At 39.9% G+C, this 279,352-nt stretch overlaps 1 protein-coding gene, 1 non-coding gene and 1 pseudogene across 7 annotated transcripts; 1 reads left to right on the top strand and 2 right to left on the bottom strand.

The window, feature by feature from the left end:
- Positions 1 to 30,102: 30,102 nt before the first annotated feature.
- On the bottom strand, positions 30,103 to 231,954 carry KATNAL1 (katanin catalytic subunit A1 like 1). Of its 6 annotated transcripts, XM_054701786.1 has the most exons (14): positions 231,328 to 231,954; positions 185,789 to 185,876; positions 157,661 to 157,803; positions 105,430 to 105,467; positions 102,796 to 102,971; positions 100,295 to 100,455; positions 85,460 to 85,628; positions 77,269 to 77,396; positions 76,051 to 76,156; positions 59,120 to 59,278; positions 58,312 to 58,438; positions 45,894 to 46,028; positions 31,502 to 31,628; positions 30,103 to 30,368 (listed from the first exon to the last, which is right to left on the bottom strand). In XM_054701786.1, exons 5-14 carry the CDS (start codon positions 102,955 to 102,957, stop codon positions 30,170 to 30,172), a joined length of 1,473 nt encoding a protein of 490 aa, XP_054557761.1. In that variant the 5' UTR covers positions 102,958 to 102,971; positions 105,430 to 105,467; positions 157,661 to 157,803; positions 185,789 to 185,876; positions 231,328 to 231,954; the 3' UTR covers positions 30,103 to 30,169. The 6 variants fall into 6 exon arrangements, with proteins under 6 accessions (XP_054557761.1, XP_037383002.1, XP_037382999.1 ...); XM_037527105.2 differs by lacking the exon at positions 185,789 to 185,876; XM_037527102.2 differs by lacking the exons at positions 157,661 to 157,803; positions 185,789 to 185,876; positions 231,328 to 231,954 and adding an exon at positions 121,072 to 121,178.
- Positions 50,353 to 50,460, bottom strand: LOC119259991 (U6 spliceosomal RNA). Its single transcript, XR_005128637.1, has one exon. It is a non-coding gene; the product is annotated as a U6 spliceosomal RNA (small nuclear RNA).
- On the top strand, positions 94,870 to 95,454 carry LOC119258811 (transgelin-2-like; annotated as a pseudogene).
- Positions 231,955 to 279,352: the final 47,398 nt, after the last annotated feature.

The raw sequence follows: 279,352 nt of genomic DNA on the forward strand, positions 1-279,352 counted from the left end.
AAACTTGGTCAGGCATCATCTTTCTGAAGATGGCACTTTGGGTCTCTCTAATGCCCCACCACACTCAGGAAGCACTGTCCTCTCTTTCCCAACATTCCCTCATAGCACTATCATTCCACAGTGCCATTGGTGAGATTGAGCCAGCAGAGACCCCTGCTGTGAGACCTGGGCCTCCAGTCATAATAGAACGTGGCCCCGGCACAAAGCCCAAAATACCAGTCCCAGAGGCAGCTCACAGCAGCGCCTGCACAGCAGAGCAGGATCACAAAGGTTGGCTGTGTGCCCTGCTGAGTGTGGCCTGTTAGAGGCCAGCTTGCAACCAGGTGAGTGAGAGCTTGTAGGCTGGTGGCTGAGAGGTAGGGACCAGGCAGTTTTCAGGCCTCGTCTGTGCTCAATCCTGATGTGCCCACCTACCTTCCCTCTCTTGTTAAGAGGAAAGAAACAACCTGTAAGTACAAGAATATTGCAAAATACATTAAAGTCTTCCTTTCAAGGAATGCAAACATCCTTGGTGGGCCCTAGAGGTCACCTATGATAGAAAAACAGCACAATAGCTCTACCCTGAGAGATAAGGAGCCCAGCCCGCACCCCAGTCAGCCTGCAGCACTACACACACTCCTCTATAAGAACTTTTGAGCTCAGATCCTGAGTCAGTTGGCAAAAATGACTAAAAATTAGAGAAAATGGTATTAACTTTTTGTAGGCATTTTTCTTCCATTAAAAGAATTAATATTAAGCTCACCTTTTATGAGAACATTTCAAAAATGACAGACAGAAAAGCCTGTAGAAACCCTTCCCCCTCCCTCAAACCTGGTTTTAATTTCAGCCTTCCTGTTCAGGCTGGGTGGCCAGGCATGCTAAGCAAGGCAAAATAGCTGCACTCCTAAAATTACAGAAACAAGTTTTCAAAAGCTGGCTTAGCCTTTAAAGTAGAATGTAGCAAAATAGTAAAAGCATAGTCTTCACTGTGTGCTAGGCCCTGTTCCAAACACTTTATATGAATTAATTAATTTATTCTTCTAGCAACCTTGCAGAGTAGCAACTCTTACCACCTTCATTATATAGATAAGGAAGCTGAGCTGACAAGGGTCACAACTTGTTCTGAGTCGCATAGCTAGAGAGGAAAAACTGGGTTTGCTGTCAGGCAACAGCTGGGGTCCTGAACTCATACTTTTAACCACCATGCTACCCCACCATTTGCATAAAGGCCAGATAGGAAGGTGTGCAGGACAGAAAGGATGGTCATCCCTATCATAGAGGGGTTACGTAAAGACTATTTAGATTTGGGTGATGACTATTCATGGTCAAGGAGGAATGGGAGGAGAGGAGAAACTGGAGTATCCAATGGGGGTTCTGTCAAAAAGGTGAAGCCTAGCGGGGCCATGACTAAGAGCAGTACAGGTGGGTCCGAGAGAAGATCAGGGGTCAAAACTAGAGCAAGCCATAAGACAAATGAAAGCCAAGATGAATCCTAAAGTTGAGGATATGGACAAATGCAGAAGCCACAGAGGGGCTGAGATCACTGTAGATGACAAAGGAGGAGGTTAAGGCCCATGTGGAAAGGTAATAGGGTGTCTGGACTGGTGCCCCCTGGTGAGTGGTTAATGCCGTCACCTGAAGGCCAGGGGATGGGGCTGGTCGTGAGGGAAAAGACCTGGTTTAGGGAGGAACATCATAGGAAAATAACCACCAACATTTGAAGGTTGGCCACCCCCAGTGAAAATGGCATCATAGAAAGTTGAACCAGGAGGGGCTCATCAGAAACATGTGGTCAGGAGATGTTTTGGCTGGACCTCTTGAGTTCTGATGAGCTTTGAGGCCACAATTCCAGGCTTGCCTCTAAAAGGCCTCAAGGGAAAACCTTTCCACAGCCACAGTCTCATTTGCTCTGGCCTTTCTCACTGAGGGTGCTGATGACTTAGGGCAAACTTGTCGCCGCCATGTCACATCCTATAAATTTTGGACACTAAGCAAATAGTAAGCTATAAAACAAGAGCATAGAGATCATTAGCAACATACCAATGATCTCATAATGTCACTGTGGAGATTTCCCAAGTAAATAATTTCCTTTTCAACCACCAAGTATCATAATGATACAACCAAGAAAGGCCTCTATTTATTCCTAGCCAGTCTCTCTCAGATTTACGTTCTAATCATGAGATGGGATCTCTCACTGCGTTTCAATGCATTACTTAATCAAATAGTATGCTGGGTGACCTCAATGTGTCTTATAGTTGAGATTATTTATGGATATGGTTTCCAGTGTAGGGTCACTGTGGGGCCTAATCTACATATGTCTCTCAGGAGAGCTGATAAAGTTATTTGCATAAGAACCCTTAGGTTTTTAGGAGAGTCTAAAACAGGCCCAAGGAGCAGCTGAAGGGCAGATTCCCCACACTTAGATTCCAGTTACCCAAAGGGAGATTCTAATCATACCCCAAAGAAGAGCACTTCGAGAAAACAAGCCCCCACAGCACCTCAAGTTAAGAGTGAGCCAGTCATCCAAGTAGACACCATGGTGTACCACAGTGCCATGGACAGTTGGATTTCCTTGGTTTCTCTGAGGAAAGGGGCATCCTTGTGAGTAGAGAGCAATTGCAACAGAATTCTATAGCATTTATTTAAAAACTTCTCATTAGCATCTCTTGGGTGAGAGAGCAAGAGCCGTCAGCATGATTCCTGCACTCATAGTCCCTTATGGTTCAGTGAGGAAGACGGATGCATGTGCCATCCAAACCAGAGCAGCGGTTTATCTTTTCTCTTATTGCCTTATGTCTTCTTTGTGGCTTGAAATTTCCCTCATCATTTTCTTTGCCTGAACTCAGTGTTATCAGATATTAATAAAGCCACTCCTGCTTTCTATTATCATTATTATTATTTGCATAATAATTCTTCTATCCTTTTACTTTCAACCTCCCAATGTTGTTGAAGTCAGTTTCTCATTAAAACATATGTTGATTTATGGTGTTTTCTTAAATTTATTCAATCAGTTCCTTTTAATTCATATATTTATGTGTGTTTAAGGTTATTATTGATATATGTTAGGGCTTAAATCTCCAACTTTATTATTTATATTCTGTTTGTTGCCTGTGTTTCTAATTCCTCCATTATTCCTTTCTTGACTTCCTCTGGGTTACTTGAGCATTCTTTTAGATTCCTGTTTGATATATTTATGTTTTCGAGCATCTCATTTTGCATAGTTTTCTTAGTAGTTACTACAGCTATTACAATACACATATATAACTTATCACAGTCTACTAGCATGGTCTTGACAACTTCAAAGTATATAAACTTTGCTTCCATTTTCATCCCTTTAACTTCCCCAATGTGTCTTCAGAATTCCTTTCCCCTCTGATCCTGTCCCCATTTTAAATATAACGTTCTAAGTGTTTTCTCCAGAGGTATTGAGACTCCATCAATGGCATTTTAATTTTTGCTTCAGCCATCAAATATGCTTTACAAAACCCATGAGAAGTAGGATAATCTACTTCCCCTACTTTTCCCATTTTGATGTTCTGTGAGTTCAAGCCTTCTTCTATTATCATTTTATGTATAGAGAAATTTCTATAGTCATTCTAAGAGAATAGGCTTGCTAGCAACAAAATTTCTTAATTTCTCTTTGAGAATATGTTTATTTCCCCTTATTCTTGATATTTTCATTGGATATAGAATTTGTGGTTGCCACTTTTTTCTTTCAATACTTGAAATGTGTTGTGCCACTTCCTTCTAGCCTCCATGGTTTCAGATGAGAAATCTGCTGTCATTCCCCTAGAAGCATTCTCTCTGGATAATTTCAAGATTTTTTAAAAAGTATAATTATAGTATGTCTTGGTGTGGGTTTCACACCTTTTGGATCTCAGTCTCTAATATCTATAGATTTATGGATCCATTCCATTGATACATTCCCAGCAAAACTATGCCATCAATTCCATGGCTCCATTGTCTCTAAGGGTGAGTGTGACCTCAGTTCCCCCTGGGTACCTGCTGGCACGTGGCAGTGGGGATGTGGAGGATTGACACATATCACTCTGTTGCTGCAGGGCTGGAACAGAAGTTCAGTTCCTTGCTGGACCCTAAAACAGCAGGGAAAGGGAGAAGGGAATCAGCAGGTCAACTGTGTCTCCCAATTCATTCTGTTTCTTTGATACTAGATAAGCATGAGGTTCAACTACAATACTATCCCGGGGTGGGGGGCGGAGGTGGGGAATTAGAGCACTGCCTATCTCCACTAAACAGAGGATAGAAGATCAACTACCCACTCAGCCTGCAGACAATTTCCAGCAAGTCAACTGTGAAAGATTTGAGATGGAAATAGAAGATTATGTCTCCACTTAGCCTATTGAACAGGTGAACTGGAGTGCTAGAACCTGCTTCTGAGGGGTAGGGAAGTTGTGATAGAAGCTCGGTTCCCTGTTTGATCCTGCTGAAACTCCGGGGATGGAGAGTATGGTTTTTCCACTGGTGTTTGACCTCAGTAGGGTGAGTATTGCCAAAATAATTTTCTGTTGTTAACTCACCCCTTTCTCAGTCTTGTGGCTATGGAAATCAGAGTTTTCTTGAAGTTTTTCACTGAGTCTGTTCTTATTGGCAATTCTAAATTGGAGGCTTATGAGAGCCCTAATCTGGAATACATAGAAAACAATAAGGAAGCCAAGGTACCCACCACTGTGATATGCCTCAAGTCCTAAGAAACTTAGGAGTCTGCTTTATTTTTCTGCCTTTCATAATCATCTTATGCTTGTTTGTTGTATTATGGCTGTGGTCTTTTAGTTGTAAGAGGGAGGAGAAGGGAAGGATAAGCCTACTTCACCTTCACTGGAACTGGAAGAATGACAGACAGGCATATTTAGGAGAGGTCAAATATGTTCAAGAGACTGACAATTCTTTTTGAATCTACAGGCAAAGCATCCTCATGATCAAGGGGGTGGAGAAGTAGCTCAGAGAAAAGGCAATGACCTTGCCAAAAGGTTGCTGTGACATGGAGGAAAAGTTTTTATTGCTTTAAACATAATGCCTTTCCCACAAATTAAAACTAATGCTGTGACATGGAAGGAAAAGTTTTATTGCTTTAAACATAATGCCTTTCCCACAAATTAAAAGCAAATAATGATTCAGGAACCCTGCCCACAGCGCCAGTTTCAAAACATAAACTACTGAAAAGTCAGTAGACACAGTTCACTTTCCCATGTTGGACAAATACATTTGGTTATTATTTATTACTTAGTGGGTACCCAAGGTACTTAAAAAAGCCACCTAGAGCACCATAACTAAGCCAACATTTCTAGAACCCAAATTCAAACATTTCTCAATTGTGGCTTTTTAAGACATTGTCTTCAAAGGCCCTTTATAAAGCATAACATATACAAGGCACTACAGTTGCACCCAAGCATGCTGGAGCAGCATGCGTGGTTAATTTAAATGGGCTTTCTGGGGAATGTGGTGTGAAGAAACCAAATCAATAAGATGCCCATTGAAAAGGAAGACTTTGATATGCTGCAAGGAACAGTGACTTTTGTCCCCAGTTTCTGACATCTCTTTTAACATGAAGTTTTTAAACATCTGTTTCTGAAGCAGAGCAGGAAATCTCTAAGCAGCCATAATTCTTTGGTTGTGTCACATGGCAGCTACAGGCTGTCTGCATTTTTTTAATCCTACCAGGAAATCTTTCTTTTTCCTTTTAAACCAGTTCAAAGCAGAGCATTTAATGGGCATTTATATGTAGGGAGAGTTTGAGAGGACACTTTTACAAATGGTGTCATGAGATGAGTCATGGTCAAGGATGTGATTCTGCTTTCAGCAGGGTTATGAATGGGGCTGCTTTATTAGCAAGCCAGGGGTGAGTTGAGGGGGGAGGACCCATTTCTGCATTTGTCTCATAGAAAAGGCAAATTACAAATCTATTTGTCAGGTACCTCTCTGATGGGCACCTCTTTGAAGCAAGAACAACTGTTCTGGCCCTTTGTTTGATTGAATGGCTTTCAGAGATGTGTTTCCAATCTTTGTGACAGAGGCTCATATCGCTTCAGCAGCCGTGGATTAGACAGAGAGGTTGTGAAGGGTATGCATGCATGTGTGTGCCTGCACAGTAGGAGGAGGTCAAGGTGGTTTTTTTTTCCTTGATGAAATATTTGAGGTGCCATATGGTGGAGCAACCTGAGAATACCAGGTGTACCTGCATCAGAATCTAATGTGCTGTTACCATGGAGACCAGCGCTCCCTCAGCAATGTAGGGCTTCTATTTCCCCCCTCTAAGGAGCTTACTTGTCTAATAGGAGCAGGTGCTCTGACATACAGAAGAATTAAACCTTGAAGGCAAGCCTTTAGCAATTTCTAATTTCTTTTTTCTTGATTTTTCCATAAGACTTTTCTCCCTCTCTACTTAAGGCTCTTATTTCAGTCAAGACCTTGGTGAATTAATAATAATGGTGTCATTAATTAAGATGATACCTTGTGTTATATATACTGTATTTACCCTCCGGATTAAGTGTTTTATCTACATTTTAAAAATGAGAAAACCAAGGTTTCAAAAAACAAGTTATTTTCCCAAAGTCATAAATCTCATAAATAGCTGTCCAAGTTGGAACCTGAGCCCAGACTTCAGCCTGTGCACTTAACTTCCTGCCAAAGGGTAATGAATTCATTACATCTGAGCTATGTCTTTTCAAAGGATCATCAAATTTTTTGTCCTAGCTGGACCTTTCTGAATAAACCTACAATATAATCAGAGAAGCAAATAAAAAGGCCATGAAGTTCCTAAAAACGCTAGAATAGCCAAGCAGTGTCTTATCAGCAGACATGACAAGAACACATTGAGAATGAATGGCTAAGATTGACTTAGCAACAGGGGAGATTGGAAGGGTGAGAACAAAGTGGGGACGGCGTCCAGTGGACTGTTGTAGAAGACTATTGGTGCTTTGGTGGTGGGTATGGTGTGGTAACACATTTGTAGAGGTACGAACCTATACCCCTAAAATATATTAAGTGTGATAAATCAATGTTACCTCAATGAACATAATTTTTAAAAATATATTGAGACCTTCCTCATGCCAACATTATTCTAAGTCCCATGGATACATCAGTAAACAAATCAGACAAAAATCCCTGCCTGTGCAGACTCCCTTGATTCCCCAATTTGTCTGTGTCAGGCGCTTGGCCCTAGGAACTTGGAAAGGGGTAAGACATGGTCCTTACCCTGGAGTTTAAAATGACTGAGAGGGCAGAGCACTGTGAATGGTAGATTACAGATGGGCATGGGTGCAGGGGTAATTCCAAGGTTTTCCTCACTAGCTTTAGGTATCTCAAGTCCTCATGAGATCCCAGATCTTTTGGCCTGCCTGGAGGTTCCCTGAGACCCTCATAAGAAACTTCTAGGAAGCCATAAGCCCCCAGGTGGTACATGTGGGCACAAACCTTCATCAAGTATTGACAATTACACTAGTCACTCTAATTTACTCATCATACAGTGATAAGTGTAGGTTTTACATTTGTTCCCACCTCCTTTCATTTTTTAAATTTACTTTTCATTTTGCTAATTTCGGTTCCTCTATCTGCTGAGTTCTTTCTAAATGTTGTTGAAATTATCATAATATAAGGTGTCCTTCATCGTTTTGGGTCATTCAAAAATTTGATGTCTTCATCTTTACCTTCCCATTAAAGCACTTACAGAACAGGGTCGAGTACAAAGCCCTATTGTATGATATGAAAGCTTTCTTTCCAGTCCAGTATACATCTACTAATTAATACCCTTTGGTGTAGTCATTCAACCAGTCAAGAATTCATGTCATAACTATCGTTCAGGTTACATTTTTCTACATATCCATAGGGACATCATTGGAGATGTTGCCAAAATGACTTGACAAAGATCCTTTGCCAAGGAACTTTGGTAGGAGGAAGTGACTCCCACCTATCTTTGGTAGGAGGAAGTGACTTACAGCAGGCAACAAGAGGAAAACAAGCTTTCCCATGCAAGGATTCTCTACCTAGGCAAAGAACTAGATGATCCTACCTTGGAATTACCTAGGAAGTTTTTCAAAAATTCAGGCGCCTAGATCACTTCAAAGCCTACCAAATAAGGATATCAAGGGAGTGAGTTTAGGCAGGATTTTTTTTTTAATTTACTTATTTATTTATACAGGCACTGGGTACAGTCAGAAATGTGGGAGGATGAGAGAATTCACCAGAGCCAGAGCGGGGAGCAGAACAGACAGACTGATGAAATACACTGCTGAAGGGAGCAGCAGGCAGCAGGAGAGGTCTGCGGGCCATGTGGGACCCTCACCCGGTGGCCGGGGATTGAACTGGCGCTGCAGAGGCTGCAGGCAGCTTCGCAACCCAGCGCGCAACCGCTGCGCCACCAGGGAGGCCCTAGGCAGGATTTTTAAAGCTCCCTAAGAGATCATGATATCGAGTATTATCACTACTCAATAATAGTAGATTATCAAGAATTTCTATTTATATAAATTTTTTACCTAGAAGTAATTAGAAATTGCTGCTAAAGAGAGAGGAAAGCTTGGGGAAAGCAAGCTGGAGAAGTAAAATAAAGAAAGTTCAACAACGTCAATTATTAATCAAATTGCTTTCCTAACACTTATATTTAAGGGAAAATAACCCTGAGACAATGAAGGGAGAGATTATTTTGATGTGATATGGAACAGTTTGCATAGGATGTTAAAACATGAAGTTTCAGAAAAATGTAAGGGACCTGAGCTTTTTCAATTTATAGGGAGATATTTTGTGAGGTGAGAGGAAGTAAAAAGCAGACTTTTCAAAATTTAATTGGGCATTCTCCAGATTGCCCTCCTTCCCCATTTTGTAAGTGTCCTTTCCTCCCACTCCCCTTTCATTGCCATAAGCTAAAGACAGAAACTGTGTGTGTCCAGGGGGAGAGTGCTCTTTCTACCCTGTAACACCACCCATATGTGCCACTGAACCTCAACTATGCTGGCAGCTCCAAGTTTGTGGCCTATGTTGTTTAAGACACTGATACATGCAGACAAATACTTAAGTTATTTTGGTCACAGAGGTGAGATTTTAGAAAGTGAAATATTGTTAACCAAGATTTGTGCCATCATTCATCAATAGGTGTTAGCCTATTAGCTTCCACTGAGAAAAGGTATTAAACTATAGGTCAGTGGCTTATGGGGGCTAATAAGCAATCATCACATTCACTGTCCTTACATCTTATTTTGGAGTCTTTCTTGAAACAAGCACTTTTGTCTCCCCCATTACCATTCCCTCCCCCAAATAGTGACAGTTCCTATTTTACCTCTTTCTGTTGTCTCCCAACCATAGGTCTCTACCTGGGATTTCTTTTAGTAACTTCCATCTATTTCACCATTATGACCTCAAAATTTGAAACCTGGGCCTCCCTGGTGGCACAGGCAATTGAGCGCAGGGCTGTGAAGCTGTCCACAGCCTCTGCAGTGCGGGTTCAATCCCGGCCAGCCTCAGAGATACCCACATGGCATGGCAGAACTCTCCTGTCTCGCCTGCTGCTCCCCTCAGCAGTGTATTTCAGTCAGTCTGCCTGTTCTGTTCACTGCTCTGTCTCTGGTGAATCTTCTCACCCTCCCGCACATCTGGCCTGTACCCCGGTTCTGCATAAATAAATCTTAAAAAAAAATTGAAATCACTGAAGAACAGAACTGGGATGCTGGGAAAGTTAGTGGCTGAAAGAAGTTATTCACATTTCCCACAGGCAGCACTGGGTTTATCTGTTATCAGTTGAGCTCTATTAGAACCCACTGAGTAGATCTCACCCAGTTTCATGTCTCCAGTGTTAAGTCATCTACCTATGTTTGACCCACATAAAAGCTGGAAGGAAATACAATACATAGTACATACAGGTTTTATTTTAAGTCAAATAAGGATGGGTATAGAGTTATTCATAAAATAGAGACACAATTTGCCTTGGCAGGAACTGTGACTTACTATAGCACTAAACAACTCCTGGTGCTCTGTTGATGCCACATAATCAATTTAGATAAATTGTCTCTAATACAAAAGTGGCTGGGAAAAAATTGATAGAAAACTGAGACAGTTTTCATTTCAAAGCTGACCATTCAGGTTCTATCTTATTAATTCATCTCCCAGGTAGGGTATGATTTCAGGAACAATAAAAACATTTTTCTTTTCTGATCAGCAAAGCAGAAGTTCTCTAACATCTTCACAAATTGACACTGCGAAGAGAGGACTTAGTGCAGCCTTGCTGTGTGATGTTATTATGCAAGTCGCTCCAGTGGGCCTCAATTCCTCTACTGGAAAAGAGCGAGCATGAGACAAGATCTATTTCTATAACCAGCCCTAGAGCTTTCTGGCTTTTCACTACTAAAACCTCTGAATAGGGCCTCCCCTGGTGGCTCAGGCGGTTGAGCGCCGTGCTGTGAAGCTGTTCGCAGCCTCTGCAGTGCCGGTTCAATTCCGGCCGGCAAGGGTCCCACATGGCGCGGCAGACCTCTCCTGTCGCGCCCGCTGCTCCCCTTAGCAGTGTATTTCATCAGTTGCCACTCTGTCTCTGGTGAATCTCTCCCCTTTCCGAGCATCTGGCCTGTACCCTGGTTCTTGTACAAAAATAAATAAATCTTTATTTAAAAAAAACCTTCAAATAATTAAAATTAAAGACAAAATTTGAACAACCCAGTCAGCCAGAGTCATGAGTCACTACAAGGTGCTCAGCTGCATGGGTGGGTCAAGTCCACCTGTGGTAGGTGGTGTTGTTCCTGATTATGCAGCCCTCCCTGGGAGAGGATCATCCATTTCTACCCACCATGTGATGCCTTGTGGAGAGAATACAATTTCTTAGTTCCACTGGCAATAGGTTTGGCCACATAAATTGTTTTGGCCAATGGGATATAGCAAAAATGATGTGATATCTGCAAAGTTCTGAATGCTTCTGAGCCACCTTTCTTGTTTTCACTAAGCTATAAGAACAGGGGACACTGAAGGTATCAAGGATATCAAAATGAGACAAAGCAGTGAGCAGAACCATGGCAAAGTGGAGCTGGAGATTATATATGGACAAGAAAAACACCTTTGCTCTTATGAGCTACTATAATTTGGGGATTATTTCACCACCTCAGTCTTAACATTAAAAAAAAAAGGTATGTCTGATATACCTTTACATATGGCACATATGATAAATATTCAAAGAATAGTGAGGATGGCTTGCTCTTAGAAGATCCTGATAACAGCAGCCTTGTAATTCAGATAGTGCCCTGGATATCAGAAATATATAACTGCCTGCTATAGAAGTTTGGAGGTGGTGTGGGATCCCAACCCTTCTTGTTCTTGGGGCTATTGTCTTGGTGCCCAGAGTTCCTGCTGGTTAAGTTAAATGTACAATCAGGTAGGAGGCCTCTCACCGAGGGCAAAAGTCCTGGTATGAGGAACATACTGGGAAACCAGTATTTGCTGAAAACTGCAGGTAGATATTATGACCGGAGTAGCAAGATCTGCTAAAATACCTTACTTGTAAAAATTAGCAGTAAGTTAGGTAAGAGTAGGTAATAGAGCTAATATACTTTGATTAGCGGGAACTATGGAGCCCCCCAAGCAATGGCCCCTGGTCACTCCACCCTTGCTTGCACCAGGCAATAATGTAAACCCGATATCGCATCCCCAATAACACATCCCTGTGCATGTACATTTCCCACTGGTTCTAAATAAATAGGAGACTGCTCTAGGATGGGGGCTGCTCCTCCTTGGTATTGCCCCTCTAGGCTTCTCATCACTCCACATGGACTTTGAGTAATCTCTCTTATCCTATGTCACTCCCAATGATGAGAGGTGGCAAGCTGACATTATAATTCTACCAAGGCCATGCCCACAATTCACTACATATGTAATTGGAGTCCAATTTGGTGAAAATGGACCCTGGACTTACCATCCATAGGCCCCAGGTTGCACTGGATTGCTGGATTCTTTTAGGTCTATCTTGATCCTATACCTGATGCCAAGTTGTGTGACCTTAAAAATCTCACTCTAGTTCTCAATTCAGAGAGGTTATACCCCTGGGCCAGACTATCTATCTATATCTAATTGTGGTTGCTCATCTAAATGAAAACACAATAATCAAAAATTTCTCATAGAACAAATGGATTCTCTGGCTCCATATGAAAAAATCAGGTCCCTCCTAGCTCTGAAATAGAAGAATTTTAAAGCATTACCTAATCTGGACATAATTTTCCTCACCATTTCACAGGTGGATACCATATCTATCAGTGGCACACATCAACTTGATGCAGCAAATTAGGGCAGAAAAAAAAGATGAATTTTCCAAGTGAACTGACAGGATAATTTAAGTAAGATAAACATGGTTATAAGGTAAAGCCCCTACTTATCAGTCTTTGTTCAGAGTAAAGTGTATGTTACTTTAAGAGAAAAAAAAAAGAGAACTAATTAGATTTACAATCTGTGAACACAGTTAAAATAAAGAACAAAATTATTTTTTTCATTCTTAGATAGCCTGAGGGCAATAGCCAAAAGAAATTACTATTAAGTGTGAGTAATGCAAAATAGATTGTATGAATTTCAATCTGAAATGTGTGAATTTAATATACACCTGCAAATTAAGAAGCGCCTTTGGACTTACAAAGTAGGTTTGGTTCATACATGGGAAAAATTCTATCTTATAGACAACTAACTCCAAGACAGGAAAAGAGACAGTGTATCTCTGCAAGAAAGGAGGGGAATTTCACAGCCTGAGAAGGTATGACTGTATGTCTGTACATCAACATGGTACATATAAATTAAACCACCAAGAGATTTAATTTTGCTGTGCATGAAAGGCTGTCGGATTGCTGTGGCCAGGAAGTCACTAGTTTTCTATAGAAAGCAGTCCAAGAAATTTATCAAAAACTCAATAACCAATAATCACAATAAGGTATCTTTAAGCTACACATACACATAAATGAAAGGAAATGTGGTTTTGTGCACAGACCATATCCACAGATTAGATATCCAATTTTGCCCTGGGCTTTTTGCTTACGAGCCAATTTCAAATCCAAGCTTTGATATCACTCAGTGAATGTTTCTTCATGTCAGTGTTCTTCACAATGGCTTTGCTTACAAGATCACAATGGAAGAATGAGATCTTCTGCATGATCAGATGCTCACTGCCCACTGAGATGTGAGCATCTGTATCATGCAAAAGCCCTGCAGAGGTGGCAGTGATGAGAGCCCTCCCTGACCTCACAGGGCTCACCATCTTGTGAAGAAACAGCTTTGGAATAAAAGGAAATTGTAACTATTACAAATCCCAGGAAAGCCAGAACTGTTACTTCCACCTGGAGCAGCAGTCCCTCCCTTGATACCTGATAAACTCTTCATACTGCGGACATGGCTGACATTATTCCCCCATAAGCCTTCACGTCATTTCTCACTCATATACTGTTATAAATACATGCGATATTTTTAATGGTTTGTTTCAGGGCTTTCTCTACCGGATCAAGTTCCTTAAGGCAGGGTTTGTGCCTAGAATTTATTGGACATTCAATAAGCTGAACTGATTCTAAAGGTCTAAATAATCAGACTTACATAAATAACTGAAAAAGATTCAAGTTTGAATAGATGGAAAAATAAGTGCTGTCTCGATCCTCCGGACACCCTACCCCTTATTTCAGAATGCCCCACAGATTACACAGAAAACCTTGGAAACTCCCCTTTATGGAATCTGAGACCCTCTGACATCAGGTAATGCTTTTTCTTTCTTATGAAAAGTAAATGGGACTAACAAACTGCAACTCTATGATTCCTAAGCGAGGTACACAAGGATCCATGCAATCCTCTCTAGAAGGTATTAATATCTACAAGAAGACAGGATGTAGTTTGTAAATTCCCTAAAGTGTCTCTTTTTAAAGAAGCTTTACTTGTGGGGTTTTTTGTTTGTTTGTTTCTATTATAAAAGGGGAGAAATTTGATCTTTAGTGTTCTGAAAGAAGTAGGAGAATTCTAATTGGATACTACCACCAATCTCCATTTTTTGGTTCAGGCAAGGGACTAAACGTAATGAGAATAAAACAATTCTTTTGCCTCTCCTAACTTTGCAACAACAACAAAAAATGGTCAAATAGCTCTTTCTGGCAAAACATTTTTGCATCTACCACACCATTAGGAAAGTCATGCTAATTTGGGAGTTCAGAACTTTTCAGACAATGGAAGAATTTCTCCTTTGGCAAAAGGCTGAAAGCAATATAGATATTAACTAGATGTAGCTCAGACTGTACTTGTCAGGGAATAAAAGAACACTGGAAAACCAGTGTCTAATTCCAGGGTCTAAAGTTTCTGTTACCTTGCAATAAAAGCATCAGAGTAAAATCTACTTCTACTCTAGGAAAGAGAGTGGCCCCTAATTTTAGCAGATCACAAAACAGTCATTCACCCCCATCTCAAAACTGGCTCACTGCAAGTCAAACTGATACCATTCACCGTGATTTGCCAGGGTTAGGAGTATTATTATATCTACTTATTTCAGAGATGTTGACAGAGGCAGGAAAAAATACCCAAAACCCACACAAAATAAAAATAGCTAACCAGTGATGTGCTGGTGATCTGCCCTTCCAACGGGGTTGCGTGAAGGTTGAAGCCTTGACCTGTAATGTTTGCTGATCTCTGGTGACTCTCACAACAGCCATTTTCAGGTTATCAATAGTTGAAAGGCTGCAACTTGCCTTAATGTTCAATGGTTGGCTGTGGGGAAGTGTGTGATAAACCAGTTGTAGCACACCATTGCAGCTAGCATGATTAATTATGGTGTCAGAACTGATTAGCACTTTAAATATAGGATCTCATTTTATCTCCAATAATTCTATTGGGAAGGTATTATTACATTATTATCAGGTCCTTTTTAAGGTGAGATAACATAAGCGTGGAGGAGATATGTTACTTGTCCTGTCATTCAGCTTGGCCAAGTTAGAACTTGGGCTGGAATTCAGGTTTCTGACTTCAGAGTTGAAGTTCTCAAAATACCAAGACAGTTCTCATGCTCCAACTACTAGACACTGCATTTAAAGAGTTATCCAAAGAGCAAGAATGATGCTTTGACCAGGGTACACACAGACTCAATAAGACCAACATTTGTGGTTCAAGTTAATCTTCACCCAGAATTCACTCCATAGAATACATGGAGAATTCCTTCCCCTTGAGAACTCACTATCCTCCTTCTTTGCATCAGTTGGGCTTTCATACCTTGACACATTTCTGTTGTAACTAAGAATCTCTATTCTACTATTAGTTCTCCCTTAACAATTCCATTCACGTTTCACTGATGAGCATTCTTCCTCCCCCAGGAACGAGAGGTCAGCAGGCAGCATTACTGATTTGGGTAGCTAACAGCTATCTAAATGTCCCACACCAACATCAATGGTACTTCCCCAGGGAAAGTTTTTAACAGTTGTAGACACTGGCACTGGGATCACTGATAACCAACACACTCATAACACATCTTAAAGTCAACTTTATTTTAAGACTGAAGCTAAATGAAGGCACAACAGGAATTAAACTTGTTCTAAGTCACTGTCCTGACTGAGCATGACTCAGGAAACCAATTGGTGGGATTGACTGAGAATTGGAATTCCTGAACATATGAACATTAGGGAGGTATGGAGGACCATGTGGGGGGCAGGTAGAGGTCAGTCTGACCTGTTTGTATTTCTTTCATGATTATATTGCCAAAAATAGTCTTTTTATTAAAAACTTTGTGTGCGGCATAAACTTGAAACAATTTTTGAAATCTTTCAAATGAAGAGTTCAGAGGGTTTTCATACTATAAAATGGAAACTTACATTGCAGCACTATTGACAATAACCAAATTATGCAAACAATCCAAGTACCCAAATAATAAAGTGTTGTAAACCAATGTGACATCAAATTAAAACAAATTAAACATAAATCTAAAAAAATTACAATCTTTCAGGGAACATGCTAATTTAACCAGTTAAATGAAAACTTCTGCATAATTAGCAGGCAGAATTTAAAAATGAAGCTAGTGTCTTATGGTTACAGCCCATGATTTATTTCTTCCACTTGAATCTACACATGTTGGAGAAATAACCTTTTCAATTACAGGTCATTAAAACTAAGCACTGAAATAAAAATAAAAAATAACTCATAGTAATTAACCCAAGGATTAAAATAAAAGAATTCATATTTAACATAATTGCTTGCAACACAAATATTCATAATTTTTGCAGGGCATTTTATAAATATTTTTCAGGTTTTTTTATAGTCTTTAAAACTTTTCTTTTTTGTGACTACTCTTATAAACTGCAAATACTATGTATAAATTGTAAACTGCTTACAAATAATATGTGAACTATTACTACAGTAACAGGAACTACAAACATCTTACTGATGAGATGGCATCATCCAGAAGTTTGGAGAGCACAGTCCCAGGTTACAGCAACAATGACCAGCACAGTACTGTCTGTTAGGTCAAATGAGCTGGCGAGTCATGAGTGACTTGAAAGTCAAGGCCTTTTGGGAACAGAAGTAAAAACAGGCATTGACTTGATTTCCATAAATAATTATGTTTTAAAAAATAACTTAATAATCCTTAAAGCATATTTCCTTTTTACAATAAAATAATTATCATATGGGAAAATACAAAGTAAAAGGTAAGTCTCCCCTTCATTCAAGAGGTTTTTCATTTTGGTTTGAACAAAGAAAACTAAAGTTTGTTGTTGTTTATTTAAACAAAATGACATTTATCCCTTAACAGGAGCAATTTATAAAGTTTTTCACATAAGCTAATTCTGGAAAAAAGATTAAAACACAACACAATAATTTCAGTGTGGTAATGGCTAATGAACAAAATCTAATAGTAAGTAAAAAGGTACTTTTTTTAAAATTTTTTTTTATTGAGGAGACACTGATTTAAAACATTTGTATGATCCAGCAAGTTATTGGTTCACATCCCTTCAGATGTGTGCTACTACACTATTCCCACCACCAAGGCAGCCATAATCCTTCACCATAGTCCATTAAGCTTCCTCCCACCCTTCACTCACCAACCCCTTCTCCTGGTAGCCTCAGTGCTTTAGTCAAACAAATTTTAAGAGTTTGTCTTGGTTTGGTTCTATCTTTTCCTTTGTTTCTTTAAATTCTACATGTAGGTGAACCCATCCAGTATTTGTCTCTTTCCTTCTGATTCATTTCATTAGCATATCTCCTCCAATTTCATCCATATTACTACAAATGGCAAGACTCCACCGTTTTTTAATAATTGAGTACAATTTCAGGGTGTGTGTGTGTGTACCCCTATCTTCTTACTCAACATTTGTTGGGCACTTAGGTTTATATAACTTGGCTATTGTAAATAGTGCTGCAATTAGCATAGGAGTGCATATATTCCTTCAAATTAACTTTTTTACATTATTCGGGTAGATACCTATAGGGACACTTGCTGGGCTGTATGGTAGATCTACTTTTAATGTTTTGAGAAAATGCCGTACTGTTTTAACGTGACTATTTCTGAATGCAGTTACTAGGGACCTTGGGCAAACTCCATTGTTTAGTTGCTATGTCACTGTAAATATTTCCTAGAGTGGCTGTGGTTTATGACTTTATATCCAATGAGTTGCCAGTATATTTCCTTTTCCCTTCAGTGTAATGACCTTACTTTTTCTAAGATTTCATACAATCAACCTGTTCAATTAAGAGTATACAAAAAGCTGTTCTCAATGACCTACTGCTAGGCAACAGAAACCTGTGGAACTAAATCTCAGGTGAAAAACATTTCTGAAATGAGACAAGAACAGTAATAGTCATTTTATAATAAATTATTAATTAATTAATTTATTTTTTTTTAAAGATTTATTTATTTATTTATACAAGCACTGGGTACAGTCAGAAGCACGGGAGGGTGAGAGAATTCACCAGAGCCAGAGCGGGGAGCAGAGCAGGCAGAAGGACCGAAGTACACTGCTGAGGGGAGCAGCGCGCGGCAGGAGAGGTCTGCGCGCCATGTGGGACCCTCCTCCGGTGGCCGGGGAGCAGCTGGGGATCGAACCGGCGCCACAGAGGCCACGGGCAGCTTCGCAACCCAGCGCTCAACCGCTGTGCCACCGGGGAGGCCCTAAATTATTAATTTAATCCAGGATATAGTAATCTCGGTAGAATTTATACTTTAAAAAAGTTAAGAATTTAAATATTTTTATGTGTATGTGTAAATATGTATATATATTCAGCGTACATGATAGGTCCCCAATAATAGTTTGATATGTTTGATCAACCCACATTTTGTCACTTTTGCTATGAATTTAGAAGACAGCACAAAATGTCAGTGCATGTGTTTTCAAGAGAGCACACTGTTATGAGCTCTGCAGACTTACTTTGAAGAGAAACAAATGAAAGGAATACTAACAGTAAAGACAAAATAACACATTAAATTCAGAACTAGCTTTGGATTTGAAATATGGGCTCTGCATTGTAAAATGAAATAAAACACATGTCATCCACATTTTTCTAAGGGGAAAAATGTTTTGATTGGGCAAAAGGCTTTTAAAGGCTGATAGAATTAATGAGAAGGGTTCCTAAGGCTTCTTGAAAATCAAATTTTTCTTAAAAAATAACTTTGATGCGTTAAGTGCAAGTAAATCAGAAACATATGGATTAAATTTCCCTTAAAATACACATGGGTTTAAAAATTAGAGGAAATATGCTTGGTAAAGTGTGTTTGAGAAATGTTACAAAATATGTTTCCAAATGTTTGAAAAAATAGCTTGAGGTATTTTACAAACCCCAAATGAAGTTTGATTCTTCATCTATCTCCAATTACATAATAATCACTAGCACTATAGTTTAGGATTTATGTTCTGGAATACAGTAGACATACCAGGATTAGTTATTTGTTTAAAGGTTATTTAAGATGTTCTAAATGAAAGAAATCTCAAACATTCAGAACTAAACTCAGCTCTGGAATGCTTCAAAAATAGAACTAAACCTAGGACCAAACACACTGGGCCACTCTCTTCCTAACTGATGGCAACCATACACTTAGCTGATGGTTCTGAAACTGTGATCTGGTGAGCAGAGCACAACTGGAATCTTAATAAAATAACAAAGCTCTATGTCACATAAGTTGATAGTCTAAATATATATTCATGGACACTGTTAGAATGATTTGTTCATTTCATATTTACACTCTGATACAGCAAATGGCAGTTATAGTACCAAACTCAATTAATCCCACAAGAAACACTATTCCCTGCTGATACAAGATCAACACACAAAAATGAGTAGCCTTCCTATACACAAACAATAAATCTGAAGAAGAAGAAATGAAGAAAACGACCCCTTTTATTATTGAAACAAAAAAAAAAATACTTGGGAATAAACCTAACAAAAGAAGTAAAGGACCTATACAAAGAAAACTATAGAACACTGTTAAAAGAAATAGAAGAAGACACACAAAAATGGAAAGACATCCCCTGTTCATGGATCAGAAGAATTAACATTATCAAAATGGCCATCCTACCAAAAGCAATCTACAGATTCAATGCTATTCCACTAAAAATTTCAGTCATTTTTCAAAGAAGTAGAATATTGATGAAATTCATATGCAGCCACCAAAAACCCCCAATATCCAAAACCCTTCTTAAAAAAAAAAAGGGGAATGGAGGCATCACACTCCCAGATTTCAAACTAAACTACAAATGGTAATGGAACAAGAACAGACACATGGACCAAAGGAACAGAATAGCAAAACCAGAAATAAACCCACAGATTTATGGTCAACTAATCTTTGACAAAGGAGCAAAGAATATGCACTGGAGCAAAGAAAGTTTGTTCAATAAATGGTGCTGGGAAAACTGGGTTGCTACATGCAAAAGAATGAAACGTGACTGTTATCTCACACCATGCACAAAAACAAACTCAAAATGGATTAAAGAACTAGATATAAGACCTGAAACCATAAAATATATAGAAGCGGTTGAGCACTGGGTTGCAAAGCTGCCCGCAGCCTCTGCAGCGCCGGTTCGATCCCCGGCTGCTCCCTGTCCACCAGGCAAGGGTCCTACATGGTGCGCAAACCTCTCCTGCCGCCGACTGCTCCCCTCAGTAGTGTACTTTGGTCCTTCTGCCTGCTCTGCTCCCCGCTCTGGCTCTGGTGAATTCTCTCACCCTCCCGCGCTTCTGACTGTACCCAGTGCTTTTATAAATAAATAAATCTTTAAAAATATATATATATATAGAAGGAAATAAAGGCAAAACACTACATGACATGCACCTCAAAGACATCTTTATAGACACATCACCCAAAGCAGTGATAGTGAAGGCAAAGATAAACAGCCGGGACTACATCAAATTAAAGAGCTTCTGCACAGCAAAAGAGACAATAACCAAAACAAAAGAGAAACCCCACCGACTGGGAGAAAATTTTTGCACACAACAATAATGATAAAGGGCTGATTACAAAAATCAACAAAGAGCTGGTAAGACTCAACAAAAACAAAGAAAATAATCCAGTCAAAAAATGGGCAGAAGGGCTAAAAAGAAACTTCTCCAAAGAGGAAATGCAAATGGCCAACAGGCATATGAATAAAAGTTCAACATCACTTGTAATCAGGGAAATGCAAATCAAAACTACCATGAGATACCATCTTACACCAGTGAGAATGGCACATATTAAAAAAACTAGCAACAACAAAAGTTGGTGAGGATGTGGAGAAATAGGAACTCTCCTGCCCTGCTGGGGGGGAGTGCTAACTGGTCCAACCACTATGGAAAGCTGTGTGGAGATTCCTCAACCTACTAAAGATAGAGCTTCCATATGATCCAGCAATTCCACTCCTAGGTATTTACCCAAAGGACACAGAAACATTAATTCAAAAGGGCACCTACACCCATGTGTTCATAGCAGCACTATTTACAACAGCTAAGCTTTGGAAACAACCCAAATGCCCAAAAATAGATGACTGGATCAAGAAGATGTAGTACATATACACAATGGAATATTACTCAGCAATCAAAAAAGATAAACTCATGCAATTTGCAGCAACATGGATGGAGCCGGAAGGGATCATGCTCAGCGAAATAAACCAGAAAGAAAGAAAAAAAAATACCAGACAGTCTCACTCATAGCAGGAATCTAGACAACCTAAATAGGGGAACAGGGAAAAGAATAACTATAATAAAGAAAAAATCAACAAGCAACTATAAACCAGAGACACTCTACGGGGTGGGGGGAGCGGTGGGGAGAGGAGGGATTGGGGTCAAAATAAGGGGGATGCAATTGTATGGGGAATATAACCAAGACGAAAATGCATACATTGTGCAATAATGAAAAATGATGTAAGAAATATATAAAATATTAAAAAAAAAATAAGCACTACTTCCTGCCCCTATCATTATAAACAAACACTTCACAGTAGTCTGCCTAAAAAGTCTCCTGGTAAAGCATTACAGGAAAGGGAAGGTAAAAAGATTGATAACCTCAGGAAAATTGGTGAATTTAACATTTATTTCAAGAATTGAAGATTTCTGCATTTAACATTGCTGAAAGTAATCTTGGAATGTGGCAAAGTAATAGGCTCTAGAATTGAACTGACCTAGGTTCCATCTCCTTTTGCTTCTTAGAAGCCAAATGACTAGAATGAGTCAGTCTATAAAAACTCCATCTCCTCTTCTGCAAAAAAGAGAATAATAGCAAATACATCTCAGCGCTAATTTAGCACAGAATAAACATTGTAAGTGTTAGTTCCAATCCATGATGTTAATTTATATTTCTTCCTCTTTACTATCATCACTTTAGGTGTGAATACTTTGTACTGGTATCAAGATTTAGAGGTCCTTAATCAATGTGCTGCAGTCAGGATTGCATTCTTTACACCTTGTACACGATTAAAATTTCCTCAATTTCAGTTCTTCAACCTACTAGATGAGGGGACTGGACCAAGTCATTTGGCTCTCAGATTCAGGTCGCAATGCCTGGGCTGTTAATCTCTCAAAACTTACATGAAAGGTCCTAAGACCTTAGAAAATTTAAAATTAGGGATGAGTTGATCATAAAATTTCCTTATCATAAAGAGCAAAGTAGTAACTACTGACCATGCGTTTTCCTTTGACTCCCTTCCTCACCTGTTCTATTGAAGCAGGAGCAATGGCTGCAACTAAGGAGTGAGAGGAATTCCAGATAAGTCTGTGTTACCTGTTTGGGTGAGCTGCAGCTGACTGAAAATATCCAGTCAGGGCAGGAAGAAAGCACACTGGCACCAATCTGTAGAATCCGAGTATAAGTTGCTGGAAATAGACAGGTGAGACTTGAGCCCACCTGCTGCTCTGTCCATGCATTTGAAAGAAAGACAGCAGCTGACATTGAACAAGGAATGCTTATATTTTCCTTCACAATTTCTAACTAAATTCCTGCTTCTCTGGGCAAGCATCCAATAACTAACTCAAGTATGCTCTACCAAAAGAGCCACCATATCCCATCAGTAGGCAGCTCTGGTCATGTTCACTGGAGAACTAGAAAGAAAGTAGGAAGGCTCTAGCCACAGATTTTTTTTTTTAAGATTTATTTATTTATTTATACAAGTACTGCGCGGGAGGGCGAGAGAATTCACCAGAGTCAGAGCAGAGAGCAGAGCAGGCAGACTGAGAAGTACACTGCTGAGGGGAGCAGCGGGCGGCAGGAGAGGTCTGCGAGCCATGTGGGACCCTCTCCCAGTGGCCGGGGATCGAACCGGCGCTGCAGAGACTGCCGGCAGCTTCGCAACCCAGCGCTCAACCGCTGCGCCACCGGGGAGGCCCGCCACAGGCGTTTTTTATTTTTGTCCCATTTACCTAATTTTTTCTTTTATACCCTTTAAGGAATCAAATCTTCATTAATGTCACAGCAAGAAATGAAGGTAGAGCCGTGGAACTAAACTGCTTCTAGAAGCCGTCCAGCTATGTCACGCAACTGCATGCATTACATTATGCATAAATATCTACTTCATACTTGGTTTACCTGGAACACTCGGAATCAAAGACAAAGCTGAGAAGGCGACAGATATTCTAGAGAAAACATACAAACAAGACACTAAACCTCCAAGAATAATCTCATCCTCAAATGGCTATAATCCTAATTTACCCATAATTCCAAGTCTAAACACTTTTCACTACGGTCATTGAGGACTAGAAATAGGAAATCAGAAGAGAAATAAAGGCTGACAACCTGAGTAAAAATTGTAAAAAGCAAATGCCAAAATTTATTTAGTAACAGGCAGAAAAGTCTCCTCCTCCACTAGCTACTGAAGGTAACATAAGAATAATTCTGAATCACAAAGAATTAGTTAAGTTCAAATTTCTGTTTTACAAAGTTAGGAAACAAGTGTGACAGATTTTAACAAGGTTTCAATAAAAACTAATTAAAATCGAAAAGCACATGAAAAGATAATGTCATTAGAGAACTAAAAATTAAAACAACATGAGATACCACCACAGATCTGTTAGTATAAGATAGTCCAGAACACAGGGCCCCCCCAGGCACCTGTGGGGCATGTCTGAGCCCGTCACTTGCGGTTCGGTGCCCAGGCGCCCCGTGTTGGAAGATAGTCCAGAACAAGGACAACCCCAAATGTTGGTGAGGGTGTGGAAAACTCCTTCATAGTTAGTAGGAATACAAAATGGTACAATCACTTTGAAAGACAGGTTTTGTTTTTTTTTTTTTTTCAAAATTAAATATACTATTAGCATATATACCAACAATCACACTCTTAAGATACCTCAAATCGACTTGAAAATATATGTCCACCCACACCAAAACCTGTATGTGAATGTATAGCAGCTTTATTCATAATTGCTAAAACTTGGAAGCAACTGAGATGCCTTTCAATAAATGAACAAACTGGCACATTCAAGCGATGGAATACTGTTCATGGTAACAAAAAATTTACTATCAAATCACAAAAAAAACATGGAGGAACCTTAGCTGTATATTGCTAAGTGAAAGAAGCCTGACTAACTACAGTCTGATACCAAATACATGACGTTTTGGAAAAGGCAAACTTCAGAAACAGTAAAAAGATTAGTGATTGCCAGGGGCGAGGAGGAGAAGTTAAAAAGGACTGAGATGAGATGATTATTAGGGCAGTGTAACTGATCTATATGAGACTCTAATAGCAGATATACATTATGCTTTTGTCATAATCCACTGAATTATACATCACAAAACAGTATAAACTATGGACTTCAGTAAAAATGATGCCAATGTCAATTTAATGAAAGGTTAAAATAGTGGGGTCATTTTAAATTGGGGTTGGGGTGGCCAATACAAACAAACTTAACTGTCTTCTTCAAGCTGTGCCAGATCCTTGAACTGGGCCAAACCACCAACACTCAAGAAGCCAGCAAGAATGTTTGAAAGGACTGATAGTGAACATTTACAAATATATTTTGCACACCCCCCTTTCTCCCAATAATTTTCACCTTATGACTCCTTCACCTGACCATTTCCTCAATCATCACCTCTTTCATCCTCATTTTTTTTTCCTCTATATACACACCCCCAACTTTTATCCTACCTCAGGATGTATTTTGGGTGTCTGCCTGAATCTGTGCTCCCCAAATTGCAATTCTTTGATCTCAAATAAATACATTTTGCCTTTTAAAGGTCTCCTGAGTTTTTATGTTAACACACATTAAAGTAAAATATTACATGTGGGGGATCTGCTTAATGTTTATATAAACTTAATAACTCCTCAAAAAAGCATATGAATTAAAAACAGTTTTGGGAGAGTCATAAAATAAGACACCAAAATCTGGAAAATTCACCATATGGTACATCCACTGTGCAATGGCATTACACAAATAAGAATCAACTGAAAAGTCTTACCTACATCAGCCCTGAAATTAATATAATGCACATCAATCACAAAATGTCAGGTTTATAATATGCATTATTTTAAAAACTAAAACTGGGAAAAGTCACTCTTTACTAGTGAGGGGTTTGTTGCTCCCACTAATGTTTAGCAATAAATAGACCAGTGACTATAGATCAAATATGAATCACAAAGAAAACACCGACAAGCAACACTCTAGAAATTTATTACCAAGTTATAACCTATGCACAAACACAACTAAGGTCATGACCAGCAAAGTAGCAGCATAAAATTTAAGGAAAAGCACATTTAATAAATACAATTTACAAATGTCTTTTTCTTTTAATTAGATGCAAAATACTGGGTGACAACACTGAAACAGAAATCTTAACAACACACTTACAATCCATCATAACAAGTAATGATCTCACTGGACCCTGTATTCACACAATGTTAACTGAAGGCAATTCCCCACCATATGAATGAATAGATGTGTCCATCTCTGTGTAGTTTCATAAAGTACAGCAAGTCTTCCCATAGCTGTTTTGTTATAACATTGATGAGAATAAAACAATCCCCAACATGCTGAACCAATGGAGGACTTGCTTTGTTAAATATCCATTTGCTTAAAGATGCAGTTTCCAAGAACCTATAGACAACATTAAATGAGAACTTACTGTACTCAGGTTCTTAGAGAATAAACACAGGAACAGTTAGGTTCCAAGATTTTAAATGCTGTCACATTATTTTGTATATATGAAGCTATGAGAAAATAGATGTGTGTTGTATTTGAAACTGTTCCTTAGAATCAAATACATACACATAATGAAGCTGAGAGGGGAGAAGTAATTCAAATATTTCATAGAGGCTTAATTTGGAATATATGGCTTTGCCAGAGGAAGAAAGACAAGTATTTTAAACAAAAATTTCAGGATTGAAAAAAAGTTAAGGGATGAGGGCAAGAAAAAAGAGAAGGAAGACAAACAAATTTGCATAGATAATAAACTGAATTTAAACTTGGTTTCAATTCATTCCTACTTAATATAAGCCTGGATGACTGAGGTAGATACATGTGCAGATTCAGGTTTTCCAAAGAGCATTTAGTCATTTTAGAGACAGTAAAATAAAAGTGTATTTTACAGTTTTGAACATAAAATCAAGTGGGAGGCCCTGTATGGGAGGAAAACCTCTCTATTAATTTCCTATTTTTTGTGCCACATTTCAAATGTACAAAAACCTACACACAGCTGGTGACAAAGCAGTATCCAGGTCATTTGTACACATACATAAAATAAGATAAATCAAGAAATGAGAAAGGCTTATATGATGTTACTTTTTTTCCTGTTTTTATTAACAAGTAACCTAGAATTTTAGAAATACGATCATTAAAGAGTTGTCCTAAACCAAAAAACCTAATAAAACTCAAAGAACTACTGTTAATTTATTAATGTTTAAAAGTATAACTACTATCTTAAGGATCTGACTTTTAAAATAGTTTCCACATTAAGAAACAATATTAAAAGCAAATATCCTAAAAAATATAAATATTAAAAGCCTAATTTAAAAATATAAATAAGTAAACAGTAATTATAACCATTTTCGTTTTTTTCTACAAAAATAATTAGTGGTAAGAATCAAGTATTTAGAGTTTAAATATTTTTATCCCCCAACATGCCCTCCAACTGTAATTCCTATTCTATTTTGACATTCTTAGACTCACATATTATGTGCATCACAAATTAAGTAGTATGTAAAAAATATTATATAATCAAAATAATTAAGGAACAAAAGATAACCAAAAATGTTAACAGAACAATTACTATTTATTGTATCCTCATACAAGTTAAGGTGGCCCTTTCTTAGAAAAAGCCAATAAATATCCTTAACATTTTATACCTACCTTACAGGATATACCCTAAGGTGATTTATCATTAGTAAGACAAAAGAGAAGGAATCTACTATAATGCAAAAAGAAACAAAAAACATTTCATAATCAAGACAATACTGAAGGAGCCAAAGCCCAAATGACATGAAATAACTGCCTAATCCTTCACTTTATCTAAACTCAGGATAAGGGAGGACACAAAATGTAATTATGTCAACTGCTTACTGTTGATGATCTTCATCACAGACTCAACTATATAGAAACTTCCAAGAAGGAAATTCAAACAGATTCAAGCTGTTCAAAACCTAAAGAGAGCAATAATTTCATGTTCAACAGTCAGACTACATGCAGCAAAGTAAACGAGAGTGAAAATTATATTGTGGGTGTGAGCCTGACCCATACATTTTTTTCCTGATGTATCGATATATGTTCATTGTAGAGTAACCAAAAACTTGGCTTTTCATTTTCTGGGTTATTAAGATATTCAGCACATTTTTTTGACAGTCAAATATCACATGACAAAAACTGCAATCTCAGGAGCACAAATGAAGTGCCCCGTTATGCAGCTAGACCATAACAGGATTCTTCTATGAGGCTATCTTGGTATTTCTGGAGGTGGATGTTGAATCCAAATTGTGTTTCACTCGTTCTGGAATGCCTACACTGCCACTGACTGGAAGATAAAAGTCTGTGATGTCAGTATTTATTTTCTATTGGAATTACAACAGGTTTCAGCCTACGTAAAGAGTCATTTGTCTGGTACATTTCATCAATAGAAATTTCCTCTTAAAAAGAAATTATGAGAGCAAAATGTATACAAGCAACAACCACCATATGTATATGTTTATGATAAACATAAACATGTAGCTGGGAAATAACAAAAGGGTTTATGGAAATAGATCTTTAATAGCTATATTGCCAAATAAATGGTATCAGTTTTAATTTTAAAACAGATTTAAAGAGAGAAAAAACTTTTATATCTATTATTTCCAAATCATACACAGATTATCATGCTTTTCCATTTGTGATCTTAACTCATTTCATTACCTCAAGCCAAAAGCTACACAGTGTAATTATAGAAAATGCCCAGTCAGAACAGTATAGCCTGATGCAACTTTTTAGGTCACAGAGCTCCCAGCTAAGAGTTTTGTACACAGTAAGCAACCAATACAAGTCTGCTGAATAAAGAAACTATCTGGTCAAATATCTACAAAACAGAATTGTACAAAACTCAGTCCTAACATCACCATGTTGCACAACCCCAAAAAATGATGTTTCAGATATATTAAAAAACCCAAATTTTTCTAATTTGATCATGCAGCACAGAAAAAGAAAAGAAAAAAGAAAACACAATCTTCTTATTCTGAGCAAGGCAACACACATCTTACAATAAAAACACCATACATAAAATGTACATTGAATTGGCTAGAAAACCTGAAATGTCTCTTCAGGATTCTGTAAGGGGTTTAAGATACAAAGCATTCACCATCCAATGATAGAACGAAATGAGAAACAAGGGAAATAAAAATAAACACACCTGATTCACTTAAGCTAGTAAAGATAAGCTACCAGGAAGTCTCCTAATACCGTTCAGTTGTTAATTTTTTAAAATCACAATTATTGTGTCATTATCCATGGAGACTTCAGAAAAAAAAATTGAAATGCATGCCTGACAAACAACACAAAATCTAGAAAAATGTCCTAACTAATCAACTAAAATATACAAACAGTTTTAGCAACAAAAACACTAATGTTTTAACAATTAACCCTTGAACTTCAGGGAGAAAAGTGTTACTGGATGACAATAGTTTGCAAGATAATCTTAATAGGATTACTTATTTCTATATTTTAGAAGTTCGAGAATGAAAAGAAACTTACTTTAATTTTTTTTTTTTTTTTTTTTTTTTTGGGACCCTCGCCAGCGGCCGGGGAATGAACCGGCGCTTCAGAGGCCTCGGGCAGCCCTGCAGCCCAGTGCTCAATCGCTGTGCAACCGGGGGAGGCCCCTTACTTTAAATTTTAAGAAGATTAATTCAACTTAAATAAAGTCATGATGCCTTATGATTTTAACTTACCTTCTATATGCCTTAAAAGGAAAAGAGGGGATCAGCATTAGATGAATACTGGAGTTTAGACTGAGACTTAAACTATCTGAAAATTACATAATTCTTAGAGGGGAAAAAAAATCCCTTCAGCAAAATACTAAGGTTTGATTTTGTTTTTTTTAAAGTGTCTAAAAAGTTATACTATTTTTATTTTTAAGATAGTGGGGACAGTCAAAAATTAAAAATTCAAGATTTTGTCAAATATAGATTTTTAAAAGTTTGAACTTGAATGCATAAGATGTCCAGTGAAAGTAGGATAAATGTAATTTTAAAAAACTAACAAGCAGGATTAGATTATACACCATGTACTTTTTCTGGCTTCTTTCTATAGTCTAATTCCTCCTGAAAGCATGTCAAATTTCAATCCTAACTTTTGTGTGTACAAGTTCTCAAACTAAACAAGGAATAACTTTAAAATTGTCAAACGAACATCATCTACTATATATGATTTTATTTTGTTAAGGAAGCTGTCTTGGAAAACCATAAAGATTTTGTTTTGTTTATTTTGCACTAGCCACAAGAGTGGCCATGTTTAGAATACCAAAATATTTATTTAGAATATTAAAGTCAAATCCAGCAAAGTCAAACAATTTTGGACCTGAGGAAAAATATAAAGGGATTATCTTTCTGAACATATTGAGAGAAAAGTGAAAAATGCAGAAGTCTAGAATGACATCATTCTAAAAAGGCATTTTGTGCCATCATAAATAAACTTCCTACTCTTCAAATGTTAGATACAAGAAGTACCAACAAAAAAACTAAAGAACATAGAAACAACCTAGCAAAAATGATTCAAAAACTAAAAAGCATGAAGGTATGCCCCTATAATAGCTAATAGAACAAATGATAGGGAAACAGTAAAAATTTTAATTATATGATAGACTTCAAGAGCAATACTTGAATTTTAAAGTGTTCATTATTTAATCCAAAACTACCTTTTCTTAACAATGAATTTGACAAACACAGTTCTGATGTTAAAAGTACTTATACATATGTCCTTCATGTTCAGAACAATGGGGGGAAAAAAGCCTACAAATTCAAGTGAGAAACAGAGCTCTTTCTAAATCTTTTGTAAACAGGTTTCTTCAACAGCACACTGATCGCTGTCCTCAGAGTCCCAGACACACTGGTTAGCATGTGCAATAGTGCATGGACATGTGGAATACAAGCACAAAGCCAGGTGATGGAGACTACCAGGCTCTCCATGTAAGTTTTTCTTATATGACAACACTTAATATTCTCTGTGGTCTTAGATTTTTTTTTTTCTTTTAAGTGAAAATCTCTCCAATGAAAAATTCCAAACCTGTTTTTAAGAAAAAATTGCAGGATTTTCTTCACATTTTATAAACAAAAATACCATAAATGAAAGAGCTGACAGAAATTCAAGCAGATCCAAATTCAGCCATCCACTTTTCATACTTCTCCAAGTCTGCATCAGAGACAGACTTAGCAATTTTCTTAAGAGCCAATTCAAAGTCTCCTTTGGTTACAGGCATCTGAAGTTCCTCTTTAGAAAGTGCACGGATCTCTTCTGGACTTAAGCCATTGATTCGCCGTCTCATTGCCATTAAAGAGGCATCCCTAAAAATATACCAAAATCAGTGAATACTCATTGTTGCAAATTTTTTTCACACTTTCAAAGTTAAGGGAAAACATTTTTTTAAAGGCCATTTTATATGTTTTTCTAATGCTGCCCACATTTTTTCAATTCAGAGATATCCCAAGGATTCAGGAAAAGCTATAACAGAATGCATACCACTTCAATATAAAATGTATCATTAATAAATCCTAAAAGTCTAAGTGAGGTTCAAATTAGTGAAATATTCTTTCCCCATTTGTCCCTGAAAGACAGCCAAGAAGTATAGAAAACTGAGGTAGAATTTTGAAATACTGAATTGCACACTTGAAAATTAACATATGGTTACCTTCTCTAATTTATAGACAAACTGGTTTAAGATTTGCAGTATCTCAGATTCCTGGTATAGCCAGGAACCTCTATCTCTGGAACATGAATATATATCCACATATAGTGGGTGGGGAATCCCCTACATGCAGTATTTGTGAGCAACTAAAGGGATGAACTCTGGTTTCTCCACATCCTATGTTCAGCATCATTCTACTCACCTGTAAAAAATTACAAGGTTTGGAAGAAGCAGATAAGAGCTCATTAAAAAGCAATTAAGAAGGTCAAGACTAAGAAAACTTCAAATTTTTACATATTTTACCACAGCAATTATATAACAGAAATTATTCTGAAAACTGTAATTTTAAAAGTGTGCACATAATTTTCTTTCAATTTAGTGACATCATTACATAAGTGTGGGTGGGTATACACATGTATTTATATTTATCTTCCACAGCTTAAACTGAGCAACTTTGTTCATCTGCATGTAGTAAAATAATGCCAACCAAAACAAAATATTATTTTATGTTGATAGAGCTAGACTGTAGTTTAGGGTTACATTAACCTTAAATCGTCAGTCATTACCAATTTAGGCACAATGATTTCAATAAAAATTGAAGGACACTGTTACGTATTTAATCATCTAACAATGATCAACAGAGATATAAAGGGAAAAAAAGACAAATGGGAAATCATTTCAAGGATCTGGGTAGCTGCTTTCATGTGAAAGGTTAACTATACAAACTTTAAGACCAATCCTCCTGCCAGATCTCTAACTAATGTCCAAGGTTACAGATCATTAAAATGGTACCTGCAAACATTCGTTATGTCAGCACCAGAATAGCCCTCAATCTTCTCTGCTATATCTTCCAGCTGAATATCAGGATCTAATTCAACCTCACGAAGATTAATTTTCAGAAGTTCAGTTCTTCCTTTTGCTGTTAGAAGATTTTTGCTGTTAGAAGTCGTTGTTAGATGTTTTACTTTGCAAATAATTTTGACAAGAAATCACATATTAACATTCACAGGGAAAAGACTAATACAAAGAATAGTCAATAACTGTGAGTTAAGCAGAATTACCAATTCATTGCATGATTCATAATTATTTAACTTCCTATGTGCCTTGGCTGCAATAATTAAATATTGATACAAAACCCAACTGACAAACAAAACTCAAGGGGCTTTCCTTATAGACTGTAAAAAAATCTTGCTATGAGAATTAAGGGTCTGGAATTCTTTACAGAAAACAATAGCATCAAAACACCAGAAATGTTTTTACTAAAAAATATTTTCCTAGTCTTACAAAAAGAGATTGCATGGAGTGTAACTCCTATGAATTATTTTGCTTACTATTTTTAGTACAATAAAAAAAATATTTCCATAACTCTAACCAGCAGTCTAAAAAGATGCAGTTTTCTTTTTCCAGAAATCAGTGATTGGCACAAAATGCTTATTAATATATTCTTTGTTTGGAAAGAGAACCCACAGACATTTACTGTTCCAGTTTTATGAAATGTGTATTGAATAAGCTTAAAGTACAGAATTTTTAAAGTAACCAATCATGCTTGCTGATTTATTGACTGGGTTAATGGCAAATCTGCTTAATGTAACACACTAATATGACACTAACTAGTACAATTCTAGTTCTCTACTATCTTATACAAAAATATGAAATTGAATTTTCTCTTCTACTTTGTATCTACAGGGGTAAAAAAAAAATCAATGAACACCCATTTATCCTTCATCTATATTTGTCAATTGTCAGTATTTTGTCATTATCTTTCCCTTCTCTTCTACCCCACCAACATTTTAAAAAAAAATTTTTTATTTATTTATGCATACAAGAGCTGGGGTGTAGGCCAGAGGTACAGGGGGTGAGAGGATTCACCAGAGACTGAGTGGGGAGCAGAACAGGCAGACTGACTGAAATACACTGCTGAGGGAAGCAGAGGGCGAGACAGGAGAGGTCTGCTGCACCGTGTGCGTTAGCTTCCTGGCCAGGGATTGAACTCGTGCAGCAGTGGCTGCCAATAGCTTCATAGTGCTGAGACTTAACCCCTTGCGCCACCAGAGAGGCCCCCAATCAACATTTTTGAATTAGAAGTTAGGTATATAGGCATAACACTTCATCTTAAATTCTTCAGCATGTATTGTCTATGAACACAATTATCACACTTATCAGAAAATTTAACATGGATACATTAGTAGCATCTAATACACAATCTATATTAAAATGTCCCGATTTGTTCTAGGACTTTATAACTTTCTTAAAAACCATTACACTCTGCACTTAGTTATTACATCTCTTCAGTCTTTTCTAAAACTATTTCTCAGTGTTTATTTTTTATCTTTCATGACATTGACGATCCTCCCCCCGAATGATTTTATAGAGTCAAGGCATTCCAATAAAGATCCCAAAAGATTTGTATGTGGAACCTGACTTATAGGTACTAAAATGCTCATGGAAATAGGAAGAATCAAGTACAATCAAGTCACTGGAAAAACAACAACAAGGTGGGAGGAATTGCTCCATCAGATTTCAATACTTTCAAAGCAACAGGAGTCAAATCACTCTAATACTCTTGCAGAGACAGATAAATAGATTGATGATACAGAGTAAGGAGTCTAGAAGAAGACAAAAGCGTATACTATAGACACTGGATTTATGACAGAGGTTAATTCAAGTAATAGGAGAAAATAGTGTCTCTTCAATAACTATTATTTCAATAAATAATGATGTCAGAACAAGTGACTACCCACAAGGAAAAATAATTAAATTGGGCACTACCAAATTTAAAGTTGGTGCTTCATATATTACTGATCTAAATGAAAAGGGCAAAATTACAAGTATTTTAGAAGATTAAACAGGAAAAGATCTCAAAGCCTTCAAAGTATTCTTAGGCATATTGAATACATTCAAAACATACTCAGAAAATTAACTGCAAAGGAAAATGTTGATAAAGTCACCACATTAATATTAGACACTGACTCATCAAAACATACTGTTAATACAGTGAAAACACACAAGTTATAGTTTGAGAAGACATTTACAACATATGTAATAAAAGATCTATCAAAAATATTTTAAAAACTCCTATAAAACAGTAAGAAAGACTACCAATAGAAAAATGGACAAAAGATATGAACAGATACATTAAAAAATCCAAATGGCCAATAAATAAAGGAAGATGTTCAAATTCTTCAATAATAAAGGAAATACAAAATAAAGGACTTAAACCGCAATGAGAAAGCACTGCATACCAAGAGACTAGTATAAACTAATAAGGTTGACAATACTAGATGTTGGAAAGATGTGAAACAACAGGAATTTTCAAACATTAGGAACAGGATGTAAATAGGGAGAATTACCTGGGAAAACAGATTGGATTTATCTGCTGATGCTCCTCCTATATAACATGACCTAGCAATTCACTCAGGATAGAATGCTCCAACTGGTCTAAAGGAACTCAGACATTTACACCATTATACATGTAAAAGAATGTTCATAGCAGCACTGTTTATAATAGCCTAAAACTGGAAACAATGACAATGTCCATCAAATAATATGGTAGATAGTTATGGTATAATCATATAACATAAGGAATGTGAACTATGTTCCTCCCTTAAATTCTTATATTAAAGCTCTAACCTCTAATACCTCAGAATATGACTGTATTTGGAGAAAATATCCTTGAAGAAGGAGTTAAGGTAAAATTAAGTCATATAGGTGGGTCCTAATACAATATGACTGGTATTTTTATAAGAGAAGTAGGTCAGGACATAAACACACACAGAGGAAGACTACACAAAGATATCAGAAGAAAATGGCCATCTATATGAACCAAGGAAAAAGGCCCCCAAATGAAACCAATCCTGCTGATATCTGCATCTTAGACTACTGGCCTCCTCACCCCTAGAATTGTTAAAAAATTTCTGCTGTTTAATCCACCCAATCTGTGGCACTATGTTATAGAAACGGCAGCAAACTAATACAATGAAATAACACATAACAATATTATCATTATTTCTCCCTTCGCCTTATCAAAGATGAATTGTATCTACATATTATAAGATGGATGAATTTTAAAATATCTACTGAGCAAAAGAAGCAACAAAAAATGAACTTAATTAGTGTTATTTCATTTATGTTAATTTTAAAAGGAGGTAAAATTGCTTGGGGATACATTATTAGGTGATAAAATTACTAAGAAAAACAAATTATTTCTATAAAAGGAATAATGATTACCAACAGAGGACAGGAAGGAAGCTGTGCTAAGAAAGGACCATACTGGGGGGACTTCTGAGGTCTGACAGTGCTCCATCTCTTGCCCTAGAAAGTGGCTATAAGGCTAAGGCCATTTGCCTTGCCAATTACTGGATAAATTGAACAATTGTTTCACATGTTTTTCACTCACACACACACACACACACACACACACACACACACTTAGAATAAAACAAAGTAAAACAATACAAAACATAGTTACAGTGGAAAGAGAAGCAAATAGATATTACCTGAGATTGCCAGGAAAAAAGAAAGGGTGTGACTAGAAAAACTTTACCTCAAGAATGCCTTAATCTTAGGAGCTCCTTATCCTTAACCATTACCAGTCAACAGGCCACCTTTTGATATACAAGAGCATATCACAGGTAGTGTAGTGTCAAGAAAATCCTGCACTCAGGTGATCAGAAAAAGGGATATGAGAAGAAAGAAAGGGAGGAAGCTCCTAGGATCACTGCTTCAGGAACTAGACCGCTCCTGACACCAGTGTTAGAACTTCTAGTGCTCTGCATATAGCAAATGAATGTTAATGAACAAATACCACATTTGTTCTTTCATTCCCAGTGTTAGAGTACCATTATACTTGTAAATCAAATGTTCTAATATCACCTGTAGTAAAAAATTAAATATCAAGTTTAAAATAATGTATTCTCTCTGACAAAAACAAAGTTCCAGACAACTAGCTTAAATGAACTTTGGAGCATAAACCTGTTCATAAGGAGGTCCTGGTGGTACTGACAGTTAGTAGGAAATGTCCTCCTTTTCCTGAATAACTATGATTTGGAAAAATTAAATATTAATATTAGTTGTATCAATGATTTGTTAAGACGATTCTAAGTAAGACTTATAAGCTCTATAAAACTGAATTAATGATATTTAATAAACTTGGGGTAGGAATTAACAAGGGGCAAATGTGTTAATGATAGTATAAAGAATTGTTAATGGTACAGAACCAAGTCAATATGCATTCCAAATTTAAATAAACATTATTAGAAGGGTTGTACACTTTTTCTTGAAATAACAACACTTTCCGAATACAGGAGGTAGCCCAGCACAGCAGAGGAGTGTATGCTCTAAGATCAGGGGGTCTGGGCTCAGCCGCACTAGATAGGACACTTAACCTCTAAGAACCTCAATTTCCACATCAGTAAAATACAGATAAGAACATAATCTATTTGTAAGATGGTTCTGAGAAAACAGTGAGTTATACATGTAAAGCCTGACCAACAGTTGGCGCTCAATAAATGTGCATTGTCCCATCACCACCACTTTCCTGAGTCAATCAACAAACAGGATTACAGGGCAACAGAAAACCTAGGATCCCTTCTATTAACTAACATCTAAGAGGCAGATAACACATACAAATCATCGAAGGAAACAAAGTCCGTACAAGGAAGATAAGCCAGACTTCACAGAATTGGTATGCTTTAAATGTCAATTTTGAAAAATTAATAAAATTGAAATGACTGGGAAGAGAAAAAAAATCTGGGAAATGAAAACAGGAAGAAGCATATCTGTCAGAGTAGAGAAAAACAGAGTACTAAGAAATGCAAACAAGACAAATAGGATAAAGTGTGAACTTGCAGTTTAAAAAAAAAAGAACTTTAACTCTGATGAGACAGGAAATTAATCACTCAGTCTAAAAGATTTTATGATGCCTTGGTGGTCTAAAAACAAAGTATAATTAAGTGAAGGGGGTTGGTGGTTGCTGCCATAATTGAGATGCATAAAGTAGGAAGAGATTTAAAATAAGGCTATACCCTCCCGGAGCTGTTATTTTTGCCTTTTGTTGACTGTGGCAAATTATATTTGTGAAGATGGCTGTAAGAGTCTCCTCATCCCATGCACTGTTACAGTATGGCTTTGCCATTTTCCCATCCACAGGTAGTCCCCGCGCTTTTTAAAAATGGATGTGCTTGTTAATTTTTACCTTCAAGCCTGTGAGATAAAAGGCAATGAACCTTCTACCCTTCCAGTGTTGGAGTCCTAAGTCATCACATATGAACTCTGACTACCCTGAAGCCACTATGCCTAAAGTAGCCCAGGTCACATGGAACAGCCACAGGTAACATGAAGGTATTCTAGAAAGACAGCCCCATCTAAGGTCCCAGGTCTCACTCCGCAGATATGTGAGTGAATACACTCCAGATCATCCCAGACTCCAGATGTGGAGTCACCCTCAGTCACTGACTCTTACCAGTTGTGACCCCACACATCATGGAATAGACATGAGTCTCCCCTGCGGTGCCCTATTGGGATTCCTGATCCATAGAATCTGTGAGCAAAATAAGATTGTTCAGTCCCATTAAGCACTGGAGTGGTTTGTTAAGCAGCAAAAGTAAGCGGTACATAACTTTTCTTGCCATTAAGTTCTAATTGCCCCTCAATATTACAGAATTATATTACATAATTTATAATCAACTTGTTTTATCCTTATTCTCAGTTCTTGCCTTTTTCAACTAGCAATTTCTTTTCATGGTTGTTTTTGTTCATAAGTGTCCTTCAGTTTTTTTTTTTTTTTTTAAATACAATCTACCTTTATTTTCATTAATTTTATCTGGTAAGTTCCAAATTTTTCTTTTAGGTTTATCATCTTTCCACATTCTCATTATCATTGGTCTCTTCCACACCCGTCTACCTACAGATGTTCCAGTCACAATAACTATTTGTCTATTCATTTTCAAACAACCATGATTTTGCTTCTCTATAGGAAAAGTAAAAATGCAACTACTTCTAATGAAGTCCCTCCCAAGCATCTAAGTCAGAATTTATTATTCCTCAATCTCAGCTCCAAAGTACTCTGGAGAACTCTACTAACACATGTTATAATGAGGGTAAGTATATGCTCATCTTCCACCCACATTGTGAGTTCCCCCAAAACAGGTTGCACATTGTTTATCTTTATATTCACATAGTACTTAGCAAATGTCTTTCAGAGAGCCAAGAGTTAAACTCCTGTTGAATTAATTAATACCAATGAAAGGAAAAGTTAGAAAAAAGTAGAATTCTAATTGTGATTATTTGTTTCGCAGTCTTGTAGGAGAAAGAAATTTCTCAAGTTCTATAGTCATGAACTAGCCTTAGACTGCTAATGAAAAAGAGAAACAACTGAAAGTGGTTAGTTGAAAAATGAATGTAACCTTTTTATAAGGGAAAACAAGTTTAGAAGAGAGTCCTTTAGTCAATCAAGTCTATTTTATTTTCCAAAATATTAAAGAAATTTAAATTTCTACTTCTGTGCCATAATGTCTTTCCCCCATACTTAAGCTTTTCTCAAGCATTCAGAAAATTACCATCATTCTTCGAATTACATTTTTTTCTCCTATTATATAATGACTGAAAGTTCAAAGTACAGAGAGTATAAATGATGTCAGTACAGGTTGTAAGACTTTTCTTTTTAGCCACTGGTATTATTTTTTTAAATAATAAATTTTATTTTTATATTCCCCATACAATTGCAGCCCCCCCATTCTGACCACAATCCCTCCCCTCCCGCCCCCCGCCCCCCAAAAAGTGTCTCTGGTTCATAGTTTTTTGTTGATTTTGATTTTCACTTTCATATAGTTATTCATTTTCCTGGTCCCTTATTTAAGTTTTCTAGATTCCTGCTATGAGTGAGACCATCCAGTATTTTTCTTTTTCTTTTTGGCTTATTTCGCTGAGCATGATCCCTTCCAGCGCCATCCATGTTGCTGCAAATTGCATGTGTTTATCTTTTTTGAATGCTGAGTAATATTCCATGGTATATATGTACCACATCTTCTTGATCCAGTCATCTATTTTTGGGCATTTGGGCTGTTTCCAAAGCTTAGCTATTGTAAACAGTGCTGCTATAAACATAGGGGTGCAGGTGTTCTTTGGAATTGATGTTTCTGTGTCCTTTGGGTAAATACCTAGGAGTGGAATTGCTGGATCATATGGAAGCTCTATGTTTAGTAGGTCCAGAATCTCCACACAGCTCTCCATAGTGGTTGGATCAGTTTGCACTCCCACCAACAGTGCAGGAGAGTTCCTTTTTCTCCACACCCTCGCCAACATTTGTTGTTGCTAGTTTTTTTAATATGTGCCATTCTCACTGGTGTAAGATGGTATCTCATGGTAGTTTTGATTTGCATTTCCCTGATTACAAGTGATGTTGAACATTTTTTCATATGCCTGTTGGCCATTTGCATTTCCTCTTCAGAGAAATTTCTTTTTAGCTCTTCTGCCCATTTTTTGACTGGATTATTTTCTTTGTTGTTGTTGAGTCTCATCAGCTCTTTGCAGATTTTTGTGATCAGTCCTTTATCATTAGTGTTGGGTGCAAAAATGTTCTCCCAGTTGGTGGGGTTTCTCTTTGTTTTTGTTATTGTCTCTTTTGCTGTGCAGAAGCTCTTTAATTTGATGTAGTCCCAGCTGTTTATCTTTGCCTTCACTATCACTGCTTTGGGTGATGTGTCTGTGAAGATGTCTTTGATGTGCAAATCACGTAGTGTTTTGCCTATATTTCCTTCTATATATTTTATGGTTTCAGGTCTTATGTCTAGTTCTTTAATCCATTTCGAGTTGATTTTTGTGTATGGTGTGAGGTAGTGGTCAAGCTTCATTCTTTTGCATGTAGCGACCCAGTTTTCCCAGCACCATTTATTGAACAAACTTTCTTTGCGCCAATGCATAGTCTTTGCTCCTTTGTCAAAGATTAGTTGACCATAAATCTGTGGGTTTATTTCTGGATTTTCTATTCGATTCCATTGGTCTGTATGTCTGTTCTTGTTCCAATACCATGCAGTTTTGATGATTATGGCTTTGTAGTAGAGTTTGAAGTCTGGGAGTGTGATGCCTCCATTCCCTTCTTTTTTTTTCAGGAGAGCTTTGGCTATTCGGGGTTTTTGGTGATTCCATATGAATTTCATCAATAATTGTTCTATTTCTTTGAAGAATGACATTGAAATTTTGATTGGAATAGCATTGAATCTGTATATTGCTTTTGGTAGGATGGCCATTTTAATAATGTTTATTCTTCCAATCCATGAGCAGGGGATGTCTTTCCATTTCTTTGTGTCTTCTTCTATTTCTTTTAACAGTGTTTTATAGTTTTCTTTGTATAGGTCCTTTACCTCTTTTGTTAGATTTATTCCCAAATATTTGATTTTTTTTGTTTCAATAATAAAAGGGATGGTTTTTTTGATTTCTTCTTCTTCAGATTTATTGTTTGTGTATAGGAAGGCTACTGACTTTTGCGTGTTGATTTTGTATCCTGCCACTTTACTGAACTGATTGATGAGTTGAATTAGTTTTTCTGTGGAGTTTTTGGGGTTCTCTATGTATATTATCATATCATCTGCAAATAGTGATAGTTTGACTTCTTCTTTTCCTGTTTGGATTCCTTGGATGTCTTTCTCTTGTCTTATTGCTCTGGCTAGGACTTCCAGTATTATATTGAAAAGCAGTGGTGAGAGTGGACATCCTTGTCTTGTTCCAGATCTTAATGGAATTTTTAGCCACTGGTATTTTTATTTATAACCCTTCATGGTAAAATTAGCACTCATTTCACACAAATGTACTATATACCATAGACATTTTGTTTAGAGAGCAACGAAGAAAAAATTGGGGAAAATGTGAAAAGGAAGAAAAGTATTAAACTAGAAGTGATAACAAACCATTGAAATTTCAGATTTTCATAGAACTTATAAAAGAGCAAGTGAGGTACAAACAAGCTATTTCTAGGAGGTATACTATTCCAGAACAGCTTACAGATTGTAAATAAATCACTCCCATTGTTACTTTAAATGAGTTTATTATTATGTAAGCTCCATTCGTAAATTAGGTACTGATTTAAGACAAAAATCTTTGTTTTTAAAATGAGATTATTAGGAAAATGGGATACAAAGTAGCAGTCAACAAAGACAAAATGGACCCAGACATCTAGTAATTAATTATATTACTCATTTTTATAATCACAGAGCCTTGAATTGAGCAACAAAAGCTGGGATTATGTGAAAAATTAAGTTTTAAAAGTCCTAAGTGAGGCTTCCATATCTGATCCTCATGAAAAAAACCTAACAGCAGACTGGTCCTTCTATGATAAATGACTATAAAACAAAATATAAGAGACAACTATTTACATGTAGCACCAACAGTGAGGAATTATAGTGTTGTTAGTTTGCTGTGTGGTTTTTTTTTTAGGCTCTGCCAATAATTTGAATGTCTGTCAGAAGAAAATTCAACATTGACCCATTAAAGGAAACAACATAATCTAGACTTCCTATAATACAGAACCTCAAAACAGAATCTATTGGACATGTGAAGAAATAGGAAAAATTTTAACCCATAACCAAGAAAATTAATAAAATAGTCAATAGAAATAGATGTTCCAGACATAAGAATTAACTGACAAAAACCAACAGAAGAGGGTATGAATACCTATGTCTGAACAACAAATTATACCAAAACTTAGTGATTTAAAACAATTTATTATCTTCACAGTTTCTACGGCTTAGGAATTTTGGAGCAAGCTACAAAGTTCAAGCTTGATGTCTGGGATGGTTAATTTTATGTGTTGACTTGGCTGGTCCACAGTGCCCAGATATTTAGTCACATACCATTCCTAATGTTTATGAAAGTATTTGGATAAGATCAATATTCAAATCAGCACACTTTGAGTAAAGTCTACTGTACATATGTGAGCAGTTATCATCCAATCAGTTGAAAGCCTGAACAGAACAAAACAGTTCTCTCCTAAGCAAGTGAGAAATCTGCCAGCAGGTGGCCCTCTGATTTGATCTGCATTGTCAATCTTCCCTGAGTCTCTAGCTTATTGGCACCCACTATGGATTTTGGACTTGCCAATTTCCATAATCCCATAAACCAATTATTATAATAAATTTCTCTCCCACTCCATCTCTCATTCTCTATGTATAAATAAATACACACACATACACACACACACACACACACACATTTTATTAGTTCTAGTTCTCTGAAGAGCCCTGGCTAATATAGGGTCTCTCACGAGACCAAGGACAATATGTCAGTTTTGATGAGACTGTGTGTGTGTGCATGCACAAGTGCATGTGTGCAAGAGAGAGAGAGCAGGAAGTAGAAATTCAATGGCAGGTAACTCACATGACTGGCAAGATGTTGTTGGTTGGGAAACCAGTTTTTTTCATTATGTGCTTCCCCATAGACTGTTTGAGTGATCTTATGATATGGCAGCTGGCTTACCCAAATGCAAATGATCTGAGAGAGAACCAGGCAGAAACTATCTTTTTTTAAGATTTAGCTTCAAAAGTCACATATTTTCACTGTTGTCATATTCTGTTACTTAGAAGCAAATCACTATGTCTAAACTTTTTTTCAAGAGGAGGGAAATTAAGCTCCACCTTTTAAAGGGAAAATGACAAGGAATTAAAGGAAAAGGTAACAAAATAAATGAACAAACAAGAAACCTCAGCAAATCAATGGAAACTATAAAAAATAACCAAATGGGATTATCAGACTTGCAAAATATATCTGAAATAAATAATTGCTTGGGTAGGATTTTTTTTTAATATATTTAGATATGGAAATTTTATTTTTGATTTTTTTTTTAAATTTATTTATACAAGCACTGGGTACAGTCAGAAGCACGGGAGGGTGAGAGAATTCACCAGAGCCAGAGGAGGGAGCAGAGCAGGCAGAAGGACCAAAGTACACCACAGATGGGGAGCAGCGGGCAGCAGGAGAGGTCTGCGCGCCATGTGGGACCCTCCTCTGGTGGCCGGGAAGCAGCTGGAGATCGAACCGGTGCTGCAGAGGCTGCGGGAAGCTTTGCAACCCAGCGCTCAACCGCTGCGCCACTGGGGAGGCCCGCTTGGGTAGGATTTAAAATAGACTGGAGACAGCAGAAGAAAGCATCAGTGAACAGAAAAAAAATAAAATAAAAAAACAGATAAAAGTATCCAACCTGAAGACAGAAAAAGGATTAAAAAAAATTTAACTGAGTTCCAGAAACCTCTGCAACATTATCAAAAAAGTCCAACATACAAGCTAAAGGGAAATCCCAGAAACATCACAGTCAAACTGCTGAAAAACAAAGACAAAATATCTTGAAAGAGGACAACTGAAGAAAATGTCAACATATTTTCTATAATTAAACATACATGACCTAGTTACTTCACTCATAGATATTTATCCCATAGAAATCAAAACAGGTCCTTGCAAAGAACTGAATGTGAATATGATAGCAGCTTTATCTACAACAGTCCCTAATGAGAAACAATCCAAATATCCACCAGTAAGAGAATGGATAAATGATCTGTGATATGTCCATATAATAAACTACTGCTCACCACCAAAAAATAAACAATCTTGGTGAATCTCATAATTATTATTCGAAGTGAAAGAAAGTATTCACAAAATAGTTCCTTTTGTGAATTACTCATTTTATGATTCTATTTTTATGAAATCCAAAATAAATATTTTCAGGATGAAAAGATATGCTCTGTATCTTGACTTCATGGCTATAGACAACTGTCAAATGAGAGAGAGAAGAGAGAGAAAAAGAAAATTAAAAAATATTTCTTCAATACTTAATAAAGTATAATACAACAGAATTGTGCAATTAAAGAAAAGCAGTGCCTTAAAGAGAAATTTATAGCTTTAGATGTTTATATTTTAAAAAGAAGGGTTTAAAATCAATGGTAAAAATATCTAACTTCAGAAAAATAAATATTAACTCAATGTATAAAGGAGAAATAATAAAAATAAAAGAAGAAATCAAAGAACTAAGAAACAGAAAATTAAAGCAAAAGATTATTCTTTGATAAGATTAGTACTAATAAACTTTTAGCAAGAATTATCAAGAATAGAAATAAAGCAGAAATTACCAATTTTAGGAATGAAAACTGAGCCACCATTATAGATCCCACAGACTATAGGAAGGTAAGTAAGATGTTTAGATTTGTATTCTGTTACCTTCAGCAAAGATTTTAGCATGGAGAACAGTAATTATATATGAGATCTTAGGGCAGAAATGTATGAACTCAGAAAGCTGATGCAAAGCATGAGATGCATTTGCAGTTCTAAAAAATCATGACTTATTCGCTGACTCCCGTTATAAGAGTAGAGCAGAACATATGCCTCTATCTCTTTCCAGCTCCTGCCAGATTTCCTCCTTCATTTTTTTGACTCCTGACCAAAAGTACACTTAGAACTGTTAAAATAATGCCAGGTTCTTCCGTAGGACATGATGGTCATCAAAACTGGAAATCTTAGAAGCAATGGGAGCCCAACATGGGTTCCCGTCTATCCTGAGAGGTTCCAACTCATCTCTGCAGATTACAATTTGTCCTTACTTCTATCACTTCATCTCCTTTTCCTGATTAACTTCCCTACGAACTTTAGACTCAAGAATCGGAGAGGAAATCACAAGCCTCACAGAAGCCATTTATTTAGTTTCCACATTGTATTAAGTCAAATCCCAATAAATTTGACAACTTAGAAGTGGTGCTAAAACAACTAGATATAGATATGAAAAAATGAAACTCAACTCTTGACATATATACATAAAATCAATTCAAAATGAATCACAGCGCTAACTATAGCTTCTAAAAGGAAATATAGGCAAAACCTTTTGTTCACATGGGGTAAACAAAAATATAAAAAGCATTATCCAGAAAAGAAAAATTTAACATGAGGACTTGATCAAAATTTAAAACACTGCTTATCAAAAGATACCAAAAAAGGAAAATGAAAGACAAACTACAAACTGGAAGAAAATAGTCACAATCCATGTAACTGATAAAGAACTACAAAGCATTAGTAAAATAATGAATAAACCAATTAAAAACTAAGCAAAAGACTTGAGAAGAGATTGTGCAAAAGAAAAACCAAAGACCAATAGGCACATGAAAGGGTACTCTGTAAGTAAGTCATCAGAGAAATGCAAATTAGGACCAAAAACATGAGCATTACTAGAATGACTAAAATTAAAATATGGATAATAGCAAATGTTGTCAAGGATGAAGAAGTACTGGAATTCTCATTCACTGATGGTGGAAGTATAAAATGGCATTACCACTTAGGAGAACATTTTGAATATATACCTACCCTATGGTCCACCTATCTTATTTTTATCTATATTACCAATAAGAATTAAAAACATTCATCCATACAAGATTTGTATAAGAATATTTAGTTTTATTCATAATAGTCAAAAACTAGAAAAAAAACTCAAAGTTGTTAAAAAACAAATTGTGGTTTAGTGATATCATTAAAAAAATACTGATACTTGTAACCATGTTGACATAAAGTAGACAAAAACACAAAAGTTATTATTCCATTTAGATGAAGTTTAATAAGAAGTAAAACTAAACTACGGTGATTAAAATCAGGAAAATGAATTCCTGTTGTGGGTTTGAACTAACTGATGGGGGACACATGGGATCTTTCTGAGCCAATAAAAATATCCTGCATCTACAGTAAGGTATGAATAAGTAGTATACATTTGTCAAAACTTATCAAATTATACACATTATATCTTTACATTTTACTGTACACAAATCTTATCACAATATAAAAAGTAAAAAATTCAGATATGGAAATTCAACATTCATTAGCACTATGAAATTCTTTTTCAAAAAGACATTTTGAAAAAGATCCCAAAAACTTCACTTTTAACCACTTAAACAAGACTTAATGAAGATTTTTCAAGTTTTAAATTAGAAATTCAGATGTCCTAACAAATTTATTAAAATGTGTCTACTCTGAATGGAAGAATTTCTCTGAAATATAAAGAACTTCAACAGAGATTATGACCTCTGTTTACATCTGCTACAAAATAATTTTGTGATACTGTAGACTTCTTTAAGCACAATGTTGATGGAATAAAGATTTAAAGAAATAGAAAAAGAAAACAAGAATTAACTGAAAGATTAAAATATAGTAAAGGAAAGCATCATACCTGTTGGGAGAGGTATATAAATTCTTTTTTCTAATCGCCTTCGCAAAGCTTCATCTATGTCCCATGGGAAATTAGTAGCAGCCAATACCATAACCATTTTGGAAGGATCATCATTCTCTAAAGCTCCCCCAACTCCTGCACACAACAAAGTAAAGGGGAAAAAAAAGAGATTTCTCTTACAGTCCTGTATTCTGTCATTCAATTGACATTTCTAAGCATAAGTCACAGATTAGGTGACAGGTTCAATGATGAAAACGATGCCATCCTTCTGCCTTAAGTATGGTGGCAGAACCAAATATATCAACAGATAACTATAAAACAAGGAAGGAAAATAGAAATAATCTACTGCAAGATTTAAAATCAATTACGAAACTTCAATTTCTTCCGCATGAAAATGAATGTACATTTCCTCTGAAAAGAAAAAACATGGGAGATTATGTTGTTTTATCCTGCTATTTTTTTTAATCTGGAAGTTACTCAGTTTTCTTTCAATTTTAGTCTATAGTCTGATTAATTTTCTCAAGAAGAGAGAACAGGAGGTTTACAATTATTTATTAATGCAAGCATATGATGTAGCAATTGAAGCCAAAAACTCAGAATCCAGACTGGCATCTCACCCAGAGAGTCCGATGATTTGGGGTATGAGTGGAACACCTCTTGGACGTTGGAGATTAACGGAGATGGCACCAAAAGGAACAGTGAGGAAATTCATGTTTCATAAACAAGAGATGGGTAGAGAGAAACACTTGGAGATGATTGTCCTCCATACAAACGGCAATGCTGCCAATTTGCCAACTGGCAACCTTGTAGAAGGGAGAGTTAAAAGGTGTGGTGATAAACCACCCTTGACTGGTCCTCCCTGGTGGCACAAGAGGTTAAGCACCACAATATGTAGTAATTCACAGCCTCTGCAGCACGAGTTCCATCCCTGGTTGGCCAGGGAGCAACCCACATGGCGCAGCAGACCTCTCCTGTCTCATCCGCTGCTCCCCTCAGCAGAGTCCTTCGGTCAATCTGCCTGTTCTGTTCCCCACTGTCTCCAGTGAATCCTCTCACCTCCCCAGATCTCTGGCCTGCACCTCAGCTCTATAAATAAATAAATCTTTTTTAAAATTTTAAAAGAAAAACACCCTTATCTGAGGGGAAATATATGAGAGGAGCTGATGTGCCCACTCCTGCACATACACAGGTTGGGTTCCTAGTGAAAACAATAAGGACAGTGCAGTGGGCTACACTTCAGCCTACCCCCAATCCTCAGACTAACACTAACCTCATGAAATACACTGACAGCACACAGACTGCAGAGGATAAGGTCTAGAATCTTAGAAAAGAGGGTTACTGGTGCTACGAACACGAGTCAGCGCCATTGTCACCGCAGCACATTCACACCAACAACTGGACCACTTTAAGCACATCACCCACCCTAACTCAAGAGCTGCCAGATCAGACTTATGGAAGTCTACAGAATCCAGCAAATGACAAAAACCTGAAAAATAACATAAAACCAGAGTACCACCTGATGGAAAAATAGGAGAAATGCAAGTTACTGTTACAGATACTTTTTCTTTTGTAAAGGGAAACATAAAGCAACGAATGGGCAGACAGAAAAATACAACAAATGGCACCATGAGACCACAAGGGAATATGTCATCTCAAGGAAAGAACAACTCCCTGGAATCCAATCACAAAGATGTGGACTATTTTAAAATTGTCATGACAAAGAACATAAAGGAAATGGAAGAAAACACAGAAAAGCTGATCAAAGAGATACAACAAAACTCAGAAATATTAATGAGTGACCTCAGAAATAAAATTAGTGAACAGAAAATAGAAATTGAAGGGTTAAGAAAATAACAGAGATGCAGGACATAAAAAGATCAATAGAGGGCCTCCCTGGTGGCGCAGCGGTTGAGCGCTGGGTTGCGAGGCTGCCCGCAGCCTCTGCAGTGCTGGTTCGATCCCCGGCTGCTCCCCGGCCACCGGAGGAGGGTCCCACATGGCGCGCAGACCTCTCCTGCCGCTCGCTGCTCCCCTCAGCAGTGTACTTCGGTCCTTCTGCCTGCTCTGCTCCCCGCTCTGGCTCTGGTGAATTCTCTCGCCCTCCCGCGCTTCTGACTGTACCCAGTGCTTGTATAAATAAATAAATAATATCTTTAAAAAATAAAAAAGATCAATAGAGGATATAAAAAATTCTGAAAAAAAAAAAAAATCCATGGAAACAGAATAGACTTATCCCACTCAGTAAAGGCAACATAAGAATACTGGGTATTCCAGAAAGGAAGAGAGAGAAAAAGGTACAAGGAATTTATTCAAAGAAATAATATAAGAAAACCTTCCAAACCTGGAGAAGGAACGAAATATACAAAGTCCATGAAGTTAAAAGAACACCTGGTTAAATAATGTAGCAAAACTTACTTAAAGACACATAGGCATGAAATTCCAAGAGTTCAAGACAAAGAAAGAGCACTGAAAGTGCCTAGGGGGGAAAAAATAAACAAACAAACAAACAACAACAACAAATCCACATAATCTATATATTCCCCTCAGGCTTATAAATCAGATTTCTCTGAAGAAACCGTACAAGCAAGGAGAGAATGGAATGACATTCAAAATACTTAGAAATAAAAACTGCCAACCAAGAACACTATATCCTGCAACTAATCCTCAGATATGAGGTAGAAATAAAAGCCCTCCCAAACAGGTGAAGGAGTTTGCAAAGCACTTGACATCTCCTACAAGAAATATTGAAAGGAGATCTCCTATCTAAATTGAAGAGGGAAGTCCACAAAAAAAACCTGAACAATGAAATAGATAGGATGAGAAAAATAAAGACAAACTAGCAATAGAAAATCCTCATCTATCAATAATCACCCTAAATATAAATGGATTACACTCACCAATCAAAAGGCACAAAGTGGTTGCCTGAATGAGAAAATAAAATCCAACATTCTGCTGTCTCCAGAAAACCCTGCTGAGCTTCAAATATGAACACAGACTCAAAATAAATGGTTGGGAAAAAAAAAACCCTACAAGCAAATGGGACCCCAAGGATAGCCATACTTATAGCAGAAAAAAATATATGCATAGCTAAAATAAGGTAACAAGTGATAGAGATGGAAATAATGATTGAGGGATCAATACATAAGGAAGGCATAACACTCATGAATAATATGCACTAAACTAAGGAGCATCAAAATATGTAAGATAATGACTAACAAATATGAAAATAGACACTGGCATCACAACAGTAGTAGGGGACTTCAACACCCCATTTTTATCAATGGACAGATCAACCTCACAGAACACAATAAGAAAACAGGATCCTCAAATTAAGAATTAGACCACATGGGCTTAATAAACATCTATAGGGCACCGTGCTCCAAAAAGGTGAGTACACATTCTTTCCAGGTGTACGGGGAACATCATCCAGGACAGACCACAAGTTGATTTGGTCACAAAACAAGTATCAACAAATTCATGAAAACTTAAATCATATCACATATATGCTCTGATAAAAATGTATCGAACTAGTAATCAACCACCACCAAAAAAAAAAAATCCCAGGATAAACCTCTAAAATGTGAAAAGTGAACACCATACTACTCAATACTATTGAGTTAATAAGGAAATCAAAGAAGTCAAAAAATACCTGAAGACAAACAGAAATGAAGACAGGCGTTACCAGAATGTATGGGGCAATAAGGCAGTATTAAGATGGATGTTTATAACATGCAGTCCTGCATCAAGAAATATGAGTTCAGGGGCCTCCCCAGTGGTGCAGCGGTTGAGCGCTGGGTTGCGAAGCTGCCCGCAGCCTCTGCAGTGCTGGTTCGATCCCCGGCTGCTCCCCGGCCACCGGAGGAGGGTCCCACATGGCGCGCAGACCTCTCCTGCCGCCCACTGCTCCCCTCAGCAGTGTACTTCGGTCCTTCTGCCTGCTCTGCTCCCTGCTCTGGCTCTGGTGAATTCTCTCACCCTCCCGTGCTTCTTCTGACTGTACCCAGTGCTTGTGTAAAATAAATAAATAAATAAACTCAGAACTTATTAAAAAAAATTAAAAAAAAAAAGAAATATGAGTTCAAATAAATTATCCAACCATACCCCTCTTTTGCTTTTCTTTTTTTAAAACATGGAATGTTTCGGGCCTCCCCAGTGGCGCAGCGGTTGAGCGCTGGGTTGCGAAGTGGCCCGCAGCCTCTGCGGCGCCGGTTCGATCCCCGGCTGCTCCCCGGCCACAGGAGGAGGGTCCCACATGGCGCGCAGACCTCTCCTGCCGCCCGCTGCTCCCCTCAGCAGTGTGTTTCGGTCCTTCTGCCTGCTCTGCTCCCTGCTCTGGCTCTGGTGAATTCTCTCACCCTCCTGCGCTTCTGACTGTACCCAGTGCATGTGTAAACAAAACAAACAAACAAATAAATAAATAAAAACATGCCTCTGTTAAAAAAAAAAATAAAAAAAAAAATAAAACATGGAATGTTTCACAAATTTGCACATGATCCTTTGCACAGGGGTCATGCTAATCTTCTCTATATAGTTCCAATTTTCATATATGTGCTGCTGAAGCAAGCACTAACCATACATATTAAGGAACTACATAAGGAATAAATCAAACCAAAAATACATAGAAGGAAGGAAATAATAAAAATATGAGAAGCAACTGATGTGAAAGATATAAAAAAAGATAGTCCAAAAGATCAATGAAACAAAATACTGGTTCTTTAACAAAATTCACAAACTTATAGCTAGACTCACAAAGAAAAAAAAGGGAGAAAATACTAAAATATAGGATCAGAAATGAAAGAAGGTATCTTACAACAGATATCTCTACAGAGAATCATAAGAGACTACTATGAACATCTATATGCCTATAAATTGAATAAAATATAAGAAATGGACAAATTACTAACCTTTCAAGACTAAACAAGAAATAGAAAAGCAGAACAGACCAATTACAAACAGGGAAACTTAACAGTAAAAGTTTCCACAAAAGCTAAGAAACTATCAAAGGAAATTATCAAAGAAAACTTCCCAAGCTTGAAGAAGGAAATGAACATAGAAATCCAGGAAGCTGAGAGGACACCAAACTACCTAAATGAAAGAAGCAAATCTACAGCAAGACACATAGTGGTAAAGCTCCTAAGAGTCCAAGACAAAGAAAAAATAATGAAGCTAACAAGGGGGAAGAAACAACCTGTAAAGCAACACTGATCAGACTGACATCAGACTTCTCTGAAGAAACACTATGGGCAACAAGAGAATCTAGTCACATATTCAAAGTACTTCAAGAAAAAAATGCCAGCCAAGAATACTTTCTCCTACAAAGCTCTCCTTCCCATATGAGGAAGAAATTAGGACCTTCTCAAACAAAATCTTCAGGAATTTCTAACCACAAAAGCCCCCTCCCAGGAAAGATTAAAATGACCTTCAAGAGAGGAATGAACATGAGGAACTGAACAAGGAATTGAACAGAATCACAAAAAATATGAACAAAATAGCAATAACAGACTTCCACATATCAATAATCACTCTAGTATCATTGGGCTAAACTCACCATAAAAAGACACAGGATCATACTGGATTAGGAAACAGAATCCAGCCTTTCGCTGCCTCCAAGAAATACACCTAAGTTTCAAAGATAAACACAGACTGAAAGTAAAAGACTGGAAAACAACTCTACAAGCAAATGACACCCAAAATAAGGCAGGAATAGACATAAAATAGACTTCCAGCTAAAAAAAAAGTGACGAGACAGGGCTGGATATGATATAATTAATGATCAAGGGGACAATACACCAGAAGATGTAACACTCATCAGTAAATACCAAATAAAGGGGCACCAAAATATATTGGACAATTACTTTCACATCTGAAAGCTGACACTGGAGAAAATATGTATGTGATGGGAGTCTCAACACCCCACTCTCACCAGTGAACAGCTCAACAAGACAGGAAACACATGAGATGATAATCACCCTAAACTGAGATCTAGACCACATGGGCCTAACAGACATTATAGGGCACCATATCCCCAAAACTGAATACACAGTCTTCTCAAGCACACATGGATCATTCTCCAGGACTCACCACATACCTCATCACAAAATAACAGCAAGTACATGAAGACTGAAATAATACAAAGTATCCTCTCTAAACATAAAGGTAGCAAACTAGAATTCAACTACAGAAAGGCAGCAGAAAATTCTCCAATACACAGAGATAAAACAGCACACTACTGAAAGAGCCCTGGGTTAATGAGAAAACGACAGAAGAAATAAAAAAATACCTGAGACAAATAAGAATGAGGACACACACACACACACAAAAAAGAATGAGGACACAACCTTCCAGGTGTATGGGACATATAGCAAAAGCAATACTAACGGAAGTGTATTGCAATATAGGCCCACATCAAGAAACAAGAAAGAAACCAAAGAAACATTCTCTTATCTTGAGGAACTAGGAAAGAACAATAAAAACAACTAAAAAGGAAGGAAATCATTAAAATGGCAGCATAAATAAATAAAACAGAAGTCAAAAAGACACAAAAGACCAATGAAACCAAAATCTGTTCTTTGAAAAAATAAGACAAACCCTTAGCTAGGCTCACAAAGAACAAAAGAGAGAAAAATAAATAGGATCATTAATGAAAAAAGTAAAAATTACAAGAGACACAGCAGAAATCCAGAGGATAATAACATATTACTATTAAAATTTATATGCAAGTTCAACAATCTAGATAACATAACAAATTCTTAGAATTATATAATCACCCAAGGCTGAATTAGGAAGAAATAGAAAACTTGAACAAACCAATTACAAGCAAGAAGTTGAAACAGCAATCAAAACTCTTCCAAAAAACAAAAGCCCAGGACGAGATGGGTTTATAAGTGAGTTCTACCAACTTTCAAAGATGAACTACTACCCATCCTGCTCAAACTTTCAAAACAAGAAAGAAGGAATACTTTCAAATTCATTTTATGAGACAAACATCACACTAATACCAAAACCAAACAAAGACAACACACAAAAAAGAAAGCTACAGGGCAATTTCCCTAAAGCATCCCTCACGGATGCTAAAATCCTCAATAAAATCTTAGCAAACTTAATCCAATGATGCATCAAAAGGATAACACACCATAACCAAGTGGGATTTATTCCAGGGACAGAAGGATGATTCAACATCTGAAAGTCAGTCAACATACTTCATCATATCAAGTAAAAAAAAGTTAAAATCCATATGATCAGATCAACAGATGGTGCAAAAGCATTTGATTAAGTTCAATATCTAGTTATGATGAACTCCCTTGAAAAATTTGGGACAAAAGGAACATATCTCAACATACTAAAAACCACAAACCCTACAGCCAGTATCACTGTCAACGGAGAAAAACTGAAAGCCTTTCCACTAAGATCTGGTACAAAACAGGGATGTCCAACAGATGAGTAGATCAAGATGTACATAAACTAAATGGAATATTACCCAGTGATCAAAAAAGATAAATTCATGCCATTTGTGGCAACATGGATGGAGCTGGAAGTGCTGATACTAAGCAAAATAAGCCAGAAGGGCAAAGATAGATGGTTTCGCTTATATGTGGAATGCAGAAAAACCAAAGAGTCAGACAAAGACAAACTTGAAAGTTAACCATAGATATGAGGTATCCAGGAGGAGCAGGGAGAGAAGAGGAGTGAAAACAGTGGGAAAAGCACAAGAGAATATGGTGATGGACTCTGGGTACTTTGGTGGTGGAAGAACTACAGTGCTCACACCTGGGTGGAGAAATCATATATTGTCCAAAATTTAACAATAATATACTACATTTAAAATTTAAAGAAACAGGAAAGCCATCTACTAACTGTTATAAATCTCCCCTATTGCAACATTCTGTGTGAAGGTTACTGCCAATCAACCTCAAATTTCAAACAAATGACCTAAGCTAAATTAGAGCACACCCTTATTTGATCCTTTAAAACACCCCTAAGCCTTGTCCTGTTCTCAAATAAATATTTAATTGATTTAAAAAACAAACAAACCTCTCCCCAAAATAGAAAGCCCAAGACCAGTTTCACTAGTGAGTTCTACCAAACTTTCAAAGATGATCTGACACCTATTCATGAACTCTTCCAAAATATGGAAGAAGAGGGAATGTTTCCAACACATTTATGAGACAAACATTACTCTGATATCAAAAGCAGATAAGGACATCACAAAAAGAAAACTACAAGCCAATATCCCTTAAAAAGTTAGTGCAAAAATCTTCAACAAAATCTTAACAAACCAAATTCAACAATACACTAAAAGGATTATACATCATGACCAAGTGGGGCTTATTCCTGGGATGCAAGGATAGTTCAACATTGAAAATCAAGCAATGTTATTTACCATATCAATAATAGAAAAAATAAAAATCATGATACAAAAGATGAAGACAAAGTATTTGCTAAGATTCAACATCTACTTATGACAAAAAATCTCCAAAAGTGAGGATAGAAGGAACATACCTAAACATAATAAACACCTCAGCAAACATCATATTCACTGGTGAGAGACTGAAATCTTTTTCTCTAAGATCAGGTACAAGACAAAGATATGTACTTTTACCACACTATCTAACACAGTAGAAGTCCCAGTTACATGGATTAGACAATAGAGAAAGATATAACAGGAATCTAAACTGGGAAGAAATAAAACTATTTGCAGATAACATAATATACATATAAAACCCTAAAGACTCCACTAAAAACTATAAGAAACAATAAATCGGGCCTCCCTGGTGGCCCAAGGGGTTAATAAGCACTGCACTATGAAGCAATCTGAAGCCTCTGCAGCACCAGTTCTAACCCCGCCAGCTAGGGAGCCACAGATATGGCAAAACAGATCTCTCCTGTCTCGTCCGCTTCTCCCCTCAGCAGTGTATTTCAGTCAATCTGCCTGTTTTGTTCCCTACTCTGTTTCTGGTGAATCCTCTCACCCCCCACATCTCTGGACTGTACCCCAGCTCTTATATGCATAAATAAATCTTAGGGAAAAAAAAGAAAAAAAATCAAAGCACAGTAAAGTGGCAATTTATTACAAAATAAATTGACAAAAATCAATTGCATTCCTATATGCAAACAAATAGAAGAGAAGGAAATCAACAAACAATCCCATTTATGAGCTCACCAGAAAGAATTAAGTAACTAGGAATAAACTTAACAAAAGAGATAAAGGACTTATACAATGAAAACCATAAAGACAGTGTTAAAAGAAATAGAAGACACAAAGAATAGAAAGACGATAGTCTCTGTTCACAGATTGGAAAAATTAACATTATTAAAATGGCCATTTTACAAAGTAATATACAGAATTTATGCAGTCCCTGGTCAAAGTTTCAATGGCATTCTTCAAATAAATAGAACAAACATAAATGAAATTTAAATGGAACTACAATGTCTCCTAATAGACAGAAGCAATATTGACCAAAAAAAAAAAAAAAAAAGAGAGAGAGTTATCATACTCCCGTACTTCAAATTATACAATAAAGCTACAGTAATTGGTATGGGAATAAAAACAGAAACACATCAATGGAATAAAATTAAGAGGTCAGAAATAAATCCACACTTACATGGAGAGTTAATCTATGACAAAAGAGCAAAGAGTATACATTGGAGAAAGGAAAGTCTCTTCAACAAATGGTGCTGGGAAAATTGGACAGCTATATGCAAAGGAATGAACATAGACCACTATTTCACAACATAAAAAATAACTCAAAATGAATTAAAGTCAGAAGATCTAAAACTATAAAATGCATAGGAGAAAGCAGGCAAAACATTGCAAGATATTGGCTTCACAGATGTCTTTGGGGACTTGACTACAACAGCAAGGGAAACAAAGGCAAATTAAAACAAATGGGACTACAAACTAAGTTTCTGCACAGCAATATGAACTATCATTAAAGTGAAAAGATGGCTTACTGAAAGGGAGAAAGGAAATATTTACACATCATACACTGACAAAATCTACAAAGAACTCATATACTGCAACAACAACAAAAAATCAAAAAATGGCCAGAAAAGCTAAACAGACACTTCTTCAGAGAATGCATACAAATGGCCAAAAGGCTCATGAAAAAAACTCATCTTTACCTTCCATCAGAGAAATGCAAATGAAAACCACAGTGAGATACTCACACCTGTGAGAACGCCCCATTTCAAAAAAAAAAAGGAAAAAAAAAACAGGAACAATAAACATTGATGAGCATGTGGAGAAAAAGAAACACTCATGTACTGTTGGTGGGAATGCAAACTGGTAAAACCCTTATGGAAAACAGTGTGGAGGATTCTCAAATATTAAAAATGGATTTATCATATGACCCAGCAATTCCATTCCTAGGTATCTACCCAAAGAATGAAAGAAAAAAAAAACAAAACACATTAATATGAAAGGATATTATATGGACTCCTGTATTTAATCCAATACCATTCACAAGTCAAATTATGGAAATAACCTAAGTGTCCAATGTCATGAGTGGATTAAGAAGCTATGGCATATATACACAGTGGAATACTACGCAACTATAATAATGATGACATCTTTTATTTGTGTCAAAATGAATGGAAATGGAAGGGATTATACTAAGTGAAATAAACCAGAAGGAGAAAGACAAATACTGGTTGGTTTAACGGATATATGGAATATAGACAGGTAAAACAAAGGGCCAAATAAAACCAACCCAAAAATAAACCTTAAAAAACTGATGACAAAATTGAAAAGAAAGGAGGTTTCTTTATGGATTATGTTTGAGGACTATGCGTAATTTGGTGGTTGGTGTGATGTGGGAATATACATCTGAAGAGATGTGAACTTAACTTCTGAATCATATACAATTTATAAAACAATGCTACCTTGATAGTAAGAAAGCAAAATTATAAAGCAATTACCCCCCAAATTTGATATGTGTGTGTGTGTGTGTGCACATTTTTGAAAGAAAGGCTATACTGCAATAATATTGACCTTCAAACTTTAAAGTCACTTGTAAAAAACAAAAATATTAAGAAACAAAACTAAGAATCAGGCACTGCTGAAAATACTATTTTTAATACCAAACCAAATACATGTATACATGTATACAGAGTCTACATTTCATGAATTAAAATTTTAGGAAAAAAACTTTAGTTACAATGGAAATTCTAGGCCACAAAAAAAATAAAAGATAAAAAATTCACAAACTTTACTGATAAGAGTTTCTAACTTGGCATAACAAAGTAGTGAGTATAAAGCAACAACCTGGTTCAATTTGGAATTGTGATAATAAATTATTATGAAACTCCTATTTCAACTATTATCACAAAATAATGAAAATCAATAGTAGTCACAAATACTATTCAATGAAATTCAGCGGACTAAATCTGTATTCTGTAAATTTCTGAAAACATCTAGTATTTCTCTCTATATCCCTCCCCCGAAATATAAAATATTCACTCCTTTCCTTCATATTTTAGCAGAAGTTAAAATGGTAAACTCATTGAAAAAAGGAACTCCTAGTACATCATTTCATATATCTTATTGTGTCTGGCAGAACACTCAACACACATTGTAAGTATTCAATAATTATCCATGGTTGGTGGAGAACCACATTTGTTCTGAAACAATGCACTGGATATTTTTTAACACAACATATGTTTTCTCATATTTTGCTGAAAGAGTCTTCTGTTAACCACACAACTCTTAGGACAATCTGTCTCTAAAAAAGCAGCTCTGAGCCCATCACTCTCTTCCTTTAATGGCTCCCTAATGTCTTTTCTCCTTTGTCTGTATAATTTCTAGCAGTGCTTCAAAGCCACTTGGGTTATAACTGTTAATGACTCCCTTCCTCGAGATGATAACTCTCCTACAGTGTTTTTCAAGACACCCAGTGTTTAGTTTTACTACAGGATATATTGCAATTGTTTGTCAACTGCCTGTTTCCCATCTAGATCAGTGGTTCTCAAACTTTTTGGACTCAGGATTCTTTTATACTCTTTAAATGTAGTGAGCTCCAAAGAGCTTTTGCATGCATGTGAAATACAGCAATCAATATTTATCATTAGAAATTAAAATTAAGAATTTCTTAAAATATTAATTCATTTTAAAATAACCATGATAAATCTGCTGTTTGTTGACATTAGTAACATTTTTATGAAAAATAACTATTTTTTAAACTGAAGATGACAATCCTTTTCTTTGTAACCTTGGAACCCCAAATGGTAGAAGACTCATAACAAGTATTAATTAATGCTTTTTAAATGTATTGAACAAATTAAAAAAGTGGGTGAGTGTACAAATGAACTCAGGATGCCTTAAAAATCAACCCAGGATGCCTTCTATTCACTGAGGATGAATCCACACAAAATTCAAAAAGGAAATATAACAGTTTTGAGAAAGCAATTAAATATCAATTACCATCCATCTGAATGAGTAGTTCAGACTTGACTCTGCGACTTGCCTCATGTTCATCAGAGGTTCCTCTTCTACTGCAGATAGAATCTATCTCATCAATGAAGATCGTGGTGGGTGCATAAAATCTAGCCTTTGTGAAAAATTTTAAGAAATCATTAATCTCATAAAATAATACAAATTCTTTTAAAATTCCATTTCTTATATAACTGGCAAGAGAAAGCAGAAATTTCTTATTGTTTTAATGCCATCATTTGGTTAGTGACAGGTTAAATCCTATCAGAAAAAGGAAATTTCTAAAAATAAAGTTATATGGTTGGTAAAGTTGGGTTCAAGAACTATTCTTTCTACTCTTATATATGAAAATTTCCTTAATAAAACAAATTTCCTCAAATCGCCTCTATCCTTGAATATGCATTCTTAAGTAATTTTGCAATCCCTCAGGAAAAAGGAATAAACTTTAAAGATAAATCAATTTCTGATTTTTAAGATATATATTAAAATAATCTTCTGTTCAACCAGCTTATAAGAGATCCAAAAATATCAGTCAAACCACACACATTTCTAAAGTCTCTTCCATCCTCACTGAACAGGATGTTAAGAATCTTTCTTTTACCTCAGAGAGGAAAGTAAACCAAAGGCCTATCAACTACCCCACAAAGCCCACCACCCATCTCACTGAGGAGTCAAGAACAATTAAACTACACATACAACTGCCCCTTAAAAAAAAAAATCGTTAGGTGAATGGACCTAGATTAAAGAGGTAAAACTTGCCTATATAGTGTATCTGAAATCTAAATATATCATCACTTACCATTTCAAATAACAGACGGACTAACTTCTCAGATTCACCTCTATATTTAGATGTCAGTGTAGAAGAGGAAACATTGAAGAATGTTGTGCCACATTCAGTGGCAACAGCTTTCGCTAGCATAGTCTTACCAGTGCCTGGGGGTCCAACCATGAGCACACCCTGAAATTTCAAAAGATGTATTAAATGATTTATCAAATTAAAATGTTCCCTTATAAAGTATCATAAATTTTCAATGTACATGAAATTTTCCCATCAAAAGTAAACTCAACTGTCATAATAAAATCATGGTGCATATAACATGAGTTATCATTTTGTAGACAGAGAAAAATGAAGTGTGATTTCATAAAAAGTCCAAATCACAGATGGGCTAACAAAAGACCTTAAGAAACAAAGAATTTTCTGATACACTTAGAACCTAACTTTCCTGAACCTGACAGAAGATGTCTTGAGCACTGCTTAAGAGTGAATGCTGTGCTTGAATATAATGAAAATAAGATATTTTCTACACATATAATAAAAAAATTACACACTCCCTGTCCTTATAAAGAATAAAATTGATTTCAACAATGCACAATATATAGCTTTAAACAAAGACCATTTATTAGTTAATATGTAATTAAAATTCAGTGGTGATTTAAACACAAGCAAATTAGCTAGCATTTTATCAGTTTAATGTGCTAGACAGTTAATAATTTACATAGTGTTAGTGATGGAAAAAGCCACTAGATATATTATAGATTAAAAAATACATTTTAATTACTTCTCACATTTGGAAACAAACAGAAAAATATCTTTTAAAACTAAATAAGGAGGGGCCTCTCTGGTGGTGCAAGGAGTTAAGTCTCAGCACTATGAAGCTATCCACAGCCACTGCAGCACTAGTTCAATCCCCAGCCAGGGAGCTGACCCACAGGGCACAGTAGAATCTCCTGTCTTGCCCGCTGCTCCCCTCAGCAGTGTATTTCAGTAGATCTGCCTGTTCTGCTCCCCACTCTGTCTCTGGTGAATCCTCTTACCCCCCGCACCTCTGGCCTACACCCCAGCTTTTGTATGGATAGATGAAATAAACCTTTAAAAAATAAAAATAAATAAGGAATAAAAATTATTCAAGAAAACCAATCTTTTATTCTTGAAAACTAATGGATTTTAAATACATACAGTCTCCTAACATGTTTAAAGGGAATACATAGTTAACACTACATTTATTTCACATGATAGTTGGTGATCTTAAGACTTCTGGCCCATTTGTTAATTTAGTTTAATAAGTTTCTGGGGAATTAAACTTTAAAAACTATGTGTATGTCAAGTCTCCCCAAATTCAGAAATCATACAAATTCTATTTGAGCTATAGAATTTTGATAGAGAACTATAGGGATCACTAAGATTTAAAATCTGAGTTTTACTAGACGACTACCTCACACCATGCACAAAAACTTAAAATGGATAAAAAGAATTGAATATAAGACCTGAAATCATAAAACATATAGAAGAAAATATAGGTAAAACACTACATGACATACATCTCAGTAATATCTTTAAGGACTCATCCCCCAAAGCAAAGAAAGTGAAGGAAAAGATAAATAGCTGGGGTTACATCAAACTAAAAAGCTTCTGGACAGCAAAAGAGACATTAGCCAAAACAAAGAGACAACATACTGATTGGGAAAAAAAATCTTTGCACTCTATACAACTGATAAGGGACTGATCACAAAGATCTACAAAGAACTCACACAACTCAAGAAAAACAAAATAAACAATACAGTCAAAACCTGGGCAGAAGAGCTAAAAAGACACTTCTCCAAGGAAATGCAAATGGTCAACAGGTATATGAAAAAATGCTCAACATCCCTTATAATCAAATGCAAATGAAAACCACAAAGAGATCCCACTTTACATCAATGAGAATGGCACATATTAAAAAAAAACTTGCAAAAACAAGACCACCACCAAACTTCCATGATGAAAGGAAAAATACAGCAAGACACATAATAGTAAAGCTCCCAAGAATCCAAGACAAGGAAAAAATAATGAAGCTGACAAGAGGGAAGACACAGGTAACATTCAAAGGAAAACCAATCAGACTGACATCAGACTTCTCCGAAGAAACACTACAGACAAGGACAGAGTGGAGGGACACAGTCAACAAACTCCAAGACAACAAATGCCAACCAAGAATACTCTATCCCGCAAAGCTTTCCTTCCTCTATGAAGAAAGAATAAAGATCTTCCCAGACAAACAGAAACTCCGGAATTTCATTACGACTAAACCCCCACTCCAAAAATACTTCAAGGAGTCCTAAAGCCAGAACCAACAGAAGGATGAATAAGAACGAAACAAGACCAAAAAAAAAAAAAAAAATCATTAAATAAAAGAATAAATAAAATCAGAGAAAAGACAAACAAAATGGCAGATACAGACGCTAGCATATCAATATTAACTCTAAATGTAAACGGACTAAACTCTTCAATAAAAAGACAGAGTCACAGGCTGGATTAAGAAACAAAACCCAAAACCCAACATTTTGCTGTCTCCAGGAAACACACTTAACTACAAAAGATAAAAATGACTGAAAATAAAAAGATGGAAAACAATCCTACAAGCAAATGGACCAAAAAAGGCAGTAACAGCTTACTCATATCAGATAAAACAGATTTCAAACTCAAAAAGGTAAAAAGAGACCCTGACGGTCACTACATTATGATCAAGGAGACAATACTTTAAGAAGAAATAATACTCATTAACATATATTCACCAAATGAAGGCACACCAAAATATACCAGACAACAATTATCATCTCTGAAAACAGACATCAGAGAAAACACATATGTAGTAGGAGACTTCAATACACCACTATCAACAATGGATAGATCAAAGAGACAATAAGACACTAAAGCTCTAAATAAGGATCTAGAAGTCATGGGCTTAACAGACATCTACAGAACACTAAACCCAAAAAAATCTGAGTAACATTTTTCTCAAGCACACACAGATCATTCTTCAGGATCACATACTGGGACACAAGACAAACATCAACAGATACACCAAGACTGAAATCATACCAATCATCTTCTCTGACCATGAAGGCATCAAAATAGAAATAAATCATAAAAAGAAGGTAAGGAACCCTCTCACCTCATGAAAATTGAAACCCACACTACTGGAAGACCACTGGATTAATGAGGAGATCAAAGAAGAAATTAAAAAATACTTTGAGTTGAATGACAAGGAGGACACCAATTCCCTAAACGTGTGGGATGTAGCAAAAGCAGTAATAATAGAAAACTATATAGCAATACAGGCTCACATAGAGAAACAAGAAAGAACTCAAAGAAACAACCTGATCTCACAGCTCAAAGAACTAGAAAAAGAACCACCAAAAAAAACCCCTAAAACCAGTAGAAGAAATAATAAAAATCAAAGCAGAAATGAAATCAAAGCTAAAAAAACAATCCAAAAGATCAATGAAACCAAGAGCTGGTTCTTTGAAAAATAAGTAAAATAGACAAACCCCTAGCCAGGTTCACAAAGGAAAAATGGAAGAAAGCACAAATAAATTAGGATCCCAAATAAAGAGGAAAAATCACAACAGACACAGCAGAAATCAAAAGAATAATCAGAAACTACTATGAACAGTTAAATGCAAACAAGCTCAACAATCTAGAAGAGATGGACAAACTCCTACAACTCTACAATCACCCAAAACTAGATAAAGAAGAAATAGAGCACCTAAACAGACCAGTTACAAGCAGTGAAATTGAAATGGTAATCAAAACCCTCCCCAAAAACAAAAGCCAGGACCAGATGGATTTACAAATGAATTCTACCAAACATTCAAAAATGAATTAGTGCCTATCCTTCACAAACTCTTACAAAAAATTGAGAAGGAAGGGATAATACCAAACTCGTTCAATGAAGCCAATATTACACAAATATCAAAACAGAACAAGGACAACACAAAAAAAGAAAACTACAGGCCAATCTCTCTAATGAACACTGATGCAAAAATCTTCAATAAAATTTTAGCTGTCAGAATCCAACAATGTATCCATAAGATAATTCACCATGACCAAGGAGGATTTATTCCAGGGACACAGGATGGTTCAACATCCGAAAACCAATCAATGCAATCCAACACATCAACAAAAAGAAATATAAAAACCATATGATAATATCAATAGATGCTGAGAAAGCTTTCAACAAAGTACAACACCCATTTAGATAAAGGCCTTTGAAATTCTCGGGATACAAGGAACATACCTCACATCATAAAGGCCATATATGACAAGCCCATAGCTAATATCATTCTCAATGGTGAAAAGCTGAAAGCATTTCCATTAAGATCTGGAACAAAACAAGGATGTCCACTCTTACCACTGCTTTTCAATATAATACTGGAAGTCCTAGCCAGAGCAATAAGATAAGAGAAAGACATACAAGGAATCCAAATAGCCAAGAAAGAAGTCAAACTATCACTATTTGCAGATGATATGATAATATACATAGAGAACCCCAAAAACTCCACAGAAAAACTACTCAAAATAATCAACTAGTTCAGTGTAGTAGCAGAATACAAAATCAACACACAAACAATACACAATCAATCTGAAGAAGAAGAAATCAAGAAAACCATCTTTTTTATTATTGAAACAAAAAAAATCAAATACTTGGGAATAAACCTAACAAAAGAGGTAAAGGACCTACACAAAGAAAACTATAAAACACTGTTAAAAGAAATAGAAGACACAAAGAAATGGAAAGATATCCCCTGCTCATGGATTGTAAAAATTAACATTCTCAAAATGGCCATCCCACCAAAAGCAATTTACAGATTCAATGCTATTCCATTAAAAATTTCAATGACATTCTTCAAAGAAATAGAACAAATATTGATGAAATTCATATGGAACCACCAAAAACCCCAAATAGCCAAAGCTCTCCTGAAAAAAAAAGGGGGGGGGAATAGAGGCATCACACTCCCAGATTTCAAACTATACTACAAAGACATAATTATCAAAACTGCATGGTATTGGAACAAGAACAGACATATGGACCAATGGAACCGAACAGAAAACCCAGAAATAAACCCCCAGATTTACAGTCTACTAATCTTTGACAAAGGAGCAAAGAATATGCAATGGAGCAAAGAAAGTTTGTTCAACAAATAGTGCTGGGAAAACTGGGTTGCTACATGCAAAAGAATGAAGCTTGACTACTACCTCACACCATGCACAAAAACAAACTCAAAATGGTTTAAAGAACTAGACATAAGACCTGAAACCATAAAATATATAGAAGGAAATAAAGGCGAAACACTACATGACATGCACCTCAAAAACATCTTTACAGACACATCACCCAAAGCAGTGATAGTGAAGGCAAAGACAAACCGCTGGGACTAAATCAAATTAAAGAGCTTCTGCACAGCAAAAGGGACAATAACCAAAACAAAGAGAGATCCCACCGACTGGGAGAAAATTTTTGCACACAACACTAATGATAAAGGACTGATCACAAAAATCTGCAAAGAGCTGATGAGACTCAGCAACAACAAAGAAAATAATCCAGTCAAAAAATGGGCAGAAGAGCTAAAAAGAAACTTCTCTGAAGAGGAAATGCAAATGGCCAACAGACATATGAAAAAATGTTCAACATCACTTGTAATCAGGGAAATGCAAATCAAAACTACCATGAGATACCATCTCACACCAGTGAGAATGGCACATATTAAAAAAACTAGCAACAACAAATGTTGGCGAGGGTGTGGAGAAAAAGGAACTCTTCTGCACTGTTGGTGGGAGTGCAAACTGGTCCAGCCACTATGGAGAGCTGTGTGGAGATTTCTGGACCTACTAAACATAGAGCTTCCATATGATTCAGCAATTCCACTCCTAGGTATTTACCCAAAGGACACAGAAACATCAATTCCAAAGAGCACCTGCACCCGTATGTTTATAGCAGCATTGTTTACAATAGCTAAGCTTTGGAAACAACCCAAATGCCCAAAAATAGATGACTGGATCAAGAAGATGTGGTACATATATACCATGGAATATTACTCAGCATTCAAAAAAGATAAACACATGCAATTTGCAGCAACATGGATGGCGCTGGAAGGGATCATGCTCAGCAAAATAAGCCAAAAAGAAAAAGAAAAATACCGGATGGTCTCACTCATAGCAGGAATCTAGAAAACTTAAATAAGGGACCAGGAAAATGAATATAAGAAAGTGAAAATCAAAATCAACAAAAAACTATGAACCAGAGACACTTTTTGGGGGGTAGGGGGCGGGAGGGGAAGGATTGGGGTCAGAATGGGGCGTTTGCAATTGTATGGGGGAATATAAAAATAAAATTTATTATTTAAAAATAAATAAATAAATAAATAATGTTTGTTTTTATAATATATGAATAAAAATTATATGTTACAATAAAAAAAATTTCAATGACATTCTTCAAAGAAATAGAACAAATATTGATGAAATTCATATGGAACCACCAAAAACCCCAAATAGCCAAAGCTCTCCTGAAAAAAAAAGGGGGGGGGAATAGAGGCATCACACTCCCAGATTTCAAACTATACTACAAAGACATAATTATCAAAACTGCATGGTATTGGAACAAGAACAGACATATGGACCAATGGAACCGAACAGAAAACCCAGAAATAAACCCCCAGATTTACAGTCTACTAATCTTTGACAAAGGAGCAAAGAATATGCAATGGAGCAAAGAAAGTTTGTTCAACAAATAGTGCTGGGAAAACTGGGTTGCTACATGCAAAAGAATGAAGCTTGACTACTACCTCACACCATGCACAAAAACAAACTCAAAATGGTTTAAAGAACTAGACATAAGAATAAGCCAGAAAGAAAAAGAAAAATACCGGATGGTCTCACTCATAGCAGGAATTTAGAAAACCTAAAATAAGGGACCAGGAAAAAGACTATAATAAAGAAAAAATCAAAATCAACAAGCAACTATAAACCAGAGATACACCAAGGGGGTGGGGGAGTAGGAAGAGAGGAGAAATTAGGGTCAAAATAAGGGGGATGGGAATTGTATGGGAAATATAACCAAAATGAAAATGCACACATTGTGCAAAAATGAAAAATGATGTAAGAATTATATAAAAAAGAAACTTGCAAAAACAAGTATTGACAAGGATGTGGAGAAAAGGGAACTCTTCTACATTGCTAATGGGAATGTAAACTGGTCCAACCACTATGGAAAGCTGTGCAGAGGTTCCTCAAACTACCAAAAATGGAGCTACCATATGACCCAGCAATTCCTCTCCTAGGAATCTACTCAAAAGACACAAAAACAGTAATTCAAAAGGATACCTGCACCCCTATGTCTACTGCAGCACTATTTAAAATAGGTAAGATATGGAAACAACCCAAACGTCCAAAAGTAGGTGATTGGATCAAGAAGATGTGGCATATATACACAATGGAATATTACTCAGCAATCAAAAAAGATAAACTCATGCCATTTGCAATAATATGGATGGAGCTAGAAGGGATTATGCTCAGTGAAATAAGCCAGAAAGAAAAAGAAAAGTATCAGATGGTTTCACTAGTAGGAGGAATATAGGGGAGCCAAATAAGGGATCAGGGACAAAAAACAATAACAATGAAAAATAAGCAAAAACAATTAACAGGCAACTATAAATCAGAGACATTCTGCAGGGGAGGGGAATCAAAACGGGAGGGAAGAACATAAGGGACTATGGTGATGGTGCACGGGTGAATTGGTAGTGGGAATTTCATGGGGACTACACCTGAGAGGAGAAAGCAAACATTGTACAGAAATGAACAATGAAATAAAATATAAATAAATCATATTAATAAAAATTATCTGAGCTTTATAAAATAATTTTTGCTTTGCAAGGAGTCTTTGCATATACGATTGAAAATTAAATGTTCTGTTCCTAAAAATATTCTTTAATAAACTCATTTTAAAATGCAAAAAAAAAAGTTGGAAAACTAATAGCATTGAGCCAGTTATAGCTAATCATGTATCTCTTTCTAATGTTCCTTTTCAATACCCTTTCAGTTCCTGTAATGTCATAATTTGACCACCTCCGATAGGAGTTACCATCTGTACATAGATATAGCTCATAATACAATACAGTATTTATACATTTCACCTACTTATGGTACTACTCTTTTAAGTATCTCCTCTATTTCTTATACCTCCTTCTCGATTGGCTTTTCCCTCTCAGTATGTAAGAATACTTAAATCTATCAAATTAAAAAAAAAAAAAACTCTTTGACTACAAATCTTCAAAGTACTATCTACCTCTCCCCCACTCTTATAGATAACTGTCTTAAAGAAATGGTGTATGTTTTCTATTTCCTCTTCACAAGGTAAAATCTGGCTTCTGCCTCCACTATACACTAAAAATATTTCACTAAATTTAAAAATATTTTAAAATATAAAAAATATTTTACTAATTATGTATAATTTACTAATCCAATAGTCACTTCCAATTTTCTTGCCTTCTCTCTGACCTCTGATGTTGCTGAATCCTGGTGTTCATTCCTTTCTCCCTAGACTTGTCCATGATACTGCTCTTTCCAGGTACTTTTCATATTCATAATTACCTTTAGTATCTTTGAGTTCTGTTCCCCCCCCTTTTCATTCCCAAAGCAATGCTAAGTCTTTTGTTCTTTACCCTTTATAAAACTCCTCGAACAATTTCATCCATGCCCATATTATCAACCACGGCTTCTATCTCACAATTTTAATTTACACTCAAAAGTTTCAGACCTCCATTTCCCATTACCTGCTGAGTATTTAGCCAAACATATTTTATTTCTACTTAAACCTGCTCCTCTTCTCAATTTCCAATTATCAGGTCATTGTACCCTTTATAATAAAGAATTTGGCTAGCCTTTATCCACAGTTCTTAGGGATTTCAAGCTTGAGTGAGTTTCCCTGTTGGCAACACTCTATCTGTTGTCACACATCTATGCACTAGTAGGGTAAAGCACCCTGGTATCAGATAGTACACAACAGAAACTTCACACTTGGCATTCTCCCGTATCTTAGCCTATGCATTTCTTCCTATGACTAATTTTGATTTGCATCCTTTTGCTACAATAAAACTCAAAGCTACTGATAACGCTTTCCTAAATTTTGTGAATCATTCTAGAGAAGTATTAAACCAGAGGGAACAGTGGGAACCACCAAATTTATAGTCAGCTGGTCAGGACCCTCATTTGCCATTGATATCTAAACTCAGAGCAGTGTTGTGGAAAACTCATGAAGCTTGTCTCAATTTTAGATGGTGAGAAGTAATGACATACTCTTCTTCAATTCAAGCCTGGAATCTGGGAGCCTTACAACTTGTCCCTCTTTCTCATCCTATAAAACTATCAGTCATAATGTTATCACTTAAACCTTTTAAACACCTTTCACAAATCCACCCTTTTTCACTAGCCAAATAACAAATATCTTTGTTCAGGTCCTTCATCCTTTAGCTGGAGTACTACAATGCCTCCTGTTCAGATTCCTAATCTATCACCATCTATGCACGTCTTCAATCCAGCCACCAAATGACCTTTCTACATTTGCAAATAACTCTCCTGCTAAAAACTTGCAGGGCTTGTCATGATAGGTAGGTTATACTACCATTACAGCTGTTTTATTTTTTTTTTTATTTTTTTTTTTTTGATGATTCCACTTCTATTTATTTATTTTTTTAATATTAAATTTTATTTTTATATTCCCCCATACAATTGCAAACGCCCCATTCTGACCCCAATCCTTCCCTCCCGCCCCCCACCCCCCAAAAAGTGTCTCTGGTTCATAGTTTTTTGTTGATTTTGATTTTCACTTTCTTATATTCATTTTCCTGGTCCCTTATTTAAGTTTTCTAGATTCCTGCTATGAGTGAGACCATCCGGTATTTTTCTTTTTCTTTTTGGCTTATTTCGCTGAGCATGATCCCGTCCAGTGCCATCCATGTTGCTGCAAATTGCATGTGTTTATCTTTTTTGAATGCTGAGTAATATTCCATGGTATATATGTACCACATCTTCTTGATCCAGTCATCTATTTTTGGGCATTTGGGTTGTTTCCAAAGCTTAGCTATTGTAAACAGTGCTGCTATAAACATAGGAGTGCAGGTGCTCTTTGGAATTGATGTTTCTGTGTCCTTTGGGTAAATACCTAGGAGTGGAATTGCTGGATCATATGGAAGCTCTATGTTTAGTAGGTCCAGAAATCTCCACACAGCTCTCCATAGTGGTTGGATCAGTTTGCACTCCCACCAACAGTGCACAAGAGTTCCTTTTTCTCCACATCCTCGCCAACATTTGTTGTTGCTAGTTTTTTTAATATGTGCCATTCTCACTGGTGTGAGATGGTATCTCATGGTAGTTTTGATTTGCATTTCCCTGATTACAAGTGATGTTGAAAATTTTTTCATATGTCTGTTGGCCATTTGCATTTCCTCTTCAGAGAAGTTTCTTTTTAGCTCTTCTGCCCATTTTTTGACTGGATTATTTTCTTTGTTGTTGCTGAGTCTCATCAGCTCTTTGCAGATTTTTGTGATCAGTCCTTTATCATTAGTGTTGGGTGCAAAAATGTTCTCCCAGTTGGTGGGGTTTCTCTTTGTTTTTGTTATTGTCTCTTTTGCTGTGCAGAAGCTCTTTAATTTGATTTAGTCCCAGCTGTTTATCTTTCTCTTCACTATCACTGCTTTGGGTGATGTGTCTGTAAAGATGTCTTTGATGTGCAAATCCCGTAGTGTTTCGCCTATATTTCCTTCTATGTATTTTATGGTTTCAGGTCTTATGTCTAGTTCTTTAATCCATTTTGAGTTGATTTTTGTGTATGGTGTGAGGTAGTGGTCAAGCTTCATTCTTTTGCATGTAGCGACCCAGTTTTCCCAGCACCATTTATTGAACAAACTTTCTTTGCTCCAATGCATAGTCTTTGCTCCTTTGTCAAAGATTAGTTGACCATAAATCTGTGGGTTTATTTCTGGATTTTCTATTCAATTCCATTGGTCTGTATGTCTGTTCTTGTTCCAATACCATGCAGTTTTGATGATTATGGCTTTGTAGTATAGTTTGAAGTCTGGGAGTGTGATGCCTCCATTTCCTTCTTTTTTTTTCAGTAGAGCTTTGGCTATTCGGGGTTTTTGGTGATTCCATATGAATTTCATCAATAATTGTTCTATTTCTTTGAAGAATGCCATTGAGATTTTGATTGGAATAGCATTGAATCTGTATATTGCTTTTGGTAGGATGGCCATTTTAATAATGTTTATTCTTCCAATCCATGAGCAGGGGATGTCTTTCCATTTCTTTGTGTCTTCTTCTATTTCTTTTAACAGTGTTTTATAGTTTTCTTTGTATAGGTCCTTTACCTCTTTTGTTAGATTTATTCCCAAATATTTTATTTTTTTGTTTCGATAATAAAAGGGTGGTTTTTTTGATTTCTTCTTCTTCAGATTTATTGTTTGTGTATAGGAAGGCTACTGACTTTTGCGTGTTGATTTTGTATCCTGCCACTTTACTGAACTGATTGATGAGTTGAATTAGCTTTTCTGTGGAGTTTTTGGGGTTCTCTACGTATAATATCATATCGTCTGCAAATAGTGATAGTTTGACTTCTTCTTTTCCTATTTGGATTCCTTGGATGTCTTTCTCTTGTCTTATTGCCCTGGCTAGGACTTCCAGTATTATATTGAAAAGCAGTGGTGAGAGTGGACATCCTTGTCTTGTTCCAGATCTTAATGGAATTGCTTTCAGCTTTTCACCATTGAGAATGATACTGGCTGTTGGCTTGTCATAGATGGCCTTTATGATGTTGAGGTATGTTCCTTGTATCCCAAGAATTTCAAGGGCTTTTATCATGAATGGGTGTTGCACTTTGTCGAAAGCTTTCTCAGCATCTATTGATATTATCATATGGTTTTTATATTTCTTTTTGTTGATGTGTTGGATAACGTTGATTGATTTTCGGATGTTAAACCATCCTTGTGCCCCTGGAATGAATCCAACTTGGTCGTGGTGAATTATCTTATGGATACATTGTTGGATTCTGATAGCTAAAATTTTATTGAGGATTTTGCATCAGTGTTCATTAGGGAGATTGGCCTATAGTTTTCCTTTTTTGTGTTGTCCTTATTCGGTTTTGGTATTAGTGTAATATTGGCTTCATAGAACGTGTTTGGTATTGTCCCTTCCTTCTCAATTTTTTGGAAGAGTTTGTGAAGGATAGGCACTAATTCGTCTCTGAATGTTTGGTAGAATTCATTTGTAAATCCATCAGGTCCTGGGCTTTTGTTTTTGGGGAGGTTTTTAATTACCATTTCAATTTCGCTGCTTGTAATTGGTCTGTTTAGGTGTTCTATTTCTTCTTTATCTAACTTTGGGTGATTGTAGAGTTGTAGGAATTTGTCCATCTCCTCTAGATTGTTGAACTTGTTTCCATATAACTGTTCATAGTAGTTACTGATTATTCTTTTGATTTCTGCTGTGTCCGTTGTGATTTCTCCTCTTTCATTTATGATTCTGTGTATTTGTGCTTTCTCCCTTTTTTCCTTTGTGAGCCTGGCTAGGGGTTTGTCTATTTTATTGATTTTTTCAAAGAACCAGCTCTTGGTTTCATTGATCTTTTGGATTGTTTTTTTAGTTTCAATTTCATTTATTTCTGCTTTGGTTTTTATTATTTCTTTTCTTCTACTGGTTCTGGGGTTTTTTTGTTGTTCTTTTTCTAGATCTTTGAGCTTCGAGATTAGGTTGTTTCTTTGAGTTCTTTCTTGTTTTTTGATGTGAGCTTCTATTGCTATATATTTTCCTCTTATTACTGCTTTTGCTGCATCCCATACATTTAGGATATTGGTGTCCTCCTTGTCATTCAATTCAAAGAATTTTTTAATTTCTTCTTTGATCTCCTCGTTAGTCCAGTGGTCTTCCAGTAGTGTGGCTTTTAATCTCCATGAGGTAGGATAGTTCCTTGCCTTCTTTTATGATTTATTTCTAGTTTGATGCCTTCGTGGTCAGAAAAGATGGTTGGTATGATTTCAATCTTGGTGTATCTGTTGATGTTTGTCTTGTGCCCCAGTATGTGATCGATCCTGGAGAATGATCCGTGTGCGCTTGAGAAAAATGTGTACTCCGTTTTTTTTGGGTTTAGTGTTCTATAGATGTCTGTTAAGCCCAAATGCTCTAGGTCCTTATTTAGAGCTTTAGTTTCTTTACTTATTTTTTGTCTTGTTGATCTATCCATTGTTGATAGTGGTGTGTTGAAGTCTCCCACTACATATGTGTTTTCTCTGATGTCTGTTTTCAGAGAGGACAATAGTTGTCTGATATATTTTGGTGCTCTTTCGTTTGGTGAGTATATGTTAATGAGTGTTATTTCTTCTTGAAGTATTGTCCCCTTAATCATAATGTAGTGACCATTGGGGTCTCTTTTTATTTTTTTGAGTTTGAAGTCTGTTTTATCTGATATAAGTATAGCTGTTCCTGCTTTCTTTTTTGGCCCATTTGCTTGTAGGATTGTTTTCCATCCTTTGACTTTGAGCCTATTTTTATCTTTTGTAGCTAAATGTGTTTCCTGGAGACAGCAAAAGGTTGGGTTTTGTTTCTTAATCCAGGCTGCAACTCTGTGTCTTTTTATTGAAGAGTTTAGTCCATTTACATTTAGAGTTAATATTGATATGTTAGCATCTGTATTTGCCATTATGTTTGTCTTTCCTTTGATTTTATTTATTTATTCTTTTAATAACTTTTTTTTTTTTTTTGGTCTTCTTTCGTTGTTATTCGTCCCTCTGAGGTTCTGGCTTTAGGATTCCTTGTAGTATTTTTTGGAGTGGGGGTTTAGTCGCAATGAAATTCCGGAGTTTCTCTTTGTCTGGGAAGGTCCATATTCTTTCTTCATGGAGGAAAGAGAGCTTTGCGGGATAGAGTATTCTTGGTTGGCATCTGTTTTCTTGGAGTCTGTTGACTATGTCCCTCCACTCTCTCCTTGCCTGTAGTGTTTCTTCAGAGAAGTCTGATGTCAGCCTGATTGGTTTTCCTTTGAATGTTATCTGTTTCTTCCCTCTTGTCAGCTTCATTATTTTTTCCTTGTCCTGGATTCTTGGGAGCTTTACTATTATGTGTCTTGCTGTGTTTTTCCTTTCGTCGTGGAAGTTTGGTGTTCTTCTTGCTTCTTGTATATCAATTTTCAGCTCCTTCTTCTCATTTGGGAAGTTCTCTTCAATTATATCCATGAATATTTTCTCTGTTCCTACATCTCTCTCCTCTCCTTCTGGAATTCCTATAACTCTTATATTTCCTTTCCTCATGGAGTCAGATAGTTCCCGAAGTCTTTCTTCATTCTTTTCCTTCGTACTTCTCTTTCCTTTTCTGTTTTGGTTCTTTTTATTTCTGTGTCTTCAAGATTACTTATTCGTTCTTCCATTTCATCTATTCTGCTTTCATTGCTTTTCCCAGAGTTCTTTAGTTCCTCCATTAATTCTTTGATCTCCTGCATTTCTCTTACTTCCCTCTTTAGGGACTCAATTTCCTTCTTCTGATCTATCACTTTTTTTAATCATGGCAATTTTAAATTCTCTTTCTGGAAGGCTCAGAAGTTCTTCCAAGTTGCTGTCGTTGCAATCTGGGGAGTGGTTTTCTTTTTGTGGTGTGCTTCTTTCCTGAGGAGTTTTTAGGTTGCGTGTGGTTCTTCTACTCCCTACTGTCTGTTTTCTAATTTGTCGTATGCGTTGGGACACTGTGTTGCTCGGACTGACTGACATCTTGGGTGAACTTCTCCGCTCCCCTCTGGCTCTTCCAGGAGCCATCTCTGTCTTCTGGGGGAGCTTTCTGCTGGTTTTAGGCAGTTTTTACTGAAGAAATGTCCCTGTTCTCAAATGGCGAAGCGGGATGCAGTCCCTGCGCCTCCGGTTTCAGGCACACTCTTCTGCGCACCCGGTCTGCCCCGGACGTGGGTGCCTGCTCCCTCTGTGGGCTCAGACTGCTGGTCGGAAGGGGCCTGGCGTGGAATAACTTCCCGGCTGGCCACTGGGTCCTCCAGAAACCTTCTGCCCTTTTCAAGCAGTCTTAAGAAATGTCCTGTTTTATAGGGTGTTAGTGACTTTTTTTTTCCTGGTCGCTAGGTGGCGCCAGAGATCTCTCCTATTGTCCTTGGGGGGCTGTTTTTCGCCTCCCCCACCCCGTGGGACAGAGAACAGAGCGGGAATGATAGGGTACACCTCAACAGCTTTGGGGTGCTGTGTCTGCCTTGTGCCCCACCGTCGTGGAGAAACCACGCCCCGAATTTTGGTGCCCCGGGTCTCAGTTCAAAGCCCTCAGTTCCAGGACGCGGGCTGTAGCCCAGTTCAGTGGCGCGGGAATGGCGCCTTTTGCACTGCTCCCGTGCCTGGGCGCCTGGTTCCTGCTCACTCAGGGAGGGACCTTCACCTCAGTGAGGACCTCCGCGCGTCTCCCCGCAAGCCTAGGTCGTCTCCCCGCAAGCCTAGGTCGCAGGCGCGGGGACCTGGGCAGCCGCGATCCAGGTCTGCACTTGCTTTTCAAGCGTGCCGAGCGCGCCGCGTTTCCGCGCCCGCTTACCGGCAGCCCGGGCTGTGTGCGCGTCTCCTGGGGTCTTTGTTCTTCTCTAATGGCGCCCGGAGCCGTTCTCTCACCGCCGCGGCGGATCCTGCAGGGTTTGCCTCAGCTCCCGTTCACGGGGTGTGGTGGCTGCAATAGTTCCTTTCCACTCACAGTCCCGCTTGCTGCGTCTGCGGTCGGAGAGTGCCGCCTCTGTGGGCGGGGGAGGGGAGCAGGGTTCTGCGCTTCCCTCCCTTCTAGTCCTCTTTTATGGCCACTTTCTTCTTCGGGCAGTTCGCTGGCGTCACCCGTTTATCTTCCGTGTCCCGGTTCTCACTGGGACCTGCCGCTTTTCCTCCCTATTAACTTTTTTTAATGGGAGATCTTACTCGCAGCGTCTCCTAGCCGCCATGTTGCTCCGCCCCCCCCACTACCATTACAGCTGTTTTAAAACTCCTCTAAATACCTATTTTAAAATCTTATTTCGTCTTTCAAATATTATTTTAAAATTATAATAAAGGGGGAATTTATAGGAATATGCTCTCCAAATTAGGCAAACCTATAACAGTCTGTAAAGGTTTTTAAGCTGTGAGAAGAATCAAAATGCCATCAGTGTTCCAAGCTATTTGTGGAAACATAAAATTTCTTCTCTCAGGCACATCAAAAGAGGAGAAAATGTTGAGAAAGGAAATAGACTTTCCTAACTAATTCAGAAGGGCAAAGTAAGATCATGCTTTTATTTCACTCCACCAGAGTAAAGGCATTCTGCCTATGGGTAAGACAAAAAAAAAAAAAAAAAAAGTTTCAAACAGCAATCATTGGAAAAGTTTTTCAATAAGTTAAAAAACACTGGACTTGAAAGGAACTAGTCCTGGATAGACTTCAAACTCTAAGGCAGAGGGCAAGCTATAAAAAGAAAAAAATAAACATTCTGCTAATGTCTGAGAATTATACCAATCTAGGTGAAGTGATCAAAATAATTAGTGAGAAATACACCAACTTTTAGAAAGTAATTTGATCAAACACTTATTTTACAAAATAGTGCTATTACTGTTTAATGTGCTTGTTAACTTTTTATTTACTGAAACAAATATCTAAAAAACTCTTAAAAGTAATCTCTAGTTTAATACCCTTAATAGAAATGACTTTAATTAAAAACTATAGTTTCAGCACTATAAGCCCCTCTCCTGCCATGCAGAGGCAATACACCTCAACAAAAAATTTAAATCTAGTTATTTACAGTATATACAAACCTCCCCCAATACATTTACAAATTATATTAATAAACACATAAAGAAACATATATAGAAACCTGTCTTTCATTATCTAGTAAGAAACTCTACTATACCTATACTATCTTAATATATTCTCACCTTCCATGGTCTTCTAATTCCTTTGAAAAAATCAGGCATCCACATTGGAAGAACAACAGCTTCTCTTAACAACTTCTTAGCTTCTTCCAGATCTGCTATGTCATCCCTTTGTAAGCAAAGTTTCACATTTATTCAGGGACACCTCAATCATGGTCAATACTAATTTCTTCTTTTTTAACTTATGAAAAGTATTCCTTTTCCTTTATCACAGTAGACTAATGTTAAAAACATTCTAATTTTTTTTTTTGGGGGGGGACCTCCCCTCCCCGTTGGCGCAGCAGTTGAGCGCTGGGCTGAGAAGCTGCCCACAGCCTCTGCAGCACTGGTTCGATCCCCGGCCGCCAGCAAGGGTCCCACATGGCGCGCAGACCTCTCCTGGCGCGCCCGCTGCTCCCCTCAGCAGTGTACTTCGTCAGTCTGCCTGTTCTGCTCCCGGCTCTGGCTCTGGTGAATTCTCTCACCCTCCCGCGCTTCTGACTGTACCCAGTGCTTGTATAATAAATAAATAAATAAATGCTGACTGAAGGGGAAAAAAAAAAAAAATTCTAATTTTTAGAATTTTGACTATAAATTCTGACTATACCCAGTGCTTGTATAAATAAATAAATCTTTAAAAAAAATTCTAGGGACCTCCCCAGTGGCGCAGCGGTTGAGCGCTGGGTTGCGAAGCTGCCCGCAGCCTCTGCAGCACCGGTTCGATCCCCAGCTGCTCCCCAGCCACCAGAGGAGGGTCCCGCATGGCGCGCAGACCTCTCCTGCAGCCCACTGCTCCCCTCAGCAGTGTACTTCGGTCCTTCTGCCTGCTCTGTTCTCCGCTCTGGCTCTGGTGAATTCTCTCACCCTCCCGCGCTTCTGACTGTACCCAGTGCTTGTATAATAAATAAATAAATAAATGCTGACTGAAGGGGAAAAAAAAAAAAAATTCTAATTTTTACTTCATAAGTGACCAGTAAAGATATAGTGCAGTTATTAATTAGGACATCTTATTCAATTAGCCACCTTTGTCAGTTATATCAACATCAAATTAACATGTATGCTTTCTTGGTTATATTCCAAAAGAAGAGCAGTCCTGTCAATTCTATACATTCATATGATGAATGAAGTCATAAGCAACGAATGAAAACAAGTAATGAATAATAACAGGAGAAGACTCATACCAAGTCAACCTATAACATGTTTTCTCTTCTACTGTAATTCAAGAACTTAAAAGATTCTAACCAATGAATGCTAGGATTCCTGGATACAATGTCTCTCTCAAGGGCTTCCACCAGATCCTTATCATATCCAGCACCATCAAATTTTGGGATTTCACCATCACTTGCACCATCTTGCATATTTTTCCTTCCCTAGGGAGAGATATTTAAAAAAAAAAAGTACTGGTCAATAACAAGACAATTTTAATTAACATTGTTAAATTTTTTAATTATAATCATTTAAAAATAACTCATTATTTTAAGACACTGTTTCCAAATGCTCAAATGTTACCCTCATCTATTTATCAGAAATAGGTGAACTGGCCAACTATTAGACACTTCTTCAAATGTACATTCTTGAAGAAACAGCTGTAGGTAAAATTAAAATGATCCTTGCTAGATACCATAGACTGGGAAAGCCTACCTCTGAATTTGAGAGTGTAGATTTATATCATCTTTAATTAAACTATATTAATGCCAAGGAAGAAGGAAAAGCTGCATTTAATGAGACCTAGAAATTTCACATATATTGTCTCATTTAATACAACAACCCTACAAAAGGTAGGTATTTTATCCATACTATTATAGAATAAGTAACTGGGACCCAGAAAGATTAAGCAACTTAATCAAGACCACAATTACATGTCAGAATAACTATATTTTTACAGGTCTTCCTAACTCCCCAAACCCATACCCTTTCCATATCAAACCACCTTGTACTTGGCTAAGTCAGCTTAAATCCTCAGAACAGGTTGTGTATACCAAAACTACTACATCCTTCAAAGCATTCAAGAAAGAGAATGCAGATGAGAAGAGTGGACCTCTACAAATGCGTTTTACAAAAGCTTCTCCCTGTTTACTATAAGTACTCCCTCAGGATTCAGGGTTTCTTCCTAGAAAGGTCCTTGGACCACATCACAAAGCTGCTGTAATGGCAATGATAAGAGGGCCATTTTAAATAGTGTTATTAAGACATTAAAGCTATATACTTTACCCCAAGTTTCTTTATTTAATAATATGGTAACTTTAAAAAAGAATTACATGTTATGGTTCCTGTGGAGTGCTGCCAAGATTTACTGATCTTTGAAGAGCTTTAAGTGAAACATGCTGTATTGCCAGTGATAATTCAGCCACTGGAACTTAAGCAGACAAAGCCAACTACCTTCTCAGAGCTTCAGTCCTACTGTCTAACATAAAAACTGTCTAATATAACAATGAAGGGGGAAAATGACCAATTTCCAGGCCTCCCCAGGGGCGCAGTGGGTTGAGTGCAGCATTGTAAAGGTGTCCACAGCCTTTGCAGTGCAGGTTCAATTCAGGCCAGCTAGGGAGATGCCACATGGCACAGCAGACCTTTCCTGTCTTACCCGCTGCTCCCCTCAGCAGTTTTTTCAGTCAGTCTGTTCTGCTCCCTGCTCTGTCTCTGGTGAATTCTCTCACCCTCCCGTACCTTTGGCCTGTACCCCAGTTCGTGTGTGTGTGTGTGTGTGTGTGTGTGTGTTTTTAAAAAAAAAAAAAAAAGAAAATGATCAATTTCCTAAGCATAAATCTTTAGGGAGAGAACAGGACAAAACTCTCCTACCACACTTCATCTAAGATAAACCAAAGGCTCAATCATAAGTGTTGAAAGGGGAATAAATGGCTTCCTTTGGGCAAATGTCCCAGTTCTTTAAGCTACTAGATAAATGATCAAACAGTACTCTGGTGACTTGGCCCCAAAAAATGAATAACTTAACTGTTTCTAGGCAGTATAGTGATGCTATTAAGCTAAAATTTCAAAACACTTCTAGAAATAAATCAACTAAAGAATAGAAACTGAATATAGCTCAGTCTTAATAAGTCAACATGACATGGAATTGTAATTAGAGACTTAATTTAAAAATTAGTATTAAAAAATATAAGCAGATAGCCATTATTTCTATGACTATCATGACTATCCAAATAGTGGTGGAGACTTGACAAACACTGTCAAGGGAAAGGAAAAGCTGCGCATTTACCTAAAAATAACAGGAATCATAGGATTTTGAAAACAATAATTGTGTGTATTTCCAACACATTTTATTGTGTATTAGGTTTTAGATCAATGAATGAAAATACATTATCTGTTTTCATGGCACATCTAATGTAGTGGTGGAAGCAAGTTAACGAGTGAACAAACCAGAAACACCCACACATACAAACCATGAAGTGCTGTGAAATAACTGGTCAGTGTGATAAAAGCTAAAGGGAATAGGTTAGAGAGTCAAGTATAGGCTAGCTTCTCTGAGTGCTTACAGGCCATGGGGAGAGTTTAGACTTTTTTCTAAGTGCGTGGGAGAAATCTTTTAAAAGATATTAGGTAGGGAAATGACAAGATCTGATTTACATTTTTTAATGATCCATGTGGGTGGTGTATAGAAAAAGGACAGGGTGGAAAGAAAAGCAGAAGCAAAGATATAAAAGCCTGTGGAGTAATCAAAGTTAAGCCTGTCAATTCACAGAAAAAGAAATGTGAGCATAAGTCAGTCTTGCCCTAGAATCCAAAGTTTCTCAAAGGTAGGAAAAGAAGCCTTCAAAACAAATTAAAAACTCCAAAGAATATTCTAGGAACTTTTTCAAATCAAAATGGTAAGGATACATAAAAATAGATTTTAGAAACTAAAAATAATTAATTTGGCTACTTTGGGAAATCAACAAAATGGGTGACAATCCTTCAAAAAATATAAACTGGAACAGGGATATCAAATATAATTAACTGTGCCTTCAATTAACCAATTAGATTAACTGTAATACCTAAAAGACACTTAGAAAATTTTCTTTCAGACAAGATATCAACATTATTATCTACACGGTTAGTGATTAAACTAGCAGCAGTGTCACTAAAATGATGGCAGAATTCTTTGCTTAGATTTTTACATCATGAGATCAACATTAACAAGAATTTGATATTTAGCATGAAGGCTGAAATATTTTTTTCCTGTTAGAGTCAAATTTTTGGTTTCTTTGTACCAGTATCGAAATTAACCATATCAAGAACGGTTGTTAATGATCTTTCACATAACCATCTTAATGCACTCAATCACCTTAAAAGTCTTATAAGGCAAGTACCCTTACTATTTATTTTTATTATTATTCTAATTTTCTTAAATAAAAAAATTTTTAAGTCACTGATCATTTGATTAATCACTAGTCGAAGGCCCTCAAAAGAATATTACAGGGCCTCCCTGGTGGCGCAGCGGTTGAGCGCTGGGTTACGAAGCTGCCCGCAGCCTCTGCAGCGCTGGTTCAATCCCTGGCTGCTCCCCGGCCACCGGAGGAGGGTCCCACATGGCGCGCAGACCTCTCCTGCCGCCCTCTGCTCCCCTCAGCAGTGTACTTCGGTCCTTCTGCCTGCTCTGCTCCCCGCTCTGGTGAATTCTCTCACCCTCCCACGCTTCTGACTGTACCCAGTGCTTGTTTAAATAAATAAAATAAATAAAAATAAAAATCTTTCAATAAAAAAAAAAGAACAAAAAGAATATCACTATCCAGCTTATAAAACTTCTACATATCAAACATCCTTAGACTTAGTCATGAGAAAGTACTCAAATGTAACTTATCATATTTTAATCTGAATTCTATTAAAATCACATACAGTTTTAATCATGAGATAATAATGAAAACACTGTTCATTTCACTAAGTTAATTAACTATAAAGCCATAATCTTAAAGGCACTTGAAAATCAGTTTTATGAATTTATTTTCGGTTTTAATACAAAAACACTTCTACTTATTATTTTATTTTTGACTATTTTTAAATAAAAATGCATTTGTTATTTCTATGTACATTCTGTACTGAGTCTAGGTTTAAGTAGTAAAATAGTAATACATCCAATTTCTTAGGTACATTCAAATAAGACTGAAAAATATAGCAGAAAAGGTTACTTTATTCATGTGACTCTCATCAATAAGTAAATAATCAACTTGAGGCCATAAGTCACCTCATTAAAGTCTGTATTCCTGGTACCTGTAAGTATGACTGACACAAAGTATATACTTAATAAATTACCCCATGCATAAATCAGATAGAGTAACAAACTGGCCTCATAAGACTAGGTGGACCTGATGAGAAAAAAAAGACCTATAAGACCTGCACAGATTACTACTCTACAAAGCATTTGCTACACACTGAAAAATAGTATGTTTAAGTTTAAACCTAAACTGAAGGCTTCCAGCAGTTTAAAAAAAAAGAGTAACATATTTCATCACTCTTAGAAAATGAACTGGTACTCTACAAAGAAAGAGGTATTTGTGATACATTAAAAGAAGATAGTAAGCATTTTCAAATTAGAGGTTATGCAGCATAATGATTAAAGTCGAATTGGGAAAATAATGTTGATTTCACAGGAATGTGTTTAAAAACCTGTTATATGGGTAAAAACCTTCAAAGGGGGCTTGAAATGTGCACAAGAAAAAGTAACATCTGTTACTACTGCTATTATTATTAGTCGCTCCACCATACGATTTACAACACTAAATGAAAAATCCAAAGATAATGGGAATCTTGGGTAAGAAACATAATTTTTTTTGTCTCGGCTTTTTTACATTTATAAAGTGGTTGGAGTACAACATCAGCTTTCAAACTTAGCACCATGACACAAAGTAGATCATGAGCTAATTATTTAAAAGTAAATATAGTTATATAACTAAATTTTTATATGTTCATCTAACTAAATTTTTTTTCTCAAAATAATACTGTTTTTACCATAGGCAATACATTAAAATTTCTAGTCTACTCTACATCTTTTTTAAATTTGTTTTAAAGCAGGTCATAGTAGACAAAATTGACTTTAAAAAGCCAACAATACTGGGAACCTACAATGTATGAGAACCCTTTTATACTCATTTTCAAATTAGCTGTCAATGACAATGTTATCTGTCAGTTTCACATAAGGTGCCTCAAACCCCTACCACAGCCTTCAGTGAGCTTTAGGGACTCTAATATTAAATGAATATCTGAGTGCTTACAATAATCATAACAGGTAAACCTTTCAAATTCTAATAAAATTTCCATCAGCTTGTTCTTTGCTAATTGTTATTTACAAATTTTATTTCCAGAGTATCTCAGTAAACATCCTTTATCTTAAAACAACTGTAGTTTTATATATATATATATATATATATGTGTATATATATATATATAATTTATTTTCCAGTGATATTCTGAGTACTCACATGTCAATGTAGGAATAGCTAAAAATTTAGAAAATTATTTTAAGGACATTTACAATCTGCAGAAAAATTTGACATTCAACAACTGCTGCCTGATTGTTCTGCTCTTTCCTTAAGATTCATATTTAAAAATCAATATTTATTCAATTGTTCCAGGATATTACTCAAATGCAACCTAGATTTTTAAGATAGTTTGCTAGGGATACTACATAATAAGAAAAATCCTTAAAAAAGAAAAACAAAAAGCAGCAAAAAGAAATGTGACTTCACAAACTTCTATTCTTAATCGCCAATTACCCTAGGTAAGTTCCTTTGTTAGTGCTCTCTACCTCAGAGAATTACTGTCTCTACCTCATGAATTACTGTCCAATCACTCTAAACGGTACCTAGTAAGGAAGCACTCAATAAACCATAACCTAGGTTCTTCTTTTGTATTATATGAGATTAAGGTAAAGACTAAAATTACTTCACTTGGCTCTAAAAGTTTATCTAGTACTAGAAAAGCAAGGATTGGACTTCAGTTCCTACTTTATTCTCTAAAACGCCAGGATTAGCTGCATGAAAATGAAAAACAGAGGAAGAAAAAAAGATGATACATAAGATATAGGTTTTTAAGAGTTTATTTATGTAGCTTTGGAGGGGGTAACGGTTTAATTTCACCAACAGCAAAACTTATTCATTAGTACCCCTCGCTAATCCTGAAGAGGATTTGAGGTGGGCCTAATTAATGTTTTATGGCATAATAGCTCTTCCAAATTACAAACCAAAAAATCCTATTTCATTTTCATTGTTATAATGAAGTAAAGAAGTAGGTGTTTGAATCTATATCACACATAGAAATACTCAGAAAACACTAGTTTTACGCTATTCATGGTCTAAACAGTCACAAGGCCTAGGAAGTTGGTTGGTTTAAGGGTCCTTCAATCAGAATCTACTGACTGAAATTATATATAATACAAATATTCAAGAATAGTATACAATTTTGAAGAACAACCACCTGCTATTACTAATCATTATATTTTCATTATAAATATCACGGCATGCGACTTAACAAAAGCAAAGTAAACAATCCAGTCAAGAACTGGGCAGAAGAACTTAAAAGACACTTCTCCAAAGAGGAAACACAAATGTCCAACAGGCATATGAAAATGTTCAACATCCCTTATAATCAGGGAAATGCAAATCAAAACCACACTGAGATACCACCTTATACCAGTAGGAACGGTACATATCAAAAAAACTAGCAGGGCCTCCCTGGTGGCGCAGCGGTTGAGCGCTGTGTTGCGAAGCTGCCCACAGCCTCTGCAGCGCCGGTTCAATCCCTGGCTGCTCCCCGGCCAACGGAGGAGGGTCCCGCATGGCGCGCAGACCTCTACTGCCGCCCGCTGCTCCCCTCAGCAGTGTACTTCGGTCCTTCTGCCTGCTCTGCTCCCTGCTCCGGTTCTGGTGAATTCTCTCACCCTCCCGTGCTTCTGACTGTACCCAGTGCTTGTATAAATAAATAAAAAATAATAAATTAAAAAAAAAAAACAAAACTAGCAACAACAAATGTTGGCGAGGATGTGGTGAAAAAGGAACTCTCCTACATTGCTGATGGGATGCAAACTGGTCCAACCACTATGGAAAGCTGTCTAGAGGTTCCTCAGTCTACTAAAAATGGAGTTACCATTTGACCCAGCAATTCCACTCCCAGGGATCTACACAAACGACACAAAAACACTGATTCAAAAAAATACCGGTACCCTTATGTTTACTGCAGCACTATTTATAATAGGTAAAACCTGGGAATAACCCAAATGCCCAAAAATAGATGACTGGATCAAAAAGATGTGGTATGTATACATAATGGAATATTATTCAGCAATCAAAAAAGATAAACTCATGCTATTCACAGCACCAAGAGGTAGAAGGAATTATGCTCACTGAAATAAGTCAGAAGGAAAAAGAAAAATATTGGATGATTTCACTTGTAGGAGGAATATAAGGGAACCAAATAAGGCATCAGGGGGAAAAAGTAACAATACAAAACAAAAACAAACAGAAAATTATAAATCAGAGACATCTTGCAGAGGAGGAAGAGGGATCAGAGAGAGGGAGGGAAGGAGAGAGGGAGAACAGGGGACTGTGAATGGTGCATGGGTACATTGGTGAAGAAAATTCTACAGGGACTACACCAGAGGGGGTGGGGGGAGGCAAGTATTGTTGAGAGAGAGAGAGAGAGAGAGAGAGAGAGAGAGAAATAAATATCGTGGCATGAATAATGACATATCCTGAATCCCTCAACTAGGAAAATAGAAATTTTGTTGTGGCAATTCAATTACATTATCATCTATTTATACCATCACAATGGAATTGGGAAATATTATCACTAAAAATTTATTTTTGTCTTTTTATTAAAACTAAGGCTGAGAAATACATCATGTCATTCTGGTTTCACTTCTTACTCTGTAAGATTTTCTTCAGCCCATTTTTCTAAAGTTCATTTTTGGACAAAACAGAATTCCCACCCAGTCCTATGTTTATTCAACAATCATTTCCCATGAACCCTAACAAAGGGAAATTTTCTCATTAAGGGGGAAAAAAAATCTTGTTCTACTCTAAAATTTATGGCTAAATCAAAGATTTTTAAAAATTTTTAATAATGAATCATAGTCATCATCTGATTTTGTAAATATGTATCTCTACTTAAATTTTTTTCCTCTACAGTTAAGTTTTCATATATTATTTTAACAAAGAATATTTGTTTAAATATTGTTTTAACTTTGAAAACATTATTTTGAAAATTTCTACAAAAGATTTGTTTTACTAAAGATGTTTGTAATATCTCTGAGATTATGGGCATTACAGAATCGTCCACAGAATGCAAAGATTGCTTAGGTTTTAAATCAGACATTTTTAAATTTCTTCCATGTCAAAACCAGAGTACCCTGGAAAGTCAAAAAAAAAAAAACAAAAAAAACGAAAACTGTTATATGAACCAAAAGTCACCGGCTTCAAGTGAGAGAGTTATAGAGATATAGTCTTGCCTTGTCATCTCTCCCTCTTGCTCTATAATCCTTCTCCCTACTTGTAGAGGGTTTTTCGCTCTTTGATATAGGATGTGCTCGGCCTACAGGTCCCCGGGCTCCTACTCCTGGCATTTCTTTCCTCAGAGGTCTTACTTCTCGATTGGGACGCCTTATTTGATGTGGAGCTCTGACAAAAGAAAAATAAAAACTGAAATTAATCATAGGCAAAAGTATTTCAATACTACCTTAATAAATTATCAAATAAGAAGTCCCAAATTTCTACTCCTTTTTTGTAAATTCATTGCCACAACTATTAGTTTTTAAAGTTTTTATCTGTTTTCTCACTTTTTTTAATAAACTGGTTGATACAATTATTAAATACATATAAATGATATGTACAGCAGCAATCATTTTGTCAAAATTACTTTTTAACCACCAATAGAGGGCAATACAGACTATTTTTAGCTAATAAACTTAATAATATAGTGGAAAGTCAACTATTTATTCACTACTGTCTTAAACCAATAATCAACTGTTCTACATGAAGGACAGGAATTCAAAATGTATATTTTCACATTTATAATGTATTTTTATAAGCAAAATGATTTTCCATATTGGAAAATCCAGTATTTCATTCACCAAATTACAAATGGCAGGGTTTAAAATGAACACTTCTTGTAAACAAAGTAATTTATGTATTAAAAATATTTGTTTTGAGGATGTAAAAAATCACAAGAGCACTCAAATTACACAAGTCTCCAAATGTGAATTAAGAATTTCAATGAATATATAAAGTAACTATACACACAAAGTGACATATTTTGCTTCATGTAATTTGAAATGTTTTCTTTAAACAGCAACATTATGAGGCTTCTCTGCACAAGTACTTGTCTTTCTAGGTGTTGGGAGGACTCTATTATTTTATGTCTAATCCCTCAGTTCTTCCTTGAACTGTCCCTGCCTCTGTTTCCTAACTTTTCTATATACAGTTGTGCTGATAATTGTAAGCCCTTCAGATCCCATGTTGTATTCTTTTGTTCACCCATATGCCTTATCTATTATTACCCTTTATGTAGCTTCATGCTTTTTATTCATTTAACTCATCAAGGAATTTATCTTCCTGGTATCAGGAAAAGTAACACATATACATATAACTCAATTAGTCCTACAGAAAGGAAAATGGATGAAAAGCCAGGATTGTTACAGACTCAAAGCAAAAGGTTAAAAAAAAAAAAAATTCAACATATTGCAGGTCTCATGCAGCATGTCCTGATTGTTGCAATTAGATGACTACATAAAATTGCTAATTATGAGAGAAGCTGGTAAAAAAACACAAACACAAAAACTGTATGTCTCTGTATCAGGTTACCATACACTGTCTCTGAATCCCTGGAGTCCCGTCCAGTTAAACAATTATTTACTGAACACCCATTAGAAAGTATATAACCACTACTGCGGAAGGCCCTACAAGAAGACAAAGACAAATAAGCAATTTTGTGAAAGAAATCCAGGAAGGGAAGTAGAAAAAATAGATGATAAGGCATTTCCAATTTTAAAGCTATTATTGTATTATTGGTTCTAGCACATTACTAGCCTTTTAATCATTCTGCCAATAAACTAAAAATGTGATAATCCATAAGAACTAAAAATGTTAGAGTGCTCTTTTCCTAGTATTTCAATACAATTGATATTTTTTTAAAGACTTAATCTTTGTTATCTTTTGATAAAGCAGTGGCAAGTAGATCAGAACTTTTATTTATGTATAAATGTATATATATATTTGATTTTATGAACTGAATTTATGTTTAGGACCCAAGACAATAAAATGTGACCAACAATCACTTCCACACAAAATACACATTAAACTTGCCCTTTTGTTAGCAGCTGTGCCTGCTATTTAAGTAGTCCATCATTGTTTGTAGTCTTGCTTTTTAGATAAACAGTCAGTCTCAAGCTTTTGCTTGGCAAACCCATCCCTTATAGCTGCATACCATGCTACTCCTCAGCCACTGGATTTACCCCACTAGAACTAGTAGGTTAATTGTAGTGAATCTTGACGTATTTATTCTGCCTTCTCAGCTTGTGCTTTCCACACCTCACCCTGCTATTTAACAGTTGCTTAGGAGTCCTGCTATAGTCCATTTTGCACACACATCCAACTCAATAAAGCTATGTTGTGAGATTTCAAAGCTCATACATAGTATGTATTCTAAGTATTTGCTGCTGCTGACCTTGTTCTGTCACTCAATACTCTGATGAACTCATAAATAGTATGTATGAATGAAATTCTCAAGAAGCCAGATGTACCATTTGTGGCAAATTCTATGTCTCAGAAAATGTGCCTGTGCTTTGTAAGTTTTCAGTTCCATCTCACTGCAGTTTGATATTATATTTTTGTAAAAGACTCTGTCAACTTCCCATAGGACATTCTTGATTTGTTCTGTAATCTCTTCCTCCTTCTGCGCATCACTGCACAATGTCATGCTTCAATTTAAGGATTCGGTGACAGTTTCTAGGCTGTGTTAAGAAATGTCTCAAATGTTCTTTTACTGGTCTCTCTTAAAAACAGACTTTAATGGGGTTACACAGTATCACCAACCTTTGTCCCAATGGTCTAACGTTGTACTAGTTTACAGTATTTCAAATACAGAGAATAACTAATAGATCTGCAGATAAAAGACTACAATGTCTATAATGAGCTCTGTTACCCTATATGAGAATAATTTCCTATAGGAATGAGAAGAAATATGCCTTAGTTTATCATATGCAAATAAGCCTGACTTCCTCCAAACCCAATACTTTCTCTTTCTAAGCAATATTATCAACATTTAATGTAAATGTTCTATCAGCACTGCTTATTATAGAAAATACCTAGAAACAATCCAAATGTCCAGTACCAGAACAGACACAGAATTATACTATTCATATAACAGAACACTACATACACATGAACATAATCATAACTATAAGCAGTAACAACAGATAAACACCAAGACCATAATATTCATGAAAAGTAAGTTCAGGAGTAGAATTGCTGTACCATATGATATATGTAAGATTAGCTTTAGTTAACATGGTTAAACAGTTTTCCAAAGTGGTAATGTCATTTTAAACTTCCACCAACAATGTATGAGAGTGCTAGTTGCTCTAACCTAGCCAATCTTGTGGGAATGTAGTAGTAATAAATTGTACATGTTTGCTGGGGCTAGGCTATGGGTTGATTTTTTTTTTTTTTTGTTAACTACCTTTATACTTTCCACAGGGTCAAAAATAATGCCTAATGTGTGTGTGTGTGTATATATATATATATATATATATATATATTGATAAAAAATGCTCACATATATTCATAAAATATATGCCAGATAGATCAAAGATAAAGTTTTCTTCCAAAGACTTCAAAACAAGTTTACAAACAAACTCATCACCACAATACACATTTTACAGAAGGAGGAAAATGAAACACAGGAAAGCGAACTTAACTTGCAAAACAACTCAATAAGTGGTATAACAAAAACTTTCTTTCCTACTTCCTACTCCTGGGAAAATTACTGAATTAGGGCCTGGGTAAAATACCTATATGAAAGAAATAGTAGTTTATTCCTTTAAGGGAACTTGATCTTGGCCTTAAGTGACTTTTTTCTACTGCAAATTGGTGTTTAAAATAAATGCTAGAAGTTATCTAATCTATCTGGGTACCCAAAGAAACAACTTTAATACCAAGTCAAGAAGAATTTCCTCCTTACTGAAATTCTACAGAACAACTCAAATTTGATAAGAAATCAAACTTCTTATCTAAAATTATACAGAAAAACACTATACCATTTCCCTTGTTCCAAATCAAATAATATTAGTGGGTCTATTAAGAGTTCTACGTATACAGAACAATCCAAATGATTAATTTCAGGCTTGTATATTCTATTCTTGCTGTCACCTTTCCCAAAAGATTTAACTTTAAAAGATTTGACACACTTTTTTTTTAAGATTTATTTTTATTTATACAAGAGCCGGGGTACAGGCCAGATGCACTGGAGGGTGAGAGGATTCACCAGAGGCAGAGCAGGAAACAGAACAGGCAGACAACCGAAATACACTGGGTGAGGGGAGCAGCGGGTGAGACAGGAGAGGTCTGCTCGCCATCTGGGTTGCTCCAAGGCCAACGGGGATTGAACCGGCACTAAAGAGGCTGCGGACAGATTCATAGCACTGTGCTCAACCACTGGAGCCACCAGGGAGGCCCTTAGCACACTTATTTTTTACACTGATTAAAGAATAGTTTATTGAATATATGTCAAATAGTGTTCTAATACAGAAAATCTGAGCTTCATGGCTACAAGCCTCAATACGAAAGATCATTTTTAAATGGTATCATTAAAGAGAATGTGCTTAATCAACACTCATGGAAAATACTACAAAATAATTTGATTAGTGCAAGATACCTTTTAATTTAGAATACTAAGAATGATCTGGGGGCTTCATATCTGTGGCACATAATTCTAGTATTACTACTACCTCCCATCATAATCTTACTATTGAAGCTCAATTTCCTCACATTTAAGACAATGAAAATTTTATTCATTTTAAAAATGTTTTTAGTCATACAGCTGCTGGTGATTTGAAACAGAATCAGATTAACATCAAAAGACACCTGATATATAAGGTTTAATTAGAAGCGATGTGGCAAAAAACTACTGAAAACCACAGTACACAAATTACTTTGGTGTACAACAATTAGGATAGAGAGGTTTTGTTTTAAAAGTTTATGAAGGGGCCTCCCCGGTGGTGCAGCGGTTGAGCGCACTGGGTTGCGAAGCTGCCCGCAGCCTCTGCAGCGCCAGTTCGATCCCGGCTGCTCCCCGGCCACTGGAGGAGGGACCCGCATGGCACACAGACCTCTCCTGCCACCCACTGCTCCCCTCAGCAGTGTACTTCGGTCCTTCTGCCTGCTCTGCTCCCCGCTCTGGCTCTGGTGAATTCTCTCACCCTCCTGCACTTCTGACTGTACCCAGTGCTTGTATAAATAAACAAACAAATAAATAACTCCTTTAATAAATAAATAATAAAAACATCAATATTCATTTCATTAAACATTTCCTTTATTTATACCACCTCTGATAAAAACTTAATCAAGTGAATAATAGATCTGAAGATTATATATTGAGGTATATAGCTATATATCATACCCATAGATACCATCAATTGGGTATATATCATACCCATAGATACCATCAATACAGGAAAGTAAGACAACAAACTCCTGACATTAAGGAGATTTGGGTTCACATCCTGGCTCTGCCACTTTCTTATTCAGATGACTTTAGGAAAATAACAAAGTCTATAAGCTTCAATTTCCTATAGCTTCACCAATAAATGGGGTTCATAATAAATTAGTAATGCTGCTATGAGTAAACATAACAGTAGCTATTTTCATGGGATCATTAGAGGTTTAAATAAGATAATGCTTGTAAAACATATAGTAAGTGATGAATAATTATCTTTTCCCTGAAAATAATCAACCTCATGAAATTTAAAAAAAGATTATCTCTGCCAGAGAGAGAATACTTCCAGTTTCAGAAAATTAATATATACTGAATTTGCAGGAAAGAAATCAACTTCCTTATGGAACTTTACTAATGTCAGAGAGGTTAAATAACTTGTTCAAAGCCATAACCAAGTGGGAGTCAAAAGTAGACTATAAACTAAGATCTCATGGACAAGAATTAAGTTAAATGTCTTCCATCAAATCAAGAATATCCAAGAACAATTTCCATTATTCACTCTCTCTAGTAAAACAGAAAACTACATAACCTGTAAAAGAAATGTAACTGTGAGAAAAACATGATTCTAACTTTCCATAACCTTTAACCCTAAACTTAAAATCTTAGTATTATTTTATCAGCCCATAAATATGAACCTGTGTAAAGTTTATTTCATTAACATCTACCTTACATATTTATCACCATGATGCTATTACTTGATGAAGAATTTGTGACTTGCTTATGTAAAGGTTATATTTATGAAGTTTAAAACTACTAATTCCATGCTAATACTCAAGGTATTTAAAAAACTCCTTCACTAGTAAAACCTTGTGGAGTTCTGGGTTTTTTTATATTTATTTCCTATTATTGGTGGTATATGTGGGGATGGGAATTTTTTTCCCCTGGGCAATCCACAGTCTTAGATTTGCTTTTATTAAGAGTTTCTGATACACAGAGGAAAAAAATATACACAATGGCTACATATAAGGGAAATTTTTTTAAAAGATTTATTCATTCATACATAGGCTGCATCCCAACCCCTTGCGCCCCAGAGAGGTCCCTAATGGAAATTTTTTTAAATGATTTATTTATTTATGCATACAAGAGCTGGGGTGTAGGCCAGAGATGGTGGGGGGAGAGGATTCACCAGAAACAGCAGAGAGCAGACAGGCAGATCCATTAAAATATACTGCGAGAGGAGCAGCGGGTGAGATAGGAGAGGTCTGCTACACCATGTGGGTCACCTCCCTGGCTGGGGATTGAATTCATGCTGCAGTGGCTGTAGATTGCTTCATAATGCTGACACTTAACCCCTTACACCGCTAGGGATGCACCATAAGGGAAATGTTTTTAATTTAGTGTGGAGAAAGAAAGTTTGGAGAAATACATTCGGAGCCATTCATCTTTCACTTTCATTAAGAATATGCATTCGGGTCTCCCTGGTAGTGCAGGTGGTTGAGCACAGCGCTGTGAAGCTGTCCGCAGCCTCTTCAGTGCCAGTTCGATCCCCGCCAGCCTCGGAGCAACCCACGCGGTGAGCAGACCTCTCCTGTCTCGCCCACTACTCCCCTCAGCAGTGTATTTCATTAGTCTGTCTGTTCTGTTCCCTGCTGTCTCTGGTGATTCCTCTCAACCTCCTGCACCTCTGGCCTGTACCCCAGTTCTAGTATAAAAATGAATAAATCTTTTTTAAAAAAAAAAGGAACATGCATTACAAACAAGGATAAAAATGAGTAAGACCTGCGTTATGGGCAGTGAATGGAAGACAAAGAAAAGGAAAATAATTGGTTTAGTATATATCCAATGATAAGTTTTCAGTAAGTGTTCCACCAATGGAAAAACAATAATGACAAATTTTATTCAGTTTGAGCCAAGAATATTAGACATGTTACCTGGGTGCACTGCTTTCTGGAATTTATCACAGTGCTCTAGCAATTCATAACAGATTATTTTCAATGTTGGAGGTTATTCCTAGGACCAGAGGGCTTCACTGGAAAATTGCAGCAAACATGCACAGAAGAATTGATGACAACCCTTCTTAAACACTCCAAGAAATCTGAAAAGGGAACACTTCCAACCTCATTTTATGAAATCAGCATTATCCTGATGTCAAAGCCAGATACGAGGTACTACAAGAAAACTATAGGCCAATATCCCTAATAAATACACAGGTAAACATTTTTAACAAATTATCAACAAACCAAATTCAACAACACATTGAAAAGATTATACACCATAACTACAGAGATTTATCCCTGAGATGCAATAAATGTGTCATACCACATTAATAAAATGGAAGATAAAAATCATATGATAGATTGCATATCATAGACGCAACAAAAGAATTCATGATAAAAACCTTCAAGATGGGTCTAGATGGAAAGATATCTCTTCTTCATTGATCAGAAAATTAATATTGTTAAAATACCCATACTAACTACATCAAACTAAAAAGCTTATGCGGGCCTCCCCGGTGGCGCAGCGGTAGAGCGCTGGGTTGCGAAGCTGCCCACGGCCTCTGCGGTGACGGTTCAATCCCCGGCTGCTCCCCGGCCACTGGAGGAGGGTCCCACATGGCGCGCAGACCTCTCCTGCCGCCCGCTGCTCCCCTCAGCAGTGGACTTCGGTCCTTCTGCCTGCTCTGTCCCTCACTCTGGCTCTGGTGAATTCTCTCACCCTCCCACGCTTCTGACTATACCCAGTGCATGTATAAACAAAACAAGCAAGCAAACAAATAAATAAAGAAAAACATGCCTCTATAAAAAAAAAAAATAAAAAAATAAAAAAAATAAAAAGCTTATGCACATGAAAAAAATTATTTAAAAAAAAGACAAGTTATAGGATGGGAGAAAATATTTACAAATCATGTATCAGAAAAGGGGTTAATATCTAAAATATATAAATAAAACTCAAAACCAAAAAAAAAAAAACTAATTAAAAAAATGGCCAAAGGATTTGAACACTTTTCCAAAGACATACAGATGGCCAAGAAGCCCATGAAAAGATGTTCATTGTCATTTAACATTTCCTTAGGGAAATGTTAATCAAAATAGATACTACTTCATACCAGTTAGAATGAATATTATCAAAAAGACAAGAAACTGCAAGTGTTGATGAGGATGTAGAAAAAAGGAACACTCGTATCGGTAAAAATATAAACTAGGGCCATCATTATCGAAATTAGCATGAAGATTTCTCAAAATATTTAGAATAGAAATACCATATGAACAGGGGGGTGGGCCCAAGATGACAGAAAATGGAGAACTTACTTCCTCCCATGATAACAATAAATTGTCACATAAATATGGACTATGTACAATACACAGAAGCTGACCCAAAACCAGGACAAAAAGAATTTTCACAACAAAGAATGAAAAGAGAGCACCCAAATGGATAGGACGGACAGACAGACACTCTTGTCATGAAAGAAACCACACTGCAGGTGCAATGAGGCACAGATGGGAGGACATATCTAAGGTGCAGAACTTTTCACAAGGGTGCAGGGGGAGGGTTGAGTTTAGCACTCCAACCCTCTGATCTAGTATAGTAACAACCCTCTGATCTAGCTCCTGGAACCCCTGAGAGTGAGAAGAAAGTGAGCACAGGAAAGGTAAAGAAAAAGTAGAGACTAAGAACTAGTCCTTAACAGGCCCATGAGCAGACTTGCCCTGAAATCCAAAGCAGTAACACAGGTCTGAACTAGGCCAGACTCATGAGTAAACGATCCAGATACCATTGTTACAGAGCTAGCCTGGGAACCAAGGAAGACTATGGAATAATCCAATGCCAGAGTCACTAGCAGGTACTATTTCAATATCTTGGCAACCCCTCTCACCCTCTCTCCAAGTCCCATTCTCTGCCTAAAGGTCCCAGAAAATAGGCCTCATATGGGCACAAATTGCAGCTACCTCTGAAAATAGGTCTCATATGGGCACAAATTGCAGCTACCTCTGCCAGCAGCCAGTTACTCCAGTGCATCTCCTTCAGCCCAACTAGCAAGCTGAGGGTCATGGCTCCAGCAGTTAGCCACCCTCTTGACACTGCAAGCTGCTGCTGGCACTGTGTACTTCTGCTGGCACAGCAAACACCAACATGGCACATAGCCTAGACACACCCATACACATCCCACAGCAACTCCAGGCAGGCGCACACCAAAGCTAGACCCACTGAATGGCAAACAGAGGAACTGCCTACAGCCTAAGCCAAAAGATAAAGCAGAAGACTGAGAAGCAAAATGATGTGGACCTAGAGTAGATCGTCATCCAGTAGACCACCACCCAGTGCTGCAAGGATGTGGCCAGCCCCAGCCTAGGTCTGAAAACTTCCAGAACTAACTTAAGAATGGCATGGTTCTGGATGAGCTCATTAATTGCTGCAACTCAAGGGACAGGCCCCCATGAATAACATCCAGGCCTCCACCATAACCATCATGCAGATGAAAAAGAACTCAGTTCCTGCAAGTGGTGGAGCACTATGACACCAATACCACTAGCATCTCTAGACTGTGGAACTTGGGAAGAAAACAATATGACATGCGTATAGCAGATGCTCATGAAACCGGGTGAGCTAGAGGTAGCCTGGGATAATGGGCTCTTCTCTGGAGACCCCAACTGGTTCCCTAAGAAATCCAAGGAGACCCCTCGTAAATTTATCAGACAACTTTAGTTAATGCAAGAGAGAAAGAAAGTGACTGGGTTTCAGATGGTCACCAACTATGGGGCACCTCAGGCAGACATGACTGGCTATGGGATGTGACATCAGATTCTCCGATCCCACCCACACTGGCCCTGTCCTCCCGTGAATGTTAATATATGTATACATGTATTTAGCCTATAACATTTTGAGAGCCCTGAGCTCTCCAGCTCCACCCTGAGGCATGGGGCCTGGGCTGCCCTGTCCCCTCTAGAGGTACAGCCCCTCCCCCTGTGCTTGATGATATAGTTCCTTCTCCAAACCCACCAAAACTGTGTCAACGTAGATCATCTTTTCCTCTGGAAAATTTCCAGAGGAAAAATTTCCAGGCCTCCCTCCACCCCCATACTTCTTCTCTTTCCCTCTGTCATTTCCCCTTAAGCCCCCTGCTCTGTGCTTTCATCTATTCATTGGCTGGGGTGAGAATTACTGCCTCTGGACTACCAGTCCCAAGAATATCTCACCCACACCCATGGCCATGGGGATGTAATTAACAGGGAGGGGCGAGTGGTGACCTCCCCACTGAACTACATGCACACCATCCTAGGAAACTTGTCCTGCAGCGGCCCTTTCTGCTTCTCTTCCCTATCCTCATGGGGTGGAGTGAGGGACAGAAGAGGAAGGATGCTTACTATGGGCCAGGGCTTGAAGAATCTGAGTTGAATGATTGAAATAATCTTCCAATTTAAATAAATATATAAAAATAAAATATGTAGTTTGGGAATGTGTTCAAATATTAGCAGCTATAAACTCCACAAAGAGCAATATACACATAAGACCTTATATCCTGTTTGTGGAAACTCACAGTAATCACAAAGCAGAAATACAGTAAAAGCATGAGAAGATGAAAAAGCACCTAAACACACCACTAAATAAAAACATCAAATCTCAAAGGAAAAGGGTGGTGGTGGGCATGGTGATATATATGCAGTGCTGAGATGAGAAAAATGTACTCCTGGAAGCTATACAATGCTTTGAATTAATGTTACCTCAATTAAAAAAAAAAGAAGAAATATCCTATGATCCAGCTATGTCACTTGCATGTATTCAAAGAATACGAAAATATAATTCAAAGAGATATATGCATACTCTTATTCACTGCAGCTTTATTCACATTATTCAAGAGCTGGAAACAACTTATATGCCCATCAACAGATAAGAGCATAAAAAACAGGTGGTGGTGGTATATGTATATATATTCATAAAATGGAATACTACATTGTTATTTTTTTTAAAAAGATGAAATACTTCAATCTGCAATAACATGGATGGACCTAGAGGGTTTAGTGAAACAAGTTACAGAAAGAAAAACACTAAGATTCATATGTGGTAGATAAAGAAACAAAATATATGAATTAAATAAATAAAACAAAAACAAACTTTTAGACTGTAAGAACAAAATAGAAGTTACCTGAAGGAATGGGGGGAAAGAGATTAATAAATTGGGTAAATGAGCTCTATTGTACAGTGATGGATAAAAGTGAAAATTATGATGGTGAACAAAATGTAATATATACAGATGTTGATTTACGAGACTATATACCTGAAACCTATGTTGTGATCTAATATTACTTCAATAATAAAATAAAATGCAGAGAAAAAATAATGTCCAAACCACCCAAAGTCACTTATGAATTCTTCACAGTCCCCATCAACATCCCAATGGCACGCTCACAGAAATAGAATAACAAACCTAAAATTTATATAGCACTAAAAAAGATCCCAAATAGCCAAAACACTCATGAGAAAGAAGAATAAGCCAGGAGCTTTTACACTTCCTTCTTTCAAACTATTCTACAAAGCTACAGTAACTAAAGTCTGGTAATGGCATACAGAATAAAGAGCCCAGAAATAAATCCATGTTTAGTCAACTAATATTTGACAAGGGAACTAAGAATACTTACTAGGAAACAGTAGTTTCTTCAACAAACGGTATTGAAAAGAGTGGATAACCACATGCAGGAAAATGATATTGGACCCCTTATCTTATACTTACAAATGAAATTCAAAACAGATTTAAAAGACATGAACAGGGCCTCCCCGGGGGCGCAGCAGGTTGAGCTCAGCGCTGTGAAGCTGTCTGCAGCCTCTGCAGCGTGGGTTTGATTCCCAGCCAGCCAGGGAGATTCCTACATGGCGTGGCAGACCTCTCCTGTCTTACCACGCTGCTTCCCTCAGCAGTATATTTCAGTCCTTTCTTCTGCCTGTTCTGCTCCCTGCTCTGTCTCTGGTGAATTCTCTCACCCTCCCACACCTCTGACTTGTACCCCAGTGCTTGTACAAATAAATGAATCTTTAAAAAAAAAAAAAAAGCATGAACAGAAGACCTAATATTATAAAACTCCTAGAAGAAAAAACATCAGTAAAAGTTCCTTGATGTTGGTCTTGGCAATGATTTTCTGGATATGCCATCAAAAGCAAAAGAAACAAAAGCAAAAATCAACGAGTGGATCTATATCAAACTGTAAAGCTTCTGCACATACAAACAAACATGAATATATTAAATGAAAAGGCAACCTACAGACTAGGAGAAAACATTTGCAAACCATAAATCAGATAAAGGGTTAATATCCAAAATATATAAGGAATTCATACAATTCAATAAAAACAACAAAATTTAATTAAAAAGCAGGCAAAGAAACGAAGTATTTTTCCAAATAAGACATCAAAATGGTCAACAGTCACATGAAAAGATGCTCAACATTACTAATCATCAGAAAAATGCAAATCAAAACCACCTCACACTATTACAATGACTATCATCAAGAAGAGAAAAGCATTGGCAAAGATGTAGAAAAAAGGGAATCCTTGTATACTATTGATAGGAATTCAAACTGGCTCAGGTATGAGGGAAAACAGTATGATGGTGCCTCAAAAAAAAAATAAATAAACAGAACTACCATGAAACTTAGAAATTCCACTCATGTGTATAAACCCAAAAGAAATGAAAACAGGGTATCAAACAAATATAAGCCTCTCACTTTCACTTGAGCAATAGCCCAGATATGGAAACTACATGTCCATCAATGGATAAAGAGTATGGTTTATATAAACAATAGAATATTACTCAGTCAAGAGAAAAAAGAAAATCATGTTATTTGCAACAACAGATGGACTTTGTGAACATTACACTAAGTGAGATAGGTTAGAGAAAGACATACACTATATGATCTCACTTATATGTGAAATTAAAAAAAGCTAACTTCATAAAAAACACAGTAGGATGGTAGTTACCAGGGACTAGATGAGGAAATTGAGATGTTAGTACCAGTAGATCAGTGCACAGCATAGAATTACAGACAATACTGTATAATAAACTTCAAAGTTGTTAAGAAACTAGGTCTTAATTGTTGCAATACAAAAAGGAAGTCATAATTATATATTAGACAGAAAGATTAGATAATGCTACCCTGGTAATCACATTGCAATATATAAATGTATAAAATCAACAGTTTGTATACCTTAAGCTTACACAATGTAAGATATAAATTATATCTAAATAAAAATAGTTGTCAACTTTCAGCTTTAAACTAGAAGTATTTATCTATATTAATAACTTTCCGGGGGAAAAGGGCATTTATAAAATTTTCAAGTTTGGTATATCAAAACGCCTTTATTTCTATTTTCAGTATTTACTTTGGTACTTTTATGGTAACAAACCTATGACTCTTGAAACACTGCCTTTTGAGGGATAATAGTTACCTTAATTCAAAACACCCAAAGCTGGTTAGTCGGAGGGAAGCACTATATTGTTGTAAACCATAGAAAAGAATCATCATCTAGTGTTTTTATAATGAGAATCATAAAATTATCTGTAACTCAGTGGAAAAAACCCTGAAGGAATAAATTAGCCACTTTTCACAGTTCTTTAAATGCTTTTAGGAAACATCAAGAGATCAACACGTTAAACACATGAGCTATTAACCAAAGGGAAACTTATTTTCTATGATGCAACACTATGGCCACAATACCACTTCACAATCAAGGGAACTGAAACCCAGAAAGACCTAAACTCAGACCCTGGTCTAGCCTACTGAAGTACAGGTCAGGGTCAGTTTCCTCCCTTGTGGAATTAATGGAGTTAATCAAGTCAATGTTGGCTGAACGCCTACTATGTGTCAGCAATGGGAGTCTGTTGTTTGTCATTTGTTTTGAGTAAATAAAACCATGGTCAGTGTCCTTGCAAAACTCCTAATCTTGTGAAGAAACAAAGAAATGCAACATAACGGCTATGAACAAACTCCTATGGCTGGGAAAACTAAAAAAGGCTATAGAAGACAGACAATTAAGACTTGAAGAATAAATATGAGTTGCTTAGTATGAGATGGAAATAATTGGTATTCCACAAAGAAAGAACAGACTGTGTAAACACAGGAAAGAAAAAGGAGAGGCTTAATGCAATAAGTCGGCTAGGCATCAGGGAGATAAATTTAGAGTCTTATATGCCACATTAGGGAATGTGACCTTTAGTCTTTAAGGAATAGTTAGCAATTTAAACATTACCCATAATGTTCCTTCTACACCAAGACTCTGGAAACTAGCTGCAGGCCCTATCAAAGGAATACAATATGTCTATCATTACATTTAAAGTTGTTAGTCTTTTAAAGCAAAGAAGCTAAGTTTTGATACTGAGATGAAATTTAAAAGAACTCATGCTTTTAAATTATGGCAGAGTTCTACTATCATGGCGGATTTCTACTGTTATGATTATAGTATGAAAATATTCTACAGACAAGATACATCACAAGTGATTTTTGTTATTTATCAAATATTTATCAAATATTTATCAAATATTTTATTTATCAAATACCAAACTCTGTAAACCTATAGGTGTAAAAATTAGATACTAAATTTACATGCCCCACTACAGAAGTACATAAAGAGAATATAAAGTACCATTTACCTGTGTTCTGCAGGCACAGGGGGTGGCCAAACAGCAGGGTCTCTAAATGGTTCATCTTGACAGGACACAGGGAAATCTGGAGGTTTGTCGATTTTAAAACTTTCTAAAGTACTGACAATACTTTTAACTTGTTCATATTCTTCCAATAATTCCTGGCGAACCTTCAAAAAATAGATTTTATGCTAGAAACTTTAAAGCTTATATAAATTGGAAATAATAAATTGTGACAGAATGCAAGTTTGCTTAATATTGTTCAAAATATGCAAATGACATTGGAAAATATTCAAAAACCAAAGAGTTATTTAAAGTAATACAGATTGGAAAACAGGAACTGGCTTGAAAAAAAAAATATTTGTATACCTTCATTAGGGGAAGCACTTACATATCTTTCATAATGAAACCTATTTCTACCAAGGAATGTGATTACCATTAATATCACAAAAGGCAAACAACTAAATCAGTAACAATTTAACCATTCCCAGATATCTGTATTATGCTAGATTCTTTAAATATATTTGTAAGTAGCTCCCCAAAAATTCTCTGCCAAAATTTCCACCAGCATTTCTATACTCAGTGTCATTAAATATGAAATGCCTGTCTGATCACCTGAAAGCCTGAAGTGATATAATACTACAAATTACCCACTTCCAATTTTTATTTAAATTTTCCTTCACTTAAAATCTGAATTCTCTTGACCTTGTTTAAATACTTTCAAGCCGGGCCTCCCCGGTGGCACAGTGGTTGAGTGCTGGGTTGCGAAGCTGCCCACAGCCTCTGCAGCGCCAGTTTGATCCCCGCCGCCAGGCGAGGGTCCCACATGGCGCACAGACCTCTCCTGCCACCCAATGCTCCCCTCAGCAGTGTGTACTTTGTCACTCTGCCTGTTCTCTCCGCTCTGGTGAATTCTCTCACCTTCCCGCGCCTCTGACTGTACCCAGTGCTTGTATAAATAAATAAATAAATCTTTAAAAATAAATAAATACTTTCAAGCCTTGGATAAAGTTCATTTTGAGCTCAAAGGCAAGATTTTTCCTATATTTAAAAAACTTCAGGGGCCTAGGGGTTAAGTCTCAGTGCTATCACCACCACAGCCTGAGTTCGACAGGAGTCAGCTCCTGGGCAGGGAGCTAACCCACATATGATGAAGCGGACCTCTCCTGTCTTACCTGCTACTCCCCTTAGCAGTGTATTTCAGTAAATCTCCCAGTTCTGCTCCCCACTCTGGCTCTGATGAATCCTCTCAACCCCCGCACCCCAGTTCTTCTACACATAAATAAATATACCTAAGAAAAAAACTTTACTGAGTACCTACTCCAGAAATTCTTTTTTCTTCAAACTTTGAATCTAAACCAATTTTCAAAGACAAACAGATAATCGACTGAAACTTACATTAGTAAATTCATTTTACCGATTCTAGTATTTTCAAACCAGACAACACACTTTAAAGCAGAGCATAAGAAAATTTTCCTTAACTTTATCTTGAACATTATGCAGAAAGGAACACATAAAGGAGTTGTAGAAACAAAAAAAATTCTAAGTAAAATTCAACTGCTAATATATACAATTACATAGTAGGAGAAATGAAATTTCAGAGCCTAATGGAAAGAAACACAGGAGAAATATCTGAATGGAAATGGTCACTGTTTAACACAATTAAGACATGTCAAAAATAAAAAAAATAAAAAATAAATTAAAAAAAAGACATGTCAAAAATATTTCCATGCTAGATTAATAAAGCACTCTTGCCTGTGGCGAGTATGCAAGATAGAAAACAAGCAAAAATTTCAAGTATATTGTTCTCACTCAACATAATTTGGTAACACTTAAGTCAGAAAATAAGCCAAATTTACCCTGAAAACTTAGGGTAATCAATTTTTGACTAGTGGAAAAATTAGAAGAAACACTTAAAAGGCATTAGCACATAAAATGAAAACTTCAAAGAAATGCTTGACTTTGTACTTTTAATTTTAAAAAGATTTTAAGTTTTAAGAATAAGTGGGGAAATTTTAATTCAAGATTTTATTAACTGTACTATTATATAATCATGTTGTATAGTCAAGAGACAGAGCAAATATATTAGTGTTTTTTAAATTAGATTACCAACTTCTTTGTAAGGAGTCTTTCAAAATAAGAGGAAACTTTCTTAAAGTAAAAGCTTTATGAAATGGATCAAAACTACACATAAAAATGAAAGGGGAAAGGGCAAAGAGAAATACCTTATTTCAGAAATTTTCTATCACACACAATTAGGCAACTGATCTTGAAAAAAAATTAAAAGTAGATTTAATTATAATTAATCTTAATATTATCTCACGAAATAGTTCATCTAAAATATTAACCAGGTAAGACAGAAAATTACTTACAGTACATTTTAAGTGTACTTCAGTATTCAGACAGATTAAGAACTATTTACAAAATCTCAATCTAATTTTCCAACTCTAATCTTTCAAGTATAACAGACCACAGTACCCTCACTCACTGAATACTTAATGTGACCTCACCTGTTGCCATTTGCCTTTGACAGCTGGGTCTCTGACTGACTGACAATGTCTCTGAATCTGCTGTATTACTCCCTGATAATATACCATAGATGAATCATAATTTCCAAGAAGTGCATATTCTCTTCCTTTCTTTGCATTGTCACAAATCTCAGCCAAATTCATCTTCTTTCAGAGACCTAAACATAAAATATAATGCCTTTTTAAAATTTGCAGCCATGACTAAACATTTATTATTCTTTAAAATATCTGCTTAAAACTACCTAAAGTCAAAAAGTTTCTCTTATTCTTTGAGGTTACCTGAATGCATTGTATAATACAGAACAAAGTTTCTAATTGTGGAAGTACAAAGGAGATCACAAAACACCCATGGAGATAAGGAAGGAAATTACACAGCTCTGAACTATTGATTGATTTAATGTTACAGGCACATAAGTTGGACACTAGTTTTCCTGGATCATTTACAATTACCACAATCTGAAATAATAGTAAAGAACACCCTGTTTTATTTTACTCAATTGATTCATGATAATATAGGAATGAATATAAGATATCATATTATATTTTCCACTGATGCCAAGTAAGACTGCAGAAATTAGTACTCACTAAAACTTTTTGGCCCCAAGAACATAAATCATACTTTGGAATACATTTTGAAAAAATGACCTACATTAGTCCATACATCATTTATATGCAATAAATTGTCCCGTACAACTTAAATGTAAGCAATAACTTGAGCCCCCTTATACTCTTCTATGATCCTGTATTGTCCATAGCTTTCTGTCCGGCAAATAACTATCACTAATAATTTCCCTTCCACAAAATGTTAGGAAGGTATCAATTGAATCTCTGCTTTCCACCGAAGTCCTCTGATCCAGTAATTCTGGCTTTTTTTCTTCAGGCTGTGCAAAAGTCAGGATTATCTTCTATGGAAAGAGACTTTCCACTAGAAATTACAGAGCAGGAAATCCAGAGATACAGAAGAATGACATCCTGGGAAAGAATCCAAATTTTCCTACTCTGATTTCCTGGAACAATGAATCAATGGATAAATGCAATACAGAAAATCAAAGTATTTCCCCATGCCTTCCTGAAGGAATTAAATTTTGGGGTGTAGTTTGGTTCTTCCTCTCTGCCTCTTATCTACTACTAAGGAACTTAAAAACCCTTCCTCAAAATTAAGTGCATATAGTTCTAAGCATTTCAACTGACTTCAGTGGCAGTCATTAAAATAATGCTGTTTTCCTTTGTGTGTTTTGGCATATTATTTGCTCCTTCTCCCAGCGTAGGTTCTCTGAAGGCAGTGTATCTATACTAGAGAATCACTCCACAGGCTATTACATAAGTACTTACATAATGACACACAAAGATGTCCACAAATTTAATTATGAACATAGTAATATTTTATATTACAGTAAATAGCAGTTGAGTATAACATTTTATAAAACAGTTCTGCTAATAAGAATGGAACTCTATTTGGGTGATACTATTAGTTGGGATTCAATATTAGCATTCCCAAATCAACTGCAAAAATTTATATGTTAATGCTGTTCTTTAATAAGATTCTATATATTTCATCTTTGAAAATGTCTTTTTACCCAGATCGGCACTGTCACAGAGTGATATCGTATCAAATCATAGTGATATCAAATCTCAAGCATATGATTTCAATTCAGTATATTCACTGTTTGGAAGGCATTTGAAGAATATATTCTTCTTTTGATATTTTAGCATGTCATTTTAGTGCAAATTAATCACTTCAAATTGATGGTTAAGTGGAAATGCCTCAATTGCACAGTTAAGATTTTTTAATACAGACATTTCTTCTGCACTTGCATCAAAGTCTGAAAAAAGCCTCTGAAACTAAGTTGAGCTCAGAAAATATATCTATGCAAACATGGGTGGGAATGGAGAGCCTATATCTTCATTTTGACAGTATGGAAAGTTACATAAACAAATTGATAATCATTGCAATTCAAACATCATTACTTTTTAATAACATCTTGTAGTTCTCATAGTAGAGGTCTTTTTGCCTCTGTAGTTAATTTCAAGGTGTTTAATTTTTTGAAGCAATTATAAATCGAGTTATCTTCCTAATTTCTTTTGCTTCTTAGTTTGTATATTAAAAAGCTATGAAATTTTGTGGATTGATTTTGAAACCTGCCACAGCTATTATTCATCTTTTGTTTCGAACAACTTTTCGAAGTGTTCAGAATATTCTGTATATAGTATCACATTTTCTGCAAAGAGCATTTATTAAAAAAAAATCCAATCACAAGTGCTACAGTAGATGCAGAGAAAGAGGAATACTAGATACTGTTGGTGGGAATGTAAACTGGTGCAACCACTATGAAAAGCAATCTGGATTTATCTTTAAAAAGCTGTAAAAATGGGAATGCATGCAATCCCACTTCTGGACATCTATCCAAAGAATACAAAACTATGAAAGCAAAAATCTGTATGTTCTACAATGTTCATATAAGTTTTACTGACAATAGATAGCAAGTGAAAGCAGCCTAAATGTCCCTGAACAGACCACTGTGTCAACAAAGATGGGGTATATAGACACTATGGGAGACTAATGGCCATAAAAACAAATACTGTGTATTTACATAGCAGATGAAGTGAAATACTTACAAAAACTAGTGGAAGCATCAATAAACACCATGAGGGCACTGAGGTGAAGATGGAAGAACAGAAAAAGGGACACAGGATCATTAGAGATGGGGGGAAGAAAAAAAGAAAAAGCAATCAGTTGTTTTGTTCAAAATAACTTAAGTTTTACATATAAGCATTTGTCTTATAAATTTAAGTTGAATTCATTAAGAAATATTAAGTTGTTATAAAAAAAAATATTTCCAAACTATTCAGTGGTCAACAGTGGTTGAGAGCAGTTCCCCTCATTCAGAAAAATTTCACATCAGCCCTAAGCTCAGAAGATTGAAAGGTAGCTTTACTATTAAACCAATGAAGTACTCTGTGGCAGGACACTGCAGGATGTTCAGTTTCCATTTTCAACAAAAATTAATGGAACTGACAATGACTAAGTACATGCACAAGAACAAATATTGACACTATTAGTTGCATACCAGTGTAAATTAAAATATTCTCTGCAAAATACCTGCTGATAAATAATGAATAACCTTAAACACTTCACATTCTCAGTTTTGTAAATTTGCCCACCTAAATTTTTGCCGCCAGCAGCTGTAACATATGTTACCAGACTCCACTTCAGGTTGTACAAAATTATTTTCTAAATTTTTTTGTAAATGTTCTTGTCTGTAGTTATTTCATGAACACTATTCATTAAAACTAATTCAGGAACTTCAAACTCAGCACTGACTTCTCAAATAACAACTGAGCAGTATTGGTAACATCTGTCAATTCATCAAGAGCCAAGGAAAACCACTCAAAATCATTTGCTGTCTTTTTTAATTGATTATTGATGTCCTCACCTCTTCCAGCAACTGTTCTTGCTAAAAAGCTATTAGTCTTAAACAAGTTTGTTTACTCCAGACACATCTCCTTGGTTGCTACAATTGAACACCAGTTGTTAGTAATTCACCGGAAAGTTAGTTAATGACCTCCCTGCTTGCCTAACAAATAAGACACTCAGAAACTTAATCTGGGTGCAGTCTGATTTTCATTTTTTAATGTTGTGAAGAAATTCTTCTGTGAGAAAATATTCCTTTTTAAGTGTTCTATTTTTTTTCTGACCATTGCGTTCCTGTGCATTGGGAATATTGTGATGAGTGATTAACCTGCTAATGTCAGTTATGTTGCATATCTTTAGTGCAGCTCTAGTGTCACTCCATAATAAACACAATGCTTTGCCATCTAATGCAATAATCCACACTTCACTGCTTTAAAAATGTAACATGTCAGGGGACTTCCTGGTGGCACAAGGGGTTAAGACATAACCTACGAAGCTGGCTGTAGCCACTGCAGCACAAGTTCGATCCCCAGCCAGGGAGATACCCACATGGCACAAGAAACCTCTCCTGACTCACCTGCTGCTCCCCTCAGCAGTGTATTTCAGTCAGTCTGCTTGTTCTCTTCCCCACTCTGTCTCTGGTGAATTCCCTCACCCTCCACACCTCTGGCCTGTATTCCAGTTGTTGTATGCACAAATAAATCTTTAAAAAATAAATAAGGGCCTCCCCTGGTGGTGCAGCGGTTGAGCGCTGGGCTGCGAAGTCGCCTGCAGCCTCTGCAGCAACGGTTCGAGGGTCCCACATGGCGCAGCAGACCTCTCCTGCCGCGCCCGCTGATCCCCTTAGCAGTGTGCTTAATCAGTCTGCCTGTTCTATTCCCCACTGTCTCTGGTGAATCCTCTCATCCTCCTGCGCTTCTGACTGTACCCAGTGCTTGTATAAATAAAGAAATAAATCTTAAAAAAAAAAAGTTTAAAAAAATAAAAATAAAAAATAAAAGTATAACATGTCAAGTCCATTTTTCTCATCTTTTATTGTTTGACATGATGGGTATGTGCTGATAATTAAAGTACAAAGTCAGAGGATACAATGATAGCCATGACATTGGAAACACTGTGGCTACAGTGCACCAAGATGAAGTGCACAGCAGTAAGAATCCACACAATCTGTAACTACTATTGGACTCTGCCATTCTAGCACAAAAGCAGAGACAAAATGTTAAAAAAAAAAAAGAATATGCCTATATCCCAATAAAACTTTTATTTATGAATAATGATATCTGAATTTAATTTCCACATTTCAAAAAACGGTAGTCTTCATTTAACTTTTTTCAACCATTAAAAATTGGGCCTCCCCCGGTGGCACAGCGGTTAAACGCTGGGCTGCCAAGCTGCCCGCAGCCTCTGCAGCACCGGTTCAACCTGGCCGCTGGCGAGGGTCCCCCAAGGCGCGCAGACCTCTCCTGCCGTGCCCGCTGCTCCCCTCAGCAGTGTATTTCGTCGTTCTGTCAGACTGTTCTCTTCCCGGCTCTGGCTCTCGTGAATTCTCTCACCCTCCCGCGTCTCTGACTGTACCCAGTGCTTGTATAAAATAAATAAATAAATCTTTTAAAAAAAAAAAAAAAAAGGTAAAAACCATTCTTCCTGGGCCATTCAAACACAGGTTGGCAGGCAGGATTTGGCCCTCAGATTATAGTCTGCTGACTCCTGCTTTCAGCATCTACCTGGGGGGAAAAAAAGTAAAATAAACCCCATAGAAATAGAAGGAAGAAAATAATAAAGTTTTAAAAAAAAATTAATAAAATAGAAACAGAAAAATATAAAACTTCAATGTTGCCAAAAACTGTCTAGAAAGATCATTAAAACAGACACACTAACAAAACCAGACATTATTAAAAAAAAAAAATTATAAACAAGTATCACTTAAGAACACAGACCCAAAAAAATACTTAAATTTTAGCTAATCAAATTCAATAATATATAAAAAGATAATGCATTATGACCAAGTGGGGTTTATACCAAAAATTCAAGGTTGTTTATATAAATGTAAGTATACATAATTTTTAAGAGACTAGAACCTAGACATCTCATAATCATCTTAACAGATGCAGAAAAAGCATTTCACAAAATTCATGATTAAGAACTCTGAACTAAGAGAATTTTCTCAATTTCATAATGGACATCTATGAAATACTTAACAGTTAACATACTTATTGTGACATACTGAATGTTCTCTCTCAAAATCAAGAAAGGAAAGACAAGTATCTTTTATCCCCTTCTACTTAACATTAGAAGTAGGGGTTCCAAGGAGTAGGAAGAGCACAAGGGACTATGGGACTATGATGATGGGACACGGGTGAATTGGTGGTGGGGACTACACCTGAGAGGAGAAAGCATACATTGTACAAGAACAGTGTAAAATATATAGAAAATTTAAAGAAAATTTTAAATTAGAAAAAAAAGAAGTAGGGGTTCTAACCAGTGGGCGGGACGGGTGGGGGGGGTAAGGGGGGGAGAAACAAGAAAAGAATAAAAGTATCCAGATTGGAAAAGAAGTAAAATTGCTTTAATTTACATATAACATGACTGTTAAAGTAGAAAGTCCTAGGAAACCTACAATAGCTACTAGATGAGTTTTTTTTTTAAAGATTTAATTTATGCATACAAGAACTAGGGTACAAGCCAGAGGTGCAGGGGGTGAGAGGATTCACCAGAGACAGAGTGGGGAACAGAAAAGGAAGATAACTGAAATACATTTCTGAGGGGAGCAGCAGTCGAGACAGGAGAGGTCTGCCTCACCATGTGGATTTCTCCCCGGCTGGACTGGGGATCAATCTGCAGAGGCTGCAGATTGCTTCATAGTGCAGTACTTAACCCCTTGAGCCACCAGGGAGGCCCTAGATGAGTTTTAAAAGATTGCAGGATAAAGTCAATATACAAAACAACTTTATCTCAGCATATTAAATAACTGAAAACTGAAAGTGAAACAATGACATGGTTCAGGAATATAATACTCAGATAAATCTAACAAAAAATATGCAAAATCTGAACACTGAAAACTACCAAAAACTAAAAGGGCATTTCCATCAACCCAGAAAATTCCCTCTTGCCACACTACAATCAATCCCAAATCCAAGCACGCAGTCTCACTTATCGTAGTAGTTTTTCTAGAAAATGACATAAATAGAATCATAGGATATGTATTCTGAGTTGACTTGTTTCAACATTATCAGGGTACAAGTCAGGCCACAGGAACAAGAGAGTGATGCACCACCTGCTTTCCAGGTTATATAGGTCCACCTAGCCACTCAGCACCAGCCCCAGTTCCCAGTAGTTCCCCTGCTCAGGAAGTCTGGTTCATGGCATAAGGGATTTGTAATCCAAGGTAGTTGCATGTAAGGTGGGGAAAATGGTACCAGTCTGTTTCTTCAACAGTTTGAAACAAATTTTTTCTCATAAAACACAGTAAGTCAACTGTCCCTGTTTTCATTACCAATTCATACACTGTATCATTACTTTAATTACACTATATCATAACTTTAATTACTTATAACATAATCTTATACAGATGGATTTTTTTTAATCTCCTGTAAAATAGAATTAGCCCCTCATTGCAACAGGTGAGGCAACCAATTATGTTATTTGGTTGGTATAGTTCACACCTTCTCTTATGTCTCGGGCCTCCCCGATGGCGAAGCGGTTGAGCACTGGGCTGCAAAGCTGCCCACAGCCTCCGCAGTGCCGGTTCGATCCCTGGCTGCCAGTGAGGGTCCCACATGGCGCGCAGACCTCTCCTGCCATCCACTGCTCCCCTCAGCAGTGTGCTTCGTCAGTCTGCTTGTTCTGCTCCCCACTCTGGCTCTGGTGAATTCTCTCACCCTCCCGCGCTTCGGACTGTACCCAGTGCTTGTATAAATAAATAAATAAATCTTCAAAAAAAGAGAAAAAAGAGGAGTTATGTCTCTCCCCAAAGGGTCAAATAAATAAATAAATAAAACCGGATGCGCCTGCACAGCCAGAAGAATTAGTTTCACATTTATCCTCTCAATTTGTCTTCTCAACTCCTGCTTTAAGGACCAGGCAGAAAAGCACATCTAATACATCCAAACTTGTAGATGAACTGGAAGATGATGCTCAATCAATAGAAACCAGGGAAAAGCAAAAAACAAAAAGAATCAGGACTGCAAAAACAAAACAAGCAAGGAAAAACACTGAAAAAGAAAGTTCTTGGACACCTCCTCCAGTAGAAATTAAGTTGATTTCTCCTTTGGCAAGCCCAGTTGGTGGGGTAAAGAGCAAACCAAGAAGAACTACAGCACTAACAGGGAAAGCACTTGGAAGGAGTAGAAAGAAACTGTCTTCCTTTTCAAAGCAAGTTTTGCACAGAAAGATGCTGCAATTTTTATTTTCAAATTTTTAATGTACATCTATTTGTAAAGTCATCAGAATTATGTGGGTTATTAAAAATCATCTAATTTGGAAAAAGTAATTTATATAAATTATTGTAAATTTTTGTAAACAGAAAGTCTTCAATAAGTAAATTAACTCCAAATGGGGTCTGATTCTTTTAGCCCAGGCAGTTTTTTCTATTTAATAATAAGACTTCATACATTTATATAATATGTAAATATGGCTTATTATTGGAATGTTAAACGAAGTGTATACTTCACAGTAAAAAAAGCAAAATAGAATTAGAAGAGTTCCTAGAACTTTTAAGAGGTTAGGTCACATCTAAGGAAGGCATGAAAAATTTCAGTAATATCTTTTAGCAACTGTCAAAGAATTTTGAGTTTATCATGTATTCTAAAATGAATTTAGCATCTTCTTGCAATATTTATTGTTAAATAGTTCCCATAACATTGCCTTATACAAAATGACCAGAGTATTATCTTCAAGGAAAGTTCTATACTCAGAATGAAAAGAACTTGGTTCAAGTTCATCCTCAGACCAAAAAGAAGGAATATTGCTTCATTTGGTATTTGGTCCTAGAAAATATGACTTGTCTCTTTTCATGACTCAGATCTAAACATAATAAGGCCCTGGTTCCAACCTCTCTTTCCAGTTATGTCTCCAGACACACTCTCCTCCCCTTTAAGGCTACCCTCTCCCCACAACATACACACATACACCCCAAAACCTTTCTCTCCCAGCATAGCTGGAATTTTATCTCACACCAAGACAGAAGACTAAAAATAAAAATTTGCTTATGCTCAGAACTCAAGTGTTTGATATGGCACTAATAATTCTTTTATTAATGAAATAATATTTACAATTCTTTTCTCTCCTCAGTAATGGTTTTTAAATAGAAAACATTTTTCAAAATAATTTTTCATGTGTTTTCTTTCTAATTCTGTTGTATTTATACATATGGGTTTTAGGGGGAAAAATCTGCTTTAAACTCTTTTTATTCTCACACTTCCATATTTTTATCATATTGATCATTTTCCTTCTGAGATGTAAATTCCTAAAGTAGATATTAACTTCAGAAATAAGAAAGAAATGTCAATGATAGCATGTGAACAAAATACAGTAGCAAAACAAATCAAATTTCACTTTTAGCATTTTGTACCAAAATAAATGCTACCATTATCCAAACTCTACATATTTTTTAAATGTTTACCCAAATCACCAATGCTGCACCTCCCCCTGCAGTGACCTTTAGGGCTAACGGTCCCTAGGTCCTGCTGGGCAACCAGCGCGCAGGGGGAGAACAGCAAAACACCCTGAAGCAGGGGAAGTACAGCGAAGTTCCCTGAAAAGACAGAAGCTTATCAAAAGATAACGACCACCAGGAACCACTACAAGAATGCTAAAAAACCTTATCCTGTCTTTCTAGAACTACAAACTTTAATCCCTTATTGTCTTTCTAAACTTCCTTCTTTCTTCTATAAAGGTCATTGCTTGTTAATTAAAAAATCATATGAAATCCTTAAAACAAGGCTGACTCAAATGAAACATTACTAAACCCTGTAATAATTAAAATATAGTTTAGGTAAAAAAGTAGTTAATAAAAAATGTGATTATATAGTTTAAAAACAAAACTAATGGTCTATCTACTTAGGAATGAGGCTGAGTCCAGATGTAGATCACAGCCCTGTTGGTGATAGGCTGAGCCCATGAGCAAGCTGATTTCATTGATATTCATTGTTCCTGTGCTTTTGGAAAACATATATATACTAGTCACAAACTCAAAGAAAATTACACTCAGATTTTCACTCTTGAAGTGTGTCTGTTTGTCCTTTCTTTCACCGACGCCCTGACCACCCTGCACTCTTCTCTCAACCCTGAGGTGGCCTCATTGTCTACTGCTGTGCTGGTCCGCGACAACCAAGATCAGCTTTACTGCATACAAATACATGCAATTAGAAAACCATACAACCACAACTCAAATTAATGTATCTGGAAGTATATTTTAATAGTAATAAGTTAATCTGCTATGTGAGAACTAGTCAACCAAATTAGTTAACTCTGAAAGTCACAATACCTCCCATCTCTTTAATAGGGTTATATTCTCAAGTACTACAGAATGTCGTCAATAACAGAAAACATGACTTAATCACAAACGCAGAAATAATGGATGACTGCAATGAAACCCGTTCATTTGGTTCCTTAACTGAGTTCACTTCTCAAATATTTTAGAAATAAAAAATAATTCTCCATGCAACATAAAAGACTTTAGAGACACAGTTTTAAGAGAACATATGTGTTTCTCAGAAGAAACTATAACCAAAATTTCTGCCTATGTACTAATTTCTAAAACATGAACTAATCTTTAAAAAATTACAAAAGGCAAAATGCTAATACTTGCTTTTTCTCAGGATGGCAGCTTAAGCAATAAATTTCATTGTAAGTACATAAATACCCCGTTAGCATGAAATATTAACAATATATACTGAACACTTACTGTGCATGAGGCAATGTGCAAAGAATGACTTTCTACTCATTATCTCATTTAATCCCCACCACACTACCAAATAAAAACGGTTACCCCCATTTGAGGAGGCTAACACTTTGAAGAATTTAAACTAGCCCAGAGCCTGGATTTGTACCCAGAGGTGTCTCAGGGCCTCTGCACTGTCAGCTCATTATAGTCTACTGTCCCAAATTTCTTCAATCAACTCCTAGGTTATAAAGTTAATTCATAAATAAAAATAAAAGGTTAATTAGTAGAAAGGAAGTAAAGAACATATTTTGTTTTAGTTGCCTAGTATAAAGAAATATTGTTCCTTAATGTCAGTGTTTTTAATGAAAGCCTTTCAAAACTTTGTCTACTTCAAATCATTTTACCAAGGAGTCTTTAAACAAGTAACTGGTATATTCATTCACTCATACATTCATTATTTAATCTACATCATTTTGTAAGCACCTAGCCGATTTAGCAAATATATATGTTTTTGTAACAAACTATGTAAGGTCACATAGCGTTATCAACATATTTCCTGACTTCAAAGACTATACAGTAGAGCAGAGGAAATAAGAAGAGTAAGAAAATACCTATTTTTTTTTTTAAAGATTTATTTATTTATTTATACATGCACTGGGTACAGTCAGAAGCACGAGAGGGTGAGAGAATTCATCAGAGCCAGAGCGGGGAGCAGAGCAGGCAGAAGGACCGAAGTACACTGCTGAGGGGAGCAGTAGGTGCAGGAAAGCAGTAGGTGCGCCATGTGGGACCCTCCTCCGGTGGCCCGGGAGCAGCCGGGGATCGAACCGGCGCTGCAGAAGCTGCGGACAGCTTCACAACCCAGCGCTCAACCGCTGCGCCACCGGGCAGGCCCAATATCTATATTCTTATCAGGAAATATAAGTTAAATACTACATTCATCCATACTCTCCCATAAGGAGATCTCTAAAACAATAAAACAGAACCGACTGATTCTCTCATTCATTTCCTCTTCCTATCTCCTAATCACCAAGAAAAATGTAAAGAAGGGAAAATCATCAGAAAGAATATTATTTTATAAGTATAAAGGCACTCATGGGGGCAGAGGAATAAAATAATGGAACAGGACATCCAAACACAACAAATAAAGTTACATTATTTGTCCCTCAAATGTGTGAAAGTTAGAAATAAAAGAATTATGCTCTCTGGAGACTTATCTCCTTAACACACAAGAGAGTGAATTTACCACAAATAAATATGTATGGACCTCTGACTACACAGTAAGCGCCTTTAAGATAGGGGAAAACAGAAACACACAAATATGTTTCTTGAATTGAAATGAAAGCACATGTACTTGACAAATGTCAATATAGTTCTCATTCTAAAGAGTTCCAGAATACCTTGGAAAGTAAACATGACAGTGGTAACTAAGCACAAAACACAAACGATAAAAGTGTTTACAAAAGGGGCCTCCCTGGTGGCACAAGGGGTAAAGACGCAGCACTATGAAGCTGTCCACAGCAACTGCAGCATGAATTCAATCCCTGGCCAGGGAAGTGGCCCACATGGCACAGCAGACCGCCCCTGTCTAGCCTGCTGCTCCCCTCAGCAGTGTATTTCAGTGGATCCTCCCATTCTGCAACCTGCTGTCTATGATGAACCCTCTCATCCCCTTCCCCCACGTCTCTGCCTGCACCCCAGCTCTTGTGTGCAAAAAAAAGTGTTCACAAAAAATATCTTCATACCAAGATTGAAAAGAATAAAACTTTCAAACTAAACTCACTTTTTAATAAGCTGCTAATATGTGTTTCTGATGGACAATTACTAATTTTAAATTACAAAAGTCAGAAAGGGATCTCCAAACCTTCATCTCGGACCACAATGAAACCATCCTTGGCAAAAGATGCACATATAAAGACATATATTGGAGATCAAACAAACAACTCACCTTTTTTAAATACTCTCACAATTTATAACTTGAGAATTTATCTAGCAAATGTCTATATTATACCTGACTTACTAGGTATTCTACACTTTTACAAGGTGTACCACATATATAATAAATGGACTATCTAGGAAAGGAAATATTTACAATAATGCTGAGTACACCAAAAATACACATATTTTCATTTATAAATGGATGCTCAAATATTAGCGACATCATACTATGAATCAGTCCAGAAATGAGATATAGTCAAAGAATAAAAAAATTTTAGTTAACTGGAATCTCAAATTACGTAATGCAACTCCCTATTTCTTAGATAAAACCAACACAAAACCATCGCTACTATTAATGTTCTATGAAATAATATTTTATGGAGTTTAAGAAAGTCTCATTTAAAATAACAATTAATGAGTCCCTTTATAGATCAAATCATCATTTTGTAATGTAACTAGTACTTGATCATCCTGCTTAATGTGGTCAAGTAAAATCACAGAACATAGTCTTTTGTCAAAGAGAACTGACAATTTTGCCATGTTGTTGATAAAGTAAGGAAGAGGAAGAAAAGGGGAGAAAAAAGACCTTCGGTTATTGAGCACTTAGGTTTTACCTACAATGATTTAATCTTCCCAACAATCTTATAAAAAACAGTATTAGTTTGTATGTTTGTTTTTGAGTAAGGGTAACAGTATGGTAACTTGCATATGATCACACTGACTTTAAGTTGTAGTTCCAGAAATGGACAACAGATCTAGACCTTCCATTCTACCACAAACAGTAAATGACCCTCCAAAAAAAGTTCCTAATAAAAGAATACCTCTGTATGCTGAGAAAATAAGTACTAAGTATTAACCCAAAAGATCTATAAGACCCTATCTTGTTTTTTGTTGGTTTTTTTTAAGATTTATTTATTTATTTATTTATACAAGCACTGGGTACAGTCAGAAGCACAGGAGGGTGAGAGAATTCACCAGAGCCAGAGCAGGGAACAGAACAGGCAGACCAACGAAATACACTGCTGAGGGGAGCAGTGGGCGGCAGGAGAGGTCTGTGCACCATGTGGGACCCTCACTGGCAGCCGGGGATCGAACCGGCACGGTAGAGGCTGCGGGCAGCTTCGCAACCCAGCACTCAACCACTGCGCCACCAGGGGAGGCCCAAGACCCTATCGTGTTTTAATGTGATATTTGTATAAAATAGATATTAATTATCAGCTAAGTGGATTAATCTAAAGTTGTTGAGGAAAGATCCAATCATATGTTCTTGACCTGGATTCTCTTCTCTTCCATAACATTATGTTATTGGTTCCCTCCCATAGTAAATCAAAGTTTAAGGAAAAATGATCACACAACCTCATGTTTTGCTGTCATTGAAGATTACTTATTTCTTTTTTTTTTTTTTTTTAAATCTTTCAAATACTTTTTTTTTTTTTTAGATTTTATTTATTTATACAAGCACTGGGTACAGTCAGAAGCACAGGAGGGTGAGAGAATTCACCAGAGCAGAGCAGGGAGCAGAGCAGGCAGAAGGACCGAAGCACACTGCTGAGGGGAGCAGCGGGCGGCAGGAGAGGTCTGCGCGCCATGTGGGACCCTCCTCCGGTGGCCGGGGAGCAACCGGGGATCGAACCGGTGCCGCAGAGGCTGCGGGCAGCTTCGCAACCCAGCTCTCAACCGCTGCGCCACTGGGGAGGCCCCGAAGATTACTTATTTCTAATCTCAGCTTAATGAAATAATTCTTTCTTGTCTTCAGTTCCATTTTCACAGTGGCTCTTCTAAATCTCCACCATTTACCTTTCCTAACTCCAGAAATTTTTTTCAGAGCTGCAAACCTTACTAGACCCCAACATCCAAACTCTTACTTAGATCGATTTTAACTCAAATATTTCTGCAATCCATCTTTCTAACTCACAACTACTTAGTTCAGACTCTCTTCAGCTGATGTTTATACCTAAGCACTTTGAACTCTCAGATTTTACCACCCAAACTATAAATATCCATATCCATTTTCACTTCTTTTTTCAATGCATCCATTTCTCAATCAATACTAGTGTACCGTCTAGGAACACAGCTGGCATTCAATGGATACTTATCAAATGTATTTTGTCATACTGCTCATCCCATCCTTTCCTACATTTTCACGGATCTCTAATCTTTCCTCTCTCATCTTCTACATCTTCCTCTTTATTGGCTCTTTCCCTAGTAGTCTGATATCAGTCTTAAAAAAAAAAATACTGTCAATTCTTTAAGTAGTATAATGTTATAATTATAGATGCTGAAAGAATCCTTAACCTTTAAGATTAATTTAAAAAATACAGATGAAAAGATATATCTGAATTTAGTTTTCAAACTTTCCAGTTGTGGGTAGGGGTTATAGATAAACAAAATAGATTATGTGTTAGTTGTTCAAGCTAGATAACCCATATGGGGGCTCATTATTCTATTTTCTTTTGTGTATGTAGCTATGCAGAAGAAAATAAGCTTTATTTCTCCCAAGTAGTCTATGCTAAGATTACTCTTCTCCTTCTCTGCCTTATAACCTCTCTGCCTCATTTGTGGGCTCTTCTCCCACTTCCTCTCAAAAATAACCTCCCCAAACACACACATACACACACACACAGACATATACACCCTAAATGCTCTGCTTACCAAAAGTTCCATATTCAAACTTCTTCATTTTTCATTTCTAAACAGTTCTCCTGTGTAAGCTGGTTCAGTCTCTACAACAACTACAACTACTTATCTAAATGCAAACCTCTACCTCCAGTCCTGAGGCCTCTCATGAACTCCAGATCTAAATGCATGGAATACTTGAATATCCCACAAAAATTTTGAAAAAGTATTCAAAACTCAAGTGGTTCTTTCACTGCAACAAACACTTGCTCCTCCTCATCTCAATCAATGGTTTCACTATCCTGCTAGTCATCCTAGCCAGAAAACTAGGAATATTATTTCTCAAATTTCCAAACCTTTTCAGCCTCCAACATCCAAACTCTAAATCCGCTCAATATTAACTCATATATTTCCACAATCCATCTTTTCTAATTCACAACTGCTTAGTTCAAACTCTCATTTTTCTGCTCAACATTTTTCCCCCTAAAATTGACTTTCCTAGCACCATTTTAATCTCTTCTCTCATGGACCCATAGTCCACACTGCAACTGGACTTACTCTAAAATACAAACTCAAGAACGCCACTACCCCATTTGAAATTCTTCAAATTATTCATGCTATGTTGAAGAAAAATTCTGAACTCCTAATCATGGTCTAAGTACTTTAAGATCTGGCCTCTCCCTCTACTCTGCAAATATTCTGGGCTTCAGTGATCAGAATGACCTAGAATTCCCCAAAAACAAACACACTCCAGGGCCTCCCCGGTGGGGTGGCGCAGTGGTTGAGCACTGGGTTGCGAAACTGCCCGCAGCCTCTGCAGCACCGGTTCAATCCCCCGCTGCTCCCGGCCAGCCGGCCACTGGAGGGTCCCACATGGTGCGCAGCCCTTTCCTGCCGCCTGCTGCTCCCCTCAGCAGTGTACTTCGGTCCTTCTGCCTGCTCTGCTCCCCGCTCTGGCTCGGGGAATTCTCTCACCCTCTCGTGCTTCTGACTGTACCCAGTGCTTGTATAAATACATAAATAAATCTTTGGAAGGAAGAAAAAAAAAAAAAAGTCTATCCTTTGCTCTTATTGTGCCATTTGCCTAGAATATCTTTCCTCATCCTTTCTCAAATGAAACCTTACTCAACTTTCTTAGCACAAGCCAAAGGTCACACCACACTGGAGATTTCACCAGATCTCCTTAAAGAGAGTCAGAATCTTTCTAGTAATGGGTACATATGATGGCCTCAGTGGATTAATTAGACCCACCTTGGTGGAAATCCCAGGATCACACCTTATCAGATGACTTTAAGCAAGGTGTCTGTTTCTTCTTCTCTAAATAACAAGAGCTATTTCACAAGGCTGTTCTGAGGATTAAGTAAACTGTTGTTTGCAAAATATGCTGGTTTTGCCTCACATACTGGAAGTTACTGTTATTTAATCCCACTCTGAGTTCCTATAGCAAATTGTACCTATCTCTATCACACTATTGTGATGACATCACTGTGCATACAAGATACTTTCTTATCACATCACTAACCCCACCACCTGGCATGATGTCTGGCATACAACAGTATAACGGCAAAAGACACGAAGCAGGATCTCTATGACCCAAGCAGATGGGGTAAAGGAGGAGAGAATCCTGGAGCCCTCGGTGGCTTTTGCAGGCTTTTATTGGGATTTGCCAGGTATAGGGCAGGCAGAGGTGCCCGCCGGCCCTCCCCTCCCGTGCAGCTGGCAGGCCTCCCAGGCCCAGCAAATTTTCACTCATTCTGGGCTCTCCAGTGGTCTCTGGTGGTCTCTGCTTCTCTTTCACTCTCTGACTTCTGCTGGCATCCAGTGATGCCACCCTTATAAGCCCAGTCTTAGCCCAGGTGAATCCCATCTACATATGCCCACACCCTATTCCAGGTGCCTGCCATCAGGCATGAATTCAGGACTACAGGGATCCATCATCAATCCCAATGGCCGGAGGGCAGAAAAACCTGATACTTTTTCACAACCTACAAACAGGTTCTTAACAAGTCTTGAAAGAGTAAGTAAAATACTTCAAATACCTACATCACTGAGCCTACTTTCCATCTCCTTGTACAAAATTGCTACTTTAAGCAAAATTTAGAGGTAAGCTTCATTTTAATTGCGAATAAATTTTACAGTGGCTTGTTTTCTTGTTTAAGCAAACACACACAATAACCCCAAACACTAGCACCAATTTCTAACATAGTACACAAGACACCAAATTCCTGGAATAGTTGTCTAAAAATTAAACTGTATTCATCTTTCTTATCACCAGGATCTGAGTCAAATCTAGGGAATACAGTGTGTATTCCAGAGCTCTTAAAAAAAAAAAAAAAAAAAAAAAAAAAACCTGGCATTTTTCATTCTGAAAACATACTTCTGAGCTATTCTGGAATACACTGGAATAACCAAAGAAAATAATTATTACTACTGCTTAAAAAAGAGAGTAAGGCTTGTGCTTTTAAAATCAGTAGTAACTGAAAGCGAACCGAATCTTCAAAGTAAAATCAAAATATGGGTAGGCATTGTTCAAGGCAGCAGGTGAGGATGGAGGGTGTACACATTTTGCTATCCTGACCCTCAATAAATAAAATGCAAAAATGCAAAGTAGTAAGAATACTGTGAGCTACAGATCCTATTACAAAGTAGCATGGTACCTTTCATCTACTTCGACACTTAACCTTTAAACATGAATGCCTTTTGAGTAATTAGCAATTAATGGGCCTAATAGCAAATGCCTCTGAGTTACTTCAGAATAAACATGATGATATGCCAAGAAATAAACGGGGGTGGGAGAAAAACCCTTTAAAATATAGTCTCTTGGGTCTCATATCAAATGTGTGACATACATACGGTTCTGCACCGAGAGGCAGCAACCTGGGAAGGTCAGAGGCGCCGAAGGCCCGAGGCCCTGCAGCTTGGGCGGCTGCTCATCCCCGAGATTACGCGGGGCGGTGGCCAGCCCGGGTGGGGCCGAGCGCTGTAGCAGGGGCAGGCCAAACGGCAGGGCGGGAAGCACAAGTCTCACCTCTACTTCCCTTTCCCAGGGCACACAGCACAACTCCGTGACCACCCAAGAGCCCCCTCGCCACAAAGAGCTTTTCTCTCTCCCGAGCCTCTCAAAGTTTATCGGTCTTTCCCATCTGTCGGGGCCGCTGGGCTTTGTAGTTCGTCTGTCCGGGCCAGCACGCCAAGGACTAGAGCCCAAGGAGTCGCTGAACTACAATCCCCATAATGCCCTGAGCCTCGCGCTCCCACTGCTCCCCCCCCGCACTGATGCCCGCGCCCCGAGACCCGCGAGGCGCACAATCACGGCGCCTCGGGCACTGGGAGACGGACTCCGGGCCTGGGGGCCGCGGCGCCTCCTCTCCTGCTCCATCTCCGTCCCCTTCTCCCTTGCGTTCATTACCTAGGTGCCGCACGTCGGCCGACCGTTGGGGAAGCGGTCCAGGTGGGGTGGGGGTGGGGCACCGGCCGCCGCTGCGGCGGAGTCCGTTAGTTCGCGACGTGCGTGAAGGGGCGGCGGCGGCGGCGTAACGTTGCCATGGCAGCCGCGGGCTGTGGTGCAGGGCGGGGCCGGGGGGAGGGGAGCGCGGGCCTGGGGAGTCAGCTCCTGGGAGGAGCCCGGGAACCCCGCCCGGGTGCGGGGGAAGGGAAACGCCTGAGTGAGTCTGGGAGGGAGCCGGTGACATTGAGGAGGGCGGGCGGCTGACTGAGCGCGGCTCCCGCCCGACGAGTCCCGCGGCGGCAGCGCCCAATCCCCGTGGCGGGCGCGTGTCCTGTGCTCAGGGCGCCGCGCGTTGCTGCCGGCTCTGTTCTCAGAGAACGCCCCGGCGTCAGCGGAAGGAGCGCCCCGAAATCTCCGCTCCGGGCTCTTTAAAGGTCGTCTTCCCCTGCCCATCCCCCTGGCGCTGCCGGAGGGAGGGCGTGTTTGGAACCCAAGCCCTTTCTGTTTGGGCTTTTCACCAGTGAAATCGAATTCGCCATCTATCGCACCTCTTTAATGCCATTTTTTGGGGTGGGATGGGGTGGGGCACCGGCCGCCGCTGCGGCGGAGTCCGCAGGGATGGAAACGAGTCATTTACTAAAACGTAAAGCATATGGCCCTTAGGATTATTCAGGAGATTTGAGACTTTGTAGGTAGCACTGGTTTCACTGAATCTTTATTTTTTAATATTTTATTTTACATGGTTTTTACCATCATTTTTCATTTTTGCACAATGTGTGCATTTTCATCTTGGTTATATTCCACATATAATTCCCACCATCCCCCCTATTTTGACCATAATCCCTCTTCCCCTCCCCTCTCCACCTCCCCCCCCCCCAACCCCCAGTGTGTCTCTGGTTTACAATTGCTAAGCTATGGAAACAGCCCAAATGCCCCAAATTACATGACTGGATCAAGCAGATGTGGTATATATACACGATGGAATATTACTCAGCCGTCAAAAAAGATAAACTCATGCCATTTGCAGCATGGATGGAGCTGGAAGGGATCATGCTCAGCGAAATAAGCCAGAAAGAAAAAGAAAAATACCGGATGGTCTCATTCATAGCAGGAATCTAGAAAACCTAAATAAGGGACCAGGAAAAAGACGAATTAAATAAAGCAAAAATCAAAATCAACAAGCAACTATAAACCTGAATCTTTAACATTTCTTCGGAATCGTTCGTGGACTGACACTTGACTGTCTCAGAGGTGCAGTGTAGTATAGACAGGTTAAGCACTCGGGCTTCTACAACACACACCTTAGTTCAGGTTCTGCTGTCACACTTGGGAGCTGAGAACCAGGGGCACTCCTTTGCCTGCTTTGATACTCAACGTTTTAATAAGCAAAATGGAAATAGCGATCTACAGTGTTTGTGTGAGAAATAAAAACGTTGATACTGATTATTATAAAACAAAACCTGGCATTTAACAATAACAAATATTAATTATTTAATCCTTCATGATAAGAGTCAGGAGAGTATCTTGGAGATAAAGTGGGCAGTTGACTGAAGAGGGATTTCTGTAGTGATGGAAAAGCTCTATTGCTTAGAGTTTGGGTTACAGAGGTATATGCATTTGTCAAAACTTACAGAATGGGTATACAAGATTTCTACATTACACTATGTAAATGTACCTCAAAGAAAATGAAACTAATAGATTTCTTTTAGGATACAGTGCAGTATTATTAGCTATATTCACAATATTGTACATTCCATCCCCAGCAATTACAAACTGGAAGTTTGTGCCTTTTAACACCCATTTCCTGCCCCTCTCCCCGCAAACAATCTGCTGTTAGTAGCTATGAGATTATTAGAGCTGTAGACTTAATAGAAACCATGGAGATCTTCTAGGTCCAGCCTCCAGATTTTTTGCAGATGAGGAAAAAAAGGCCTAAAATTGTTGAGTAAATCGGGGAGGAAAGGGAGAGTTATTGACCCTGTGGTTTCCTAGTAATAAATGTCTCTTCAGAAATTGTGATTGAAGATATCAAGCTGCTGTGTATGTCATCCAGTGCTCAGTTGGGGTCATGTTTTCACAGAGATTTTGTTGAAATTGACTCAAGTCCCTTTTCCACAACCTGCAGAGACCCGTGCTCTCTCCAAGATTGCATATTCCCTGGGGGTTACAATCTCATAGTCCCTTCTTGCTCTGAATTCTTGCTTTTCCTGAATATTTAGACTGCCTCACATTGTTATAGGACAGCCCCGATATTGAACGGGTTCCTGGCTGTGGGTCCTCACCCGCGCTTAAAAGGGACTTATTAATACTCCACTAAAGACACACACAAAAGGTTAATAAAAGGTCTATTTACAAGGGAAAAGGAAATAAATGCACAACTCAGGGAGAAAATAGGGAAATAAAGTCTTTAATGCGTCCTACCCGATCCGCAGACCTGGAAACCCACAGTCACTCTCAGAGCTGGCCAGACGCTACTAGCTGGTGGAGAGCCAAAATGGGGGACCCCCCCCCCAAAGCCCACGTGTCTGCCTTTATACCAACTTGTCTGCTTAACCCCACCCTCAGGTCCCAGCCACCTTCCCTTTGGTGGTGATGGGATTTGGAGTTCCCAGTGTCTTTGGCTTTGGCCTGGGGTGGGGGTGGAGTCCACAAAGCCTGTATGGGATTAGCTTTAGGACATCCTTTTCCCCCTAACAACATCTCACTATCCCAATAGTATTTGAATCCACCTACCCTCATCCTCTTTGAGCATAAACTGCAACTTCCCTTTCTCTGCTATCTCTCTGGTCCCCTCTCTCCCCTTCTCTTCTCCAAGACGGAAAGTTGCTTCCCCAAGAGGAACTCTAGGGCCAGTATAAAAATAATATTCCTTCCTTAGTAGGTATCTGTATTTTCTATTTGACTTAACCCGCTGTGTAGTTAGCTGCTCAATAAATATTAAGCAGCTTATACACATATCCTCCCCTAGCTACTTACATAGAGAGCTAAATTATGAAAAATATTTAGAATAAATGAGGAAACAATGGAGAGTAGCTGGAATCTGATGTCTAAGGGAAAGAAAAGAAACCAAAGGCTGCTGATTATAGGTTTACATTATAATAGAAAAGATAGTATTCAAGCCCTAAACAAATCTGAGTATGAAGTAATAGCACCCTAATAGAAGCAACACCTTAGCAATTTGGTTACAGTTCTGCATATATAAATAGAGTCTTCTTTACTCTTGGAGAAGATGATACTGATCTATCAGCTGAACACATGTTTTTGTAGTAGGGATGATAGGTTCACCTGATCCGTCTATCGCTCATCTAATTTCCCTTGTGACCAGTTGCTTACATTTGCAAGGCAGCTGGCCAGGGTTGGAGTGCAGTCTATAGCCATGAAGTCTCCAAATGCAAGGTTCTAATGCATAACCCCCCTTATTTTTTGAAGTCAGGATCCCAGAGAATCAGCTCAGCAGGACAAGCCACTTGAGGAGAACGGATGACAGCGGTGAAAGGAAACAGCTGCTTTGCAGTAAGCTACAGAAAGGCAGTCACCCAAAGGAAGGCCATGAACCACTGAAGCACAGCCTTAAAAATCTAGCATGGCTATGGACATCTGGGAAAGAACAGAACTGACAATAAATTTTAGTTTATTGTTTTCACTGGATACTTTGGACTAGTTCAAGTGATTGTTAAACACACTATGCAAATCCAAAAGGTGGAACTGTGGCCTCCCTGGTGGCGCAAGGGGTTAAGAAGCAACCTATGAAGCAATCCGCAGCCACTGCTGCATGAGTTCGATCCCCAACCAGGGAGCAACCCACATGGCACCGCAGACCTCTCCTGACTCGCTCACTGCTCCCCTCAGTGTATTTTGGTCGATCTGCCTGTTCTGTTCCCCACTCTGTCTCTGGTGAGTCCTCACCCCCCATACCTCTGACCTGTACCCCAGTTCTTGCATAAATAAATAAATCTTTAAAAAAAAAAAAAAAAAAGAGGTGGAACTGATTCATCCATACAGACAATATGGTCAAGAGCCACCACTCATTAAAGAGACTGGCTTTCTCCTAAGTTCTCAGTCTTTTTGGCCTCTGTGGCATTTGATTTTGCCAATCACCCTTCTTAGTGGTCCATGACCTTAGTATTCTTACTTCATTATATTCATCAGCTCTTCTATCTGCTCCTTAAATATAGGAGTTGTTTTCAAGGTTCAATGGATACACCCTCTCGGTTTTCAAGGCTCCATCGCCAGCTCTGGTTGGCACTCAGATTTCCTTTGCTGATTCCGGTTCCAAGTTCCTTTGCTGCGCCAAGCATGCCATGCGCGTCCTTATCTTGTTCATTGCTCCTAATTTCCCTTCACCTGCAATGCCATTCCCTGACCCTAAATCCTTCCTACAGTGCAGTAACTAACCCAGACTTTTATGTGAAACCCTTTTGGCTCATTCTTGCTCACAACTGTCCCACCCTGCTCTGTACTCACAATAATTCCTGCAAGTACCACCTTCTTGACAACTAACCATGCTGCCTAGGGGCAGGTCATATATTGCTTAGTCATTGGCTTTTGTCTTTTTTCTTTAGATTTCAAGCTTCTCCGATGAACACTTCTGGCTCTTCTCAAAACACCTTTTTTTATCTTTTATGTAATAAAGACACATTAAATATTTTTGATTGAATTGTTTCCTTAACATTTCTCCTTAGTAAAAAAAACTTCCTCTCTCGCAGCAATCCTCCTTTTAGTAGGAGGAGACAATAGACAAAAGGAAATGAAGTACCTTGTACCTATATTTCTGCCTTATCCAGTCAAAATGAGGTTTTTCCTCTCTTTTATTCATGAACTTAATACACTTCTGCTTCAGTGCTCCCATTAGAAACAAGACTTTCTTTAAAGATCAGTATTAGGCCAGCCTGACTTAATCACACATCCCTAATGAAACAAACTGCTCCACATTTTAGGAATTAAAAATATTTCTTACTTATGCCAAAATAAACACAAAACCTTTTGGCAATAGACTATGGGAATTCTCCTTGCTCATGATTTTTTATTCCTTTATGCTAATTTAGAATTATGAACAGAAAAACCCCAGGACTTAAGGCTGTTAAGTGGATTTATAACACTCTAGAGTGTTGTGGGTATATAATTCAATGAATGAATATATAGTCCTCTTTGATAGCTGGAGTAATAGTATTTTCATTGAGCACTGCAATAAGTCATCATGTATATGCTACAAGATGCAATACTTCTTTTGCCTAACTGTTTGGGGACCTTACATTTAGTAAAGGAATACATAACCAGATATGCATTAGGAATGTGGTGGCAAGAGTCCCTTTATTTCTGTCATGCAGAATATCTTGAAGTGAATGTGAAAGCATGTCACCTTCTGATTTAGCCAATGAAGCATGTTACAATGTGGGTGGCATGTCACAGGAAAGCACTTGTGATTAGGTTTTCTATTTATAGAAGTCAGCATTACACCAAGCAACCTCCACCACAAAACATTTCAAGCCTCAATGAAAAAAGGAGGGTACATCGGGGATCCAATTTCCCCTCCTAAGCAGACAAGGCACTCTAAAACGACCCCCCTCGTGGAATTCTTTCTTTTCCTGTTTTTCCATGTGTTGTTCTACTTGGGCTATAGAAAATTGAACGTGGTGGTTTGGGGGTAAATTCCATTTCCTTTCTTCCCTCTGTTTCTCTGCTACATTTTAGGTCTATTTTGTCATCTGTGGGCATAAATGATACAAAATCATAAATGCTGGCTTACATGAATCATTCCTAAATGGTTAACTATTCAAGCAAACTGTTCAACAACCCATTCTCCTCGCTATTCTCTCCTTATGTTCACCAGGCTGCTTCGCTTCTTTCTCAAATCTCACCACAAATTTCACCTTTCAAAAAAACTCACTAACAGCTTGTAATAAAGAATTCTAACAGCCCTTATTCTGTCCTTTCCCCCAACTCATTGGTTACCTGTTTTTATATCTGAAAGTGAAGTTATGATGAAATAAAACAAGGACAGCAATTAGAAGTTTGATACTGTTTCTTCATTCTTGATCTGTCTGGGTGTAGTCCTTCACAACAAGAGAAGCATTTCAGTTGTTTTTAAAAGCATCTACAACATACCAGAAAAGTACAGTTGCACATGAAAAGCAAACAACAAAAACCTGGTACCTACCACATCCTGATTTTGATGTTGTCTGTCAGGTGCATGTTTCTTACTATTTCTGTGTATCACTATATTATACACGTTCTATAAATACTGCTTTGCAATCTTTCATTATGTTTTTATGCTTTCTGAATTGCCTTTTTCTTTTCATTGTTGTGTTTCTGAGGTTTATCCCCATGTTTATAAACATAGTTTGTTCATTTTAATTGCTGCAGCCGTATAATAAGGTTCATCCATTTCCTATTAATGGGTATTTAGTTTCCTTCCAAACCTCATGTCTTAGTTCATCTGAACTGCTTTGACAAACATACCATAGTCTAGATGACTTATTAACAGTAGAAATGTGTTTCTCATATTTCTGGTGACAGGAAAATTCAAGATCAAGCAGACTCAGTGTCTGGTGAAGGCCTGTTTCCTAGTTCATAGACAACTTAGACAACTGTCTCCTTGCTGTGGGCTTACGATGGCAGGAGAGAGGGATCTCTCTGGGGTCTCTTTTTGTTTTTTTCCTTTGATCTATCAAATAACTTTTTTTTCACACAAATGTCCCTTAATTTACAGAGCCTCATCATTCACTCCCATAAGGGGGCTCCACAGTATTAAAAAGAGTCACATAAAGTTGTTCACATGGAGGTCCTAGATTACCAGCTTCTGTTCAAAATAATAAAGGAAAATAAATTATTAACCAGTATTTGAAACAAAGTTTGTGCCTGGGTTAAAACCTCCCTCACACCCAAGTCAGCCCCACATGAATGTTAAATCATTCTAAGTACTCTTTTGCACTGAAGGGAAAGAGGACCCTGGGGCACCAAAGATTTGTAAGCTCCCTAAATAAACTCCCTTCTTCCTATGGACTCTCACGGAAAAAAAAAAAAAAAGTGGGGCCTCCTTTTTTTTAATCCCTGCAGTCTTGCGGGCTTTGGGGTAACCATTGTTGGTGGAGTGAGTCGTCTCTTGAGGATGACAGTGGATGCTTCCACCAGTCTGAGGGGAGCTCTCCAGGCAGGAGTCCTCTGCCCTCCAAGCCCCAGCAGGAGGAATCAGATGTGCCCTGTGTTAATCTAAAGGCCACAGCTCAGCTTTGTGTGAGAGGAGGGCAGAGGCAGCTTCTCTGTACCTGTGCCCGAAGGCCAGTGGCCTGAAGAGTGGAATAGTACAAACACGGCTTTTTTCAGGTTGCCAGTTCCTAGGAGTCTGGAATCTCTTTTGTAGGATGATAATCCCATTTATGGGGGCTTCACCTCATGACCTAATCACCTCCCAATGACCTCAGTCCAAATTGCATCTCATTGAGAGGTCAGATTTCAACATATGAATTGGGGTCACAGGCAACAGGAAAGGAATATACACTCAGTATAGCATTCTACCCTTCGCCCCCAAAAATTCATGTCCTTTTCACATGTCATCAACTCAGAAGTCTAAAATTGCATCTAAATCAGTCACAGGTGATATTCAAGATAAGAGTCACCCTGACACAGATTCCTCTCTAGCTATGAGCCTGTGCAACCACAATGCCAAGTATTTCCAAAATACAAAATAGTGAGACAGGCACAGGACAGACATTCCCATTCCAAAAGGGAGATACAGAAAAGAAGAAAAGAGTGATAGGTCCTGAATACTTCCAAAACCTCATGGGACAAACTCCATTCAACTTGAAGACTAGAGACTAAGGCACTTTGGCTGGCTATTCTACCCTCTAGGCCCACTGGGGCAGAAGTCCTGCCTTCCAGATACACTAGAATGGTGGTCTGGCCCTCCCACTTTTGCCAGGCAGGGGTTGGGACCCCCAAGGTTCCTAATAGGCCTAACCCCATGTTTTTGTAAGGTCACCATTGGGTATTGCCCTGGACTCTGCCAAGGCACCACCCCTGAGACTCTGCGGGAGTTTGATCCTATCTTTTGAATTCTAGATTGAGGCAACCACACTCCAGGTCTTGTACACTCTCTGAATTGTGCAGGCAACACTAGTTTGTGCCTGCACCTTCTCAAAAGAAAACCGCTGTGCCTGTGCTGAACCTGGTCTTGCACAGACCTCACTTGGACAGGACTTTGCTCCAGCAACAAGAAGCAAGGCACCAACTACAAGTATGAGGAGGTACCCAGCAGCTTGCACTGAGCTCCTCCTTTAAAATTGCTCTCCCCTGCTTTGCACACTGGGCCTGTGATTGGAGTGACAGCCCTGATCATTTCTGAATCATGTTGGTGGAAATCCTTGGCCATTCTCTCATTATCTTGGAGACTAGCTCCTGGTTTCTGTTGAGATGACTGACCCACACTAATCTCCTTATAAAATGGTCTACTGGCCTTTCGTTAACGAAGCGTTGTCTCCTAAACAACTTTCTCATTCTTTTCAATTGGGGTACATTGGGAAGTTTCCAACTCTAAAGGTTCTGCATCCTCTTGATTAACAACTTTGTATTTAAGTCATTTCTCTCTTCTTGCCTTTTACTGTAAGGAGTCAAGAAGAACCAGGCTACTCCTGCAACACTTTGCTTAGAAACTGCTTTAGTTAAATATCCAATTTGGTTGCATGCAAATTCTAATTGTCACAAAACACTAGAACACGAACACAGTTCAGTTCTTTGCTATTTTATAATAGCATTTCATTCCACTATCCAATGAAATTTTCCTTATTTCCAATTAATGTCTCATCAGAATGGCCTTTATCATCCCTATTTCTACCAACATTCTATTCAAAATTACTTACGAAAACTGAGGCTCTCTCTCCAGCTCTCTTTTGCTCACACCAGAATTGCCCTTAATGGCCTGTTCACTGCAATGCAAGCTTTTTATAGCATATACCTGTTAAAAAACAGGATTCATCCAAGTAAATTTAAAGATCTTATTGGCTTTAATTAACAATTCATGAATCAGGCAACATCCCATCTAGCAAACAGAAAGGAGTGATACAAAATGGAAGGCATTTATAGACAAGAGGGGACAAGATAAGGAAGAGAATGGATTGTTTCAGGCAAGGTCACCTGCCCTGGGAGGATGGAATGGTCCTATCAGGCAGATTTTATTGCTAATATTAGCCAGGAAATTCCAGATTGACTAGTTAAAGATTACATTCCTGCAAGGGGTTAAAATTGCAAATAAATTTTGGTTTAGTAAAATGAGGAGTCACAAGTGACTCCATTTGAGGTCTATTCCTTTTCTGACATACATCAAACTCTTTCAACCTTTCTCTATCATAAATGCCAAGGCTGCTTCAACATTTATAAGCATTTGTAATAGCAACACCCCATTTTTGCTACTTAGTTAATATTAAAGATTACATGATAATTCTTAGAGATTACCTTATGCATATGTGTGAAATATTTTATAGGATTTATGCCAAGAAGTAGAGAAATGGATAGCAAAGCATTTTAATCTTCCATTTTCCTAGATTTTATCAATTATTTCCTGAAGTCACTTCCTCCATTTACACTCACAAAAGCACTGGACTGATGAGTAAAATATGAAAGTCTATTATGGTTTGGTATGGGTGCCAGAGTATGAATGTTATCAAGTTGGAACTATATAAGGAAACAGAGAAAGTCAAATACAAATGAGACAGTACATTAGTTATGTGTTGCTGCAAATTACTACAATCTTACAGGTTCAAGACCACACACACTGTTTACTCATAGTGTCTGTGGATCAGGAATCTAGGCACGGTTTAACTGGGTTCTCTGTTTCAGATTGTGTCCCAAGACTGTAATGTGTCCAAGGTGTTGAGCAGGGCTGGGGTCTCACCTGAAGACTTGACTAGGGAAGCACCCACATCCAAGCTCATGTGGTTTTACTGGATTCAGCTATTTTTGCAGAACATTGAACTGTAGGCCTTAATTCCAGAGGCTGCCTTCAGTTCTTTGCATGAGAGGCTCTTCACTTGGCAATTCATAACACACCTACTTGCTTCATCAAAGATAGCAAGGATGAGACTTGCTAACATGATGGAAGTCAGAATCTTAAGTAATCTATCCATGAAACTGTTGTCTTTTGCATATTCTATTGTTTAGAGGAAAATTACAGGTCTCACCCCTACTGAAAGGAAGATAATTACCCAGAGGCATGAATACTAGAAGGTGAAAATCATTATAAGCCATATTAGAGTCCATCTGCCACAGGTATAATAGTTAAGAACATCAGCCAGTCTGCCATTACAAACCCAAATAGTCAGCTAAACAAGAAAACAAGACTATCTTTCACTCTCAGATAAGTCTGGATATGCAGTATGAGACTGACATGGCCATTCCCTAATGACCAGAGAGACCCATGATCCTCTAACTCACTGATCTGCCATTCACAAGATGTGTTCTTACCACCATGCTGCATTCCAACTACTGAATCCATTCTGTATGTGTGGCCATAACTATGCTAAAATGCAAATCTAATCATGTCACTTCTCTGGGTAAAAACACTTCAGTGGCACTATTGTAGGAGCCCAGTACAGATGAGAGGCCAAACTCCATCCTCTGATGTAGCACCACCCAAGCCAGAGGGGATGATGTCTGAGCAGTGCCCAAATCCCCCTAATGTCCTGAGTGAGGGGGCTGTTGGGAAGCTGGTGTAGCTGAGCAGCCATTATAGTGAGCCTTTAAAAGGGAGTAAGGCACACAGGCTCTTTCTTTTTCACTGCAGCTACTGAGGAAGGCAGTCGGCCTGCCAGGTGGTGGGCCTTCCCCAAGCCCATGCCTGACCGCAGCCACCGCCACAGGCCTGGCTGTACACTGCCAGCCCCTGTAGCTGCAACTCCACCTGGTGCAATCAATCAGTAATTGGACCTTCTCCCTTTCCCTCTCTCTCTATTACTTCTTCCTCTCCCTCCCCACTGTTGTTTAGAATAAATTGTTTTTGTTCTCTTTTGTGCACCGATGTCCCTTTTGTTTGCATTTGTGGCCAGATGGCTAGAACCAGACCGATGAGAGAAGTTCTGACCTGGAGAAAATTTTTAGACCCTTTATCTGGTAACAGCACAGCAGAGCATCTCAAACCCTTTTTTTTTAATCACTAAGTCCATGTACAGACAGACATATATTGTACGTACACACACACACACACACACATCTATAACTGAAATATAAGTTTCATAAGATAAAACACCCTTTCTACATATCATGCATTCTGATAGTCCCTATTCCACTTCATTTACATTTAACTTATATTTAATTTATGAACAGATGAAGGTCTTACAGGATAAGCTCCAGAGTGTATGGCTACGCTTTCTTTTGCTTGCTCTCTGCACTCCTCCTGTTCCCAGATCTCTGTGTCCATATACTTCCTCCTCCTGCCTGTTACTGTCCTCTCCCGCTGCCCCACTCATCTCTCCAAACCCTCTTTGCTCTTCAAGAGTCAGCTCAGATATTCCCTCTGGAGCCTATTCCTTGACCTCAGCCCTCTTCCTTGTGCCCCGTAGAACCCTGTGCCACCTGCCACCAGAGCACGTATGCTGACCCCAGTCCTCTGATCACGTGTTTCTCCAATAAACAATCAGTTCCTTGAGAATGGGGATTATGTCTTTTTTTTTTTTTAAAGATTTCTTTTATATTTATGCATATAAGAACTGGGGTATAGGCTAGAGGTGCAGGGGGTGAGAGGATTCACCAGAGACAGAGTGGGGAGCAGAACAGACAGATTGCTGAGTGGAGCAGCAGGGGAGAAATGAGAGGTCTGTTGTGCCATGTGGGTCGCTCCCTGGCCGGGGATCAAACTCATGCTGCAGTGGCTGGTGATCGCTTGATAGTGCTATGTCTTTAACTCCTGCACCACCAGGGAGGCCCAGGACTATGTCTTTATAGCTGTGTATCCCCAGCCTTGGCATAGTACATGACATAAAGTCAAACATATTGTTTCTTATATGAATAAATGAATGAATGCCATAGAGAAAGAAATTCTGGACAACATTTATTGAAAATCTGTTGTATGTAGGGCATTGTGCTTGAGGGAATAGAACTTGACAGCGACAAACAAAAAATATGTATAAAATGATCTGTATTTCTAAATAAGGAGTGTTTTTATGTCTACCATTAAGTATCCTTCCATTTCTCACCGACAGTGAATTGAATGATGAAAGTGGGTTTGAAAGAAGTCATTTCTTTCATTCCTTCTCTTAAATGATTCCCTATTTTTGTCTGATATGAAAGAAGTCTCTGACACCCCTCAGACATTTCTCTCCTAACCCAGGTTTGGTGTTCAACAGTGAGGCCCAGTGCTGAACAAAAGAACAGTCCTGTTCAAGAGATGTTTGAAAAAGTACTCCACGTGACTAATTCAGGATCTTCCAAAATAGGTCCAGGGAACCCAAATGAGCTAATATGACGTGTTGTAGGCTTCAAAGGACACATACAACAGCTGCTTCATATTCCATGAGAGCCAGGAAATTCAGGAGGCTAGCGGGAAAGGAAGTGTGAATCCCAAATGGATTCAATGTCTCACTTCAGACACTGACTCTGGGAAACCCAGTCCACTTAGGCCAACCCTGCAGTCCTTGCTGATAAATTAATAAATAAACCTAGCCAAAAATATATGCAGACTATATTCAAAAGAATAAAATATTGTAAGCTAACAACTTATACTTTGGTGTTAATTTAAAGTCCCAAGTGCAGGATAACATCCTTATAAATAACCTGACCCCTCTCCACCCACTGCTTCCTTCTTCTAATTAATAATAACAGCAAGAGCTTATATTTGTACTGAGTTTTATAGCCTACTGGGTACTTTATCTCATTTGATCCTGAGGCCCTGTAAGATAAGTTTCAAGTACTATCCCCATTTTATAGATGAGGATACTGAGAGATTAAATGACTACCCAGGAACCACACAAGGAGAAACTAGAACTGTATGGGATTCTAATTTATAACAGAAGCAATTTATTACAAGGGAATAGCAATCAGAAATCTGGATTCTAACCCAATTAACTAGCTGCTAGCTAGTTATTTGTGTGATCCTGGATGAGTCATTTCCTCACCCTCATTTCCTCACCTCGATAATCCCTTTCTTACCTATCTCACAAGATTTTGAGGACAAAACCGGTGGTATGTGCAACCACGGGTTGTAACCAGGATGGTAACACACATAGATGTCAGGTCTTACCAACCTTTTGAAATGAAATAAAAACAGTAATACTTTTGTCATCTTTTACTTTGTCAGTGCCTTTCACCAAACTCACTCAATAAGTTTGTAGCCTTTTTTTTTTTTTTTAAGATTTATTTATTTATTTATACAAGCACTGGGTACAGTCAGAAGCGTGGGAGGGTGAGAGAATTCACCAGAGCCAGAGCAGGGAACAGAACAGGCAGACTGACAAAATACACTGCTGAGGGGAGCAGCGGGCGTGGCAGGAGAGGTCTGAGCGCCATGTGGGACCCTCGCTGGTGGCAGGCACTGAAGAGGCTGTGGGCAGCTTTGCAGCCCAGCGCTCAACCACTGCGCCACCAGGGGAGGCCCAAGTTTGTAGCCTATTATTGCCTTAGCGACACCCCTGTTGCTACCATCTCTACAGTTGCACGAGCAGCCGACCAAGAAGGAAGTTCTTTCTTCACAAAGAGACTTTAGAGCAGTGATTCTCAATGTAGCATATTAGCATGGAAGGAAGAACTTTATACAGGTGTCTGAGCTCCACCATGACCATTTAAAATTTTAATCTGGGTTTATGGTCAACTAATCTTTGACAAAGGAGCAAAGACTATGCAATGGAGCAAAGAAAGTTTGTTCAATAAATGGTGCTGGGAAAACTGGGTTGCTACATGCAAAAGAATGAAGCTTGACCACTACCTCACACCATACACAAAAATCAATTCAAAATGGATTAAAGAACTAGACATAAGACCTGAAACCATAAAATACATAGAAGGAAATACAGGCGAAACACTACATGATTTGCATATCAAAGACATCTTTACAGACACATCACCCAAAGCAGTGATAGTGAAGGCAAAGATAAACAGCTGGGACTACATCAAATTAAAAAGCTTCTGCACAGCAAAAGAGACAATAACAAAAACAAAGAGAAACCCCACCAACTGGGAGAACATTTTTGCACCCAACACTAATGATAAAGGACTGATCACAAAAATCTGCAAAGAGCTGATGAGACTCAGCAACAACAAAGAAAATAATCCAGTCAAAAAATGGGCAGAAGAGCTAAAAAGAAACTTCTCTGAAGAGGAAATGCAAATGGCCAACAGGCATATGAAAAAATGTTCAACATCACTTGTAATCAGGGAAATGCAAATCAAAACTACCATGAGATACCATCTTACACCAGTGAGAATGGCACATATTAAAAAAACTAGCAACAACAAATGTTGGCGAGGTTGTAGAGAAAAAGGAACTCTCCTACACTGTTGGTGGGAGTGCAAACTGGTCCAACCACTATGGAGAGCTGTGTGGAGATTTCTGGACCTACTAAACATAGAGCTTCCATATGATCCAGCAATTCCACTCCTAGGTATTTACCCAAAGGACACAGAAACATCAATTCCAAAGAACACCTGCACCCCTATGTTTATAGCAGCACTATTTACAATAGCTAAGCTTTGGAAACAGCCCAAATGCCCAAAAATAGATGACTGGATCAAGAAGATGTGGTACATATATACCATGGAATATTACTCAGCATTCAAAAAAGATAAACACATGGAATTTGCAGCAACATGGATGGTGCTGGAAGGGATCATGCTCAGCGAAATAAGCCAAAAAGAAAAAGAAAAATACCGGATGGTCTCACTCATAGCAGGAATCTAGAAAACTTAAATAAGGGGCCAGGAAAATAAATAACTATAAGAAAGTGAAAATCAAAATCAACAAAAAACTATGAACCAGAGACACTTTTTGGGGGGTGAGGGGTGGGAGGGGAGGGATTGGGGTCAGAATGGGGGGTTTGCAATTGTATGGGGGAATATAAAAATAAAATTTATTATTTAAAAAAATAAATAAATAAAATAAAATAAAATTTTAATCTGGGGAGAAGGGTGATACAACTGGGCATCATTATTTTTAAAGTCCCCCCCGCAAAGTGATTCTAATTTGCAACTCATGTTGGGAACCACTGCTGTAGAGATTACAAAACCATTCATTTGTTCCAGAGATAAAAGTATATAAACTATGTATGTCTGCGGTCATTTGGGATGGGAGTTGATCCAGAACCACAAAGATCTTGTAGTCCCACCAACACATATGGTGCAGTTCTCCTTTCTGGATTACCGGAAAGCATGGCCATATGTGTATGGTGGGGAAGATGGAGAACACAGGAAAAGTCTAAGCTGTGCAGAGCCTGTTCCTCATCACTGTTTTTTAACTAAGCTTTGCTTCTCAAAAACATCCCATAGTAACCTCACTAATTCGTAGGGATACAAAAACTAAACACCTTAAAAAAAAAAAACAAAAAGTAAGCACATAATGTACAAGTGGCTAGTTCTACCAGTTTTCTCACTGATAATAAGAAAATGATTATACATTATTTTATATCAACTTCATCTGTTTGAGTCCAGTGTACTTGCAAATGAGCATGTTCTTATGTTTCATGTTAAGGTTAACTAAATATAAATTTACTTTATATATATGGTATATTTCATATCTTCTAAAATTGTTTAGTTATATATTTAGTTATAAAAATACAGATTTATCTATTTAGCTCAAAGACAATATCTATCTAAAATCCAGAACATAATTAGATTTTTCATTTGTGTCAAATAGGAGATGAAGCAACACTTCCTCAACTATTCCCCTCTGAACTCTCTCTCGTACCAAAAATGGAAGAAACAGGGCCTGCCCTGGTGGCACAGCCATTGAGCGCTGGGCTGTAAAGCTGCCTGCAGACTCTGCAGCGCCGGTTCGATCCCTGGCCACCGGCGAGGGTCCCACATGGCGCGACAGACCTCTCCTGCCACACCCGCTGCTCCCCTCAGCAGTGTATTTCATCGGTCTGCTTGTTCTGTTCCCCTCTCTGGCTCTGGTGAATTCTCTCACCATACCACACTTCTGACTGTACCCAGTGCTTGTATAAATAAATAAATAAATCTTTAAAAAAAAAAAAAGGAAGAAACAAAATAAAAGGATTTGATATTTCAAAATCACCCTTTTGATCTGGGTGCCACCAGAAAAGGACATCCTCTTAAACTGGTCTCAATAAAAATTATCTCAAGATGAGTTACATATTCTCATTTGATCACTTCTGTCACAAGACCAGAAGCAATTCAGCTGGAGTAAACTCCTGTTACAAGACCTGGAGATTTAAATAATGAAGAGGTTTATCTCTCATCTGAGAAGACTTTATAGTCCACAACAATAGCCTGGAGACAAATACTCAGGCCTCTGGGACCCCACAAAGGCAGTAATTGGGCAGCATTTTATTGTGATGCAGTAACGGTGCAAATGATGGAGCTGGGCTCTCAGGGGCTTAGGAACAAAATTGGCTTCCTGGAGAGCCAACAGAAGAAATCTGGCAACCTAAAAATATTTAAAGAGTTTAGAGTGCCCAAGGGAGGATTCCCAACTATTGAAGTGGAAAAAATTAAGCATTTGCTAAGTCCAAAAGGAGTTTTCTATTGAAGAACTCAGCAAAGTTCACAGAATTTGGGTAGGACGTTTTTAAAAAAATAAGAATTAAAATCATACATATCATAGATGGAGTAATCAAATTGGGGGGTTTATATTTTCTTTATAATAACATAACAAAAGGGATCTAAAAATAGACCCTACAGAGAATGAACCCTTCTTTTTCCCAAATTCATTAGAAAATAACACCTTCCTTATACAGAAGATGTGTTCCATCTCACCATCTCACGGGCATAAATCTTGACAGACTCTTCAAGATCCTTTCTTCTGGCCTCTAATTACGATTCTGCTACTTATTCCTCAATACAGCCTACATTTCATACATTCCTAATATGAATGAGATGCAGTGTGCACTGTGGTAAAACTGTCAAGACCCAGGCCCAGCTGCCTGCCCAAACTCTCTGACCTTGGCAATGACTCTGTGCCTTGGCTTCCTTGGCTGTATAATGGGGATAACAATAGTACCACCTTCAGTGTTATCGAGAGAACCAAAGCAGTTATTCCAAGGGAAAGCATTTGGAAAAGTGCCTGACACAGCAAGAAATCAATAAATGTTTACTAGCATTATTGCTGCACTTTGCATTTCCCTTAGTACCTATAAAAATAGTTTGCATATTTTAAATGCAAAACAAAACACATGGTCTAGCAATTATTTTCAGATTCATGGATTTATTTCTGTGGAAATTCTCAACAAGCTATTTAGTCACACATATAGGGTAACATTTTTTTATTACATAAAATCCAGGAAGTGTTTCACATGTGGTCCCTGACTTCAACCAGTTTATATTCCATTTGAGAACAGAATATATGCTCATGAGGCATTAATTAAAAATCCAAAGTAATTCGTGATTGTGTGTAAAGTAAGTAAGCCAGATCATCAGAGCTACAAAAATTTTAAAGAGAAGGAATTCTGAGGGAATCACATCACCACTGCATACATAAAGTTGATAGAGAAGGCGTGGGCACCACAAAATATTGGTAAGATATGAAGGGGTGTTCCAACAGGGAAGAAGGCAGGAGGTAAGGTTGAGTGAATAGAACCCTTCACCTGGGACATAAGATTCATGTTTAAAATTAGGTGAGATAGGTTGATAGAGCTACTCTGGGCACAGGCCCTGTGGTGAGGACTTCAAAAGCCAGACTGAAGAGTTTGATTTCTCCCTGCATGTTTCTGAAGTTTTGTGAGGTGGAAAGTGGCACAAACATGCAAGATTTTGTGTGGGAAGAGACTTGAAGCACAGAGAAAAATCGGATGACTTTTTTTCAATTTCTATAAATTTTAGTTGACAAAATACAAAATGTAATATTGAGCACAATTATTGAAAATACAAATATACTAACGAGAACAATGAATTTCTTTCTGCTTAACTGGGACTCAAAAAATAATGTTGCCTACCGTCAGATCAGTTGCAAGTATTCATCTCTTAATATGGATCTGTAATGAGATTTTACATATTTCATATGGGAAAATGTCTTTTTTTTACAGATACACCTCTATGTAGGGGAGGTGATATTTTCCCCATTCCCATTTACATGCAGCCTTGGATTACAGGCCCCAGTGTGCCATGAACTGGAATGTCTGGTGGGGGGTGAGGGGAAGGAAAGTTACTAGGAACTAGGTGCAGAACTGAGTGTCCAGGTGAAGCTACATAACATGGAAGGCAGGTGGGCTCTAGAGTTCTTGCTTCTCTGGTTTTGATTTGCACTCAAGGATTTGGGGGGACTTGGAAGGAGACTCTTGGAAGAGAGACATGTGAGGAGGCTGATAGTGGCAACCATTATCATTATACTGATGTAGTATCTTCTTTTGTACCATTTCTCTAAGGCATGTTCCTATACCCCTTCTTGCTGTTTCCCCCCAGAAGTTACCTTAGAATTGTGGCAAATTTTCAGGCTTCAGCGGCCCTGCTTCAGGCCAACCCTGTTTGGCTGGGCATTTGCCCACGAGGGGATGGGTAATTTGTGGCATTCTATTGAGGACTATTATTGGGAACATCCTTTCTTCCCTAATTCTATTAAAGATAGTTCCCACTGCTGCAAGTTCCTTTGCAGCAGATGGCAGAATTCTTTTTAGAGTATACAGTCCTTAAATTTGGCGTTCCTGGTGTCTCTGGTATTTCTTGGTCATGCATTAACATTTTCACACAAATGGGTACTGCCAATTAATAATTATTATTGGTCATGATCCAAGGTGAGGGGCATTATGAGCAAAAAGAAGTGACAGCCATGAAACACATGACAAATATTTGCTCTCTTTGCTCCATCCTTATAGCCAAAATGTTCCCTAGATGAGGCTTTTGCTATCTGAACACAACAGACCAACTCCAGGAATAACAAAAGGTATTTCTGGTGTTCCTGAGGGTATCTATGCTCTGGAGCATGTCATGCTCTCTCCTTTCTTAGAGAGAAAGGAGACAGAGACCCTACAGGCCTCCGTGACACTATTCCAGTGTCCTGGTGGACTGTCTCATCCTGATTTCCATTCTCTCCCTCTTGTCTTTCTATCATCTGTGTCCAGAAGGTTACAGACAGTAAGATAAAATTATATTTGTGTCTCGCTCCCTCTGAAGGTCACATAGTGTTCCCCAATTGTGTAGGGGGTTTTTAACTATTTTCACTTGTGTTGGTGAATAATTTTAAATCACTAAGTCATTAGTAAAGTATTAATTTAAAAAATTAAATTATGAGGGAAGGTGGGAGGGAGGGAAAAAAGGTTAAAGTAATATACACTATAAATAAATGCAGTTTAATGCACTTAAATTATTCCTCAATAAAGTTAAGAAAAAGACAGGTCTGATGAAAATACATAGAGATGGTAATCACAGTTTTGGAGGGCATATAAAAACACTTAACTGACCACTTACCTGATTCCCAAGTCATTTACTACTATAGATTAAGAGGCTGTATAGTTTATTATGTATATGGTAGAATAACTCAGGATACAAACCCACCCTCTGCTTTTACTTACCATCTCATTGAAGTAGATACTTTATGCCTTGAATAGGGTTTCATAGTGATAATTAGCTTAGGCAGCCTCCTAAAATGCCTTTCAATTCAGCAAGTAATGTATGAATCAATGTTTTCTGTGTTAAATTTGATGATATAGGGGTATATAGAAGAGCTCTACTCAAAGTGATCTCTAGATGGGCAGCTTCACCTGGGACTCTTGTTAGACTGAACTGAGAAAAGTAGATGTTTGAGTCCCATTCAACACCATCAAAGCAGTGGGAGTGGGGCCCAGGAATCCGGCAATCTTGTTTTATAACAGGAATGGGGAAGTTGTGCATCTGTACACGTGCACAAACATGATGCTTAGAAGCCATGGTCCACACAGAGGGTGGGAAGCAAAAACATAACAAAGAGCCACATGGCTAAAAATAAAATGAATGTAACTATTTTTATAATAATAGATAAGGAATATTCCTCTATTTTTTTTAATTGTAGAATTTACTATCCCCAGACAAAATTCAACACTATTCATATACCTTAAGTAGTTATTGTATGGAATTCCCATAAGGGAAAAAGGAAGGAAAAGAATAGGTCAAGCACTCAGAAGCTAATGTCATTTTTTTTAAATTTTATATATATATTTTTACATCATTTTTCATATTTGCACAATGTATGCATTTTCATCTTGGTTATAGTCCCCATACAATTCCCACCCACCCCCCACCATTGTTTTGATCCTACTCCCTTCTCCTCCCCCACAACCCCATAGTGTGTCTCTGGTTTATAGTTGCTTATTGATTTTGATTCCACTCCTAGGTATTTACCCAAAGGACACAGAAACATTAATTCAAAAGGGCACCTGCACCCCTATGTTTATAGCAGCACTATTTACAATAGCTAAGCTATGGAAACAACCCAAATGCCCAGAAATAGATGACTGGATCAAGAAGATGTGGTACATACACTCAATGGAATATTACTCAGCAATCAAAAAAGATAATAAACTCATGCAGTTTGCAGCAACATGGATGGAGCTGGAAGGGATCATGCTCAGCAAAATAAGCCAGAAAGAAAAAGAAAAATACCGGATGGTCTCACTCATAGCAGGAATTTAGAAAACCTAAATAAGGAAGCAGGAAAAAGAAGCTAACGTCTTAACCTTTCACTAATATTGTGATCGCATGGGAAAGTGAGAGCACTCTTCAGATTAAAAATGGTTTAAACAGACTTCACTACAAATTGACATTCTGACCTACATTTTTAAAAGCATACTACTTCCTGAAACACTTTGCTCCTGAAATCTAATCACAGCACACACACTACCAGCTCCTACCCGATGCAGAAGTCATGCAGCCTCTACTGTGGTTCTCCTGCCACCTACCTTACAGGCAGCCCATTTTAAGCTAAAACCTACACTCTCTCTCAGTGTACATTCCATTCATATGGGCCTTCCTTTTCCTCCTCAGGGTGCCATGCCCTGTCACAGTTCAGTGCCTTTGCAGATGCCATTACTTCTTGAAATTTCCTCTGCCACTTGTCTACCAAGCAAAACCCTACCTATCCATTGAGCCTCTGCTCAAACACTGTCCTCTGGAAGTTCTTTTATATTCCCCAGGCGGATTTATAGATTTCTTCTTCTTCTGTACCAACACACACACACACTCATCTTTGTACACAAATCCACTATAGAATTCATATCTTCTCCCACTGCATGTGTATAGACTCCAATTCATCTCTCCATTGGACTAAATCCTTTGAAGACAGCAACAATATCTTACCTTGGCATCCTCAGCAGCTGTTTTATTGCCCAGTATTGAAGTGCTATTTAACAAATAAATAAAATGAATGAGTGAGTGAATTATATGTAAACAAACTTAAAAAGTAGCATTGGATCTGGGCATTGAGGGTCAAATTTGGCTTTATTTGGAAGAAAAAAGAAGACAAGAATTATAAATAGAAGAATAGCAAGAACATAGTCATTGAGGGGGGAACATCTATAATATAATAATCTATTATAATAGATTATAATCTATTATATAATAACATCTATAATATAATAATAATATTATATTATAATAATATAAGTCCAGTGAAAAAGGAAGTTGGGGTTGACACAAGAACCAGAATGATATGCTAAGGAGTTTAGGCCTGATTCAGGACATAACAGGGAGCCATGATGAAATTTTAAATAGGGAAGAGATTGGTTAGGGAAAATTGCTGTCATCTAGGCAATTATAGAAAGTTATATCCTTATAGAACACAGTGAAGATGGAATAAAGAAAACAAAGGAAATTTGAGAAACATTTTGGAAGTAGGATCAAGAGAACATGGCAACCAGTTGAATATGGGAAGTGAGGACCCAGCACAGTTGAAGATGGACCTAAGTTTTTAAGCAGGTGACTGAGTGAGTGTTCAGACAGTATCACCTGCTCTGTTTACAAGCAGATTGAAAGCTCTGGGAGAACAAGGATCTTAGCATTGTCTTTGCATATCCTGTGCCTCCCAACAGACAACCAGGCATTCAGAAGGACTTGGTAAGCATTCATTGAGAAAATTAATGTTTGTTATATTTAACGGATATAAAAAAGGAAAATGTTGCACTATTCACAATGTCTCTTTTGAGATATTCTGAGTTTTTCTTAGATTCTCAGATTCTTTCAACCACAGTTGGAGTCATGCCTGCACCAACCATGTCATTCAATGTATGTGCCCACTAAGCTGACCCTTGTCACAGCACAACCAGAAATCTCCTTGAAGATCGTGAGAGCTAATGAATGACAAGCAATAGCTGGTGTTTTTACTTTTTTGGAGGGAGAGCTATGATAGTTTCAGTCCTCTGAAAATGGATCAAAAACAATAAAATAGGCTGATTGTTTTTCTCCAGTGGAAGAAAAGAAAGCCAACCTACTTCAGGTAAATTGAAATCTTCAAATAGACCTATAACACATAGCTGAGACAGTTTTGAGATAATGGCTTTAGTTAGACTGGGGCCACAAATCTTTACACTTCTTCATTCACCTGGCAGGACTAATGAGATTTTATGGCGGGCAAGCTGTTTATACCTCGGGTGACATTGGCAAGAACAACTGTATCTTTATCAATCAAGAGTTTTCTGCATTGCAGCTTTTTCACTCACAGAAGAACTTCCCAACCTAGATCACAGCATTCATTACAAGTAAGCACCTTTTTTCTTTATATAAACATTTCACCATCTCCTTCCTTTTCTTGGAGGCAATCATTCTTTTCTAAAGTCATGTCATTCCATTACAAGGGACTGGCAGAAGACAAGGATAAAAAGAAAAGAGAAGAAAGGGAAGTTCCAAAAGGAACCTGCAAACACATGCGGGACTGAGAACTCCACATCTAGAATATTCTATGTGCCCAACAGGCAGGTGATTAGGAGTAGAGCTGCAGACAAGCTGTTGCCTGGAGTAAAACAACTGCTGAATAGGAAAAGGAGGCTTTGCTCCCATCACAGCAGCTGGGAATAAGAACATGGTGACCACCACTCCCATCTAGAAAAGGATTTGGTCCCTCCTTGTGTTAGTGGGCAGAATAAGGGGCACCCCAGGCCTCCAAACCTTGCATGCTCTAAAAGGGTTCTGCTATCTGCCACATAAAGACAAAACATATTCTTAGTACATAAGACCTTCAATAGAAAAGAACATTTCTAATTCAATAGAAAAGAATTTGTGTGTAGTAGAAAGAAGAGAAGATAATAGTTTCCAATGAAACATCCAAAGTTACCCATCACCTCATGGGAAATGCCCAGCCAAATAGCACAAATCAAGATAAAGGTTGCCATTATTAGCCTCCCCATGAGTCTCTCACCCACATCTCTTTCCTTGTCCCTCACGTCCCTGGTGCAAATCCCAAGGCAAAGAAGCAAGAGCGGCTTCTTCATATGTCTCCCTGCTCCACATACCTCCTCCACGTCTTCTCCCTTCAACCTTCTCTTCCAAGTTCTTTTTATCTTCCCCTCCCTGCTCAGTTTCACCCTTTCTTAAGTGGCGCAGGGAACCTGGAACCTCCCCTTTCTATGGGGATTATACTGTTATACTTGGAGCTTTCATATTGCCTGTAACAGCCTGCAGTGTCTTTTCATTAGCTCTCATTTAAACACAGATATACAAACTCACATATTTGACAATTACCATCACAAACATCTATGATTTACATGTTCACGTTACCTTTGTAACTAGTATCAACTCATGGGCCAACGGGTGACCCAGGATCCCCAAATTTGCATGCTCTAAAATGGTCTGACCATCAGTACACACAAATACAAAGGATATGCTTAGTGTGAAAGAACCTTAATAGGATTAATGAGCAAAGAGAGAAGAGAAAGAAAGGATAATAGTTTCCCTGTAAAACACCCAGAGTTACCCTTCCACTTGTGAGTAAATGCCCAACCACACAGGATTTACCTGAAGCAGGGCCACTGAGGCCTGAGAGCTTGCCACAAGTCTAAGGTACCTTCTTGTAGGGAACCACAGGAAAGGGGCACAAAGGGCCAGGCAAGTCTGAGAAAAAATTGAAGAATAAATCAAGATAGTGGCTGCCATTGTCAGCCTCCCACGGCTCTTCCAAGTATTTCTATATGTCTCTCCTCCACATGTCTTCTTTCATGTCCCCTTCAAGTGCCTGGTGTAACTGCAAAGCCAAGAAGCAAACACCCTTATAGTCCACATGTCTCCCCAGAGCCCACCTGCCTTCCAAGTTACATAACTTCACCTGGCCGCTTGGCTCCACCCCTCATTAAGTGGGGGGCGGGAACATGGGCCCTCCTCTAACACTAGGAAAGTGTCCCTGGTTCTCATACTGGAGAAATGGCTCAGCAAAAGTCAAGGGGCAGGTTCGAGTTCTGGGGAAGATGGAACAAGTGCACTGTGTGCTGTTTCTCCCAGTGAGTACAGCTGTAAAGCTGGACAGATTGCTGGAGCAGCCATCTGAGGACTCAGTAAGAAGCAAAGAATAGTAGGTAGACGGGGAAAGGAAACAAGAATTCAAAGTGGCAGCAAACCAACTGGATTTGCCAGTTTTTCCCTCTGGCATTCCCCAACAAGACTGAAGGCAGCCAGAAGTCCTGAAGTGGGGTCAGTGTGGACAGACAGCTCCAGCAGGAACCTCATAGATCAAACTCACGTTGTCAGGAAGGCGACTTCTTGGCAGTGACAGCGGCAGGGTGTGGGGCCCCTCAGGGGGAAAGTGCTGAGGAAGGAAGACTCCTCTGCAATTACAGGAGGGGCGGGCCCAAGCCTCCTGCCACTTGGCCCTGGATGTGGGAATTGCAGAGAGCAGAGTGAATAAAACTGCAGCTTTCAGGATGACGACCAAAAAACGAGAACCCCAGGAAACAAGAAAACACAGGAGAGAGCAGAGAAAGGAGGTTGGGAAGACAAATCCATGAAGTTATTTGCTCACCTCTGGGCTTGCCCCCAAGCTATGCATGCTTAGATTTGATCACAAACAACTTAACAAAGACTGTGAGAACTGAATTGACATAATCTAAATTGACACAGTTTTGTGTCCCAATCTGACCATGACATGATAGGCATTCAAGAGAAACTTTCATTGCACTGCAGACTTGGAAAAGTGCTGAGGAGGCTGCCTTCCACAACAGATAGGATGAAAAAGAGCAGCCCACGTGCATGGCGCCCTTTTAAAGACTCAAGAAAACAAAAAAGAGGCTGCCCTTCCCAGAAGCCTCTTCAATTCAGGACATCAGGGGTGAAGCTCAGACAGTGGTGCTGCAGAGTAGCACCCTCCAACCTGGACAGTGTCTGAATTACAGGGGACAGAGCTGGGCCCTGCATCTGTACCTAGCCACTCCCCCAAAAGAAGCCAGACTCAAAAGGTTATGTACTGTTACAATTTCATTTATATGATGCTCATAAAAATATATAGCTAATATGATAAACACATACTCAAATTCACTGTTGCTACATGTTATTATTATTTTTTTTAATCTGCCGACATAGACGTTGCTCCCTAAGGATCTTCTAGTCTTTGAATAACACTTGGAACTTCACCACCTCCCTGGCAACCCCATTTGTAAGGATAGTCAATGAGGTCGTGGTCCAGTCAATGCCAGGCAGCTTCTGCTGCCCTTGTGTGCGGCTGAGAGCTGAATTTACCCTCCCCACCTGCCCTGGCACCAGTTCAAGCGAAGAATCACAAGCTTGAACTGAACAATGAATAAAAATTCAGGATTCATTTTGTGTGACAGCACTCTTGCTCTATAAAAACTATAAAGCTGACCTCCCATCCTCCTCTCTTCACCCCCACCCCCCAAAATTAACTGGACTTATTAGGATCAGGACCTACAGGTCTATGTGTCACCTCATCATTGGAGAACCAGCTTCTGAATGTTCCTCCTAGCTGCTGCACCTACAAATGTGCAGAAAAACCCCAACAGGCCCTAGAGTCCCTAACCACTTTACCACTCTACCACCTTGCTGACATGCAGATTATTTCTGCTATAACAGATACTCTTCTGGTCAAAGTAATAATTCTCTACTTGTCTCTGGTGGTTAGTATTATTATTGTTGCCTTTGGCAGACGAGTTAAAAAAGGACCCCACAGGTTTGCAGGGGAAGGAATGGGATAAAAACAAGAACTTTAGCATTGCTCCAAAGCCACAGTCCTGCACAGTTTTACCAAGTTGTGGTACTTACCTCTCACCCCTCTCCCGTCTCCTCCCCGCCAAGATGGAACTATCCTAACACAGTTTTGTGTCTCCAGAGACTTGCACAGTGACAGACATGTGGAGGTATTCACATATTCATAGGTTGTAAGCAAGTAAATGAAAGCAATATGACTGAATAAAGGAAGTATGTGACTGCAGGCAAAGTCTTGCAAACTGAGCGGAAGGGCATGCCCCCCGTTCCACACCCCCAGTCCCTTCCAACGTGCTTTCTGCCACTGATGCAAGGTAATGGGCAGTGGTGAGCCAGTGACCTTGGAGAGACATGGGGTGCCATCAGAAGGACCCAGCCTGGCAATAGGAAGGCAGAAGAACTGGGTCACAGCAGGTGGCTCATTGTCCTACTCCATGTATTAGCAAGAGCAATTCATCTCTATATTGGTAGAAGGAAGGAAATAAGCAATAGGAAACAGCACAATGAAACGCACTGAGGTCACTGTTTGAACCAAGATGGATCTCTAAAGCATTTTCTGTTCCCTGGATGCTCCAGATAGTGGCCTGTATTCAAATATGTTTCCGAAACACTCTATACTGAGTCTCCTTCTTAAAGATGCACAACGCATATGTTGTGCAAGCACACACAGGGCAGGCTTACTGTGGATTCCAGCAGACGGATAGAAAGTCCCAGAGCCCTCACTGGATTTTTCAGGCTTTAATGCTCTCAGGGAACCAGGTACACAGGCACATCAGGGATGGAGGCTGGCATGCAAGGAGGCAGGCACAGGTCAGGCAGAGGGGACTGGGAGCCAGGCAGGCAACTGAGTTTCCCAGCCCCCCATGAATCTTTACATTCTTTCTGTGGGCTCTCTCTGGCATCATCTTGTGGTCTTGCCTCTTCTGTAGTCATGCACCTTGTTCTCTCGGAGCCCTCGCCCTTAGGTTCCTGGCCTCTAGGCTCCGGTGTGCACACTTATACATGCCCACACCCACACTCCAGGTATCCACAATCAGGCACGTGTGCCCCATGCCCACGTTCCCAAGTGCCTTCTGGAGCAACATGATCAAGGATGTATGTGATAGCCCCAGAGGCCAGTAGCATAAAAAGCCTCATTAATTCATTTACCCTATAGCATATTTCCTTGATTAAAATGTCTGAAAAGTCCATAGTAAAAACACATGTTTAATTTTTAAACCATTTCATTGGGGTAATTAACATAACAGATCTTAAGTATTCCTTTCAATGAATTTTGAGTTGAATACTCAATCTATCACTACTCAAAGTAAGATTTAAAACACTTTCATCACCCAAAAACATTTCTCCATTCCAGTCAGTTTCCTCTCTCATTTCAGCTCTCTCCTTTCAGGGCTGACTTCTCAGTGCCATAGTGTGATTTTCTACCTTACAGACTTCACAAAAGAATAGTCATGTTGCATGAATTTTTTTGTCTGGTTTCTTTTACCCCATGTGAGATATTTCTACCACATCGATGAAGATGTGTCTACCAGTAGCTCATCTACTCATTTTGCTGTTGCTGTTGCTGAGCTGTATCCACTGTGCATATATACAGCCAGTGATTTTCTTACCCATCTGCTTTTTTTTTTTTTTAAAAGATTTATTTATTTATTTATACAAGCACTGGGTACAATCAGAAGAGTGGGAGGGTGAGAGAATTCACCAGAGCCAGAGCGGGGAGCAGAACAGGCAGACTGGCGAAACACACTGCTGAGGGGAGCAGCACCCGGCTGCAGAGGCTGCAGGCAGCTTTGCAGCCCAGCGCTCAACCGCTGCGCCACTAGGGGAGGCCCTACCCATCTGCTTTTGATGGACATTTGAGTAGTTTCCAGGTTTTGACTGTTATAAATAATGCGGGTATGATCATTCTTGTGCAAATCCTTTCATGAATATACGTTTGCTTTTTTTTTTCTTGGGTAAATACTTAAGAAAGGAATTGGTTGGGCACAGAGTAAATATGTTTAACTTCATAAAAACTGCCAAACAGTTCTCCAAAGCGGTTGCACCTGTTTAACTTTTTAGGCTTTGTATTTCCTGAGTTCATTTGACCACAGAACCCCACACATCTGTGTGGGCTTTTAACAAGAAGGTAGCTTTTCACATTCCTTCCAGCTTTCAGCAATGAGAAAATCACTAAGGCATTCAGAAGCGGAATATTTTTGGTCTCAAATATATAGGTAACATGTACATACATACACACACATATCATGTAGGCAACAGCAAATTAATTTCAAGGATGACCGGAATGAGTTTGAAAGGTTGGGAGGAGGAGGATGAAGGCCAGTACTGAGTCCAATGAACGGTGAAGAAGATGCTGACAAGAAGTTTGAAAAGAGACATGAAAAGGAGATTTAAGCCAGAGAGAATCTGAGATACCAAAGTTAGAAACTATATTAAAACAGAGACAATGGTATACAGAAGACTTATAGCATTTAAGAAATTTCTCTTGGTTATCAATTCAGAAAACTTCAAAATTCTGTTTTATAAAAAAGAAGAACTGGGTAAGTGATTTGGGATGAAAGTTAAAACAAGGTACAGTATTTTATTCATTCTAACTCCACTTTTTAAAGAATGTATGCTTACAAAGACATATTACCATAGAGATACAATTATCCACTAAGTTTTCAAATTCCTGCATATCTTGAGCAGAGAAACTGATAGCCTTTAGTTTTTAAGGATATGTATATAGTGACCAACCTTGAAAAATAGAGACAGGGTCTTCCTCCCAAGCAACATGTAGGTTTGCCTCTAGGACTGGGAGACAGAGACCAAGACTCCATCTAGCACAGAAGGCATCTATGCTGACTGCCTTTTTAGAGCTTCAAGTCCCCTAAACTCATGATTCCTCCTCTGAAATGCAACCCACTGTATGTTTAGGTTTAATCCAGGCCTTACAGTATTGCTTTCCAGGAATTGAGGCTGGGCAACCAGAGCAACAACAACGACCAAATGCTGACAGCTCCACTACTGCTATGACTGTAAGAGAACATGCAGCCCTGGCCCAGAAATCTTGTGTCTTCTACCCGCACCCTAAACTGTAGGCTAACTTATTAGCGTGCAAGTTAAAGCTCAGTTCCTTTAAAATTCTTGACAATTACACGTGAACTTTTTGAATCATAGTAGCAAAAATTCTTTCTCTACATTTTTCCAGTGTCTAATTTCTGAATAAGGAGAATTAATTTCTAATATCAGGAGATTTAAAAAAAAAAAAACAGGATTCAAGAAATTGAGGATTTCTCATATGTTGTTAATCACTAAATCCTAGAGACTCTGGGGAAGGGAAATTTTTCTGCACTTCTTATTTTTCCCCATTTCTCCAAATATTATTTTAATTAAATAAATAAATAATATCATCTTAGTCATTATTTTCAACAAAATTTTATACTATGTGGGGTTTTCTACACTATTTGTACACAGTTCCTCCAACTGCATTCTGCATTTAGAGTAAGATGGATTTTTTTTTTTTCAATTTTATTTAAGCACCATTGTTAAATCTTTGCTGGTATTTTGGAAGCAGCAGATCCTCCTCAGGTGAGTCACCACAGCTCACCACCATCAAAGCACCCATGGTTCCCCACTGAAGTGCATTGTCCTGAACCTTTTAGAAAGTCATTTTTCTGGCACCAGTTGGGGAAAGATAGTCCCTTTGTTCTAGGAATCAACAGCATAAAACTTCTGTATCACAGAGAATCCCACTCAGCTTCAACTGCCCAAATCGCTGACATTGCACCATGGCCAAGATCTCTCCGGTTTTTTAAACTTCAAAGTTTGCCTGAGACACTGTTCCCATGGAAGCCCTGAGAAGGGCCTATTTCCATAGTGGTTTCTGAGAAGGAGAAGATATGCTTGTCCGTGTGGAATTTGGGGAAACACAATTTGGTCCATAACAATAGGATGTAAAGCACAACTAAACATTAGATAATTACAAAGTGGCAAGGTTAAAAGTAAAGGTCATAGCGAAAGACAGAGGAACAGAGAACAAATGTTTTATTTATATTTTTAATAAACATTTCTTTTAGCTAATATATCATGTGCATATATCTTATTTACACACCCTTAGTGACCATTGACAAACACAACTATTTAACTTTACAAACACAATTACATTTTACAAAAAGGGCAAACTTAATCAGTACTTTCATATAATACCATTCGTGATAGAGACGTAAAGTCGCTTAGGCTAAAACTAAATGCAAAAAGGCAGATAATTCACTAATGGCTCCTATTTAATCTTTCTGACATTAATTTGAGAACCAATAATTTTGAGACAATTAAGGAAATTGGAATAAGGGTTGTCTTAGAAAACATTGAAGAATTATTGCTAATTATTTGAGTATGATAATGATATTGTGGTTATAAAATAAAATGGAGAAACATAAAACTATTTTGGGGTGAAAAAGGAGGAGGAAGTGCTAGGGAATAAAAAGGAGGAGGAAAATATGAAGGAAATATAACAAAACTTCGGTAACTTGACTGGAGGGAGGGTACATAAGGTTTATTATATGTTGTGTCTGCTCTTGTTTGTGTTTGAAAATCCTCATTAAAAGGTATTTTAAAATATCATATCTGTTACATCAAACTGAAAAGCTTCTGTACAGCAAAAGAGACATTAACCAAAACAGAGAGATACCACACTGGTTGGGAAAAAAATCTTTGCACTCCATTCAACTGATAAGGGTCTGATCACAAAGATATACAAAGAACTCACAAGGCTCAACAAAAACAAAATAAACAATCCAGTCAAGAAATGGGCAGAAGAACTCTAAAGACATTTCTCCAAAGAGGAAATGCAAATGGCCAACAGGCATATGAAAAGTCCAACATCCCTCATCATCAGGGAAATGCAAATCAAAACCACACTGAGATACCAACTTACACCAGTAAGATGGCTCATATCAAAAAAAAACAAGCAATAACAAATGTTGGCCTAGGATGAGGTGAAAAAGGAACTCCCCTATATTGTTGGTGGGAGTGCAAACTGGTCCAACCACTATGGAAAGTTGTCTGGAGTTTCCTCAGTCTACTAAAAGTGGAGCTACCATATGATCTGACAATTCCACTACTAGTGATCTACCCAAAGAACACAAAAACAGTGATTCAAAAGAGCACCTGTACACCTATGTTTACTGCAGCACTATTTACCATAGGTAAAACCTGGAAACAACACAAATGCCCAGAAATAGATGACTGGATCAAGAACATGTGGTATATATACACAATGGAATATTATTCAGCAATCAAAAAAGATAAACTCATGCCATTCACAGCAACGTGGATGGAGCTAGAAGGAATTATGCTCAGTGAAATAAGCCAGAAGGAAAAAAGAAAAATATCGGATGTTTTCACTTATAACAGGAATATAGGGGAACCAAACAAGACATCAGTGTAAAAAAAAAAATAATAACAGCATAAAACACAACAAAGCAAAACCAGACAATTATAAACCAGAGACATCCTGCAAGGGAGGAGGAGGGAGAGGGATCAGAGGGAGGGAGGGAGGAGCACAGGGGACTGAGGTGATGGTGCACGGGTGCCTTGGGGAAGGAAATTCTATGGGGACTCAATCTGAGGGGTGGGGGGAAGCAAATATTGTTGTAAAAAATGTAAAAAATTATAAATGTTAAAATTTAAAAAAGATTTAAAAAGTACACTATAACAGAAAAAAAAAATCTGTAAACATTTACTCAATGCCTAAGTGGGAGTCAATTGGTTGCCTGCCATCAGGGGTAGATTCAAGTTGTGAAGATGAAGTTTTGACAATTTGGGGAGCCCTACATGAGAAAAATCAGGAATACAAAATTTTCTTAGAAGGTACCTGTACAGTAAGCTTGAGCTTCCTGACAAATCCACCTCTGTTATGTGTTTGGTTTGACTAACCTCATGATTTTTCCTCAATTAATCTTTTTTTTTTTTAATTATGAACATTTCAAATATAAGCAAAAAAGAGAGCAATTAAGACAATGAACTCCTATACACCTATCACCCAACTTCCACCATCATCAGTCCTTAATTTATCCATAGGCCCGCCCCCTGGCCTCTACATATACTATGTTATCCCGAAGCAAGTCTCTTCTATCATTTGCTCTGTAAAATATCTTAGTATCCTCTGAAAGATAAGAATTCTTTAAAAACATCACCACAAAGTCATTATCAAACCTAAAAAAAATTCCCTATTCAAATCAGTGTTCAAATTCCTCTAATTGCCTCAAATTCCAGGGTTAATTTGAATCAGAAACCAAATAAGGTGTATCTTGTGACTGATATGTCACCCAAGTCTCTTAACCTCTGGGTTTACCTTGCAATTTTTTTCTTTGCAATTTGTTGAAGAAATTGGGTCATTTCATCCTATATATAGTCTTTCCTCCAGTCTGGATTTTGCTAATTATATTCCTAGTGTATCTTTTAACATGTTCTCCCAGCTCCTTTATTTCCTATATACTGGTTGTTATATCTACAGGCTTGATCAAATTCAAGCTTGATTTTTGGGCAAGAATATTTCCTAGGTCCTTCAGAACTCACAAGATAAATTATGTTTTGTTGGGTCAGATTAATAGTCATTGCTGATTATTACTAAGATCCATTGTTTCCCAATGTTTGTTTGATTTTTATTTAAATTGAGTTCCTTTCAGCAGGTGCTGCATACATTCCTGGGTGCTGCCTTATCTTTATTCCAAGCCCACTTTACACCTCACATGTTTACCTGGCTGGCTCCCAAAGGCACTGTAATATTGAGGGGATTAGGAGTGGACTGCAGCAGACAAAGACAAAGAAGAAAGAGCAAGCCTTGTGCTAAGGAAGTTATAGGGTGGTAGTTGGAAATACGTGGATATAACAGTGAAAGTGGTGCCATAAAGTGGCACAAATAACTTAGGCAGTGTTCCCTCTGTGAGTGCAGAGAAGGAAGCAATCATCAGTCATGAGAAGGCCTCTAACCTAAACACTGACTTTCTCCAACTAAAACGGAACATTGTGTTGATGACTGCTCTGTAGTCCCAGTTACAAGTTGGTGTCCACCCTAGACTGGCTGTTGCTAATCATCCTGTCCCTTCTCCATTGCGTATGTTGGGCCCAAAGTCTCACAGCCAGATTTCTGGCTCCCCCTTGGTTACATGCCACCTTGTGGTATAACCATCAGTTACAACATATTTGCCAACTATGCAGAAGAGGAAAGAGATCTGTTATCTGCTTGGGCAGAGGGAGGAGGGATAGAAAGACAAAGACACTTTATTGTATGTCTACTCCGTGGCAAACACTTGCCAGATAACACTTACCAGCTCAGACTACCTGGGAGCTAAGAATGACTGTGTGGAACAATGCTGGTCAATAGGTTCTATTAGCAATAGGTTCCATAAAGCAAGAAATTGGTGCGGGATGTCTGGGGAAATATGCAGGCCTTCCCCTTTTTTTTTTCCTTTCCTTCTTATAGCTTCCTGTCTGGAATGCAGAGTACATGGGAGACAGAGCAGCCAGCTTGTGACCATGAGGAGAGCAATGTGAAGAAAAAAGACTAAGAATCACACAACAGGAAGAAAGATGCATCCTGCCTTATGTTGCCAATCCTCTCCAAAATGCTTACTTCTGGGACTCCTACTTGCCTCTGAAAAAAGAAAGTTTTACTTAGCTAAACCATCATAGTCAACTTTCTGTTACATACAGCCCAAATGTAATCTAGCTGCTGGTATTATTATTATTATTATTCTACTTACATATTCAGATACTGAAATTCAGGCAATATAAGAAACTCAGTCACATTCAGACAGCCAGAGTGGGCACAGCTGATACTCAACACTTCTAACCCTCCTCTACCACCTGATTATAAAATGCTTTTGCTATTTGCTATTCCAAAACCGCAGGCTCATTCTCACCATTTGTACGTTAAAGGGATGGACACTTTGCCCTTCTCCCAGAGTCATTCTTGTATCTACTTCTAGCTTGCCATTTTCTTCTCTCGGTCAGAGACGGGACTGCTAGCAATGAGGATATTATTCTTTCCTTTCCAGGCCAGTCTTCCTGAAAATAAACCAGTGGCTGCTGCTGTAAATCCCTTCTCCCCTCAAATGCCTCTTCTATCTGCCCTTCCTACTACATTGCCCATGACCTGCAATGGAAGCATTTCCAGCACATTCCTGTTAAAAAGAGCTATCTTGCTCAGTGGTTCCCCACAAGGCATTCCACAAAACCCTAATTTCTAGGAAAGCTACTGGATTTAGTTAATGCTAAGATATACACTCTTTCTCATTTTAAATCTCAGAAATCATGATGCTTGTTACAATCTATGGATCTTTTTAATCATCATAGACATTTTTTCTCTTTTAACATCTCTGAAATCATGATTTATCTTGTAGGTGCTGACATTTTAGTGTATTAGAATGTAATGTTTCAACATAAAAGGGTTAAAATAAGTGAAATAACTGTGGAAAACATTAGTAATGGAAGAAACTAAAGTAAACAAAAGTTTTTAATGCAGGTCTTCTCAGAGGCTTAACATACTAAAGTGACTCTCAAGAGATTTTTAAAAATTATTGGCTATAAAAACTCTTTTTCTGTGAATACCTTATTGTACTAAATTTATATGGAACTCAATATTTAAAACTCTGCATTAGGTCATGATATTCTGGAACAAATGATCAGATTTTCCAACCAACACTCCTCTGCAGGAGAATTCTGAAAAAGTTGGTCAGATATGTGTAAACTATGAAATTGGCAAGTCTGAAGGATGGTCTTATAATGGGAGGGTCAAAGACCTCCTAGAGACTCCATTTACCCAAGTAAATCACTGGAAAACAGAACAGGTATCTTCAGGGGGATACTGGAAGATTGAGAGCGCAGTGATGCTGATTTTTACTCCTTGATTCTTTTTACTGGCAGTCAAGCCTGCTTATCTTCATCCAGTCCAAAGAGACAAGAATATGATTAGAGTCGCACCTTCTAGAGCCTGAGGACTATATCTGATCCCAGAACCTCAGGATAAAAATCCTTCATCCCAGAGTACAGATAAACCTGGTATGGCTCCTATAATGCTAAAAGGAAGGACCCAAATTTTTAGATAGTTTTCAATACTTTTTAAAATGAATTCCAACATGAAGACCAAAATTACGGCTCAGGGTCCTCCCTGGTGGCTAGAGGTTAAGTCTCAGCACTATTACCACCATGGCCAGTGTTCGATCCCCAGCTAGGGGTCTAATCCACATATGGCGCAGCAGACCTCTCCTGTCTCACCCACTGCTCCCCTTAGCAGTGCATTAGAGTAAACCCCACTCTGTCTTTGGTGAATCCTCTCTCTCTCTCTCTCTCTCTCTCTCACACACACACACACACACACACCCCCTACCTCTGGCCTACACCCCAGTTCTTGTATACATAAATAAATAAAAACACATCTTTAAAAAAAAATAAGGCTCATACTTTTAGGGAACTGACTCAATTAAATAGTGTTTAAACTGTGATAGCTGATGAGAGATGTATTTAGCTGGACAATAATCTAAGACCTAGGCAATAAAGGCCAAAAAAAAGGGGTTGGGGGGCGGGAGCGGAAATAGAAAACAGGAGATGGAGGCAGGAAATATTTTAGGGAAAGACTCCCCAGGGAAGGACTTAATAAAACACAGATTTTGAAAATGTTGAAAGGATGATGTATCACAGAAGAACACAGGACAGTAGTGATTGGAGAAGTGGGGGACATCCTGGATGTTGGAGGGAAGAGTATTGAGCTTACACATTAAACTACAGCCTTTAGACTAATGGCCATGTGCAAATGTCTAGGAGGCAGCTAGAGATGAAGGCTGGGTTGTAGACGGCAAAATTCTACATTTTGAAGTCATTTGTAGCCTGGTGATATTTGAAACCTTAGGCATTTATAGTCTTCCCCACAATGTAATACTGTTCAGGATACTACCTATTTATAACTGCTGGGAGTCAGTGTGAAAGACTTCAAGTTCAAGTTCTACCTCTGCTGCTGACCAGCTGGGTCTCCTGGTACAAGATACTCTTCCTTCTGAGGTTCAGATTTCTTAACTGGGAAAAAAAAACTAATCATACCAATTTCTCTGAGCTATTGTGAACATGAAAGGAGGGAGTTCTTGTGAAGAACCTTGTACAGTGCAGGGAGCGATGTGTGACCTTGAGCCTTTCTTGGTTTCTGCTTTCCCTCATGGCCACCCCACGCAACTCCCAAGCAGGCCAAGTTATAGGTCCATTTCTCCTCAGTGTAACAAGTGAGTCTAGTAACAACAAACAATCAATTTGCACTCACCTCCATGGAATGCGAAGATCAAATCTTGGCAGACCAATTTAATTTTCTTTGATGACAGATAGACCGTGTAGACAAGGAGTGAGCAAGAGATATAATCTCTCGGTGCTGGAATATGACCTTAGTTCCCATCACAAATTCATCAACTATAATAGAAAGAAAGAAGAGAGACTTTTCTTTATAAGATGCAGGCACTGAGAACTGAATAATGTCACCCAAAATGTGGCTTATCAGTGACTCAGCCTCAAGCCGGAAACATCCTACATGATCTCACTGGTGTCAGCGCTGGAGACCGTGCTGAACATCTCTATCTTTACCCCAGTGACGTAACTGAGAACTCCTAATTATGAGCACAGATGACACCAAGTTGTGAAAGCATTAGTAAGAAGGTAGAAGAGAAATCAAAATAGCATTAACCAACCAAGGAACTAGTTCATCAAGAGGATGAGTTCCAACAGGAACAAGTGTAATATTTTTTTAAAACAATCTGTATAAATGAAGAGGAAGATATGTATTGATTCGTTTCCCCCCAGAGGTATAATCAGGTAAGCAAGGTTCAAGTATGGCTGGGGAGCCTGCGTGCTTTGATGGATTTAACACATAGCAGAGAAGAAGGCAAGAACACAGAAGAAAGGGAAAGGAGAAGCATAAGATGAGAGTGTGTGTGTGTGGGGGGGGGGGTGCCTCCCTGGTGGCGCAGGCAGTTGAGCGCAGTACTGTGAAGCTGTCTGCAGCCTCTGCAGTGCCGGTTCGATCCACGCCCACCTCGGAGCAACCCACATGGTGAACAGACCTCTCCAGTCTCTCCCGCTGCTCCCCTCAGCAGTGTATTTCGTCAGTCTGCCTGTTCTGTTCCCCGCTCTGTCTCTGGTGAATCTTCTCACCCTCCCGCACATCTGGCCTGTTCCCCGGTTCTTGTATAAATAAAATAAATCTTAAAAAAAAAAAAGAGTGTGTGTGTGTGTGTGTGTGTGTGTGAGAGAGAGAGAGAGAGAGAGAGACAGAGAGACAGAGAGACAGAGAGGGAAAGAGAGAGAGAGAGAAGAGAAATGTGTGATTTGGAGATTGTGAAATGTGTTCAGAGTAGATGTATTGGAATTCTTATTCCCTTATACAGTCAATAAATAATTGAGCACATTGTAAATGCCTGCATTGTATCCAGTACTAGAGTTGTAACAGCAAACAGAATCCTGCCCTCATGGGTTCTTCTTCCTTCACCTGACTTCTAAATGATGAAGCACATGTTATGAATCCTTAGACCTTTTCCATTTCTAGCCACACTCCTGCCTTTGATGATGTTATTCACTACCAAGACTTCCCCCAACATCCATCTGCTGATGGCTCAAATTCAGACTTCCATCCCAGACTCAGGGACCAATTAAATACCTGTACTCTCAACCAATCACAAACTTTGGTCTATACACACGGATTCTTGATCATTCCCTCTCTCTGCCCAAACTGTGCCTTCCCCAGTGTTTCCCCTCTCTGACACCACAGCAAACATAGCCAAAACATAGTCCTTGGCTCCTCCAGCCTATGTCCTGCTGCTTCTAGTTTTCTGGAATTCATGTGACATACCACAGTGGAAAAAAGTCAAGCCCTAATACTCTTTTGTCTGAAAGATAGTTAAGACATGGAAACACCCCAAACACCCCAAAACAGATGAGTGGATCAAGAAGACATGTTACATATATGCAATGAAATACTAATCAGAGATCAAAAAAGATAAACTCACATCCTATGTGGCAACATGGGTGGAGCTGGAGCAAAATAAGTCAGAAGGAAAAGATAAATATCCAGTGGTTTCACTTATATGTGGAATAGAGAGAAACCAAACAAAGGGTCAGGAAAAAGACAAAACTTGCAAGCTGACCATAGATCTGAGACATCTAGCAGGGAGATGTGTGGGAGAAGGGTCAAAACAAGGGAGGAAAGAGTATAAGGGACTGTGGTAATGAATCAGGGTGCTATCGGGGACTGCACCTTTGAGGAGATATCAAATACAATCCAAACATGAACACTGATATAAGAAAATAAATAAATAATTTTAAAAAAATTACTACAAACAACTGGCACTAGAATAGATAGCCCCACTCGCCTTTTCTGATCCGTACTCTCTCCTCTTCTCCTCCCTCCAACCCCTAATGTGACCTTGTTTGAACAAGCCCTATCATGATCAACCTAATAAGAAGACTAGAAAAGGAAAGAGACTCTTTGGAGTCATTGCCTTGGGAACAAGGATTGTCATGTTCAGGAGGAGCCGTTACTGACCCTTTCCTGTGGGGGGAAGTGAGAAGATGGATTTCAAAGTATTGGAAAGTTCTATGGCAGAGGGTTAGTAAACTTTCTTTGTGAAGGGCCAAATGGCAAATACTGTAGGATTTACTGGCCATACAACAGTCCCTATCCCAAGCACTCACCACCCCCACTGTAGCCACTGAAAGCAACCACAAAAGTAATGAATGAGACACACATGAAGAGCAAGGCTGAGTTCCGATAAAACTTTATAGACACGAATTTAAATAGCATGTGCTTTTTATGTGTCACAAAATACTGTTCTCTTAATTTTTTTCAACAAATTAAATAGTAAAAACAAAAAACATTCTAAGCTCACAGACTATATGAAAATAGGCAGCTGGCCAGACTTGGCCCATGCTCTGAAATTGGTCAGCCCTTCATCCAAAAGAGTCATCGTCAACTATCTAAAGATATCCTTCCAGCAAACATCTGATGAGCGGAGAACTTCAGTCCCTTCCCAGGTAGGGCAAAGCACCACAAGAACTCAACCAAGGCGTTTGTCCTCTGCAGGCTCGGATATAGGTGAGCAGGAGGCCAGGGTGTGCTTCCTAGCTGGGATTTCTGAAGACAAAACCCTTGGTGAAGCAGCCCCAAGAAGCTAGAACTGACTTGAACTTGTAACTAGCTCTCAAAATTAGTCCTGTTTATAAAACTGGGTCTCCTAAACTTCAGTGCTCTCTGCAGTGAAGTTGAACAATAACAACACAGTTCTAGGTGAAATGGGGGAGGTTTTGTATTGGTTTGGGGGAATATCATTTAAATTTTTCCATTTATGTCAGTGTAATTTTTTATGTTAAAAAAAATAGCTGTTCAGATGAAAGAAGGCTAAGCAGTGATACTAGTTAACAGGGAGACTGCAAAATGTCTATCCCAGGTCCTTGAAAACTATGATCAACAAGGATCTGCTTTTGAGGCTTTAAGGGAAGCCCAGTCTGTCTCAAGAGGTGAGATGGGGGGCCTCCCCGGTGGCGCAGCGGTTGAGCCCTGGGCTGTGAAGCTGCCCAAAGTCTCTGCAGTGCCGGTTCCATCCCTGGCCACCAGGCGAGGGTCCCACATGGCTCGCAGACCTCTCCTGTCTGGCCTGCTGCTCCCCTCAGCAGTGTATTTCGTCAGTCTGCCTGTTCTGTTCCCCGCTCTGGCTTTGGTGAATTCTCTCACCCTCCCACGCTTCTGACTGTACCCAGTGCTTGTATAAATAAATAAATAAATCTTAAAAAAAAAAAAAAAAGAGGTGAGGTGGGATAACCCCTCCAAGTTTCCTCCATCTCCATAATTCCAGGGCACAAAAGGAGACGGATGCCCACAGGGTAGAGTGGTTAGAAAGAGCAGCTTTTTCCCCTTTTTTCCTACAACATAAACAGTTAAGCTTAACTCCCCAAATCCCCATGTAACACTGAATACCCAGCAAAAGAAGTTTTCTTTGAAATTGCATCTGCCTGCACAAGAGGTCTACAAAGCCTGCATTTTAATACTGAAATAATTCCACTTATTCAAGCTGCTGCTGTTGTTAAAGGAAGAGTAAAAGGAAAAGCATCTCAACATGACAAGGAATTTGTCAGAAACGACTTGGTGTAAACTAGGTACTGGTATCTTTTTCCTCTTAAAGAGTGGATGAAGTTGAGAAAGTGCCGCTTCTTCTTGACCTGAACTCACTGAAGGAACACACGATAACTCTCTGGCCACAAATGTCTCTGTATTTGGTGTCCACAGAGTCTCTCTGTTCAGTTTCGATAAGTTGGGTCATTTCTTTGCACCTTCTCAGTTCTTCCCAGCACCAGAGATTCTGGAAATTCAAAATATAATTGGCAAATTGTGTTGATGTCATAGCAAATTCAATGCAGCTCGTTCTCTCCAGGGCTGATTTCAAACCACTGCATTAACAAGAGCCAACAGTGAGCTTTCACCCCATAAATTACATGATATGACCAATTTTTTTAATAACACAGGGATAGGTATTATGTTATGATTTTCTGGTTTCTGAAATTTTTTTCTGGTCGTCACCTTTCATGACCAATCTTATTCCTGCTGTGAACAGCACGAGGTTATTGCCATATGACTTTTTTATGCAGTGTATTATCCATCAAAATATGCAGATTAAGGGCCTCCCCAGTGGCGGTTAGATCGCCGGCAGCTGGGCGAGGGTCCCACATGGCACACAGACCTCTCCTGCTGCCCGCTGCTCCCCTCAGCAGTGTACTTCGGTCCTTCTGCCTGTTCTGTTCCCCACTCTGGCTCTGGTGAATTCTCTCACCCTCCTGCACTTCTGACTGTACCCAGAGTTTGTATAAATAAATAAATAAATCTTTTTAAAAAATGCATATTAATTACTTAACAGAAAGACAGTAGAGGTTCCATTAAGCCTGCTCAGGAACCACCCAGCTGAGGACAGAGTCTTCAGTCACTCACTTGACTTCTGTCCTGGACAGAACTGCATGATTTACATTTGCTCGCACTTTCATTTGCCAGAAATAGATTTGCAAATATTTTCTCTTGGCTGGATTTCCTTCTCTCTGTTGTAGAATCAATAATTATGAGAAGATGAACACAGAGGAAGAGTACCGGCACTTTTTGTAATCACCACCACTGAGCACCTACCACAGCCCTGCCTCCAAGCCCACACGCTCTTCTCCCCCAACGACTGTACAAGTAGGTGCTGTTCAGCCATCTTTCCAGCTATGTAAACTAAACTGTAGGAAGTTAAATAACTGGTCTGGGCTCATTCTTCTGGTATGAAGCGGAACCTGGCTTCCAGCCCGGCTCCATTCGCCTCCAACATCTCGCTCTTTCCAATATTCAGTAATGCCTCCCCAAGCGACACGGAGGGACTAACACATCCATATGCCTGTTTATATGAGCCTCTTCCCACCTCTTTCAAAATTGTTACTTTTCACTGTAATTGCACAATGTTAATATTTCCAATATTAAAGAGGATTGGTATCATCCTCTTTCCCAGCTTTCAATTTTTGTATTTCCTTCCAGTCTTCACCTATGTGGATTTAACTAGTACATAGTTTAAAACACTAAAAATTTTATATCCTTCTTTTTGTACTTAACATTATATCATAAAGATGTTCTTATGTTTCTACATAATCATTAAAATTACTAATTCAACAACTGCATAAAATTCCATCAAGTTGATAAACCTCAATTTCTTAAACTAATTCTCATATGTTAAATTGTTTATGTTTCCATAATATACATTATATTACACATAAAATTTTCTCCATGTATATACCCATTTTCCTTTCACTGGGATTGTTCTTTAGGTTTTAAATTCCCAAATGTATAATTAGAATACAAAAAGTGTTTGCATATTTCATGTCTGACCATCTTTCTTACACTCTGAGTACATACATAAGAGTGTCAACATTCTTCTCCTTCTCTTCTAAACATAATCTGGGAGAGACCAATTTAATTCACCGCTTCATTTGCCTCACAATGGATTAGGTATCAGGTTATAGTGAACTTGGTCACACACAAGCTGCTGCCAATTTCTGAATGTAAGCTAGACTTGCTCAAAAATCCTGTGTAACCCATTCAAATACCAGGCCAGAAAGATAAGAAATAATTATTCAGTGCTGGCAAGACTGTGAGGAAATACACATGCTAATAAATTTAATTGTGTATGAACTGTTATAATCTCTCTGGAAGGCAATTTGGCAATATGTAGGAAAAGCTCTAAAAAATTATAAGTGCTTTAATCCAACCATCTACTTTAATAATTTATCCTGAAAGAGAAAGTTGGGAATAGGTACAAATATTTAGCTATGAGCATATTCTTTATAACATTTCTTATAATAGCAAAAATGGAAACAAGTTTACATCCAACAAAAAGAATTGGCTTTTAAAAATGGACACACCTGTATAATGGAGTACAATGCAGCCATTTAAATTATAATTGTATATGACATACTGTTAAAGACATAAACACAAACCCAAAATATAGTTAATAAAAAAAAAAATGCCAGAAAACTTCTTTACAGTACCTATTTGTGTGATATACAAATAGAGATAAAACAAATTATAAATATGTTCCAGTTGTTAATAATATTTATATCTGCATAGAGGAATTATAGTATTAAATGGTTTTGCCTTTTTATCTTTTCATATCTCAGATATCATTACTTTGCAATAAGAAATAAACACTTAAAATTTATTTTGACTTATTTATACCAGTTCCTAAAGCCTGCATGTGCACAACAATATTTTCTTTACCCAGCTGGGATGAGGACAAGAACCATCTGCACCATCAATAGATTCTACATGTGCTCTGTCACCATGCATCCAAATGACAAGGGTATAGGCAAGGGACTGCAAATGTATAACAAGAAATACATAGAAATCTCTCTTTAAAAAAAAAAAACAACCCTCTCACGGACTGCTTTTCCTTGTATTAAAATAAAACAAAAGGCAATCCAGTAAAAAAAAGAGCTTATCAATGCCACATCCAACTATAAGTAACAGACACTATACGGTTAATTTCATTGCATTATGCTTTACTTTACGAAAAACTTTGTGACTTCCTAGCCAGCAGTTTCTTTTTTTATTTTTTAAGATTTGTTTTTTATGCACATTAAGCTGGGGTACAGGCCAGAGGTATGGAGGTGAGAGAATTCACCAGAGACAGAGTGGGGAACAGAACAGGCAGATTGACCAAAGTACACTGCTGAGGGGAGCAGCAGGTGAGACAGGAGAGGTCTGCTGCGCCATGTGGGTTTCTCCCTGGTCAGCTGGGGATTGAACTCGTGCTGCAGAGGCTGCGGATTGCTTCATAGTGCAGTGCTTAACCCCTTGTGCTACCAGGGAGGGCCTAGCCAGCAATTTCAAGGAAATTTTTACAAATTTACTTTGTTCAGACGCCGATATAAGTACATCAGGAAGACTTGTTCCTTCTGTATAATGTGAGTGCCTCTCTCCTTGATTTGCCCTGAGTCTTGCTCTGGCTATAACCCTAAAGAGGCACAAATGTCGTTTATTACTCAGCTACACAAAGGTGAAGGAGATAAGAGCCCTTGAGACCTTATGTGGGGTTATAAACCCTCATGCCCAGAGGTCTCCCTGGTGGCAGAAGGGGTTAAGCTGTAGCACTATGAAGCAATCTGCAGTCACTGCAGCATGAGTTCGATCCCCGGCCAGGGAGGTGACCCACGTGGCACAGCAGACCTCTCCTGTCTCACCCACTGCTCCCCTCAGCAGTGTATTTCAGTACATCCACTTCTTCTGCTCCCCGTTCTGTCTCTGGCGAATCCTCGCATAGCTCCCCGCTCCCCATCTCTGGCCTGTACCCCAGTTCTTGTATGCATAAATAAATAAATCTTAAAAAAAAAAAAAAGATCGTGGATTTTAAAATAAATAAATAAAAATAAAGCCTCATGCCCAAGCACAGAGGCCTCATGCCCAAGCACAGAGGCCTCACAGCCCCTCCAACCTGAGCTCTTGGCCTTTGCACTGCAGGCCTAACCTCTGCCTGAACTTCTACCAGTTTCTGCCCCAGGCCTGGCTCTATGAGTCGCTGCCTCTGTGACTTCCTCTTTACACCCTTTCTCTTCCTTTTCCTCTATTCATTTTTTACATTATCACAGCAAGAATGACTGACAGTCTCCATATGTTCTCCCCTAAGTTCTGGAAGATACTCAAAGGTATCAAGTGAAGTGAAGAGTGGAATTTTAAGAAGATTTATTGTTGCTCTTTTTGTAGTCTTCTAGTGACTTGACTACAAGATTGTTTTATACCTTTAGGGCTTACAGCACACTATTTACTAGACTTGTTAATAAATGAATGGATGAATGAAGCGTTGAAAAAAGATAAATTTAAGCCTACGAGCTCTGTTTGGAAAATAAAAAGTCAACATCTGAAAAAAAATTTCTAGCCTGGGAACTGCCACCTAGGGACCCACAGCTGAGGCCAGCCATGCATCGTGTTGCTTGTGCTATCAGTCCCATCGTGTCCTCCTATCTTTTGAGCTCAGAAAGTCAAACAATGCCTGTGAGGTCTAAGAGGTCTACATGATCACAACATGCTGTGTTTGCATTGGGAATCGTGAACCAAGTAGCAAGAGATGGAGTGGAATCTTAAGGATGAGAGATACAGATATGCTTAGAAATGAAAAGAAAGTTGTATAATGGGGAAGCTTTGCCTGTTTGACATCGACTGGGCTATTCTGGGGGGTGTAATGTCAAACTCTCCTATCCTGCTAAATATGGTACCACGTAGCAGGAGAGCATGGTGTATAAACATCACCTTGTCCTGCATTGCGTGACAGTGTTTCCATCAATAATGAGCCACATCCAACTTTGATCCCTATAGGCTATGCCTATAGCCTACATGTGTGGGAAGCGATCCTCTCCAGGTTGTGTAAGTACACTCTATGGCACTGGCACAATGCAATCACCTAACTTCATGTTTCTCAGACTTCTATCCCTGTTGTTAAGAAAGACAAGACTGTATTGGTCAGGACTGTGTTAGTGGCCAAGTGACAAAAGCTGAACTCAAACTGGTAACAGCTTAGATAAGGAAGGCAGAGGCTCAGAGGCAACAATGTGACTCACCCTGGTCTCTGCTTTACTCTCTAGGTATGGGTTTCATTTTCTCCTTCTACAGAGAGCTTTCTTCACAAAACAGCAGGTGGGAATACACCTCACTGGATTCACAGTTGAACGACTGTTACCAGTGGAATAGTTCTTCTGCTGGGTCCAGCTTAGGACAGTCCTGGGTTAGGATTCTGTTGGGTGACAGGTCCACCTCTACACTAATCACCACAGACAAGAGGCCAGCTCTGTTTGCTGAGACTCCCTAAGCTTCATTTTCCTCATCCATGAAACAAGAATAATATTAATATGAAGCATAGATGGTGTTGTGAAAATTAAAATAATTGAAATGGGATAGCTCATAGAAAGTACTAAATTCTGTACCTGGCACATAGTAAATGTTCAAATAATCTACTGTCAATATTGGTAATTATTAGTTCTTGGTCATCTGCTCAACATGAAGTTTCAATCATAATATTGGTCTTCTTTTTGTTCAAAAAGTACATCCTTCTGCTCTTTTCAACATTCTCATATTCCTATAGCCTGACCTGCTATTGAATAATGTACATAAAATACTGTAAAAATCATACATGTAAGGTGTTGAAGGGTCAGCGAAGATCAAAACCAGTATCAGACAATTCAGGACTTAAAAGAACTCCTTGATATTTCTGATAATAAAATTTCATTCCTGCCTGACTAGAAACAGAAAATAGAAATTAATGTATAATATCTTCTGGTCATAACAGATAGCATACTAGATGTGCAGGCAGACAAGCTAATCTCAGCTACTGTGACTTACTTTAAGTCTCTATTTCTTCCATCTGTAAAATGGGGATAATAATATGCCCCTTCTACTCCCACACTGGGTGTGGTGAGGCTTAATGAGGCACCGTTGATAAAATGCTTTGAGCTCAGCTAATGAAAGGCTCTGTGCAGGAACTCAACGTTATTATACAGACCCTTCATGGTCATGAGCATTTGGAGTACCAAGCTAGTTGGCACTACTTCAGAGAATTGCTAAAAAGCACAGATACACTAAATGATCTTCTTAAAAACTAAGATTAAATCAGAATAGAAAGGTTGGCCCAATTATCACCTTGTCCTAGTAAGACCTCATGCCCAATTGTGTTGACCTCACTTTCCTCTGAGTACTACCTGCCGGTACTAATGACTCACCCCTACCTCATTTTATTTTAACGCCTATACTTACCCCTAAAATCAAGCATTATCTCATGCCACTGAGGTGTCATCCCTTCTTCACCACAGTTTGAGTTATAGCTAGATAATGGAAAGCTTCAATAGGTTACAATTGTGTTAACAATATGAATTATGTGTCCATTATATTTCAATAAAACTGGGGTGGGGGAGACTGAATATACAAGGAAAGGTACTTGTATGCTATAGAGCAGCAAGCTAAAAAAGAATTTTTCAATAATGTACTGAACTGACAATTAAATCATTAAGAAGGCATTAACCCAGTGTTATGGTAGGACAGCTGAACTGGCTTATGAGAACTGATTGTTAAATTTAGGTGTTTTGCAAGCTGGTTGATAAATACAGTTATTTTAAAAGATAATGAATTTCTAAACCTATCACTTCATAATAACTTTACAATTACATATCCTTTTGAGGTTATTTATATTTTTATATCTATCATATCTGATTGGTGAAAATAATATATAATGATGTTCTATTTTGTATTTCTTCCCAACTGCATGTTCAATGATATCCTTTTGTAGCTTGAAATTAACAACAGCAGGAATATTTATACCACAGAAATTAGACTGCTACAAATCAGGCTATCCCCTTCCTCAAGATCCAGCAATCATGTATTTACTAATGCACCACTGTCTAGACCCATAAGGACAAAATAAGAACAGGAACAGAGACAACAGCAAACAGATATCAGTAGTATTCTGGAAACTAAAAGACCAGATGAATGAGAGAAAATTAATTTGGCAAAGAAGATCAAGCCAAAACCTAAGCCCACAGGGAAGGAAGCTTGCAAACAGCAGACCAGCTATACCACAGAACCTTAGAAACAGAAATTATTTCCCTCTATGTAGAACATGGTCCAAGTGTGTTGGAAAAAAATGTGTTGAACATCTGTGCAAGGAGCAACGAGATTCCCCACTCTTCTTGCCACACTCTTTAACACCTGTGCAGCCAGGCTATGGCCCCTCCCAGCCCTGGGAGAAAAGGGTGAATCAGAGATCATTTGGACAGTAGACATAACTGAGAGCTGGTATGTGACACATTAGTGAAACAGGAGTTTTTTAATAATTAAATTCATTTATTTATTTTCTTATATTGTTGTTAATTTTGGGACAGTATTTGATTTCTCCCCTCAGGTGTTCTCCCACCACCATAGCACCTGTGAAGTGTCACCACAGTCCCTGTGCTCTTCCTGCCCGTTTTGACCCCTCTCTTTCTCCCTTCCCCTGCTGGATGCCTCAGATCTATGGTCCCTGTAGGGTAAGGAAAAATGTCAGGCTTCTCTGCCCTCCCGCCATCAGGATAGATGATGGATCCTTGCAGTCCTGAATGCATGCCTGATGGTGGGCACCTGGAGTAAGGTGTGGGCATAGGTAGATGGGATCTACCTGGACTAAGACTGGGCTTTTAAGGGCAGTGTCACGGGGACGCCAGCAGAAGCCAAAAGAGAAGAAAGAAGTAGAAGAAGCCGACAGAAGGTTGGAGAGCCCAGAGTGAAGACCTGCTGGGGGCTGGGAGGCCTCCCAGCCTCCCGGCCCCCCCAGCACCCCTGCCTGCCATGTTCCTGGTAATCCCAATAAAAACCTGCAAAACCACTGAGGATTCTGACTCCTCCTTTACCCGGTCTGCATGGGATCAGAAAACCTGCCCTGTGTCCAGTCCTGACCCTACAGTCCCCTTGCAAGTTTTGTCTTTTTCCTGACCCTTTATTTTCTCTATATTCCATCTCTTTCCTTCTGATTTAGTATGCTTAGCATAATCCCTTCCTGTTCCATGCATGTTGCCAAAAAATGGCATGAATTTATCTTTTTGGATCTCTGACTAGTATTCTATTGTGTATATATACCACATCTTCTTTGTTTTTAATTTTTTAATTTTATATATTTTTACATCAGTTTTCATTTTTGCACAATGTATGCATTCTCATCTTGGTTATAGTCCCCATACAATTCCCACCACTCTTGTTTTGATCCTACTCCCTTTCCCCCCACCCCACCCCAACATAGTGTGTCTCTGGTTTATAGTTTCTTGTTGATTTTGATTTTTACTTTATTATAATTAGTCTTTTTTTTTTCCCAGTCCCTTATTTATGTTTTCTAAATTCCTGCTATGAGTAAGACCATCCGGTATTTTTCTTTTTCTTTCTGGCTTATTTCACTGAGCATGATCCTTTCCAGCTCCATCCTTGTTGCTGCAAATGGCATGAGTTTATCTTTTTTGATTGCTAAGTAATATTCCATGGTGTATATGCACCACGTCTTCTTGATCCAGTCATCTATTTTTGGGCATTTGGGTTGTTTCCAAAGCTTACCTATTATAAATAGTGCCGCTATAAACATAGGGGTGCAGGTGCCCTTTTGAATTAATGTTTCTGAGTCCTTTGGGTAAATAGTTAGGAGTGGAGTTGCTGGATCATATGGAAGCTCCATCTTTAGCAGACTGAGGAATCTCCACACAGCTCTCCATAGTGTATACCACATCTTCTTGATCCATTCATCTGTTTTGAGCATTTAGGTTATTTCCCTATCTTAGTTATTGTAAATAGTGCTGCAATAAGCATGAGTTCAGGTTTCTTTTCACAATAGTGTTTTCTGTGTTCTTTACATAGATTCCCAGAAGTGGAAATGCTAGATCATATGGTAGATGCATTTTTAGTGTTTTGAGGAACCAGCTTTCCATAGTGGCGGGACCAGTTTACATTCCCACCAGCAATGTAAGAGGAAAATAAGCAATTAAATGACTGTCTGCAGTTTGGATTATAAGATCCCACAGTCCCCTACCCCTCTTGTCTCCTAGAATGTTGGCAAGGAGACTTATAGTCACAGGCAAAAGATCACATCTTTCATCTATAGGGACAATGACTAGTTCAAGAGAAAAGACTTACAGAGACTGACTCCACATGAAACATCTAATTGCTACAGAATCATTGACACGGAGCTCACTGGTCAGCAAGCATTGCCCATGCACATGTCACTTTAGCGCCAGCTGTAAATCACCAGATATTACATGAAATTCTCAACATAAAGTTATTTGCAAAGTTGATTTTATATCCAGAAAAATTATTAAGTGCAAGAGTAGAATATAGATGCTTATGAGGTCTCCAAATATTTAGCTGCTATGAGCCCTTTCTCAGGAAGTTACTGGAGGATGTATTCCAACAGAACAAAGAATTAACCAAGAAAGAAGTTAGGATATCTCGGAAACAGAGGCACCAACACAGGCAAGAAGGAAAGAGAATTCCTGGCCTGCCACTGAGAGGAACCTCTGAGATGAGTGGCCAAGAAAGAGTTTGGAACAGGAAACAACTCCAGGAGGATGTGCCCAAATGCAACTGCAACATTAGCAACATAATCATCACATTGAGGAAAGCTTGGGGATGAATTACTCATAAATCCCCCCCTAAAAGTACACAAATAGACAAAGCAATTAACTCCAGGGGTAGGGGGGAAAAGAGGCACAAAAGCAGAAATGTAATTATAGCACACACTGAACAATATTTACATAGTCAACACAAATCCTGATTGAATTAATGAGAACTTGTGACATCCCATAATTAATAAATATTCTAAAATGCACATATTTCACACATTTTCATATCTTAAAAATCAGGCTGCATCTTATAGCCAACATGGTAAGATAGTACTGAGCACTTTTGTCCTTTGGAGTGACTCATAATAAAGGTGCATCTTCTAATGGATGGCATCTAAGACAGGAAGAAATATAGGGACTCTGCTGGGAAGTGAGAGAGAAGTGTGAAGACCTATATTTGTGAGAAGGAAGTCAGTCAATGATTTCTAAACTTAACAATGTCAAACACAGCTTTATCAGCTTATTTTTTTGACTGATTGTTCCAAATGCCCAGGGTACAACAAAAATCACAGGTAGCAGTTGGCTTTGGGCAGCAGCAATAACTAGAGGCAAGACTGGGTAGAATTGGGGGATACTACTGGGTTCTGACTTTTTTTCAATAAGCCCCATAAACAGATAAAATTTTACACTATAAACACATACTAGAAGTACAAATAATACATACAGAAATAAAAATAATAAAATGAAGTATTCCATTTCAAGCTTTGTCAGAAGTTTTCAGGCTGTGAAAATCACAAGGGATCTTAATGGTCTCCTCTTGCAGGAGAATATATCTAACTGGTCCCTTCGGTGCTCCGGATGGTCTGAGCAGTGAAGCCCTCAGGCCACTTGAATGTTATTTCTCTGGCTACCTCTTGCCTCCCATCTCAGGAAACCCCGCTGCCTGATTTTTCACTCTCAGGAGATAACAGAGCTGGCCTTGGGGGGAAGTGGAAACCGCAGTGCACATGACACATTTTTCAAATGCTCATGTTAGCTAGAACCCTGGAGAATGAGAAAGGAAGAGGGCGGTTTGGCAGGTGTGGAGGCCCTTTCCCCGCAGACATCTGTCAGTGGTTCTGGAAGCCCAGCCCGCCCTCTCCCCCTTCGCAGAGGAAGTGCCCTGGATTCCTGATGAGATGAGGCATCCCTTCCACCAGTGTGCTCCAGCTGCTCGTCATCCTGGAAGGAGAGGGTGAGAAAGTGAGAGGAAGATTCCTCCTGCTAAAGCAAGAGCTGCTTGCTCCTGGGCTGTCAGACTATGCGTGAGAGAGTCTGCAGGCAAGGAGGCACTGCCTGACTGCCTGGGGGAGGACAAACATGTGCAGTCCTGCTGGGTGAGGCCAAAGATGCTAGCTGTGATTTGGAAAACCACTTAGAGAGTACGAGGCAATCAGAGAGGCCACCAGGACAGCCAGTTCTCAGCCCCACCAGGACCATATTCAGCTGTTGTGAAATGCTGCAGGCAGACCAAGAGCCAAACCGTGTGGCACGTAGAAACTCTGCTATACTAGTTGGTAAACAGCCACAGGCTCAGTCCCTCCCCTGGACCCCCACACCTCCCCCAACCCATCCTGCAACCAAAGAGGGAACATATGGCCCAGCAGGGGGCCTCCAGGAGCTAGCTCCAGAGGCCCCACTGGCGTGAGCTCTGATTGGTCAGGCCCACTTGTGAAATATTTTAAATATCACTCTGCAACTGGATCTTTCAGTCGGAGGCCAGTAAGGCGATTTCCTGCAAAAAAAAAAAAAAAAAAACCCTCCACCTTCCTCTCCCCACCAACTTTTCTCTCTTAGCCCAGTGTATGCCAGTTTAGAAGGCCAGGAAGTGTCTTTCCTAGCAAAATGTCTTCAGTGTGCAAGAAAAGTCCTACTCTCATTCCCTGGGGGACCCCAGTGCTCCAGACTTCAAGGAAATTTCCCTATGTGCTTCTTCCTTCTGCTTCCTTACTTTATCTGTGTGAAATTAGGTTAAAATGGTCAGGGAGAGCATTCTCAGAGGGGAAAAGAACGTTTCAGAACGTGAAACTGCAGCTTCAGGTTCATGCACATACTGGCAGGAAAGGTACATTCAGGACCAGGTGATATGCAGAGTCCCAGCCACTGGAGGCCTCCTGGAGAAACCCATTCTTCCATCCTGGCTGCCAAAACCCCCTTTCTCTTCCTTTCTACCTTTCTCAGCTGTCACTTGGGTCCCCAGCCACTGCAGAGAGGGGTCCTCTGGGCCCTTGTAGGGCCAGGCTTAAGGAGCTCTCTAAGGACATTATGGGATCCTCCTACACAGCCCTAGGGAGAGCTCTGTTCTCTCTCCAAGTAGAAAATTGAACTGATCTCTGACCCAGTGGTGCAAGCAGGCCGCAGTCTTGCCAGTAGAGTCAAAAAGAGGCCCTCCCTCTCCTGGCTCAGTGAGAGACAGGCAGTCACCCCACAAATGGCCTTTGACTATCTCAGATGTGCTTTGTGATCTGGAGAATAGGTTCGTTCATTTCATCTATCTCTACAGAAAACAGTCTTGATTTTTCAAATTCTAAGACTTGGAACACTTTAGCAGATGGTCTTTTTTGCCTTTGTTTTGTTTGGTTGGGTTTTGTTTGTTTTATATGAAAACAAAGGCAGGCTACAGAGTGGAAGAGTTCACCCAGCAAAGACTCAGACCAGAGTAATTCCTTCATCTACTGGCTGAGGCCATTTTCTCTTGAAATGAGAGAAATAGTTGGGGCTTGCCTACCTCAGAAGGGTGTGGTCAGTAGCAAATTTAATCCAGTTTACAAAATGCCTTAAAAATTATAAAGTAGCCATGTGAATTAAAGAGATAATAGTTCTCTCTCTCTCTCTCTCCAACCTAAGTGGCCGGTGTGGGAACATTCACATAGTCCAGTCAGAGCCCAGCACACCCTAGCAAAGCCTGCCTCTGTCTACTCAGCTCAGTTGCCTCCTGTCCTCCCTACACATACCCCCTTCCTCCTCTCCCCAGACACCTAGAGCCACTATGTTCCCACCAGTTGCTTAGAATACGGGCCCCCTCAGAGGGTATATGGGCCTCAGTGATTCAAACACACCCACAGGTCTGCTTCGACACAGCTCAAGGGTCTGGGTCTGGGGGCAGGAGACCAGATGGCCAGCAACAGAACTGGTTTAAGGAGGTGGGATTGTTTAACCTGGAGAAGAGGAACCCTGTTTAAGGACCCATGGTAAACATCTTCAAATGTACGCTGCTGTAGAAAAAACATGAGGAGGTAGAAACCAGGTAGGTCCATTACTAGGATTGAAGAGTTCAGGTTGTTTTAACCTTCCTAGCCATTTTTAGTGTACAATTCAGAAGCATTGAGTATATTCACACTGTTGTACAGCAGATCTCTAGAACACTTTCATCTTGTAAAACCAAGTACTAGTTTAACACAAAATTCTCCCCCACCCCCTACCCCCAACCCAGTCCTTGACAACCTTTTTTTTTTTTTTTTACTTTCTGCTCCTATGATTTTGGCTATTTTAAATACTTCAAGTGGAATTATACAGTATTTGTCCTTTAGTGACTGACTTATTTCAGTTGCCATAATATCCTTGCAGTTCATTCATATTATAGCTTGTGACAGAATGTTCTTTCTATTCAAAAGCTATAAAATATTTCATTGTATGTATAAACCACATTTTCTCTATCTATTGATTGACATTTTGTTTGCTTCCACCTTTTAGTTGTTGTGACTAATTCTGTTATGAACATGGGTGTAAAAATATCTCTTTGATATACTGCTTTCAATTCTTTTGACTATAGACCCAGAAGTGAGGTGGCCAGGTCGGATGATAATTCTATTTTTAAATTTTCAAGGAACCTCCATGCTGTTTTCCATAATGGCTATACCATCTTACTTCACCACCAAGAGTGCCCAAAAGTTATGTTTTCTCTACATTTTTTCTTGTTCTTTTGATAGTGACCATCATAATGGGTGTAAGGTGGTATTTCATTGTGACTTTGATTTGCATTTCTCTGATGATTAGTGATGTTGAGCATTTTCTCATAGGCTTGCTAGCCATCTGTATGTCCTCCAAAGAGAAGTATCTATTCAAGTTCTTTGCCCATTTTAAAATGGTTACTTTTTTGTGTGGTTGATTTATATTCCTATATATTCTGAAAATTAATCTCTTGTCAGATATATTATTTCTTAGGCTGCCTTTTCACTATTTTGATTGTTTCCTTTGATGCACAAAAGTTTTTAAGTTTAATGTAATTTCATTTGTCTATTTTTGTTTTTGTTGTCTGAGGGTAGATTTTTATAGTTTTTTAAGTACTACATACACAAGCAAAAAAATTCAAAAGGAAAAATAAAAAAAGAGATATATGCATATACATACATGTTCATATACATATAAAATTCCCCCATCCATGCCTGATACCAGTCTCATACTTTCCTTCCCCAGAGGCAAGCAGTTATCAGTATCTTTGCAGAAAAAAACATAAGCTGACAGGTATGTGAATCCTTCTTTTCATTCATTATTATTGAATCACTCTCATTTTACTGCAAATCAACAGGAATTAGAGATGACCAGGTTAGAAGGACTGATGTAAAGATTTTTCCTGATCAGTACATGGGAATGGTTTAGTGTTTTTTTTGTTGTTTTTTTTTAACAGCTGCCTGATATTCCATAACACAGATACTCTGTAGTTTGTTCAATCAGTCCCCTGGTTAAACATTTAAATTATGTCCAGGCCTTTGCCATGATGAATATCTCTATATACCTGTGTCTGTGCCCAGGGTGAATTGTTAAAAGTGGAATTGCTAGTCACAGGCTTAGTATATTTGGAATTTTGATAGATCTAGCCACTTATGTAGAATTCTCTACATAGTGGGTAGATTTTACTCCAAAGTAAGAAAAAAGTTTATTTTTTTAATTTTTGCATAGAAGAACCAGGGTATAGACCAGAGGTGTTAGGCGGTGAGAGGATTCACCAGAGACAGAGTGGGGAGCAGAACAGCTACTGAAATACAGCTAAGGGAAGCTGTGGTAGAGACAGGAGAGGTCTGCTGTGCCATATGTGGGTTAGCACCCTGGAGGTGATCGATAGCAATGATAGCACTGAGATTTAACCCCTAGGCCACCAGGGAGTTCCAGAAAGAAATCTAGTAGCCAAAACTACTCAGGGTGGTATGAACAAATTTAGGAGGCTATACCTGAAGAGATCAAGACCAGGTTACAAAATCAATTTGTCAAGAATGCCATTGGATATGGTCAAATATTATAAATTCATTGATCACAAAAGTCTCTTCCAACTCTGATATTCTAACTCTCTAAAAATGGATATAGCCTGAGACACCCAGCATATTTTTGTTGAATGTTGTTCAGCAATAAAGCAAGACATTCACTCAATTCACACTGAGCAGAGCGTAAAAATGAATGTTAACACACTGCAACCCAAAAGAGGCTCTTGAGTGAAGTAATGCTGTAAATTAAGGACTCACCCAGGGTATGCGTGTACCATGTGCCCTGGGGAAGTGGTTAGAAAGGACATTTGGAGAAACCTCTTCCTGTCGTCCCTATCCATCATCACTCTCATTGTATACATCTGGAACTCTACATAGAAAAAGTAGAATTCCACATAGCAGATGTGGTCAAACAGGGAGTATTTCATCAGGACGTCCTCAAGAGCAGGCACTGGCACATGGGTATGCTATAATCCTGTGTAAAGAGCATACTGATTGTACTCGCCAGTTAAAGAACTGAAGTTTCCTAGTAGTGAAATCCCCTGCAGTTGATTTTTGAAAGATCATTTCTGTGTATACTAAACTGAAACCTACTACCCTTTAAAATCTTCAGTTCCTTGTAGAGTCAGCAAATACAAAATTCTTCTACATGACAAACTTTCCGATATCTAAGAATAGTCATTAAATGCCCAGTGTGTTCTCTCTTTGGGGTTCAATCTTTTCAATTCTTTCAACTATTCTCATGGATGATGTTTTCCAGATGTTCACTGACTTAGTTGCTCTTTTTGGATACTTCCCAAACAGTCAAAGGCTGCTGACAGTGTGCTGCTCAGAAATGGGCCTGAGCTTAGCCAAGCTGGGGTAAGAGGGAATTATTTCCTTGTTTTACTGTGCTCATTTCTCCTAACCTAAAATAAGCATGCCAGAGATCCTTTGGTTTGGCCAGTAACACTTGCCTTTCCACTTTTGGGGGTAAAAGTACCCTGGTTTCCTACAAAGAATTACTCTTCCTACACTCTGAGAAATCATGAGGTTTTCCTTGCTCCCTCCCACGGGGAAGATGGTGGCACAAAGAACCCAATTTAGGCCTTTCTGACTCCAGTTCCTAGGGTTTTGAGCCTTGGGGAGAATGATGCAAATGAATACAGTGGAACTGGGCTATTCTGATGGAGTGGGGGAAGCACAGAGTCTCTATTCCTTTATATTAATGTCTGTTCTTCTTCCTGAGACCCAGCTCTTCAGCATCCCACAGCCAGTCCAAGCCTTCCCAGCAAGTCTCTTAGCTATTAATTTTGTCAGAGTCCATTTCAATTGCTTGCAACTGAAGAACCCAGAGACTATCAGATTGCTTTGTGCTGCCCCAAGCCCATCAGAGGCTCAGTGTACAGTGGACTCCCAAATCTGTTTCACAGCTTGTGATCTGTTTCTCCTCACAAACCTCTGACACCAAATGTATGGAGTTTTCCCCTACACAAACCAGCTCTCCAACCCTCCAGATACCAACTAGGTGTTCTATTCTGACACAAACTTCACAGAGTTAAAAACAACCTCTCAGGTTAAGGGCTGAGTCCCACCAAGCCGTCCCACTTCAAATGCCAATACAAGTACCAGGCCTCCTGCAATTCTCCCAGCCAGCAATAAAGTCCAGGTGAAGGGGGAGTGGATTCCCCAAAACTTCTTCCTCCAGTTCAATGAGTTGCTAGAACAGCTCACAGAACTCAGGGAAACCACCTTACTTCTAATACCGGTTTTTAATAAAGAAGATTTTAAAGGATATAAGTCAACAGTCAAATCAAGAGACGCATATAGGGCAAGGTAGTGGGGGAGGTGAAGCTTCCATGCCCTATCTAGTCAAGCCACCCTCCCAGTGTTATAGAGCAGCCCCGATATTGAACGGGTTTCTGGCTGTGGGTCCTCACCCGCGCGCTTAAAAGGGACTTAAGAATACTCCACTACAGGCACACACAAAAGGTTAATAAAAGGTTTATTTACAAGGGAAAAAGAAATAAGGAAAATGTACAACTCAGGGAGAAAATAGGGAAATAAAATCTTTAATGCGTCCTACCTGATCCGACGACCTGGAAACCCAAAGTCACTCTCAGAGATGGCCTGACTCTGCGAGCTGGCGGACAGCCAAAATGGGGATCCCCCAAAGCCCACGTGTCTGCCTTTTATATCAACCTGGCTGCTTAACCCCCCCCCTCAGGTCCCAGCTACCTTCCCTTTGGTGGTGATGGGATTTGGAGTTCCCAGTGTCTTTGGCTTTGGCCTGGGGTGGGGGTGGAGCCCACAAAGCCTGTATGGAATTAGCTTTAGGCCATCCCTTTCCCCCTAACAATTCCCCCCTTTCACTTTTTGCCACCATTTCCATGGTGATGAAGATCGAATATATGGAGGTTGGGATGCAGTCTCAGATGAACATTTTTTTCAGGTTCCAGTGTGAAAGAAAACCAGTCCCTCCAGGTATTTGTCCACTGTGGAAAGCAAAAAGTCCTCTGTTCCTGGAAAAACAGTTCATCAGTTCAAGCCAAAAAAAAACACCTGGGGTGGGGGTAGAATCCACAAAGCCTGTATAGAATTAGCTTTAGGACATCCTTTTCCCCCTAACACCAGGACCTCAGTATGTTCACCAACCTGGAAGTGCGCCCAATCCCACTTATGTTTAGGAATTTTTGTAAAGGTTTCATTATTTAAGTGTGTTGATTAAATCACTGACCATTATTAGCTGGCTCTCTAGTCTCTCCCCCATCAGGCCAGGATTGGTTGAAAGAGGCTTATTATGAATAACAAAAGATGATACTCTCTTACCTATCACTTAGGAAATCCAAAAGGCCTTAGAAGTCCTTGTGCCAGAAAGTGTGAGTGTGCAGACTGAAGAGCATCCCAGGACCCCCAAATCTGCACCCTCTAAAGGGATTCTGCCATCCACTACATAAAGTGTTTTTTAGTGTGGAAAAACGTTAATGGGCTTAGTAAGCATAGAGAAGACAAGACAAAGGTTTTCCAATAAAACGCCCAAAGTTATCCATCCCCTCATGGGTAAATGCCCAGCCCAACAGGGTTGGCCTAAGCAGGGCCACTGAGGTCTGAAATTTTGCCACAAGTCTAAGGTACCTTCTGGCATAAGAAAGGGCCAGGCAAGTCTGGGACAAAAGGAGCAAACTCAGAGCGCAAATCAATGGCTTTGTCAGCCTCCCCCAGTGTCTCTCACCCCATGTGTCTCTTTCAAATGTCCCTGCATGTCTTCACTCCATGTGTCTCCTTCTCTCTGTGTGTGTCCTCCAAGTCCTTTCCAAGTCGTCTTCTCCAAGTCTAGATGCTCAGCTGCTCTACCCTTCATTAGGTGGGGCAGGGAACACAGAACCCCCCTCTTTCTATGGCAATCCTTCTCCATAAAGAAGGATGAAACCCAAATACATATTTTTTATTTTATCTCACAGGTGCTGCCATTAAATTATGCATCTGTCTATTCTATACTTGGAAAGCTGACTTGGGACAAAAAGCACAATCTTTGAAGATCCTGGATCTCTCTTGTTTGTTCCCTTCTATTAGAAGATAACTGATTACCTGCTGATTTGGCTCTTATCATCAAGATCCATTCAATTCATTGGCAAAAATGTTAAGTAGCTAATTACAACTCATGTATATCAGCTACTTACCTTTAAAAGCATGAAATCAGCATACACAGAAGTTTTTGTGACTGGCCATTAAGTGATAGACCTGAGGTTCAAACCCATGTGTAGGTGCAGGATGGCCACAGAGCAGGATATCTAGGATCTGAACAGACAGGGTAAAGGAGACTGTTGGAGGCCTCGGTGGCTTTCTCAGGCTTTTATTGAGCATTACATGTAGTGAGGCAACCAGGTACACGGCAGGGTGGCAGGCGAGGGGCGGAGGAGGGTGTGTGTGCAGGAGGCCAGGAGGCCTCCAAGCCCCCAGCAAGTCTTCACTCTGGGCTTCTCTGGCCTCTTCTTTCTCCCCTTGGCTCTTTCCTGCCTCTTGGCCTGCTGCTTCTTCTCTGGGTAACTATCTCAAATACTCCTCCCATGGCCCACAGAAGTAAACAAGTCAGTTAGCAACAATGTAACAAGTGCAGTGCCCCATCTGGCTGGGCAATCCTAATGGTGGGAGGGCAGAAAAGCCTGGAAAAATCCTTTAGCCTACACCGTGTCTGTCAACCCTAAAGCCAAGGAGAAATAAGAGATTCCTTTAGGAGTCACAGACTCTAAGTCAGTTGGGGGAGAAGTTGTAGCTTCGTTGTTCCTGCAGACCCGGGAGGAAAGGAAGAAGCACACAGCACCATGCCAGGCTGCAAAGGCCCAGTCTCAGACCTCACGTGCTAATTAACCGAGCTTATACCTAGAACTTGAGTCACTGAGTGTTGAGATTTACGGCATCAGCTTTCCCAGGAGACAAAGAGGTGGTTGGGGAAGTCTCCTTCCACCCAGGCCTCCTCAGCATCCTAAGCACTGACATCAACACATTCCACCTCCATGGGTTGGCCTCTCCTGCCACCCTTGTTCCAATTCAGAGGTCACAAGAAAATCACCCCTGCTTTGTCGGGTGGCGGCTCACCCCACCTCCTCTCCCCAGTTCCCTGCCCTGCTCCAATAGAGACAGCTCTTAGGGTAGAGGATTAACAACAAGAAATCTGACATGCCCAGAAAAAAAGACAAACGTTGTGGGAAAATGGCAATTATATAAAGATAAATTTAGATGTCTCTTTTACTGAAGTTGTTTTTCTTTTTTCTCACCCAGATTTGGTAGCTTAAGATTCTAATTTTATAACCTTGGTCACTGGGAGAACCTCAATTGATTCCTGTCACTTTAAACAGCCCTTTATAGTCAAGCCTCTACAGTACATTTCCTCTTCTTTTCAACATATCACATTTCTTGGCAGAAATATCTAGCAAAAATCACCAAAAATTGTATAATGAGGATAAGATCAAAACTTCACACAACAGATTTCTCTTTTAGGTTACTTCTTCCTGTTCAATCTTTCCTTATTTTAACTTTATTATAGCAGCTAATGATGGCAAATTTGATTTCAGTATTGTCCCATCATCTTGTATTTGTTGCCAAAGGGCATTTGTTCTTTCCTCTGACTTTCAGGTTTCTGAATTGAAGGACCGTGTCTGTGTAAACACTCAGGAGCCTGCTGGTGCTCAGCACTTGGCACCTCCTACTTGAATTCGAAGCCTGAACTCCAGAGCGGCACTCCTGCTTTCCCTGGCTCCGTTTAACTTGGCTCGTCTCCGAGAGTTTCCATTTTAAAATGTATACGGTGCTCTTGATTCCAATGTAAAGGGTGTTTGTGATTGCCTTTAGGAGTAAAGATCAAGTTCAAAGCAAAAATACCACCAGACTCACTCCCCGTAGGAGCCACGTGAAGAATCTCCCTTCATAACCAAACCAGGCCAGGAGACCGAGTGGCCTGTGCCACATCCAGCTGAGTCACCACGTCGCTAAACCTTTTGCTTTTTCCCCAGAAAAATGCTTTCTCTTCTCTGTTCAGTGACTAACTCCATCACAAATGTGACCCAGTTTGTTTGGCAAGATGTGATTTTTAAAAACACACGCTGCTTTTACTGGTCACGACTCTCTCGCAGGCATTTAGCGACTCCCTCCCAGCACCAGTCTGGTCCTGCTGCTGAGCTGGATTGATGGCTTTCTCCCGGGTTGTTCCCTTCCAGCCCGCCCTCCTCTCCCGGCAAATCCATATTCCATTTGCTTTTCTGCAGCATTCGGATATCTCCAGAGCCTCCTTAAAATAGAGAGATAAACACTAATCTCCAAGGGAAGTTGACAGGCAGAGTCCAAGTGTTATAGGACAGGGAGAGGGGCAGCCCAAACCCCGCAAACCTGCCTATTCTAAGTGGGTTCTGCCATCCGTCGCATCTACACAAAACATAGGAGACTTTAATGGGAAGGAACTTTAATAAAACTAGGAAACAATACAGGAAAGGCAAAGAGTCTAGTTTCTAAATGAAGCATCCAGAGTTACCCGTCCCCTCGTGGGTAAAAGTCCATCCAAATGGGATTGGCCCAGAGCAAGGCCCCAAAGCCTGCCACAAGTCTAAAGCATCTTCCAGTGGGGACCCACAGAAAAGGGCCAGAAACAACCAGACAAGCCCGGAAGGAAAAGAGCAAAATCAACATCAAGATAAAAGCTGCCATGGTCACCTCCCCACGGGTCTCACCCATATCTGTGTCACCCAGTCCACAACCAAAAGACAAGCGCAGTTTCTTCACGTGTCTCTAGGCTCCATGCGCCTCCTCCAGGTCTCCTGGCTCCATCCCGCTTCCTTCCTTCCTCAGTCTCTTCTGCAGCTTCTCCTCTTCCTGCTCAGCTCCACCCTCCCTTGGGTGGGGCAGGGAACCTCCCCCTTTCCTGGGGACCACCCTGTTACACAAGGACTGGTACAGCTTAGTGATCTGCTCTGGAAGGCAGCTGGATGAAAGCACAGCAATGGCGGACAGGGCGCCGGCATGTGATCCCCTGCCAAGTACATTTGACTCCATGATCTTATTTAACATACAAGATCACCCGCAGAGCAGGTGTAAATGGTCCTTCTATTTTATAGATAGGAAACCAAGGCTCAAAGAAATGAAGTTGTCTACAGTAAGAGGGCCACGGTTTGAACCTGTCCTTGTGAAAACTGCAGTGTAATCTACACTTGATAAAACCTGCAGATCTTCAGTGTTGTTAAATGTATGTTGACAAAAGTACACACTGTGTAACTACCACCCACAAAGGATATAGAGCATTTCCATCACCCAGAAAGACCCCCTGTGCATTTTCCTGACTTTACATCTTAATTAGTTTGCTTCATTTTATGTCTCCTGATGCCAAACTCCAGATTCTGATCTTTTTCTATTACAAAATGTCATGTCTTAGAAATTCATACAATGGGCACCATCGATCCCACCTGACAGGAATCTACAGACAGAGGACTTTAGGAAGCCAGACCTTAGTCCCTCAGCTGGAAAAGTAGGTCAACTAGCAGAGTGGCCCTTGAGGCATGCAATTTGGGGAATGTTTGGAAAGCAATTCTAAAACTACACAAAGGCCCTTTCCTTAAAGGCCCATGTTGATGTGATCACTCAGGAGCCTGGTTGTGTTCAGGCACTTGTCACCTCCCACTTGAACTCCAGAAATGACCTTCCTGCAGGAAGTTAAGCTCATTGCTCTCTGGCCTCAACAGAGGGCTACTGAAGGAAGAATGTTGTGAAGTTCAAAAGAGAGGGCGTAGAATTCAGCTTTGAGATAAGAAGCAGCAGACTCTGGTACACATTTCTAGGACCTCCCCACCCACCTAGAGCGGCCACTTCAGTATCTAGAGCCACCAGCCACAGGCAACACCCTAAATTTCACGCTGGATATACTTCTATAGACTTTCCAGGCCCATCAAGCACCTGTCATCCGTAAACTCAGTGTTTTGCAACTGGAGGCCTCCATTTTACGAAAACAAAAGCAAAAGAAGTAATACCAATCCATTCAGTTACTTCCAAGGATATAGGTAAATGGAACTAAGTGCTGAGTCATTTAAGGTGAGGTTCCTCTCAGGCTTCCATTAATGAAAAGGCACCTGATACAATTAACCTTATCTGCTTATCTGCCCACAGTTTTAGGCTCAACTCTTTGTTCAGTGTAGTAGGTTAACTGGTTCCTCTTAGATCTTGTTTATATACAGTGGACTGCTGGTAAATGTTTAATAGCTGATTCTCTAGGTAAGAGGGAGAAAAAAAAAACTGATTTATAGCTTTTGCCAATTTCCGCCTGTCCCTGAGGGCGGGTTTGGAAGCCTACTTGTGTGACCGGCTCCAGCACAGTTCCCACCTACACTAATACTTTTAACTAATTTAGCGCAGCTTTCCCCGTACACAGACCCAAGAAGGGTGCCAGGGGGCAGCCGCCACAGGGCATGCCAGCCTGGGAAAAGACCCAGTGGTGAGTGATGTGTGGGTAGCCCGGTCCCTTCTGCTTCTCTGCCAGCATCTCCCTGAGTAGTCTTTTCTTCAAAAGTTGTATTGTACAGTCAGGAGTTTGCAAGGGACTCCTTCCTCTCCCGGATTGAAAATCTCCAAATAAACCTTCAAAATAGTTCTGAAGTGCAGATTAAACGTAAGCTGCCCTGAGGTGAATGTCCACAAATCCTCAATTCGGAGAATCCAAATGACCACCCTCCCGCTTTCTTTCAATTGCCTCAGTTCTAGCTAGGCTTTCACTGTATTTAGAATATCTCTAACCACGCAGCAAGCACATACGTGCAGACGTTTTCTGCTCCTGGAGGAGCATCTATGGATGTACAGAGAGGAAAGGAGTGGAAGGAAGAGTCCTAGGCCTTGACAGGAGCCTGGGGCAGCTGTTCAGGTTAATGCACATGGAGACTGCCACCCCGCCACCGTATTCCTCAGCGACACGGGTAGAAAGGATGCATGGAAATTTGCAGGTTCATAGAAGGATCTACATGATGGGAAGATTTTCCTTTTTTCTGAGCGAGTATTAGCCTAGTAGCAGGGCTTTTTGCTCTGCTGGCATTTACTGTGCCACGCTGTTCTCTTCCACCACTTTAATTAGCATTCACTCCTCATGTGTCCGCGTTCCTCCTCCCCCCAACCCCCCCAGAACTTGACCTGATTTTGCATGACCTTTCCCAATCTTTTCTCTGCTTCCTGTCCCAACTTGTCCTCACCCTTTGCAAGTTGCTCTGGGTTTTGTTTTCTGCTCTGCACATTTCTTGTGCAGGAGCGTTGGCATTCCATTTGTAAGCCTTCTGATTACTTTAGATATTTCACACAATTATCTAAGCTTCCTGTCTCTCTTGCTCAGCCCAGTCCCTTTCATGTCATACATTCATTAAATTCCTTTTATGTGCACTTTGCTGACTGCTATGGAAGGATTCAAAAGTACCTGAAGAGAGGTCCCTGCCCTCAGTGATTTTGTAATCTAAGAGAGAGGAGATAATAACGTCTAAACTGTACTGAGAGTTTCCTGTCTGACAGGCAGCTTCTTCCGTTACAAATAGACACTAATGTTATTCTCGTATTCTCGTTTCACTAGGCAATGCTGAGACTCAGAGAAGTTAAGTAACTTGCCAAGGTCACACAGCTGGTCTTTGGTGAAGGTAAATAAATTGGGTTTCTAACCCAAATGATTCCAAAATCTGACCCTTACCACTGTATGACACTCATGAGAATCCCAATAACCAGAATAGGAGGGTTGTGTGGAGGGCAAAAATGAAGCAGAATTGAGTTGGCAGTTTTTTAAGACAGCGATGAGAACCGAAGGTGCTTCACTGGGAACTGTCTTTGGGAAGTAGTGAGCTCCCTAGCAGCAGAGGTATAGAAACTGGAGCTATTTGTAATGTTCTGGGCAGGAGCCAGCCTCTGGAAGAGTCCTCTATACATCCTCCAGTCCTGATGACTGAAGCAAGTGGCCTGTGACCTCAGCTAAAAGACAAACTTCTTGTTCGTGTGGATCGAGTGGAGAAGGTGGTCAGAGTAGAAAGAAACCATTCCAGAGCTAGAACAAAGAGAGATACCTTCCACTGTCACTGGGTCTCCATGTCACAGATTTCTCCCATCACTTAGCTCAGGAATATATCCAGAAACGCAGCAGCTGCTTGACAGCTAAAAAAAACAGCAAATGTGATCATTTAAGCCACCGCTTCTCAATCTAGGCTTCAGAAGCAGCTGTGGGGAGGTGAGTTCCTACCGGTAAAATCAAGCAATTGGTGTTATTACCCAGTTTTCGGGGGGGTAGAATTTCACTAGCATTCAAACACAACTCAACCTCAATATATTCCATGGAAATGTTTCTCTTAAATTTTCCTAAAGCTTTGGCAACTGCTACGACTTGTCTGCCAGTGAACACTGATACAATAAAACAAATAAATGAGCATAGTTTTAAAAATTAGGGGAAAAACACAGAAATAACCAATTAAGCTTGGTGTGACAGCTTGTTTTTTTTTTTTTTTTTTTTCATGGACAGTTGGTGGTAATTTTAGATTGCATACATATTTTATAGAGTTGTACTTTCTGCCCGTGAAATTGTTCTTAGATCATTTAATAGAAACAAATATGTCAATATTTCATGGTATCCCACAAGGAGCACTATGGCTTCAGATACTCTCTCTCACCTTCATAATATTGCTGTGACTAAGTGATGATTCTGTAATTATTTTATTGCCAAGTGGATAAAAGTGTAGAAATTCTAAATGGTGGGATTCTACCTTTGTTAAACTGGTGGAAAGTGTTTTAAAGTGTTGGTGGAAACAGTTCAATTTAGGGCTACAAAAATACACAGACGCTCCCATGCCTTCTCTGTTAATCCAGCTTTCCCCCCAGCCGGGGTCCATCATCCAGTAAGGACATATCAAGATATATCAAAATGGACATCTCCTTGAACACAGCCACCAAGCCAGTGTCGAGTCCATCGCCTGAGAATCTCAGAGAATCACGGGAGGAGGAGGGCATGCACAGTTTGAAAAGGCTAGCAAGGGGTTTCCACCTCTTTACCTGCTTAAGAGCCTCTGTCTAACCCCCCAGTTACCAGGACCTTTAATGGTGCTTCATCAGTGGTTTAAAGGTTTCCATTTTAAAAAGTCCCTTGGCCAGCAGGAAGCTGTAACTCATGTCTCCTGCCAAACCCACCCTTCTCCCCAGCCCCGCAAAAGAACTGGCATCAGGACACAATGTCCCAAGCCCTGAGAGAGTCCTGCTTTGCTAAGTCCTCCTGTACAGCTAGTTGGGCCACAGCGCCTCTGCCCACTGGGCCCTGGTCTCTCCCAGTGGTGTGCAGCTACTCAACAACTAATGCTGCCCCAGCCTCCAGTGACCAGCATTGCCTAAGACCCATCTAATACGCTTCCTGCTCAGCCCACCCCTCCTCCAAGGTTGCTGCAACCCACTAGATGCAGTGTTAGTATTGATCTCTGAAACCCCCTCCCCCCCCACCCCGACCTTCTACCTAAGCTCCATCAGACACCTCACACATGAGATATTCAAGGCTGACCTCAGCATCTCCTGTTCTAACTCAGCTACTCTCCTCTAATTTCCACCTCAGTGAGTAGTAGTACCACCATCTACCCAGCCAATCGATCTAGAAACCTGGAAACATGTCACTGATTTCTCATTCTCTCTCCCTAACCTTTCACCATAACCATACCATTAAGTCCCATCTATTTTATTCACCTGAATTTCCTCTATTCACAATCCTATCTCGCGCACACATCATCCCATCTGATTCACTGCACAGGTCTCACTGGCTCAGCCTTCCCCCTCCATACTGCTGGCATAGGAATCTATAAAGCAGCTCATGTATGTAATGACACCGTCATTTTCAGACAACCAATAAAGCCCCAACTCCTTTATTTAGTATACCTGGCCCTACCTCCCCACTTTTATCCCCTACCTCACTTTGCCTAATATTTTAAGTCCCAACAAGACAAAACTGTTCATCTCTTGTCTGCCAATATCTGTATTACCTATACCTGCTCTTGCTCCCACCTCCTTTAGCCTTGAACATTGACATCTGGCAATTATCACCAGCCACCCCTGAACTCTCCCAGGCTTAGATGTACTGCCAGGAGTTCCCATGATCCCCAGTGCTTAGCTCTGGATTACCCTATTGATTTATCATGTCTGCTTATGTGTTTTTTCCTCATCCAGTGAATGTGAGCCCCTTGAGGGCAGGGACTGTGCTTTCTACAATCTTTCACTTGCTAGCCCTTAGAATAGAGCATGGCCAGTCTAAAAGCAGAAATATATTGAAGGTGAGGTCCAAAGCAAGCTTCAGTACAGGAATGTCGACATCTAGAACCTAAGAGGAAATACCAGAGTTGTGATGACCCCCAAATATGCACATGGCATCTTATCTGATGGGCATCAGTTTACTGTTAGAACATTCCCTACAACAGAGGCCTGGAGTGGAGAAGGAGTCACATGATTGCTGGGAGCATTCAACTTTAATAATCTCCCTTCTCAGCCTCCAAATGTAATGTAAATGGACCTGAGATACCAGCCAAGACCAACTCCTCATCCCAAGTTCTCTTTCCCAGGACAGGAAGTCACTTAAGTTTCTCTATCTACCTCCCTAGACACATGCGCACAGTGTTTCCTCCTTGCCACAGCCCTGCTCCCATTCAACTTCCCCCAGGTTCCCCCATGGTCTAAAGAGCCCACCACTGGTTTGACTTAATTCAGCAGGAGCCTGGTGGAATCTTCCTATCCACCCCCTATCAGGCTTGAACTAGTCCTTTGAGAAGTAAGCAGTACTTGGCTACTTCTTGTAGCCTCTTGGCTTAACATTGAGAGAAGAGAAAGAGGGTTTCTGACATGGAAAATCTGCTTTGTAACACCTTCTGGCATTTATTGGGTATCTATAAAGTGCATGGCATTCATCAACCATCTCATAAGAGAGTTTAATGTCATGATAAGAACATGGCCTGCATAGTAAAGCTTGAGTTCACATCCCAGGGCTACCACTTAGTATTTGTGCGACCTCAGATAAGTTACTATATGTACCTTTCTGTGCCTCAGCTTACCATTCTGTAAAATGTGTATGGTCGTAGTTGTATCTTCCTCATAGAATTATTCAAGTTGAGTTCATGAAAGGACAGTGCCTGGGATGTTGTAAGGGCTACACAAGTACTAGATGTCATTATTTATGTACATTATCTCATCGACTCCTCACAAACACCTCATCTTCCAGATGAGGAAATTGTGGTTTGAGACACAAACCAGACCAGGCCCAAGCATCGCCAGTATCCACATTCTCAGCCACAAAGGCCTGAATGCCTTCAGCTGTGAAGTTAGACTTCCATTCCCAAGGGTTAAATTGAGCAAGATGTTCTGCATCCTGGTATAGATATTGCTTGTCCTCTTACTAGGAAACATGCTCTGAGCTGACTCAAACATAGGAAATGTCTCAAACTAAAAAACAATTCTTTTGATTAAAACAAGAACAAACAAGGCTCATTAACATCTGACCAAGACAATCTATTATCAGGAAAATGATATGGTGGCAAAGCAAGGGCCCCCAAATTTTGACTCAGTCTTCTAAACAGGCACCTCATTATGTCCTGGGACTATCAGAGAACTGTGCACGCACTGGGAGCTTGACTACAGATGGGGCACCGGTGTCTTCAGCTGCCAAAGGTCGTCTGGCAGGAAGCATGTTGGTGTCTGGTGGTTTCTTGGACCACGTGGTATAACTGCCAGGTTATGGTTCTGCAGTTACAGCCCCCAGGGACCAGCAACAGACATCGGTTGCTGTAATGTAGGAAGGCTCAAGCCTTCTACAGGGAAAACTTGGGAAGGGAAAAGTTTACTTTAGTTCAGGTTTTGTGGTGGCAAACAGCCTGATAAACAGGAATGCTGCAGTTGGATGATTAATGAGGCTCAGGAACCTTTGTGTTTGGCTTTGAAAGATTATAAATACATCGGACTTGTCAAGCATAACCCGTCAGTTACAAATTACGAGTCACCTTTCAGCTGTTGTCCCTTCACTTCTTGTTTTGAAAGGAGTGAGCAAACAACTTTCAGTCCTCCAGCTGCAGAGTTTCAAGCACACGGGGCACTGGGACTCACCTTTGCTCAGCGGCTCTGCTCATGGCAGGTTTACTAGATTCGGTTAGCATCACCTGCAACACTCCTTTCCCTAACTATGTGCTTTGGTATCTCTCGAGAGGCTTGGTTCTGACTGTTCACTGTTCAAGGAGAGTGACTTCATTAACACCCTTAGCTCCCATTTTTGCATGTATCACCAGTTAGAGACAAATAGCTATGTAGGACATTACTTTTAAAACATATGGGATGGATTTGTGTTTGGAGAAGCTGAATGATACACTCAAGAATCCAATGTTAGAAGCTGTTTGCTTCTAGAGAAGATATGTTTGAAAAAAAAAAGTGCATGCAGGGCCTCCCCTGGTGGCACAGAGGTTGAGCACTGGGCTGTGAAGCTGCCTGCAGCCTCTGCAGTGGCGGTTCGATCCCCGGCCACCGGGCGAGAGTCCCACATGGCACGACAGGCCTCTCCTGCCGCGCCCGCTGCTCCCCTCAGCACCCCTCAACAGTGTATTTCGGTCCATCTGCCTGTTCCGTTCCCTGCTCTGGCTCTGATGAATTCTCTCACCCTCCTGTGCTTCTGACTGTACCCAGTGCTTGTATAAATTTTTTTTAAAAATCTTAAAAAAAAAAATACAGTACATTCAGTGATCCACAGTATCCCAGTGCATTTGTGGCACCTGCCAACTGGGCTTCTTTGAGATTTCAGTCACACACACACACACACACACACACACACACACAATAAGTATATATGCTTTGAAGCTTAAAATATCTGTGCTCAATAATACAAATGGCCCTTGAGTCATTTGTATCTGGCCCAGATTCAGCTAAAACCTGCTCCTTCCAACATGATTTCCCTTAACTTTTAAAATCTATGACAATAGCTTGTTAATTTACCTGGTTTTTTGTGTTTTTTTTTACCTGTTTTTTAAATGAAATTCCACATTCATCTTACTTGGAAGAAAAATTCTCTTTCAAATGGAGAAAACAGCTTCCTTCCAAGCTTACCCAAATCTGAGACAAATATGATTTGGTTAGTTTTGCTTTCATTTATTTTTCTTAAATCCATCAGTCAGAATTGTGCAGGTTCTTGAAGCCAGATAGCTAAGCAATATCTGGTCAGACCACCTTTACAACACGTTGCTTTCTCCTCCTCATAATTCTCCCACAAAAACACAGTATTAAATATTTCATAACCTGTGTGTTTGTGCCCGGCAATGTGACTGAGCCAGAAGCTGTTTTGAGTACTTGCCCAGCAACTGCAAGATCTGAGCACTCTACTCTCCCGGCAGGTTGTGAAAGTCAACAGTAAATCAATTATACTGAATTGCTTCCTACTGGGAAAAAATTTAAAAGGCAAGCACTCCTGCCCTTATTCTGCTCTTATTCACAGTCCCTGCTAGTTAGGGGACTGAATTTTATTAGAAAAGATGGGACAATTAAATAAACTCTGGTATCAAAATTGATGCATAAGGAATCAGAATGACTAAGAATATGCCATGATTTTTGTTGTTGTGTCAAAGAAAGTATGGCCAGGTCACATGGGCCAGAAACCCACAAGTGGCCCATGTCTTTGCTTCTCAGCCTCATCCCACATCCATTCAGCCCCCACATCCTGTGAGTGTGCCTCTCACCAGGCCTGGAACATGCCCATGGTCTCATTTCCGCCCGGACAGCAGTCCTCCCTGTCCCCTGAGTCTCCAGCCATAATTACAACAGTGATGCTCCCAGTAAAAGGTCAACCAGTTCTCTGTCCTAGTGGAGCTCCCAACTGCCTACAAAATAGAGTCCCAAATCCTTAGCTTGACAGGCAAAGACCTGCAGGACCCGGTTTCAGCCCCTTTAACTGTGAGATCTTTAAAGGCAGGTGCTATTTCTTTCAGCTCTGAATCTCCAGCACTTGCCACGGGAAGGGCTCACTTACTAAACGAATGTAGACTCTATATATAGAGAGAGTCCAAAAAGGATTTGAGGTGGCAAATGAGTAACGTTTACAAGCGATGTCTGCAAGGCACTGGGATGAGCTGTGCACTTATGAGCACATGCAAATTAACTATGAGGCCTGTTCTCATCACTAAATATATATATATATATATATATATATATATATATATATATTTTTTTTTTTTTTTTTGTGGGACCCTCGCCGGAGGCCAGGAAACGAACCGACGCTGCAGAGGCTGTGGGCGGCCTCGCAGCCCAGCACTCAACCGCTGCGCCACCAGGGGAGGCCCCACTCTAAATATTAATGGCTTCCACCACTGGACAATGTATGGAACACTTTATATGAAATCCTTACAGGTCTGTAAGGCAGAGTTTTCTCTTTTTTGCAGGTGAAGAAACTGAGGCTAGGGACGGTTCAGAGATATGTCCAATATCACACAACCCATCAAAAAAGAGAAAACATTCAGTCCCGAGACCTTTTATCTCCAAATCATATGCTCCTCCCACTGTGCATGCCATCCTCTGTTTGAAACTTGGCTTTTGACACTAGACGCATTGCCAAAATTTTAGAAGCCAAATTTGCTTATGTCATGGTCACCAAAACCTGTGGGTGACACTGTGGTGTGGCTTAAAGGAAGAGGTTGGAACTCATGACTGGAGGTGTTGCCTGAACTCCGAGCACACCCTCTTTATCCCAAACCTTCACCTTTCTGCTTACATTCTAGATAATTAAGGAAGACTTGAAGATCTCTCGACCTTAAATTTTGGTAGTGAACAGGCAATATGACTATTTGTAGCAATCAACCAAAGGGCACCAAGGGAACAAACATAAGATGCGCAAACCCCGGAGAGAGAGGACTGATTCCAAACCCCTTTATAACTCATGTGGGTTAATATTTCATTACTCCTTTCTAGGAATGGAATCAGCCTCAGAGATTCTTTAGACAGAAGTGGCATGTTTGGATTGAGGATGAGGGCAGGGAAGGAAGGAAGAGAGAGAGGGAGAGATCACTCTGGAGAAAGATACAGTGATCTAGGGCATCCCTGGTGGCACAAGGGGTTAAGCACAGCACTGTGAAGCTATCCGCAGCCTCTGTGGCACATGGCGCAGCAGACCTCTCCTATCTCGCCTGCTGCTCCCCTCAGCAGTGTGTTTCAGTCAATCTGCCTGTTCTGTTCCCCACTCTGTCTCTGGAGAATCTTCTTACCACCCTCCCCCCTGTACCTCTGGCCTGTACCCAGTTCTTGTATGCATAAATAAATAAATCTTAAAAAAAAAAAGATGCAGTAACCTAGATCACAGGTGAGCCAACTGGTACTAACTCTTTGATAGGAATAGCCTTGGGCAGATTTGTTACTGCAAAAATCCTACTCTCCCTGTATACCTAGCATGTTTGAAGAGCCCACTTCATTTATAAAAAAACACAAAGAGAAAACTTAGGCAGAACTCAAGCATATTTTACCAGCAGTCAAGACACATCAACATATTGTTGGGGATCAACTGAGATTAGAGATATAGGGGACAGAAAAAGGAGAGAAGAGCTATTGTTTATTGAGGAGGTCAGGCACTATACCAGAAAATTAGGTAAAAAAATACAGCCTACTGCAGCTGCTACTCTTGCCTCACTCAAAACCATTTCAATCTCCTTCTAAAGAGGTTTCTTATGCGCTAAAGTCTAGAACAGTGAAGAATATATTTTCCAAACTCCCTTCCACTGGAGTTTCCACAAGTAACGTTCTAGATCAACTATAATAACAAGAACAACAGCACCAAGGCAAATGCTCTGGTGCAGGACGCAGCATGAACATTGTAAGAGGCACCACACTATCCCTCTGGAAGCAGAGAGGTGGAGGTCTTTGGACCTTCTTTGGCAGAGGTGACAAAGGCAGTAATATCCAGTCAATCTCTGACCTCCCAGGTACTGAGTACTGAGCAGCATCAGAACAATTTCCTGGTGTGGCAGCATTCCCAGCTGCAACACAGGCAATGTAGTTTGGGATAGTGAAAACAGCAGGCCCATCAACTACCTGCCAGGTGAGTTTTGCAGCATGGTCTAGGAGTAGTTCCTGGTTGCCCAGTCTGGAGCCTTCTTCTCCAGTCCTTGCTAGCATTCTCTAACCTAGTGGTTTTCAAAGGGTGTTCTCTGGACCAGCAGTATCAGAAGCATCTGGAAATTTGTTAGAAATGCAAATTCTTGGGCCCCATCCCAGACCTATTGAATCAGAAACTCTAGGGGTGGGTTCCTGGTTTAACTCACCTTCCTAATGATTCAGATGCATGCTAAAGTTTAAGAACCAGTGCTGAAGCAGATAGCCAATAATAAATCCATTTCAGCCAAAATGAACTAGCAGAGTCTTTTGTCTTCAACTTAACCTTGAATGAATCACAGTCCCTGCCTACTTGTTGCCCATGGGGAAGACAATCAATTATGATAAAATAGCATGATGTTCTGGAGAAGAGAAAAATAGAGATATTTCACAGAGTCAAAAATGGTGGTTGTTGGGCCTCCCTGGTGGCACAGGCAGTTGGAGGGCCGCACTGTGAAGCTATCCACAGCCTGTGCAGTGCGGGTTCGATCCCGGCTGGCAAGAATCCAACATGGTGTGGCAGACCTATCCTGTCTCGCCCGCTGCTCCCCTCAGGAGTGTATTTCAGTCAATCCACCTGTTCTGTTCCCCACTCTGTCTCTGGTGAATCCTCTCACACCCCACACACCTCTGGCCTGTACTCCAGTTCTTGTATGCATAAATAAATAAATCTTTAAAAAAAAAAAGATAGTGGAAATGTTGAGCAGCTTAGTGCTGGGGGAGTAACAGCTCAAGGAGTTTCAGTTGCTGACCTCCTCTTTTCTTGGGCTAAGAAAAAAGCAAAGACAAGAACTAAGAGTTAGAGGTGCAGAGGTTGGTTAGGGGCTTGAATAGAAGGTCATAAGTCTGTAAGAACCACAGAGGAGGTTAAGAGAGGAAACGAAGTCCACCCCAAAGGATCTCTGGTTGACAGCTGTAGTGCCAGGAAGGCACAGAGCAGGAATCTATGGTCCAGGCAGATGGGTAAAGGAGAGTCCTGGAGCCCTTGGTGGCTTTCTCAGGCTTTTATTGAGCTTTTACATGTAGTGTGGCAACCAGGTACACAGCAGGCAAGGGTGGGGGGGCCAGGAGGCCGGCAGGCCTCTCAGCCCCCAGCAAGTCTTTCCTCTTTCCTCTTTCTCTCTCTCTTTGTCTCTGGCGTTGTCTCTCTTCTGGCCTTCTCTCCTTTTCTTCCTTCCCTTTCCTCTCTCCTGCCTCTCTTCTCTTGGAGGATATCTCCATACTGCAGCCATGGCCCACAGAAGTAAACAATACAACTATAACAATGTAACAAAATGCAGGGGCCCCCATCAGGCAGGGCAATCCTAATGGCAGGAGGGCAGAAAAGCCTGAAAATCACTTATCCTACACATTAAAGGCATTAATGGTCATTCTATTTACACAGGACATTCAGAAAAAAGTTGGAGCGCTAACAGCTAATTTCAAGGCTTATTACAAAATTACAGCAATCAAGACAGTTTGCTACTGACATAAAGATAAAAATATCAATAGAACAGAATAAAAAGTCCAAAAATAACCCATATGTACTGATACATGACAAAGATGCAAAGACAATTCACTAGAGAAAAAAAAAAAAAAGGCTTTTGACTAAATGATGCTGAAGCAACTGAACATTCATATGTTCCAAAAAATTAACTTTGACTCTTACCTTGTACCACATATTAAAATTAGTTAAAATGAGCCATAAACCTAAATGTGAAATGTAAAACAATATAGGAGAAATAGAAAAACCTTGACAAGCCTTCTTAAATATGACACCAAAAGCACAATACATAAAAGAAAAAATGATAAATTGGATTTCATCAAAATTAGAAACTTCTGCTCTTCAAAAGACACTATCAAGCAAATGAAAACACAAGTCACATAGAAGAAAATATTTGTAAAGCATTTATCTGATAAAGGACACATACCCAGAATACAAAATGAATTCTTAAAGCTCAATAGTAAGAGGGAGAAAAAATTACAAAATAGGCAAAAGATCTGAGCAGATATTTCATTTAAAAACGACATATGGATGGCAGCATCAGCATCATTAAGGAAACACAAATCGACATCACAGGTGCTACACCTACAGGTCGAACAGCTAGAATCAAAAGGGGCACCTCTACCCTGTATCAGCCAAGATGGAGGTGAGCTGGACCTCTGGCACACTGCTGGTGGCAGAACAAAAATGGTATAAGGCATCTTAGTGATCCAAACATTCTACTTCTGGCTACTTTCCCGAAAGTAAAGATAGCGTGTGTCCAGAAATGAATGCTTACACCACTCAAAAAGAAAAAAGAAAGAAAACAAAACCAATATAAAGAAGAAGAAAAAAAAACAATGTGAACAAAAACTAAAGTTAAACCAGGTGAAAAAAGGAGACAAAAATTATAGTTGAAGATAACAACATAGTACAGTTAAGAATCAACTAGAATCGGGCCTCCCTGGTGGCACAAGAGGTTAAGAAGCAACCTATGAAGCTATCTGCAACCACTACAGCACAAATTTGATTCCCCAGCAGACCTCTCCTGACTCTCTTAGTGCTCCCCTCAGCAGTGTATTTCAGTAAATCTGCCTGTTCTGTTCTCCACTCTGTCTCTGGTGAATCCTCTTAACCCCCCATAATCTGGCCTGTACCTACCCCAGTTCTTGTATGCATAAATAAATAAATTTTTAAAAAAATGAATCAACTAGAATCAAGATCATGTTGTTCTTAAAACCTCCATTCTTAGAGACTCCAATATTAACAAATTAGGCCTTTATTGGAAAACAATAGAGAACTTTATTACCAGCAAACACTATTATAATTACTTCCATGTATTGAAAATAAAATAACATGGATAAGATAGTAAATAAAAATGTGATACCTAATCACCTTATAATCCTATGAATAAAAGACTTATTTTTCTTTAAAAAGAAACTGTAAACAAGCTTTTGCTGCATCCTCCCACATGTGAATGGACAGACTGGTGTCCATCCCATGTATCCTACCAAGCAACAAAAAGAAATGAACTATTGAGAACACATAGCCACGCTGATAAATCTCCACAAAATTATGCAAAGTGCAAGAAGTTGCATAACATAAGGTACATGCTATGTAATTCCAATAATATAAAACTCTTAACAATAGCAGGTAAATCTATAGTGACAGGAAGCAAATTCAGCAGTAGCTTGGAAAATGGGAGAAGGAGAAAGCAGGGACAGAGATTACAAAGGCACCTGAGGAAACTTTTGAAGATGACAGATACATCCATTTTCTTGATAGTGGTGTAGATGTTCGTCAACATTGATCAGAATGCACATTTTAGATATGATTATTGTATGTATGTTATCTTGCCATTAAATACTTCAAAAGAAAACAATGGGACCTCCCTGTTGGCGCAGGCAGTTGAGTGCAGTGCTGTGAAGCTGTCCATAGCCTCTGCAGTGCTGGTTCAATCCCAGCCAGCTGGGGAGCTACCCACATGGCGCAGCAGGCCTCTTCTGTCTCGCCCAATGCTCCCCTCAGCAGTGTATTTCGGCAGTCTACATGTTCTGCTCCCCACTCTGTCTCTGGTGAATTCTCTTACCTCCCACACCCCTGGTCTGTAACGGTTCTTGTATGTATAAATAAATAAATCTTTAAAAAAAAGAAAAAGAAAAGAATGCAAAAAGTACACTCAATTTACATGGTTATTTTTAAAAATAGGTACCAAATACCTTTTGTGAATTGATTGATTAAAACTACAGTATGGCTCTTACTAAACCATGTATTAGTCTGCTGAGACTGTCATAACTATGTACCAGGGACTGGATGATTTAAACAACAGAAATTTATTTTTGAACAGTCTGGAGTCTGGAAATCCAAGATGAATGTGTCAGCAGGATGGTTTCTTCTGAGACCTCTCTCCTGGTTTGAAGGTGGCTGCTCCCTCCCACCCACCCACCCCGGCCTTTGTCTTCACATGGTCTTCTATACATATAGGTGTCTGTATACTGATCTTGTCTCTTATTTATAGACAGCAATGTTAGAGGATTAGGACTCACTCTAAAGGCTTCATTTTATTTTTATTTTTTTAATTAATTTTCTCAGATTGTTGTTAATTTTTGTACAATATTTGATTTTTCCCCTCAGGTGTGATCCCTGTAGTTCTCCCACCACCCTAGCACCCATGGGCCATCTCTCCCATCCCTTAAATGAATCTATAGTGACAGGAAGCAGTTTCAGCAGTAGCTTGGCAAACGGGAAAAGAAGAAGGGAGGGACAGATCACAAAGGCCCCTGAGGAAACTTCTGAAGATAACAGGTCAAGATGTCTGCTGTAGATACATGTCGAAATGTATCAGATTATACATTTTAGCTTATTTTTCTTTTATTATTATTTTTTTCTTCCCTCCCCTTTTTTGATCCCTCTCCCTCCTCCTCCCCTACTGTATGGTCTCCGGTCAGCTTGTGAATTTTAAGACTTCATTTTAACATAACCTCTTCCAAGGCCCTACATATCTCCAAATATAGTCATATTCTAAGGTGCTGAAGATTAGGACTTTAAGTTTATGAATTGGGGATGTTAGGTGGGCACAAATTCAGTTCATAATAAAGCAAGTTTTCAATGTAAGTTGCAGCTCTTACTACATAGCTAATTTAGGCAATTCTATAATATTAGACCATTATTTCATGATTTATAGAGGGGAAATTTTTTTTGCATTAACAATTCTTTTTTTTTTTTTTTAATTTTCTAGAGGCATGTCTTATTTATTTATTTGTTTGTTTGTTTTGTTTATACATGCACTGGGTACAGTCAGAAGCGCGGGAGGGTGAGAGAATTCACCAGAGCCAGAGCGGGGAGCAGAGCAGGCAAAAGGACCGAAGTACACTGCTGAGGGGAGCAGCGGGCGGCAGGAGAGGTCTGCGCGCCATGCGGGACCCTCCTCCGGTGGCCGGGGAGCAGCCCGGGATCGAACCGGCGCCTCAGTGGCCGCGGGCAGCTTTGCAACCCAGCGCTCTACCGCTGCGCCACCGGGGAGGCCCTGCATTAACAATTCTATTCAAATACCAAAACCTCTATTTAAATGTGATCTTGGTGGAGAGGGGCAGAGAGGACAGGGATGGAGGCATAAAGACTGGTCTGGGAGTTACTCCCAATAACATGCAACAGGAAGAGAAGAGAGACAGGATCACATAGTAGCTTCTTTCTCCTCGGGTCCTGTTTTACCATCAACCTGCTTGGGTGGACCCAAATGTGGCTTTGCTTAGTCTGGCCTGAGAACTATTAGTCCCCCTGACTAAAGACACCCCCAAAAGAAAATCATGACTTTACAACTGTACCAAATGGTCAAGTTTCCAGGCAGAGCTCCTCCCTTGCTGTGAGCCCAAGCTAGCAGCTGCTGCCTTTGTGAATCCCCCTTTCTGGAAATTCCAGCCAGAGTAAGGCAGGCATAGAAATCAGGTGTGGTGTGAAGCAGGATAGCCACCCGCTGAGGGAGGGCCAAGCATGGGCCTTTGAAGAACGCCAGGTTGCTAGTTCACATGTAGAATTGTGTTTTGTTCAGATAATCTAATAAGGCTCAATTGTGAATTTGCATAGGTTTTTAAATTCTTAAGCACTCTCACTGTGCATGGGATGAAAACTTCCTCTTTGGGGTGATACCCTTGGACTTGTATGTGGAATTGGGGAGGCTGGGAAAGGAGCCAACACCTTACCCCCAGCGTTGAATAGCCTGTGAGCTGATAATGTGGTCACAGATAAACATTTTCCTTTGGGCTGTTAGCTATGTGCCCTTACCCTGTACCACACCCAAAAAGATCATAATCAGACCTTTTTCGAAGGTTTCTTTAAAAGAAAAGGTAAATTATTTGCATTTAATTCAGTGTTTGACAGTCTTTGCATACTTTATGAAAACACAGATGGGAAAGTAGGAGGGTCAGAAGTCCCACTCCACTGTTGCCACCTTGGTAAAGTCATTTTGCCCTCTCTAGGCTTCTCTTGCACGGAGCGGCTATTAGCTTTTCTAGGTAAACCCTCACAGAGTAAATTAAGAGGCAGAAGGGCCTATGTGATATTATAGCTGGATTCACGATCAACTGGGCAATTAGCAAATTATGGTTAGTAGGGATTATTATCTTATTAAATTATGTTGATCACTTATTGATATCTACTATCTAGCACTCTTCTAGATGACATATCACCGACTTAAACACACAAATCTTAAATAGTGAAGTTGAATTTGCTAGATCTGTCTGATTTCCCAGTCCATACTCTCTCTGCCACATCTCACTTTTCTGAAAGAAAGCTCTAAAATATATTTTGGATTGCATTTGAATGCTGTTACTTGGTCATTTATCTTTGTCTATTTAGATTCTAAACTCTTTAATATGAGAAGATTGGGTCTTTTTCTGGCTTTTGTTTAGCAGAAGACAAAAATTTATATGTTAAAAATGTCACTTGAAGGTCTATGTCTGACCTGAGTGTTGAACCAACATAGAGCTCCTGGTGTTGACCAATGTATTGTTATTATAAAAGATACTACTATTGGGGGAGCTGGTAACTCTGTACTGTTTTTGCAACTTCCTATGAATTTCAAACTAGTTCAAAATAAAAATATTTTTAGCATTATTAGATGATACTAAGGGGCACCATGGTGGTATAGAACAAACAATTAGGCAAGTCGGGTCCCAAGTTCTGAGGTCACCCCTCAATAACCAGACGTGTGAATGTCAAGTCGCTTACCCAGTTGAAGTTTAGCAAAACTGAGATGGAATCCAAGTCCCGTTTGCATTGAATTATGATTTCTGTAAATAAAAATATGACAGTCTAGACTTTCACTTTCCAGTGGAAGAGTAAATTTACACAGCCAAACACACACAAAAGCTATAGAACAGGGCCTCCCCGGTGGCGCAGCAGTTGAGTGCTGGGTTGCGAAGCTGCCCGCAGCCTCTGTAGTGCCGGTTCGATCCCAGGCCACCGGGCGAGGGTCCCACATGGTGTGCAGACCTCTCCTGCCGCCTGCTGCTCCCCTCTGCAGTGTACTTCGTCAGTCTGCCTGTTCTGCCCTCCGCTCTGGCCCTAGTGAATTTTCTCACCCTCCCGCGCTTCTGATTGTACCCAGTGCTTATATAAATAAATAAATAAATCTTTAAAACAAACAAACAAACTAACAAAAAAAGTTATAGTACAGAGATTTTTTAAGACATAGCCCACAAGGAGAGCAGGACAGGAGAGAAAGCAATAGCAACAAGTCATAGAAGTTAGTGATGGAAGAGGGAGCCTCAAGTTGGTAGTTATAAAGGTGAATTGGCTTTACACTACATCATCTCCAAAAAGCTTAGGAACCAACAGCACCAAGTGAAGGTACAAAGAGAATAAGTAGACAAGGAGTGGGGGAGCCCCCAGAGACACAGCTCTCCAGTTTCTTTGCCACTGGGAGATGGCTTTGCCCTCTTCCACCACAGTCTAGAGATTTCACTCTTTCAGTAGTGCAAAACAGAAGTCTCTAGACCGGGAAGTTGAAAGTACCATGTGAAAACCAAGATTAAATGACTGTATACAGAATAAATACTGAGTGCTGACACCCTCCCCTTTTCTGCTCCCCCTAATTTAGCCTCAAACCACTGGCAGTCAGATCTCAAGTTTCCAGGAAGTCGCCCAAAACTCTGTTCTGGTGGATCTGACTAGCCCAAGAGAAGGACCCAAAGATATGGTTCACCCAGCCCTGTTACACTGTGTGTGTGTGGGGGGGGGGGGGCGGGGCACCCAGCCCCTGCCTTGAACTCAGAGCTTCCTGTTAGCTTTTTGGTACTCTCAGCTCTTAATGATGTTGATAGACTCCAAAACAAACAAACAAAAGAAAGAGCTACTTGGAGTCTATGCAGGGAGAACAATGTTTTCCACAAAATAATTAATATCCTCACAGAGATGACAGAATATCCATTAAAAAAAATTATAAACAAAAACAAGGAAGGAAAGAAACAAGGAAGAAAAGAAGGAAGGGAGAGAGGGAGGGAGAGAGTTAGGGAGGGAGGGAAGGGGGAAAAGAATAGAGATCAACAACAACAAAAAGAGCTCTTGGGAATTAAAAACATGACTTCAGAAATGACAAATTAATTAAGGGGAAGATCCAAGTCAGATCCAAAGACTATTCTATGCCTCCATACGGTATTCCAGAAACTAAAGCAGAAAGATAAAGAAAGAGAAAATGAAAGAGAAGAGGGTGAATCCAGGAAGTCCGATATTTAAATAACAGGAGTCTTAGAAGAAGAAAAAAGAGAAATAAAAGGAAATCAATAAAATCACTCAGGCATTCCCAGAACAGAAGGGAGATGTGTTTCCAGAATGAAAGGGCACACCAAGTACCATGATGGATGAAAATAGATCAAGAAACTATCATATTGGAAATTTGTAAACACTGGAAACCCAGGGACCAAAATAAGATCATATGAATTTCCATAAAGATAAAGCAGGTCAATTACTGCACAAGATTATTGACCAGACTTACAACAGGCTGAGGTGTTTAAAAAATGGAAGCTTATTCAGTAACAAAAAGGAACAATTCATTGATGCATGCAACAGAAAGGATGACTGCTAGATTTGTTTTGCTAAGTGAAACAAATCAGATCTAAAGATTATTCTATGCTTCCATATAGGAGACCACACTATAGGGCAGAAAACAGATTGCACTATGAGGTGCAGGAGGGATGGGTTATAAAGGGGCAGCATGAGGGAATTCTGTGATAAAATTATTCTGTATTGTGACTGTGATGGCAGACACACAACCCCAAGTGTTCCTCAAAATCCAAAAACCTGAATGCCACAGAGACTCAGATTTGTTATATATAAATTAAGCAAACAAACCAGGATGCAAAGGGAATGCAAAAAAGGAAATATAAATCCTAACAAATTAACTCAGTGTTACAAATGAATAATGAAGCAAAGAACTTGGGAACTTTGAAAACAAGTACTTTAACAGGATACTGAAAGTCTTAAGACAGAAAGAACTCTACATAAATACTATACTCTAGTTAGTAAATTTGTTTCTCAGGGGGTCATGGGTTAGAAATTCTCAAGTTACTTTATGTGTCCTAGGGCTAAACAGAACAGAAAATACAGTATAGGTCAAAAAGCCCGTTTCTCGGGCCTCACCAGTGGCGCAGCGGTTGAGCGCTGGGTTGCGAAGCTGCCTGCAGCCTTTGTAGCACCGGTTCGATCCCTGGCCACCAGCAAGAGTCCCACATGGCGCGCAGACCTCTCCTGCCGCCCGCTGCTCCCCTCAGCAGTGTACTTCGGTCCTTCTGCCTGCTCTGCTCCCCGCTCTGGCTCTGGTGAATTCTCTCACCCTCCTGCGCTTCTGACTGTACCCAGTGCTTGTATAAATAAATAAATAAATCTTAAAAAAAAAAAAAAACATTTCTCACTGAAGTCACAAAGAGGGAAAGGAGATGCTAGAATTTGATCTCTGTGGTGTTGGCTGACATCAGAAAGTATCAATAAGAAGTCATGCGTTTTACATATCTATACAGATTGATGTAGAAGAATATCAATATGCATATATACACAGGTTATATGCATGTATATGTTTGCGCATATAGGTATATTGTTGTAGGGTAAATGGTTTTTCAAGCTTTTCTGCTCTCCCACCATTAGGATTGCTCTGCCTGATGGAGCACCTGCAGTTCTTACATTGTCGTAAGTTGACTTGTTTACTTCTGTGGGCCATGGGAGGAGTATTGAGATAGTCACAGAGAGAAGAAGAGGCAGGAGAGAGAAGGGGCAAAAGAAGCCAGAGAAGCCCAGGGTGAAGATTTGCTGGCGGCTTGGGGGCCTACCCACCCCCGGCACCCCTACCTGCCATGTACCTGTTTGCCACACTACATGTAAAGCTCAATAAAAGCCTGAGAAAACCCACCGAGGGCTCCAGGACTCTCCTTTACCCAGTCCAGTCTGCACGGATCATAGAAACCCGCTCCGTGGCCTTCCTGGCACTACAGTTGTATATTTGTTATGTGTATTATATATATAGGTAAACTACACACATATATATCCCCTAGCTCTGTTTGCTGAAAAGGCCTAGAAGCAATGACACTCAATAACAGTAATTACACCTGGTTTTTAAATTCTATGATGCATAAAGAGAATCACTTTCTTTGGAGAAGTGGTGATCTAGCTGGGAAAGAGGGAAGAGCTGATGAGCCTGGAGTAGCCTGCAGTGTCAGAAGGTAAGAAAGTGCTCCCAAAAGGAGGGAGACACAGGTTTGAAATAACACAGGATCCAATCTGAAAGAGCTCCCCATGGTCAAAGTTGAAATAATTTGAGATATCATATAAATGACAATATAATTAGAGTCCACAGGATAAAATAAATACCACAAGTCCATATTAGTAAAAATAAAGTGGGGAGGGGCAGCTCTTACTTACAGTAGAATCCAATTAACAAATGTAGAGGAAATGAGAAAAACACAAAGTTGCCATTAGAGGGCCTCCCTGGTGGCGCAAGGGCTTAAGTCTCAGCAATATGAAGCCATCCACAGCCACTGCAGCATTAGTTCGATCCCTGGCCAGGCCAAAGAGGTGACCCACATGGCACAGCAGACCTTTTCTGTCTCCTCCGCTGCTCCCCTCAGCAGTGTATTTCAGTCAGTCTGCCTGTTCTGCTCCCCACTCTGTCTTTGGTGAATCCTCTCACCCCCCACACCTCTGGCCTGTACCTCAGTTCTTACATATGCATAAATAAATAAATCTTTACAAAAAAAAAAAAAAAAGACCAAGGAGAAATAATGACTAAAGGCCATAAGGGACTGCAACTGGATGCTGGAACAGAAAAGGGACAGTAGTAGAAAAACTGGTGAACTCCAATTCAACCTATTGTTTACTAATAGTGCTGTACCAAAGTTAATTTTTTGGTTTGGGTAATTGTACAGCAGATCCACGAAAAACAATGCTTCATACAATGACGTTACAACAATGAGGAAAAAATCCTTAGCCAGGGCCATTGTCTGTGTGCAGTTTGTATGTTCTCCCCATGTCTTCATGGATTTTCACTATATCAGTATGTCACTTCACTTAAAATCAGTTTTCAAGAGCCTACGGAAAGTGTAAGTGAGGACTTCCTGTGCTATGATTATATAAACTGTAAACATTAAGAAACTGGGTGAGGGATATATGTATTGCTTTTTACTATTTTTACTTTCCTGTAAATCAAAAATTATTGCAAAATAAAGTTTTTTCTAATGTGCTTACTTCATTAAAATGTTATCTTTCATTCTAATCTGCCCTGACCCAGCTAACCTAAGGTTTATTCAGCAACCATGTGGGCCTGTAAATATAAATTGTTCCAGAGCTCCTTCCTAATGGACAACTCTCAGTTGTCCGAGTCAGCTGCCTCCCTGATTCTCTGTGCTCATTTTTCTACATCAGCTAATAGGGTTGGCTAGAATTTCAAGGTCTTGGACGTTCCTGGATACAAAAGAGGAAGAGGAAAGGGAAGCTAGTAGCCGCAGGAATGGAACCTGCTTTCCTGTGCCTTTCTAAGACGCTTTGTCTCCCACTCTGCAGAGAGCAAACTTCTAAAGAAGCCACTCTTATTTGTGTCCAAAAGATTACAGAATGATACAGTCTAGGTTGGAACTATACCATCTATTATGCCCTCAGAATTTTTAAAACGATCCCCATGTTTACAAATCTGAGCTTACATGTCACATTTGTGGGGAAATAACTAAGTAGCTGCCAGGCAGTAGCAAGACTATTCATGTTCAGAAGCTCCTCCGCATTGAAGCAGGTTGCGTCCTGAAAAGCTATTCTTAAGCTCGCTGTTTGTCATTCCGGTTGCCTAGGAGGGGTTTATGCTTGCAGTCCTCAGATTGATTTCCACCAAATAGGAGTGTTTTAAAATCAAGCATATGCTCCTCCTCTTAACTGGTGTATGTTCTCCCAGGCATATTTCCCCCAACAAATCAGTTTGTTCTACATTGAAAAATGCATTGAGAGAGATGTTATCTGCAAATATTGTAAGAATCTCCTTAGCAGCTTCATATCCACCACCCCACTGCACTTTGAAGTCAGGAAAATTCAAAGGGGGCCTGGTACAGAGAAAATATCCATGGCTTGGGGCAAACATTTCATCACTCTAGTCTCTGAGTCTTCAAACAAACTCCTGGCACGCTCCTGAAGGAAGCTGGTAGACTCTGTCGATGCAGAGCCTCCAAGCCATGACACTTCATTCAAATCCTTTCGTTTTTGTTTAATACTTGTCCTATCTTGGCCGATTATTATTGCCCATAGAGGCAAGGCAACTTTTATATATTACACAATTACTCTTTGTCCTGTAGGACTTTTTCCTAATGGTGAATGACTCGGTCCACACACAAAGGCAACATTCACTATTTTTCCACTGGTTTTCTTTTATTTTTTTTTTTAATTTTCTCTTGTTTGTAATTGAGTATATTAATAAACCCTTTCATGGACATGATGGTGTTTAAAATGTTTGTAAAACACCTCAGGCTCAGTATGCACAGAGCAAGTGGAGCAGACTGTAGACCGAGGTACTTTTGCAAAAACCATGACGAATGATATGCAGTAAGCAGAGCTTTCTTGGGAAAAGTTAGCTTAGTTGATAACCATGACCTTCTGAAAGAGAGGGCATCTGTACTTCCCATAAAGAGCATGAAGGAGATTCTAAAATTGATGCTTGGTACACTATTTCCAGACTCCACCAAGCAGAAGGTTGGCACTATTATCTGGAGGGTTTTGGCAGAAATTTATTTACATTTAAAAAAAAAAAAAAGCCCTCAAAGATTGGTCCAGAAATGTTTTAAATGGGCTACATTGGTTAAGCATTTTCCATGTGTCAAGCACATGCATTACCTCATTGAATTCTCAGAGCAGCTTTATGACATGGATGTCATCACCCTATTATTATAAATGAGAAATGGGGAGTCACAGACAGGCAGAGTAGCTCAGAGAAAGTCACACAGCAAGTTAGCAGTACAGCTGAAATTCAAACCTTTGGAACTCCAAGCCACCAAGCTAAGCATGTTAGGTAAACAGCTCGGTTTCAGGTTAACTGTATAGAAATGGGTGTGCTTCTGAAGTCAAAGGCATTATTACTGTTTTCCTCGCAATAATCTCATCCAAGAGGGCTGGAAACCCTGTGTCCACCTAAGAACATTCCACTGGGCCACCTCCCTATGACAGCCACAAACCACCCTGTCTCCTCAATCACACCTTAAATTATAATAAAGTAAAAATCAATAATATCAATAAGCAACTATAAACCAGAGACACACTGGGGGGTTGGGGGGGAGAAAGGAGTAGGATCAAAACCCAGGGGGGTGGGAATTGTATGGGGACTATACCAAGATGAAAATGCATACATTGTGCAAAAATGAAAAATGATGTAAAAAATATATAAAATAAATATATATATATATTTAAGGTGAGAAAAAAAGAATCAACACAACTGCAAGCTGATGATGGTGGGGTCTGCCGATGGGACTCACTCCGTAGCTCTCTTGACCAGGGACAATTTACCAATGAGGTGGGACATTTACCTATGTCTGAAGGCATTTTTGATCATCATACTTTGGGGGAAAGGGGTAGTGCTGGGTAGCAGCCAGGGAGGCTAGAAAACATCCTACAATGTCCAGGGCAGCTCCCCAGCTGTGCCCAGCCCCAGTACAGCCCCAATGTCAGTGGTGTTGCAGTTGAGAAAGCCTCAATGCTCTTGAGTCCTGGTCTCCAGCATGGCCTGGGATGAGGAATCTGCCTTGCAGTCAGAAGACCATCAGATGGATTATCTCATCTGGAGGGAAAAGTTGCCGCCTGCACTTGGGTTCTTTCCATCCTGCTAATTAGTGCATTTACGGATCGTCTGAACTAACAGTCTCCTTTCCTCCATAAACAACATGCTGGCGAGGCTTTCCAAATTCAAAATACTGTCCTGACAAGCTAAGGGAGTGATTCAACAAGGTGACTCTACCATTCAGCATAGAGATGGGTGGCATATTTTCGGGGCAACTGTCCCATGGGTTGGGATAGAATGACTTGTGGCTTTTGGCCTTGATAAGGCAAAAGGGGCTTTGGCAGATAAAGCCAGGAAAGAACAGCATCATTACAGAGGGAGGGAGGAGAACTCTAAAGCTGGTCAAAGAATCCTGTGGACTCCACTCCCTAATTATTTTAGCAGGCAATGAGTTCATCCTCTGCAAGCAGGGCTGTGCCTACCGGATGCTTGCAGCTCAAGTCAGCTCCACTCTAGAAATGAAAACAAGCGTATTCACTTCACGGAAAGTTTCAAGTTAGAGAGTTCAGTCAAGAAGGAACCAGCCTGGGGAGTCTAAAAGACCTGGGCTTGAATCTGTTTTGAAACGCCCTCGCCATGGGACCAGGCAGGAAACAGTTTCTCTGAGCCTGGCTTTCTCATCTGCAGAGACTAATTATAACAGCCACTCACAGGGTCGTCCTGGAAAGTAAACGGAGTGACATGTGCAATGAAGCACCAGTAGTGCTGGGCTTAGAACACATATAAAATAAATGCTGCTTTCCTGCCCTCCTTTTCTCCTCTCCCTCACCATCCGCCCCCCTCCCCCCAATCCTCTCCCCTCCAAGTCCCAACACTCTGTACTGTGAAAGAAGAGGCTGGTTTTCCCTGACAGACTGCCTGGGAGAAGGAAATGTGCAAGGGGCTGATCAAAGCCCTATAGAGGTTTTTTATTAAACGGTATTTACCTTGACAAATCATTTCTTCTGAGATGTCCAGATAAGCCAGCTTTTTTTTTTTTTTTTAAGATGTATTTATTTATTTATTTATTTATACAAGCACTGGATACAGTCAGAAGCGCGGGAGGGTGAGAGAATTCACCAGAGCCAGAGCGGGGAGTGGAGCAGGCAGAAGGACCGAAGTACACTGCTGAGGGGAGCAGCGGGCGGCAGGAGAGGTCTGCGCACCATGTGGGACCCTCCTCCGGTGACCGGGGAGCAGCCGGGGATCGAACCGGCGCTGCAGAGGCTGCGGGCAGTTTCACAACCCAGCGCTCAACCGCTGCGCCACCGGGGAGGCCCCAGATAAGGCAGCTTGCCTCAAACAAACAGCTCTGAATTCAAGGACCCAGAAAATGAGTTCTTGAGATACATTTATTACGTACCAGGGTCTCCAAAAGTAGATTTACCAAAAAAGTAACGAAAAAGAGTGTCCAGGCCTCCACTCCACAGCCCTCATTGGAGGCCCATGCAGGAATCCCAGCAATACATTTTCAGCCATTTGCATTTGCAAACTTGGCAGTGGTAATTAAAACTGAAGATTTTAATTGCTTAAGATCACTGCCTCTCTATTCTGACTTCCCTTTGACCACACTTCCCCTCCTTTTGGGTGACTTTGGAGTAAGCATGGACTAAATAAGAGAAATCCAAGTTAGATACGGCTTTACTTTTGGTTAAGAAACATTATAAATTTATCAACTATATTTATAGTTAAGTTACCCTGAAGTGTTCAGGAGCAGGGAAAGTTTCCAGAAATATTCCTACTGCACACAGTGCCGACACACCCGGCATGGAGATGTGACTGCCCAGATCCACAGCATTCAGCCCAAGGTTTTATGCGAGGAGAGACAGATGTGAATGAAATAGAGCCAGAATCACCTAATCAGAGCTATTTTGGAGAAAAATTTTCCAATCATCAAACTTATACAACTACAGGCACACTTAAAATTGAGAACTATCCAAGATAAAAGCTCCCTTCTTTCAAGAATGTGAGACTGTCAAAACACATGGCCCACAAAATGAAAATAAAAAGGATCTGAGAGGCGTGAGAAGCAAATAGCATGTTTTCCCCCAGAATTTTGATAGTTTAATACCTAATTTTGTATATTTTGTATAATTTATATTCTTTTCAAAAGGCCCCCCCAAATGGTATAAACCTCAGGCCCCTCCAAACCTGGGTCCAGCTCTTCAGGTCATAAAATTTTATCTTTTTGAAGAGGATAGAATAGGGACAAGGTGAGAAGGGGGACAACTAAACAAATTATCTGGAATTATTATCTTTCAGTGACACAACAAATCTAGAAAATTGGAAATTCTTTGTGTATTTGTTCTTTCTGAAAAGAGTTAAATGAAATCAAAAGGTAAGACTCCAGATGACACAGGTGTACTTTCTTGTAAGGCTCAGTCCGTATTGCATAATGTTTTTGGAAGTACTTTTTGTAAATGTGTGTGAAATAAATAAATGTGAAATAAAACACACCTTATTTGTTTTGTTGTTGGGTTTTTTGTTGTTGTTTTTTTTTAATGCTGTCAGTTTCTGCTAAGGTCTTTTTATCTGAAGTATCTAAGGGATACTTTATGTATCCCTTCCCTCCAGCAAAGATTCTAAACTCTTGATTCACTTCCACTGTTGTCACTTGTACACTAAAATCAAACAAACTCCGCTTGGTAATTACAGTTTTTGAAAGCCCTAGGTAACAATATGCAAGATCTGGAATGCAAAGAAATTCTTCCTAAATTCAAATGACTTAACAAGGAGGCATCCAGGTAGGCAGAGCCCTTGCACTTCTGCTCCTACCACAGAAAGACTTGCAGAAGCCACAGTCTGGACCTTGGTTTCCATTTTCGTGGAAACTGTAGGAGTGCCCACAGCTCACCAAGCCTCCCTTGTCCCACCTCGCATGTCGACCCTTACTCCAGCCACCCACAAGCAAGATTTTCTGAAGGGAGAGAAAACTGCTTTCTGCTAATTTTAGAATTCTGTCCTCCATTTCCCAAGCGCTCTGGCCCAGCGCCAAGTCTGGCTGCCCCACCCTCTGCTCCAGCCCTGCACGCGGGCCGCGGGGCTCCTCCAGGTTCGGGAAAAGAGGCTTCGCTGGGCAAATTTGTAAAGTCGTAGGAGCAAAACCAAACCAGGGAGGGTTCGCTGCCTCTTTTCCTTTGGTTAGAAAGCATTTCGCGAAATGCAGGCACCCCACCCAGCCTGTATACCTTCCACTGCAGTCCTGGCTGGTTTATAGAGTACCTGCCTTTAAAACCTGCATTTTCTCCCTGGGAGTAAGCATTAAAGATTGCCAGCCGGTTTGTGTGTCCCAGCACCATGTGATCGGGCCACGTGACTTGGAGCTGGCTGTGGCTGTTGATTGTATTTGAATAAAAAGATCAAGCTTATTATTGCACTAGAAGCCTGTGGAACTCGGCGGCGCAATGCGAAGCCCAGGCGGGTGACACAACGCGCAGCGCCGGGCTGGGGACTCGCGCGGTGCTGGGAGCTGTTTCCTAACAGACATAAAACAAACACGGCTTTATGTTTTCGAAAGTGAGAGTCCATTTTCCCCTTGGAAAACGTATGCTACTGTAGAGAAACAATTTGTCTAAGCCCTGTTGGCTCTCTCGTAAGGGTAAGGTGGAACTCAGCTCACCAGTAAAGATGAAAGAGTAGATCTCATCTCCTCTGCAACTGAAGAGTCAGGATTGATTTTACATTTTTTACTATTTCCTTTTCTCTCCCCTGGGAAAGTCTTCACAATATGCTCTTTTCTACTTATAAAAAATGTAAACTAAAAATTACATTTTTTTAATTTAAAACTTAAATGACATGTTCATTTTGTTTCTCTCCCCAAGATTTCTAGAACGTTAGGGGTTAACTTTTGATTCAGGACACCACGCAAAGGAGAGAGCAGAATTAGCCTGAGTAGATGGGAAGAGCTGGGTGTCTCTTTAAAGGCGCACTGCCTCTGTTCATTGTATGTAAATATGTGCAAATTTGCCTCTAGAAGGGTTGCCTCCCACCACCAAGAAGTTGACAAGCTAACTGGGCATACTTTAATACCGCCTGCCCACCTCCAACCCAGCTGAAGAACTCCTGCAATACTTTATTTTCTCCTGCCTCTGAGGGCAGTCTTCAGTGATGACTCAATTTCAAAAGAAAGACAAAAGAGGAGCAATAACACTGGTTATTTCTAACCCAAGGCCATCTCTGATGGGACTTGCAAAGGGCTTCACCTTACCAGTCACTTTCCTGTTAGTGCCTCTAGAACAAGAGGTCAGTTGGTTCTCCAGCCCAGGCTAGATCTTAGCTATGGATTCATTCATTACACAGATACCGAGTGTGGGGCTCCTTGGCCTGGCCTGGCACTGCTCCAGGTGCTCAGGAAGCAAGCACAGGCCTGGATGGATCCCTGCTGCCCTGCAGCGTCACTCCAGTGGAGGAAAGTTACCTCCAGGACACCCTGCACTGAAAAAACCCCAAGAAATGGGGTGGAGGAGGAGAGCACATGTGTGAAACTCCCTTCTGCATTACTTGCTCAGCTCAGGTGACCAGTACTCTTCTAGTCACCACTAAGGACTAATTAATTTACCAGCTGGTGTTTGGAAAACAAGAGTTAGGTCTTTGCTGGCAGATACAGGTGTGATCTTGTTTCTTAGAGCTCAACTCAGTCAGTACTGATGAGTCCTGGCCCCTCTGTTTCTGATCCTGCACAGACAAGAGTCTTTGCATAGACATCTCATTGCTACTGGCAGCAGGACTGGAAATACAACAGAGCGACTGATGAGGGTCCCCAACATGCGCTGTGAGATCAGACGACTGCAGAGTTCCAGCAGAACCTCTCCACTTCCCTTACCCTCCACATCCCTCCAGAAGTCTTCTAAGCAATTCTGGCAGAAGGCCAACCTATCCCAAGTGCCAGAGAGGTGAGGTTACAGCCTTTGGCAGCCTTCCCAAGGACAGGAGGCCAATGCTGCTCTATTCTTCAGTGAGAGATAGGCATGGGGCTTCCCTTGCTTTGAGAGGGCCCGGTCTAGATCAGAGCGCAAGCTTGTGTTCTGGAATTGGCAGAGCTTCTGACATCCTAAATTCGAGTTGACCAGAGGTCAGGAAGGGAGAGAGTAGGGGGAAAATGCAGCTGACACATTCTGAGTAAAATCTTGATCGATTTTGATGGGACACTCTTCTCTCTAGAACTATATACCACGCTAAAGGAAAGGGAAGATGCCCAGATTAAACAAAAGTCAGAAATGCAGATGCACTGGTCTGCTGGCTGAGGATGGTTAAGGACCTCAAAGAAGGTCCCTTGTATCTGTGCCTGATAGGCAGATATCAGACCCAGTCACCAAAGGTCGCCTCCAGCCATCCCCACCTCTCATCAGTTCCACCCTACTGGAAGAAGCTTGGGCACAAGCTCTGGCCCTGGAATTTGGGCTTTTTGAACCAGATTTCTCCTCCCAGCCTTCTAACACTTCCCACAGTCCCATGTTTTCCTAAGAGGAACAGTAATTGCCATTTCCCTCTGCCGTTGGGGAACCTAAGACAGAAATCTGGTAACCCTTCCAGGATCAGCAAGTCCTTGGAAAACCAAAGGATAAAGTTCTCCAAGCTCACTCCCTGCAAAGACCTGCACTACCCAGAATGTCAGAATGATGCAGTCACTATAGAAAATAATATCATAGTTCCTCCAAAAAATTAAACATACAGTTAGTGTATGATCAGCAAGTTCAATTCTGAATATATATATATATATAAGAAATATTGAAAGCAGAAACTCAAACAGATATTTGTACACCTATGTTCACAACAGTGTTATTCACGCTGGCCAAAAGGTAGAAGCAATCAAGCATCCACGGATGAAGGGATAAACAAAACATGGTGTGTCCTTTCATTGAAATGTTTCATTCTTACAATGGAAGGAAATTTTTTTCATTTTTTATTTCATCTTTAAAGTATCAAAAATAGGTCTTGCTATTTCAGTAGCTGGACAACTTCAATCTTATCCATCAGTCTACTAAACTGTTCCTGTTTCAGAAACCTAGGTACCACTCCAAATTTTTCTGATGGCTTTGTTTTCAACTGTTGTGGCCTACTGAGCAGTTGAATTTGACACAAGTTCAATGTTGTTTTCTTCAGAATTAACTCTTATCTTTCTGGATTTGAAATAATGAACAAGCAATATCTGGCCTCATCCAACCGCTGCAGATGTAATTTTTGCCCAAGGGATTTTGGATTCCAACTAGAGACCCATCCTCATGAATAATGACATCAGGAGGGAAGTGTGTATGCTCGGCCCTCATCTTGTAACAGAGACCCTGTGTGATTCCTTTGATCAAGCACTATACTTTACAACAGATAGTGCAAACTGTAGCCAGTTCCTTCCTTTTTCCCACCACTTGTCAATCCATAGTCTCTTCTTTTTCTCCCCAAGCCTCTCCTTTTTCTGAATTATACATCCAGAGAAGTGACTAAAGTCCCTTCCAGTTTGTCTCCGGGGCCCTTCACAATTACTGTGCATCCACACAGAGTGAGGTGAAGGGTTTCTGGAATGTCAATAGCCTGAATGCTGAGAATGGTCATTTTCAAAGTAGATGCAGGAACAAGAGAAGGAAATTCTGACACATGCTGGAACATGGGTGAACCTTGAAGAAGTTGTGCCAAGTGAAATAAACCCACCACGAAAGAAGAAATACTTCATGGTTTCGCCTATATGAGGTACAAGAGTCAAAATCAGAGATGGAAAGTAGAAAGGTGGCTGCCAGGCTCTGAGGGGAGAGGAAGTGGTGAGTGGTGTTTACTGGGGACAGACTTTTAGTTTGGAACGATGAAGAAGTTCTGGAGATGGATGGTAGTGACTCACCATAATGTGAATGTGCTTAATGTCATGGAGCTGTTCGCTTAAAAAGGTAAAAATGCTCAGTTTTATGTGATGTGTACTTTACCACAATAAAGAACTGTTTAAGTGTCAGAGGCTCACCTAGACATTTTGGAGCATCTAGGAGTTGTGTCCTGTGTATCAGCAGGATCCCTGGATGTCCCCCCACCCCCTGCTGTCTATCCCTTTGGATGTTCAGCAGATGAAAAGTGACCACATGGGCTATGATCCCATCTCTCTTGTCTTTTAGCCTTGGGTTTGCAATGCCCACCGACCAGATGAGAACATCCCCTTCATCAAGCCATCCCCACCCTCACCTGGCCCTTTCAGTACCTCTGATCTGATTTGCAAGACAGAGAAATGATAACATATAAAAAGTAAGATAGAGGATTAAACTCTAGCGCCCCAACCCATTGCTACTGCCTCCAGGGAAAATGGTATGGATTCGAGATAAACATTTTTGCCTGAACTTGTAAGTTTTCTCTCATGTATTAATAGGCAGATTTTACAGAAGGTTGTGGGAAATACTTGATGAAGTATTCACACAGAGCTGGGATTTGAGGAAAAAGGATTTGAGGGAAGAATATTCTAGGAAGCAGGCATGGTTAAGGCGTTATAATTTACCACCAAGAGAACAGCCAATAAAATAGTACATATCATCAGGAACCATAAGAATATTCTAATTTATAGATTTAACTGGCTTTATTAAATGATTCACGAATCGGGCAACTTCCTGTCTAGCAAGTATAAAGGTGTTAAAAAAAAGTTGTGCAAAGTGGATGTGGGACACGTTTATTAGCAAAAGGGGAAACAGATAATTTTAGGCAAAGCCATCTTCCCTTAGGGAAAGACAGGGGTCTCATCGTGCAAATTATCTCACTCATGCTGACCAGGTTAGTTTAAATTTCCACTTTGGGAAGAGGCTGAAACTGCAAGTAGATTAGGTATTAAGTTTTGGTGGGATTTGGCATGAAGGACTCCATTGTGGACCTGTTTCTTTTTTTTAACACTTATGTAAAGCATGTACTTAATAACTGAGTAAACAGGGTCATTTGAGCTGCCAGGAAAGAAGGCTAACCCTCATTTTGAAAAGCCCCCCGAACTCCTTAGAAGAAGTTAAGCTGGTAGTTAAGATGGTCTGAAGTCGTTGCCTATATGATTAGCTGACAGTCGTTATGAGTAACCCATAAACAAAAAGCTGATCAGGTGTGCAAGACTTCTGCTGCTACTTTCCCGCAAATGTGACCCCTGCTTCCTCCTTCAAGTTACATTAGGCTGAGCCTACAATGAACCTCAAGTAGGCTGAAAAATTGCTAGGAAAACTGTATGCATGACAAAGCCATAAAGTTTCTGCCTGACCTCTATCACCTACCTGCTTCATTTTGTTGTCATGCTACATAGAAGCGTGCCTTCTTGGTTCTGTGTTTGGCACTTCACAAACGTTCGGTTTATTGGATGGTATCATTATTGTTATTATTGCTATTCTGGATGGCCCACCAATAAGGCAATCATATTTTCTAAATCCCAAACTAGGAACTTCTGGTGTAAGATCTGCACAGTATTTTGAGGTGAAGAACAAAATAGATTATTTCCACTCAAGACTGTCTGTGTAGCCCTTCTCATGGGCCAACCATTGACAAAATACTCTAGCAATTAACAATGAAACTTACCCAAGTTCCCATATCTTTGGGGATCTAGCTGGTTCAGCCAGTAAATGCAAAGGAATCCTTGCTGCGATCAATTCGCAAACACATTAAGCATCTAAATATAAAATACTGAGTTCAGTGTTGTGAGGAAGGGAAGAAAAGGCTGGTTCTGTCCCTCAGAAGTTAAATCATCCAATAGTGGGAACAGATAAGCAGATAACTCTAGTTTAAAGCAAACTGCAGCAAGTAACCCCGAGATTTAAAAAAAGGAAAAAGAAGAGGGTTAAGGAGGGAAGGAAAGGAGTGAGGAAGGGAGGGAAAGAAGAACCCTGGCATTGTGAGAGATCAATTCCTGTAGGGAAAGGGAAGGGTGCCCTCATGATAAGAGCAGGAGGGGAGGGTGAGAGGGTGCAGGTAGAAGCAGAGACTTACTCTTAGTTATTAAAAACACCTGACCTCTAAGGCTTCTGATGTCAGTTTAAGATATTTACACTGATTCAGGCCCAGCAGATAATGAGTAATCTCGTAAGGCCAGCCTCCGTGAGAAAGGCCAAGAGAATGGTCAAGAGAATGACCATGGTCCTTGCTCAGATTCACATAGTGCCCAATGTCTGCTTTTACAGACCTTTCAAGAGCCTTACTTCCTGGTCAAAATGAACTTGGCCTTGAACAACTAATTAGTGCTAATGTGTTAGGAGAGGTTAATAGATTCATAGTTCTACAAGCTCCTCAGGGGACACACTTGGAATTGATGGAGAAATTTCAGTGTGGTGATCAGTGAGAGGACAGCTTTGAGCACACAAGCATTTCCAATGCTTTCATCTCCAGTGATGGCGGCTAGTTCCTTTGCTTGTACGCAGAGCTGCTTCTGAGGCAAAAATTCTCCCTGTCATAGGCACACAACCATTAGCACAAATGCTTTCTTCCACTCCTTCAAAAGGTAGGCAGAGAGCATTATTGAGCTCAGAGGTAGAACATGAAGACAGAACACTTCACATAGCTGGTTTAGCTTATCAAGATCCCAAGATGAGAAATAACATTACTTCTCCAACATAAGAGACAAGAGTTTTCTTGAGTTGCTTCTTTGATTGCAGTCACCGCAGAGTTTGAAACCAATATGTTAACACCTACTCAAGGGCCATGTGAGCAGACAGAGATACTCACAGCACTAAAAAAAATAAGAATTTGATGCAAGGGGTCAATTGTATGGTAAAGGATAGAAATGGACTTTTGTAATAAGTACTCGGGCTGATTTTTAATGATGCACACCTGAAACTGTAATTATAATACAATGCTACTTCAATGTAAAAAAAAAAAAAAAAGGAAGGAAAATGAATCTGGAACAATGTGGCAGAGCAGCAGTGGCTACTATGCAGGGTAGTTGGCTTCAGACATGAATTTAAGAGTGTATCTCTGGCTCAGTTTATCCTAGGTCTTCTGGACTCACTAAGTAATCTTCTGACTTGAATTGCTTCTCAAATTGGCTCTTCTGTTAAAAAAGAAAATTCATTCATTTTCATTTTTTTCAACAAATGTATTAATTCCCTATTATCGGCCAGAACGAACAAATATAGCTGATGAATGTTAAAAAAACAGAACGAACAGGCCCCAAATCGAGTCTTCAGTGCTGGTCCCACCCATATGTAATACCTAATCTCATTGCAGTTTCCATCTCTTCCAAAAGTGCAATCCTAAACAATCTATCAGGAGGCTTCCTCATCAGCCCAGTGAGGCAAACTGTATACTAAGAACCCCACCTCTGTGTTCCCCTGAAGGACGAGGTTTTTTGTTTGTTTGTTTGTTTAAAGTTTGTTCATCCTTGGTACTTTGTTTTTTGTTTTTGTTTTTGTTTTTTTTTTTAAAGATTGTTATTTATTTATTTATATAAGCACTGGGTACAGGTCAGAAGTGCGGGAGGGTGAGAGAATTCACCAGAGCGGGGAACAGAACAGGCAGACTGACGAAATACACTGCTGAAGGGAGCAGCAGGCAGCAGGAGAGGTCTGCGCGCCATGTGGGACCCTCGCCGGTGGCCTGGGATCGAACCGGCACTGCAGAGGCTGCGGGCAGCTTCGCAGCCCAGTGCTCAACCGCTGTGCCACCAAGGGAGGCCCTGAAGGAAGAGTTTTACCAGAAATAATCTTACCTTTTGCTAGTAACCTTGTCCTACCCTGTATCTACAAATACCCTCCACTTTGTGTAACCCCCTTGCAGTATCTAGAGAGATGAGACCAGGTTCGTGAATCAGTTAATAAAACCAATCAGATCTCTAAATATGTGAATGTTGCATCGTAACAATTTTGGTGGTGATGGTGGGGTTCAAAGAAACAGGCATGGTACCCATGTGGTACCAGAGAGCCTTACTGAGGTCTTTCTCCTGTTTCCAAGGGCCATGTCTAAGTGATGGAAACTTAAGAGTCAAAAAACTTAGGATGGAAGGTATCACAAGGGCAAACACCTGAGCTAGTGGTAGGATGATTAATAAATCTTAACTAAACCAGCTCTGGAAGGGTCCAGGAATCTAAGGTGGGGTCAGAAAAGATTATCAGCCAGAGGTGGGAGCAGAGAAGATTATAGATCTTAGAAGATCAACCCAACCTGACCCAAGGCAATAATTTCCACAATTCCAACCAAGAACACTATAAAACAATATACCTTAATCTGTCAAAGTGCAGTTCCTGTGCTTTAAGACCGCTTGCCTGTGTCTATGCAGGCATCTCTCCTTTTATTTTTTTTCCTCAATAAACGTGTCGTGTGCTGATGAATGGGAGTATCTGCTGAATTCTTCCCATCATCTGAACCCTAATATCAGTTCCCTACAATTCCATTTAGAGGTCCCTTCCTCATTTCCTGGATCCTGTGTGAGAGCTGAGGGTGAGAGCTGCAGTCTCCAGTGTTTGGAATCCTTCCCCAGATTCCATGCTTGGAACTATGGTGGCAGCTGCAGTCTCAGTTTGCTTGCAGCCTGCAGACTCCATTCTTTGAAGTCTTCTGGCTCCGTCCTTTGCCCATTCCCTAGTTATTGCTGGGTTCCACAGTTCAGTTCTTCGGACACTGTTGGGGTATGTGCAACATGAGATAAAGGCAATTGGTAAAAGAAAATTTTGGAAGCCAAAGAATTTAGATAGGGTTTAGGAATTAGTCTCGCTGCAAGAAAACTCAAAAGTCTAGTTAAAATAAGCATCTATAGAGAGTTGAGTGTGCCTTATGTTTAAGAACCATCTAGTACAGGAACTACAGCTACCAAGAAAAATGACAAGATCTAACTGGATATAAACCTAGAATTACTATGGCCATTATGGGGAATGCTTCAATGAGGCAAGACTGTTTACTTAAGAGGAGTTCCTGTATTCTTGAAAGAGTCACTGAAAGTAAAGATATGAGGTACCTAAAACTAAGATGACTTACGTGACTCCTGTTCTTCCCTGAGTATTCAAGTTTTACCAATTCTTGGAACTGTCTCAGTTTTGAAGACATATCACCCCCAGTCCCTCAAGTTAGTAGCTTTACAGATAACTCCACATGGGCTCCTCTCGGGACTCAGATTTTCCAGTATACAACCCCTAGTAACTCCCTTGGACAGCCAGGGGAAATGAAAATGAAAATTAACAGCAAATGTCACCAAATCCTGGTAGATATCGAGTCACACTCTCCCTTTAAGCCCTTGTCTGAAACTACAAATGTGACCTGGGGAACCGGACAGAAGCAGTTTTTTGGAGCTGCTCTCCCAGAGTGAGCTCTCCCAGATCTCTGCCTGTCTCACTCAGTAAAGACCTCCACGGTTTTGTGGTCTGAGAGCTTGGCTTGGAAGCTGGTTTAGGGGCTCCAACATTTGGCTGGCTGACAGTAATGTGGATAGAACACTATTTGCAGTTAAGGTCCATTGCCACATCATAGGAATCATGCAAGTCTTTCTTTATGTGCCGTAGGGACTGACTCTCGATCTTGAGAGAATAATCTTTAGTACCCTTTTAGTAAGTGCCTGCCATTTGAAATATTTTTGTTCCAGCTAAAAGGGGAATTATTGGGTTGTCAGAAAAGTCATGACGCATTTTTTTCAAAGAAAACATTAAAAAAAATCATGACTTTTCCAACAGCCCAATATTTAAAAATTATTAGAGAAGTCTTAAATGTCCTCTCCAAGACTTAGTCTCAAGAGATTTGTTCACTGTTTGCATGTTGTGTGTGTTCCCCCATGGATGTTCTGTATGTGACAATTTTTGCCTCCAGATGGTATTATCAGAAATTAATTTTTCATTTGCTTAGGACTCAATCACCTAATATGAATTAAATCTTTCTAAAACTCTTTAAATTTTTGTAAAAACTAAGCTGAATTTAAGTGATAATAATTATTGGTAAGTAAAGGTTAAAGTCTATTGGCTTGATAAAGTAAGCATGTTTTCAGAATTGACAATTTACTTGGGTTTATTAAATAGATATAAATGGGACAAACATTTTTTAGGTAAGCTCTTCAGCAAAATAATGTTTATGGTCTTGAAAAGCATTCTCTAAAGTTTTACTAAAATCATTTATACTCTTAGAACTTATTCTAAGTGAAGTTAAATGGTGGAAAGCCATTGGACATCTAGATCTTTTCCAAATGAGATAAAATACTAAAACTTTAATTACTAAACATAGATTTATTTACTTCTGTTTCTTATTACAGAGGAATTAAAGATATTTAGGGTTTTTGCCAATCTAACAAATGCTATTACAGACAATTCTCTGTTGCTTGCTTCTCAGTTTTCAATAGGAATTGAGGTCTGTAAGGTTAAAAAGTCTAATTAATGTATGTAATTAATGCTACTAGAAATAATAATGGCAAAGAAAGAAATATTGCTCTGAAGTGATTATTTAAAGCCACAGAGCAAAGTCTGGATGTAAAAGAGAAGCTATAGTTGTGTGGAAAGGAGTCTCAGGAAATAAATTTTATGTATAATAAAGCCAGATAAGATTTAATAAATTTTTATAAGGTTTTAATAAATAAGCTTTAATATCAACAGTTTTTAAAATAAAAACTTCAGTTTTCTTTCATCTGTTAAATGGGCAAACTTATTTGCTCTGGATAAGATATTGTGAAAGATTTCTCTTACCTTTTAAGTAGCTTGCCTAGAAAGCAAGGATTGGGCCGCCCTGGTGGCACAAGGGGTTAAGACACAACCTATGAAGCTACCCACAGCCACTGTACCACGAGTTCAATCCCCGGCGAGGGAGAGACCCACATGGCACAGCAGACCTCTCCTAACTCTCCCACTGCTCCCCTCAGTAGTGTATTTCAGTAGATCTGCCTTTTCTGCTCCCTACTCTGTCTCTGGTGAATCCTCTCACCCCCCACACCTCTGGCCTGTACCCCAGTTCTTGTACGCATAAATAAAAATAAAATCTTTTAAAAAAAAAAGAAAGCATGGATGCGTGTTATCAAAATAATTTCAAGTGCTTCATGTCATTTTAAAAGTTGTTTGTTTGCAATAATATAAACTTTTATATGTGTTTTTGAAACTTTCATTGTTGCTTAAGTTAAATGAATAAATATTATTTCATAATGAGCTGTGAATTTGGTCAAGTACCCAAAACCTTTTGATATTTTTGACAAACTTCCCCAAATAGAGTTCTAAATGCTGTCTTTTTGACCTTATACTGGGAATTTGCAAAGGGTCCCTAGAACTTTGAAAATGATTTTGTGCTCTCTCCTTATAAAAAGATAATGATTAAAATAATTGGATTTATTGGACATGTCAATTTACATGGGAGAACAATGTCAAACAAGAAACAGCACTGTCTCCCTTATGTTGTGTCTGATGAATGTTATAAGTGTTCTCAAAATTGTATGACTTTCCTAGAAGTCTGATATCTCCTGATACAATGTTATTACATGTAATTATGTCACAAAACAACCAAATTCTCTTGTTATTCACATTGTAATCAACTCTCATCAGATCTTTAATCTTGGCCATTCTTCAGCCTTTTGCTGTTTGTAAAGGGATATCATTTTGGCAAAGGTATCAGAGCACTTCACCTTCAAGAGGATGCATGGAAAGGACTTTGACAAGTTCTTTAGAATACAAGTTTCTGCATACTTTAATATCACAAAACTGAACTGGAATAAGAAGATCTTGTCTCCTCTGACAGCAATTTGGCAAAGCATATTAGGTTCTGTCTTCCAGGTTTGTTATCTACCTGCAAACTAGACTGGATTCTGACTCCTTTTTATTTCTTCAAATATCTTGCTACAACTCTCCAAACTAATGTTTCCAATTCTCTCCTGTTCTTCTGATTTGGAATCACTGAGAACAAAGGCTGCCCCTGAAGGAGTCCCCTTGGAAGAAATTATACCTGATCCTCCACACAATCCAGATGGTGGCCAAACTTTAGAGACTCTGAAATTCGGGTATATACTCACAGCCAAAAAAGGCACCCTCTCTGGGCCTCCCCTGGTGGTGCAAGCGGTTGAGCACAGCGCTGTGAAGCTATCCGCAGCCTCTTCAGCACGGGTTTGATCCTGGCCAGCCTGCGAGAATCCCACATGGCGCAGTAGACCTCTCCTATCTCGTCCGCAGCTCCCCTCAGCAGTGTATTTCAGTCAGTCTGCCTGTTCTGCTCCCCACTCTGTCTCTGGTGAATCTTCTCACACTCCCATGTATCTGGCCTGTACCCCAAATCTTGTATGCCTGAATAAATAAATCTTAAAAAAAAAAAAAGGCACCCTTCTCATATCTGGTCCTGTACTGAAACTGGAGGCCTACAAACCAAACTGATGAGAAACAAACAGCTAGCATCGGCAGTTGACAATGATGCAGAATGCTTCCACCCAATGTATTCCTTTCCTCCCCTTCTTCTTTCCTTTAATTTGGCATTGGCCTAGCAAAATAATGTCTGAATCTCTTAGGCCCTTCCTAAAGGGGGAGAACCTCTCAAATTTTTGGACTTTCCATCATGTAGTTTTTTGCCTATCACAGCTTCTCCCTGATTTTCAATGCTTCAGTTCTCTGAAACCAACTCAACCCCTCTATTGTGTCAGACTCCCTAACCCTAGGAGTCCACTTCCCTGACTCTGTTCAACAACCCCAAATCATGAGAAATTTGTGTCCCAACACTATACAAAGAAAGGGATACAAGGCAAGGGTAAACAGAATAAAAGCACCTTTGTAAGCAACAGATCCTTCAATTTTACAGGCCTCCATGGTTATAATGGCTCCTAACTTCTTGAAGATATTGCAGAATCTACACTAAAGCTGCCCAACACAAACCCCTAGACTCTGACCAAAGTTGTTACAGACTTTCATTGTCTTTTAGCTAAACCAGAACATATATGTGATATAAGCTACTCCATGTGTTTTACCTGGATTTATACTTCTAGAGAACTTGAAACTCAGTTATATAAGATCACTGAATAAGCCATTGACTTAAAGAGATGACTCCTTTAGCAAGGTCTTTTCTCTGATTGATTTAGGTTTTGATATCCAGACTCTGAAGCATACTCCAAGCAATTGGAGATTATCTTGTTTATAATTTTAGTAGTCCCCCCAATTGAGTTACATTCTCTCAAGGTGTAAATGAAGCCACTGACCAGCAAGAAAAAGATGTTAGCAGCCACTGACGAGCAAGAAAAGATCTTTTGGAGACTGGAAGTTCAGAGAGTGAGGAGAAGGCTGGACTTAAATATTATGAACCTGATGTTGTGACCCAAATCACCTATGATTAACTGGCTATCCATGTGACAAGATGTCATCTGACGGTCTGCCCAACCAGCAGCACCTCTGAGCAGATACCAGGGTGCATGCTAAGGTGAAAAAGATAACAGCACACACACATACATGTTCAGTCTATTTTGAGTCGCTCTCCAGACATATAAACATTGGTACAACATTTGGAATAGCTTATAACACGGACACTTCCTGGCTTATCTAAAAGACAATCAAGGTTTGACCAGGAGAGTCTTAAGGATCTTCATTGGGTAGTGTGAGCAGATATTCTTAGTTCTCAGCAGTATCCTCCAGCCTACCCTTGTTCAGGAAGTCAGGTTCATGGCATGCTGGGAGTTGTAATGCTGCTTCTGAGATCTCAGAAATGGGGGTGGAGTCTAGAAAGCCCTACCTTCACTATGAGTGTTCCCTCACTTGCTTGAAGTTTGTTCTTCATTGCTATTCTAACAACAGGAGGTCAACAGAAACTCTGAAAAGCACAGCTGGAAATGGAGCAGATACCCTAAATTCGAACCAAAACTTTTAGTTAATATGATACAGGGGAGAGAACTGTTAAAAGATAGAAGAGGCTCCAAACACAGTCCTTCATGCCAGCTCACACAGACAATACCTAATCTCATTTCAGTTTCAATTATTCCCAAAAGTATAATCCTAAACCAATCAATCAGGAGTTTCCTTACAGCGCCTTAGGACATCATCTACATAAGAGTACCCCCGCTTTCTTCTGAGAGAGATGATTTTACCTGAAATAATCTTTCCTTTTACTAGTCGAGATGAGATGCTCCTTGATTCATGAATCCTTTAACAAAATCGATTACATTTCTAAATTTGTGAATTTTGTTTTTTCACAGTAGGAAAGGTAGACAAAGCAGCTTCCATGTGACATCTACCGCAACTGAGGGAAGCCTTGGATATGATGGCGGCACAGAGGGGCCATTTCAGTCAGAGGTACTGTTAGGGAAAGCTTCTTAAGGGGAGATGTTAAGATAATGAAGTAAAAGCATAATTCAAGAAATATAGTGAAGGCGGGGACCCCAGGGTAAGAACACAGATGAACTGTGTCTCCTCCTGTAAGTCAGAATGTTGAATTAATTCCCTATGTCTCATGAGGGTGTGGGCTGCCGGAGTCAGTCATCTTGGGAACATGTCACCCACCATTTTGTTTCTAAGTCCCAAAGTTATGGCCTGGAGGAAGTCAGGAGCCAAACCTTGGCATTCAACCAGAGTAAAGAGGTTCAGGCCATCTGACGTCCTTGCAGGATGGGGAAGGGGATGGGGTGGGGGGGCAGTGGTACAAAACTAGAAAGGAGGGTAGAAGACTAATTTCAAAGACTTCTGAGGCCATGCCAACAAGTTCCCACTTGTCTCATAAGCATGTCTGTTATCAACTTGTTTCATTTTCAACTTGATGCATAAAGACCATATTTAAGCCTGAAAACAAACTGTTGTAGTGATGATTTGCCAAACAATCTTATTCCCCCCTCCACATACACACACAGTATAGGACAAAGTAGGGAGAATGGGGGGCCACATTAGTTCTAAAACCCCACAGAAATGATGAGCCCCACTTTACCTCATCAACTTTCATCTAAATTAATGGAAAATAGCTTCTTGTTCCCTTTTACTTTTAAATGTACTTTTGATGGGCCTCCCTGGTGGTGCAAGAGGTTAGGCACCTTACTATGAAGCAATCCACAGCCTCTGCATCACGAGTTCGATCCCCGGCCCGCCAGGGAGCAACCCACATGGCAAAGCAGAAGCAGACCTCTCCTGTCTCGCCCACAGCTCCCTTCAGCAGGGTATTTCAGTCAGTCTGCCTGTTCTGTTCCTTACTGTCTCTGGTGAATCCTCTCACCCCCCGCATCTCTGGCCTGTGCCCCAGCTCCTGTATGCATAAATAAATAAATCTTTAAAAAATAAATAAAATAAATAAATTTACTTTTGACTCTCTTATGTACCTGAGGTTGGGATTCCAACAGGGAGGTGATATATCTCAGACCACATTCAAGACAAGAATTTCATTCTCAAGTCTCAATTCCAAGATAAATATGTGATTCCTGCCACGTACTTAGCTCTGAAAAACCCATAAGTAAAATTGCTCATGTAATGCACTGCCAGAAGTGTAATTAAACTTCAAAGAGTATCAATTGCATCATGTTCAGAAAGGTGTGGAAAAAGAAAAGCATTATTTTGAAAGAAAAAAAAAAGCACCCCACCACCTAAATGCATCTTTGGGAGAAGGGAAAGTAACTGAACTGATCTCTTGGGCACCAAGTTGCTCGAGTTGACCTTCTATTAGGTTGCATTTGAAAAGGGAGAGTGTGCTTGTGGCCAGTCATTTCCACGTGGAATCTTCATAAAAAGACGCAAGCTATGAGTCTAGTTACCAGCAAGCCTCTGAACCAAAGAGGTAATAAATGTGAAATAACTTGAAACATTTGAAAAATAAACTATTATTACTACATGCTAATATTATTAATGTTTTTCAGGTCATGTTTGTTGGAAAAAAGTTACGAGCAAGTCTTTTTTTTTTTTTAAGAATTATTTATTTATACAAGAACTGGGGTACAAGCCAGATGCACAGGAGGGTGAGAGGATTCACCAGAGAGAGTAAAGGCAGACTGACTGAAATACACTGCTGAGGGGAGCAGCAGGAGAGACAGGAGAGGCCTGCCACGCCATGTAGGTATCTCCACGGCTGGCGGGGATTGAACTGGCACTGCAGAGGCTGCGGACAGCTTCACAGTGCTGCGCTCAACCCCCTGTGCCAGCAGGGAAGCCCACGAGGAAATCTTTCTGTTCCATGACCTTGGGGAAGGTTTCCTCTCTGAGCCTCAGTCTCCTCCTATGTGAAATGGAGACAAGCAGCACCTTAAAAACTTACAGCAACTCTTATATAAGTCATTTCACCAGAAAACTTGGGACTCAAATACTAAATAGTACATACTTTGTAACACTTCTGGTTGTGATTATTCCCATCAGGAGCCAGGGTCTCCAGTTCTGTCCAAGACACAGGGTTTGCTACGCCAAGTCAGATTGTCCTGTGCTTAAAATTCCTGCCTCTCACCTCAACTAGAGGTAAAAACATAAAAGTTATGTTTTTAAATACTTAGATAAGAGGGTGTAGGTGGATCAGGTAGTAAAAAAAACAAATTAAAGTCAGGGCATCTCTTCCATACATGAAAGGCAGCACTTGGATTATGAAATAATAGGGATATTTAAGGAAGAATCACACCAGGAGAGTCTCCATTTCAAACTTTCTCAAATAAAGACATGTCAAGCAGAAAAGAAACATATTAATTGCCCTTCAAAAATCCCAAAAGTCACTATACTGAAATTCCAGGTTACTGAGAATAAAATTGATAACATCTTTCTAAAGTCAGAAATTTGGGCCTCCCCGGTGGCGCAGCGGTTGAGCGCTGGGTTGCGAAGCTGCCCGCAGCCTCTGCAGCGCTGGTTCAATCCCTGGCTGCTCCCCGGCCACCGGAGGAGGGTCCCACATGGCACGCAGACCTCTCCTGCCGCCCGCTGCTCCCCTCAGCAGTGTACTTCGGTCCTTCTGCCTGCTCTGCTCCCTGCTGTGGCTCTGGTGAATTCTCTCACCCTCCCCCACTTCTGACTGTACCCAGTGCTTGCATAAATAAATAAATAAATAAATCTTTAAAATAAATAAATAAAATAAAGTCAGAAATCCTAGGGAAAATGAACACAACTTTTAAAAATGGAAGGGAAAAAAAAAACCCTTACCAAGGCAAAAAAAGAAAACTGAGCCTGTTCCTTTTAGACCTGCCCATAACTGCCCAGGCTTGTTTAACATTAAAATACTGTTTAAAAAAAAAAAGTCAAATCACCTTTCACAAACTAATCTGTGTGGCTTCTAAAAAGGCTTCTAAATTTGGGTTATCAAACAGTTTGCAGTTTGACTTCTAATTTTATATTTTGTCACTCCAAATTATTATAATTGTTAAAATATAAGGAAAGGGAGAGGCAAAGTCTTGCCCTTAACTTTTCCTGGCTCTCTTGTTTGCTTGAAGTAAGACTCTATTTAATACCTTCAGAATTTGCTCTTGCCTTGAAGCAATAGACAAGTATGTGCCGTTCTGTTCTAAATATGGGAACAGCTAGTACAAATAGAAGATTGAAGATTTGCTTTGAAGCTGATGTTGCCAATGCCCAGCCTCTCCCAAACACTGGCAGCAGGCAGCAGGCAGCAGGCAGCCAGGCAGGGCAGGGTAAGAGCTCTCAGCTTTTAACGGCTGACATATTAATTCTGGGCTGTGTCTGGTTAGACTGAAGGTCAGGAATCTGATTTTGACCTTCGTACTAATGGGAACCCCCGAGAATCCTGAGTGTGGTGATATGAGTGCTAATAATTATTAGCTAATAATTGTTAATGATGGTAATGTCCCAGGTTTCTTGTTTTGGTGCTTTTTTTTTTTTTTAAGATTTATTGATTTATTTATACAAGAACCAGGGTACAGACCAGATGTGTGGGAGGGTGAGAGGATCCACCAGAGACAGAGCAGGAAACAGAACAGGCAGACTGACGAAATACACTACTAAGGGGAGCAGTGGGCGCGACAGGAGAGGTCTGCCGCGCCATGTGGGACCCTCACTGGCCGGCCAGGATTGAACCGGCGCTGCAGAGGCTGCAGACAGCTTCACAGCGCGGCACTCAATCACCTGCACCACCAGGGGAGGCCCTGTTTTGGTGCTTTTTATCCCCCAAATATTTCCAGTCACTTCATACAGGTATAGAATATATTGATTCAGATAGAATATATTGTCCTGTTGTCAAGAACACAGCCACACACTAAGCCTGTTTAAGCATGAACTGAAGGAAGATACCCATTGAAAATTAAAGTGTAAATTTTAGGTAGGCAGGTTATAATTAACCACTTGAAATCAAGCCAAGAAATGAAGTTTAATACCTATCCTTTGTTAAAAGCACCCAGGCAACTTTCCTGACCATAAACAGGCCTCAGATTTTCATCTCCTGTAACCGGGTTTCTCAGCCTCAGCACTATTGATATTGTGAGCTGCGTAACTTTTTGTTATGAGGTGGAGTGCTGTCTTGTAGATGTCACTACCCACCACATGCCAATAAGTAACATGTGTGTGCACAGTTATGAAAACTGGAAATGTCTCCAGACATTGACAGATGTCTTCTGGGGGCAAAATTGTCCTCAACTGAAAAATCACTGCTTTCACATATTTTCAAGGCAGGTTAGAAACTACTGAATTGCCAGAAACTTGAAAGATTCCTCATGAAAGAGGGACACTTACTGCCTAGAGATTTTAGGATTTAGAGAAACTTCAATTATGGCTAAGGACTGAAATTAGGTCCCCCTACCTGCCATCCTATCCTCCCCACCCCCACACCAAAGAAGTAACACAACTCTGTAGTATTAAATGCTGCTCTCCCCCAAAAAATAATCTCTTCTGGCACATAACTTTCCCCAAAGTGACAGTTATAGGTTATAACAGGAAGGCGCTGTGCCAGCTTCTGCATTCCCTGTGTCCATCTGCCTCTCAGACTTCCAGGGCAGGCAGAGGTCCTTGCCTCTGCCTGACAGCTGAACAGAGGCCTGTATCTAATCACCTGAAGGAACAGTGATGACCCCATCCCCTCTCTGATCATAACCTATTACTTGCAGCTTCTCACTCCCCCCATGGCACCCACAAAATTTCCTGGGACCTCAGCTCCAGAAGCCTCATTGCCCGGTTGAGACCAGCAACTCCACATGCCCTCCACACTACAGATGGCTTTCAAACTTTTTTTCACCACAACTTATCATAAGGAATATATATGGAAACACACAAACATGCATTTTTAATTTTTTTAAACTCCTTATTTTGAACAAATTTTAGACCTCCAGAAAAAGTGTAAAAGCAGTGCAGAGCATTTCCATACATCCCTTGCTATGGTCTGAATATTTGTGTCCTCTCCAAGGTCATATGTTGAAATCCTCACACCCAATGTGATGGTGTTAGATGGTCTGGTCTTAGAGGTTATTAGGTCATAAGAGTGGTGCCCTCATAAAAGGAGTTAGTGCTCTTATAAAAGAGGCCACAGAAAGCCCCCTCACCCCTTCAGCCATGTGAGGACACAGCAAGGTGCCATCTGTGAACCGGGAAGCAACCTCACCAGATACTGAAACTGCTGAGCCATGATCTCAGACTTTGAGAATAATGAGAAATAAAATTCTGTTGTTTGCAAGTCACCCAGTCTGAGGTATTTTTTATAGAAGCCCAATTGGACCAAGACCCCCGCCTCCAGCTGCCCCCAGTGTTAACATCTCTTAACAACCATAGTGCAATTGTCAAAACCGGGAACTTAACATCGATGCAATACTACTAACCAAACTAAAGATATCAGCATTTCACTAATGTCCTTTTCTGTTCCAAGGCCCTACTCAGGACCTTGGGTAGGACATTTAGTAGTTATTTGGGCTTATCTCCTGAGCCTGTGACAGTTCCTGACTTTTCTTGATTTATGACACAGAAGTGACTTGAGTATTTACTAAATCGCCCTCCCTTTCAGCTGACCTGGTGCTTTTCATGATTCCACTGAAGTTATACATCTTTGGCAAGAATGTCACAGAAAGAGTGTTGTGTCACCCCAAAATATGTATCTTAAATAGAAGTTTCATGAAACTGTATCTTTGCTATATAGGAGCAGACATTTTCTATTATTATTTTAAAAGCTAGTTTCACAACCTCATTGCCTCACAACCTTTTAATGGGTTTGAAAACACTGCCCAAGGCCAGCCAATGTCTGAGGACTTCTCCCTCCCTCCAATTCTTTACAGAACCTCTCCTTTTTCTGCCTCACAGGCACCTGCTGACTGGGTATTCTTTCTTCCTTTTTGACCACTTCTTCCCTTTATGCCTCTGGGCTTCTTGTCTTCCCTCTCCTGTCTATTTATGTGTTCATACCTATTTCTTCAGTGAACAACCCACTCCTTTCATGTCAACTTTCCCATCCTACAGATGACCCCATCTCTGCTTTCCCACCTGTTTCAGGCTCTGTCTCCAGAGCTGCCCTCAGGAATATCTATGTGGATACTAAGGCACACTAAACTCAACAGGACCAAAATGATATTTTAGCTCTCTCTCCCTCACAAACTGAATCCTCTTCCCCACATCTTATACCTGTCAGTGGTATGCCCTTATGTCACCCCATTTACATGCACTAAGTTCTGATTTCACAGCCCTGCACCTGGTATGCCACCCAGCTGACTCTTCTTTCCTCCATCTGCTAACCCAGGGGTCCTCAAACTTGAGACAACCACCTTGTGGAAGACTATTACTCTATTAGGACCACACAACAGACTATGAGCCAGTCTAGAGTAGAGACCCCAAGTTTGCATTTCTAACAAGTTTCCAGGTAAGTCTGAGGTTAGTTTGAAAACCACTGCTCCAGTCATTGCATTGGCAAATTCCAATCTGCATTCCTGGGCGTAGAAGAGCAACACTGTTCTACACACCGGCCTAGCCAGCAGCATCTCACCCAGGTTGCTATTTCGCGGGTACAGAATGCCCTGTCCATTCCCTTACCTCCAAGGGCTTGAGTCCAGGCCAGCAGCCCCAAGAGAACTTTTTTCTTCTCCAGCCTTCATGGAGTTCTTTCTTCTGGTATTTGGTGGCCATGAAAGTTGATGTCTACAATTTCCAGGTTAGTCCTGCCTCTCCTACTAGCCTGTGCTCCCAAGGTGCCAGCTTCGTACTAAGTTGTTCTGTTCTCACTACACTGTGCTTACTTCTTTCATTGCGATTTCTCAAAATCCAGTTTCCACCTTGCACACACTCCTAAATAAGCGCACGTTCATGCACAGGCGCGCGCGCACACACGTGCAAGCAAATGGTTAGGGGCACTGCCTGAAGCAGTTAAGTCAAAACAAATCTAATGAGGCTCTGCCCTCTCTTTCAAGGATCAGCTGATTACGGAGGGAAAGCAGTAATAGGTGTGCAGGCCGTGCTGACTGAAGATGTCGATGTGGAGAGGAGCCAAGGCAAGGGGTACATTTGGGCTCCCCTATAGGTAAACATATGTCTGTTTCAAAATCCCTCAAAGAATATCCAGAGACGCGATTACGTTTTGGCCTTTAAAGTCGGATCAAGAACTGGCTTGCTACAGAAGTCCGTTCCGTGCCCGCGAAGCACCCTCAGCGGCGCGGCCTCCGGGCCTTGCCGGGCCTCGCCTGCGTGCAGCAGGGGCCGGCGGCGCCCTGCAGTTCCGCTGCCCACCGGCAGGTGTCTCCGTCCTGGCTTCGGCGCCTATTGTGAGGGCACCAAATGGAGGCCCCGGGAGGAGGGGTGGGCAGGCCGGGTGGGCGGGGAGCCGCGGCTCCCCCACCCCCAGCGCACCCCGGCCGCCCGCGTCACGGTGCTTCCTGGCCTCGGCTCCCGAGCGCTGGGTAGTTGCGCGGGATCCGGCGGGAGCGAGAGGCGCTCCCTGGTCACGTGGGGGAGGAAGTGCCATCCTGGCTTCCAAACCTGCCGGCTCTTGTTTCTGGAGCTTTCATGGCTCGGCGAGTGCGGCCGGGAGCGCTTTGTCACGTCTGAAACCCAAGGCCCTGGGTCAGTGCGGCCCTGGGAAAGTTGGGCTCGTTTCCCCGTCTTGCTCTTCACCGTCTCAGAAAGCGGTGAGGAGGGGGCTTGCCGCCCTCACGCCTTTTCTCTTTCGGGAAACTGGTGTGCTGACATGTTGTTTTGAAAGAGACCCATTTATGGGGTACTGATAACAGGCAGGGTAGGCGCAGGGCAGGCTGGTGGAGCTCACTTTCTTCTTTAACTAATGTTTATGATCGTCTGTGGGGTGCCAGGGCTGGAAAGGCCATTAGGTGGAGAGCTGGCCTCAGACCCTGCCCTCACCCAGACCATCGAAGAAGTGATTTCAGGAGACATTGAATCCTAGGGCAGGTTAGGGATAATTAGGCAGCCTCAAGGACAGTGCAGGGACTTCAGGAGAGTTAAGGAAGGCTCCAGAGAGAAGGGCTGCAAATTCCAAAGGGACTAATGGAACACCCCAGGACTAAGGTCAACAGAGCATTCCAAATTGAGGACAATAAAGAAGAAAGATAAGGGCTGGGGCACAGATAAGTTCTGGGCAGAGACATTTAGGCAGTGAGTGAGACCACCGAGAACTAACATCACAGAAAGACTGGTGGAGCTTTAGAATAATTAGGCAAAAATGATATAAATTCCCTGAGGCTCCACTTGGGTTTCCTTGCCCCTCCGTGGCCTGGGAGTCCCATTTTATTTCTTTTCCTTTTTTCCTCGATAAACTTTTTCTTTCGCTAAACAAATCTGCCTCTCCTGGCTTGCTTGCCTGAGCGTCTGGGAAACTCCTGCTGCAGCTACGTGAGACACCAGCCCTGTGGGGGTCTAGTGGCTGGGCCTCAGCACGGCCCCTGGGATCCGTTCTTGGCTGGGAGACTAGGCCTGAAAACCTGCAATCCAGGTATCAATATGATGCACTTCCAGTGCCTGTTTCTCCAACACACAGACCATGGAAGAGGAAAACTACTCATGCAAAAGTAATCTGTGCTTTGGTTAGAAGAGAGTTAATGCAGGCTTGTGTTTCTTTCGACCTTTTAACCTCATTTAATAATTACAAAAAACCTTTACTGAGAACGGACTTTGGCATTAGGGCAGTTCTCTGTTTTAGGATACAATGGTAACAAGATGTGCCCCTCTCGCTGTCCTTAGGGAACTTGGGGGTGACTGTAGGCTAGTAAAGCATAAACAAGCAATTGCAGTGGTTTGGAACTGGGTGGGTATTTGACTTGATTGCCCTGATTTACTCTGTAGGGCACAAGAAGAAACAGGAGAGAGGCCCTGCCTTTCCACCAAAGGCCAAACCAACCAATGTGGATTCCCATAGGAAAAGCATCGTCTGGTGCCCGGGAAGAATGCTTGTCCTCTGTCCCCTGAGGAAGTAAGAGAAGCATCACAATTTCTGATTTGGGGTCTGCTCTGGCTTCACAGATCTCATTTACCTAGAAATTCATTTTCTGGGAAGTTCCTAAGAACTAGTGTCACCAATCCACAGACCTTCCTTCCTTTCTCATGAAACTGTCTATAGAATCTGGCTGGTGTTAGTAAAGAGAGAACTTTTTTTTAAAGATTTATTTTTTTTTATTTATGCATACAAGAACCGGGGTGTAAGCCAAAGGTGCGGGGGTGGGGTTGGGGCCGCGGGGGTGGTGTGTGTGTGAGAGAGAGAGAGAGAGAGGATTCACCAGAGACAGAGTGGGGAAAACAGGCAGATCTACTGAAATAACACCAAGGGGAGCAGCAGATGAGACAGGAGGGGTCTGCTGAGCCATGAGGGTTAGCTCCCTGGCCTAAGATCTAACTCTGGTGAGAGCTTGATAGCCCTGAGACTTTAACCCCTGCAACACCAGGGAGGCCCAACTTTCACTCTATTACTGTTATGTAGCTCAATTTTTGTTATTCTTTAATGTGTTGGAGTTATGGTTGGGCTTTTTTGACTGTCTTTTGAAATAACCGCTAAAATTTCAGAATCCCAGGGAAGACTTTTCTACTTTATTAGGTTAGCAGAACACTAGTTATGTGGGTCCAACTTCCAATGTTTACGGACAGCAGAAACCTCATCACATAGCCAGAGGGAGAGTCACAAATTCCCATGACACATTTTCAGGCCATATCTCTGCTCTTGGCCAGCTTCAAAACTGTGGGAGTATGTTAGAGCTGGAGATAGGAGCTAGAAGGCTCCTGGAATCCCTCCACACTGATATTTTTGCCTTTTCCTCCTAGTGAGAAACACAGCGTCCTCTACAAGTCCTGTAATTTTTTGTTCTTATTAGTTTTAATTTCTAAAAAATACCCAGACATTTGGGGGCAGTGTACCCTGAGCTCAACATTCAGTGTTATTTTCCAAAAAGAAAACCTTTGCCTCATTGAAAAGCATAGCAGTCTTGTTTATTCATTTGTCTGTCCATACCAGGATAATTCCTGACTACCTAAATTGCCCTGGTAGTTACAATGGGGCAATTCATTTCCTTTCTTGACTGTTCAGTGCCAAAATCATTCTCCTTGAGACAGATTCCATGTCCTATCTAGAAAGAACTCAGAAAGCAACATTTATGATTATATATAAGTGTGGTGAGCACACAGGACATGTAAATAAGAAAAATTAGGTACATTTTGATCATTTATAGGATGCCTCAGGATCTCCCATGAAATCAAATCTTCCTCCTCTACATCTTACATATTCCAAACCATGTTTCAGAAAATGGGCATCACTTCTATAAATTGAATCCCATTACCACATTCAAAACATTGAAAACGTGTTCACATAGAAAAACTATTTCAGTAGGCCAAATCAAAAGTGTTTTCTCTCTCACACACATACACGTGCACACACACGTGACCTGATCTGTGGCAATCTCAAAAAATTGCGGGATAAAAAAAAACTCCTATGTATTATCTAATTTAGGTTCCAAACAATATTCCTGACAAGTAGCTTTCTCACATCTGAGAAAACATTGGCAGGGAGATTCCAAGTGTCCCACCCTTTCCAACTCAGAAATATTTCTTCACACAGGGCCTGAGAGTCCCCAAATCCCCTCTCCTCAAGCATCCACTCCTAGCTGGGCCATGCAGCTTCTTCCAAAATTAGCTCCTAAGCTATTGGGTGTGACTAAGAGACTTTCTTTGTTGATTTGCAGTACAACCATTTTTATTTTATTCACTGAATCATTAAAACTAATTAAGTACCTAAATTATATCAGGATGGAAGACGAAACCAAATGGAACCCCACTCTTCCTGAGACTGATACTCTACTGAGGAAGACAAACAGTTAAACAAGCAACTTTTTAATAGAATATCAGATAATAAATACAATACAGAAAAGTGAAGTATAGATTGAAAAATTGGCTTGCTTCTTTCTCAGATAGGGTAAACGGTTTTCAGGCTTTTCTGTCCTCCCACCATTAGGATTGCCCTGCCTAATGGGGCACCTGCAGTTGTTACATTGTTGTAAGCTGTCTTGTTTACTTCCGTGGGCCATGGCTCAGTATTGGAGATATTTGGGAAGAGAAGCAGAAACAGGAGAGAGGCAGGAGAGAGCAAGAAGGGGAGAAAGAAGGCCAGAGAAGCCAAGAGTGAAGACTTGCTGGGGGCTTGGAGGCCCACTGGCCTCCTAGTCCCCTGGCACCCCTGCCTACCGTGTACCTGTGCTATATGTAAAAGCCTGAGAAAGCCACCGAGGGCTCCAGGACTCTCCTTTACCCAGGTCTGCTTGAATTGTAAAGAACCAGCCCTGTGATCATCCTGCCCCTACAGAGATAAAGGGGGTACCCAATCTACAGGTGACATTTCAGCAAAGACCTGACCAAATTGAGGGAATGAGCCTTGTGAATGTGCAAGGAAGGGGACAGCAAAGGCCTTGCGATTGATATGCTTGGTGTTTAATATCAAGGAAATCAGTGTGGCTGAAGTAGAGATAGAAAGGAGAGACATTGACATCTGAGAGGTTTGACAGGATCATGTGGCTTACTAGGGCCACATTCTGCAGGGTAGAGAGCAGGGATATGATATGATTTCAAGACCCTCCAATCTTAGATACTGTCTTCTGTATGTAGTCTAATTGGCTAAGGTTTCTGTAACAGGTAGTGACCTAGAACTGCCTCCAGTATTCCCAGGTGAGGCCTAACTTGCAGTATAGAGCAGGACCATGCCCTCCTTCCTTCTGGACATAATACTTCTTTTAATGCAATCTGAGACCTATTATATTGCATTTTGGGAAGTCTTTTATTGCACTCTCTAACCTCATTCCCCACCTCAGTTTCTTCCCACCCTCATCCTCCTGTCCTTGGCCTAATATCTACTGATTAAGAGCTTCCAGAAACATCCTAGAAACCAACTGCTGATCTGTTCATAACAAGGTCTTTTACCAAATACATTTTATTATTTCCCTCATCCTGATTCCATTTGAACAGGCCATGTTGCAAACATCCTGAACTTGTTCAATTGCTTTTAGGGCCCAATAGTGAGGTATTTTCTTATTCCTATAAATTCCACATTATTAGCACATTGTTCCATTCTTTGAGTCCTGGTTCTAGCAGCCTAATGCATAAGCTATTCCTCTCATCTTTGTTATCAACAGATTTCTTTGGAATACCACTTATAACATTGTCTTGAGTAAGGCTGAAGAGTCCTGTGACAAGAGACCAGAAACTGCTGTCAAGGGTCCATTACCAAGGCTTTTGGGAAGTGGTTATTCAACCAGCTGCAAATCAATTTAATTTGCCCTACATCTACCCTACATTTCTCAATTCATCAACAAGAACACAATAAAAAGATTCTTGCCTAATGTCATGCTGAAAAATACACATACTACCTTAACCTACCAGCCCAATTATGCTGTCAAAGAAATGAAATTCTACTTCTAGATGGAGGTTCATATTTTCTTTGGAACCTCTCTGTTACTGACTCTGGACTTTTCTTCCTGACCTGAGGCTCACCTAACATCGCATACTTGCAGATCTAAATGTTTGCTTCCTCGTTTTCACTGTAGTTGTTTTGTTTTTTTATTGTTTTCCTAGATGCACTATTCACATTAACTGAAAAGTTGTGAGTCAGCTGTGATCATTTTATATCATATTTTAAATATGCAATAAACTACTCATTCAGTTGATACTTTTTGATCACTCCCTTCACAAGTCCTGTATTTCCAAAATGAAAAAAAAGTTTTTGTATTACAAATATAATACTTTCTAATCCAAATTTGCCTATACTGAATTTTCTCAAAACGTTATCATACCTTTAAACAATAGTAACAGACTAGGGCTGCTGTAAATCCAATACCTGGTACATGATGTCCTCCTGCCAGGAAATTCTTTAACCTCAAATCTTCAGACTCAGTGAGATAAATAGTATTTTTTTTTAATTGGTAGTTTATGCGAAGATAAACAAAAGCATTTTCCATCTAGTCTTATGCTGACCCTGAATTTTTTTCAAGCCATCATTGTTTCTTCTTTTCACAGCCTCCCAGGCATCCTGTTTCTCCTGCCCTTCAGTATCTTCACAGTCAGGCCTAATACCTGGAATAGATCTAATGGGTGCTCAATAAGTATTTCTTGAACGGATAAATGAGAAATAAATGAATGTATGTGTACAAAAATTAAACTTCATCTATTTATAAAATGATTTTAGTTTCACACAGGATCAAATTTAGACATGACCAGTGTCTTCTAGAAAGTTTTGGGGCAAGAGTTCTGTCAGGGGCATAAATAGTAGATTCTCAGTCAGCACTTCTCAACCTTTTTGGTCCCATTTTGGTCCCTTTACACTCTTAAAAGTTGCTGTGAACTCCAAAGAGTTTTGCTTATATAGGATATATCCATCAATATTTACCATTTTAGAAATGAAGGAAAAATTAAATATTTATTAATTAATTGGAAATAATAGCCATAGATCCATAATAGAGCAATATAATGTTTTATGAAAAATAGATTTTCCAAAACAAAAGAAACTAGAGAGAAAAGTGAGATTATTTAAGATTTTTGCAAGATTCCAGGATGAGTGGCATAGTAGAAGACACCTGAGTCTTCATACCTGTTTCTGCATTGGATCTGTGATAATATCACATGACTCATAGTTTTAGAAACCCCCACTATAGGACCTCTCTGGTGGTGCAGGGGTTAAAGACAGCACTATCAAGCTATCACCAACCACTGTAGCATGAGTTCGATGCCAGGCCGCTGGCCAGGGAGCTACCCACATGGTGCAGCAGACCTCTCCTGTCTCGCCTGCTGCTCCCCTCAGCAGTGTATTTCAGTACACTGTTCTGTTCCCCTCTGTCTCTGGTGAATTCTCTCACTACCACCACCCCCACCCCCGCGCCTTTGGCCAACACCCCAGTTCTTGTATGCATAAATAAATAAATCTTAAAAAGAAACCCCCACTGTACAGTATTGAGAGAATGAAAGTGAAAGAGGCAAATAACAAAAAGTATTATTATGAAAATGGTTTGTCTCTGTGGCTACCCTAAAAGGGTTTTGAGAACCCCAGGATTCTCTAGACTACCTTTTGAGAACTATTCTAGATGGTTACACTGTTTAAAATTCAGTTCATTGTGCTCGCTTCGGCAGCACATATACTAAAATACAGTTCATAACATTTTCTTCTCTACCTTGAGTATTAGAAAGTTCAGAGCTAAGTTTAGCAATCAGTTCAGGCCAGGGATTAGTTTGTCCATCTCTTACACTCTGTTTGACTGCCACCTGTTTGTTACTTGGCTTTTATTTCTTTTTTAGGGTTAATGGCTCTTGGTTATATTTCCCCTGTGTTTTTCTTAGGAATTGCTTCCAATCCTTTCTGGAAGCAGGTTTCGTTCTCGCTCTCACTTTCTCTTTCTCTCTCTCTCTCTCTTTCTCTCTCTCTCTCTCTCTGACACACACACACACACACACACACACACACACACACACACTGATCACTTTTATTTAATTTTCAGTATATATCTAGCTAGCATATCTCATCCATGAGGAGCCCCCCAGCCATGCCCATAGGGCACCACCTGTGGTCACCTTTATTAGATCAGGTTGTACATTTGACCAATGTGGGCCAATCACATTCTCTCTCCTGAGAATTTGGTATTGAGGATGGCCAGTCACATGTGGCTAACCTCTTTAATAAAGGAGACGTTAACATGGTATTTACTGAGGTGTGATCTTCCAACAAAGGTGAAGAAAGTTGATTGCAGAGAGACAAGAAGCAGAAATGAAGGCTGGAGGAGTACTGTCTGCTTTCCTAGTAGCCATCTGTCCCTGGGCTTCATGAGACCCTGCTTTATGCACATATTTCCCTTAATGCTTGAGCCAGCTCAGAATTGATTACTTGCATCAAAAGGTCTTAACTATGGGAAAGACAAAGCCAGAACCATCTGTAGAGTTTTTCTCTACAACAGAGTCCCTTAAAGGATCTGCACGGGCACTGTAGTTCTTAAATACACATGGTCTCTCTGAAGGTTTCCACCAAGCAAAATCATCTGTCCATCTAAAGCCAACTAGACTAGGAAATGGCATTTCCTCCAGCTTTCCATCCCCAGAGGGCAAAAGTACAGATGACTGGAGTTAGCAATTGTCTCTGTGGGTTAGTATTTACTGAGGGCACACTCCCAGGGACTTGAATGACAGAAATCCCCAGGTGCCAGGGAGGAGGCTGGCAATTATGCTTCCAATCACCTGCCTATTCTCCACTCTCTAACTCAACACTCCCCGGAGCACTGGCCCTCAATGACTGGTAGGGCGACCCACTTTTTAAAGTGCCAATTTCTAGTAGCTGGAAACAATAAACATAGAGGGAGGTTAAGACGCTGGAGGACGGATTTCTCAACTATTTCAAAAGCCCCAAGATACTATTGAGCTAGCGGACAGCAAGGCTATAATGCTGCAGACCCGGCACGCTGTGCACCTCCTGCCTCAGAGCGACTGTGTGATGGTCAGTTAGTCAGTCAACATATCTTGCTGGGCCTCAGTTTTTACAGCTGGAGAATGAGGAGGTAGAACTAGATGGCCTTTAATATCCCTTTCATCTTCAACTTCCTACAATCTTTGTGAGCTGGAAAGATTTACACAGAACTTCATCTTGATTTTATTACTGGTAGTTTATCTTCTTGTGACAGAGCCAGCAGCAGCCTGTATTTGTGGAAGTGGCTCTCTCTAGATGATTTAAGAGGTGCTGAGAGCCCAGAGTACCTCCCTCACTGTTGTGCCACAGAAGCTCCTCTGCCCTGAGCCAGATCTAGATCCTAGCATAGTAGATGTTCAAAAGGCAAATACTAAAAATGCCCATTGTTTCTCACAGAGCATATCAGCCTTGTTTTGCCTCTGGATTCCCTAGAAATGGCACCAGGAATGTCATCCAACAGCTGATTCTTTACATAATCAACTTTTTTTTTTTTTTTTAAGATTTATTTATTTATACAAGAACTGGGTACAGGCCAGAGGTGTAGGACGGTGAGAGAATTCACCAGAGACAGAACGGGGAGCAGAACAGGCAGACTTACTGAAATACACTGCTGAGGAGAGCAGCAGGCAAGACAGGAGAGGTCTGCTGCGCCATGAGGGTATCTCCCTAGCTGGCCGGGACTCGAACCCATCCTGCAGAGGCTGTAGACAGCTTCACAGCACGGCACTCAACCTTCTGCACACCAGGGAAGGCCCTTTACATAATCAACTTTTAAAAAATAATTGCCAGAAAGGAATAGGCAAAGAGCAATGCAGTGGCAAACAGGGTGGGCCATAGAGTGTGCAAAGTAGGCCACAGTAGCAAAGACCTCCAAGGGCCAGATGAGGAACTGGGTTTGAGCCAACTGCACTTGCTTAGAGAGATGGACTGGCAGTTTCAGCCACTGTACCATTTTGCCTTCATTTTTTTTTTTCTTTTCTTCAGGGTACCTTGCAGGAAGGATATCCCCCAACCAACGTTCAGAACTTAGAAGTGTAACAGGGTGGTCCCCAGGAAAAGGGGAGGTTCCAGGTTTCCTGCCCCACCCAAGGGAGGGTGGAACAGGGAGAGAAGCTGCAGAGGAGACTGAGGAAGGAAGGAAGCAGGATGGAGCCAGAAGGAGACCTGGAGGAGGCACATGGAGCCGAGAGACACATGAAAAAACTGCGCTTGCCTTTTGGTTGTGGACTGGGTGACACAGATGTGGGTGAGAGACCTGTGGGGAGATGACAATGGCGGTTTTTGTCTTGATTTTGATTTTGCTCTTTTCCTTCCAGACTTGTCTGGTTGTTTCTGATCCTTTTCTGTGGGTCCCCACTGGAGGATGCTTTAGACTTGTGACAGGCTCTGGGGTCTTGCTCTGGGCCAATCCCATTTGGGTGGACTTTTACCCACGAGGCGATGGGTAACTTTGGGTGCTTGATTTAGAAACTAAATCTTTGCTTTTCCTCTATTGTTTACTAATTGTATTAACGTTCCTTCCCATTAAAGTCTCATATGTTTTGTGTTGATGCGGCGGGTGGCAGAACCCATTTAGAGTCGGCAGGTTTGCAGGGTCTGGGGTGCCCCTCTCCCTGCCCTGCCAACAGAAGCAGCCTGGCCTTCCAGCTTTATCATCTAGAAAAGACAAGGGAGAGTTGGCCACTCAAGAAATGGCTCTGTTCTGTTATGCTGTTATGGAGCATCTATCTGGAACTGTAACAGGGTGGTCCCCAGAATCCCTGCCCTGTAACAGAACCACTGCATCCCCTTTCATGGCAGGAATTCACAACTACTCCCATAGCTGGGCAGTGGAACTGCTTTCATTAGCCTAATGAGCCACAGGCCTACTACCACACTCACCCCCACCCCAACAAGGCTTGGGTGTGCAGTGGTGATAAAGACCATTTGATGGCTTCAATTCTTTTTTTTTTTTTTTAAAGATTTATTTATTTATACATGCACTGGGTACAGTCAGAAGCGCGGGAGGGTGAGAGAATTCACCAGAGCCAGAGCAGGGAACAGAGGAGACAGAAGGACTGAAGTACACTGCTGAGGGGAGCAGCGGGCGGCAGGAGAGGTCTGCGCACCATGTGGGACCCTCCGCCAGTGGCCGGGGAGCAGCCGGGGATCGAACCTGCGCTGCAGAGGCTGCGGGCAGCTTCGCAACCCAGCGCTCAACCGCTGCGCCACTGGGGAGGCCCAGATGGCTTCAATTCTTAACCTATAAAAAAAATGGAGAGAGGACAACCAGAAAGGTAACATCCTAGCACTCCTGTGGGGGATTTACTTATCAATATAAATGTATGAGGTTCCTAAATAAATGAAACTTCCCATAGCACCCTGATGTATTAGTTCATGACACAGCATCTTAAATATTCATTTTATTTGCACTCCACTGGAACATGAATAGAAACATTATATTAGACAACCAGGCTTCCCACTGACTTTCTTAGAAGGCTGGGCTTGTCAAATCTTTATTTCATTTTGGGGTGAGGACTGGGGTGTGTTCTGGTGACACATGGGTGTATAGATTAATTAGTATTAAAAATAGTAACTGAAGCAAAAAACATCCTCAGTGGTCTTGTGAAAAGAAACTATGGGAGGAGGCTAACAGTACCAGGTGTGTTTTATGTTTGCTGAGGATAAACAGGAAAGAAACACACACTGCTGGACCACAAACGTTCCACCACAATCATCACCACTGTATCCTTCTCCTCAGTCTCCAGAGTAAATAGTTTATAAAATGCCATAGAGATCAAGAATTCCTTTGTTTTCCAGGATGATCTCCATAATCAAGCAGATTTCTGGGTGTGAGGCAAGGATCCTTGAACCGGTCTTGTCCACCCTCCTCATTATACTAAATTTCCTTTGTAGGAGAATGGGAATTTGGGGGATTTAAAAAAAAATCCTACTGGGTTGTCCACGGATAACAGCCTAAGGCCCAGGAATTTCCCTAATGAGCCACAAGGAGACTTGGGATAACTAGAAACAATAGCTCCTTAAGTGCCCACTCTGCAGAAAGCCTAGGAATTCGGACTCCAGCTAATGAGAGAGCTTAGTAACATCCTGGGGGGTAAAGATGCACTGATTAAGTGCCTGGTGAAATACGAGTGAGGGAGAACCCTGAGCACATACCCTCCTGCAAATCTACCTGCCAGTCCTCCAAACAGTTCAATGTGCTCAAGTGAAACCACTGCCCATAACATAATCGGTTTTTACGTTTGAGTCCTGGGTCTGCCACTAAGCGCCAAGTCACCTCGCCTATCCACGCCTCCGGGTCCTCGTGTGAAAGGAGTAACACGGACGCCTGTGCTCTGAAACTACTGCGTCTGGAAGGCATTTCAGGGAGCAGAAATACCACACAGTCTCCTTCCCTGGCACAGCCGTCCGGGCCAGCTTATCTCGCTCCTGCGCAAGCATCCAAACCCCAAATTCCACTCTGCAGGACCCTCCCAATCACGAGCGCCAACTTGCTCCTCTGTCCCGCAGCCTCTCCCTCAGCCCCGATGCGCGCCTCATCTTCCCGTGAAAACAAAAAGCACCGATCCTTTCATCCGGGCTGCACTCGGCAGCAGAGACGTCCTGTAACTGACGAGAAAAGCAGAGGGCGCTGCCTCGGGGGCTCGCAGCCTGGAGGCGCCCGCCTTGAGGCGCGCGCGGCGCTTTCAGGGCGCGGCGGGCCGGGGGCGCCCCGGCGCGCGGCCGGGCTGGAGGGCGGCCGGGCCGGCGGGGCTGCCGGCAAACTTTGCACGTCTGAATTTTTGCCCGAAAGCCTGGGACCCACAGTGTACCCAACCTGCGCACGCCACGAGGGAGCCGCCCGCAGCCTGGGGCCGGGGAAGTAAGGGGTGGCGAGGGGGAGGGGAGAGCGGGAGCCGGGGTGGGAGGTGAGCGGAGGGGGGGGCAGGAAAGTGGGGGAAGGAGAAAGGGAGGTAGGAGGAGGTGGGGAGGGGCGGAGGTGGGGAAAGGAGGAAGTGGGGGCCGGAGGAGACGGGAGGGAGAGGCGGTCGGGGGGATGGAGGAGTAAAGGCCGGGGTTGGGGGAGTGGGGCAGGGGCTGGGGGAGGGGCGGAGGTGAGGAGGTGCGGGCCGCCTGGTAGGAGCGGGCGTCGGCGCGAGCCCCCCGGGTGTCTGGGGGTGTCTGGGGGCGCCTGCGGGCCGTGAGCCCGGCTCGTGGCCGGGGAGCGCACTTTGGACCCCGTGGGCCTGAAAAGCAAGTTCTTTAGTTTCTCCAAAGCGCAGGAGCCGCCGGCGGGCCAGGTAGAGGCTGCAGAGCTTTCCTGACTCTGCACCCCCCCCCCCCGGGAAAAACCACCAACAAAATAAACGGAGCCCGCCCGGCCCCGCCCCCGCCCCGCCCCGCCCCGGCCGGCCCCGGCCCGCCCCCCGGCGGCTGCCCGGGCTCCCCCGGCTCCCCCGGCTCCCCCGGCTCCCGGGCCGGGCGGCGCTTCCCCGGGCCCTGGGCCGCGCGGCGCGGGGAGCTCGGCGGCGGCGGCGGGTTTCCGGGACGGAGGCGGCTTTTCTGCTGAAAAATGCACCCGACTCCTTTGATGCTCTTTTGTTTGAAAGTGGAAAACGACAATAAAAAACATAGCCATGAAAATAAGTGAGATTAGGACGTGCCGGCTTCACTTCCTGGAGGCTTTGTGTTGTGTCTTGAAACTAGGAATCTTTGCGGGTCGTCAGGAACCCGTTCAGTATCGGGGCTGCTCTATGACACTTGTAAGTGCCTTTTTAATCCCTTCACACTGATGCTTGTGCGACTATCCGGCGTGAGGCTGCTGACGTTGTGACTGTATTAAATTGATGGAATGGTTTGGTTTTTTTTCCCCTGCTTTGGTCGGTTAATATTGCTTCACTAAGTAACATGAGATAAATGCATACACGGCGCAGAAATCAAGACACAGAGGCAAGGGAGCTTTTTAACCCTGCCATAAAATAGGAAAATAACCCCTCAAGCATGCCAGCACTGAAATCATGTATTATTGGGACGGTGGAAATTTGGAAACAAGTCAGTGATTAGTTCATAGTCATTCTACATAAATTGACGTTATAAAATGATTAATTAATGAATAACAGGGATGAAAACCCCATTACTTGTTTTAAATTGCTGTTTTAGAACGTATATATCGTTATATTTTGTGTAGTAAATCACATCAGGGTGTGTGTGTGTGTGTGTGTGTGTGAAGAGAGAGAGAGAATGAATTTCTGCTCTGAAACTGCAGCTTTCAAGCTTTAGGACTGAGAACTTCCACCCAGGGAATCTCCAAATGCAATTATTATAAAGCAGGTACTAACTAAAACTAAAGATCCTTCCTCCAGAGTTTACTCCACTTTCCTTTAAATGAGCCGAAGAAAATAATCTCTTAAAGACCAGGAAATCATAATTTTAGAATTGTCCAATGTCAAGTGAAAATCTAAGTATTTTACATCCCAAAACCAGAATGAGGCATTCCTATAATAATGGTTAGTTAATAGAGAGGCCCAATTCAATTTCCAAAAATGTGGCCTTTGGGTCACATTTGTATAAAATCAAAAGACAATATGATGGGTGTTCTATCAAATTAAAACTGCCGTGCAGGCAGGGATATATGTTCATGTAAGCGGGACACAGATTCAGATCTCTGATCTACACTGGTTTTGCCAAGTGATATCCCTTAATCTAAGTACTTTATATCCCTGGGATTTGTAAAGTCCAAACCAGAGTTTGCAGGCTGGAGTTCTGTGAGTCTAAACTTTTACCTGTATGACTTAATGAGGTGATTTTAAACTAGTTATCTATATTTAAAAATCAGGATGTTCCACATGAGAAGCTGAACTTTGGCTTCTAGTATGAGAAGACCTGGTGCCTGGATGGGAATGTTGATAGCACAGAATAGCAGATGTGAAGTCTGTACCTCCCCTGGAGTCTCCTCCCCACCTTTGCCTTTATGCCAAGATACTTACCTGCCCTGTGCACCTGAATTTTCTAATTCTGCCCCAGACAAACCACCTCACTCAGGACTCCGCCTCTTTATTAGGATTATTAAAGTCATCGATGATTCAGACACTCTATGCATATATAATTAAAACCTCCAATCTTGATTTCCAGAAATTCATTTGGCAACTAATCAGATATTGACTTTGTACATATTTCCTTAAGACAGACACAATAGCATGCTCTGATTCCTTCTATTCCTCATTGTCATAGGACACAGCAAGACCTAGGGAGTGTGTGATCTCAGGGATTAAACTAACTTGGTTTGGATTCCCACTAGGTACTTGCTATGTGGTGTTAGGCAAGTTCTCTATTGTACTTGAGTTTGTTTCCTTGAAAATAAGAACAACTACCTCCTTAGATTAATGAATATTAATTTTTGCATGTGAATGCTTCTTGAATGGTACCTAATCCTAAGTAATCAGCCAAAATATTAGTTTCAGTTACTAATGTGGATACTTGAGAATTCTTATTAGACCTTTTTTACTTGTCTATAAAATCCTACACTAGTAGAGTCTAAATGTTGATGTGCAGGAGATTTACCTACATACTTCCTTAAAATGCCAGCTTCTGGATAGTTCATCCATGGTTTTAAGTCAGAAAATTCCAGATGGGACCCCAGGAGTTAATGGATTCGACATTATAACATTTAATGCTGCCACAGGAATTCTTAGCTTCACGTGACAGTCCCCCACCTCACCCTTGACAGCCCCCCTCCTGGATTGGCCAGGCTCATTCAAGTAATGAGGAAGGCATCCTGGGCCGACCGGTGGCCAGTCCTAGCCACCATGCTGATCCTACAATTGGATGGGATGCCCTCCCTGGATCCCTGCTGTCTGCTCATCAGCTCACAGGCATTTCATTAAGGAGCACCTACCAGACACACAGGAGCTAGCGGTAGGCATATAATAGTGAAGGAAGTAGTTTCTGTCCTCAGGAGCTCAAGGAACTGAATACCAAGTACAGGACCTGGCATTCAGGAACCAGTCTGTCTACTACCACCAGTCATCTACTACTATCCCAAGTGCCATCTTCTTCCCAAAGACCATCCTTTATGCCCCTCCCCCTACCCCCCAACACTGCATTCTCATGTCATGTTGCCATCTCATGTAATAGTTTCATCACATAGCACGGCACTGTGTAGGTGCTTTATTAGATGTTTGTGCTTTATAAAATATTTGTGGATTTAACTTCCTTTGACAAATCTGTCTTCTGAAGCTTAGTTTATGTCACTCATCAAATATTTATGAGCAACTACTATGAGCCAAGCACTGCTATAAACTGGGATATATGGCAGTGAACAAAATTAAAATCCCTGCCCACAAGGAGCTTCCAGTTGGGGAAGATAGGCCATATAAACAATTTTTTTAAAAAAATTTGTGTATTTGATTGTTATTTGTTCTCTGGCATTTGCTACAATCCTGTTTGCTGACTCCTTACCTGGGTTCGCTGCCAGATGGACTTCTTCCTGGACCCTCTGAGTCACTCTAGCTTTAACCAAGGTCAACCATTCATTTATAAATTCCAGAAGTGTCCCGCTTTTTAAAATGCCACTTAAATATTCTCTTTATTATATTAGAGAGAAGGCTTGATAGAAGCCAAGTGCTATCACTGTCCCATTTGTTAGGTTCTGTTATAATATTGTGTTTTCTTTTTAAGCTGCAGAGCTATTAGCCAAATATAATAATAACCCTGACTACTACTATGGTTTTCTATTATATAACATGTTGAGTAATACTTTTAATAATTTATCAATAAAAGATAATCTTATGTTTTTATTATTTTTTAAAGATTTATTTATGCATACAAGAGCTGGGGTGAAGGCCAGAGGTGTGGGGGGGGGGGGAGGATTCACCAGAGACAGAGTGGGGAACAGAACAGGCAGATTGACTGAAATTCACTGCTGAGGGGAGCAGCGGGCCAGACAGGAGAAGTCTGCTGTGGGTCACCTCCCTGGCTGGGGATCAAACTCATGCTGCAGTTGCTGCAGCTAGCTTCAAAGTGCTGATGCTTAAGTGCTTGCACCACCAGGGAAGCCCCATAATCTTACATTTTTAAATGTGATTTTTTTTTGCGGGGGATACATTTTGCTACATTTTTATTGAGCTTGCATTTTTCTGAAGTCCAATACTTGATCTAGAGATACAAATCCAATTTTATGATTAAAATAAGAGAGGATTTCAGTATTCCAAAGATTCTACAGAGTGAGTTACATCTGAAAGTTCATATAAACAAGTATAATTTTCATTTATTTTCCAAAGAAATAAGTGAAAAATAACCTTTTTTGTGAAAATGTTTTCAAATATTTTTTCTATCACAATGGGTGTGTATGTGACCTCTGTCATCATCTTTGGCTTTCAGTGGCCCATACATGTTATGACTTCCCAAGTCCATGTGATTTCCTCTTCAGAAATATGAACTGGGTTCATGGAATTCTTGGGAAACAAATTCAAGCACCAAGAATTTCACTCTGCTATGAAAAGCAGAGTGACCAATTTGATTTGAACATAATATCAGTCTTTAGTGAGGCAAGGGTGAACATGAAGATAGAATTAAAATGTTGGGATCATGGAGGTTCACTAGCTGCTATGTTTAGCCTAAATTCAAACAGCAACGTCAAAATTTAATGTGAGAATATGTACATATGCAGCCATTCAAAGTGGCCATTCATAGACAGAGGCCCCAGTCCAACCAGAACCCAAGGTTACTTAGAGAACCTGAAAGGAAATTACATGTTCCATTCCTTTATATTATATTATTTTTTTAAGGGTTGGGGGTGCCTTGAGAGAGGAGGTGGGGTAAGGGAGAACATTTTGAATCTGAGCCTCTGCAGGCCACAGTAATCATTGTGAGAACATCCCCGATGTCTTCATGACGTTTGTCCTTTCTGAAATGACTTGTAGTGACTGAAATAGCTGGAATGCACACCAGAACTTGGGTGTCTTTACTTTAGCATAAAGTTAGAACAGAAGGTGAGGAGGTGCAGGGACTCAGATGATACTGATAAAGGCAATGAAACAAATGCAAATTTAATAGAAAAAAAAGAATCTTCGCCAACTGAGTTTTTGCCAGCTTGCTCTCAGTGCTGCATCTTTTATCATACCTGGGCTTTCAGTTTCCCTAATGACATTTTCATATTCCCCCAGACCTGTCCAGTAAGATCTTTAACAAGCGCGCTGGGACTCCTGCACTTCCCTTTAGTAACCATGTAGGTTCGTTCATTCTCTGGCTTTTATGGTATTATTTTAGAAATTGAGCTGTTAAGGGTTGTATTTGAACACCGTTCTTGAATGAGAACTTTAATTAAGGGATCAAAAAGCTTAAGTTCATGCTTTTTAATAACTGAAACCAGTGTGTATGATTTTTCATATCTAAAATCTATGGAAACTACTATCAGCCTAGCTTCTTTTACTTTTAACTTGTAAAGAAAGTTTCTCTTCTTAAGTTCCCTTTTTTTTTTTTTTACATCCAGTTGGACCAGTGCTTGTGATTATTATCAGTTAGAAGGAACCTGTATCTCTCTGTGGGCAATGTTAAATCACTGTGTTCTAGGGATTTTCTTCTTTTGTGGTTATCACAGCCAATGTCTACTTGAAAGACATGCTTTCATCTCATTACCATAATAGGTGACTGAAAGTTTTCTAGTCAATTTACTAAACTGTTGACTATCTAAGGATTTAAAATGGCCAAAGAAACTTACAGACTTCCTCACGTACTGTTATCACCTGTGATATAACTTTGTAGACTAAAGAAGGTGAGCTATTCCTTCTGAGTCTAGGGAACATATATGAGTTATTTTGTCTTTGTTTTTGTTTTGGAAGATGAGAGCAGTTGGTGTGGGTAGATTTCCAAACTACCCAAGAGAACATGATTAGGAAACTCATAGCAGGCTCAGAGAGGAGTCATTTACAGCTGACTGAACAGGGAGCTAGAAAAAGATGGAGATTCTTAGAGAAACTGGAATTGTTTTAAAGTGCAAAGGGGCAAAATAATTGTGTCCCAACAAGAGTGGAAAAACCCAGTGGATTCCAACCAACTTCTTAGATTAATTTATTGATTCAAAGGAAATATGAGGTTCAACCACAACTGAACATAAAAAGGAGAAACTTTTAATTTAGAACCACTGGTTACCATGTGCTGATGAGTAACATATCAGCCGGCCTAAACGTGTTACAGTAAATGCTAGTGTAGAAGAAAGTTGTTTAATTGTTTGTTGTACTTTTCTGTCCACAGCACAAGCATCTAGGTACAGACTGAGAAAGTGGCTACCCAGATAGTGGAAAGTCAGTATTCATCCAAACATAAGAACATTATAAAAATGTCAAGTGGGCTTAGATGGTCTTGCCACTTGGGGTCATTTTTTTTTCCGCAGTAGCACTGTGGGGATGGGCTGTCCTCAGGGCAGAGTCCTGCTTCATGAAATCAACTTCAAAAGTTTGAGTAATCTTTCAAATAGACATCTAGCTTAGTAATAACCAACTCTAGATTTATCAAGAGATCAACTTTCTACACACTTTGTTGACTTGGGGTAGGGAGTAAAAACTTAAGTGATTTCCCCCTTAATCTAGAGATGAACAATTTAGAAACAACCTAAAACATGTGCAAATGAACAAATATGTCCTGTAATTTAAATAGCCAACCTTCACACTGATTAAGGAACCTCCCCAGGCAAGTATTCTGAGTGACCCAGTGATTCTGGACAAGTCACTGACCTCTCTCCTGGCTTCAGTGTAGTTAATGTTTTTCCTCCTCTGGCTCACAATAGTGCCTTAGAGATGGAAAAAATGATGCACAGCAAAGTCCTGTGCAGATTTTTAAAATGCACATTAAAATAAGGTAAAAATCACTTCTCTCTTATGCAATGCAGTTACTGTGTAAAATATCATGTGGCATACAGTCTCGGCTGAGAGGCAAAAATATCCCTCTTCCTATAATTGAAAGCCAAAGGTGGAACAACACCATGGAAGCTTTTAAAAAAGGAAGTTGAGTGTCCTTTTTAGACATATGGAGCCAGCCGTGTTCTTTTCTGATGTCTCCAGAAAAGAAAATGTGGTCAACATAAAGATGTTTTATTGCTGATGCCTATAAGAAGGGGCCTCCCTGTTCAAATCTCAAGAACATATTTTCAGATGCATTTTCACCTCTCTCAAAATGTGCACGGGAAGTTTGGGTTACCAGTGTAATTACAGACTTTGGGAGGTGCCCTGGCTCTGCATCTTTTGTTCATTTTCAACTGTTGTTCCTTCCTTAAAATATACATATTCATGGCCCTGCATGATCTCTTGCCAGCACTGACACACACATACACCATCCTGGAATGCCTCTCTATACAAGACCACATGCCGAAAACAGTTTTACAATACATGGGTGTCTGAAGAGCCATCTTTCAAGCGACATACACCACTTTTTTTTTAAAGGTTTATTTATGCATGCAAGAACTGGGGTACAGGCCAGAGGTGCAGGAGGTAAGAGGATTCACCAGAGAGATAGAGTGGGGAACAGAACAGGCGGATTAACTGAAATACACTGCTGAGGGGAGCAGCGGGTGAGTCAGAAGAGGTCTGCTGTGCCACTTCCCTGGCTGGCCGGGGAATCGAACTCGTGCTGCGGTGGCTGTGGATAGCTTCATAGTGCTGCATCTTAACCCCTTGCGCCACCAGGGAGGCCCCTCCCACGACCACTTAATGGACAAATTCTACCAGAAGCCAGGTTGGCTGAGATTCTAGTGACAGAGAAGGCATTTGTTAAAGAGGAAATTGTCTAAATGTCAGGAAGCAAACTCAAGGGTTAATTTTTTCTTTGCTTGCTTATACTACAAGCAACCCACTAAAAGCAAGAAGACTGGAAATGGACTTTCCCAAAGATATGCCCAAAAGAGGTAGAGTACCATGGACAGCTGATGAACTAGCCTCCATAGTTAGCAAAAGACAGCCTGGCATCTCTGAATAGCTTAAAATTCAAAAGGATGTGGTGGAGGGGCAGGCGTGTATTCCCAAGTCATCTATTAAAGTTCACCTGAACTAACTTTATTTATTTATTTATTTGATGCCAAAACCTGGAAGTGAATCTGGGACTCCTGAACTTTAGTATACATATGGGACCATGCTTTGCAGTGGCTTCCAGAAGTGAACAGAAAAGTTTGTAAGATTGCTTGGTCTTGTGTTTGACTGGTTGGTTGGTGTTTAGGCACCAAAGTAGCACCAGACCATCAAGTTTGTGAGCCACAAGTTTTGAAATAATAAATGCCTTCAGATTCTTCTATTCCCATGGGAAGTGTGGAGAACTAGGAATTGTGTTTGCTTTTTCTTTCACTAATTATTTTGTACTTAAAATATACCAACCACTGCACTCGGCACTGGAAATACTAACATAAAAGGGACCCAAATCCTGTCTTCAGGAGCCTACACTCCAAGCTCCAGTTTAGGTTCTGCACGAGTGACTTTAGGCTGGGCCACCCATCCCAGACATCAGAATCAAAGACATTTGATTTCTTGAACTCATCAGTAACCAGTTATCACTGAAAAGGCCTTATCTAGATATAAATTCCTGTGATCTATTTCAAAGACTTCATTAAAAACACACTTTGAAAGCAAAAGTAAAACAGAGGACATTTTCATACTATAATGACGAGGTCCCATATATTTTTTATATCTACAGCAGCAGAGCAGAAAAAGTGAGGTTAAGGGGGACACTTCTTGGGACCCCTTCAGTTCAATTATCCTAGTGTCATAATCTTTCTTTGTATTTGAGAGGCTTACAAGGCCTTCACCTACAACAGTTCATGGGGGCAAATCCAACTGTCACGGCTTCACACAGACTCAGTGTAATCAAATGGCCTTGTTTTTTCAGAGGTGGGGAAATCCTTATAGATAACAAGAAGGGACAGAGCCTGGGTATGGAGGTGAAAGTCCAGTCTTGGAATGACCCCTTGACAGTGATTGTGTGCTCTGTGCCAGTCATCTGACCTCTTTGGACTACAGTTTCCCCACTTGTAAAATGAGGTTTTTGAACTAAAAGTCCAGAGCCCTTTCTAACTCTCAAATTCTATTTCTGTGACTACATGGCACTGTGCAGTATGCTTTGCAATTTTAATTCCTCAATTAGGTATTTCATCAATGGCCAAAGTTGTTTCAATGCTAAGATCAGAATAATTATGCCAAGTTTTCTAAGTTAATAATTAGGTAAAATAAATGAGCCACTTCACACCTCTGCCTATGCGCTCCTTCCTAGTTCTAACAGAACAAATAAACAGCAGACAACAATGAATTAATTCACAAGCAAAGATTATTTTTGGCAGTTAGAAGTCAGACACTTCTGTTTAAACATACCCATTATGTACATAAATATGTGTATACATTGATCTATATGCATATGCTACATTTGTCATAAAGTATGAATATTCCCAAATAAAATTACAATAGCTAACATTTATATTTATTGAGCACATACTATGCACCAAGCACTGTTGAAAACCTTATTTACTTTATCAGTAACTTCTTTTCATTAACTTCCTTCATGTCTAGTCTTAACACCCACAGCTGATTTCTCAAAATATCTACAAAGTTTATTGCAAACATCCTGTCTGGCAGGCATAACTGTTAGAGTGTAGGGAAATGATAATTCTTTAGAAAGGACTCTCAGTTTGTCTGAACTTTTGGTAAAGGCCTCTCTGGAAATGCATGCAGTTGATCATGTTTATGTTTTGAGGGTGAGGGTCTGTGCAGGCAGTATGTAGATCTCCCTATAGCTGAACAAAAAACTCTCCAAAAAACTCAGAGAGGGAAGCTGTTGGAGTTTATGAAGAGTAGGAGATATTTGCATCTCTAGTGTGATAAGAAAAAAATTCTCAGGAAGGCTCAAGAAAAGTTTTCCTGGCAATGAGGCTTATGTTTGATAAAGCTGCTATGATACTGGAAATAGGTTACTGAATAAATGTTCACATAACTGAGACAATTCAGGTATGGGTCTTTCTGTCTGGGCCAAAATCCATACAAGTACTGAAATTTCATAGGATCACTAATTTCCATATTCTGTGCTCATGTAGCACTCCCAAAGCAGTGATGAAACATTTAGTAGCATAAGGAACATGTTTCATATTATGATGATTACAATTCTACATGTTTTCCCAAAATGTACAAATATAAAATGTGCGATGTTCTACTCATATGCTTGCATATGGAAAACAGAAATAAAAATTGTTTACTTTGGCTACAACAAATGTCATTCTCTTGCTTAGTGGCTCTTGATATCCTTCTGTCAAATCAAACATGCAACTTCTGAAGATACCAGAGTCTGCATTTAATACAATAATGAGTTTCTCACTTCCAGCCTCCCCTTCTCTCTCTTTTTAAATGACTCCATTGTTAAATAAGGAATGGGTAATGTCAACTTTCCCAGTAGCACAGTAGTATTTGTTGCTGTTTCATAAGTAATTTAGGAAAGCAAGTGAAGCATAAAGGATCTAAATTATTTATTACTGTTTTCTCCTCTACTGGATATCACTATAATCTTCAATATTAATGCCTTCCTTACAAGGTTGGAAAATTGAAGTCAGTAGGTTAAATTGATAAACAATTATGACATTTTCAGGTGAATAGTTGGTTCTGATTTTATCATTAAACCAAAGTAGTGCCTTGCTTAGTCCAAGCATTATCTAAGTATTTATCTAAGAGAATATTTATCTGTTCTTCTTAATTGTTACTTGAATGATTCTCTTTTATGATCATAAACAGCTTGCTTCAGCAATCCTGTGTCCAATGCAAAATAACCAATCAGTTCAGTGACAAGTGTGGGATGAGCAGGACGGACTGAGCCAGACGAATCATGCCTACTTGTCAGAAGCCAACTTAGCCAGAGTTGGTAATTCGGGCAATGTACAGGTTCACCCAAAAGGCATGATTTTGGGAAACCTAGAATTTGTGGAAATGTCTGATGTGGATGTTATCTGAAAGTGTATGTAATGGGCAGCCAGAGTAAGTCAGAAGAGATACTAGATCTAATATGTTTCTCTTTAATCAAACACGAAAAAGTGTAGTCAGAGATCATTAAACAAATGAATGTTAAAAAGAAGCAGAGGAACCCACTTACCTTGTTCAGCTATAGGGAGATCTACATACTGCCTGCACAGATATCCTGGTCTCTCATGAGACAAAGTCTTTTTTCCATGGAGCATGAAAATACCTGACATGTTTCAAGCAAAATTTGAAGTCATCTTCCTAAATGGTCATCTCAATTTTATTGGAATTAGTGTCATCACTCATCATCTTCTTGATGCCTATGAAATTAGTTTGGACCCTGCCCTTTACAGTGTATTTCAACTGCCACAATCTGCCCAGCCCCTTGGCTGTAGCTACTCTGGACACCAGTAGGACACCCTGCCTACAGCACCCTTTAAAACACTGTCCAATTCCTGCTTAAAAATATCCAGTGGCTTTTACATGCTTTAACAAATATATGCTCCCTATGACCCCTTACAATCTCCAAAGACTGAGCACCTTTTCTTTCCTGAGATATTCTATTTATTTTCCCCATCTTGTGCTTAGTTTATCCCTGTCCCCCTCAACCCCCAAACCTTACCATTTGCTATCTCTCTGCCCCACCATCACCAATTTCATCTCTCATTCTGCCCTCAAGCCACACCACTGTCCTCTTGGTGTTTGAGGAAGTGTTGCTTTGTATGCTTCTCCTCTTTGGGCTATATCCATGATTGGGACAGCATTCTGAGTGGCTCCTTTCCCCTGCACCTTGGAAGAGCAAGCACTCAGGGAGTGGACAAACGCACACCAGAGGCTGCTCTAGTAGTATTTGCTTCTCAGTATAGAAATACCTAATTGGGGCCTCCCTGGTGGCGCAAGGGGTTAAGATGTAACCTATGAAGCTGTTTGCAGCACTGCAGCATGAATTCGATCCCCTGGCTGGCCAGGGAGCTACTCACATGGCACAGTAGACCTCTCCTGACTCGCCCGCTGCTCCCCTCAGTGGTGTATTTCAGTCAATCTGCCTGTTCTGTTCCCCACTCTGTCTCTGGTGAATCCTCTCACCCCTCCACACCTCTGGCCTGTACCCCAGCTCCTGTATGCATAAATAAATCTTTAAAAAAAAAGAAATATCTAATAGCACTTTTCCAGCAGAAAATACTAAATCAAAGTAAATAAATACATCTTAAGTTTACGTAGCATGCAATAGAAATTACTTTTTAAATGGTGTTTAGAAATAGGTTGAAAAGGCAATGGAAAAACAAATATGGGGGCCTCCCTGGTGGCACAGGGGTTAAAGACAGCACTATCTAGCTATCAACAGTCACTGCAGCACAAGTTCAATCCCACCAGCCAGGGAGCAACCCACATGGCACAGCAGACCTCTCCTGCCTTGCCCGCTGCCCCATTCAGCAGTGTATTTCAATAGATCTGCCTGTTCTTCTCCCCACTCTCTCTGGTGAATCCTCTCACCCCCCACACCTCTGACTTACATCCAGTTCTTATATGCATAAATAAATAAATCTTAAAAAAAAACAACAACAAATATGGCCAATATCTCCCAACAGACAAAGAAGGGGATATAAATTTGTGATGGGAGATGTTATACTGGTGCCTCATATATACCCACACACTATGTGATTTTGGGGTTGGAGTGGAAAAGTCAATTTCCAGAGCTCCCAGATAGTAGAAAATAGTAGACTCTGTTAACTGCTTAGTAGATTAGTACAAAAGGTAGCTCCCAATTGCCTGATTAAATTAACTTTCAGAAATAATTCTTCAAAAATGCATATCTATGCTAAGGATTCTTTATTAATAATCTATATCAGGGTTTAGCAAAGTATTCATAAAACAAATCCAGCCCACATCTGATTTTGATAACTAAAATTTTCTTTGAACTCATATCCATTCATCTTTGTATTGCCAAATGGCTGTTTTCCACCACAGTAAGAGCGTAGTAGTTATGACAGAGACCCTATGACCCACAATATGGAGGGCCCCCATAATATAGGGGACATTAAAAATGGCCCTTCGAGGAAAAGCTTGCCAATCCTTGACCTAAAAGTCCTAAGAATACAGTAATTTGGCTGGAAGTGCTTTCTCCAGTGGGAATATAATATTACTGCATATATTATTTTCTGAAATAAGCAAAGGTCTTCCCACCCGGACCAACCAAAGGCCTTGAATCTGGCTTTTTGGCTAAGGCAGCAATAACCTCTAGTTACAAAGTAAACAACTGGTCCTGCCAAGGACAGCCTCTCACCCACGTGCAGCTTCCAAGTGTGTCTACAGGTCTTTTCTCTGTGTGGCTTCTTCAAGTGTCTGGATACAAGTAAGTCCAAGCCAGAGAAACAAGCCCTCCCTAGAGCCTAACTCCCTCGGGTGTTATATACCTTCACCTGGCCACTCAGGTCCATCCCTCATTCCCAGAAACAAAGTAGGGGGAGGAAAAGTGATGCCAGTTACTGAAGTGTGCTGTTCCTCTCCCTTTTATGGAGATGCCTCTCTCAAGAAAACTTTTATATATATATATATATATATATATATATATATATATTTTTTTTTTTTTAAGATTTATTTATTTATATAAGCACTGGGTACAGTCAGAAGTGCGGGAGGGTGAGAGAATTCACCAGAGCCAGAGCAGGGAGCAGAACAGACAGACTGACTAAATACACTGCTAAGGGGAGCAGCGGGTGGCAGGAGAGGTCTGCACGCCATGTGGGACCCTCGCCGGGGGCCGGGGATCAAACTGGCGCTGCAGAGGGGGCGGGCAGCTTCGCAACCCAGCGCTCAACCGCTGTGCCACCGGGGAAGCTCAAAAATTTTATATTTTAAACATAAACTTGGAGACAAGTGGTTGTTGAATTCTGTTTTGTGCAACTATAGATAATCCCAGAAAAGTTTGCTCTGTCCAGTTAATTACAATGGCTTAGGATACCAAGTCTAAGTCCAGGGCCAGATGCAGAACTTCTGGGGAATGAAGTTTCTAATCTAGCATTTCTTGCCTCTAACAGAAAATATTAACAGGAAGCTGATAGAGGCTGCCAGGGCTCCCTCACTCATGATTCATCTGATGGATCAGTATGACTGACGTGCTAAGTGGACTAACACGATCATTAATTTTTTAAAGAGGTTAATAATACACAGACAACAGTGTACAAATCTGATTGCAACCTACAAGACTTCTAAGGTCCCCAGATGAGATCAAAGGAATGAGACAACATTAATCGCATTCCAGCTAACAACATTTTGATTTTACATTCAGTTGGTTAGCAAATGTGCAAATGGAATTAAATAATGCGTACTCCTGTAATAATTTATATTCTAAATCACACTTGAAATCTTTGGTCCCCATCACATTCAATTTCCTTTAGGCCATACATAGGGTAGGTAAAAGGTATCAGGCTTTTCTGCCCTCCCGCCATTAGGATGGATGACGGAACCCTGCGGTCCTGAGTGCATGCCTGATGGCGGGCACCTGGAGTAGGGTATGGACCTGCGTAGGTGGGTACACCTGAGCTAAGAGACTGGTTTATAAGGGTGGCGCAGCAGAGTGCGGTGTGGTGGTGGTGCGGCGTCGAGGGTGGAGGAGAGGAGTGTACGGAGGAGTACGGCAGCTACAAACCACGGCGAAGAGCATGTGGCTGCTAGAACCGTTCATAAACCTGCCCGGAATGGGTTGGTTGCTTTACAACTGGCGTAGACCGCAGGAAGGTTCGAAACAGGACGGCTCTACGCAGACGAAACCCTTTGGAACCTGGGGAGGGATTGCCGGGTGGCCAGCCATGAGCAGATGGTACCCGGTGTCCGACCTCCTCGCCCAGTGGGCACCTCCCCAGCAATGGCCAGAGGTAGATGGATCCCGGGGCAGTTGGAACAGGCCCTGTATGATGTAGAAGAAACCCTGAATGGATGCAGTGCCCGCAAGGCGGCAGGAGCCGTGGGATGGGTATTTCTCACAGCTCTGCGAGAGTCCAGGCAGAAAGAGCAATCTAGGATCCAGCAAGTACGGGATGAGATGCGAAAAGAGATGCGAGAAGAGATGCGAGAAGAGATGCGGATACAGCAACAACATATGAGGATTCTGGAGGAAGAAGTTCGGGGAAACCGACCCACCCCTCCGGAGAGGCCAGACTCCGTCTCAGAAAGGAAGGAGAGGGAGGCTGGCCCTTTGCCCGAATCGCAGCCGGTGGTGGCAAGCCAGCCTGCGACCCTGGAGATGCCGGAGTTCTCTGGAGAGGAGGAGGAGGCTGGTCCCATACTCCGGGCCGGCCCTGTGGTGACTCAGAAAATGCAGCGGCAGCGACCCATGGCCCCAGGGGATAAGGCGGCTGGACTACCACAAATGACGGGATTTACTACCTAAATGACCAATTTACTACCTACCTACACCCAGGTGGAACTGGTGGACTTGGGCAAACAGTTCCGCCAGAAACCAGGGGAACCCTTGGCAGCCTGGCTGCTACGTTTATGGGACCTGGGGGTGGATGGGATTATTTGCATGGCACAAGAGATGGAGAGACTGGCCTCCGTGACTTCACACCCATCCTTGTGACAGAGACTGCAGAACAGCCGGCGGTATGGCCAGGGCGACCACACCTTCCTGGAGTGGATAATGGCTGCCATACGGACAGTCTGGGCTGATGCAGGAGACGTTCCAGAGACAGTGAGCAGATGGCAGACGTACGCCAAGCTGGTGCAGGTACTTCAGGAATTGGGGTGCGGCAGGCCATGTTTAATGTGAGTACCCGTGGTCCTGACGACGAGCATTTCACAGCAGGGATGAGAGACTTGGTATTAAAGAATGCCCCCTCATCTACATTTGGATCCCTCATGGCAGTTCTAGCACCCTATGTGGGACGTCAGATACATGACATCACCACAATGATAGCCAGCTTGGGCGAAGTTGAGAGCCGGCGCTCTCAGAAAGGAATACGGGTAGTTTCTGAAAGGTCAAAAGGAATGCCAAGGAGGGCAAGGAGGCCTCTTGGCATCACAGAACCTACAAAAGTCACCGGTAACCAAATGTGGATGGATTTAGTAAGAGCAGGGGTAGATGGCACTAAAATACACGCGCAGCCCAATGCATATTTATTGGAATTATGGCAGCAGCTGCGAGAAGACCAGAGGTTCACACCCATGAGAAGGACTGCTGCTCAGGGGGAGCCTGGAAGCCCCAGGCCTCAGGCGCGCGCCCTGCGCCTGGAAGACCACTTGCTGCCAGCCCTGTCCTCCGGTGATAGCTCTTGGCGCATGACAGTAGATTACCGTGAGTTGAATAAGGTAGTTCCCCCCTTGCATGCTGCAGTGCCTTCAGTGGCAGATTTGATGGATCGTCTGAGCCATGAGCTGGGAATGTATCATTTTGTAGCCCATCTGGCAAATGCTTTTTTTTCCTTAGATATAGCCCCAGGAAGTCAAGACCAGTTCGCCTTCACCTGGGAAGGCTGGCAGTGGACATTTACTGTGCTGCCACAGGGATACCTGCCCAGCCCTACTCTGTGTCATGGGCTGGTGGCAGCAGATTTGGCCCGGTGGAAAAGGCCATCTTCAGTGCGTTTATACCATTATATTGATGATATTTTATTGACAAGTGACTCTCTTACAGACCTGGAAAAGGCAGTACCTCTCTTATTAACACACCTGAAAACATGTGGCTGGGCAATCAATGAAAGCAAACTGCAGGGGCCTGGACTGTCAGTTAATTTCCTGGGAGTTGTTTGGTCGGGTAAGACAAAGGTTATCCCTGAAGCTGTGATAGATAAAATTCAAGCTTTCCCCACTCCAACCACAGTGAAGCAACCGCAAGCCTTTCTGGGCCTGCTGGGTTACTGGAGGGCATTTATACCTCACATGGCCCAGCTCCTACGAGCCTTGTATATGTTAATACGTAAGGGAGCCAGGTGGGATTGGTCAGCTGAGACAGACACAGCATTTGCCACAGCCAAAGGAACTATAAAGACTGCTCAAGCCTTGCAGGTTTTTGACCCAGCCTGACCCTGTGAGCTCGATGTGCATGTTACTCAGGATAGGTTCGGGTGGGGACTCTGGCAGAAATCAGAGAGGCTACGACAGCCTATTGGGTTCTGGGCCCAACTCTGGAAGGGGGCTGAGGTTAGGTATTCCATAACTGAGAAACAGTTAGCTGCGGTATATGCAGCCTTACTAGCCACAGAAAGTATAACTGCCACAGCCCCTGTCTTAGTGAGAACCACTTACCCAATAGCTAGATGGGTACGGGACTGGACAACAAAGCCCCATAGCGGTACTGCTCAAACGCCCACTTTAGTGAAGTGGGGGGCATACTTAGAACAGCGCTGCACCCTGTCAACTAGCCCCTTAAGGGAGGAGTTGCAGGAGGTTCTTGGTACTGTGACATATGTTAGTATGGAACCAACTTCAGAAGCCTGTGTAGAAGCCGAACCTGAAGCTAGTCCCTACAAGGAGGGTCGAGCACTGATTCCAGCAGAAGCCTGATATATGGACGGCTCCAGCTGGGGCCAGCCAGCCTCTTGGACAGCGGTGGCTGTACACCCAGAAACAGACACTATTTGGTTTGAAACCGGGACGGGACAGAGCAGCCAATGGGCTGAACTGCGAGCAGTATGGATGGTGGTGGCCCATGAGCCTTCCCCTCTAGTAATCTGTACTGACAGTTGGGCTGTGTACAGGGGTCTGACACTGTGGATTTCCACGTGGAATCTAAATGACTGGACAGTTATGCATCGGCCATTGTGGGGCCAGGCCCTATGGAAAGATCTATGGGATCTGGGACATCAGAAGCAGGTGACTGTTTATCATGTCACAGGACATGCCCCATTAGCCTCACCAGGCAACGATGAGGCAGATACCCTAGCCCGGGTTCGATGGCTTGAAACTGCTCCAGGGTGGGATGTTGTGCAGTGGCTACACAGACGCTTGTTCCACGCAGGGCAGAAGACAACGTGGGCCACTGTGCGTGCCTGGGGTCTACCTGTAACTTTAAAAGAAATTCAGACTGTATGTGAAACATGTGTAGTATGTTCCAGGACTTACCCCCGGAGACCTTTTGCATCTACAGGCCAGGTGTTGCGGGGCCAGGTACCCCTGACACACTGGCAGATTGGCATCATTGGACCACTACCTTGCTCTGATGGACAACAATATGCGGTCACCTGTGTGGACACTGCTACCGGGTTATTGGCAGCTTACCCTGCTCCACATGTGGACCAAAGGCAGTTTTGGCAGCACTGGCACGCCTATGTGCTGCATATGGACGTCCGCTGGCAGTGGAGAGCGACCAAGGGACTCATAGGAGCCTGGGTGCAGCAGTGGGCCAAGAACATGGGTGTTGAATGGAAGTTTCACACTCCCTATAATCCCAGAGCTGCAGGGATTATAGAGAGGTATAATGGCCTACTGAAGCAAGGACTAAGAGCCACTGCCCCCACTCAGACGCTGGCCGGGTGGAGCCGACGTCTATGGGAGGTGTTGCAGACATTGACTGAGAGGAGCAGGAGAGGCGGTCTGGCTCTAGTGGAGGCATTGCTGCATCGTGCTGCTGCTCCCACCCAATTACAAATAAAGACTTCAGACATCTTATTAAAACCGGGACTTGGACAGCAGGGCAACATCCTATTGCCAGCCCCAGCTGGAGTGGACCCAGGGCAGACTGTGGACTGGGAATGACCCTGGACAGTGAAGGCTCCCCACATGCACTGGGTGGCTCTGGTAGCCCCTTGGGGTCGTGGCCTGGAGGCCGATTTACAGATAATACCATGGGTGACTGCGCAGGGGCCGCCACGGGTGCGTGTTACCCACCCTGGGGTGGCAGATCAGCGGGCAATCCTCAAGGGGACATTTGTAATAACTCTGTGGCCCATTATGAGCTCTCCACTCCTGCTGCTTGTAGAACCCACTGATGCCTCTTCACTGGCAAAGCGAGTGTGGTACTCACAACCTGAAAGGCCACTGATGCCAGCGACAATATTGTCCTCAGATACCAAATTAGCATGTATGTTGCCAGATGGGAGGGATCTCCCATTGCTGGTACCGATAACTTCTGTCTTTCCGCCCCTAGGAAAATTGAATTTAGTCATTTTGTTATGTATTTCATTTGCTTTTGTGGGCCATGGCTGCAGTGTTCATAAAGACTAAGAGAAACATAAGGACTGTATGGTAGGAAACCCTGAGGGGGTGGACTGCAGGGTAGGTAAATGGTATCAGTCTTTTCTGCCCTCCCGCCATTAGGATGGATGACGGAACCCTGTGGTCCTGAGTGCATGCCTGATGGCGGCCACCTGGAGTAGGGTATGGGCCTGCGTAGGTGGGTACACCTGAGCTAAGAGACTGGTTTATAAGGGTGGTGCAGCAGAGTGCGGTGTGGTGGTGCGGTGTCGAGGGTGGAGGAGTAGAGTGTACGGAGGAGTACAGTGGCTATAAACAACAGCGAAGAGCATGTGGCTGTTAGAACAGTCCATAAACCTACCCAGAATGGGTTGGTTGCTTTACACCATAGCTATAGGAGTTTGGGAAATCAAACTTTTACTAGGTGAATTGGTTAAATCAATCCCAAACTACCAGCATTTAAATTTAATATCCAATTTCTTAGCAAATGTACAGAATGGAATTAAATAATGTAACTTCTGTGGTAGTAGATCATCCAAAAAGTTCTAAATAATCACATAATCGTAGCTGTTTCCAAAAAAAATTTTTACTTAAAGCTATGGCTATATGATTATATTGTTTATTTTTATTTTTCCATGTGATTATAGTGAGTCAAACTTTTTACTGAATTAATTGGTTAAATCAATCAAAATGTATAAATTCCATGGAAAAAATAAGGCTGATCTGCTGATCTGAATGGCTAATGCAGCAAAATGAGTCCAATTATTAGCTCAGAATGCATACTGCTTTAATTTGATTTAAACTATAAACATCTGTTTGTCTTTTTGATTTGGAACAACAAAAAGCACTGGTTTCCAAACTTGGCTGTACTTTAGAATCATCTGGGGGCTTTCAAAACTTCTAAAACCCAAGCCACACCCTAGATCAATTAAATCAGAATCCCAAATGGTGAGCCACAGGCATCAGTGCCGGTGTAAGCTCCCCAGGTGATTCCAATGTTCAGACAAGCTGGGAACCACTGACATCAAGTCCAAATAGTTAGGAATGAAACCACTATCCTATGCTTTGTATTAAGGTAGAAGCCCAAGTTGGAGTAAGAATATATAATAGATGTTGTCATACTATAGTAGCAATTATTATAAATTAATAATTTATTACATAACTTATTTTTGTTATAAAATAGCTAATTATTAACTTTCAAATTATAAGCTTTGTGTAGATATTCTACATGGATCATTTTATTAAATTCTCACACATGCCAGGAATTCTTATGAAGTCAAATATTATTATGCCCATTTTACAAATGGGGAAACTGAGGTTGAATACCTGCCAAAGGACACCCAAGTGGCAAGTGGTCAAGTGAGAACTGGCACCAAGCAGTGTGGACTCCCAAGCATGCACTGGAATTGGGTTTAAACTCAGTGTGTCCTTAGGTCTTTGGACTTGGCTACCATCCCTCTTTGGGGCACTGGTTTATTTCACTTTTCTTTGTTTCTAGATGCCAAGGCCTCTCCTAATAGCACACAAAAGCATTTTCTGACACCCCTGGGAGAAAGATAGGCCTGGTTTTATGGATATAATAGGCAGAGGAGTTAATATTCCACATTAAGATCTCCTTCTTTCTCAGGGGAGTTTCTGGCAGACTTAAAGCACTCTTAGGCAGCAGAAAGGAAACCTGAAACAGAACACCCACCTGGAGGAAAAAAGACATATTTGCTAAAGCATTTTTAAAATTTCATTGAAAAAGAGTAAGAATATAATGGAGCTTCCCATTCACTAAAAATCTTATTTCATAAAATCTTCATTGTTGACCTGTCAACCTGTATGGCATTTTCACATGGATTTGGGTTTGTTTAAAAAGTTAGGGTTTTTTTTTTTCTCCCAAGGTAGGTACCTTAAGTAACATGTTCCATACCAGCTGAATTCTTAACAGATTATAAAAATTAACATTTCTTTCTTACATAATGAAATCCAAAATAAAACAAAAAAAGGAAAGATAAAAATGTCTTGGTCATCTTGTATATTTCCTGTGACAATTAAGCTTCTGTTCACCTCATTTCTGCATTGTGTCTTGTCTCTCCTTTTCACATAAAAGCTGAGCGAGGAGTTAAAAGTGCCCTGAGAAGTTCCCTCAGGACCAAAGCCGACCGTCAGAGGAGAATCTGGGCCAGTCTCTGCTGTTGTGTTTTTTTATTCAACCCACTTACCTCAGGAGAGCAGTTTTTCTCTTTCTAAGGCCACACTCATGCCTGGCAAGCCTCTGGTAGAGGAGAGGGAGTGAGGGCCCGCCCCGCCCCCACCAGGCCACTGCCCATGAGACAGGGCCTACAGCACCTGCTTGGGCTATCCTGCCAAGCCGCCATGGCTTTGAAAGGGGCCTGAACTCGCCTCCGCATCAAGCAGAACACGGAGGCAGAAGCAGCAAATGTATGGCTTCGTGGAAAGGTAGGTCCGGAAGGGTCAAGTGTCTGTAGGGGGCCGCAAATGTCATCGGCCACCCTCTACAAGGTTGAGCTCCCTGGATATCATTCCCACTTGTGGAATGTCACCCTTCCCACAGACCTGTGGGGAAAACCAGCTGCAAGGTGCTGACCCAGTGTGTGGCAGAATGAGGAGGTGCACTTGAGGCCTCTTTCTTTCAAGATAAATTTCCCATGGTGCTTTATAAATAATACTTGTATTTTTGAGTTTAGGCCAGAGGATAATTTGAGTCTTGTAACTAACCAAAAATGCCGGAGAAGAATATTTTAAGGAGATAATGCAAAAAGACTAAGCAAACCGTGAGGAAAAGGCCAGACACCAAAACCCCAGATTTTGACTCTTGGTTGGCTGTTAAAGGGTTCTCCTCCAGTGCTTGTGATCCCTCCTCACTTTGCACAAAGAAGGTGGTGCTTGGTGCTAATCAACCTCTGAAGCTGTCTTGAAGTAGGAAACATCTAAGGACACCCTGTTCTCCCATCACTTGTATGATAAGAAAATAAAAGCCATCACTTGCACTCGTGGGTTAGCCTAAATCATCAAGGGTTCTGCAAGGCTACTTGCAAGGGCATGAGGAGGCCAGAGGCCGGCCAGGCTCCTGCAGTGGCAGCAGCTGGCTCGCTTCCCGGGCAGCTACCTCCAGTTGCAGCTGTCGGTGCTATTTGCAGCTCTCCACATCCTGAGAGCTGGATACAGAGGCCTCTCCTTGGAGGGTATGAGTAAGACGCATGAGCAGACTGAGAGGGAGATCTGGGAAACCTGGGAGAAGAGTCAGGTCTTCCTGGATCAGGGAAAGGCCGGGGAGTTGGGATGGTGAGGCCTGAGGTTCCCTAAGGAACTTCTGCTTGGGCCACCCCAGGGGTCACCAAACATCAGTTAGCCACCATTCCTTGTCAGAGCTAATGAGTAAGGAGGCGGAACTGCTAATAAAGCCTGAAAATGAACTAACTTCCTGCTATTCTCTCCAAAGAGAGGCTTTTCCAGACTGTCAAAGCTGCCTACACTATCATTCGCCCTCTATGTTATTACATTATTTTATTATCTTCATCCCAACATTTAAAACGAGCTCTCTTCTGTATTTTTTTTTACTTGTTCACTGTCTTCATACAAGCATAAGTTCACAGAAGCATCCTCAGGGAAGCTGTTGGTCTGCTTTATTTAACTCAAGTTGCCAGTGCCAAGCACAGTGCCTGACTCATTTGTAAATGAATGAAATGAGCCTGGAAGGAATAGTCTGCCTACTAATCAGTTAAGGAGGTAGGTTGCTCTATTTTACATTCTGAGGAGGTGTGGTCACTAACCAATGGAGAGAAGCTGCATTTATTTTAGGGTAAGGAAATTTATCCTCCCTGGGTTTATATATTTTCCAACCCATAGTGTAGGATCTGACTAAATATTATAGTTTCTTTATACTATGTGTGCCATTTAATGTAATCTCATGTGATTTAAAGGTAAAATTAAGGGTAGATAGTAGGTTAAAATAATGTAATCTTAAGCACAATCATTTGGAGGGAGATTTTCACTTAAAATTTGTTTAAAATAAATTTGAGACTCAGCTCAATTCAACAAATTTGACTTAGTGACATAGCCAACTTAGGCTGTTGTACTTAATAAGAATGAAGGCATAAAGGAAAATTTAATAACATTACCTTTAGGTATTAATTATCTTTACATATTAATGGAACTGAGGGAGTTTTAACTCTGAAAACAAATGTTCTCTAAGCCCAAATACTTTTTAGACTCAAGAAGAAAATCACCTGAAAATAAAGGCTTGTCAAAGTGACAGTTATTTCTCATAATGATAGCCACATCAGGAGATACTGAAAAATTACGATATTCACTGGACATGTTAGTATTCATTCTTCCCAAGATCTCAGGGTTCATAACTTATTCCTCCATAAGTGTAATAAAATGTCCCCATTTTTTAAAAAGATTTATTTATGCATACAAGAACTGGGGCACAGGCCAGAGGTGTGGGGGATGAGAGGATTCACCAGAGACAGAGTGGGGAGCAGAAAAGGCAGATCTACTGAAATACACTACTGAGGGGTGCAGTGGGAGAGTCAGGAGAGGTCTGCTGTGCCATGTGGGTAGCTCCCTGGCGGGGGATTGAACTTGTGCTGCAGTGGCTGCAGACAGCTTCATAGGTTGTGTCTTATCCCCATGTGCCACCAGGGAGGCCCAAAATGTCCCCATTTTTTGCTAGCATTATCCCAAATCCCTCCAGGCAATTGGGTAGTAGGGTATGTCAACCTAAATTTCTAGAAATGACTTGTATTCTGTTCAGTATTAGAACTAACATGTAGTTTGCCACAAAGTAGAACATAAATTCACCATGAAGCTCTTATTTGTGAGCCCCACATAGGTGGTCCAGAGTCAACAAGGTAGTAGCAGTCCTGGCCCTTCTGGAATGATAGCCATACCTGAAAAATGTTACCACATCATTTGAACAAAGTCTAAAACAATTACGTAATTTTGAATTACATTTTGACTCCCTTCTTCTTTGCATGTAGAAAGTGGAAAAAATAAAGCTTGTGTCAAAGGACTTTGTCTTGAAGGTAATGTGTTTAGTTAGGGAACTGGAAATCCGATACCACTGCCAACAGATTGCTGGAAATAAGAAGAGAGACAATTTGATGATGGTAGGCCTTGGGGGACATGTGCATGGGGAGTCTGCCATAGTCACTGGCCCCATTGGGGAGCTCTATGGGATGTGCACAGACCTTAGAAACAGCAGAGGTTCTGCCCAGCTCCTTCAGAGGCCACAGGAACCCTATTTCATGACTGTAGGAAGGAGATTTGGGTGGGGAGAGGAGCTAGTAGGATTTGCAGAACCTACCTGAGAGAAAAGGAAGGATGGAGTCAGCTTCACCACAGAACTTACAGATCAGGAGACATACTTGTTACCCAAGGGTTTCTCTCATACCTTGAATTCTCTCTCAAGGGAAAGGATTTTGAGTAGTTACCCTGTTTTTGTCATTTTTGTACATTAGAAATTATGCTGGACAAGTTCAGGTTAGTGAACACCTATACGCAGCAAAATCAAACACTGAACGGTACAATATGTACTTGTAGCAGCCACATTTTAATAAATAAAATTCTTAATTTTTAGTTTATATGTGTTTTATGTGTCATATAATGTAATAATAAAATTGTATAGGATTAAAATCCTTTTATAAAAGATGTAAAGACTTCTGTACTGGATGTAAACTTAGATTGCAACCATAATATTGACCAGCTTTATCAGGAATATATTTTGCTTCTTTATTCCTTAAAGTCTTCCCCTGATTTTCCCCTTTTGTCTCTGAAGTGATGCCAGATGGATTTTATGTTTTCAGCTAAAATTGGAAAATTGTGTCTGGAATAGAATATAGAGTTGGATGATAAGAAGATAATTGTCATCTGGCAATTTCCACTACTCACCTAACTACCATCCTCTCTGTATTGAAGAGACCAGAACCTTTATGGACCTACATTCCCAAGCCCAGGAGCGGAAGATAAACAGCTTGAGGAATTTCTTAATTATATTTCTGGGAATTAATTGAAGTGCCTCCTTGTAACTTTATTGTGGTGAAATCACAACATACTACGCCTCCAAGTGAGTTGCCTGTCTCTAAAAGAAAATGGTTCTAGATCTTATTTCCCTGAAATATGGCTTCTAAGGGGGTATTCCATTTCAAAGGAGGTGTCTTGATTGGGTGCATAGTCATCTGGTCAATTAAGGAAATGTTAACACTTGTCAAAAAAACATCCTCCAGAAAAGGTCCTTTATACACAGTGACCTGGGGGTTCCTGCTCAAACTGATAGCCAACATCCCTTGCCCTTGTGTTCACTAGCTTGACTAGAACATCACCAGATTCCCATATATCATCACATACTTCAGTCAGGTCCATGTGTTTATCATATGCTTTACTCTTGGTCTACAAATTTAAATAAAAACAAGTGAAGTTTTATATTAAACTGACATTTTCCACAAATACTTTATTTGATCATGGAAGCATAAAAGCTAGTAAAGATTTATTTTGAAGCTAATATGTTTTGGTGATTTCTTAATAATTTTCCCATTAAAATGAAAATATTTAGAGTAAATCAAAATGGAAATGTTTAAATAATTTTTTAGTGAGATTTTAAACATTATTAAAAATAGCCTACTAAGACTGCTTGGTGTTAAAGGTGAGAAAAAAATTAGGTTTGGCCTCACAATGAAGATATTGCAAAAAATAATAATCTGCATTTGTGTTATTGTTTCAGACTACTTGATTTTTATTTTATTTATGTATTTATTTTTATTTTAAAGTTTTAAAAAAAATTTTGTTTATGCATACAAGAACTGGGGTATAGGCCAGAGATGTGGAGGGAGAGAATTCACCAGAGACAGAGTGGGGAGCAGAACAGGCAGATTGACTGAAATACACTGCTGAGGGGAGCAGAAGGCCAGTCAGGAGAGGTCTGTTGCACCATGTGGGCAGCCCCCTATGCTGCAGTGGCTGGCGATAGTTTCATAGGTTGTGTCTTAACACCTTGAGCCACTAGGGAAGCCTGATTTTTAATTACAATTCTTTAAAAGCTCTCAAGACCTTAACATTTAGCTTCTGAAAAAGCCTCAAATAGGGCCTCCCTGGTGGCACAAGGGGTTGAGACACAACTATGAAGCTGTCCGCAGCCACTGAAGCATAAGTTTGATCCCTGGCCAGGAGCTACCCACATGGCACAGCAGACCTCTCCTGACTGGCCCGCTGCTTCCCTCAGCAGTATATTTCAGCAGATCTGCCTTTTCTGCTCCCCACTCTGTTTCTGGTAAATCCTCTCACACACACACCCCCCATACACACCTCTGGCCTGTACCCCAGTACTTGTATGCATAAATAAATAAATCTTTTTAAAAAAAGCTTCAAATAATATTTATCATAGAGCTATTATGTAATAATATATCTAATTTTTTAAAAATCCATGTATGTTTATGGATGGCGTTGGAAGGGATCATGCTCAGCGAAATAAGCCAAAAAGAAAAAGAAAAATACCGGATGGTCTCACTCATAGCAGGAATCTAGAAAACTTAAATAAGGGACCAGGAAAATGAATATAAGAAAGTGAAAATCAAAATCAACAAAAAACTATGAACCAGAGACACTTTTTGGGGGGTGGGGGGCGGGAGGGGAAGGATTGGGGTCAGAATGGGGCGTTTGCAATTGTATGGGGGAATATAAAAATAAAATTTAAGATTAAAAAAAAAAAATCCATGTATGTTTAATGGTCCTTTATAATTACCTGTTAAATCTCAATGGACATAAATTCATGGCATAGAATTTTGCAATGTTGAACTCTAAAATTTAGGTTCTTAACCCTAAAAACTCCACAGAAAAACTATTCAAAATAATCAACCAGTTCAGTAAAGTTGCAGGATACAAAATCAATACACAAAAATCAGTAGCCTTCCCATACACAAACAATCAATCTGAAGAAGTGAAGAAAACCATCCCTTTTATAATTGAAACAGCAACAACAAAAAATCAAATACTTGGGAATAAACCTAACAAAAGACATGAAAGACCTATACAAAGAAAATTATAAAACACTGTTAAAAGAAATAGAAGAAAACAAAAAGAAATGGAAATAACATCCCCTGCTCATGGATTGGAAGAATTAACATTATTAAAATGTCCATCCTACCAAAAGCAATATACAGATTCAGTGCTATTCCAGTAAAAATCTCAATGACATTCTTCAAATAAATAGAGCAAATACTGATGAAATTCATATGGAACCACAAAAAAACACGAATAGCCAAAGCCCTACTGATGAAAACAAAGGAGAAAGGAGGTATCACATTTCCACACTTCAAGCTATACTACAAAGCCATAATAATTAAAACAGTTTGGTACTGGAACAAAAGCAAACACACAGACCAATAGAACTGAATAGAGAGCCCAGAAATAAAACCATACTTATGTGGACAACTGATCTTTGTTGACAAAGGAGCAAAGAAAGAATATGCAAGGGAATATGGACAGTTTGTCCAATAAATGATGCTGGGAAAACTGGACCACCACATGCCTTTCACCATGCACAAAAATCAACTAAAAATGGATAAAAGAACTGTACATAAGACCTGAAAGCATAAAATAAATAGAAGAAAATGTAGGTGAACACTACAAGACATACATCGCAATAACATCTTTGAAGACTAATCACCCAAAGCAAGGAGGGTTAGGGAGAAGTTGAACACCTGGGATTACATCAAACTGAAAAGCTTCTGCACAGCAAAAGAGACATTAACCAAAACAGAGCGACACCTCACTGATTGGGAAAAAGTCTTTGCACGCGATAACTTTGCAAAAACTGATAAGGGACTGATCACATGGATATACAAAGAACTCACACGACTCAACAAAAACAAAATAAACAATCCAGTCAGGAGGTGGGCAGAAGAACTTCAAAGACATTTCTCCAAAGAAGAAATGCAAATGGCCAACAGGCATATGAAAAAATGTTCAACATCCCTTAAAATTAGGGAAATGCAGTTTAAAACCATATTGAGATACCACCTTAAACAAGTAAGAATGGCACATATCAAAAAAATAAGCAACGGCAAATGTTGGTGAGGATGTGGTGAAGAAGGAACCCTCTTATATTGCTGGTGGGAGTGAAGACTGGTCCAACCACTATGGAAAACTGTCTGGAGGTTCCTCAGTGTACTAAGAATGGAGCTACCATACAACCTGGCAATTCCACTACAAGGGATCTATCCAAAGGACACAGAAACATTGATTCAAAATAACACCTGTACACCTATGTTTATTGCAGCACTATTTACAATGGGTGAAACCTGGAGACAGCCCAAATGCCCAAAAATAGGTAACTGGATCAAGAAGATGTGGCATATATACACAATGGAATATTATGCAGCAATAAAAAAAGATAAACTCATTTCATTCGCAGCAACGTGGATGGAACTGGAGGGAATTGTACTAAATGAAATGGGCCAGAAGGAAAAGGGAAAATATTGGATGGTTTCACTTGTAGCAGGAGTGTAGGGGAACCGAGTGGGACATCAGTGTAAAGGAATGTTGATGGTGCAAAACACAACAAGGCAAGGACGGATAGTTGTCAATCGGAGGCATGCTGCAGGAGAGGAGGAGGGAGGGGAATCAGGGGGAGAGAGGAAGGAGCATAGGGCACTGGGATGATGGTGCACGGGTGCATTGGTGAGGGAAACTCTATGGGAACTGCACCTGAGGGGGTGGAGGGAAGCAAAGATTGTTTTAAAATGAACAATGATGTAAAAAATAAAAAAAATTAATATAAAAATTAAACTGATGTATACTCTTAGTCATAAAATAAAATTTAGGTTCTTAAATGCAAAATTTATAGTGCTTTTCAGTTTTCATCTATCTAATATAAAAATCCCCCAGAGCAGGCCCTTCATACCGGTAAAGGTTCTCCCCTTCCTCAATGTATGAAATAAATTCTTTTGGGACTGACTCTCGAAGATAAGTTTTCATAATTCAGTTTCATGTTGACTTGTGTGCCACCATTAAATAAGACATGTAGTCTCCAAAAGAACTACTGACCTATCTCTTAGTCTTACATCATATTTGAAAATACAGTTAGCCTTGTATGAAGCGTATGTTAAAAGAGAAAATCTAATACAAACGACTGATCAATAAATTTTGGGGGGAAAAAAAAGAGAAAAACAAAAAAAGTTTTGGAAATAATATACATTATTACTAAGAACAGCAATACAATAAAAAAAAAAGCAAGGAAGCTCTAAAAGTGCTTTATACAAAAGTTTCAAAGTTTTTCCACTATTCCAATTGATCTACACACTTTTTTTTTACAATTCTGCAATTACTTGAATATAAAAGCTCTTTCTGTTAATCTCCAACCTGAAAAGGAGTGAAATAACAGGAGTATAAAGGGGAATGGACATTTCAAGCCAATGGCTCTCCAGGTTTTTCAGGCGTTTTATCTGCTTTCTTTTGAAGGTTTCCCCTTTTACGATTTCCACCACTGCTGTAGGCTTGAACTTTTATAAAATCTTAGAAACTGTGACCCTAGTCTGTATCCCTTGTATGTAAAAATTGTCTGAATAACATAACCTTTAAAAGAGATACTACATTTGGGTGAAAACTTTCTAAAGTCAACTTCACAAAACTCACCAAATTTGGCTCATCCTTTAATTCAGCAATTTCACTTTGAGGAATATATTTATACTATAAAAAATAATTAGGGCCATAAAGATAAGGGTAATAGGAAAGGATAGTCATCATTTTCAATATAATGAAATAACCAGAAACTACACAAATATCTAATGATATGGAATTGACTAGACAATTTATGGTATTTCACATTCATTCAGTGAAATATCATGCTGACATTACACTGCTGAGGGGAGCAGCGGGCGGCAGGAGAGGTCTGCGCGCCATATGGGACCCTCCTCCGGTGGCCGGGGAGCAGCTGGGGATCGAACCGGCACTGCAGAGGCTGCGGGCAGCTTCGCAACCCAGCGCTCAACCGCTGCGCCACTGGGGAGTCCCCTTAAATTAGATCTTCAAAGAAGATATATAAAGTGGCCAACAATAGCATGGAAGATGCTCAATATCATTCATCATCAGAAAGTGCATATCAAAACCACAATGAGATATGACTTCACACCCACTAGAATAGCTATTATTTAAATAAAAAAATAGGAAGTGTTGGTGAGCTTATGGAAAAATCAGAACACATACATTTCTAGAGGGAATATACAGTAGTTAAGTTACTTTGGAAGTTTGGTGGCCCTCCCAAAAGTTAGTAGTATTACCATGTCATCCTGCAATTCCACTACTAGGTATAGACCCCAAAGAGTTGAAAATAGGTATTCAAACAAGTATGTGTACAAGCACATTCACAGTAGCACTAGTCATAATAGGAGGCAATGGATCAAGTGCCCATCAATGGATGAGTGGCTAAATGGTGAGATGTGTGTGTGTGTATACACAATATACAATGGATTATTATTCAATCATCAAAAAGAATGAAGTACTAATATGTACTACAAGATGGATGAACCTAAAAAATAAGTTAAATGAAAGAAGCCAGGCACAAAATGTAAAATATTGTACTTATATGAGATAAGCAGAATTAGTAAATCTGTAAAGATAATGTAGATTGGTTGTGACCAAGGGTTAAGGGAAGATGGAAATTAATAGCATTGCATTTCCTTTGGGGTGATGAAAACCTCTGAAACTACATAACAGGTGGTGGTTACACAACATTGAGAATGTACTCAATGCCCCTGAATTATTCACTTTAGAATGGTTAATTTTATGTGAATCTCACCTCAGTTTAAAAAATTGTATATATTAAATTAGTTATAGATATGTGTGTGTGTGTGTGTGTATCATGTTATACCTATAAAACTAGAAGGGCACAAAATATGTTAATAGCCTGAGTAGTAAATGGTTGATTTTGTTTTCTTGCTTTGTTTTTTTTCAGTGGATGCGGATTTCCCTCATAGCAAGGGTATAAAGTTTTACAAAAGTTACTGTAATATGTAATATATGCAATCCTTCTACTTCTGGAAGTTCGTGCTGCAATTCCAAGGAAACAATCAGTACACATTTTTCTGGTGCTTTCCACCCTTTTAAATCAGGTAACTTTATGTATGCTTGGCAGTATTTTTGCTTGGTTTTGTCTGGAAATGTTCTGAGTTCAGTTAAATAGGAAGTAGAATCACAGTGATGGCAGACTGCTGGCCTGCTAGCCTATCGAGGACTGTAGCCATGGCAAAAGAGCCCTGGCATGAAATTGAGGGGCAGGGACAAAACCTTCTAGCCCCTTGTTACTGTCCAAAAAGGAAGAGAGAAGGAGCTTACACTCTTCACACCTACTGTGAACCTGGCATCATTAGATTTTGGTCCTTGAGTGTGCCCCTGAATCTCTATAGGCCTCTACCCACTACTCTGTAAAAACGCATGGCTGGACTGCAAGAGCCCTTAAGAATCCTTTACTTCTGAGGTGCTAGAAGCCTGTACAAGTCGATACTTTGACGATGGCCATAAAAATCAAGGACAACTCTTGTTCCTCCTGTGAAAACGAGACAATCCCCTTACCCCCACTCCCATCCGCTGTCCTGAGTATACCTAAACCATTCACTTTACCCATGCCTCAGGTGGGCTGACTCTAGATGGCAAAGCAAGACCTGATCTCCCTGAAGTTCAGGTTGGGGAATGGGTGGAAGGGGACTGCCATGTCCTTGCTATGAGTAGCCTCCAAGTTCTTATTCTTCACACGTTCCTGGGCTTCTACTGGCAAACTTGGGTGCAGTAATTGAGCAGTCTTTAGCATTATTCTCTCGCACCAACAGTCACTTAACTTTTTATTCTCTCACCTGGCTATGCTCAGAACTTTATAAAAGATCTCTAATTGAAACCCAGTGAACAAAAATTTGGTGAAGCTTGTAATTAGAGGTTCTGTGTAGCTCTAAGAAACGACGTTTAATTTCACTTTAAAACTTATTAATACAACTGCTCTTATAAATGCATTTGGAGTATGCCCTTTGCCTCAAAGTACCATATCCAGCAAGGAGGTGAAGCAGTGGTCAACTTCATGCCATTTAAGGTAGATTCTCAATACCCACTTCACTTTTCTAAATATCCTACCCGCTCTTAAAGCCTAGAATTCTTGACTATATTTTGCAGCTAAATTTACTGTTCCAAAACTGTTGGCTACAGCTTCTTTATAGATTGACACAATTTCTACTAGAAAACCCCCCTCCCCATACTTCTGTTTAGGATGGAGGATGCCAACATTTTCACACAATGGATTAAATATTATTGCAGTAACTTTTTAGAGAAATCATTTATTCAGCAGTTCAAATAGTAGCCAACTCAAAATTCTCAGTTCTGATTTTATGTTTGGGTGTCTCTGAAACAACCGACAGTACTTTAGGTTTCTCTCATTTTTTGAAAATCAAGATCAATCTTGACTTATCGTAAACATTGTTAAAATGTTTCACAATAAGCATACCCCTTTGGGCATACTTATATTGGAAGAGAAATTTGACAGATACTGCCAACGTTTCAATTTTTAAAAATTTGACTTAGCATTTCTACTTTGTCGAAAAACCTGCACATGCCCTAGAGAAATGTATACGGTGTTCATTGAAGCATTTTTTTTGGAATAGCAATAGGAAACAGTCTGAATGACCAACAGTAATTATCAAACATATTATGGAGTATTATACGATGGGATGCCACTTATGTATCTGAATTGCATCAACTAGGAAATAAAAATAGGTACATCATAAAAATTTACAAGAGTTGCTTAATTCCCTTGCACTGATTTTGTTTCACATACTCCATCACTTAAATAACATAATTCTTTATTACTCCAGATCTGTTACTTTCTCTTCTTTAGGTGACCAATAAATCCAACTCTAAGAAAGGCCCAAACCGATGGGCATGCCTAAAGGTGATTACACTCCCTGTTACAGATGTGACCTTTCAGATTGATACCACTGGGACATGGGTGGGAGTGGGGCATATTATGCTTGGGTCACTCTGTGCTGTGTGGTATTTCTGCCATGTGTATTGTTTAATAGCATTCCTAGAACAGAGCAACTTTTTGCCTGATTACTCCAGGGATCAACTTGGCTAAGACCCAGGTAATTTCCCAAGTTATGGCAAGTGTTTGCACTCCTATTCATGGCTTTACTCTTAGTAGGGGCAAAAAGTAACCAGCTTGCATCTCTTGTATACTTATCTGTTTTATGGCTTTTAGGTAGTTTTCAAAGCTATTGCAAGTCATTTGAAAATGACAAAGCACAAATATGAAAAAATTATCACTTTCCACAATCCCTATTAATCAAATAGCCTAATCATTTGCCCAAGTTGGCACTTGAGCAACATAAATTCCAAATTCATTGAATTTGATTGATGCAAACTTGCAGTGATAAAATATGCAAAGGTTCCTGGTTTTTACTGAAGAGCTGGGTGTGCTGTACCAAACCAACTTCAACTTTCACTTATCTCAAATTACAAGTGATGCCAAGCCAGGGGGTTGGTTATATTTTTCTTCAAAAACCATTATTTTGTCTCTTGTGGTTTTCAGTACAGCTAGATATTACCCTAACCCCTGAGCCGTATTTACAATTCCATAGGCAGTGAGGGAAATACTTATCAAATGGCTTCTGTCACACAGGCACTTATCATTTAATTCTTACCCCTGTGGTGCACAGGACACACAAGATTTCCTTTTTCTGATTTCACGCTAAGAAAGTTAATATGGCAAATAGCAACATGTGATAAGACCATCAGAACAATTACAGCAACTAAGCAATAGCAATTTCTAATCTTTACACAGGAATGTTAGAAAATTGGATTATCTTTAAGTTGTAATTGGTATACCAATTCCCAAAATGGAGAAAACTTAATACACCAAAGTGTATACCGAGTATCACCTGCTGGTTAGGAAAATCTTTATACACTATGGTACTGTAAATGATTTAAGTACCAAAGTTTTATACTAAATTATCTAAATTGCCTCCTATGCTTGAATTTTGAGCATTCCAATTCCGGGTGCTACTGTTGACTAACAGAATCTCATTACTTTTCATATTGAAGAGGACTTTGGCCCATTTTCTTCCTGTCAAGATCTGAAGCCAGTCAATCCAGAAACATAGTTCCTATCCTCAATGTCTTCACTGTAGTTATGACACGCCAGCTAAAGTTAAAGGCAAAATTCGCTTTTAAATAGATCACTTACTAGCAACTTGTTGATAATGGTGGCACCATAGCTATAGCGGAAACTTCCATGTAAATCAGATATTTCCCTTGACTAAAAATTTACTATTTTGACAATTTCAGCCTTTCTATACTTAATTGGTATTATTGGAAACAAGATTAAAAATATATAAAACAAAATCTTAAGCTCTTAAGTGAAAGTCATTTAACTAATATTTAAAACCTCTGCAATTATTAGTTTATTAGTATTATCCAGGACTCAGATGTTCAGTATTCCTCCTGAAATTACATAAAACAAATGCAAATGGAAAGAATCCAAGTCAAAATTATATAACAAAAACAGCACTCCATCACAAAAGCGTGTAAAATTACAAGAACGCTATTTTAAAACACTGGCACTTTAAGAGAACGATAATCTCAAAAACCACAATTGCCAAATTGTTCCCTTAACTGCTAAACAGATAAACATATGACCCTGATGGATGAATTTGGTTTAAAAAAAATTCAACTAAATTGGGTAACTCTTATCAAGTGTTTTCTTCCCTTATTTCCATTTATAAAGGGGCAAACTATAAAACAGGAAAATATACCTGATTTACAATGTGGTAGTCGCAATTTTAATGGAGACTAGTTTCCGAAGTCATCCATACTTAAAGACATTTATAGCCAGTAGTTTTCTGAGTCTTTGCTGGAACTCACCTCAACAAAAATTTAATATGGCAGTCTTGTATTTTAACTTCACGCTTTTGGGGTTACATTCTCAGGTCTTCAATGTGGGAACTGCAAATATAACTACCATTACATGGTAATGGGAGTTAAAGAATGTAGAGTCCTCATGTTAAGATTAGAACAT

This window comes from Talpa occidentalis, unplaced genomic scaffold (assembly GCF_014898055.3).
Source record: "Talpa occidentalis isolate TD23 unplaced genomic scaffold, MPIMG_talOcc4v2.1 talOcc4.5, whole genome shotgun sequence".
NCBI classification, from domain to species: domain Eukaryota; kingdom Metazoa; phylum Chordata; class Mammalia; order Eulipotyphla; family Talpidae; genus Talpa; species Talpa occidentalis.

Excerpts from the sequence above, each read along its gene's own strand:
- KATNAL1 (XM_037527105.2), bottom strand. The coding sequence starts at position 102,957 with ATGAATTTGGCTGAGATTTGTGACAATGCAAAGAAAGGAAGAGAATAT. Across the intron at positions 100,456-102,795 it reads TCAAAGGCAAATGGCAACAG|GTTCGCCAGGAATTATTGGA; the intron begins GTGAGGTCACAT and ends TATTTTTTGAAG. Across the intron at positions 30,369-31,501 it reads GACATAACGAATGTTTGCAG|GGATGCCTCTTTAATGGCAA; the intron begins GTACCATTTTAA and ends GTATATTTTTAG.